Here is a 288358-nt window from a genome sequence, read left to right on the forward strand (position 1 = left end):
AATATAATCTTAATCAAGGACATATCTGAAATTGAAATTAAAAAAGCTATTTCAAAATTAAAACCTAATAAATTCCCAGGCCCGGATGGATTCCCATCAGATTGGTATAAGGAAATGAAAGAGTTATTGATTCCCTTGATGAGAACATCATTCAATTATATTTTAAAGATGGGAGTAATTCCCCCATCTTGGAATGAGGCTTCTATTTCCTTAATAGCTAAAGAAGGAAAGGACAGGCTTGATTGTGAAAATTACCGCCCTATTAGTGTTCTTAACCAGGACTATAAGATATTCACATACATCCTTGCCAAAAGAATTGAAAATATTTTTGTTCAGATAATTAGCTTGGATCAGACTGGTTTTATTAAGCAGAGACAAACGCAAGATAATGTTCGCCGAACATTACATGTTATTGATTATGTTGGAAAAAATAAAATTCAGATGGTCCTTATGAGCTTAGATGCTGAAAAGGCCTTCGATCGGGTTAATTGGGAATTTCTATATAAAGTCATGGGCAAGTTTGGATTTCATCAATCGTTTATCAGGATTATTCAAGCACTATATAAATCACCAAGGGCAAGAATTAAAGTTAACCGGGAGCTTTCTAATGTTTTTAATTTACAGAGAGGGACACGTCAGGGTTGCCCTTTAAGTCCCTCACTCTTTGCTCTTTTCATAGAGGCCCTGAGTCAAAGTGTTATACAAAGCAATAATATTACTGGAGTCAAGATCATGGGTCGAGAGCATAAGATTTCCTTGTTTGCTGATGATATTTTGATTTACTTGACAAATCCAAACATTACTTTCCCCAAGCTGTTATCACTTCTGGAGACCTTTAGCTCACTATCAGGTTATAAACTAAATATATCGAAGACTCACATATTAACTTTTAATTATAAGCCAAATCAGGAAATTAAGTCTAAAGTCAATTTGAACTGGGAGTCGGAGCAGATGAAGTATCTTGGAGTAAATATTACTAAAGATCTCTCTAAGATATATAATGCAAATTTTAATCCTTTGTGTTATAAAATAAATGAGGATACTAAAAGATGGAACTTATTAGCATTTTAAAATTTTGAATCACGTATTGATACAGATAAAATGAATATCTTGTCCAGGATGCTTTATTTGTTCCAAACACTCCCAGTTGAAATAACTGATAAACAATTTCAGGAATGGGACAAAATAATCTCTAGGTTCATATGGCAGGGGAAAAAACCACGGATTAAGTACCAAACTATCCAGTTGGCTAAAGACAAAGGGGGGTTGGGGTTCCCATGTTTGAAAGATTATTATATTTCAGCTCAATTGAGGATATTAGTGTGTTGGTGTAATGTAGACTAAGCGAGATGGAAAGAAATAGAAACAGAAACAGTGGCCTTAAGAGGTTTTCCAATTCAGGCAAGCTTAGGGGATGTGACACTCATTAAAAAACAAATTAATCAAGGAAACCAATGGACTAACTTGCCTTTAAAACTTTGGTTACAATTTCTTAATAAGAATGATTGGAATGAAGAGGCCAGGATTTTAAGATGGTGCGCTTTTGATTTTGATTTTTTACCCAATAAGTTAGATATAAGATATAAAAAATGGGCAGGACAAGGCTTAATGGCATATTGTATGTTTTACGATAAGGGAATTCTTATGGACTTCCAATCAGTAAAAGATCAATACCAGTTAAGCAAAATGGATTTTTTTAGGTTTCTTCAAATTAGGCATCACCTACATAACTTTATACCTAAGAGAACAGATCTTTTCTCTCTACCTGTTTTGAATATATTTGTCAAGGCTTACCAGGCAGATCCCGGCCTCAAGGTGATTTCTAGACTGTATAAGGGTATACAAGAGGTTAAGAAGCGGAATACTACCTACATTAAAAAAAAAATGGGAAAGGGAAACAAATACAGCAATTTCAAATGACATTTGGTATCAGCAGTGTGCTTTTCAGTGGAGAATTTCTAGTTCTAATATATGGAGATGTTTTGGTAGGAAGAGTCTCTGTGGGTTTTTTAATACTCCTGCACAAAGTAAACATTATTCTAATCACTAGCTGCTGGAGAAACTGTGGGGCCCAAGGAATAAAACACTTCCACTTGTTTTGGTCCTGCCCATTGATCAACACTTTTTGGGTATCGATTCATTCTGAGTTACAGACCATTTTTAGTATGCAACTTCCCTTTAATTGGGATGAACTTTTGTTTGGATATTTATACTCAATGAATGTAGATAAAACGTCCAAGCTGTTGTATGGTATTCTGAGTCTGGCTGCCCGTAAGACTATTACCAAGAAATGGCTTAGTGCAAAAATTCCATCACTAAATGACTGGTATGAGATTGTTTATGGGATGTTTAAAATGGAAAGAATTACCTTCATTAATAGACTCCAATATGACATATTTAGTGATATTTGGGTTAAATGGAAACATTACATTTTGTCAAGGAGACCCGATTTTGTTTGAATCTCTGTAATTATGTATGCCACATTTCTGAATTGTTATGTGTATATATGTATATGTCAGTATGTATGAGGGTATAGGCGAATAAATATGTATGTAGGTATGTGTATGTATGTCTAAGTATATGGATGTGTATGTGTATGTGTGTGTGTGTGTATATACACACTAGATGGTACACCCGTTTGTTTATTTTTGATTATCTGTTTATTTTGGTTTATTTGTGTTCTTATAGGTTGTTTGTTAAAAAAAAAAAAAAAAAAAGATTTTTATTTGTTCTGATAATTTCTTTGCTCATTTGGCTGCTTTAGATCTTCAACCAACCTGGTACATGTCAGCCACGTCCTCCAGGTCTTCAAGAGGGATATTGAGATGTTTGCACGTGTGCTGAAAGATATGATCCCTCCGGGAGGCCTCAGGTCCACCCCAAGGCCTTAAAACACTTCACCTAGGAGGCACCCAGGAAGCATCATAGACAGAAGCCCAAACCACCTCAGCGGTCTACTTTCAACATGGGGGAGCAACTCTAGTCTCTAATCTCAAATCATCAATCACCAATCTCGATCCTAATTCAAAGTCTGAGCCCCAACACCCTTCAGAAGAAAGCTCATTTACACTGCTTATATTTGTGACCTTATCGGGTTCGATTCTCAAGTTATTCAGCAGCGTTCACATTTACTGCAAACGGTGAACCAATCCACCTGTCAATCTTCTGCTCCACTCTCCTCCGCCACAAAAACGCAAGAAACTTGAACCCATCCACTTGCAGCAGCGGCTCCTCCGCAAATAACATTTAAATGTCATCCGTCTGAGATTTCAAGGTGCTAATTTTCATCTCCTGTTTCATCCTCAGCTGCAAACTGCCTTGGCATGAGCTGAAAGTCAATGCTCAGCGAAGCAAGAAGAACCACATATTTGCAAGAAACCACTGAACCAGAAAGCTTCCACCCTTTTGCTACACCAAGGACTTCTGTTCATTAAAGTTATATGGTAAATGGTAAATGGCCTGTATTTGTATAGCGCTTTTCTAGTCCCTAAGGACCCCAAAGCGCTTTACACAACCTGTCATCCACCCATTCACACACACATTCACACACATTTATAAACAGAATTAGTGACACAGGTGACAAATGCCTGAGAGTAGAAACAGGACTCCTTATTTTCATGCATTCAGGCCACAGGGGCACGTAAGTGCATGAATAAATAGTTAAAACTGAAAAATTAAAACTATTCATAGTTGTTTCAACTTTTATGATGTTCTCCAGTGTGCTTACAGCTTCATCAGCTTCTAGAAATCACACCCGAAGTCAATTGTGCAAAACATTTTTGATTCCATAGAAATGATGAGAAATGACCATTTATGGCGTAATATCGTCTGTATTCCAGATTTCAAGTCACCTCCCTACCTACTGTAATTCTTACGCAACACATTCTCGCGAAGGACAGTCATAGAGAGAACTTGTGCAGTCATCTGGAAAACGCAGCTCGACTTGGCGTGAACCACAGACCACCATTTTGTGCTGGACCATAGATCATGTAAAGTTGGCTGCTGTTAGGCCACACCTGGATTTCAAAGCAAACATTACACACGAAATCTAACAAATTTCAGCTAAAACATTTAGAAAAAATCTGTTACCAACACAAACGGGACCTTCGGAAGCTTAAAGGGAAAGGATTTTTCTAGAATCCATATAGTAATGACTGTGATGAGAAATCAGAACTGTTAATTAAAACCAGATCATGTCAGTATTTACAATGATTTGTTATTTAATAAAAGCCATCTTTTTGTCCGTATATTTAAACCGTGAGCCATGAGAACTACTTAAACACCATGAAAGAAAGCCATACTTTTACTCTAATCTCGTTCATCGTAATCTAATATCTTTAAAAAGAAAAAGAAAGCACAAGAACGTAGGCAGTTGCATGCAGTTGACTGCTGACCCTCAGGGTATAGCCTTTATGAATAAAAAATGCGGCGGTTAAAAAAAAAAAACACAAATTCTGTAGGAAAGAACAAGATATGCTAAACATATCAATTTCAGCTTCTCCCAAATGAGATCCTCTGGTGCCTTGTAAGTATCACAAGATATTTATGGCAGCAGTTGTGATTGGGTTTTGAGCTCTTGCCAAACAAATGCCTTTATGAGGTGTTTGAAATTTAAATGAAAGGGTAGGAAGTTCATTTGGGACTGGGGTGGTTACAGATGTCTCTCTTGAGCCCCCGAGTCAAAGTAACAACCTTTAAAATGACACAAAGGAGCTAAAAAGCAGGAGACGTGGAAATAAAACAAAACCTCAACAATTTCTTGGTGGTCTTATTCTTGTTCTTTATTGCCAGATGAAGCTCAAAATGCAGTTTCTTCCAACCCCAACCCACAGAGCTGTTCTTCCTTCCCAATAAGTGTGTGCCTGTTGGATTGTTTGAAACATCTGTGCACAAAGCAAACAAACAACAACAAAAAGACTTTCTCAGTGGTGGACAGCGTATTTGTCCATGGGCACAAAGCGTCATCCATGTGGAGAATATATTCTTTGGTAATCTAAAACTGGCAGTGCTTTAAAGAGTACTTCCATGAAACTATATCTTCTTCATCTGGTGCGGTGAGGAATGCGAGGGTAAGCATTAGATGAGAAGAGGGACAGTAGGGGTTTGAACAGTGGACATGCATGTAAATGAAGGAGAAAAAGCACTTAAAAGGTACACTTTGGTGCACAAATACGATTCCGTCTCTATAATCTTTGGAAAGCCCATTTTAGGAAAATAAATATCTTGTAATGAGAGGACTGTTAATACTTACAAATTTAATTACCGACATAATAAACTCTTCATATTTACATTACAAGCCTTTTACTTTTGGGACTTCAGCCCAGATATCAATCAGTGACAGAGGGACGCAAGCCCGGGGACTTAGGATAACAATCAAAAGCACAACAGGAGTGACCTCTTAGTGTAAACCAACAGGGTCATCTTGTTGCCAGACGCGAAATCCAGAACCCTTGGCAGGAAATCCACCGTGTGCTGTTGACATCGCAAGTCATCCGTGACAGACAAGGAATAATACTTTCGGAGAGGAAGAGTTTGGAGGGGGAAAACAATGGAGTCCAACATAGACACTGTGCTGTCACTGGAAAATACAGCTTTCAGGCATGATACTAAATCTTTTGTACATTAAGGAAAGGGAAAGCACTAAAAACAGAGATGAAAAATATGCATCAGTTATAAAATATAAACTTATGAGCTAGCAATTTCTCTGTCTTAATATGATAATAAATTCTATTTTAAATTTGTACGCCTCTTATTTGCTGCAGAGACGTACAAATTATACTTGTCTAAAATGTCACTTTTGATTGACACCATAATCAAGAATTTAATCATATTAGTCTCTTTATAGTCATTCACCAGCCGTGCTACCAACAATATAGGGCATTATAAAGAAGAAAGTCATTGTAATTGGTCTCATTAAAAATGCCCCAAAGCATCCCTTTATTCTTTATGTTTCAGCAGCACACCGTGCAGGAGTACGGTTAGTTTTAACGTCCATAATAAAGCGTAAAATGAGCCTGTAGTTTGCCTTTGGGGGGCAGTGAGGAATAGTAGCTCTGAAACTGTGTGCACAGCTGGTTTCAGGTTTTAAGTGTAAATCGGACCATCTTAATGAGAAACTCACTTACCATTTGATCAGCGTGCAACAGGGAAATCAGGAATCGCTAAATTTATGACCATTATGGGCCTTTGTTAATGGATGTGTAGCAGAGTCAAATTCAGTGTTCAGCGAGGAGAGATGTGGATGGACCTAAGAATCTTTCGTTTCTTTTCTTGGACAATGTTGATTTTGGCTGGATGCAAGTTTCTGATGTTGGCTAGACACTGGGAGAGCAGACTCGGGGTGCTTCCTTCACATTCTCACACACATTTGGATGGGAAATGTGTGTTGGCAAAGTGACAGAAGTTACTAACAGAAATCTGATCCACTGTGGAAAAAAAAACAGTCATTCTATAAGAAAAGGTCATCAGCCAGAAGTCTTAACGCAATGGAATATCTAGTAATGATAAAGTTTTATTCTGTATATACCTTATTTGCACATGAACAAAAACTTTTTTCTTTCCCAGGATTATAAACATTGTTCTTTTTTTCTATTGTACATTTTTTGTTTTAACATGACTCACTCTGGAAAATCAAGTGTAACATACTAAACCACAATAAAGGGAGACTGACAGAGAGGCCCACTTAGACCCATCTGAAGCTGAGACTGTCGAAGTACTTGGTGGCCTGCCGTAAAAAACAAAGGCAGAGAAAGACTGACCGACAGGCCCATCAATCATCTGCCAGACTGGCAGGAAGGTAATAGACACGCATACACACAAAAGGTTCCAGAAATAAAAAGGCCAACCCACACGATCCACACCAAGAGCACCAACAGAATCAAAAACACTTCATATCACATCTAGAGTACATTATTCCTGAGGTGACAGCATCTGATTTTAGCACTTAAGAGTAGAATGAAACATCTGGATGGCTGTGGAGGTTATGTTCTTTCTCCATTGTTTTCCATGCATCTCTAAAGGGATTCTGTTTAAGCGTTTCATCAGATCAAATTACTTCTCTGAGCAAAGCGACTGAATCACCATGCCAGCATTTTTAGCTAAATAACTACATTTCATGTATACTTCAGAACATTTAATACTAGAGTTACTACACTACCAACTGTTTTGCAGTTTTGTTAACACTTGCATGGACATTGGTTTACATTCATTAAAGATCATTACATTAAGTAAGTATCAAGTTTCTTCTATTTTATATTCATACAAACGCATGGAAACTAACTGCTGTCTGTAATGTAGGGGTAAGACAAGACAAATAACTACAGCAATACTAGCTGCTTTAAGATAATATATTGTAGAGCGATATCTTAAGCTAACTGCTAACACTAATATGCAGCATGCTCACAGTCACCATTGTATCATGCTAATGTTGGCAGGTATTGTGTTTACCATGTTCCTTTGAGATTTCCTGTGTTATAACTGTAACATTTCCAAATTACTAATAAAAACAAAGTATAGCCATATACGGTATATAAATGACTGATTAGCCAACACTATATGACCCATTGGTTTATAAGGTCCTGCTTCAAATCAGTGACAGAGGGACACATCATGTCCATCAGAAATAAATAAATAAAAATAGTTTTTTTTAAGCCAAATATTACCATATTTGGACAAGGACGTAAATGGCTAACCATAGGTGCATGCACGGACAGTGCAGAAGTATCATGCATACATGCAATAAATATACAAATACAATAGAGTGAATTTCACTCACTGACTGGAGCACAGACAGCTGCTAGCACAATTAACTGCATTATTTGTCAGGCAGTTGCAATAAAAATGCCTCTATAGGGCCCAACACTGCAAAGATGTTTGATGGTCCCAGGCTGACTCCAGTAAAGATGAGGTGAGGCCTTAGTGGATAGTTTGTCAGTGACAAATTATCACATAAAGCGCCATGCCTCCAAATAACAAACTGAGACAGGGTTTGAAAGGGTTTGCCAAAAGAAAAGTCAAAAGGCATTTTAGGGGACAAGCACACCAATGTCCATGTCTACCCATCCAGTGGCTAAAGCCCATTAATGAATGGTGCAAAAGGAAGTGAACTCAGTAAAGACTATGCCCATGATGCTTCAGAGTCCAGTTCAATCTAATCACTGTGGATATTTATTGGTAAAATATTTACGTGAGCTCTTAAAGTCAAAAGACCAACAAAGCCGGAAGGCTTAATCCTCTGAGTGCCATCAGTTTGCGTTCACCTGATAGTTGAAATACCAAACATTGCAACATGGTTTGGAAAACTACTGGCAATTGGATAAAGTACTCATGAATTGTAGTAAATGAGCTAAATTACTGGCATGCTCCTTAAATAATTGTAAACAACATGGTCTGAATCGATCAGAAAGACTGAATAGTGATTTCAAACATCATGTTTACCTATCTGGTTCTCTTTTGTTCCTCAGCAGAGCCAAATGCTGTCCCCTCAAGAGACGGCAGTATTAGCTGGTCATACCTTAACATATCACGAACTAATGCCGGACACTCAGTATATTATGCTTTCTATCATTACATAGTAAAGCAGGAATATCATGCAGCACACTGAAACAATTTGAAATGTATCTTGCCTTGGTAACATTGCATAAATGTTATAGTAATAGGCTTCTCCACAAGAGAATACAAGACCTACTGGATATGGCACTTGATATTCGTAAGGGTTAATAAATGCAGAGCATAAATGCCATTGTTATTTTCACCACATTTTTTTTGGAAGATTATAGTTAAAGATAGAGGAAAACATTGGAAATAAAAAGTTCCTTTGCGAAACTTCCTGACAATGATGGTTTTGGTGGTGGTGCCGGTGGAGCTTTGCCACAAAAGAAGCCAGAAGAGCTAGTATGTCTTGACGGGACTTGCAGAAATGCGTCACACAAAAAACTGACATAAGTCATTGTGATGTAATTGTTTAGCCAACAAAAGGATTCTGAAGAGGGTGAATGTTAGTGGTAATGTGATACGTGTAGATTAAATTGTGTGGTTTTCAACTTCCCCACAGAATTAAGTAGTTCTCTGGAAACATCCGCCAGTGTTTATGGAGTATACACAAAAAGACGCACTCCTCGGTCTCGCTTCCTAGCGTCCACAATTTCCTACACTGTTAACATTTCGAGTGCCATAAACAAATAATTGTTGATTTGTTTTAATGTTCAAATCTAACATTTGGTGTGAATGCTCAGCATGAAAGCATTTTTCACATTTAACCACAGAGTACACATCCCGAACTATCTCATGTTACTAAACAAGGAACAAAAAGAAAAAAAAAGTCTCAACCCTGGGATATGACCAACTTCTAAATGAAAGGCGTCACACACGTCCTATTTTATTTAAAATGATGTGATTGGTTCCTGTTAAAGTCATAAATATTAATCATCGACAAAACAAACGGTCAAGTCAGCTTGTTTATGTAAAAATGGCAGTTTTATCTTAAAGATTTAAAACTTGTTTCAAACAATCACATCCAAGTTTGAAGTCTGTGTATAAGTAGGCAAATGAGCTGTATAATTGCAGCAAGTGGTTTTCCACATACTGCATATTCAAAATATTTTCCTCCCAAAATTCATGAAGTGTTTTTCATTCGTTGACATTGATATTTGGCTTTGATAGGAATCCAGTTTGGCCCTGTGAAATTTGTTATTGTTTTTACAGCAGATATATTTGCTTTAAAGCAGTGGTTCGACTGATTAGCGCTTTTTTCCCTTCATAAAGAAATGTACTTTACTGTTTTCTCTTTGGCAATTACAATCACAAAAATTTAATAAAACCATGTACAGTAGTATCAGCACATCACATGGATTATGTAGGTATTTTTAATATATGTAATAAATATGAGAAGAAGGCACACAAAATGAAAAAGGATGAACTTTTTTTGTTGAGAAACTGATATATCAGCCAGAGTGATAGTATGAAGCTCTTGTATAGTAGCTGATATCACAGTATAATAAATATGACAGAGGCAACTTCACCACTACACAGATATAAAGGCTGTTCAGCTCTTCAGCAAGGAGATCAAACCGTGAAGAGAAACAGCAGCTGCACTTTGAATTGCAGTGCCGACAGTAGTCATTTAATTTAAAAAGTGACAGCAGTGAATACAAATATACCCCTTTTCCCTTCATTTTGACCAAATTTTGACATAAATGTTGAATACAAATTTCCTGTAACTCTTTTTTTTAAAAATTGTGGCTATAATAAAAAAAAAAAGCAGAATGATATCCTGACTTTTCGGTCAAATAACCTTTAAATAATTAAATACTATTATTACCATTTCCCATTCAGCAGCCACAGTCTAAAAAGGGGTTTGTATGAGTCACAGAGTCCACATGGCACTAGAGATTTTGTCCACTGAGTAGGTACAGGACACCAGCCAAGCTTGTCCTGACTGGTTTATGCGTGCTATGGCAGCAAAGTTTTTACCGGGGCAATCCAAAACCAAGGCAGAAAATCCATATGATCAGCTACAATGTCAAAATCTGTACACTCAAAAACAAGCACTCTGTGGCAGTAGGAGGTTCCGCTTTTGTGCAAAAACATAACAATGAACATGACTTTCACACTGCAAAAAACAGCATCTACATTAAAGAACAGCATAGTGAAGTGAAGACAATGTCCTCAGAGACACTGTGTAAATGCTCTGGGTAATGTTACCTAAAAATCAGACTGAGACAATATTATTACGAGCAACCCAGATGAGGCAAACGAAGGGCAAGAGCTCGTGATGATGTGATGATTTGGCATCTCTTGCTCTGATCTTGGCCAATTCCTTAACCAAAAAAACAATAAATACCTAATAACTAACCACTGCAAATCGATTCAAAATATACTCTTGCAAAGGGCTGCGCTGTTTCTGGCAGTGGTGAATATAACTGCCCAGCATATTCAATAAACAGCAAGTCCACCCATTGTGATTCAAATCCCTCTGATACTATAAGGCAGTTGAGTCTCTTTGTAAGAAACCAAGTCAGACAAAAACTCGCCAATCAAAACGAATCTTTGGATTCCTCTAATCTCAGCTGGCGGGCACCACTTAAGGATGACGGACAGATAGGTTGAGGTCTTTCCTAGCTTTCATATCATTATATTCTGATATGCATTTCTTTCGTCACTTGTGCCCTGGTGAAATCCTTAAGAGAAACCGCTGATAATACAAAAGAAACTGGCAGAACCCGGGGCTCACGTTTTTTTTGTCTGTTTAAAGCGCTTTTCATCGGGCGCTCATCATTTTGGTGGCAGCGCTGCATGCTGGTTGCCATGTTGGAGATACGAAGGGGTGGAGATACAGGGTTGGATTATGTTATTCGGAGGTCATGATGGGATGGCATGGTGTCTGGTGTCAGTCACAACCCAGACCAGTAGCAGTTGAAGGGACAGCACTAGCCACAGCGACGGAGTCAGGCCGGACACTCCGCCACAGTCAGCGTTATCTTCCTAGTGGCAAGCAGGGAAAAAATAAACTAAAGTTAGTATTTGTTACAGAGAATACATTTATCTCTATACGTACGTATATATATATATATATATATATATATATATATATATATATATATATATATATATATATATATATATATATATATATATATATATAAGCAGTCCACCAACAACTTTTCCATTGCTTTTGCTCTTTTTGTAACAGAAAAAAAGTCACTAAAACATTTACATATATTACAAGTACATACTCTTATAATACTTTATTTTTCTGAGTGCACTGAATCTGATATATATACACCAATAGGAATTCTGTAACTTAAGCTTAAAAGGAGAAATGATGTTTATAGACAGTTATATGCTGAGTCAACCAGATGAAGAAAAATAAACACTGTATTTCTCTTAAAAATATTATTTCACTACCCTGCTGCTTGTGCCTTTAGTTATATAAAACTCTAAGATAGGTTTATCAGAATGTCTTTTTACATATTTATGGCTTCCCTTGAAAAGGACCTAAAGACTGCCTTGAGTGCAGTTGCTTTGAAAAATCACTGCTGTGTGACCAGTACAGTAGTAGTAACTGAGCTTTACTTCCTAATGTTGTGTTTGGGAATAAAGAAAAGAAATACATAAGCTAAACAAACAGCTGAGCATATCTACATCTGTTTTTCTATTTTTCTTAGCATTTTTTTTTTACAACACTGGCGTGTTCATTTTAAAAATGAATGTGAGCTTCATTATCTAACAGGTTGAATCTGATGATGTCACTTCTTTTTTCAGTACTATGAAAAGGTTTTGAGCCAGCCCTATTTTAATTTATCTTTTGCTGAGAGCAGCTAGGCTTTCCTGTAATTTTTGTAAGTGGTCTCAAGCAATAGTTAATGAGCTTTTCTGAAGGTCTTTCAAAATCTTTCTTTGGACATTGGCTGATTTTTCAAACACAGACCTATGAGTTATTCAAGCTGCAAAAAGGGACCCAACACAAGGGATGAGGCAGCATTGTGTCTACACAAAACACCACTTAGCAAAGAACCACTTTGAAATTGTATCTTTAGGCTGTTTGTTACGGCATGCTGTACCCAACAAGTTGGTTCCCAAAGAGCTACTAACTAAAAAAATATCTTAAAGTTATCTTCTTAAGAAATAGAAAAAATGTGAACATTCAATTGATCCAGGTAAGGTATGGTAAAGTACACAAGAACTGGACTGAAAAAGGTCTTAAGGAGTGCCGAATCCATTTGTTGCTCAAAGTGTCGTCAATACATTCAGAGGTCAGGAGAGGGTATAACAGTGAGTGTTGACAGACATGCGTAAAACACGGTGGAGTTGGTCTGTCATGGTTTAGAGTTGCACTTTAGCCAGTAGTCTTAGGAATCGTATCAAAACTGATGGAATCATAAATGCTTACATACAACGTCATATATAAAGTGCCTCATTGGGAACAGCTTCATTTGTCTGCGGGACAATGATCCTGAACTCATCGGCAGTACAGTAAAAGCATACCTGACTAGAAAAACCCGCAATGGAACACTATCAGTCAGGAACTGACCTCCCCAGAGTCCGGAGCTCTGCAGGGTAGGATCATCTTGACTTCTTGAACAAAAGGCAGGCACGATCCAAAGAAGATATTTGAATGTTCCTCAAGAAGTCTGGAGAAGTGTTTCTGAAGACTACTTCAAGAAATTCCAAGAAGCTGCCTCAGAGGGTTCAGGCTAAGAATAACGGCGGCAATAACGACTTTCAAGAATTGCCATACTCCATTTCCATTTATGTTTGCACCTGTTTCAATAAATCACTGTACCCATTTCCCTTGTCCTTGCAAAATATAAATGAGGGGTGGCTCATGACATTTGCACAGCACTGTGGCTGGTGACATTTCCTTTTGCAGACTAAATCCTGTCCTCTAAAGCTTGACAGTTGCAGGTTTTTTACAACTGTACAACAGAATTAACAAAGGACAATGAAGCATAGAAAGCGCCCTAAATGAGCTATGCAGGTATCAAACATGTGGTCATAAAATATGAAACGATATCAGGATGTTTTTTTTCATACTTGACTGGAAAACTTTGGATAAATGAATTCCCCTGATATTTTTTGGCAAAAGAAAATAAAATCTAGATGTAGATGATAGGTGAGCGGTCTGTTTTTGCTAGCATCCGGATACATCAGTAACCAGTAAACATTTGAAGACAGATAATGATTGATGGGGAATAATACAAAGAGAATGGCTTGAAGTTCAAAGTCAGTTAAGGACAGGGATGTAAGTTGGGAAGGTGAAGTCAGATGGTGATATAAAATAAGAAGGAGAAGCAGGTGAGAAAATGTGTGGAAAAGCAATGGAAAAAGATAAAATAGTGGAACAAAGCAGGGACATGAAAATGGGGGAGGAGACAAGACTTGAAACACCAAGGGAAAAAGAAGCAAGAGTTACGAACAAGATCGAGCATTCGAAAATAATGACAAAGTGTTAACGAGTGAGCGTTATGGGACTGACCCGAGACAGCACATGAACAGTGGCAGCAGTAACATGAGCAGAGAAGAAGCCAATGGGGAGCCTGCGCTCCTTCGGCACATGACCTCATCCTAACCATCAACAGCCAATCATAAGGCGGGAAACAGAGAAAACAGAGAAAGAGAATCATGCAGCAAAGGGTCCATATAGTTAGCAGGTTAGAAAGGAAATATGAGCAGAAAAGGAAGAAATAATTAGGTTACATACACAAACAGTAGTACAAGGCAGATGCATTCCCTTCAGAGACAAGTGTGAGAGAAAGTTAGTGTGTGGGTGGATGGGTGGGTGTTTGCATATGCGTGTGTAAGTGAGCAACAGTGCAGGCAGAAGAGTTCATTTTTAAAACTTTGACGCTGGAAAAAGACTATAGAGTGAAAACAAACAAAGCACTCAAGCACAGGGGTTTCACACGCAAAGATTCTGTGCTGCTCATAAAAATGTTTGTTTAGCTTAGTTATTCATAAATCAAGAAACAACTGACTGTTTATCTTTGCATGGGAAACCTACGCACATACAGCTTTTGAGGGATTTCACAAAAGACAAAAGAATCCAAAAGAGAAGTGGCATGCACGATGTAAAGATATTAGTTATGGAAAGGTGCCATGGGTTCAGCACTGATACATTGTTCCCATACTGGGAGAGAGTCTTAAGGACTTTGAGGAAGTGACTTGAGCTTTGACCAAAATGACTCTGGTCTCTCCTTAATTGGCCTCTATTATGTTGGTACTTCTTACTCTAATAATAAAAAACGCTAAAATGCTTTTCGCACAGTAAAAAAGGCATTTTGAAAACAGGCTTGAATCGTGAAAACTTAAAATTACACTCCCTGGACACTTTATTAGGTACACCTTAAGGGTACCAGCTTGGAACCCTTTTTGCCTTCATGGCTATTTCTTATTTCTTCATGCCAAAGATTCAATAGAGTGCTGGAGAAATTTCTCACAGATTTTGGAGGATATAGACATGATAGTATCGCACATTTCCTGCATATCCACAATGCCAATGTCCTGTTCCACCTCATTCCAAAGGAGTTCATTGAATTGAGATCTGGTGACTGTAGAGGCCATTTGAGTACAATGAACTCATTGTCATGTTCCCGAAACCAGTCTGAGGTGATTTGAACCTTGTATCATGGTGCGTTATCAATAATCAGAGGATGGGTACACTGTAGTCATAAAGTGAATAAACAATGCAACATTTTCTTAAAGGTTGAACAAGGCAGGCTCAGTGCCTCAGCGTTGTTTATACTGAATTCTGAGCCAGCCATCTGAATGTCACAGGAGGAATCGCGACACATCAGACCATGCAACATTTTTCTTACCTGTTATTGTCCAATTTTGGTGAGGCAATGTAAATTGCAGCCTCAGTTTCCTGTTATTAGCTGACATGATTGCAGTCTTCTGCAGCTGTAGCCCAAGTGCTTCAAGGTTCAATGTGTTAGGATGCTCTTCTGCATACCATGGTTGTAACGAGTTACCGTTGTCTTAAAATCAGCTCAAAGCAGTCTGGTCAATCTCTTCTCACCTCATGCATCAACAAGCATCTTGATCTAAACAACTGTTAATCACTGGGTATTTTAGACTGTTTTTGGACCATTTTCTGCAAACCTAGTTTGTGGAGTTCCGAAATACTCTGAAAATACTAGAATGAACAACTGTCACGTTCAAAGACACATTCAAAGACAAACTCAAGTTTCTTGTCCTCTCTGATGCTCAGTTTGAACTTCGGCAGGTCATCTTTATCATGTCTATGTGACTCAATGCATTGAGTTGCTGCTTCGCTTTTGCATTATTGAGCAGAGGAACAGGTGTACCTATTAAAGTGCCTGGAGAGTGCATGGTACAAAAAGCTTTGCAATGGTCTTTCTTTCCAATATAACTACACTCAGTAAAGGCTTGTTGGTTGTATATCTAGTTAAAGGTCATTGAGTGTTGCAGATCTTCTCTGAAAAAGTCTGCTGTTATCAGTCCATCCATTTATCTATTCTCTTCTGCTCATCTTTATCAGGGTCACGGGGATCTGGAGCCTATCCCAGTTATGATAGGGCGAGAACCGGATTACACCCTGGACAGGTTGCCAGTCTGTCGTAGGGCTAACATAGAGAGGCAGACAATCATTCAAAGCCACAGTCATACCTATGGGCAATTTTAATCACCAATTAATCTAACCCCACTAAGTGCATGTCTGAGGCTAAGGAAGAAAGCCAGAGTACCCCAGAGAGAACCCAACAAAGAATCCAAATATCTTCCTTAGAAGATAAACAGAGAGAAAATATTTGTCTCCCATTCACCGGAAAGCCAGACAAAAGGTCTTTGCAGACTGGAGATGATAAACTAGCACAGAACAACCATTTTTTTTTAAAAAAGGGGAAAACATCATCCAAGTCTGATTAAAGGCACTTACATGACTATTGTTATCAAAACAAGCTGCAGGTCCCTTCCTGTACCGCGGCTCGGAAGCCAATTGACAAGGATCAGGCCCTTGTGCTGGATTACTGAAGTCAGGAACATGACAACTTCTGATTGATTCTGCATTAGTAATAGCAGCAACAAATAGTGCTTTGTTCAGAAGACACAGTTTTTACGTACAGCTGGAATAGTGTTAAATCATACATCTTGATTACTAAACAAAGACACTAGTTGGAATACGTTGCTTAATACTGCAATGACGCAGCCATCATGTTCTACAATGGTGTTTTCCAAGAGGCTTTACCTCTAATTGATCACAGCTCTGTGTATTTGCGAGAACATCATTGATTTGTTTGTAAGCTATTCAGACTTATCCCACAAAACCATCTGCCATACAGACTTAGAAACCAAAGCATTACAAGTCTCTCATTCTGGGCCAATTTGTAAATGTCAATTATGGCGGAGATGATCATTTTTGTGGGTGTGGGATTCTAAAGGACACAAATGAGGGAAATACTCCACGGTAACCGCTGTCGATAATGGAAAACAACCCTTTTACAGAAGCTTGGAGAATGAACATTGTTGTTTACCACAAGTCCTCTTTAAATGGCGAGTGGTGAAAAATATCAGTCATAATCAGCGCCTATGTTCTCCAAAGCACAAACTTTATGAACATCTGTTCCCTGAGTCAAGTGTACACACTGTCTACCAGATTATAGCTGGTGTTTAGTAAAAGGATACACTCCTGTTCTTCCTGCTTTAATATCTTTTCCTGACATTCACAGCCATGTTCTGTTTCTGCAACGATGAAGACGAGGTTCGTCTTGGGCAGCCTTTCGGCGTGATAGAGCCTGGAGAAGGGAAGACACACAAGAGACACAAAAGCAGTTGTTGACACGTGGGCTTGAGTCCAGGAAAGATATGATTTCATTCAAACATGCTCACAAGAGATACAAGGAAGTTGAATGTTTAACCAGAAAGCAGTGAAGTGAAGATGCAGTAATTGTCATCTCTTTTCCACAAAAGTAGTCAGCTATTGGTCTGCACACACAGTGGATCACTCAGTCAAGTTTGTCAACTATGCTCATAAGGACACACAAACCTGCCTTACCATGCCGCTGTCCTCCGAGAACTTTACTGAGACCCACATGTTGCTGGTGCTCAAATGATTTGCTCCGCTTTTTTATTTTATTTTATTTTTATAGTGGTCGTTAAAAAGAAACGTGTGTGCAGCTAAAGTGCAGGAATTCCACGCGGCACGCAGGCAGGCACTCCATTAGCCGGCAAGAGGGACCTTAAAACACCACACATGCCCGTGCACATGCACAAATCACACATGAAAATGCCAAGTGACTTGACTTCACTTTTATGGCATGCAAATGTTTTGAAAGGTTTTAGGCCCACATCAGGTATTTTACAGATATTATTCTCTGTCAGCGTCTACACAGCAAGTGCCTATTGTGTAGCTGGGACGGGTTTTTACGGTTTACCTTGAGCACTTCTCTGTGTCGATTACGCCTCTAAAAGACAGGCTGTCATTCTCAAAGTAGTATTGATATTCCTCCTTGATGCAGACCTCCTTCTCCACATCCGGTGCATCATCAGTAGCTGTAGAAGCACATTCAGGTATATTTTTGGTTAACACACAATTAAAACAACAGCTCTGATATATTTTCACCTATTATACCTACGCCAAACATTAGCATTCATTTAGTTGTGTTTTGAATTATTTTTATTTAGAGAGCACTTGTGTGAACCCAAAGCGCTTCACACAACGAAACAACGTCATAACGAGTAGATTGTAAATTTTAAGTAGTGTAACATTCATAGTTTGCCTGTGAGCTTTTGAAAGTTTCCAAGGATATCTGCTTATGAGCACAAGTTCTGGCACATTCCTCAATTGACACTTCTGTCAATCTGTTGATATTTTCGTTAACAGTGGGCATTTGTGTCGTTTTGAATCGACAGCATCATCTCCTTTCCCTTCATAAGGATTTTTCCAGCGTTTCATATGCTACAGGAAAAGATAGAGGAATCATTGGAGCATTTTTTCCTGAGTATTTAAAGGGAATTTTGCTATCCTCTGTAAAGCTGATTAAGCTACAGTTTCTTTTACCATTCCATTTGATTTTGTTTGTGTCTACATTTTGCTATGACACTGAGCTTTAAAGAAAACCTAACACAGACAATCATTCTCTGTAGGTTCAACATGAAGGGAGTGCTGTACAAATAGTACATTTATCCTTTGTTCATATGTGACAATTAAAGCAGCTTAAGAGATAAAGTTTATTGCCCTCCTCCCAGGAGAAACCAGCCATGTAAATAGTAATATTTAAATTTAGAGAAAAAAAAAGGAACATTTCTGGGCATTAACACCAGTTCTCGCATTTTCATGGGGATGACAGCATAAAACTAATTCCAAAGCTTTAATAAACTAAAACTTCTATTTTGCCAAAGTCATATGAAAAGAAGTGTCTTTAACAAAGAGAGAGGGAGGCCTGGTATTCTGTTTTTCCTAATACATACAAACCTAAGCCTGCTAAGTTCCTCTAAGGATGAGGTTGTAACTATTTGTAAAAATGACACTGACTTCATAATTAATTCTCCATAAGGAGGCAATCCAGGCTGTACAGATCTGCAGACATTTCTTAGAAACAATTCAACCCCCTTGTTCTCATGTGAAATTAATAGGAACCAACCTGCTTCCCCGAAGTTAGGTAATGTGATGCTGACCACTAGCTGTTGCATTACTGACCTAAGAGCAAAAAAGCAATCCCAGACACAAACAAATAGTTAAATTCATTAGATTTTATATACATTAAAACAAAAATCTATTTAAGTACTCATGCAAGCTAAAACCAAACTGCTAAACTAACTAAATTCTATCCAATTTTCATATTTTCATTACTGTGCAAACGTCTTGAGCCGTCACTCTTTTTTTATATTTTGCTAGGAAAATGGGAAATAGGAACACTGACTTCTTGAAATGTGAAAACGTAGGTGGAAATACAACATGTAAGTCAAAAATAGTGTTCGTATCATTCAAACCAGCTTGAAAGTTATTACTTGGTATGATCACCTTTAGGCAAGCTCTGATGATAAAAATCACTCGGACACACGTGGACCGAAGCAGGCTTATGGAAAGCAGACATTATAGTCGAGACTTTAGGACAACTGTCTTGTAATTTCTTTAAATAGTCTTAAAGATTAGTTCTTTAAGCTTCTTGGTAGACATGCGAAGCTCTTCTTTGGATGCCTTTTGTTTCATTCTCTGTTAAGATGATCCCAAACTACCTCAATAATACTAAGGTTCAGGCTCTGGGGAGGCCAATCTATGACTAATAGCGTTCCATTGTTTGCTTTTCTATACATTTCTTTACATTATGCTTTTATCGGGGCGACTGTGGCTCAGGGGGTTGGGAAGCGTATCTGTGTGCCTCCAGTGTGTGAATGCGAGAGTGAATGAATAGTGGCATTGTAAAGCGCTTTGGTTGCCTTGAAAAGTGCTATATAAATCCAATCCATTATCCAGTGTGTTTGGGATCATTGTTATGCTAAAGAATGAAGCCACTGCAATCAGGTCTGATTGGCAACCTCCTCCATATATTTTTAACCACATATATTGCTGATTTTAACCAGAAATGTCAAATTTTGATCCATAAGACCAGTTGCCACTGCCACAATATATTTCTTTCTCTTCCCTAAGATCGGCTTCTTGACAGCGACTCTTCCATAGATTGTTTTCCAGTCATGCAGATTTCTTTTTCTTGAGTTAAGAGCCCTTTTAAGCTTGGATGATTCATAGGTGCTAAGTGGCTTAAAAAACAACCAACAAAACACTCATCTGAAAATGGTTGAGAAATTGGACTGAAAATGTAGCGAAAAAGCAGCCAATGTCCAAAGAACAAGGTTGAGAGACTTTCGCAAAGCCTGGACATCTAAAGCTAGAGAGTACTTTAAAAAGTAGTCTCGCTCCTTGACACAAAATATAAAGAAATGAGGTTTAGCTCAAGCAATTTGCATACTGTAGTTGAAAAGTCCTAATATTTGCTTTAAGGGCGTGAATATGGGTACATTTTGAGTGGCCTTAAAATAAATTTTTATTAAACATGTTGTAATGACATCAAGACAGTGACACAGCACATAAATCAAGAGATGATTTCCTGGAATGTAGACTGTCTAGGGAAAAAAAAAAAATCAGCTATTAAACAGATGCTATACGTCCATGTGGAGGAACAAATCCTGCTTTCCATGTATTTTGAGGTTAAGGACTTAAAATTCCTGCTTCTATAGAGAATATTTCAGCTAATAATGGAATGACACCATTTCAGACCATATTATTTAAAAAAAAAATTTAAAAATCAAACAAATAACAAAAAGAACTCACCAGGCAGCAGCAGTTGCCCACCATCCCAAATTTAATATATCTGCTATTGTGGGCTTAAAGGGAGAAAATGAGAAAAGAATATTAGATGAGCACCAAATAAAACCTACAATGAATAGTTTAGCATTCATTTTAAGCTGGTTGAGCCTGTCTGAATATCCTGTTTGTGTTTACAGTAGCTGTCTAGTTTTGCACAGCACAAAGACCGAAAGTTCCAGCCAGAGGTTTTATTTTCCTCCTTTGTGAGGAAATTAGAGCACAGTCCTCGTCAACAGATGTGAGGATAACTATGTAAACAAAGAACCAGTGAGAAAACAAAGTAGCACACAGTTTAAATAAAAGCCCCAACATGTTGCTTTGATTATAGTTAGCATGCGAGGGCCTTGTTTCGGTGAATCAGTGCTGTACTCTTTCCTTTTAGTTGACGGTGTCCTCAGTCATCAAGGAGGCTTTACTAACCGTGTTACACTGGCTGCTGACAGAGTCTTTGATCAGAAGATATCTGCGTCTTTCATCTCACCTTGGTCACTAGACCATGTACGAATATGTGGTAACAGCTGGGAAATGACAGTTTTGTTTGTATAGTAAATGATTTGAAATTTTTACAAATACAAATACCTCTATTAAGTTTCGGCTTATTGCCTCTTCCTATGAAGGAAACATTTTAACATCAAGGGAAAGCATCAGTGTTACTGTAAAATCGGCAGATAATTTACATCATTCCACTGGAAGTTGCACTTTTTGTAAGTGACAAAAAAAAGTGCCAGCTTGTACATTGCTTGATATGTTAGCCAAGCAATCTTTTACTCTGAAACATCCACTTTAGCCATGCTTTCACCATTCCCTCTGCTTTCCCTACTGTCTGCACTATCCAGATGTATGGCTCCCTTTAGAGTGACGTGTGTATATGTGTATGTGTGCATACATGTCATCAAGCAGGTATGAGTACAAATTGCATCATATTTACTTGCGTCTATCCTTCTGTTCATGCAGGGAAATTAATTTGCGTATGGATATCAGAACGTGTAGGTGTGCAGTAATGCGTGGCTCAGTTTGTGTGATAGGTTTTGCGTGTGTTTATAGTCTCTGGCTTATGTAACTTACCACGTAGACGGATCGCAACCCGGCAGATGTTTTGTCCTCTTTCTTGGGATCACAGAGCGACTGGTAGTTATACGTACTCTTATTGGTGTACAGAGACGAGTTGATCAAGCTTCTCATAATACAAGGGTCGATCTCACCGAAGAATTTCCCAATCTAGTTTTGCAGCAGGGATCAGGTATTCAGGGCACAGAATAATAATTATAATTAAAAAATAAATAAATAAGAACTTGCACAAAGAAATCATATAATTTACATGACTAATACATGAGTAGTAAACATGCCTCAAGGTCCACAAACTACCTACAGCCCGCAGATAAATGGTTGAACACAGCCAAAACTACTAAACTTTTAAAATTGATATTGTAGTTGGGATTGTTCATTTACAGAGAGCCTAAGCTTCTTGATAATTTGAATTTATCATTATACTTTTGCCTAACTATTTATTAGGTACACGTTGCTAGTACTGAACTGGACACTCTTTGCCTGCAAAACCACCTATTTTTTTGTAGAAGAGATACAAAGATGTGTGGGAACTGTTCCTCAGATATGTTTGTCCATACCGACATGACAGAAATATATACAGTAATTGCTGCAGATTTGTCGGCTACACATCCATGATGCCAATCCTCCATTTCACCACTGACGACAGTTACAGTATCTGGTGAATGTGGAAGACATTTGAGTCCACTAAAGAAACCATTATGAAAGATCCGAGCTGTGTGACATGGTGCGTTATCCTGTTGGAACCAGCAATCAAAAGATAATGTTATCAAGCCATCATGTAATTATGGCCAGCAACAATGCCAAGGTAGGCTATGGCATTGACATAATACTTAAGGGGGGGCGTGATATGTGCCCACACTATTACACTACCAGCTGCCGCCTACAAGGCAGCATGCTTTCGTGTTGTTCATGCCAAATTCTGAACTGCTATCCAAATGGTTGCAGGAGAAATCAAGACTCATCTGAATAGGCAATGTCTTCTTCTGTCCAATTTTAGTGAGTCTATGTTAATTGTAGCCTCACTGTAGCCTCTTGTTCTCAGCTGACAGAAGCCTGATGTTTGCTTTGAACCTGGCCATCATGACCATGTCTACATACCTAAATGTGTTAAGTTAGTGCCATGCGATAGGCTGATTGAGCAGTTAAACAGGTGTACCTAATAAAGTGGTCAGTGATTGTAAATTTGCTGAAAAAAAAAAAAACCCCCACACAAAGTAAAACACGTGCAACAAAAAGTCGTGAAACTGTAGACATGTGTAAAAAAAGTTCAGAGAATTTAAAGACAAACAGACAGCAAATCACTCTCAAACCAGGATGACTGACTTCGGTATAATCTGATTAACACAGTCCATCGGGCAGCCATAAATTTTTACTTGGGGGAAGTAGTTTGCCTCAGTATATCAGAGGTATCACATGACTGTGTGCATGGAAGTGTTTAAGTAACAGTGTTTCCAGGAGGGTGTGTGTACAGTAAGTAGTGCTCTGTGTGTTTGTACTTTATGAATGCAGTCAATCGCTCAGGTCACTGTTAACAAGCTGTCCTCCATATATTCATTCCTCTTTATCTTAACATTCGCAGAGTATATAAATCTTTTAATCTATAAAGGTAAAGTGAGCCTTCTTTTCTTTCCACGTGCAATAACGCAAATAATGAATTAACAGTCCCGGCACTGCTAGCTTGCAGACTCCCGGAGGGCGTTTTGGAGAGAGCAAAGGAGTAAGCTGGGGAGAGAAGGACATAGTAAGAGGGAGAGAAAAGGGGAAGCTCACAGAGAGAGAAATATGATTGAGGGCACACTGCCTTTTATAAACAAGGTCCCTGGGTTTTTAGTACTGCTGAGGCTACTGATTTATCCACCATACACCCAACTCTGATTAGGGAAGGAGTTGAGGTGGCATGAAAACATTTACTCAGATGACAACAGAGGCCCAGTGTCAGCCTTTAGAATAGGACAATAACATTTATTTTCTGTATTTGGGCTTTTTGAATTAGCTAATAATAGGAAGCCATGGGAAAACTTTATTAGGCTCCCTTGTTATGTTTTTTTTTAGTAATAAAAAAGCAAATTTAGGCTTACTGAAGATTCACAAAAGATTTGTTGTGATATTCAAACATTTTATGGGCTTTGTATTAGAAAGCTGGCAAGTTAAAGACAAACTGCATTAGGTGAGTCCAGGAAAAGGTCAGTCTGTGTGTAAAATGACTGGTTGTTGAATTCAATTCAACTTTGAGCATGTAAGTCCTCTGGCAGTAAAAAAAGAATTTCTTTCAAGGTAAAGAAAAATGAAAGAAATATTGTTTTGACACAAAATATTTCAACTTAAATCCAGCTTACCTTGAACCTCCAATTTCATTTCATGAACAGAATTTGATCAGTTGTTACATTATCTATACACTCATGTGAAAAGTTATGTTTTTATAGGGTTCTATGTCCTGTGAAAAACTAAACACACCCTTACTGTTCCCAAGGTAGGTAGTAGCCAGGTACTGCTAATTAGATACAAAGTTGTGGCAGTTTCCAGATGAGGAGAATTCAAATGGCTTTTAACATAATTCCACAATCATCTGAGCAGCGGATGTCCGAGCAAATTCACCTTAATATGAGAGTCAAATATGAGGCCATCTGTCCAACAGCTAAACCTCGGCTGACACTTGGTCATTCAACAGGACAAATACCCCAAGCATAGTAGCAAATCTACAAACGAATGACTAACAAAGAAAAGAATCACAATGTTGCCATGGCCCAGTCAAAGTGCAAATTCTCCAAACGACCTAATTGAAATTCTGTTGCGTGACCTTAAGAAAGTAGTGCACAAACAAATGCAAGCAAACCTTAATGAACTAAACAATGTTAGGAAGAAGAGTGAGCTAAAATTCCTCTGCAATGATGTGAGACACTGATAAAGTTATACAGAAAATGATTACATTAAGTTCATGCTCCCAAAGGTGGTTCTATAAACTACTAAATGATGGGGTGTTAAGCTTTCGCAGGACTGCAGAGTTCTGGTCACATTAAATCAGGCACTCAGAATCACTATATTTTCAACTGCTGTGTGAATGGAAAAAAAAAGAAGAAAAAAAAAGGACAAAATCCAGAGGCCCACCTCATTAAAATGGTCAATCTGATTGGTCATCACCAAGAAGCCTCCATCATCCAGAATATAACAGTTTAAATTCTGGAATTAAACAGATAATTAAACCAGCGCTGATTTTCATCCAAAACTAACAGCAAAACATTTTCTACATACCCGAACCTCTTACCTTATCGCCTATCGTACAGCCACACAGCTCATCCTTGCACTTGAAAACATAAAGGGGCAAAATGATGAAAACTGATAGGAACGACAAAATGTATCTAATTGCGCACATGCTGAATATGTCATCAAGATAGGATCTACTCACACTTTTTCTCTGTGAGGTGTTGGAGAAGATCTCTCTCCACATATCTATGTCCAAATGTACACCGACCACTGGGTTAAAACACAAAAGCCAGACATCCTAGATCATACCGGACCTCTGTGTCAACTTTCCACTCTGAACTCAGAAAATGGAACTTGGCTAAAGATCACAGACAACTAGACAACTTGATGTGTGGTTTGTGTATGTGTGTTTGTGTATCTATGGCAGAGGGAAGAAGAAATAGACAAACGTAGTGGCTATTAAATTAGAAGCAGCAAGTGTTGTTGGAGGAAAAGAAGTTCACATTATAGGGTGTGGATCTATAAATAAGATGCATCGCTTTAAGCGTAAGTGTGTTTATGTGTAGGCGGTTTAATAAAAGATGGAGCATGAGAAATGGGCCTTAAATATGTAAACACTCATTGGGTTGTGATTTGTATTTGTGCACGTGTGTTCTTACCAGCTGGTTTGAGTGTGGTATCGTCAATCTTGAGGTTTACTGCTTTACTCACTAGAACTGAACCCTCATATTGAGCTACAAGAAAAACCAAGGAAACGCTGCATTGAAAATGGTATGTGCACATTTTCATTTTATGGCTACTAACAATTTACTGGCTTTATCGTTAAAAGTTAGCAAACTAAACAAATTAACAATTCACAAAACTGTCAAAGGAGCTTGGAAAGAAAAGCGTCTGGACTTCTTTAAGTTGCTTGAAGACGTTTCACTTCTCATCCGAGAAGCTTCTTCGTTTCTATGATCAAATGGTGGAGAGTCCCAGATTTAAGCCCTGTGGGAGTGTCCCCACAAGAGGGACATGGACCCCCTAATGATCCTCTACCTAATCACACGAGCTAAGGTGTGAAAACGGGTGTGGGTCACAATCAGCCAAGCTTTCGGGTGAACTGATTGTGAGACCTTGCCCCACCCCATCATGTGATTTCCTGAAGTCAAAAGGCCCGGGATGTGAGTGGGAGTTAAAGCGTCTGGGAAGGGATCTCAGAACTGGATTATAGATGGCAGACAGTTGTTGTCGTAAACCACCGCCTCTGTTCAAAGAGGGCCGTTCACAGTGGACATAGATGGCTTTGTTCACTCCTCTTTCAAACCATCTGTCTTCTCTGTCCATAATGTCAACATTGGTTTCCTCGAAAGAGTGACCTTTGTCCTTTAGATGGAGATGGACTGCTGAGTCTTGTCCCGTCGAGGTGGCTCTTCTATGTTGTACTTTCTCAGACGAGACGTGAAATGTCTTCAAGCAACTTAAAGAAGTCCAGACGCTTTTCTTTCCAAGCTCCTTGGACTATCATGACCTAGATGACAGAGAACCTTCACAGACAATTCACAAAATTGTTACTGCTGTCCCCTCACCCACTACACTCAACTTTCTTTTAAACTGTCCATTTGATGCTCCTTTAGTGACTCATTCATACAACTGTATGGTTTACTGTATAAAAACACTGTATACTACTGAAGCGCTTTTGACTTCAGAAAAAATAAGTTAGTTACTGAGTGTGACTCTAAGTTAGAATCACAATCTGAGCACAAGAGAACCAGATCTGATCACAATACATTGTAACCATTTAGTTCTGTGAAGGTGAAAGTCAAGACAAAGGTGAGAACTGAGGTAAAGGCTCAAGCCTTGTTGTGGGTTTATTTCCCACAAGCCCCCGATAGAGAGATTTAACAGCTAATTATTTAGAGCTCAGACAGTGTCTGCCTCTTTATAGCTTGACACTGATATGTTTGTGAACACTGAACTGTGTTGAACACCCTGGTGACTGCGTTGTAGCCAGTCATTCTTTAGCTTACTTTGCAGGTTGTACGGCATTGCACAAATATGTTACACAGTGACGTGGAGTAGTAACGGACGAGCTGGATCTTCAAAGAGGCTTTCTAGGTATTTTAGCCAAAGTTGTCTTTGGGAGAGAATAACTCTTAGGTGATGACACAACCGAGTAGCTGTTACTCACAAATATTTTCGAATACAGTTGGAGTGAAGATGTACAGATCGTTGTCCAAACTTCGCTTGTAGAAGCTTAAATCATACGTCTCCGCTTGTCCAGTCCAGTCCAGGCCATTACTGTAAAAATAAAGACGAGTGCATTCAAATATTACCAATCTAATACTACCACGACCACATTTTTGACTCTAATATCTATAGATCTAATTCTAACTGCAGTTCTTTGTTTATCACGCTCACATTTAATAACAGTAATAATAAAATGTATTTATAGAGCACCTTTCAAAAATCAAAAACAAGATAGGAAACAAATAGCAATAAAATATTTAAAGAAGAGATAAAGATGAAACAGTATTAGGGGAATGCTGGTAGCAGGAGAAGATTAAAAAGCGAGAAGAAAATAAAAAAAACAGGTAAATTAAAAACAAATTTTAAACATTTGCTAAGAAGAGATGATAGCGATTATTTCTGTCTTATCCATGTTTAGCTGCAGGAAGTTCTGTGCCATCTAGCATTCAATATATTGGATATAAAATTAGTTAATTAACTTGATGACTGCCTTTAGTGTTAAAGAGATGTAAAGCTTTGTGTCATCTGCATAGCAGTGAAAACACTGTGCCTACAGATAACCTGTCCCAGGGGTAATATGCATAAAGAAATCAGAAGTGGTCCAAGGACAGAGCCTTGCGGTACCCCACAGACCAGAGTTGCCAATGACTTACCCTATCCGGATGATCTGATATCCTCGTGTTGGTGATGTTCCCAGACCATCATGAAAAAGTTGTTCCAGGTTCAACATTGCAAGTGACCAATCACATTGTTGTGACGTTATTCTTTTGCGCGCCAAGCCATTCGTGCATTTATGCAATTCCAATGTTGCAAGGACAATATCAATTCTGCTTACTGTTTATTAAAGGGTTACGGTTAGGGTTAGGGTCAGGGTCCGTTGATCGGCGGACAGAGGCGGTTTCTCGCAGCTTAAGTACAGTTTTTGGTTTTACGCCGGTTTTTCCCGAAGTCGCAAAAGTATGACGTCACAACATTCTGATTGGTCACTTGCAATGTTGATCCTGGAACAATATTTAGTATGATGATCTGGGAACAACACCAACACGAGGATATCAGATCGTGCTACTCTATCCTGTAAGTAAGAATAAAACTTCCTTAAAACTGAACCTGAAATGATTCAGTAAAATACAGGTTTTACCAGAATGGGAAGCAACCCATTTTCAGCAACAATCCTTGAGAAAAAAATAGATTGGACTCTCTCTCTCTCTCTCTAGTATACCTTTTGTCCTGTCTCTCTCTGTTCTGTTTCCCCTCATCCCCAACCGAAGAAGAGTTTTTTTTCTTCCTACTGTCACCATCCGTTTGATTATTGGGATTTTCTAAAAGCTCTTTACAGTTTCATGATCTCCATCGTATCCTAAACAACAGACGGGATGTTGAGTTCTAGTCATGTGACTTATATAGTAAGATGCCACTTTTTTGACTCCACTATCGTTGATAGGAGCGATATAGGGATGGAGACAAAGTTCTAAATTTATTTGTCAAGCTATTGCTCGACCTTTACTCAAGGTGTATGAACTAACTGGATATTGACTTTTCTGTGGGATCACTCTAGAAGTTTAGGTAGCTAGAGGAGGGGCAGAATACTGTAGCTGGACTTTCTCACAGAAAAGGACCAGTTAAGATGGCTGGAATGCTTCTATGTAGAGGTATTCTAGACATGTTTTGCTGGTAGGATCCCCAGGGAAACCCCAGAACTTGCTGGAGGAACTAAATATCCAATCTGGCCTGGGAAAGCCTTGGCAATCCCCAGGAGAAGCTGGGTCAAGCACCTAGGGACCAAAGTATAAGGTCCAATGGGCCACTTTCCTCAGCTTATACCACCATCACCCACTGACATACAGCAGTAAATGGATATACATTTATATCCAAACATACATAACAAATCTGACTTTATGCCATAACCACTAAAAATCAAGCACTACATTGGTAAGTTGGTGCTCTATAAGCAGACCACATCATAATACTTTATCAGATAATCCTAAACATACTACATATTTCTTCCCATGATCCTAAATCAACCCTGCCCTTGATCATCTAAGAAATACCTTGTGGGGTAGACTCGTGTGATCCCTCCTTCAGTCGCAACATATCTGGACATGACACCGTTTCTGACAAGCAGAGTAAAATAAAGCTGTAAAGCATACCGTTACAAAAACTGTAATGTGCTTTATCTTTGACATTAACTGAAATACTTGAACCACCTGTGTTCAATTTTTTCCACCTGGTCATTCTTTACCAAATACCGGTGCTTCACTTACATCGGATCGTTTTCTTTCCATATCTTGATTAGATCGGAGGTGATGCCAGCATCGAGGAGCAATCGGTTCACCAAATCCACATTGCCTAAACAGCAAAACAGAATTTTGAGCCTCAGTATTTTACCTTTGGAATAATATGCGAGTGAGTCGGTAGACTTCTGTTAGGCATCAGTCTTGTCTCATCTCAATAAGCTGATGTTGCACTTTAGAAAATTATGTGGAATAAAAACAAAAGAAAACTGTGGGGCATTAATAGAGAGTAACCACAAACTCTGCTGTGAGAAAAACAGAAATACTGTCAGAAACAAAAACATGCTTGGAAATATTTTAACATTTGCATCACATTTTATGTATCCAGAACCAAATCACTAACTGAGAGAAGGGAACAAGATTAAACTGAGATATTACCAAAATCACAAACACCTAAAAAGATCCAAATGGAAACAAAGCTGAAAAAATAAAGCTGAAGCAATGTCACAAATGAAAATTTTCAGAACAAATATTACTCTTTGAAGAAAAGAGCGTCTTAAAATCAGAAACAGATAAAAAGTATTAAAGCACTGTAGGAATGAAACACGCATTTTCATGCACACGCCTCCTTCTCTGGGGTAGGTGGTAGGGTAGCACAGGTGTTACCAAAAAAAACCATTTTGCGGTCTTCTGTGAAAAACCACATGACAAAGGTAACATATGATACAAGCTGCTCGTCCATTTCTTTTTTTGTTGCTATGCCCGCCTCTTTGAACCCACAGGCGACCCTCTTCAGTCCATTAACATCGAGGCTCGTCGGTGCACCCCCTCCACCTCCTCCAACCTTTATGACACACCACACACACATCAGAGAAAACAGCTGGTGTAACACTTTATTTCCCTCCTACTCCACCTTCCCTCTCTGTGCAGTGTTTTTCATTAGAGATTCTTTATTGGAGGCAGCCCAGGAATTCCTAATGTACTTCAACTTCTTCGCCACTGCAGTGGCTTAACCAAGTAAAGCGTGTAACGATGCTCAAACCCCCAACAGTCCACATGGGCCTCCTCTCTCTCTCCTTCTCTGCTCTCTATGGACTCCATTAAACTGGCAGCTAATAATGGTGAAAGTAATATTTCAATTGGGTGAAAAGTTTTATTGGATTGATCCTGTTGAGATGTTTGAAGTAAGTTATTAAATGCACACCATCAAATTATACCAAGGAACACAATATAGGAGCTTTTATAAATATCAGGGGACCTTTTGGTTTACTCAGCCCGCCCCCCAAAAAAAAGAGTGATCCATATCAATGAGCGCATGTAAGAAATGGCAAGGATGTTAATGCATTGGTCAGATGTTAGGGAAAAGGTCCACTGGTCCCTGATTTGTGTTTTATTGCTCCGCTCACGCTCTCGGCTTGACGTGTCCTGCTCTTTCTCACAAACACAGAGTAATTGGATGAGGTCGAGCGGCTATAGGTGGGGTGTGGAAGGCATATTGCTATCGAATACTGTGTGTGTGTGTGTGTGTCACATCTAAGCCGACGTGCCTCACACATGTGCAGTCAGGCGTGTGATGGTCAGACTTTTAGAGTTAGCATCAAATGGGTAACACGAACAGAGGGGTTCAACATTACAAAGCTTTGCCTAGTCAGGCACACCAAACCATCCAGCCAGACCTGTACTTCACTGGAAAGAGAGACTTCTGGGAGTATGTTTGGGTTGGCACTCTTCCAGTAAAAAAATAAAATTATTTTTTCATGTACACCTACTATAACAAACAGTGCTCACATCATAACCATAGGCACCAAGAACATGCAAAATGGACAAAAATTGTGGTAAATATTTCTTCATTTTTTGATACTTACACATGGGGTTGTTTGGAGTCTTCCTGTCAATGTAATCGTTAAACCTCTTGAGGAACTCTGTGTTGTTGGCGTCAGGCTTTAAGTCCTTGCAGTAATCTCTGTTGGCAATGGAACAATTCTCCAGTCATACTGAGTAAAAGTTATGTTAGAAGTAACTTTATAAAAAGTTGTCTGTGCCTTCTTACCTCGGTGCAATCAGTGTGTAGCCATATTCATCAAACTTGTCAGCCATGAGGCTTTCAGAAACTGCGATAAGTATAAAGTAATATGAGTTTTCCCCAATAAAGGTTCAAAATTAGGTTCAGAATAGACAAGTTAATAAGAGTCACTATATTGAGATTGAGATGAGATGTTCCATCTGAGCGAGACTGATACCTCAAAAAGGTGAAAAAATTATTATAACCTTCTTCCTTATTTCATATGTTTTGAATATTTTTCACGTTTACATGTTTCAGGTCATAATACAAATTTTAGACTAAAATAAATAACCAGAGAAATTACAAAATGCAGTTTTTAAATGATGACTTCCATTACGAAGGGGTAAAAGCTATCCAAATCTACCTGGCTATATGTGAAAAAGGAATTGCCCCTCTTATTAAACATGAATTAACTGTGATTGACTAAATTTACCAAAATTTAAAAAAAAGCATCTTGATGATCCTCACGAGTTTTGATAAAATATTATTTGAAATGAAGAGATTACGTGCAGCAAAACTAACACAGCATTTCAAGGGGTTCTAGGAGTGCTTTGCTGTTCACGACCTGCACAGGTTGCAGTATTACGTAATGGAATGATGAATTCTGCTCTCTACCAGAAAATCATGAAGGAGGCATTTTTTCCCATGAAACTCAGGCACACTTGAGTCATGCAACACAGCAATGACCCAAAGCACACCAGCAAGTCCACCTCTGAATGACTAAAAAGAAATTAATTAATTAATTTAAAAAAATGAAGGTTTGGGAGTGGCCTAGTCAAAGTTCAGACTTGTAGCAGAAGCACTTCATTATAGTTCTCGTTGTCAAAGGTGGCACAACCAGTTATTAGGTTTAGGTGGCGGCTACTTTTTCCACTTTTTTTAGGTTTGCTTTTTTCCCTTAAAAACTGCATTTTGTATTTATTTATCAGGTTATCTTGTTTTAAATGTATTAAACGATCTAAAACCCTGTATGTCTTGGCAATGAGAGATAACAGGTCTCTTAAAAAAAGTCCCCACAATGAGAAGGTTGTGGGTATGTCAATGAAGACAGTCACAAGTTTGATCATCCGCAGTCTGTTTTCTCTTTGGTAGCTTTCCATTTTCCTTATTCCCCTGACTTTGTTTACATTTGGTATTTTAATTTATTTTAAGTTTGTAACTAAAAACTCCTTGGTTAGGTTTAAGGTAAATGTTGTAATTTGTGTTGAAATATGTCCCTTCAAAACACTGCATGCTGAAACACATTTAGACTTTCTTTAAATACGAGAAATTGCTGCGAAGCGTCACAATTGAGAAACTTATCTGATTATCGTCTATGTTGAGTCACAGCTCAGTTTCCAAGGAACATACTTTTTGCATCTGTCAGGACACCAGCAGCATCGACACAAACACACCATTTGGTGTTCTGGTAATGATAAGGGGCTGCGATAACTCGTACAGCTAGACTAACTGAGGCAAAAGTTGTGTTTACAGACCGCAAAGATTCAAATTTTGCACAAACAGGTGAAAATCAGGTATAAAGGCAAAAATAAAAATACACCAGAACAGACTTGGCCAGATGTGCCGTATAAAAGACCGCTAAGACTCGGAACCAGAAGGAGAGAGATGAAAGTAAAGGAAAAAATACTTGCCATTTTTCCCTGGAGTGGAAAAAATCCCAGCAGAGACAAAGTGAATGAACAAGCGAATCATCCCCCAGGGAGGTAAAGACGAGAGGGAAAAGAAAGGGGAAAGAAAAGACAGGGTAAAACCACAGGGGTCAAAGGTGACAATATTTTATTCACAGAACGAGTCCTGAATAGAAATATTGCATTTCGAAATAAAGGTTTTTAGCCCTTTGGATGCAAATGGAGACAGCGCTGATGGACAACACAAAGAGAGGCTTAAAATGCGGTTTCTAAAGTTAGGTTTGATATGTGTTTTTAGCGTTAGGATTAGCATTCTTCTGGCGATAGCATAAATCTGTGGAGTTAAAATACTTCTGTGATGCATTTGCATTAAAAATACGGTGCATTGAAATGAAGCGGGAAATATATGCCGCGGATCGTAACCTTAATGCTGCTTGTCCTCTTTGGTAGTCATGGTTGGGGAATAGCTGCACCCATGTGGTTTTTCTTTTATATTCAGTCACTGCTTACTAATCCCACAAAGTATCCAGTAATGATGGATAGCAGAGAGATTTGGGAAATGAGGAATTAATTTACTTTTTGGGCTTTTAAATAAAAAATGTAATAAAAACCCTTGGCTTGTTTTGTGAGCTTCTTTAAAATGCTAAATTCATTCATAGTAACTCTGGATTTCAGCATAAATCGATCTCTCATACACAAACAAGAAATAAAAATCTGCACCGACTTAACAAATGCGTGATAAATAGATGAGGGAATTGGGAGATTATGGTTTGGACTTGAACTGTGTTTTTAAACTGACATTTACAGTGCTCTGACTCTCTGAAAAGGAATAAAGCAGACAAGCCAGGCTTCAGTTTCAGAGATTAACGATGTTCTGCTGAGACTTTTGGATTCGATGCCTGCAAACAAGACAAAACTGATGACAAAGCACACAGAAGGGCAGACAGAAGAGGCGAGGCTTAGTGTGTTCAGAAGTATCCTGTCTTTCATTAGGAGTTATTTAACAAGGTTGTAAAAATCAAAGTGAGTCAAAAAGGAGAAAAGTGAGGAAAACAAAGACTCACACTAACTCATGTTCGGGGTACAGACTCACAGCTTTCTCCTTTATGGTTTCACCTTTAAATAATGCAAACATCCTGTCCTCTGTTCTTCCTGCTACAGTAGGTTAGTGCCAAAACCACATCTGAGGGCCATTGGAACAGGTGGGGGGTTAAATACACACTTGCACACACAGACCCGCACACACTGTCTGCGCCGCACTGTGGGTCCACATTGCATGCGAAGCACTGCTTCTCAGAGCAAATAGCAGCTTGATTCAGTGTCACAGAACTGTCATTATTAATCAGAAACCAGCATACGAAGGAAAACAGATCATTAGAACAAAATGCTTCCGTCTTTGTGAGTCCGCCGCATCAGACAGAGTGAACCAAAGGAAAAGACGTTACATCCAAAGTCTGCCGGTGATAAGAGAATACAAAGAATACAGGGGCTGTGAGGCAAAAAACAGGAGGAGAATACTTGCCCAAAAACGCTGCAGGGGTCCAACACACCAGGAATGGTCAAGAGTTGAAGAAGGCAGGAGAACGTAAGAAGGGAGGACAGTGAAAAGATGAGGAGAGGAAAGAGGGAATTGGGAAAAGAGAGCCGGAAAGGAAGTAAGCCAACAGGGTTTACACAATATTTTATTCAAAGGGAAATTGAATAAGAATATTGTTCTACGAAAGTGCCCAACAGTTTAAGTAATCAGTTTGTGGAAAGCACAAAGGGGCAGTTTAACAAACGTTATGATATGTGGCAAAAATCTGTTCATTCAGTCATCTTATAAAAGCTTCATTTGATTTGTCTTGAGGAACAAAATGGTTTTTACATTTACATTTAAAGTGGAGCTCTTATTGTCATTACCATATTTCTATTAGTTGACTCTATTGAAGAAGCTTTGCATGAATTACAACTGAAAGAATTCTTATTTATGGTCCTTTTACCTCACATTTAGACTTGGTGGAGTTCCTCAGTTAATCTATTCCCTTTCCTTCTCTGTAACTTAATCTGATTGGCTGCTGCTTAAAAAACAGAAGGTTTAAACAGCAGGTGGGTGGGGCTTCAATGCTCAGAGTTACAGTTGCAGTGCACCTGTGACCATTTTTAATATGACCATTCTCTTTTATAGATCCTGAGGCTTGTAGGGATTAACCTTCACACACTGACTTGATCATTAAACTGATCATGGGCAGGTTCTTCTTTCATGGATAAACACATTAAAAAAAAACTTTTTAAGAAAAACAACAACAACACATTTTTAAGTGTGTGTGCACACTAATTTCAAACTGAATTTTCACACTAACAGCATCACACTTCAGCACAAAAGCAACTCTGCATTAATTTAATTTGTTAGAATCAAGCTAAATTTGTTCTATTCTGAACTATTTAATGTTGCTAGTGTGTGCAAGGTTACTCTGCAATCAAAAACTAATCACTGTAATGAAAAAGAAATCAACTGTTATAACTTTAAAACTTTCAGCCAATACCAAAATCTCAGATGTTACAAAAAGCCCTTCCAAGAGACATTTTCAAACTGTCCACATGTATGATTATTGAAAGGTGATGAAATATAACAGACTGCCAGAATCCAGCAGGCTTTGTGTCTTTCCTGAAATAAGAAGTGTGCTGTGGTGGCCTAGAAGTCTTAAAATGTGCTTTGACCAGTATGACTGTAAGGTTTATGTAATATATGCAAAATCAAAAGTAATATTGCATTTACAAGATCCACAAATGTCCACTGAATGCAGACTCTAACCAGGCATGGCTCCAACCTAGCTGCAATGAATATAGACACACAATAAAAATGTCCTTTGAGTAACACTATAAGTCAATGACATCTTTTACTAGTGGGAACAGACAGATCTTAAAAGGGACATGACGACAATGCCACACATATGGACGCTCTGATCTGGTGTATATCATCTCACGACTGAGCACAAATGTATAAATACCCTCTTGGTAACACACACGGGCAGGCTCACACACGCTGAGGTATTTGGCTTTAAATGAAGTGATGAGTACTATATGTGCCAAACGGGACACTGGAGCCTCTCGTCCCGCTTGTCTGGTGACAAAAACTTTGAACACCACCACAACTGAACATGGGTTTTGCAATAGATACACAAGTGACAAGTGCAGGAAAGGAGAGAGCATGTAAATGAATATATGTAATGTATATATATTATCTCTGTGTGAGCAAATATGGGGTGTGCTATAAGTGATGAATAGGAACTATAACAAGACACACAAGTGTTTTTTAGCCCTTACATGGAGAGCATTGATGTCACTGGAGAATATTAACAGTCATTTTCCACCCACTGCCATGTATTTACTGTCTGTATATATAAATGAGTGGAAAACCTTGAATAGCAAAAGAGACTGAACTGATTTAGTGTGGCACTTACATTTAGCCTGGGTGATTGTGTCGCCAATTGTTGCACGGATGTAATGCATGCTGTACTCGGGCAGGACTAGGGCCAGGCTGCGAGAGGACAAATGATAAAAACATGACATTTTGCTTTGGAAAAAAAATCCTCAGTCTTCCACCACAAATCTTTCAGCAAGGCTTGCAAAGTATTTTTAGCAGGAAGCATAATTTACCAGTTCACATGCAGTAAGCTGCGCAGACACTAGCCACTCTGGTTTTCCAAAAGTTTATTCCAAATTGTGTCTGGATATTGCCCTTACCACAGATCATTTTTAATGAGCACAAAACAGAATTATGACTATGTAAAGTACGAATGCAAAACATGCACGAGGTTTAAAAAGCCTACCATCTGCATGCACCAAATCTACCGTCGCCGAAATCATATTCAAAATATTTTGCGTACCTGTAGTCAGTCCCCTTCACCGGCGCAAAGGTGTACATCCTCTGACCTCGATCGATGTAACGCTTTAGGCAAGAATATTATGACTATATATATATATATATATGTGTATAAGCTGACAAAATGACCAAATTATCATGATCACGCATCATCAAATAAAATTACCTTATCTGTTGATTTCAGCAGTGTAGATATAGTCGCACTTCCTGTTTCACCTTGAATCATTTGCTTTCTTATCTGTTGACCAAACATTACAAATAAATGATACTATAGTGACACGTCACTTATTAGGACTCATTTGATAGATGTCCAGGGGGCCAGATTGGAGTCTTTTTGGATCCAGGCCATATATTTGGCAACCTTGTATTACAGTTTATCTGATTTTGATGTGACCTCCTGCAATTATAGGAGTCAGAGAAATGTGTTTTTCAAACCTGCACTTTGATGTCATCCTCGATCTCTGCATCTAGGAAATCCAGTGTTACAGGTTCATGAAACTTGGCGGTCTGCGCAGAAATGCGAGCAATTAGTGTTGCGTACCAAAAATGTTGGCAGGGGGAAAAAAAGAAAAAAAGAAAAAAGGAGAGACTAGTAATCATCTCTTACTGATGTATTTCCAAGAAACTATTTTGATATTTTGCAGTCTTATTATGAAATAATTTGCTCTAATCATCTGTAATCAATTTGTGCATACAACATTTACAAGAAAATGCATATCTCAATGCCGCCCGTGTTGCCTCGCTTCAACAAACACCATCCTGGAGCCATATGGCTGACTTGTGTATAATAAACAACTAAAGTCAGCCAAATAACACAGTCAGTGTAGAAATCCAAGAAAACATCCCATTGGCAACAGAAATGACTATAGCAGACTGGTAAGCAAAGAAAAAAAAAAAAAGAAACATCTCACATCTGATACACAGAAACACAACCTTTCTGCAAAGGTTCATCCTGCAACATGATTGCTAAAACTCAACATAAGTGATCCCACAGGCTGCAAAACCATAACAATAAGCCTGTTGATAATCAGGAATGCCATTTTTCATGACTGTTTGACTGGCGTTATGACCATCTAATGGTTTTTAACGTAAGAAGCAAATCTTTGGAGAAACAAATCAATTTTTCACAAGTTCTGCCTACCTGTGGGTTCAGATTAGGATGAAGCAACACGTATCCATTTGGATCGATGGCAAAGTAGTAGCCATTTGGACCAAACTAGAAGAAAAAAAGAACAGAGGAGCAAATGTCTGTGTGAAAGAGGACTGCAACTAATAATCAAATGTAATATCTACCCTATTAATACACAGGATCTGTGTGTCTTTATTTGTGTTGCCCTTACAGTGTACTGAGGAGTCAGTCTCCTGATATCATCCAGGGACACATCTATCGCCATAACCCCCAAGATAAGCTGGTTTTGAGGTTTCTAAGAGAAAGCCATAAGAAAGAACAGTTAAAAAAAATCACTGCAAGAACTCCTACTTTATATCCTGCTGCTCTTTTTGGATGAGTCAAGTCCCTTTGTGCATTCTGAACAATTTCAAGGAAATGGGGTGCAACAGAAATCTGGACAGTTTAATTCCCAATAGTGTCACGTGTTGCAATGAGTCACTGACAAGGCATTTCCAGGCTTGTTTTCAGTCACAGTGGAGGTAAGCCCGAGTCCTTCGAGGTAGACATGTGACCTCATCTTGAAGCACTTAGCTACCGGATCATTTCTCACTCTGATCTGCAGTTTTGATCTCATTTTGATTTCTGTTTTACGACATGCTAGATTCTCTTCTTGTGGCGAGCTTCGGGGGACCACCGCATCAACAGAGGATGTAAGTTAGAGCCACAAGAGAGCAGAGGATAAAAGTAAAGGATGAGACTGTAATTGTATGTTTACTTTTTGGTCTGGTAAACTTTATGGAGTATCCAAAAACCACAGACTTAAATCCTCTCATGTGGTCAAAGTGTCAGGCATACAGTACATTTATTTTGTGAGTCAAATGCAATAAAGAAGGATGTAAAAGAACACAGAATGAATAAGTTAAGGCACAAAACAAAAGCAGGCGAGAATGATTTAAGTGATTTTTAAAAAATGGTAACATAGGAGTCCAACAGTGGTTCTGGATACCTTTGAGCCTATGCCGGTTTTGTTGAAGACAGGCAGCGTTCCAGTGATCACCAGGCCAAGCTCCTGCAAGGTTAAACAGGCACAGTTTAAACACAAGTCGCTCCCAGGTGTAAACAAAAGCAATCTCATAATTCTAATCTCAGGTTCACACCATGATATGCTTTACATACAGGAAATTTATTGGTGCTAGTGGTTAACACATAAGCCAAAGAAGTAAACAGGAAAAGCAGTCGGCATAAAAAATAAAATCTCTCAAATCAAACATGTGGAGGTACCCACTGTGGTGACCCCTTTTGATTAAAGGAGTAGGTCAAGGTAGACTTTAATCATGCTAAACGGCATGTCTCACCAATCTCACTGATGTTTGCTGTATGTCTGGGGGCATACCTTTACAACCACATTGACTGTTGTGTCAGGTGTTCAAATGAAACCCAGCTTATTTGATTTTAGATTAAGGTAATTTGGAATTGTATTTACACCTACACAAAAATCAGACACAATATGAGAGACAGAAACAGATGCTCTCAGAAGATTAATGCTTAGTGGTGTCTAACGCAGTCTTAGCATATGATATCAATGCCTTACTGCATGTCATTTTCTGTTTTTGTGCAATTTTGTAACTTGTATGTCAATTTTGTATGCATTTTATATGATCCCTTTTTTTATACTGCTTTAATGACTAGATGTCAGATAAAATCCAGGATGTCTCCAGTAATAAAAGACAGATATTTCCAGCGCTGACATGAGGTCAATACTGTTCCAAACACTGACAGTATCCAAACCAGTTGGCTGACTTTATCAGTATTCTTATCTGAATTTCAACTGGGAAGTAAATCTTAATGACTTAACGACCACGATCTTCTTTATTTTATTATATTTTCTTTTTTAGCAAATAATGTTTCGCAAACACTACTTCAGCAGAGTTCGGCTGAGCAGGATGACACCACCATGTTTAGTATAACTAAATAAAACGTACTTATCTGAAATTCTTCAGAAGACATAAAACAGATTTCTTCTAATTCCAGAGCTCTACACAAGCACAGAGTCTCTGCTTCCACACTCTTTCAATGTAATGCAATGCATTTTGGTTACAACACTTAACATACCAAAGCATCCAGGTAGACGTTAGTCCACTGAACCTGCTTGGCCTTTTGTTTAGCTTTAACCATAGGCCTGCCCAGAACATCCAGGTACTCCTGCCAAGAGGATGAAGGGAAGAATATTACTTTTGAACCTGCACACGAGGCATTCTACCACAAGAGGGCACAGCACACAAGTGGTTAAGTAAGTGAGGTGGGACTTTGACATGAAAGACAGTGCAGAAATACTGCATGAGCGTGACTGAATGTGTATTTACCTGAGTATTTAGCCGAATGGCACCTATAGATGGGATCTCATAGTAATAACCTAAGGAAGAAAAATATTTTTAAAATTTTATAAACAAAAAACGAACCATCTGAGCTCAATGTCGTGTTCAAGAAACCAGTTTGAGATTATATGAGCTGCTGGAAGTGCCCATCAGAAGATGGGTACACTGGTTACTAGTAATTGATATGATCAACATCAATATGCAGGTAAGTTATGACATTTAAACCATGATCAGCTGATACTAAGGGGCACAAAGTGTGCCAAGAAATGATCCCCCACACCATTAGCAGCTGATACAAGTTAAGGTGGATCCATGCTTATATGTTACTTAAATTCTGACTCTATCATTTGAATAGCAGCAGAAACTGAGACTGATAAAACTCGGCAGCGTTTTTCAAGTCTTCTATTGTCATATTTTGTGAACTATCACATCAGTTCTGTGTTTTTAAACCACAGAACTGCTGCTCTCTGAATATTTTCTCTTTTTCAGATCGTTGTCTGTAAACTGCAGAGATGGCTGCCATAGGTGAGAAGTTTCTTCTGCTCTGTATTTGTATGCACACTTGTGTCCCTCTGCCTGCCTTCTTCCTGCGATCATCATCATGGAACCTTCAGTCACTCACATACCAGGCTGATCAGAAGGTTGGTAGTTAAATTCCTGGCTGCTCCATGCTGCATACCAAATATCCTTGGGCAAGAAAATAACCCAGAGTTGTTCTCCAGCTCATTCATCAGATTATGAATGTAGCGATTGGTAGATAGGTATGTCAAGTATGTTGATTTTCCTGCCATGTGATTTGCTGATTAGATATTTGTGTTAAACAGGTGTAGCTAATAAAGGGGGCAGTGAGAGTATGCATTTAAAACCTTGTTGTTACAATAAAAATATGTTATTTACAAAGGTGTTACAATGGTACCTATAGAATACATTTTATACTACAGAGGAAAATTCAGGTGAATGAAACAAACGTGTCACAAGCTCTCTAAACCTCCAACGGACCCTGTAATGTACCTTTATTGTTGCAGGCCATCGACTGTATCGGCGCCTTGTCGTAGTTGTGTTTACCTACTGAAAATGTAAAGACACGCACCTACGAGGAAAAGACGAAGCAATCAAATCAAATATTCTAAAAGGCTCATTCTGGTATTTCACTCTGAACATTGTAAAAGACTTTTTACAGGCTTACGTTTTTTTGTGGGTTTTCAAGTTGAAAGATCTTCTCTGCTCTATCCTCTCCGCCATCAGTGAAAAGCATAATAATCTTGTTACAGTTGGCCCTTGAGTAATTCATCTAACGGAAACAAGGAGATGGAAATAAAACGAACCACTATTTAACCAAGGATAAATAAAAACAGCCAAAAGAAGACGATGAAAAAAGAATTCAACTTGCTGCTACTGTTAAAAAAGATGAAGAGGAATTAAACGGCAGCTCTGATACTAATAAAATCAAACCTGCAATATCTGAAACAACCAGAGGAGGTCGACACATACCCAGTATTCAGGAGAAGCCCACTGGGATTGAGTTGTTAGTGTGTCCTACAGTGTTTGCTGTCATTATTCTTACAATTATTATTGAGCACTGTTTAAGGAACAATAGTGTATAATGCAATTTAACGCAAAAAGCTCAATGCATCAACCAAGTATAACCCTAAACCAGGGGTGTCCAACTCCAGGCCTTGAGTGCCACTGTCCTGCAGGTTTAAACTGATTCAAATGGCTAAATGACCTCCTGAACATGTCTTGAAGTTCTCCAGAGCCCTGGTAATGAACTAATCATTTGATTCAGGTGTGTTAACCCAAGGTGATATCTAAAACCTGCAGGACACCGGCACTCGAGGCCTGGAGTTGCCTACCCCTGCCCTAGACACACGTTACCTGTTTAAGCTGTTCAAAGGCCGTCTCAAAGCCAGCTGTGTAATTGGTGCTGAGATTCGCAGTGATGTTCTCCACAGCGTTTTTCAGTATCTTCTTGTTCCTTACATTAGCCTGCACAAGGTTCCCAAAGCACGACACATTCTTGGCGACATTTTGGAACTGGAGGGAAAAGGTAAGGAGGGATGACGGGAAGTGCAGGGAAGACACTTACACATATTTTCTATTAAATATGTGGCTCCCCCCCCCTTCATTGCAGAACCATGTAAAGACGCTTCAACATTCAGGATAAAAAGATTAAAGCGATTCCATTTGAAACAATATACAGTAATTACTGACATATGTCACTTGTGTGAAATGAAATCAGTTTTAATCAAATCTGGACTGACCGAAGGGAGCTATAGGAAAAGAAGAATTGGAAGGAGAGCAGGTAAGGGCATGAAACGAGTGGCATAAGGAGGTAAAAACAAAACAACAACAAAAGCTTTATTATGAAGGAATTATTTGCTTGAAGCAGAAATCACATTAAAAGGTTAAATTACATTTACACAGATTCACACGTGAAGTATCTTCATGTTAATATTGGTGAATAGTTAATGTGGAGGAACAGATGGAACTCAGTCAATTAATGCACACACCTACCCGCCACGTGCACATGCACACATATAATCACACATACACAGAGCACGGACTTTGGTACATGGCTCATTAATGCCAAACATCTGTTTTGGACTCGAGTGCACCCCTCCAATCATGATCAAGTTCAACACTGGCACAAAAACAAACACTGAAACTTGCGCAAATACGAAAGAGGTGCAAAATAAATTCTGCTTTTTCTGTCATTTCAGCACTTTTATGTAAATCTATAAGTAGAATAGTATGAAAAAGTGTTTGTCCCCTTCCTGATCACCTAGTGTTTTGCATATGTTTCAGATCATCAAACAAATTTTAATATTAGACAAAGATAACCCGAGTAATATAATATAAAATGCAGCTTTTTAAATGATGATTTCATTGATTAGGAAAAAAGGTTCTCCAAACCTGCCTTGTCCTCTGTGAAAAAGTAATTGGCCCTCTTGTTAAATCATGAATTAACTGTGATTAACCACATTTTTTGGAAAGCTGAGTTCAGTTTCACTAAACAATCAAGAAATCACTTAAATAGAACCTGTCTGAAAAAGTTAAGCAGGCTCAAAAAGCAACAAATCCCGCAACGATCTAAAGAAACGCCTGAGAAACAAAGTCACTGATATCTGTCAGTCTGGAAAGGGTTGCAAAGGGTTACAAATGTCTATGGCAGATTCTAAGGCAGTAAACCACGCTGAGAGCCATTATACACAAATGGAGACAACTTGGAACAGTGGTGAACCTTCCCAGGATTGGTCGGCCTACCAAAATTACTCCAAAAGCACATCGATGACTCATCCAGGAGGTCACAAAACAACTCAGGACAACATTAACGAGCCGCAGGTTTCACATGTCTCAGTTAAGGTCAGAGTTCATAATCCAACAATAAGAAAGAGACTGGCCAAAAATAGTGAAAACCACTGCTGGCCAAAAGAGCATAGGATCGTCTCACATTTGCCAAAAAACATCTTAAAGATTCCCAAGACATCTGGAAAAATATTCTGTGGACTAACGAGACAAAAGTTAAAACTTTTAGGAAGGTCTGAGTCCCGTTATATCTGGCATAAAAGTAACACAGCATTTCAGAAAAGGAACTTCATAACAACAGTAAAATATGGTTGTGGTAGTGTGATGGTTTGGGGTCGTTTTGCCTCAGGACCTGGAAGACCTGCTGTCGTCATTGGAACCATGAATTCTGCTGTGTACCAAAACTACTGCTGTCTACTAATGTGGCAATGATGAGTGGGACAAAATTCCTTCACAGTGCTCCAAAAGACTCATCGCTAGTCATTGCGAATGCTTGATTGCAGTTGTTGCTGCTAAGGGTTGTCCAACCAGTTATTAGGTTTAGGGGGCAATCACTTTTTCACACAGGGCCATGTAAGTTTGGATTTTCTTCACCCTTAATAATAAATTAAGAAACGGCACTTTGTGTTTACTTATGCTATCTTTGTCTAATATTTAAATTTGTCTGATGATCTGAAACATTTAAGATTGACAAACATACAAAAAAAACTGGAAATCAGCAAGGGGGCAAACACTTTTTCTCACCACTCTCTCTCTAGCAGAAAACAGGCTTGAACAACATGGAAATAATGGAAATAATAATTCTATTTACGTAGAAACATTTCAATCTGAGACAAAACGGAACAAAAACCAGGCAAATGACAAATTCTGTTATGCTTTTAGAACACTCGAGGCTTGCAGCTTGCAGTATCTGTTTCCAAATATTCAACATGTTGGCAGAAGTTTCAGGGCATATGCTGCCAAGACATTCATCCTCAAAGACACATGCCTACACACATGCACATGTACAAACTTCCTTCATCTAACTAATAATAAAGACCTGAAAATATCATAGAAACAGCAATAAAAAGCCACCAGCCTTGATACCTTGAAAATAAAGAAATAAACTTGTAATTGAACATAAGAAAATTTCAACTTTTTTACAATCTTGTTTCAGTTGACAGAGGTTTGATGGCATTAGGTTATGTACAGCTCTCCTAAGGCCCCACCACAGCACTTCAGTCAGGTTGAGGTCTGGGCTTTGATTGGGGCATTGGAACAGCTTCACTCATATTGACTTGATTCATAATTTTTTTGTGCTGCTGTGGAAAGAATTATTATCCTGTTGCATGATCCAGCTTTGAATACTTTGGTATACAAGGGAGGTCATGGTTGAGTCCTAGACATTAAGATGTCCAAGTCCTGTGGCTGCAAACGAATCCCAAATCATCACCCCTTCATCACCATGCTTGTTTGTTTTTTGCCATACATTATAGCCAAACAGCTCCACTTAATTCTTATCTGTCCAAAAGACAAACTGCTGAAAGATCTGCTTTTATTGAGGTGGTTACACTTGCAGATCAATTATTCAAGAGCATTTGATTAGTGGCTCATGGCTGCTACTTAACCTCTTAAAGCCTAAGGAAGCAGTAAGGGTATATCTAGTTTGTCACAAGACTCCTTTGCAAAATCTCCTTTTTACATGGCATTAAGTAGAAACAACAAATTAAATACATACAGAATAAAGATAATGTTAAACTAGTGACTGACAGATAAAGCACATACAGCATACCAAACAGATGGATGGATGCATTTTAAGATTGTTACTTATTGAATTAACAGGAATTTTCAACTCTAAAATAACTGAGAAGCCTTTGGTTTGCTGGTTTGGTTCCACTTTCCTTCCAGTTATTTAAAAAAAATACTTTCTCCTTTCAAGAAAGCTTTCCGTTAATCTACTAGAAAATTATGAACTATATGAAATAAGAGAGTCCAAGTATAAGGCATACATGTTCCATTATAAATGGTTAGATGGTAACTAGCTGTCAGCCATATAGAATTTGGTCAGAAAGGTGTGTGATGTGAGGCAACACCCTTGGTCGCCATGGCAACATTCTGGGAAAGCCAACTTGAAAAATCGATTAGACTTGCACATATCAAATTTTTAAGCTTCAAAATGCAGTCTACAGTTTACAAACTTCGCTGGATTTGATCAATATACCTATTACACTTGAGCCTTATTTCATTAACTTCAAGGGCCTTTCTACTTAGCTGATATGACAGCCCCAAACCAAATGTTCAGCTGAAACCGCTGGTTTATTAGGGGAAGTGGAAGAAAATGTAATTAATGTTTAATATGGAAAGAAAACTGAAACATAATGGGTATTTCCTACTGTTAGAAGAATGTGAAGGAAAGGCAAAGATAACAATGCGGATAAAGGAGATTTTAGACAGGACCAGAAGACTTCTGTGCCTAAGCAAGTGGAGCAATTCATTCGACTGCAGCAGAGATGCTTGATCCCAGGCAACCAATCTGTAGTATAAATGCTACTCTTATAAACCCAGGTGATTTATGTCCACGCTGAACATAGAACACATTCAAACTTAAGTATGTGATGTGAAACTAAGTACCTGCGTACCTCTTAATGCATGGACTTGTAAGGAAGAAGCTTACATTACATCCAGTCTCTGGTTTGCTTAGTCCAGCTGAAAGCTATCTGGGCCCTATCAGGACAAAATCTTGCCAAAGCTAAACACAAGCTGTGTTTTAGCTGTCCCCACACAGGCATAGAAATGGGTTATCGATCACTCAGAGTTAAATAAAGAAATTCTCTGGTCAAGCTCTGTTATCTTTAATGAATCATCATCATAAACAGCACAGGTAGGTCCCACCTTTGACACCTACAGTAATCACTTCTATCTGAATAACAAACTGTTACAGTCGGAGTTACAATAAGCCAGGCTTAGATACTGAGACACAGTCTGACACTTCACAACTTATATACTAACTTTATAATTCTGCATCTGGATTTATGCCATTTATACAACAACAGACTAATAGAGTTCCACTGTTTGTGTGAAAGACCGATGCTTGAGAAAAACATGGCTCAAATGCTTTCTGGCTGAAACAATCTTTTGCAATTTTCTAGTTACTTTCTTTGGATTTGATTTTGGATATTTTCTCCTTCACACAAAAAGATCTACAGAGAGATGTCTCTAGAGCGCATTCCTCTACATCACAAAAGATATTAGCTCACTACATACACCAAGGGACAGACAAAAACTGCGTTTGAGGGTTGCCTTTAAGTAGCCCTGCCACAAAGGGTCCAAATGAAGTTAGGGTGTTTGCATTTAAGCCCTTATCACAGCTAATATAATTGTCTCCAATATCTCTTTGGGACTACTCAAATTCTTTCAGCTGGGGGACATTATTAGTATAACCCTTTTCGACTGTGTTATTTTTCTTTCCACAAGTAATATCTGTAGGAGGAAGAAAAGCTTTAACTGACCAGGCGATGGAGCTCTAAATGATGATGGATGAATATTTCCCCTATCCCCATGGCAGTAAAGCTTTGATGCCTGAGAGTCCTACCGTATTTCAATTGGGCAGTCGGGCAATTTCCACTACATGCCTCTGATTCAAAGTGAAATAAAAAAGAAAAGAAAAAAAAGCATACTTTGATTCATCAAACTTATCCTGTGGCCTTTTGCGGCTCGCCCAAGCTGTGTTTTGTGTTGTCACATATAAAATACTAAATAAATATACACACATACACACACCGTATGTGTCAGATAAATGAGCTTACAAGCATGCATGCATCCACGCACGAATGCAGCCACAATGAAGATCTATCCATGTGTCGTCCATGAAATTACTAGAAAGGCCGCTGCCATGTTTAGACCAATGACTCGATCCAGGCCAAGGCTGCTTAAACAGCCAAGCCACCGCATTAACAAGAAGTCCGCATTCAGATTCATCACTGCGCTTGCCTGGAAATTCATTCATTCATTCATTCTGAACAGACAGATGATGAGATCAAAGCATTAGCTGTGTGAGTACTCACAGAAACCACGTTCACAAAGTCATCATCCGAGAGGGTCTCCAGCATCTTGCTGACAGATATTTTGATGAGTTTGAGCGTGAGCCCCGACACGCTGCCGCTCCTGAAGATCAAAAACGGAAACAAACTTTGTCTTAGTTACGATATCTATCAGAATAATCAAGTATTAGAAATTCATCTTCTATTTTGTAAAAGGGGCAGTAAAATGTTCTTTTAACATAACTTCATGTTTCCAGACAGTGGAAAAATGTCAGTCTTAGTTTTGCTGGATCTCAGTGCAGCATTTGATACAGTTGACCACAACATATTACTCAAACGACGGGAGAACTGGGCAGGTCTTTCAGGAACTGTACTAAACTGGTTCAAAACATACTTAGAGAACAGGAAATACTTTGTATCAATAGGTAACTTCACATCTGAGCAGACAAGTATCACATGTGGAGTTCCCCAAGGTTCCATCTTGGGACCCCTTCTGTTTAACATTTACATGCTCCCACTGGCACAGATTATAAAGAACAACAAAATAAACTATCACAGCTATGCAGATGACACACAAATATATATCACAATGTCACCAGGAGACCGAGGCCCTGTACAGGCTCTTGGTAAATGCATTGAGGAAATTAATGACTGGTTGTGCCACAATTTTCTCCAGCTAAACAAAAACAAAACTGAGGTAATAGTCTTTGATGCCAAAGAAAAACGATTACAGGTCACTAGAGAACTTCAATCTATACATCTAAAAACCACAAACCAGGCGAGAAATCTGGGTGTAGTGATGGATGCAGACCTAAACTTAGAAAAACACATTAAGACAATAACAAAGTCAGCTTACTATAACCTCAAGAATATTTCAAGGATAAAAGATCTGATGTCTCAACAGGACCTGGAAAAACTAGTCCATGCATTCATCTTTAGTAGGCTTGATTACTGTAACAGCATCTTTACAGGTCTACCTAAAAAAATCAGTCAGACAACTACAGCTCATTCAGAACTCTGCTGCTCGAGTCCTCACTAAGACCAAAAAAGTGGACCACATCAGTCCAGCTCTGAGGTCTTTATACTGGCTGCCTGTCCGTCAGAGGATAGACTTTAAAGTTCCGATGCTGGTCTATAAAACTCTGAATGGTTTAGGACCAAAATACATCAGTGACCTCCTGACCCAGTATGAACCTTCCAGATCCCTCAGGTCATCTGGATCCGGTCTTTTATCAATCAGTTCCCAGAGTCAGAACCAGACACGGAGAAGCTGCATTCAGTTTTTATGCTCCTTATATCTGGAACAAACTCCCAGAAAGCCTCAGATCAGCTGAAACACTCAGTTTATTTAAATCCAGGTTGAAGACTCACCTATTCTCAGCTGCATTTGAATAAAGCACCAAATCCACACTTTTAAGCTTAAATTTCAAAACTTATATTTTAACTACTGATTTTATCTACTGTTCTGATTTTATCTACTTTTTTTAAAATCAATTTTAAATCATGCTTTTTATTGTTTTTGTTTTTTAATGTCTTTGTAAAGCACTTTGAATCACCTTGTTGCTGAATTGTGATATATAAATAAACTTGCCTCTTTTAATGAACCTCTATTCCTTTCACAATAATCTTACGTGCACCAGGCAGCTGAGAAGTCGCAAGGTTTCACAAATATGAATATCTTTGATGACAAACCTGATAACATTTTTTTAACTTTACTACCACCTGTCAGCACTAAGCAGAGATGTCAAACAATGTGACTTTATGTTTGTCTGACATTAAATAAAGTGCATTTGAAATCCTTGAGTCATATCACAATAAATAATTTTCGCACTCTGTAAGTCAACAGAACTTAAATAACTTACACTTTGTTTACGTTTTTAATTGCTGTGAACATTAGGATAAAATGAATAACAAAATATCTGTGTCAGCAATGTCCAACATCTCTTCCCAAAACAAAAATGGAGCCTATAATGTATAAGCAAATAATAAAACTGCTTCTTCTAAGCAACAGACTAAAGGAGGACAGAACTGGAAAAATCAAGGTGGCGTTCATTTAATGTGGTTTTCAATAAAGCATAGTGATGACAGCTTTTAATGAGCCTCATTAATCTTATATGTGCCAATTACCAGAGCTGTGTTAAGAGTTGCAAGTGTACAAATTTAGTTCAGTTCTTCATTCATCATATTTTGCAGTTATTTAGCCCTAGAGCAGGATTATGACCGTCTCTAATAATGAACATTCACCTGAGTGGATAATATCACTTTGGCATCAGAAGCAGTTACACAATTACACGATCTTGATAGTGCTACGCATTTGTTTTAAGGTAATGAAAATGGAGAATCGATAATGCAGAAAAAAAACAATAACAATAATATATATATTTTTTAAAGTTACGCAATAGAGGATTACCTTGAATTGGGAAATCAAAAACATAACATGTGTGTTCCTGGAAAATCCTATGTAGTTCTGTAATATGGAAACTTTAAAGCATAAATCTCAGGAGAAAATAACTGGACTGTGAACATCGAGGTTGCTCAGTTCACTGGCTGCTCTTTCTTTGTCATTGTCACATGCGAGTACATCGCAGCAGCGCCCAGCGGGATGAGGCCAGTCAGAGGGTTAGCATCAGGGCCTTCTGGCACACCAAAGAAAATAAAAGCTGACTGTAATGGATGAATCATAAGGTCGTCACTCACGCATCCACCAGGATCAGCATGTCCTTGGGTGAGGCCGCCCCCTGGATGTACCTGGTGAGTAATAGCAGACACACATACATAGGTTGTGGCTACTAAGCACATACAGATATATATGTGCACAAAGAAGTGGAAAAACACACATGCACAAAGGAACAGTCAGTAACTGTAATGCAGAAAGGCTATTTTTAAAATGCAAAGCACAAAGACAGAGGCACATATTAGTTTTGAGGCTGTACATTTGAAATCTTCTCACATTCACCTTTTGTGAGCAAGAAAGCAAAAACTTACTAACTTACATCAATTGCTTTGCATTTCAAATCAATCTGAACTTTGTAATAGTTAATTACATGTCTGCTCTCATTTCTTTAATAAGCAAACAGTTGGTTGTCTTTGTTAGAGTGCTCAGATGCTAACAGGCTGTCTGAAGCTAATGAAATTTAATAACATGTTTAAAAGTGTACTGGTGGCTTCCAGCCAGATTTTAATAATTTTCAGGCAACTAATTAAGCTTTTGTATTGCTACCCTTTGATCTGCAGTGGCTTAATCATCATAGTCCTCTGATGTGTTTGTTTAAATTAGTTTTGCTTTTGGCAACAGATGTGATTGTTTTAAACTATGCGTGCATGCAGATGCTCTTATGACAAACCGTGTAATGAAACATGCAAATACAGTTATTATAATAAATGTTTCACATGACAACTGCTCAAAAACACCAGATAAATATGGAAGCTCGATGACAGTAAGGCACAAAAACCTCACCACACTGAGTAGATGCACCTACCATGGTCGTCTGCGCACATCGTAGAGGTCGATCTTATTCTGGGATTTGCTTAGGTCCATCCATGGGGATGCTGAAATTTTGACAAAAGGAAAAAACATGGTTATTTAGATTTAGACCTTAAAAAAGTACATTTACACCGATAACTGACATTTTCGCTTAATAGGACTTTCTTACCTATAAAATTACATTCCATTTTAAACTTTGCCTCAAGGGGCACACTTTAAAACACATGTCTTCAGAGCCTTTAGCAGACAACTTGTCTGTCACTCTTAAAAACTTCAAAACCGCTTTAGCTAAACCTGTAAAACTGAGTACTAAAACATATATACACTATATGGACAAAAGCACTGAGTCACATTACACCTGCAGGACCTGACGCCTATGGACACTCATGCCATTAAGCTTGTGGTGCACAATTTTTGGGCTGATGCTAATGCCAGAGTAGATTTGAAAATGCATTTACTGAGAAAGCAGAGAATACACCTGTGGTCATGGATGTACCTGGAAAATTTAATAATGTTGATGGGTGAATGTAAAGGGTTAGGGTGAAAACTCCTGAATTCAACAATCAAAAGGTGTTGCCCATTACTTTTGTCTTTACAGTGCATCTTCTTTTTAGTATTGTACACAATCGAAAATGTAAGACTTCCTCAAGTCTTGTCACTGTGACATTGCCAGAGGAGTCTTACTGTGATAAAACAGCAAAGTCTTATAATATTGGTATGTTTTATGCTCCTGGTGCTTGGTCCTTGTGTGACTCTGTCTTTTGCTATGGATTCCCTAATGATAAACTCTTCCTTAGACTACAAAAGAGGATTTGAATGATTCAAAATCAATCTGTGCTTTTACAAAAACTGTGAACTTATTAACATTACCAGAATTTCTGAATTGAGAATATGGACTGCTATTAATTGAAGTCACAATTATGACTAAACTACATGTAATTTGAAAAATTGAGATATATTGCAATATTTCTGTTTGGTTAGCAGTGGTTTCCTTCATGTTGTTTTTCTATTAATACCTTTTTGTTGTTTTTCTTACAGTGGAGGCATGAACAAACATTTTAGCAAGTTGTAGAGATTTCAAAAGCTGTTACCCTTGAGTTTTTTTTATCACTTTTTTCAGTATTGCAGGTTGTGTTTGTGGTGTGATCTTAGCATCATGTCTACTTCAACTGAGAAAAGCATCAGTCCAGTCTGCCATTAGTGGATAATTTGTCCTGTTTCCTACTGATTAAAACCACGGTCTTTTCTAGTCTGTCAACTTATGCAAATGCCTAATTCGTCCTGTAAGATCTCTGTTGAGATAGCACACTGATCTGTTACAGCAGGCTCTGTCAAAACTAAACAGTCTTTGTGTTCCTTTATTTGCAGGAAGGGGCATTAATTGTAACCCATGAGTCCTAGTAGTTTCAGGAGAAATGACGACAACAACACTTCCTATACTCAAGTATTGTATATAAATGCCCAGTGTACATAAAATAAAAGACATAAAAGGTTGTACTTTTATACATTTTTTGCAACTATTGTTTGCAACTGTTAATTTGACATTTAAAATGCCACTATTTATTTTTACAGGAACCAGGAATTTCCTATGTAAAGTATAAAAAAAGAGAAGAAACACTTGCAAGTGCATATGTTTTACAACAATTATTTAATGACTACTTTGCCTATTTCCCATCCCGAGTTGTGCCAGATTTGCATGCATTTGACTGTAAGATGATTTCCCTTTAGTGGAAATTTTGTGTTCCTTTGACTCACCACCAAATAGTCACATAGTTGCAGGTCTAAGCCCCATTGCAAGCTGGGCTGCTTACCTGGGAAGTAACGAGCCAGTCCTGTGGCAGAGCCAAACACTTGCCAGAGGAGAGAGGGATCTTCCTCTTTGTTCTTCCGGAAAACATCCTCCAAAGCTTCTGTCCAGTTTAACTCATTCAGAATGATGGTAGCTGAAAAACACACACACATGGACAAACACATAGAAATAAAGATGAAATGAGTCATACTTGTGCAAAAGTATAAAATCATAAAAATCACACAAGCACAAAATGTCAAGATGTTTCAGAAAGTATTTACTCTCAAAAAAAGCAATTCTGGAAAAAAAACCTCACTTGAAAGTCAGATATACACACACACACACACACACTTGGATTTGGCAGTATTAGTCTACTGACACTGACGGCAAAGAGGAAGCTTCCTCACTGATGTTCAAAGTGATGTCTGGCTTCTTCAGTGAGATTTATATTTTAGTTTTTTGCTCTAAAAACATTTTCTATAGCGGGGGAGCAAAAAAAGAGGTAAACAAAGACAGGAGAGACATGAAGGTAAAAAAAGGAAAGTATGATTCAATTTGGTATTTCTGGAATAAGAAAAAATCTTCCAGGTACTCACTGACTGGACATGCATTGTTTTGTTTACCTGTTGGTCTACAGAAGCTCACGCTGGCTTAAATCCCAGACAATGTTTTTAGATACAAAGAAATCACAGTCTTCCTGGAAGCGTAGGCTACTTGTTGAAATGACTCATACTTGTGTGGCCTATGCAGATGCCTCCAACAAAGTGAGATTGTTCTAAGAGCAACTGAATTAAAAGAGGAAAAAAACATCAACATAAAAAAGGGGGCAGCCAGGAGATAAAGGCTTTGCTGAGGCAGTCGTGTTAACAGTTAGGCTGTCTGCTAAAATGTAAGAAAGGTTAGAGTGATGTACCTGTAACTCTGAAACTTAATTCTAAACTAAATGAGCATTTTCAGCTTTTATGGAGTCAAATCAGGACATACACAAACTCACATAAAGACACATAATAATGTCAGTTGAAGCAGGCAAAGACGAACTCGGAGGATCTTATAGCAAATCTTATATAAGGTGCTCTATTTGACTCTCTTCAACCTGCCTGCAGTTGCTGGCAGTCTATGAGCCACTTTCCAATTACATATATTTCTATATGTATAAAAAAATCTAGAACTCCTTGCCTTCCTCACAAAAGCCTGTTTTACTCAGCCCTGTAATTCTTTGTACCACAAAGAGGGAGTTTGGGGTACTTTGGTACTATAGTGTAATGTGTGTGTCCCAGTGATAAGTGGCCCTTAATGGATTACTCCTGCTGGTTTCTCCACTACGACTAACAAGAAGTCTCAGGATAAGACGCACTGTTATGCCCTCACGCTGCTCATACTGTACACTGGAATAACAGGGAAAGAGCATCTTTATTATTTCATTCAATTCACTGCCACAGGATACATGATCTGTGCGAATGTCAATACATAATGACAAAATGAATCCCTCACAAAGAGAGCAGCTCCTCGCTCACTACGCATGTTTTTTTCCCTAGCTGCATCTTATACAATTGACAAACTCATTAAAGTCTCCTCTAGGAATATGGATGCAGACACACATATCGCAAACAATTGAGCTCACACAACCCACATGGGCAGATTAGGCACCACTGACAAGCCCTTAGCAACAACACTGTAGTATTGCAGGGCTGTGTCCTTTAATCTCAGCTATAGACTGGAACAAATTACAGTAAACAGATCCATCTCAGTGCTGACGTGTCAATAGAAGGCTTGAGGTCAAAAGGGTCAGAGGAAGAAATGAGAAGCATCAAAGCAAAAATGCAAACTCTGGAAAGCTCTATTAGTCAGGTGGAGATACTGAGATTTGCTATCCTGTGGTGTGTTTGCATCCACTGCCATTCACAAGAACTGTATTATGATATAAACTCCTCTCTCCTGTTTAGCTCTCTTGATTATATACAATTTGATCCAGTGAAAACTTTATAAAATGCATAATAAAAGCGCTCTGAGCTCAGAAATTGGTATGGGACTTATTTGTATGCCACCAGACTTTTGCTACACTGGAAAAAACTACCAGTCCTTGTTGTAGATAATTAATTACTGACCGATCAGATAATAATTAATTCAGAAAGGATGCTTTGACAACAACCATGGCAGCCTCATAAATCACACGATTCAAATTCAAACATGGGAGATAAAAAGTGTGAGAGAGTGGGAGATAAAAAAAAATTAATGATTCTTGGTCCAGAGAAGTTATGGGAACTGATTATGGAAAAGATAATTGAAAGTATTCACTTTGTGGTGGGTAGATGCCTCCAATAACACATCAAGCAGGATTCTGGCATAGACTGATGAGTGAGGGTGTTGGCTTCAGGACGAACAGAGAAAGCGACAAGGTGCAATGCCAAGCGATGCCCTGCAGTGTTCCCCTGTCATCAGCTAGCTGGTGGCTCAAACTGCCTATGTGTTTCAAAGTAATTACACATTGGGGACTGATGTGGTGAGAACCTGCAATCATCATATCAGAAGGGGGCCCTCCAGTCCCTGCCACTCACAACTGATTGTGACATAAGCACAAACGCATCCCTTTTGCAGCAATTCACACATCATTGGCATCATCGCTGTGCGAGGCAAAGCAGGATCGGACCCGAAATGCAGGACTCGGGAGCAGGACTAAGCTAGAAAGCAGCTTCACTGCTGAGTTTACAGGTCATCAGATAAACAAATGCAGCTACTCAAGATTACTTAAACAGAAGGCAGACAGACTCCAAACAGACAGCTCACCCAGCTAGAGGGGATAAGAGAACGACATGACAGGGAACAGAGGGCGATAGAGGACTTAAATGCACACATGAGCTGGGGGACAGGTGCAAGTGAAGAGATTCAATTAACGAGCAAGAGGGGAAGTAGAGATGGACCGATCCGATATTACGTATCGGTATCGGTCCGATACTGACCTAAATTACTGGATCGGATATCGGAGAAAAATAAAAAATGTAATCCGATCCATTAAATATCACGAAAGCACCTCACAAAACTTGCAACACGCCGTAACTCACCTCAGAACGTTAGCACGTCGGAGCAGTATGCATCACGTGATAGAGCGGCTGTGGCATGCGGGACCTGGTCTGGATAGCATGTGGAGCTTCGCTAGCAACCTGGCATTTCATCTCCGACAAAGTTATCCCCGAGAGAAGTAAAGCAAGTGTGTAAGTCCATCTCTGAATGTTTGTAAAGCATTCCTGCGTTAAGCTTAACAAGCGACTGCCTCTAGCTCTCCGGCTGCTACTTCAATCGTGAAACTGCTTAATGATCAGCTGATCGGCTTTTCTGTCGGGAGTCCGTCTGTCTTGTTTGTTTTTGCCCCACTTTGCACCAGAAAGAGGAAACCAGCGGCTGAACAACAGCAGCACGTTTAAGCTTGATAAGCTGTTGTTAGAATTTATTTAATATTACTTTCTACTCGAGGATCTTTTTCTATGTAGCTGAGGGGCGGATCTAGCAAAGTTTAGCCAGGGGGGCCGATAGGGCATGAACAGGGAAAAGGGGGCACAAAGACATACTTTTCTTTCTTACTCTCATTTAAAATGTTGAGCTTTTAATAAATAATTATCTGACACCCAAAGTTTTAATTTGATGTAAAATGAATAGAAGTCAATTACTGTATATAGTGACTATTAAGTCTAATATATATACCCTAGTAAGCTATAGTACTTTTTACTTTGGGATGGTACCATCTGTGCTGTCTGCAATTTTGTTGAAGAAAGATGCTGAATCTATTTAATATTTCTTGAAAAATAATTGATTTCTGTGCATTTTTTTCACACTTGATCAAATTAAGGTTGATTACGTCGATTAAGCATCATGAGGTGGAGCGTGAGGGGTGGTTCCCTATTTTTTATTTATTTATTTTTGTTGTTGCTGGGAGTTGGAACCCTATTAGTTAGGTTGCTTAATATTTACGCTAAGTACTCTTTAAAATACCAGAATAGTGAGGATGGTGTAGGTTTAAGTTTATTAGATTGATCAGTATTGCTGAACTATGAAATATTTTTTTTGTATACAGGTATAACAGAATAGCTTTAGTGTAGTTGTTGTTTTAAACTTGAGTATGAACTTGCAGACTTGCAAAATGCAGCAAGATATTTTAAAAAACAGTTTTGTTGATTAAAAAACACTATATCGGATTCATATCGGTATCGGCAGATATCCAAATTTATGATATCGGTATCGGTATCGGACATAAAAAAGTGGTATCGTGCCATCTCTAAGGGGAAGCAAAACTGAGCACAGCACACAAGACAAGCGGTTGTCAAAATAAAACAAGAAACTGACACTGAGACTAAAACACATGAACCAGAGTACACAGACCAAGGATGAAACTGGACAAACACGGAAAACATAACAGAAACACAGACGAGGCAAGGGGAACCTAGGAGGATAGGAAAAACTTGTGGATAACTAACAAAGAAAACTATGAATACCAATCAAAATGAAAACACAACCTAAGCAAAGGTAATACTTAGACTGAAAACTACAAAGTTAAATAGGAAACATCAAACACAAAACTCTATTCAAAACAGAAAACTCTGGGTACAAAACCCAGGATGTATTTTTCTTGATAATATAACAATATTGAAGAAGAAACTACACAGAACAACTGAACAATGTACAGTTAATATTAAAGAAGCACACACTGGCCCTGACTTTTCTGACTTCACTGATTGTACCTCTCCAATGACCAATCCTGCTAATCAGTGGCTCCACCCTGTTGCTGCCTCAATTAAATGGAGCATGGATGTCGTGCTCCATCAGTCTAATGTGAGCAGTTTTCTCCTCCTATGCTTCTTGTCATTAAGAGCTCTCTACTACTAAGAGAAATGTTTGTAAACCATAATCTGATTTGTTTTCCACTCTGCCATTATCTCTGATTTAGTTCCATGTAGCCTTACCGGCCACACTACACACAGGCTCACACTTAGTTGTTAAACCAAACTAGAAATAGAGGTGTTCCTCTGTGGTCTGATTTGGGCAGGAAGTTTAACTGTTTTGGTTTACTGGCGTTTTTTTTGTAATTTATGTAGTAAGCTGGTTTCATTCTCTTGGTTTGGCATGTAAAGAAGAAAGCTTTCACAAGGCTCTTTCAGCCCTGTGAAAAATTAAGAACACCCCATGATTTAATAGCTTGTAGAACCCCTTCAAGCACCAATAACTTTCAAGCAATCATTTTCTGTATGGCTTCCATCCATCTCTCACATTGATGTTGAGGAATTTTGTCCCACTCTTTTTAAACACTGACATTTGCAGACATTAATTTATGCACAACTATCTTTAGGTCCCACCACAGCATTTCAATCAGGTTGTGCATACTTTGTAACCGGACTGCACACGTTTGTCACATGACTGTTTCCAATGATTTTTGTTATCCTGTTTTGTCACAGTGCTTTACTTTAGCAGTAAGTAACCCTACTTTAACAACTGGTTTTACTGGTTATTTGCTGCTCTTGTGTACCATCTCTGAGCTGCGACGCCACAGCCACTCCATATGATTTGTAAAGATCCTGCTGATTGTGTTGATAAACCTACTCCATTCTAATCTATTTAGCTGTGATGCTTGAATCAAAGAACTGGCCAGACTATCTCCATCTTGTCCTTGCCATTGCAATCAGATGACGTGATCAAAGAAAGAGACAAAAAAAGAAAATGACTGTGCATAAGTCTCACTTCGAATCCAGTGGATGAGTTTTGAAAAAGATGGTGGTTTGTGGACCAGATGGATAACACACTTGAGTAAATACTAAGTAAAATTACTCTCTGTACACATTACATTTATGTATAAGCATAACCTGACCTGGGACTAGGGCTGCCACAAACGATTATTTTGATAGTCGACTAGTCACCGATTATTTTTGCGATTAGTCGACTAATCAGATCATCATCCATTGGACGTACAGCGTACAGCTTATTGCACCAGCAGCATCTGGTCTTATATAACTATCATTAGCTTACAGCTTGAAGTGTTTGTGCTAACTAAAAATAAAGACAAGATGGTAGTTTATTAATTTTTAATGAAATTTGCAGATTGTTTCGGTGAAGTTTAATAAACTCCTTGCTTTCTAAAATATAACAGGACACCGGAGTATATTCTCCAGCGTCTCACACTTCTGATAATCAGCTGTCTGCTTGACAGTTTTAGCTGTGCAAAAACTATAACTTTAATCTCAGCCAAACCGATTTACTCAGGAACAAATAAAATACTAAAGAAAGCCAAACAATAACATTTTTAAGTTATCTAAGTGACTTATATATATGTTTAACCTGACTAGCGAAAGACGGCGGTGGGTTTGAAAACGATTTGCCGGGAGTCCGGTGTTCTCACGGCTCTAGTTAGCCTTGCCCCCGCCTAGCTAACGAGCTAGTGGGTAACATACGTCTCCGAAAACGTCGGAGCGCTTTTGAAAATATGTGGTGTCTTGATAAACTGAGCAGATATTTGAGGTTTACACAGCTACATTCTCGCCTGAAAATATGTTAAACGTTTATTTTGTGACCCAGAAAGAATAATAAGAGTAAAGTTAAAACTAACTAGCTGCCGCCATTGTTGACAACTGCGCTGGGCTGCGCTATGAATTCTGGGACACAGCTTCTTCTTCTTCGGGGTTTAACGGCAGCTGGCATCCTTGTACATGCAGTGCTGCCATCTTCTGTTTCAGTCCGTTATTACACTCTTAAATCCTACTACTCATTCCTGCGTCCTTTGTGATCTTACAAAGCTTCAAACGATGCGTCGACTATTAAATTAGTCGTCGACGATTTTAATAGTCGACATAATCGTGACTAGTCGACTAATCGTGGCAGCCCTACCTGGGACCACAGATACAAGAAAGATGGAATCTGCAGGAAAAACATTTTGAGATTGTGAAGAAAGAAACCCCCACACACCAATGTCTGTCTCCTTGTTTTCTTAGGAGTTTTCAAGAAAAGGTGAAATGGGATTAAAAGAAAGAAACTTTCTCAGTTTGGCTACTCATTTGGGGGAGAATCCAAAAGGTATGCTCCTATCAGCTGATTAAAAAAAAAAATCACAGGAAGGCATCCAACTTGTCGCAAGGACACAATTTAAAGCTGCACTAATGTAATGACTGTGAGATGGGAAGAAAGATGAAGGAAGGATACGCACACAGAGATAGACAGAGATGAAAATGAAGATACCTCAAAGTTTGGCTGCCAGCATCGTAAATAAATTAGGACGTGCATCAAGTGGCACGAGTGCAAAAAGAAAAGAAAATCAGTTCATGTGCTGTGAGCTTTGCCAAAGGGGCTGTAACTATAACACACACACACGCAAACACGGTGTCACAGTATCCCAGCATGTCAGAGAGTTTGTGTGTCTGGGGCTGACAGGTGCCACACAGTGTTGATGCAAACGGGTATCAGACGAGCCTCGGATCTCCTGCCAAGGCCGCAATGCTCTCTTCTCATCTCTTCTCATCGCATTCATGCCAGTCTGCTTAATGAGAGAGGAGACATGCATACACATGATCCATATACAGTAGAGTAGGTGCATATGATGTGACACACACACATATGCACACAGCCCTCACACCCAAAGTGTTTCTTCCTCTCTTTCTCCTTACGACACACACACACACACACACACACACACACACACACATACAAACCTAGCCTTTTCTAGTAAGCATGCACACACACACACACACACACACGTAAACATGATAATGAATCCCAGTCTGACCACCCACATTGGAGCAGTGGGTGGAATGGATACCAATCAGTAAGACTAATGCAGAGGAGAAAGACGGTAGCGCATTTGTCTCCTCACAGCACACTATTAATATGCCTAATATAATAGAGCGAGGGATGGGGAAGAGAGGATAGAGTGATAGAGGGTGGGGTGAAGGGAATGAGAGCAAAGTACTGAGGAAGACAGAAAAAAACAGAGCTAAGAAGGTACACACAAAGGCATGAAAAAGGAACTAAAGCATAAAGTAAAGAGAAAGGAAAAAGAAAAAGAGGAAGTGATGGGAAGATGTAGCGGTTGTGGAGAAAGTCTACTGCAATTAAAGGGTCAGATGATGCATCGCTCCTTTAGCATCAGTATAGCCACAAGGACGCCAGCCTTGTCTAGACAAAGTCCCCTAATCAAGTTACCAATCCTTCCTCCATACAACGAGATAGAACATCGGGGCGTGGCTAAGTGTGTGTGTCTCCTCCTACACACACACGCACACCCAAAGACACACAGATATTGCCATAGCAACGCTGACAGTACTACCCAGAAGGAGAGGCAGCAATGTGGCAGCCTGTCCTTGGAGATAGAAAGCAACAGCACTAGCACAGCTTTATTACTGCGCTAACAGGGACTCTGCCCAGACCCCACCCTCCATCTCCTGCTCCTATAATGGTAAAAGTTATTTTTTTTAGCTGTATTTTACTGAAAATCGCTGAAAATATTACCTTAAATGCAATCGGTAACGCAGTCTATTAGGTCAGGTTTTTAATTTAGAAACGAAAATTAACATTCACAGATTTGTACTTTTCCTCACCAGTTCTTTGCTGGTGTTAGTAACAACAACAGTGTGGAGTCAGTTCTATCTCAATTGAGAACCAGCCCACAATTCAACAGGTTTAAGGGCCATTGATTATGTAATACAATAAGCAGAGTTAGCAGAGTAGCTTTCAAGTCACACTAACATTAACATGAAAGTAATTTAGGGTTTTATGGTCCCGCTAGAAATAGACAGAAGGACAGACGCCCATGAATACTGTAATGAAGCAAAAAACAGTTGAACGAATCACACTAAGAACAATCCCCTCCTACCACGCAGGCCCCCTACCCGTCTCTGTCCTTTCATCGTCATAACTGCGGCTTGTAAAAATAACTGAGTGCATTTGCCCATTTGGCTATGACAAAAATGTCTGCACAGTCAGAGGCCCGTCACTGTGCACATTTATAGTCCAATATGTTGACTGACTCGCTGTATAAGGGCATTAAAGTCATGTGACTAAGTCCACCGAATTTAGCCACGGGCCCACAGAGAAGATCATCACTGGAATTGATAATGAATGTTTCTGCACCAACGCCTGGATTAGAAAAAGTTAGTTAAATGTTCTGATAAATGTTACTATCATGTGTAGTTTAATGTAGTTTGTAATGAAGTTGTGACACATTACTGTAACGTGATATGTTAAGCTGCAGTCAGTGATGAAGTGTGACTATGAAAAGCTTTTCTAAAGCTTGAACTGAAATAGTAGAGTTCATTCAGATTATTATGGTGAGGCAATTATGACCTTTAATTCACTGTTAGTTTCTCAAATTACAAGCTTCCCTTTATGTTGTCTGCCCTCTTAATTCTAAATGTCCTAATATAGTATATAGTTTCTATATCGCATATAATCTATATGCATGCATATCTACCAGCAAGGACATTTAATGCAAGTATTTCTATGCACATGTACGTACAGGCATGCTTATAGCTATATATTTGTGTGAACCAGTGTCCAGTCATTATACTCACACGGTAGATGCCCATTTTGTATTTGACACTGTAAGGTCCTAGTAGATCAAACGTCAGTTATATAGCTCTGAAAAAGTTTATAGCTAAACTTGTTACATTTAATTACAGCAAGCTAAATTTAGTATGATCAATGACCCGACCATTCTGTTTTCCGACTCTGTGCTGGGGGCTTCAAATTGGCCTGGGTAATCCTCTGGTGCACTTTTGAAGAAAGAATTCAAGTGTTTTGCAAATTTTGCAAAAATAGTGCCATGATTCGTCATGTAGAACGGCCACAATAAAATGACGTACAAGCAGAGTGCAACGGCCAGCGCAACACAAAATTTGGGGCCTTCGCTCTAGGCAGCGCATGCCGCGTCCTATGGGAAAGGGCCTTTAATCCGACGAATGATAAGAAGTGTGCTTTTGCATAGGCACACTTAATAATTCTATGGTGTGAACATTAGAGTAAATAAAGACCCTTGGACAAAGATACTAAAAGATTACTGATAAACATGGTCAAATAGCTGTGAACAGCTTCAGGCAAATACAAAGCATCCTGCCAAAGGCCAATATACAGACCTTCTATGAGAGGTCAGTGGGGCCATCGTGGACATGAGGGAAAGGAGCAGCTGGTGACCAGGGTAAAGTGGGAGCTACAGACTGCTGACCACTGGGAGGATGGCATTTGGGTTATATATAGACTGGAATGGTTTAGCCTTAACGTGGAACTGTCTACACAGTGCAGACAGCACTGGAAGGCTGAGGTCACATCCTGAGTACTGTAAATAGTACATATTGTGACGAAAGGTAAAGAGAGAGAGAGAAAGCGTGTGTGTTTTTTTTTAACTTACACCCTTCATATATATCCGTTGGGATGTGGACGGCAGTTGTGTTGTAGGAGACGTCTCGTTTGAAGTCTGGGTCAAAACTGAAATCCTCGGGAATGTATGGGATCCTCTTCTTCTCCTTTCCATCTTTCTTCCCTTCTGTATCTGACTCGCTTTCTATCCCACTAAGCTACACATGAAAATAAAGAAGAATAGCAGAATTTGATATTTTAAAATCGCATGGAAAACATTTTTGGCTTTATGTGTGTACACTGTAAAATTACTGCATAGTACGTGTAGTATCTTCATGTAATGGATAATGTATGCTAAATGTTATGCAGTGATAGATAAATGCCAGTATCTAGATAGAAGTAGATAGAAAGGGGAGAGTCAAACAGAGAGTGACATTAGTGTGCAGTGGGTGTGTGGTTGTTTCCCACTGGGGCTGTGGAGAGGAATTAGATGTCGAAATCTGTTTATCAAAGCAGACAAATGATGTCCAAGGCCAGGAGAGGCATTAAATGCGTGATGCACTAAACATGAACTGGCCCTAATCCATAAAAAAAAAACCCTGTCTCATAAACACAAGTCAAATATTAGTACAAGCACAAAACAGCTTTTGTGGCATGCACAAATTTGTACTAACAGAGATTTATTTGCATAAATTTTAAAGTGTTACAGTTCTTAAAGGCTACAATGAAAACTCAAATCAGTTTTTCCCCATTGTAACAATGCAACAATGCTGCTTGATGTGGATGGCTTGTAGGATTTTACTGGAGAATTGGCATCACATCAAATTGCTCAAGTTGTACTTACGCCGTCTTTGGCATTGTAGTAATTGATTTTCTCGACCTGCAAAAACACCAAAACAGGAAAATATCAATAACGCATGACAAGAAATACACAAACTCTTACACAAACAAAGCATCTAATGCTGGTCCAAATCTTAAAGGTGTTTTACCAAGATTACCCTCACAGATGGCCATGCTTAAAAGGGTGTGGTGTTTCCTTATTGCTCCCAGTCTTGCCACATTGTGCACTACCTGGAGTACACACTGGTATATGTCAGTGCAGTGTAAAACTAAGTGTACAAGCAGCTAACAAGTTGACCTGTCACTGACAGCAGCAGAAAGTGTGTATTTCAGTGACCAAAACAGAAAAGGTTTATCATCAGGAGAGCATGAATGTCCTAATTCTACACGTAGCACGAAGAGCGAAAGATTTCAATTAAAAAATTAAGGTTCCTATCCTAATTCCTGTTACCACTGGGATTCCATTCTGCAACGATGGGTCACTGGAGGCTAATCACCAAATAGCTTGATAAAATTCTGTATCTCAATAAATCATGTTCAACCTCAAAAGAAAAAAGAAAAGAAAAGAAAAGAAACAGAAAGCAGATGAACAAAACTTTTTAAAAAAATGCTAAAGCTAGTCTCAAAAACCATAACAGGGCATCTGAATCTCTCAGTTTAACATTGCACCTGCTACTTTTCCCTGCAATCCAAGTGAGTTTGCGTCTGATACTGAGCAGCAGTGAAGTAAGTGGTGTTGTTTTGCTCTTACACTGCTGGGCTTGCTGTCGGTACATGGGCTAGCAGAGTGATAACAAGCTAGCCTAGCTGTTGACGTAAGAATGCCCCGGAGCCACAGAGATGGTTCACTGATTCCAACCACCTGCATACCACCTCTGAAGTGGCACGCCAACAGGACAGCAACTGCTCCTGCCACTAACACTGCTGTGTTAGCTTAAAGAGTTTGTAATTATCTCACACACAAGTGATTTAGCAGGGCAAACTGTGCCAAACACAAACATCTGCTCTCCATTTTTCTGCTTTGACTGCTCCAATATACCAGAAAACTTATGAGATCAACTATATATGCAATGTGTGCCACAACACACCCATACACACAAGTTAATAACAGCAGACTGTCTCATGATGTTTTGTGTCAGGTGACGTTAGTGCAGACAATTTGCACATTAAGGTCACACCATCATACCTCCCAAAGGAGAAAACTGTGCGTGTGCAAGAACACTTAATGTGTGAGACAGGCAAAGGAGATGAAGGGAGCGTAAGAACCAAAAAGTGAATACATACATAACAAACGTGTATGTTGTGTGTATGATCTATCTTATCTGAATATGCATATGCTTATTAATGTATTGCATCTCATTTCACACAGGTACACCTGCAGTTCATTTTTACATTTTTAAACACCAAATGACTCATTTAATGTGCTATCCACTTAGAAAAAACTTGAACATCATCTGTTCCCACCAGTTATGGTGCTTTCCATCACTACTTTGTCAACAGTCATAAAAGGCGACCTTTGTTTTCTCAGGTAGGTCGTAAAGCATTATATTTACATTTTAAGCAGCATAACATTTGGGACTTTAATCCTACTCTTACATGAAGTATATCAATGCGATAAGTGAATACCAAATGCAAACACAAACAACAGCAAAAGGATTAAAAATGATTATGATGCACTGACACATGCAAATGTGCTGTTCTTACTGCAGCTGGCACTGGCTTTCAAGTGTCAGCAGGAAGAGGTGTCCAGCATTACTGACCCAGTTATCAAAGGTGACAGACAGAGAAGACACAGGCACATACACACACAAACATACACCACTCACAATGCTCCACTTGCTATTTCAATAAATGTACTATTATCACATTAAGATGATATTTTTCATGTCTTAGTATGGTGGCAACAGTCATGGTAAAAGTACACTCTCTGTCAATTCTTTGCGCATCAGGACATATCGCACCATGTCATCATTTATTTAACAAAAATTAAGTAAAAAAGACAAAATGCAGAAGCAGTGTGTAAAAAGAATACACCTGGTCTGGAACATTTAGGTGTGTTATTGTAACAAAATGCCAAGAAGAAGCCATGAAGACATTTGCTTATAATGCACAGCACCTTGTTTGGTGAGAACCAAAGCTCATCAGCACAAACAGCTCATACCGACTGCCAAGCACGGGTGATGATTTGGGCAGTCACTAAGTCAACCATGAACTCCTCAGCATACCAAACTATTGCAGAGTCAAATGGCAATCTGTCCAGTGGCTTAAAGCTCGGCAGGACAATGATCCCAAGCAAAAGAATGGCTGAAAAACAAAAGAATCAAGGTGTTGCAATAGCCCAGTCAAAGCACAGACCTCATCTCATTTTAAAATGTTGGGACCTTAACAGAGTTGTGAATACATCTATGCCCACAAACCTCAATGAACTGAAGCAAACTTGTGATGAAGAGTAGACCAAAACTCCTCCACACAAAGTCATACAAAAAACGATTAATTTATAGCTTTAGCAACTTTAGCTGCTAATGCTAAAACTGCTAAAGTAGCTCTTAGCATCTATTGTGTATTTGGTGTTTCCACAGGATTCCTCTGCATTTTGGCTTCGTTTTTGTTAAATAGATAACAGCATGGTGTATTATGTGTTTTTGTTATGTTACTGGACTTGGTATAGACAAGATCATTTTTATTATGTCCTGAAAGGCACAAATCATAGAATTGACAGACAACTGACTGATTATACAATATGAAAACACACATCCTAAGTTATACTTTATAGTAATATTACAAATAATAGTCTTACTGAGTCCAAAGGGAAGACATGAATGATATACACAGAATCTGGACAGAGTATTATATTAACCTCTTGTTAATGCTAAAGAATCCTAAACACAGACAAGTACACTAAAGAGCCACAGGTTCACATAGGGATAAGCTGTTTCAGTTGAATTGGGCTGAGGTGTATGAAACTATCACCTTTTGTTTACCGCATAACAATTGCAATGCATGATGTTTGTACAGTGAATACATTTAGATGCAATAAACTCTGCATGACTCTTAGCTTTTATATTTTATATTTCTTTGGTTAATTTGTTCAAGAATCCCTGTCACATTATCTCCAGAATAATTACATTTGCTAGCCAAACATAAAGGGCGAAAAGGATATCGAACTCAGTGAGTAATATAATAAATAAATCAAAACCCAGAGATCCATATCTCGCTGTCTATTTTCAAAGCACAAGAAAGTATGCACGGCATTGAATAATCTTTAAATATAATGTTGAATAATGTTTAAGCTGATTTTTCCTCCAAATCTCCCCCACTATAAAACGTACAAAGGTGGTCATTTTTTATGTGTAAATCGGCTGGAGGAGATAAAATTTATCATTTCCGTTTATTATGAAAAAGTTAGATCTAAAACACTGGGCTTGCTTTCAGGCAAAGCAATTCAATGAGTAAACACTCTTCTTATTATATATGGTAAGTAATACTAAGATTACTGGAGAGCAATCGCTGTGTGCGTGTGAGTGTGCACCTATTCATCATAACTACCTTGGTAGTTTCCGCCTGCTATGTAAAATGATAAAATTCAATCAATATAGTCATTATAGCCCTATTGTGATTGGAATTAGATTTTCCTTCCAATTATTATGATAAGGATTATGAATCACATGTCCCTGCACCTCCCCTACATATGGAGCTCATCGAACCACTTGATCTGTATGTAGACAGCCTTGTTAATGAACATATTAGATAGATCATGCCCTGGCTGCTCACTCACGTCGCTGTCGTCCTGCCACACGTGTTGCATCTGAAGCTTTTCTGCTTCTGTTGCCAGCCTCTAAAAGAAGACAGACAGAAAGAGAGTAGAAGAGAAAAACACATTATGTAAGACCATTTTAATATTATAAAAACCTCTGAATTCTTTTGACTCTAAGGCAGCAACGAAAAAACTACAACTAAGTCAGCTAGAGAAATGGTGATCATAAAAATTAAATGCAGCAGATTTCATATGATTCTTAGCCAGAGTGTATTTCAAGGGAAAATACCACATTTCCCTCGAATACCTTCAGGTATGAATTAGAACCATTGACACCGAGTTGTGCTAAAATTAGACACCCACCTTCCATCTTCTCCCGAGATCTGATCATAATGACTAGGTTAATGGGTTTATAATGGTCCCAGTTTTTAATCTGTACATGGTCCAGAAATTCACTGTATTATTAACTGCCCTTGGGAAATATGAAATCCAGCTCTTTCTGCTTTTGTGTATGTCGCTATGAGTTTCGTGTCACACCCACACACACACACACACACACACACACAAAATAGGCACGTAATCTGATGGGGGCAAAGGAGTAAATTAATTCACTGTATCAACCCACTCCTCTTCTCATTCCATAATATAATTTTGCAGTAAGATTAAACACGACAGTCGCAAGAATCAGCGAGGCAGCACAAAGTCTGACTGTGAATCCCAGGATGGGATATTAGTCACAGTGTTTGTGATGAAAAATCAAGCTTCAAACACGATTTAGGCACGATTTGGAATCACTTAAACAAAATTACTGAATATAACACCAGATAGCTAATATTCTTGTTGCCATACAATAAGATATATTACACAGAGCTGATCTTTTTATGCAAGGGACAAAAGTCTAACGGAAATCACAGATAATGAGACAAACTTTAAAGTCGCAACACATCATTTTAGCTATTTGGGAGAGTTGCCATTAGTTACCAAGTAAAACAAAAGCACTTGTTCTGTTATCGTTGAACAATTGGCCCCACATTTTCCTGGTGGTAGACAGAACTTCATATCAAAACACAAGTAAGAAGCATGAACATGCACCAAATATTGCACGTTACTGGAAAGCTAGAAAAAAAAAAGCCTCTGCTGATTTAAAATATCAATGTCCATAAAAAGAAAGAAAGAAAGAAATTAGATAAAACAAGCAGAAAGAGTAGCAGCTGCTCACATATTTGACTTCACATTACTAGTTATGCTTGTGCTCCGTACCCCATTATGCTTTCTGGAAGCTGAAAGCATCGCAAACCACGCTCTGGTTGTGTCTCATTAGGGGGAAATTTAGCAGCAGCTTTAAGAGATGGCGGGAGCAAAGGTGAAAACGCGCTACCGCTATGTCTGTGCAGTTATGGTAGGGGGGAAAAAAGGCTTCGGTATAGCTTTAATACACGGCATGTGGGCTACTTATAGGGAAAATATGTATACAACGTTCCTGGTAGCCACCTGCTCTGTCATTGCTCTGTTAGACAAGTTTTATGTTTATGACTCTCCACATGCACACAATCCCCCCCCCCCTTTTTTTTTTTTGAGGTATATGAGTCTTGGCAGTGGGGTCATTCTGGTCTTTTTATTTGCACATGCACAAACACACAGTGCCTTTGTAGATTTTGTTTCTAGTTGCCAGTGGCAACCAGGCTGCATGGACTTAATGGGAATATCCTGTCAGTTTCCAGTCAGGTCACTAATGGTGCAAAGACAAATCAGTTTGTGTGTCGTTTCTGTGGTCACAAACCCACAGATGGCCATTTACTGTGGAAGCACTCCCATTTCAGCTCCAAGCATTATCGAAAGAATGAAACATGATAAGAAGACAAGGGCTTTGTGTGCATTTCTGTTGTCCGCACAAAAGCAATTTGCAAAGCATTTTCATCACATTCACATCATGTAAGTCTAGATATCAGTCGCAGCAGGTGAATGAAACTCATTCCAGCATACCTGCTCACACGTTACTAAGAAAACATAGTGTTCAGTACTTAAACACATACAGAATGCAGCTGCTCAACTTAACCATACACAGATGTCCACGTAACAACACAACAATAATGTGGTTGCATACAGTAAGTTTGCACACGCTCATAAGTGGGGATATGACAGCATACAAAATTAACCAATCACGCAGATATTTCCTCACATTTATGGATTTGCATGTCACAGCATAACTATGGCATGCAAAGAGCTTACAAAATCATTAAAGGGATCTTATTCCTGAAAGGTATGAGACAGTCATCAACAATTGAAGAATTACTACATTTCCAAGTATGAACATTTCTCCAAAACTGAACTGAAACCAACAATACTGGTCAGGAAGCCAGACAACTACATGCATGACGTCATGCACGATCACAAGTTAGAGCTGAGGCTTTAATCAAAGTAGATGGAATTATAAACAGTTCCAAATACCACTCGGTTTTTATACAAAACCTTCAGGCATCTGCTAGAAAGCAGGCGATTATGATGAATTTTATCTTTCAGTAGAACAATGACACACAGCATATATCTGAATCAACATCCAAATCTGGCCTCACCAGAAGAAGATTAAAGTTTTGGAATGGCCCAGCCAGAGCCCAGACCTGAATCCCACTGAAAATCTGTGAAATGAGCTGAATAGGGCTGTGCACAGGAGAAGCCCTCACACTCTGACAGATTTGGAGCAATACTGCAAAGAAGAGTGGCCAAATTTTTGCCAAGTTAAGATGCGGCATGCTAATTCCTACCCAAAAAGACTGACTGCTATATCACAATCAAAAGATGCTCCAACAAAATAAAAAGGGTATGCATACTGATCTTATTCCTTCCACTGAAATATTTCTTTGTTTTTTAATTAAAAGCTATGGATTACAGAGAGATACCTTCTCACAGGCATTTGTATTTACTATCATTTTACTTGGTATTTCCCTGCAGGCGAGACCTGCTGACCTACCTTTGACTCCTTTCACCCAGTAGTTAAAGGTGCCAGGTTGAATTTCAAGCAGCTGTACACACACACAAACACATGGCACAGGAAAAGGCATTTATAAGGATCTCAGCAGCAGATCGGGAGGTGAAGGGGTCAAAAGTGCCCAGCAGTTTCTTCCACCTTGTAGCTTCTCTTTTATGTTGAATCCACAGCCTCGCAGTGCCTTTCTACTCCTTTAAGCAGTTAAAGGTTTTTTAGAATTTACTGCTCAAAGTGCAACATAAACACATGTCAAACAGTACATAAAATAAAAATGCAACACCAGTTATCTTACAATACATAATGAGAAGATGTTGAAATAAGGATTTGCTAACAAGCTGGCATAGAAATATACAATATGAGCAAATTTCTTTTAGCAAGACTAATGAGAACATTGTTGCGTTAGTGAGAAGATAATGAAAATGTAGTTTCATGCCTTAGAACCAAGTTACTTCAAGTTAGGGACCATCCACTTTTGTGGGACAGTCAAATACAGGTGAATTCATTAGGACAGACATGCTACTGAATATGAGTTTTACTGATATATGTGCCAAAATGCTAAATTCAAATTGGCGCTACATCGCTGACATTTAGCAAATAAGAAAGAAAAAAATGTTTAACCAGCTTCAAGTGACCACTTCAGAACAGATCTTTCATAAATCCACTGAATACTTGGACACAGCCTGTGTGCGCTTGCACGTGTTTTTCTTCTGCTCGGAGAAAATGAGTCATGTCTTCTGTAATTCCTTTAATCTCCTTCTGATGTCACTCGACGATGAGGCAAACTGAATGTGTTATGCTACAAAAATGTCATTTCTGAGGACCCAGAGCAATAAAAACCCATGAACTATGTGAGCTATAAACATTATGGCATGTATAAACTGAGCTGGCCTCAAAAGAATGACAAATAATGTGTAACTTTGCCCAAAAACAACAACAACTAACTCCAAACAAGAACTCTGTAGATTTATAGTGTATATTTTCTATTTGTTTTAGTCAGGGTTGCTATCTGGCAGCCTGATTAGAGCATCTAGTACTGCCAGGACAGCACACACACCTGCCATCTCACTGATGTGTAGGGAGGCACGGGAGAGCAGAGGAAACATGAGCATCTGCTGTTGTGACTGGCAGCACTTTAGTCAGATCTATCCTGCTCAGCCTGTAGGGAGCCAGGAGGAGAGTGGTGAGAAAAAAGTGGTGAGAGAGGACATACATTTGCACACATTGCGCACACACACACACACACACACACACACACACACACACACACACACACACACACACACACACACACACACACACACACACACACAGGCACCAGAAGGAAAACAACTGTACAGTGAGTGCATGCAAGTTGACAATTTAACCCTATCTACACAACTCTGGTCTTTTAGAGAAGACATCACTCTCACCAACATACTAACTTAGCATGAAGTGACTTGTTAGAGACTGGTGCTGATCCACTGCTGTGCTGTGGTTTGACAGCTCATCTCTCCTGCAGCAAACTCTTCCAGCCGACCATGCTATCTGTGTGCCAGCTGGCTGCAAACAACTCCCAATTACAGCTGTACCCAGCTGGAAAGTTGATGTGACGGTTCTGCACATGGACACACCTACAGCCACTCACTGATTCGCTGTATGTTTCGAAAGAAAGGTTACCATTTTGATCGTCAGCGATTTGGCTTTACATATAACTATTTACGGATCACAACAAGAACTAGTTGAATGGTGCTTACTTTAGCTCTTTCCTGAAGCGTGACGGAGCAGAGGCAGTGTTTTTGATCGAAACACTCACACACTGTGATAGCTACTGTTGCTGATTCAATTAAAAAGCACAATTTGACCAATATAAAGCAATTTTTTTTAAAAAACAACAACAAAAACAATGAAAACGGTCTTTTTCTGAGGCACTGCTATTGTTGCCTATATCTGAATGGGACTAAAGGTGACAGACAGAGGGAGATAGAGTTATAATGAACAAGAAATCAAATGTGCACTCCCCTCTGTATACATATACTGTATATCTGATAAGTTTCATGTAGGAAAACAGAGATGACAAACACAAAGCCGGAGCACTGCGACAGCTGGGCTGACAAAAGCAGCTAGACACACAAATACACACACAAGCACACACAGTCCAGGAAGTGGTGAATAATGAGTCACTAGTGGCCAAAATCTCTCTCTCTTTCTCACACACACACACACACACACACACACACACACACACACACACACACACACACACACACACACACACACACGTGCACTCTTTATCTCATTGAGTCAATATTTCAAATATTAATGCTCATTAAGAAAGACAGGATTATGTTTGCACAATATTGCATCATGTCATTTAAAGCCTCTTAAAATCCCTACTGTGTGAATTCCATACTGAAGCTGTAACATCAAATGAAATCTATTAAACTGCAATATGTTTTGCAAAAGTTCTGGAGCCAAACTATCTGTTTTGGATACTCTTTGCATATGTGTGTATGTTGTTGTTCACTTTATATGTTTTAGAGTCCTTGGGCATACATAGCATTACTCAGTGACTAAGGGCACAGTGTCCTGAGATTAACTGCAAGTATAGGAACTACAGTTGGGAATTGTCTGGCATTTTCCATTCATAACCATTCAGTGATTAAATGAAATGCTGTAATGACTGCAGATAATTAATCATATATTTCTAGAAGCTAATTGACATGTGATGATTTTTTGGAGGATTACTTTGTTACAACCAAACAAGCAACTTATGATCCAGAACAGAATTAGCAGACAAACTGAAGACAATTCACCTATGATGTGATGAAGTGCGTCCCATTATTGGATTTGTTAAGTATTTGGGCAAGAAACCTCTTTTATAGAGTCATTAAATTGACAGTGAAAACACATGAAAATTGCGTTGAATTATTATCCTTTTGAATGATTTGCTCAACATAGTTTACAAGATCTTTACATTTTCTTCAGCTATGTTTATATGGTGTCTGATTTCATATCAACTGTGAGCTGCCTGACCCCCGAGGCAGTGAAGCGGCTATAAAAACACGAAATCAAGTCAGTGGATTCAGTAGTGTTTAATTTAAAAGTTCCTTTCTAAAATAATTTCTTGTTTTTCCTGAGAGGTGGTCTAATGCCTTTGCGAAATGCTGTAATTTGACACCAATATTTGCAGTTATCGCCTGTACGATATCAGCCAAATATAACGCCACTTTGCTCGTTTCAATTGTACAATTTCTAGAAGACTGTTTTGAAGTGTGATGATTTTTCTTTTAAAATATTTTGATTTAAAATATTTTCTCAGTTCACACAAATTCACAGTTTAAAAAGGGCTTACAAAGAGTTTTTTATATCATAGCATGATGACAATATACATTTTCATATTCAGAAGAGATTCTGAATCCACATCTCAGTTTTAGTGCACCTAAGGTGTGAAAAACACACTCAAAAATTATTCAAGTTAGTCAATCTATTTTTATTTTATTTCTGAAAATGCCAAAAAATATTATTTTTAAGTTTTGTTTATGTAAGTTACGTTTTATGTATATAAAGTGTTTGCTTGTATAAATATGGTTCAAAAATATGCAAAACTGTTACGTAGAAAACACCAAAAACATTCAAATAAATCGACATAGGTCCCCATGATAGTAGTGGGAATTCTTGAGGTTCTCTACATCTATTAGCATAAGATTTGAAAAAATCTGAGATTTCCCATAACTTTATTTTCATGTGTGTTCTCTGAGTACTGCCCAATGCCATGTTTGATTGTTTATTTTTGCCTTTCTTGCCTTGCTTCTCACAAGAGGCAATATTCTAACACAGAGGTGTCAAACTCCAGGCCTCGAGGGCCGGTGTCCTGCAGATTTTAGATAACACCCTGGGTCAACACACCTTAATTGAATGATTAGTTCCTAACCAGACCTCCTTAGAAATTCAAGACATGTGGAGGAGGTAATTTAGCCATTTGAATAAGCTGTGTTGGATCAAGGACACATCTAAAACCTGCAGGAAACCGGCTCTCGAGGCTTGGGGTTCCCCAACCCATTCACTATATGAATCAAAACCTTTAAGATCCTACTGCAATAAGCTTATTACTCAAAAAGGCCCACACTTGTGTAAGATTAAATTAGCATAATTAACCCGCCAATAATACATCAACAGCATGCGACATTCAGAAAATTTGTGTTTATTCAGCAATTTTGGGCTTTCACCAGCACTCAAGTGAAAGACAGCTGTTAGAAAATCAGTCATTATGCGATGTATCCTTTCTTCTCAGAAATGAATGTAACTCAGTACTTGAGCACAAATGGATAAACACTCATGTGAAACTGTACAAGCAAAACTGTTCTTATTTTATTGGACAACATCATTTAAAAAGAAACGTGTGAATGAGGAGTGCAATGACTGTCGTGTGTGTGTGTGTGTGTGTGTGTGTGTGTGTGTGTGTGTGTGTGTGTGTGTGTGTGTGTGTGTGTGCGCCTACCCTATGATTGGGACTCTAACAGCAGAGTTTAATGACTCACAGCATGTCATCCAGTGGTTTAATAACGCACTTGCACACACTAGAGATCAGTGACTCCTCTGTAATTACGCACCGCTACATAACGCAACACTTAAAAGAGCTCTGTTTAAGTGCTTGCACTCATGCTCTCATCCTTCTTGGACAATTTAATGAACATGAATGCTCCTAGACAGCCAATTTTGTGTTTAATGCATGCATGTGGCAGATTAGGAGAGATGAGGGTACTTGAATGGCAGTTTTCTCATTTTGTTTGAACAGTGTGGAATGTTAACCGGGGTAACAAAAAGAAAGCAAGAGAGAAGTGATTCACTTAGGGAGTGAGGAATCTGTTTATGATGCCCATGTTGCTTAGCAACCAGGGTGTCATGGTTACCTGCCGCATCCATGGTCCAGGCACAGTGGAGAGCAAAAGCTCCCATGCGAGGGCAACACGAGAGACTAGAAACATTTTGTTCATTATCTCCCCACTAAAGCGTGAGCCGTCTTTCTCCTCTACAATTAAAAGTCAACTCAAACCTGCCTGACTGAAGGTAATGCCAACAGCCCACTCACAATTAAGGAAATGGGGTTTCTTATCGATGGAGAACCACTCTGAGAGTGATTTAAACCAGGGTTGGAGAACAACTGTTGTTTTTGTTTCCAAAATGGCCACCAATTGTGGCTCAGACTTTGGTGGGAAGCCAACGCCTTATGAATCTGCTGCCAAAGAGCTAATGCAATCCCAGGCCTGAAATAACCCTCACCAATCAATATTCAAATAGCCCAGGCCTGTCTGCGCTGTACCTTTGCACAGCCTTTTCCCCTCATAGTCTTACTTTCTCTTTTGGATGGTGAAACGATTTTTTTTTGTCTTTTCCCTTTACTTTCCTTGAGAAATATTTGCAGACCAACAAAGACCATCCCTGAGCAAGTTCCTCAGTTTTTTTTTCATTCTCTTATTCCTTCACAACAACTTTTCTGCAAGCCAGTTTGCTCTCTCTCAGCAGTCTGTCTGTGGGAGATGGCAGGCTGCCATATCACCATAAGCAGGTGTTTTTGTCAACAAGCATCCCTCAAGGTGGGCACAAAGCAACAAGAGGAGTTCCTCGAGGGCACTCACAGAGAATAACCTTCCACTTATCCCAACAAGTCAGTCATCCCTGTTAAGTCTTAGGTCATCTTGAGACCATCCATCAGTTAAAGCTAATAATGGCAGCTACTCTAATACTTCTTGCTTTTTATCTCTGCTTTTGAAGTTGTGTAATCTTAAGTGCAGCTAAAGTTTTTAAATGTAAAATAAATTAATTTGTCCGTGGTTATCATCAGTGTTGGGTCATGGGTCATCTTTGACAAAGGGATTTTTTTTTTTGGCAGTGAATTCATATAGGAAAAAATATTTATCCATGGTTTCTACTGTGTAATAAAACAGAATACATCAGTTAGTTATTCACGATCACAAAAACATCTGCATGTCCAGATGTCACATTGCACACAGTATGAAAAATATTCAAATAAAACAATGTATTAAGCATTTAGTCTTAATATTGTGTTTAGATGGCAAGTTTCAACTATGTTTCCAGCATTCCTCAAAGTTTCAAACAAAATAGATAAATAAATATTCTGATACTAACACCTGCTTCCTGAACACATTTTAATGGAAAAACAGTGACAATAGCAAAAGCTATCATCTGAGCTTTTTTCTCATTAGGATAAGCTTTAAAAACGGCTTTTCAGCATATTTCGCTAATTGCTAATAGTTCAGCTTCAGTAACTCTGCCATTCTGGTTTGCAGCCACTTGTAAAATTCCTTCTTTTAATGAGAAATATCGAGAAAATTCTGCTGGTGTCACTGTGGGGAGTGAAATGATCTATTCCACTGGGAGAAGTTAACCACTGGCTCCATCAAAGAGTACTGGTTAAGAGGAAAGCTTCAATAATTGATGAAAACAGAGTCATAGGTGGCCTGAATATCAGAGGGAGGCTATCTGCTGTCAAGGTAGGTAAAAAAAGAAGTAATGAACAAAGGTGTGCATGCACAAAAAGTGTGCGATGTGTAGATAAATTCATAATAAACCATGTGCATGATAGATGTTCAGTAGGGAAATTACCTTAGTCTCGGGTCTTAGTTTGCTTTACACCCACCCAACCATTTCAATTCTCCACATTCATGTTTCAACTATAGACTTCTTATAAAACATGACATACTCTGAAAAGTAAATCCTATGGAGAGTTTGAAACTTTTACTCTTGATGAGATTATAGTCTCACTTAACAACTTACTTAATGTAGCATGATGTTTATTTTGTCATTACGGTCCTATTGGGAGTAAAACAGACATAAACGCATGTATGATTTATGATTTATAAAGTAAGATGGGCCTGCTTTGTGACAGACTATTCATCACTGTGTCTGAGATGGTGTGTAAGGTCAGGTCCACCCCTTGTTCGTCACGGTCAATTAAAAGAAAAAGAAAAAAAAAAGATGGCAAATGCTTCACATCCAAAATGTGATGTCTCAGTGGCTACATCCATTCTTTAGATACAGTCTATGACTGCAATGACGCTCTTCTTCTCAGAAAAGGTGGAAATACGCGGTCTTATTTAACATAGGGCAAATGTCGTATTTCAAAACACTTCTTGTTCAAACATAAAGATGTAAAGCTACTCATGAAGATGATTACAGACTGTTACAGTGTTGGGTAATAGATGCTACAGTAAAGACTTGTGCTATTAAAAAGTAGGCTGTTATTTTACCACAGCAGTGGGAAACTCATTTTTCCAAGGGGCCACATGAGTAACTAGGATTGTTGTGGAGGGTCAGACCAATAAGCTTATAAAGAGACTAAATTAATATTGAGCAGATTATTACAACAGTCTCAGTTTCTCATGTGGCTCCTTAGGAAGATCAGTTGTCCACCTGTGAGTTATAACCTTGCCTACGGAGAAAAATAACTTGTTAGAGTATGTTTGCATTACCAAATACCATAAAAGTTTCTTTGCATTTAGCTGGTGCATATTGGTTACAGAATCCTCAGAGGCTGTGAAGCCAACTGTACATTTATCTCTAAGTGTATTGACTTTATCTCATTGAAGCAAGTTGATATTGACCACCTAACCAACATCAAGCTTATTAATTTCCCTTGGAGCAACATCTTTAGCTGAAATAAAACCTGGCCATTGTGGTTTGAGACCACTTCACTATCCAGAGCTCACTCGATACGTCATCAGCAGGCAGATCTATCTGCCAATATTTGCATTTTTAAACAGCCAACATATGAAAAGTTCAAATGTAAACAAGAGACTAATAAGAATAAGAGAAAAAAAACACCAAAAACACTAAAAACCAGCTGGGGTGACCCGAGTCTGGCAAAGCGTAAATAAATAATCTATGAATTGTTTTGAAATAAAACTAGACTCATTTTAAAATGCAACATATAATCAAAGAAAGATAACATAAATAAGCACAGATAACATGTTTTGTGCATTAAGGGGGAAAAAAATAAAGTTAAAAATCCTATATTGGTGAGGCTCTGCCACTTTCTTCCTTAACAGACCTTCTTAACATGGATGAGGTACTTGTTTTAGCAGCTGATGGACACTTGCAGCATCACCCTGGAAGAAATTAATGTGAACATCCACAATGTAAAACCTCAACTTCTGCTAAAACACTGGCTCACATGACTGACACAACCAGATGATTGGATACCTTCTACTTATATGCCAGTTAATCAGAAGAGAAAACATGGCAAATGCAGATTACCAAATCAAATAATGTTACTCAACTAGAAAAATGTTTAGTTTCAGGTAGTTATAGTTTTGTAATTTAACATAAATTCAACAGGGAAACTATTTTTGCTAGTTCTTTTTAACACACTGTAATGCGGAAGGATACCACATACTTCTATATTCAACAGGAAGATATATAAAAGGACAGATAGGGCTAACACAGGAGCAGAGGGCAAGGCTAAAATGGGAAATTGGGAATGAAAAGTGACACAGAATCAGGATGAAGTGATGGCAAAAGAATTTAGCAGGGTTTGAGGCGGAAGAAAGAACAGGGCTGGCATGAAAGATAAAATGTGTGATCACAGCAGAGAGTAAGAAAGAGGAAAAGGTCAAGAGAAAGCTGATTTTGGATAAGAAAAGGTAAGGATGGCGATGCACTTATGCATGTGAGAGCACGCAGATGGTCACAAGTGGAGCTTAGCCTGTGTGTGAAGCAGTGAAGCTAAGCCACAACAGCAGCTGCCTAAAGAATCTGAGTCATATAGAGATCAGGAAGAAAACCCTCTCATCTCGGCCATACACGCGCGCACACACACACACACACACACACACACACACACACACACACACACACACACACACACACACACACACAGAGCTAAACATATCAATACCTTCCTCAAAAATAACCAAAAAAAAAAAAAATCTAGCTACCGTACAGTTGCTGTCGATGACAACTTTTCAGGATTTCTCTGTCAGTACCGTGGTGGTTTCTTTCCTGCTGGGAATTTCAGTTTCACTTTACATCCTTTTAAGAACGACACATACTGAATACAAAATACTGTGGCATGACATAAAAGAGGCAAATTCTTTGATCACCCATGAGCTGTAAAGAGACAAAACCATGTCCCCAGTCAGATCATCAGCACTTTGGAAACATTAACTTGGAACGGTTGAAACAGATGAGCAAAAAGTGATGTTTAAAAAAGGCAAATGTATATAGTCTGTACAATAAAAGAAAAAGATTGGAGCAAGATTGACTGTGTTCACTGACAATTGATATCAGTCACATATAAACTGAGGGACACGTATACAAAAGTAATTGGACATTTGCAAAGCACCGCCCAGGAGAGCAGTTTGGTCAGTGTAAAGAGAAATGCCACTGCTTAGTTCAGGCGCAGCATTGCCTAAACTTTACAATATACATGATTTTGGTTGGTTTTAAAAATTTACAGTTTAATACTGTCTCAGCTTTCAAATGTAAAAATCATGTGAATTACTCTAAGAAGTGGAAATATTCTTACTGCACCGTTTTGATCTTAAAGGGTCTGAATACCTGAATCTGATCACAAAATACCTGAAATTAAATCAGAATGACTCACGTGGAGTTGAAACCCTACTTTTACATATCTGTGTGTGTTTCCTCGTTTATTCCTGCATGTGCGTGGTTGTTTATAGCAGGGCTGTGTGTCAGTTTAATAGCTTTGAAGGTTCAAACTGTGCTGTGTGAACAAAGAAAGAGTGCTGCCTGTTGCTGAGATGCCAAGATCCATTAGGCTTCTAGTCTCTTGTTTAGGGCCTCAAAGGAAGTGTAGCATATAGAGCACTCATGGACTTCCTACCACTTCCTTATCATCTGTGTTTCTCAAAGATCAGACAATTCAGTTCTTTCCTTTCTCCCAGACAAAAAAAGCTCTGCTCCTTCACATGTTCAGTTATGATGTGCGCAATCAGCCTTTCAACAGAACAAAGACAGAGAAAAAGTGAGGACTTAAAGATAAAAACAAAAAGATATGAGGGATGATGATATGGGAAAAACGACAGAGGATAGTAAAGGAGTGTAAAGTCAGAGAGGAGTGCTTTTTACCTCATAGAGAGCTATTATATTAGCGTAGGCCAGGTCAAAACATTACAGATGCTTGACTTCGATTTCCATTCATTATTTAGCTAAGTAGTCCCTGTAACAATTTATGGTCCTTTAGATAAATTGACTGCCATAAAGTTGACTCCGTTCAACTTCATTACACAAAATACATCACCACCACAACCTATATTCTTCAATGCTAATGCACTGACATTAAAACAGGAGCATATGGTGTTTGTTTTTTTTACACTTATATCATCTCTCTTTCATTTTTTGCTTCCAGCAAAGACTAAACAACTGGCACTAACTTCCACAGGTGAAACACACAGCAGATGGTGCTGATGAAATGTTAGAACACAGTCTGTAGTGCAACATCTATATTCCACTGTCATCAACTCACAGATAAGTCGTATTTAGTCTCCCCAGGTGTGAAGCAACAACACCGAAAGCTAATTGTCCCTAATCCCTTGACAATTATGAAGATGTAAGAAAAACAAAATGCCTGGCAGATATGATGGGTTAATCAATTAGATTGTAGCTATGGCAACAAGCTGTCAGCCTTAATTGGATATTCCGGGCCCTTTGAGTCAAATTGATCGAGGCTGGTAGCATCCCAAGGTCCTAATTTAGTTGGTGAGATACTGTTAAATGTAATTTAAAGGTACAGGGAAAGGTTGGATCAATTTCACATGCTGTCCTTTGAAAATAAAAAAAAACAAGTGTGTCCAAGAGAAAATAATAATACTGGTCAAGACCTCGGTTAAGTGAGCGTTATCATTTTTTTATACAGTACAAAATACAAAGCACAGCAAAGGCTATACAAATTTTGATCCAGGACAAATGCAGATGATAGAGGAATCATTAATGCATATCTATTGAGCATTGAGCTGCTTATGAAGCATTTCAAAACCACAGACTTCCAGAGAGTATCACAGCAGTGGTAGAGGAGCAATCAGAACCATATTAGAAAGCATTATGGCTGTTATCATCTTTTTTGCCCCCAAAATTCGAGAGTTGGAAAAAAAAAAAGACGTTATAGAAGTGACAGAAGTTGCAGTTCCTCTAGGTGCCACTTGAGTCAATCCCAACAGACTCCTGCATTGAAGTACTTAACTTTAGAGCGAGTTTCACATTCTAATAACTCATCTCAGTTAGGGCGTGCCGGCTCTGACTGGCAGGAGACCAGATATAGTGAGGCCGATCAGGCCTTACTTCCACTATCCTGAATCATTAAACTGAACTTCAAGTTACTGTGAGTGCTCTTGGAGCCTTTTAGAGCGTTTTTAATGGATTATCTTACTAACAATATAGTTTGTTGTCTGGTAAAGGCCATCCGAGACGTTTGTGCTTCACTTTTATTCAATGATATTCTAGTATTTAGTCATCCAGGTCATGATAGTCTAAGAAGCTTGGAAAGTTTGGAAAGCTGTGCTGCCAGTGCAGTTTTGAGATCCCTTCCCAGATGCCTCAACCCCAACTCACATCGTGTGTCAGGTGACCTTAATAGATCACATGATAAGGCCAGGCAAGGTCTCACAATGGTTTCACCTGAAACCATTTTTACACCTTGGCTCCTAAGGGATAATCCAGACTAGGGTTTAAACACCATTTGGTTTTACTTCTCGAACGAGAGTAAAACATCTCCAAGAAACTTAAAGAAGTCCAGTTGCCTTCTTTCCAAACTCCTTAGACATTCTAGTATTTTACTAGTCTCCTACAAAGTAGATAATGTATGTGTATTTGTATTGGAACTGTTTTGTTTAGGAATGTAGCATGCTAACTAAGATAGCAAGTACTAGCCGATAATGTAGCACGCCACCCTTCCATCCATGTAACGTAACTCTCAAAGGTCCAGCATAACTTCTGTCATGCTTGGGAATAGAGTCCAAGAACATTGGGTAAGGTCATGGCAGCTATGTTCATCTTTTATACTGTCTATGTTTTTTTGTTTGTTTGTTTTGTTGTGTTTTTCCTGAGCCACAATTGACCATATTTAGACAAGAAAGTAAAGTTTTCAACTATTTCTTGCTAGTCTGGTTAGTATGTGGATATAAATTGTATAGATGCATCTGAGATCACTCCACTAATATAGCAACTTGTAAAAACACTTTAACATGCTGCAGAATTGACACAGTCAAACATTATATATGAGATAAGTGAATTTTAAATGCTTCACAAGACAAAAATACAATGAAAAGGTCCACTTCAATAACTGGCAAACGAACCCTAGCAACAGTTAGGTCTAAGATGTATAACAGTTTAAATAGATGAGTTTTATTAAAAAGTCAAACTAATTACTGTCATGGACTGAAAAATGCTTTTGTGCTTCTTTTTTTTTTCCTCTTCCAAGGCCTCTGAATTGTCCTCGCAGCCTTTCAATAACCTGCGTGAGGTGAACACGGTTCAGGAACACTTCTGTCTGTTGGGCTCAGACAAATGAGCCATAAAACCAGCCAGTATAGGTTAGGTATGAGGGCAGAACAGGCATCAGAAGTCAGAAAGACAAAGCTTTTCTCAAAGTTGAAACTAAACAGGGTCATTCGTGACCGTGTACCAACACAGACTGCTAACTCTGAATCAAGTATTGTGGGTGGAGGATGTTTGATTATAATAGATCAGCTGTGATGTTGTTCCAGAGGCTGTCCCAAAGAGAAATGAAGATAAACAGACTGTTTCTGTGTGTTTTCCTGGGCCGCTGTGCAAGAAGTCAAGCTGTACCTAATTTTGCAAACAGTGTACATTTTGCATTTTATGATTCCATCTTAAGAATTATGTCACCATGACAAAAGACGCAAGGGAAAACCTTCTCTTCCACTTAACTGATTTCCTATAAATTGCCAAAAGATCATAAGATTAAACTTACCTTTAGGGCTTCGGAGCGGTTAGCCAGCAGTCTCTCTATGTTCCCAGCAGCCGTTGCCACCAGCTCCTGCGCATTGTTGGACTCCACTCTGAAGTGCTTTCTGTGTTTATGATATATCTAAGACAGTCACAATAAAAATTCTGGGTCAGAAACAACGTAACATCTGTCTATTTTCTATTCACAGACAGATGTAGTGTAACTAAAATTAAGAACGTTACTCTGCATTATTGCCCATCTTCTATATTTCATCAGCCTCACTGACCAAAGCACAGTGATTTAGAAAAGAAAAAAGCCTTATGTAACTGTACCATTTACTCTGCTATGGAATATGTCCCAGCAAGAGTAATAAAAAAGCACAAATGCCAAACAGCCAATTATTTAGAAGCCTAAAGAGATTTCACTGTCCAACATTCAAAACACAGAGCTGAGGCATGTTCATGTAGGCACTCAGTGAAAGACTGGTATTAAAAATGATACTATTAAATGTTTGATTCGGATTGTACTAATACATTGTTTTATATTTGGAATTTGTGTATGTATAAATACATTTGAATTGAACATATTAATGCTAGTGATTACTATAGCTTTGGGGTGTTTTGAAAGCTGAAAATGAAATTTCCGCACTCGTGTGCATAAGCTGATACCAGCATTTGAGGTTGTAATTTACATGAGTCAGCATAACTGTTCAGGCAGCATTGTAACACCCCTTTTCAACTCCCCCTGTTTTGCACATTAATCTCATTCAGCTGCCCATAAGACTTCCAAATACATTTAATTCTTGTTTGGAGTGATACGCCATCCCAGAACATCAAATGAAAATAGGTTTTGTAATGATTTTTGCCATGTTTTAAGGCTGAATGCTTTTATTCTCAAATGGATCCAAAGTAGCACATGCATTATATCAATCAATGTGGATCTAAAAAGCTTCTTCTCCTTCTCATATGTTTGTGTTTTTGAGTGTTTAAGTGTCTGCGTGTGTGTAGGAGCTGTAGCTATCACAGTAGAGAAGTGAAGTTAATCTCATGTGAGTGTGTACAGTGTGCTGGTGAAATGAAATGATGCAGATGCAGCGTTATGTCTAATGAGAGACTACTATATGAAGACTGGTGATGTGTTGTGACACCTGAGGTCGTGCAGAGAGAGCTAATGAGACTAAGAGTATTAAGTGACAGAAATTACACATAATATTTTGTTCTCGTCCTGTAAATATGGATTTGAATAGATATAAATTTATTTATAGAAATCGTTTGTGCACAGTTGGTGCAAACTGTAAAAACAATAACGATTTATTAAGCACAGTGTCAGTACTGGTATTTGGGGTGTATGATAGGTATATGATACCTATGTGTGAGACATGAAAAACTTCAGTTTTGTTAGATATTTATTAGTCTGGGTTAACCCCCATTCAATCTATATTGTGGGATGAACATAGTAGCTATGGCACAAGATTTTCAGAAAATTTGGCCTTGACTTTGAGGTTGAGATCACTGAGATTTGAACTCATCTGAGATGTTTAGTAGATACAAGTATTGTATGAATTTGAAAATGTATTTGTCGCTTTGTTCTTGAGTCACTGCATTCACAAACGTATGTGTCGCCTCCATCACCCATCAAAAAAAGCAGGCAGAGAATTAGTAGGACTCTTTGTGTTGGCTGTGTGGATGCTCTTAAATCTTTGCTCTGATCAAAAACATCAACCAAGAGCGTTGCACCCCTTTATCCACAAATAAGGAGAACTCACTCATATTTCAGTTCACATTTGAAATCTTACTTGGCGTATATGCATGACAGGCAGTCTTACCTCTATTAGGTCCTGCATGCCAGTGGCTGTGTCTGTTAAAGCGATCAAATCTTTTTGCATTTGGTCCACCCATTCCTTTATCCTGTGAACAGAAAAAGAAAGTAGCTGATCATTCCTTGGCTAATAGAAAGTCTAAAAAATTTTTTATTCATTTTGAATGCAGCCATTGCAATCATATGACCTAAGCTGGCCTTTATTGTTTACTATATCAATACCTATGCTAGATTATCTATATAGATCCACTGGAGGGGAAGCGTGATATAATAAGTGTTAGACAAGATAATGCATTACTCTACTCCACAAGAGCTGTGCATTAAGGCAAGACCTATTCAAAGTTGGCAGCATGAGAGTATCACATCCTCAGGGGTGAGATGCTGGTTAATGTATTCTTCTGATGTGAAAAAGGACAGAAAGAGAAGAAAGACATAAAAGAGCAAGACAGAGACAGATGAGCATTTATTAGGCTTTAGATTTATGTAACTTCAAAACACATCAGAACACATCTGAGATTTCGTTGTTCAAGTCGAAAATAAATTATTCATTTTATTATTTACTTATTTATCAGCCTTGTTGCATTTTAACACATCAGTACAGTCAGTAATATGCTATGAGATCTACTTTAAGTGATGCCTTCTTTGTCCATGAATTCAGTATGTCTAAACAGTTGGAAGGAAAATGAATGCCCTCCAAGATAGCTATCACCATTTTAAAGTTACTGGTTTCTTGGTTTCCATTAGAGCAACAGCTGCTAGTCGCTGATAGCAGATAATGATAGAGGGTCAGCACACATGACTAGAATAGAATAGAATAGTCCTTTATTGTCATTGTACATGTACATGTTCACACATCCTAATGAATTAATTTAAAAATAAGACAATATGCTATAATCACCTGGAAGCAGCCTTCAAGATGATTTAGATTTTACTTGTAGGATTTATGACTGCATGGACTCAATGCTTCGGTCAAAGCAAGGTTCACTGAGCACATTAAGCAGAGTTTGTGAGCCCAGCTGTCCATAGGGAAGAAGGGGTGGGGCATAGCAACAGGTGACTAATGGGGAAACCGTGAGCATGTGTGGATGTGTGGATGTGTGTACTGTAGCTGTGCTCTATAAAGTAGACTTATTGGTCCATTTTTTTCAACAAGAGTTAAACTTAGTCTTGAACAGCTACACAAAATGTCATCTTCAAAGCATGATTTCACTCATAATTATTTATCCTTTGGAAAAATTATCACTTTTTTTAGTGAACAGTATATTTGAATTAAATCTAAGTGTGAAGCATTGAAAGTTGCAGGGTGAGTTTAGAGCTTTTTTGTGTAAGGGCAATAAACAATAAAATATGGTCCTGAGAAATGATCTAACTACAGTAGCTGGGTAGCTGGGAATTAAAGTGACCATTTCCCTTTTGTGTCTGCTGCTCCTTAGACCCTTTTTATGATAGATTGTAGCATCATGTAATAAAACGAACTGCTAATGTCTCATTCTGCCTTTTTTGTAAGCAGTCTGATTTTTATTTAAAAATCACCAGAGTAACTGCTAAAAGTAAAAATAGTGTTCTGATTAGTTACATCCATAAACAAACATTCTCCTCTTATCAGATTTTTTTCCTGATCCCATTGCTATAATAAAAGAAATGGTGAAAACGGTTGTGAAAACAAAAAGGGAGAAACCATCTAAAAAGGGTCAGTGAGCTGTGCAATGCCACGCAGCCTGTTGCCTGCAAGGCCACGAGAAGGAGGAACCACATGCAACTGAGCCAAGTGTGAGACCTGCTGGGACTGCAAGACTTTTGGCTCTTAAACTTGTCTCACTGGGCAGTTATTTTATGACAGGCAGTTATTGAAGCCCTTTTTTTCTGCCCAATTTCTAGTCTGAGTAGTTTGAGTACTACTGATCTGTTTTAGCAATGTCGCCAGACAAGTTTGTGAGTTATGGGAAATGCAGAACCCCACATTGCTCTTGGGTATATGACATTTAGCCTGCTTCACCGGACTTAAAGCCACAGTAGAGTACAGTGAAGTTTGTGTGAAACACATGTCTTTAATATGCAGAAGAGGGGTAATGGATATATTGGAAAAAAATGGTAAATGGCCTGCATTTGTATAGTGCTTTACTTGGTCCCTAAGGACCTCAAAGCGCTTTACACGTTCAGTCATCCACCCATTCACACACACATTCACACACTGGTGACGGCAAGCTACATTGTAGCCACAGGAACAAAGGATGTTAAAGTAAAGCTGCATGGCAGAACAAAAACAGGAAAACCTCAGAGGAGATTGATTGATATAGTGAAGGAGGACATGCAAAGATTTGGTGTGACAGAAGAGGACGCTAGTGATAGACTGAGATGGAGGCAGATAACCCGCTTCTTCTATGGTAACCCTAGAAGAAGAAGAAGGAAAAAGAAGAAGAAGGAAAAGTACCTTAAATGGAAAAGAAAGTCTGACGAAACAGTTAATTAAAAAAAAAACTTTTTTCTTGTGTCACAGGTAAAAAAAACACTTCTATGATACACCTACGCTTCCTCAATTATAGCTTTTCCACCAATCGTCCTCGCTCCTCTGTCCTTTAGATGCAACTTTGACATGATGCTAAAATTGATTTACGGCTCAGAGGCAAGATGACAAAGGACAGAATAGATGAGGAGGTAATGAAGTCAATGTTCCTTCCCAGTGAAGAGAGAAAAGAAAAAGGAGAAACTATGATAGAAAACCTAAACTGGAGCAGAAGAAAACTGGATTCCAGTGGAAGAAAACAAAAATTAACAGGAGGGTTACTGATTAGATGATTGATCACAAGTAATCACAAAGGCAGATAAAGACAAGAAGTAAAGAAAGAAAAAAAAGAGGGGACTAGTGAAGCACTGACAGTGATGCTTGCCCTCACGATGACTCCGACCTCTGTTCAGCGTCAGAACCAGCTGTCTCTCAGCAGCACAAATGAGCTGAGGGGGCAGCAGCTGGACAAACGGACTTCAACAGGCAAACTGACAGTAAAAGTTTACTAGATAAAAGTTGGCTTCATGTCAGCTTATACTGACTTCCCTGGACTTTAAACATGCTCACACTTTGAGCCTGGAACAGTTTTATACTCGTTAGACACGAAATGAGAAGCTCTCGAACCATCTCACTTGTTTATGATAGTGAAATGTGACTCAGTGCACATACGGTACAGATCATCCCAGGTTCACTGAATTTAGACAGTTAGGGACACACTTGGTTGGAGTTTAGACAAACAGGTCATCTGAGGGCTCCCGCTCCAACTCTGAAAGGATGACATTAAAATTTCATCACGTTTTTTCCACGTCCTCAGCTGTATGCATAAGTGTGCCAATGAGTTAAACGGTGTGAAATTAAATGAGGTGCTAGCCAGCGATGTCAATATTGCTACAACAGAAGGATAGCGCAGCAGAAACTATAGTGTGTATGTCACAAAGCATGACACTTCCTCACTACTAAATGAGCTGCTCCCTTGACGAAAATGATGTGTCTTAATTTGTGCTTTACCCCTGTGACCATGAGGAAAGTGGTAGCCTCACAGCCACAGGGGAAAGTAGCCCATCCCCCCTTTTCTTTTAGCCTCCATTGCTCTAATGATTGCCTCTCTTAGGCCATTTGTCATGTATACGTGTGTCTATGCGTGCGTACGTCCTTGTGTGTGTGTCCAGGTTCATTTGAAACCAGAGAAAAGTGGGTTGTACAGAGGTTAGATGGGAGTTGCCAGGGTCAAAGGTCAGCAGGAAAAGCATAGACCATTTCAAGAAGCTTTTAATGTAATGAAATTGATGAAATTGACACATTTATGCCTGCGCATTTTGAGTGATGGACCAAAGGATGACAAAACCCTTACTAGTGAAATTGATTAAAAAAAAAATTTTTTTAAACTACAATAAAGTTGTTTTTTTTAAAAAGGTAAAAAAAAAAAAAAAAAAAAAAAAGAAAGGAAAAGGGAGGTGAAAAAACATCATTTTCAACATCCTGACTCACCATAACAAGCTTAATGAAGGCCAAGTAGCCTCGCTGAGCCAGTTAAGAGTAGACTGTCATATTCAAGGGTTGAATGCTGGGAAGTGGACACAATCCCAGAATAGAGAACACGACTCAGCATGAAAGCACAGCTGCCTTACTTCTGACCACTTTATCCCCTCTGGCTTAGCTATGTGTGACTGCTGAGGAAATTTGTGCTCTTCTCTCTCCCATTTGTACACTTCAAAACCACAACCTCAAGCTGTTAGGTGCTGTGCAGCAATCAGCTTGAGGTTTCATACCCTTTTATAACCGATAATGAGGTTTCATACACAAGTGTAGTGGGGTTCATACATTAAGAGAAGATAAATGTGATTCTATGCTAAAAAATAGTAAATATAATGCAGCAAGGATTATTGTTCTTCAGTAAGTTAGCATTGTTCAGCTTCCATTGACAAAATTTTAATGGGATTTCTTTTTACAGGTGTTTTTATTTTTACTGCAGAAAATAAGGTATGATTAGCAAATCGTCTTAGGAATAATAGCTTCAAAATTCACATCTGGGGTATTTATATACATACGTCATGTCGAGACCATAAACATATCTAAAGCTTTTATTAACTACAGGCTTTACAACCATTAAAAGTTTTTATTTCTGAGGTTTAAGACTTATGTCTGTAATCCTCCGTTAAAGCCACTTGTCATGAAATAAGTACTAATTAATTAAAAGTGCAACTGTCAACTAAAATTGACATTTTAATGATAATTTCACTCTGGAACTTGGATTTTAATGTCAGGCTTTTGGCCATCATTCCGTTAAGAAGTGAATGCGGGCAGTGAGACATGCCAAGAAAAAGTTGGAGGAGGAAATGCAAAAGTCAACCTTTTATAATTAAAACGTCTTTAGTAATCCTGGAAACAGAAGTTGTTTTTTTAGACTTTTGACTTTCAACTTCTTAGCAAATCCATAATTCCAAATCAAATGCACAGACTCTAGCAGTGACTGCATTACTTCTTCATGGCATAAATTTAAGTGTAGATTCAACAAGGTGCTGGAAACATTGCTCCAAGATTTTTCTCCGTAGAAAAATAAAAGCTTCACATAAAAGCTTCACACATTCACTGTTGATTTAACTGCACATACATGTAATGCGAATCTCTTGTTCCACCACATCCCAAAGGTGCTTTGTTGGATTGAAATCTGGTGACTGTGAAGGCCATTTGAGTAAAGTGAACTGATCGTTATGTTCTGGAAAGTAGTTTGAGATGATTTGTGACACGGCACGTTACCCTTCTGGAAGCAGCTATCAGAAGATTGGTAGACTGTGGTCATAAAGGGATGGACATGCACGGGTAGGGCCCAAAGTGTGCCAAGAAAATATCCCCTACACCATTACATGATTAGCAGCCTGACCTGTTGATAGAATGAAAGATGGATCCATGCTTTCCTGTTGCCTAGATTGAATTCTGACTGCCATCTGAAGGAGGCCACAGAAATCAAAGACTCGGCAGTGTTTTTCCAGTCTTTCATTGCCATATTTCATTGAACCCATGTCACGTGCTGCCTCAGTTTCCTGTTCTTAGCAGACAGGAGTGGAAACTGGTGTGTTTTCTACTGCTATATATTTAATTAGGTTCCTGTTGTCTTCCTATTAGCTATAAGCAGTCTAGCCACTCTCGTCTGACCTCTGGCATCAACAAGGCATTTTTAACCCAGAGAACTGCCAGGCACTGGATATTTTCTCTTTTTCAGACCATTCTCTATAAACCACAGAGACGGTTGTGTGGACAGAAATCGCTGTAGGTGAGGAGTTTCTGAAATACTTAGATAAGGACCATTCTGAAAGATCCTACAATGGCAAATAAATTACCCCGGGGAGAGATATTGAGGAGACTGTTGTCTTCAAAGGTAGTTTACTTAGAAAGATGGTTACTGGGCCAAGGGTAACTGGAAATCAACATAAGTAAAGATCGGATATAAGCGGACTGACTGGGGCTAACTCCTGCCCCCTAGACAGGAAGTGGTATTTTCAATATGCTTTAACAACATGAACACATTTTTTAGATAAATGTCTCAAACTGTCCTTGAATACGACTTTGTTTCTACTTTTCAAATAGTGAAGCCCCATCATTCAGAGTTTACATGAAAAGCACACAGAATTTTTCAACGGGTGTGGAGTTTGTAATCCAGCATTAAAAGACGGTTCCCAGATGGAGTTCAGTAGAAGGACTTCCTCCCAGTATTTTTCTCCTATCTGTACTTTTATACCAAATGTATTTCTACATCTTTATGAGGAAGCAGCAAGGGATTTTTAAATAAATACCCCACAGACTGTATTCTTATGTTTTTTGCTGTCAAAGCGTTTGAAGAGTTTGTCATTAAACACTTTTTTTTTCACATCTCACTGGTTAGCAGGCACTAGCAGTTTGATGGCAGCCAAGTCTTCTCATCTCACTTGAAATCTATTGTATTAATAGTCCAATTTCATGCAGCATGAAGTAAATCTAGGAAAAAGCACATCCGTTTCTTTGTTTTCAAACATGACCTTACATTGTCATTCAGCAGTAGGGGTTTTCAAGTACGCCCAAATCATTTCCAAGCCTTATTGCTAGACTTTTTGTTTTCTTTCCTTCTGTTTTACTCACAGAGAAAAAAAGCAAACAAATCTGACACCCAGAGCCGAGTGAAAATCTAGAATATTGATTAAGCATTGTTGGACGTCATCCTTACTGAATCACTGAAAAATCAGCCTCACACCACCTCAGAGGCCCAGCATGCTCGTGTGCAAGCAGCGCACAAGAATCCAGGGCTCAATATCCAATCTCAGAATTTCCACTCCAGCGCCCTCTTGCCTTGTAAACATCCTCATGTTTTTATACTCTGAAGCCAGTCTGCAGATCCACATCTGATCTCTTAATTCCATCAAAACTGTCACGGAAAAAGCATCCAAAAGCAAACCCCCTCCCTCCTTAAGTCCCATCAAGTTGAGTTATGGTTTCCAAGAGTGGGTGACAGTTTGAAAGCTAAAATCCTCCTCTAATAGTAGTAATTTGGGCTTCTAATCTGTTCTTAGAGAAGAACAAGCCTGATACTATTACTGGAAGCTGAGAACATGCACAAAAAGGATAGGGATGTTTGAGGATGCCAGAATGGATGTAATTGAGCCATTGGGGGATAGTGCATCTAATAAGCAGCAAGCTTGACAGAGCATTGGAGAAGACAAACAGTCACTTTCTGCCCCTCTTCCTGTCTTTTTCTTCGTGCCTTTCCCTCCTTTCTTACATGGGCTTTATCCCTCTGGTGTAAAGCTACCACTAATGGCTTAGTATACTATTTCTGCTTGGGTCTTTCCTCTTAATTCACTTTATTTTGTCTTTCTCCCTCCAGCAGTGACACTGCTGTCTGTCTGTTTGTTGTGTCTAATTTTGCAAATTAGGACTTCATATAGTGAAAGCTTACATTTCCATCACATAACCTACCTATTGCTTCCTTACCAAGTTTAAATGAACTCGGAGTGCTAGAACTTTCCTTCCTCTGCCCCTCCCCCAGCTGGTTTTCCTCCTCCTACATGTATCACAACAAAGTACAAAGGAGACAAGTGATGATATCTTCTCCTTTATTGAGGTCAATAACACCATAATTGCAGGCTTTGTAAATGTCTCTCGGCCTCATTATCCTCTATGGTAGGACGTTATTGATGCTTCAGCCTCTCCTCTATATTTTCCTCTTAGCGAGTCATGCAGAGCGTTTTAGCCTAGCCCCCTGCCTAGCTCTGAAGAGCTCTGTTTAAGTAAAGCCTTGACAGTATTTATTTTTTGTGCTCTATCAAGCACTTACGTGAGGGTAATTACAGTTGCGGAAGAGCTGACTTGACATTGCATGAGATAACTTTGAAATGATGGGGCAATGCTGGTGGGCAGTCGTGCATGGAGAGACAAGGTGTAGGTTACAGGAAGTTGATTCCACTGGGACTGGTTTTATAGGTGAACTTGAATATTGAATTATATTGTTATGCTAAACTGAACTTCTGAGCAACACTTCAGGTGTTTACTTAGCTTTGAATGGCAGGATTTGTGGGATGTTGCTTCATGTTTTAACTGTGTGGGGCTTCCTGGTCAAAGACAATTACATAATAATCAGATAATTTGAGCACCAAAAGAACCACAAGGTATATTTACAGAAATCTTTCAAGTTCTTTTTCAGTTATTCATTTCTTTAGCACAGCTTAATTTTAATGCCTTGTGTAACACTTTTGGATGTCACAGAAAAAATAAATTAATGATGCTCAAAGTAAGATGATAGTGTCTTCCGAGTTTCTGTGAAATTAACTAGAGAAAAAAACCCATAAGATGTCCAAGAATTACAGCTGTCACAGAAGATGAGCTCAAAGTGACAGCCTGAGAAATGGTCCCCAAAAAGGACACTTTTGCAGGAGAGAGCATACATTTGTTATAGTTTTTTGGGGGGCGTTGGTTTCTTTGTTTGTGTTTTTTTGAGGCTGTGGCTTTTCTAAATGTTTTGACTGGAAGATCACATATCAGTGTAAACTGATATACTGTATATCAATAGATAGATAATGATCCAAAGACATTATTCCAGATTCTCAAACCTAAGGACTGACTCTTGACAAAACTGTGACTGTCAATCAAATTAATCAAAATATTTAAATATGTTATATAGGCTCAGGTTTGACATTTTATTAGAAATAAATATATAGAACATTGTAGCTGGTCCCTTATTTCCCAAGTGGTGGCACAGGAAATGGATGAGAATGTCAAGAATTTCAGCAAAGAAGCATTTCCTGGCGCAACCCTCAATTTATCCAGGCTTGGGACTGGCACACTTCTTTTAGTTAAAAAAGATCACCCTAGTAGCTGGACATTACTGTAGAGCAGGGGAAAAAACATTAAAAAGTTATGTACATGTACATCGCAGCTATTTGACTAGACGATTACGTCCTCTGCTAATACCTTTGCCCAACCTCCACCTCTCAACTACTTTTTAAAAAAAAAAATCCTTTTAGTTTTTCAGCAAATACAGATTGCCTTCATGGCTTTCTGCCAGACAGGCACTCGAAAACGACGGTAATCAATACAATACAATACAATACAATTTTATTTATATAGCACATTTAAAAAACCACAGGTATGCCAAAGTGCTTCACAGAATGAGTTAAGAGCAATAATAAATACAAATATAAAGCACAAAATACAAATAAAATATACTAACAGGCGGGTGACATAACTAACCAATAATACACCAGGCATAGTAGGCACAATCAGTATATTTTAACCAATGCACGATCTTTGCCCCAATCCTTACCAAATAGTTTTGTTGCCTAAACTGCAGGAAAACTTCTCCCGTTAGCTCAGATACCTCCACCTGTTGGCAGAGAAATCTTTCTTCTTCTTCTTTTGTCCCTAGCTGGTGGCTGGCAAGGGAGGTTGTTCACAAAGCCAATACGTCGCTGTGGGTGCCGTAGGGTTTCCATCTTGGTCAACGATGCACTTCCAGGCCTTGTGGTCTCCTGCCTTCACCTTTGCTTGCTCGAGGGTTAGACGTCCTTGTCTAAGGTTGTCTTCAATTTGCTTGATCCAAGTCTGCTTGGGCGCGTCACGCTTGATTCTCCAGTGGGCGGGTTGCTGCTGCATCAAAAGGCGATGATTTCTCATGCGGCAGATGTGGCCAAACCATTGCAGTCATCGCTTCCTAATCAGCTCTTCCACTGGGCCTGCTGGTGACATTGACTACGTATCATGCTGCTGATGATCACAGAGGGATCGCAGCGCATTTGGAAGACCTCAAGCTTGTTGAGGTCATGATTGAGGATCTCCGACCCATAGGGAAGAATGGGCAATACCGGTGTGCGGTACAGGCGAATTTTGGTGGTAAGGGTGACGTTTGTTTTCTTCCAGATGTACCATCGGAGGGAGGTGAAAGCTGCCGCTGTTTGACCAATTCTTGAATGTATTTCCGCTGTTGATACCCAGTAGCGTTTTTTGATATGGGCGACATGGGCGGTTGCCCAGGGTGGCATCGTGGTGGGGGCGGCATCACGGGCATCGGCAAAAAAGTTGCTCGTACTCATACTCTCCTGACATCATGCCAGCACATTTTGGAGATGTCATAGGCACCGATTGGTTTTCTATCGCACATTTGCTGGGAGTAAGGGCGGGGGATTCTTTGACTGGCTGGAGTGGCATCTAATAATCTACCCGCAAAATAAAACAAAATAAAAACAAACCAACAAACAGGAAAACACCAGACATTATGATACAGGCTTATAATTTGCATCGAAGATTTTTCGAAATTCTATACGTGAAAAGTGAGTGCGAGAGCCCTCGGTGGCGAGACAACGAGGCTCCAGTTACAGCAGTGCAAGTAAACAAACAATAAATATAAGAAGAGTAAGAATATAAATATACACTTTAGGACTAGGGGTAAAGGGATCAATAACAATGTATAATTTACAGTTTAATGATTTAAAGTCTCACACAACCTGTCGAAAGGGCAGGGGGGCCAGGTGCTTCCAAATAGAGCACATTTCATTCATAATGTTGTCAATCCAAGCCCATTATGTATTCATGATTTGAATCCTGGGTTGTGCAAAATCCCAGAAATAAATCCAAGACAAAGTGAATCTGTGAACCAAGGTGTAGATCTATTAGGTTATGTCGTGGTGATCCACGGGTTGGGGGATAGGTGTTCATACTGGAGTGCAAAATTAAAACCAATGGAAGATGGACAAGAAATGTTCAAAGCCATCAGGTGCTCAGTTTAGAAAAAAGAGAAAAGAAGAGGAGGCTAAACGAGCAAAAGATGCAGGTAAGCAGATGTGTCATTGGATAATGACAGGTCATGTATCCTGAAACAATCAGAATCAGAATACTTTATAATCCCTAAGGAAATTATGTGGGTTACAGTTGCTCCAAGAAGAATCTGAAAAATAGTAACAGTAACAGACTACACTCCAAACAATAAATTATGTTACAGATTTTACACATTTAAGAAACAGCACTAATATATACAGAGTCCAGCTCCATCCCCACAACATTACTGGCCTTGTGGGTCAGTTTACAGTATGTAGAGCCAAATACTGTCAATAGGGCTTCTGCAATGTTCTGAAGACAGTTAAACTTGTCAGGTAGTGATGTCCAGCAGGTGAAAATGCAAGCTCCATGAACACGCACAGCTATGGATTCCAGCTGCTTCGATGTTGCATTAACTGGCATTAACTCAGCCATTTAATGCAAGACAAATCTAGCTGCTCATACATACACCTGAAAATCCCAAAAATGCATTGTGAATTCTGTCTCGAGTCTATGGATGTATCCGTGTATTTCCGTGGTGCTGATGCTGATGCTGAGCGGACAGCTCCTGAAGCATTTGAAGTGTCGAAATGTGGAAAGCTAACAACATCCCTCTCACCGGTAGGCTAAGTTATTTTTAGCCAATTACAAGTTGAATCTGATAGTTGGGGTTGTTAGCTAAGATACCGTCATTAAGACGCGGCACAACTAATGTGCCAATGCGAGCTATTTGCGATGTGCACCGCCATTTATTTTTTAATGTACCTTCTCAGATTAATTCACTGCAGGTTGTGCCCAGGGCTGGACTGGGTAAAAGGTAAAAGGTAAACCTGTTTCTCCAGCACGTGTTCAGCTCTGATGATTCAGTAAGGACATCTCCTGGTTTCAGTAGCAACAGGAGAGGGAGGGTGAGAGAATGAGAGAAGAAGAGGCAGCTGTGCAGCGTAAAGACAGAATAACTCCAGCTTTCTGTCTTTTTCCATTCTAGCTGAAGTCTGGGACAAACTGCGTTCCTTTTCAGCTCAATACGAAACGCGTAATATTTTCTCTGAATGCGGGACGATTCCGTTTTTTTACGGGACGGTTGGCAACTCTACTAACTAACCTTATGGATAAAATAAAGTTCACTATCAGTAACATCATAGCACCCACCCAGCTGTATAGAAACTCCGTCATGCTAGCTAGCACGCAGTACGAGTTATTGTAACTGACTGTAAAAAGTCAGCACAACGAAAATAAACTCCACCTAAACTTGGTTTATATCTGACCCAGATAGACTGCAGGTCATAACTTCTTACCTGAAGTTCAGTTCACCTGACACTCGGACCGGCGGTTGCCTCGGGTCTCTCCTCTTGCCTCCCCTTTCTCTCAACCGCCTGCTGGCCTCCACCACTTGCTAATGTGACTGAATCTGTGGAAGCTACGCCATAGCCACCACCAAACAACTGAGTTATTTTTACACACCGGCCAGCACCTGGCCAATCCACCACCTTTCATTTTTTGTACCGTTACAAAAAAAATAAAAAAATCATCGGCCCATAAAGACGAAAAATCACCATCGGCCCACCGGGCAAATGCCCGATATGCCCGATAGCCAGTCCAGCTATCGTCGTGCCATCAGTTAACCCTTCGCGTGCCACAGCTGGCATGCGTGCCTAGGGTTGCCGACCCCTGGCATAGAGGATAGCACTGACCACAACAGAGATACAACAAGATAACATTAATTAGTAGGGATAGCAAAAACTTCTGTTTATGTTTGTTAGCCACTTGGCTAATAATAATAATAATGGATACTTTATTGATCCCCATGGGGAAATTACTTGTTTTTCTCTGCATTTGACCCATTCACTCAGTGAAGCAGTGGGCAGCCCACTAAGCAGGCGCCCGGGGAGCAGTGTGTAGGGACGGTACCTTGCTCAGGGGTACCTCAGGGTAGCCGTTAAGTGGATTCGAACCGCCGACCTTCCGATCATGGGGCGACCACTTTACCTACTGAGCTATCCCTGCCCCTGCGGCTATGATAGTAAACAGTACACACTGATGTAGCTTACTGAATCTTTTGAACAGTGTTCGCCCAGGGCACCAAACAGACTAGGACCGCCACTGTTGATGCCACTTTATTTTCTTGCAGAGAAATAACTGAGTCTTGTGGAAGAAGGAATAAATAGGTAGTTAAGAGCAATATCCATTCATTTGCTTAACCGCTTATCTAACTTAGGGCTACCTGTCTAAAAAGCCATTATTGTGGTGTATTGAAGTGTTCTTATTTCTACATTTAGTTGTTTTAATTCTTTTTTCTCATCCATAAATCGACTGTGCTACAAAAAACAACCTTCCTCCCTTCACTCATCTATTTACAAGAAATACAAGGTAACAAATTCCGACTGGGCCATTTGGTTATCTGAGCACTGCTCTGTTTGTCTCTGACAGCATGAGACTGCCACAGGGGAACTGGGGTCAGACTTTTTTCCCTACCCTTGCCCACGTTTGACCTCACACTCTGAAGCACGACGAGCTGGGACTGACTCTGTCCTCTTAGCCAATAGTCGACCTCCTCCCCACCATCCATGTCAAACGCCGTGTATTTAACAGCTTCCATTGTATAACCTCTCCCTGCAGGTGTCTCAACACATAAAATCAGAGAAAGCAGAATTGTTGTGACACCTGAAAGTGTCTGTACTTGCTGCAGAGAAATTTCACCTACTGGTGAGATACCAGCACTGTGTAAAGAAAAACAGCAGTAACTCAATTAAGATTACGCTTCCTGTGGGCACTTTTTAAAAGGTTTGCCATCAGACATACTTGTGTCTAAATTTAAAAAAAAAAGACTTCTTTGGTGAATTTACCAAGAGCACAACACTATATCCACATTCTGAATGTACAACCAGTTTGAATCACTGTCAACTCGGACATACTCTCACTGCACGTCCGAGTCAAAGCCACCGTCACAATATACCACCTTGACTCACATTGTCACCTTGATAAGCCTCTTGATCCATAAGACACAGCACTTAACGTAAAGATGAACAGGGCTGGTAGAAATTGATTCACATCTCTTGTATCAATATCACAATGGTTTCTTTTATTATTGTACATTTTTGGCCACAGTAAGCATGTAGTGGAAATCTAATTTCATGACATTATGTACAATCTTTCATCCTTTAGTCTTTGAAAACAAAGCTATAACAAAAGTTTTTATTCTTTTGAACTATTTCAGTGCATTTACTCTTCCTCTTACTCATCCTCACCCCTCCAGCTGTCTTTCCCCGTGCGACATGTCATTTTGAACTCTGCTCAGATGACTAAACCTCCACATCTCTGTCACCTTCACACTTTCTGAGCAAACTCCCTACCCAGCCATCCATACATCAGACCCTACCCTTCAGCCTCACTACACATACAGACTATCTTGGATGGACGATGTGTATAAATAGAGATTTGAAAGCCCCCTCTAGCCACAATGTCCAATTAACGTCATTCTAAACGCCTACACAAGCAGACTAGTGTTAGTGCTACACTGAGTACTAGTCTCCCCTGACAGCTACACACAGTGCCAGTGTTGGTGTCTGAGGACCGCTGCTCTTATGTCTCAATGCAGCTCCATTAAGGGGCTCGAGAGGCACCATCACAAGCCATCATGGGCCTCGCTCAAAATATAACACATCAGATGGGCTTACAGTGTGTTTTATCCACTTAAAGCTACTAGTGCTACTAGTGCGTTATTATAATAACTTACTGAGTCGTTAACCACAGCTCTAAATATTTATAGGAAACACTTAATGAACTCTCACAAATTAAAATTCTTCATAAGGCAGTGATACTTTTTCTTTCTGTCAAATTGTTTGATTAAATGATTATGTTGTTCATGATCATGTTGCTTTCTTGTGCCGTGTATCAAGCTTGATGACACATTTCTGGCTCATGCAAATACAGACAGAACAGACAAGAGAAGCCACAGGGTATGATGTTCAACTTTCAGTCACAAACAGCCTCTCTCTTCAAACATCTGCCGCTTTCACACTGCTCTTCTGTATCTTTGCTGCTATATTACTTGACTAACTTTTGATAGCTTCCCTGAAATATCCTAAATTTCTGCCTTGAACTGTAGTGCCCTTGCTTTCTGTTTCAACATACAGATGTGCTTCCTGTACCAAAGAGGGCTGCTATCCCAACAGCTGTTAACTATTCCCAGGGTTTCCCAGGCAACGGTGCAATGGAAAATTCTTGGGATTTTTCATGTGAGCTTTTTTTCCTCCCCACATTTCTTCTTCACGTAAGTTGGAAGTGTTAATGTACCATATGTGTATGTATGTGTGTCTTTTTCCTTACAAATCCAAGTCAGACCTTAAGGAAAACTCGCGCAGAAGAACGCTCAAAACTTCTGCTGAGGGGAGGGCGATTTATGGGAAGCCCCCTGCCACTCTACGCCTCTCTATCTTTACCTATACAGCTGTGTCAGGACACTTAACACCCCCGTCCCCAAAGACAGAGGTCCTGGATAAATATAGTCAGAGCTCAGACTGGGGCAAAGGAAAATGAGTGAGTAGATGAGAAGAAAAAACACAAATGAGTGAGAAATTAAAGGGTGAGGTGTATAAAAAAAAAAAAAAAAAGCAAAAGAAATGTGAAAGAGTCAAGGAAAATAAAGTGAGTAAATAGCAAACGTTATTCGCGGTCAAAGATTTTGCACTGTTGCATGTTTATGTGTAACAGATATTACCCCGTCAGCTGCCTGATTCTGAGCGTGCCTCCTGAAATATACCTGCTGGCACTAACTCCCTTACAGCCAAGACGAAGTCACAGCCAAGGAAACCCTAGACGGCCCCGAGCAGATTATTTCCATCTGCTGCTCACTACATTCGATTCATCCTTTTCAAATCTCTCCCGTATTATCAGTGTCATAATCCAAGTTAGATTTGACACTGGAATGAAATTTGAAGGGAAATCTAATTTAATGAATGCATTTGTCTTTGTTTTGTTTTGTTTTTTCATTAGATGAGACATTCTTAATCGCCCAGTCTTTGCCAAAGCACGAAAGAAGAAAGGCTCTACGGCTCTGTGACTCAATCAGCAAACAAAGCCCACAGCCTTTTGACTAAAATAAAGCAGAATTTATAAAAATAAAAATCATAAAGTAATAATGTTTTGGACACAGGGGCTATGGCTAGCATGATTCTCCAGGGTTACAAGTTTTTTGAGCCTGCTCTTCAGCTCAGTGATGATGTAATGGAAATTTGCATGTAAAAGTATTAACACGTTTTCTTTGCTGCAAGGCAAAAACTCAACTAATTGTATTATTAGAGCAGATTAAAGCCATGATTATTGTCTTTATCAGCATATTAGACTTTGTTTTTGCTCCTGCAACCTATTCCATTTTATGACTGAGCTGTTCAGCAGCAGTGACACCAAGCACCTGGGATCTAGAGGAAGTCTGGCAGTGAACTAAGGTGCACACGTCTGGCGTCTTCTAGAAACTGAGCCATCATTACAGGCCACTGTTGGTGCCAGCCTACTGGGATGATTGAGTGTCGAGTCAAACCTCAAGGAAATTATGCCTGATTAATAAAGGGGGGGGGGGGGGAACTTATGAAGAAAACTAGTAAAGGATAATCATAGCCTAACAAATTCAAACTAAAAGCACTTTTAAAGAACTGACTAATATTTCAGATCCTATTAAATCTTATATATACATCCCACATCTGCTCATGTTAGAAGGCATCGCCTCCCTTACCACTCAGCTAATCGATGAACTAAAAATTTACACAGAAGATGAAATTAATAATAATTGAGTGTTTAATTTCCAAGTAATTAAGTGTAAAAACCAGCAAAATTTCCCCAGCTTACACTGCAAATACATTGTACCTTTATGGATGTAGGCGTTATTATTAAAGTCCTTTTCTTCAACTTTGATTTTAGCATTTCGGCTATTGTTGTCTTAAATAAACCAGATTTGAACAGGAGGGTTGAGTACAAAGTTATCAGCTAACATCATAAAACTAGGCCGGCATGGTGCAACCATAAACAAACAGCATGTGTCCAATGCACAGACACTTGCTAATGCAGTACACAGTAATAAATAATACACAAATCATCAAAATCTGAGCACAGATTTTCCTTTTTCTTTTTTTTTGTGCAGGATGTTAGTGCCAGACTGTATACACAAGATGGACATAGCCATTGGGACGCCACTCACTGGTTTGGCTGCATTTACAAACAGTATGGGTGTAAGAGAGAGAGAGACAGATTTCAGCTAATTAGTGCTAAGGAACAGACTAAAGAAGAAATGCTCAAATGTCTGTCCTAAAAACGAAATAAAATTAAACAAAACACACAGTTATGTTAAAAATGCTCAGTTGAAACGGTTGAAAGGTGTGGTTCGTTGGCTTAAATCACTGGAAGTGACGCCTCTAGTGGCTACAGAAGCGCCTTTGTTGGCATCTGTCTGCCACTGAAAGAAAAGCAATGACCATAATAAGCAGTATCACTAGGTGAGTTCTATAAGATTTCATTGCTTTATTGTGAATTAGACAGATACCAAGGCACTTTTTGTGCCAGCAAAGACAAAGATATGTTTGTTCCTAGGAACTTTGATGCTCCTATGCTGGCTTGAAAAAAAACCCTACAAATCCCCGAACCTAAAAACAAAAATTGTATCTTTACAATTTGTTTTCAATATGAACTGGTAATAAATGTTGAACTAGTCCTTTAAGGTCACAGAGGGCTCAATGTGAAGCTTGCTTTCACTTTAAGTGTGGTTTTATATACTTATATATATGTACATGATTTATATCTTGCTGCTTTCTTTTGATATCAAGCATTTCCTCACATTATGCCAACTAATTGCCAGAGATGAGGCCACAAACACAAGACGCATGGCGCTTTAGCTGGTTGAGCATGAAATCTAGTTAGCTTTAAAAAAAAAAAAAAGCAAGTGAGAGTGGTAGAAACAGAGCAGAGGGTGACAGAAAGTGTGGAAATTAGTAGGATGAAGATAAAACAAGCTATATGTGTCAGTGACCAGGGTAGAAGCCAGGAACAAGCATATGATCAAGCTTTAGATCAGAAGGGAACGTTAGCACAATGAAATGGCACATAGCAGCAAAACATTTGGACATTTTCTGTGTATTTGGCTGCAAGTGTGGTAACAGTCAGCTGCACGTTGGCAGGATTTATGTAGCAAAATGTCCATATATTATATATGTTTGTAATCAATAAGGCCAAGTAGTCAGGATTTTCATCTTGTCTCCTTTTCTCTTTATCTCCATCATGTCTTTTTATCGTTCCTGATCTAACAGTGTGTTTGAATGGTGCAGAGATCTCTGGGGCACAGTCTATGACATCAGACTTTGCATTTCAGATTTGATGATGTTAATCATCTGCCTTTTGGCAACAAAACAAGCCGAGAGGGGAGAGCTAAAGAGACACATAGGGAGAAGACGGACAGAGGAAGAACGAGACGGAAACAGAGCGATGAGAAACAGAGTGAGAAGGCGTGGAGGGGGGGCTGAGAGGAGGAGAGGGGACATGAAGATCTGAGAACAGACAGATGCTGGCATGTGAGGTTAGAGATGGAGCCTAGAGATACAGTCACACTTCGAGTCCATGAGATACGGAGGAGAAGGAAGGAGTGAAGGAAGCAAGGAATAAAGGAATAAAGAATATGTTTTTAAGAAGGCGCATTACAACTGTGGGTTTATAGTTTGACTCTGGCGTGCTTTCTTCTGAAATAAATACTCATATTTGCAAAATAAAAGAGTGAACATGCACCCGCGAGTGAACGTCCACACCAACATGAATATCATGTACACAACCCACAGATCAATCCACTTAGTGCCCGTGAAATATAGGGAGTAGGCTGGCCACTCTGCGAGTCTGACATCACCATATTGAGCCATTAGGCTAAGTGCCATCATAGCTCATCATCTCTCTAGGACTGAACTTGGGCTGCATTTAAAACCAAAACCTGTAGTCCTGGCTCCTTTAGAACCATCTGGAATATCTTAAACCTGTTGATTAAGTGTGAGGTTCAGCATGTCAGCCGAACAGGCTTGCACTCCTACACTTTTGCTTAATTTGGGCTGCGGACAGATCATCTGTTACATCTATTAATGCTGCAGTGCAAATATGGAAGGTCAAATTTAGACAGAGCCAGAGATAGCTTGACTGTGCAAGCGATATCTCTACTTGATGGCATGGGTTTGTAAACCGAGTTAACATCTTGCAGGGCAAACAGAGTTTTCCACACTGAGCTGAAGTACTGGTCTGCATGCTGGAAATCACAAGAAACTAAACTTTTAAGGAAGGTTTGAGACAACTTTATCACCAATTGCCTAATCAATGCAAGGTGATATTGAAATGTGTCCAGCAAAATAGGGAACTAATATTTTATTTGGAAAACCAATCATCATTTGTATTATCTACTAATCAAGTAACCGTCATGATGAATACATTTACCATTATTCATCAATATTATCAGCAGAAGACGAAAATATCAATATTCTGGATAAATAATGGATTAACTGTCATTTTACCCGTCAATAACCAACTGCTGTCAAAAAAGGCAAACTGAGGAGTATGCTTTCTATATGCTTTCCTATTTACAGTTCAAACTTCATGCATTGTAAACAAATGTGATTCATTACAGCAATCTACACATATAGCCAAATGTCAGAACTATCTGTGGACATGGTTAAGAGAAAGTTCAGACCTTAGTCTCCCTTCTTGGGATGATTCATGTGACAGTCCGCCATATGTCACACTGCTGCAGGCTGGCAATAAATGGGAAGCAGCTTTTAATATCATATTTCACAAAGTTAAAGTAACGGACAAAGCCCGTGTACAATCCTCATCATCAGTTGGCAAGAAGGAGGACTGTTCTGCTTCCGAGAGAATTTCCCACAAAGTGCGCGTTCACAAACTTAATGTAAGCTTTAGAAGCATATTTAGCACCACGTTTCTCTTTAAGTGATTACCAGGCTGCTTTGCATCTACCGTATATCTCCGAACATGCCATATAATGACACAGGTTCAGAAAAAAGAGCCACATAAAAATTTCTATGATACAACACCGTATTACTTTAAAAAGCCAACAGGCTGTTTTCAGCTGTACAGTACTCACATCTGCGATGTTGGGAATTGCCCGCTCGACTCAGACGAAACGGTCGCCAAGAGTAGGAATAGACAAAGTGAGTAATCCATATCTTTGTTAATTTCCCTAAAGCAGGATTCAGCAGATGAACAAAAAAAAAATGGAGAAAAAAAGAAGAAGAATTGCCCACAAATCCAAAGCGCCACTCGTACTTCTCAAACCAAACGCCTCACACCGCCATCGGTGCGCGTTTGGAAACAAATCTCATCCGATAGCTATGTTCTCCCCACCGATGGAGTTGAAGGAGTGTGTTCTTTTTTGGGAGGGGGGTGTAGCGTGTGTATCTGTGTGTGTGAGAGAGAGACACTCTTAAGTGAGTGTTTCAAACTGGAATAGGCTGTTAGAGCAAATCTCAAGCGTGTGTCCAAAAGATTTATAAAATAAATAAAATAAAAAAAACAGGAGAAAAGGGGAGGGCGCATTTACAGTAGAGCTCAAGCTCGGCCGGCAGAGCGGTGCCACTCCGCACACTGCAAAAAACATCGTTGGTTCGCGGGGATGAACACGAGGGGTGGAAGTGTGTTTGAGTGATTGTGATGATTTCACCCAAGTTTTGCATGGCTCGGAAAAAAAACCCTCGCAGTTTATTTCGAAAGTCTTTTAGAAATCTTTACACAAATGGGAAAAGTCAATCTATGCGTAGACATGTACACGTGACCTAATTTAAGATTTTAGGTAACTTTAAAAAATCAGAATACACAACCCTTAATGGCACTTTTTTCCCATGTTTTTTTGCAGTGTGTGTTGTCTCTTATGTTTGTGTTGCTGAGGCGCAAATGGGTTTCCGGGCGCCCTTCACGTCACCCAGCAACAGTTATTTACGGCACACTGGCCTTATCAAACATGGGAGATTCTAACAACACTGCAGCCCGTGTCTTTAGATTTAAGTTTTCCTCTGATAACCTTAAAGCCCGATATGACCTCGAGCTGATCATCATCATAAGTCACACATTCCACTGACTGTGCGTCTATATTATCCTTCCTACAATGATCTTCTTCCTCACAGAGCTGACTTTTGAATGTTTTTTCATGTGCATTCTTGTAAACAACAAAGTCAGGTGACTTCCAGGGCAACTTTGCTCTTGTCTGGTCACATGCGTTGCTTAAAGCATTTCAGGCCCACAACCCAGTTGTAGTCCATGTCAGATTCAGTCAAGCATCTCAAAAAATAAATAAAATAATACACTCTTCCCGTCCAATAAAAGCTCTCCGTTTTATTATGTGTATCATGATGAACCTTCATTTAATTTTCAATAGCGCAGTGCCTCTTTTTTATGCAGAAATGTGATAATAAATTCCACTGGCTCCAAGGGCTGTGGCAAACTTAATATGGAGTGACATTTCCCTTTGCTGGGACAATCAGCAAGGTAAATACCAGAAGCATATACTGTATTTTCTAACGGGTTTGTCTTGAAAGCCCCTTGTCAGATGCAAAACTAATCTTTCACTAATTTGCTTCAAGCTCCTCCATTATTACAACCCCCCAAAGATAATTCTTTTCTTTTTTTGGCTTGAATTTTTGTCTGCTTGTTTTTGTGTGCATGGATGTCTGCATGCAGATGAGCTGTGTGGGTCACAATAGACAAACAAGGCAAAGTGTTGCCCACCTGCTACGTGAATCCCACAAATAGATATGCTGTGCAAATAGCTGTCTATGCCCCCCCTCTCAGGTTTCACTATAGCTCATATAAAAGCTGTTCCTTTGGGACCTCTTGCCTGGCATGGCTCTGAGGTGGGGGATTGAAGTGTATTTACCGAGCAATGGCGAAGAGGAGGGGCCGGTTTGGAAAGAGTGTTGACCATATGGAGAGAGGAACGCTGGTTTAAAGGTTTAAGGGCTAACATACTATACACTATTTAAAAAAAAAAAAACCCACAGAGATGAACTATATGTGGTAATTATCCGTTAAGAACGTCCACAGGTCGACTTTTAAATTAATTCTGAAGATATTTCTAAGTGGAAAAAAAATGTACAATGTGTTCCCATAAAAAACCATAACAATCCCTCATGCTGCTCGTGTTTTTGAAACAGGCCAGCAAATGCAACACTCTCTTAAATAGGATTATATGGGTTTTTCACAGAGATTAGTTTTGGCTTACAAAAGCCTCTCAAAAACAGCAAATTCAGTATGACTAAATACATCCAATTTTCATAAAATCTCTGACTCAATGTTGTTTCATGCTATAATCAGTATTTTTAAGCTAACACTGGATCAAATGACTCTGTGTGATGTAAAGGGAGACACCTAAGTGACAAACTAAACTTCCTCTATATATTTTGGCTCATTGTTTTGCTTTGACTATAGCTTTTCTCCTTTTTTTTCATTGCTCCATGTTCATACACAAAGTCTTGATAATTTATGTGCACTACCTGCCCTGCCCCAAAAGTTAGTGCACAGGCAAAGCAGATATTTTTTCCCCCATAGAGAATAAGAAAGCTGCAAAGAGAATGAATAATATGGCCATCAATATGACACGAATGCTAATCTGCTGAGGCCTGCACTGCAAAGCAGGATCTGAGGTTAGTCGGGTAACTTTGTCACGTTTACCCCAGTGGTTCAGTTCTTTGCAGGGCACCATGCAAGTCATGCAAGTCTTCTTGTGTGAAATATGCAGCTGTTTGCAATAGGTCACCTGGTTACAACACTACTGTTTCTGTTCTAATGGTAGATTCAGAAAGCCGGTGTTTTCTGGGAGACTTGATAGCTGCCATCAGCCATTTAGGTTTAACAAAGCAAGCTAACAAAAACCCAGCTGCTTGACTATCTATTTCCTTAAATTAAGGCTTCAGTATTTTGGAGCAATATACTTATTTTGTTTTTTTTTTAAATGCCATTTCAAAGCCAATCCTAATGCACCCTGATGGCAGCACACTTAAGCGAGCATATTCAGCAGATGGGAAATTGTAGGACAAAATTAAATAGGTTAAAAAGACAATACTATGAACACAGATAGAAAAAATGTTCTTCATTTGGCATTTAAGATTGTACCCTGTGTAAAGGTTGTGTTGATTTCAGTCATGCGATTCACTGCACTTTTGCTTTAACCTGTTGGCCACTAAAGTACAATTTGCTTCAGGTCATGTTTCCAGAAAAGAGCAGGAGGTAAAAATCAGCGCAAGTGTGTGTGTGTAACAGTGAGACAGGTGTGTGTCTGTTTCTGAGTGAATTAGAAATGTGTATATGCGTCTGGCGGGCAGCAGGTGTGGCCTCTGTCATCAGCTCGCGACCCCACCCACCTGTCCAGGGAATAGCCCCCCCCGGCCGTCGCCTAACAATGCATTTGTCGTCAACGAAGCCACAAGGTTGTTTTTTCTCATCCACTGAGGACACGCCTAACATGTCTTTGTAGAAATGAAGCTGCAGAGACAATCAAATTTACAATCCCAATTCCAAAAAAAGTGTGTAAAGAAAAAACATAATGATTTGTAAATCTTATAAACTCCTATTTTATCCACAATAAAAGATAGAAAACAAGTTAAATATTTAAACATAGAAAATGTATCACTTTTAAAGACTATTGGTTAATTTTAAATTTGATGGCAGTCTTCTTGTCATAATTTTTGTTTCATGATGCACTAAATACAAACACAGCTGTTTTGGAATTGAGGTTGTAATTCACAAGTGTGTGTCGTCAATTTTATTCAGATCATCATTCAAAATGTGAGTTTAGTTTCCTGTCAGAAGCATAAAACCAGGAATTAAACTAGGCCTGATTGATTCAGGATGGCACACTGGCAACTTTAGTTAATGAGGTTAATGTATATTATTTTTACATTTGTTTTTTTGGTTTTTTTTGTTTTTTTATTATTGGCCTGGCACTCCTTCCAGCCCCCACATGCTACTACCGTTTAACATCTTCAGCGCATCCTCTTTCCCTCCCATCCCTGTGATGTGTTCATGCTGCAGATGTAAAGTTGTGGTTGCAATACTTCAGCGTCTCACTAGTTACAGAAGAGGAGCTATCATAAACAGAGTAACATGTTTTTTGTTTTTTTTAATGCTACATGATTCCAAATGCAACTTTTCAAACAGCTCAACAAATTTCACCAAAACACACAAACTGTTTCTGTGAAGTCTGTCACAAAACATGCCTGTGAGCTAAATGTACAGCTGGTGTATTTCACTAGTAGGGAAGATCAGAGATTATTTTCAAAGGTCAGCAAATTAGATTTAAATTTTAAATCTTATATTTAATATCCTTGTTCATTTTGGAGTTTTAGATCTATACACAATGTTTAGCCTAATTGTGTTTTTGTAAAAGCTCTTGCAAAAACAAATCGAAGCATAGTAATTTTGTTGCTCAACGATTCCATTAAAACACAAAGCCAGGGGTGTGGGGGAACTCCAGGCCTCGAGGGCCGGTGTCCTGCAGGTTTTAGACGTATTCTTGATCCAACACAGCTGATTTAAATGGCTAAATGACCTCCTCAACATGTCTTGAAGTTCTCCAGAGGCCTGGTAATGAATTAATCATTTGATTCAGGTGTGCTAACCCAGGGTGATCTCCAGGACACCGGCCCTCGAGGCCTGTAGTTGCCCACCCCTGCACCAAGTAGTTTAGTGCAGGCAACACCGGTTGGTTTGAATTATTCTGTCAAAGTTTACAGGGATGTTTGATTGAGGACTAGTTACATCTATGGTACTGTTACCAGGTTACAACTAAAGTACCAGACATAAACTTATATTTAGGGTAATGACGCTGATTAGATTCACTCACTGGGTTGTGCCTTTCATACTTAATAGTGTGTAGGGATTGGAAATCAGCCATTTAAGCTTGCATAACATCAGCTTATATGATGTTTAAATCAGTTGGGTAAACCTACAAAGAGCAATGGATCTCTGTGTAGCAGCACAGGTCAGCTGATCACAGTGACTTATTATTATGTGACTTATTTCTAAGTAATTATTTTCCCCACCTTGCACATTTCCACCGGAACTTGGGGTTTCCCCATCGGCAACATCCCACTGTAAGCCCTAGATATAACCACATCATTTTTAGTGTAATCAACCAGCTCTTATACACAATTTCTTAATATAACAGCACAAAGGAGGAAGATCTATTAAGCAATAAGGTTTAATTACTAAATGTATAAGCTCATTAAAACACATTTGCAGGGCAAAATGCTTTGCATCATATTCAAATAACAAAAATGTACCTATGGCTATTTTTCACATCAAATAACCACTTCAAGTCAAACACTGTGTGTTCTTTTCCCTACTTCCTGCATTTCTGATCATCGCCAATGACTTTTTTTGCCGGTACTTTTTCATGATGCTGATGTCACCGAAAAATGCAGGTTGTAAGCATATGGAGAACATTCGGAGCCACGCAACATGATAAAATATCATGAGGCATCTGTCGCATCTGGCTTTCATCTCAAAAGTTTAAATGTCACTGTCAGATCCTGTCACATTTTTCAGTATTCTGCAAGACAAACAAATTGATACATACTGCTGAATCTTCCCCAAAGAGCAAAACTCTGCATTCATGCACCCACTCTGCCTGCCCCCACAGGATGTCAAACGCAGTTCATTTAATAACTCGTCTGTGGTACTGTGGCGATAAATGATTTCCAACTTTAATCACATCTCTCCCCACACACCATCTTTCTGGGAAAGATTAAGGGCCATGTGTTTTATCTCAGCATGAGCTAACAAGGATGTAGTCTTCACTGTCAGTTCCAGCTTCTAGAGAGGAAAATGATGGAGTACAAGGAAAGAAATGAAGTCTTTTGATTCAGATTCAGGTCATTTTATTAATCCACAAAAGGGCAATTTGTTTGCAGCTTACCCACACAGTCCTGAATTCAGATGACAAAACATTGAAAGGACGGTTAATAATGTTTTTGTTTTCCTTCTTTATAACCTGATTTTTCAGAGTGAATAACAATCTCTCTGACTGACCCTGATTTTGAAGCAGATGTTAATGTTGCTGAGGGAGTTTTTATGTTCGATAGATAAAACACTAAACCAGCAGACCAAGATGAAATATTAAAAGACTTTCAATAAAACGAACAATAAAAATGACATAAAATCTCCTTATTAACATTTAAAAAAAAGTTCAGTTCCTTAACAAATGAATGCTCTGTTGACCCCGTTTTACATCAGACTCCGTGTTAGATGGTTCAACCATCAACTCGAGTTGGTGGTTGTTGATGGTGTTGATGCCAAAAGGTTGAATCTGTTTATCTAGACAGAACATTAAGAGATGTGTTGATGATTTTTATCTAAGCTTACTTCGACAGTCTTTTTTTTTTTTCCTTTTGAAAATGCGCTTATTTGCTTTCTTGGCAAGATTTGTCACTTCGGTCTCTCAACCTACAGTCAGCACACACAAATTGACCTATTTCATTCAATTTCTTCCAGGCACTTACAAGAAGTTTCCTGAAACGCTCATACTTGTCTTGCTTCTTTTGCCTTTTCTTGTTTACTGTTACCTGCATTCATAACAGAAAGCAAATTGGACCTCTGCAGAATTTACATGTTCTTAGTTAGTTTCCATTCATGGTTTTATGCAGCACAGTCTGGGGCACTATTGCATTTACAACTTATCCTGATGGAGAAAATCATACTCCATTAGCCACAACAAATAAGATTTGTTGTGCAGTAAATATACCACGAGTATAAACAAATATATAGATATCTTTCAGTCGAATCAGGTTTTCTTGGTTGAGGAGGACAAAGAGGCCTACTACACCTGCATGGCCTATTGTTACTTAAATACCTCCCACTAATACACCCATTATTCTTAAGTACTGTTATTTCTAATATGCACTAAAAACTCCCACACACTGCATATGCTTCACCCTCCACACTGAACCCTCTTGATTCTGTTCATCACACTGCACTGTGTTTATCATAGCTGAAAGATTTTCCTACTCACACAGTATCTCATATGAATAAGTCTGACAATCTGCCTTTAAAAAATAGAATACAGATTTCTTACAATGTCCAATCACAGGACTTTTAAACATTAGCTCTACCACTTAACCAAACTCAAAAAAGAGTTCAAATTCTGAAATGACAAATAGAATGATAAAATAGAACGGGACCAATATCCTTTGTTTCCATTAAACATATAATAAGCAGTAGGAAAATGTGAAGCCTTTGTGCTGTGCCAGGGGAATAACTCCAGCTGTACAATAGGTCATTGGTCAAAAACAGTGACAAGAGAATTATTCTAGCCTTGAAAGTCCTTGGATGTGTGGGTTTCAGCCCATGGAATACCACAGAAACATGAGGAGAACATGCAAACTTCGCACAGAAACACACAGAAAGGCCATGGGTTCTTGCTGTGAGGAAAGAGTGATAATATTTTGCACAATGTCACTCCTAGGGAACCAAAACACCAACAGCTATGCTGGCTACGTACGTGAGGGTCAGTGCACACAGCGCAGGCTTAGCTTCAGATGAACTAGCTGTTGCATGGCTGCTTGCCACGATCATTGGATTTTATACCCAAGCTTTTGGGTTTTTTATGTTTGAAATTCATTCGAACATTTTTGATTATCTTTGAGTTTGGGTTCTGTGTTCCTTGGATTAATTAGGTAATTCCCTTTTGTGTTTTCATTCTGTTCCTCCAGTCTTGCTCTATATTTGTATATTTATAGCAACTGGTGCCTCTGCTATTTAGGTCTGATATGCACTAGTCTATGAGAAGTTACTGTACAGCAGCATGAAATCTCCCAAAACAATAACAAATGGCCAAGCTCCTCCTTCAAGTCTCCTTAATCATTTGATTCAGGTGTGTTAACCCAGGGTGCGATTAAAACCTGCAGGACACCGGCACTCGAGGCCTGGAGTTGCCTACCCCTGCTCTACAGCGATGCTATTTGTTGTTAGCATACAGTATATGCAAGTGTCTGATTTTCTCCTGAGACGTCACATCATTTATTTATGATTGATTCAAACTTATTGATATTTATATAATCTTAAAGATTGTGTTTGCAAATTCCTTGAATATCCTCTTCTTTGCGAGACACAGCGTTTGTAGGTCACCCCATAAAAAACAACACTGGTTTTCTTGCACCACAGTCTTGTCTCGGGTGATGGCTGGAGTGGTTACACCTTGTTGACTCAGTGAAAGAGAAGTGACGGAGAGTATGTGTGATATGATGTCTCGTTTGGGACAGGGGCAGCCTCGGTCCCCTCTGTGCACTGACTGATCACATTACTATTAGTGAAAACTATTCTGTCAGTAAGAGAAGTCATGGCCCAGCAAAGGATGGCCTTAGGGTGAAACTGGGCATCCAGTGATGGGAAGCTGTCTTCAGGGGGGATCTGAGGTGATGAGATATGAAGGGTCTTAGCTGTCCTGTTCTCTTTTTTAACTCACAAAATCTTGAATCCTTTCTAAAAAATTACATTTTCCTACTCAAATTCTCAAAAGAATTTTTGTTGACAAGACTCGTGTGACCACATGCATGTAGAGCAGTAAACTGTCACATATGTAACAGGTGACTCTGATTAATGTCTTATCCTAATAGTTATGTTAACATATGTTTTCTGCATCATATACAACCGCTGCAGCTAAAGCTCATGATCTACAACATCATCTTCTGACACTTGCCAGCAAAGATCCCTTTCTCAATTCACATTCATGTGTCCAAATGCTGGCGTCTCCTCTTATCAAAACACTACCATCAGTCACTGGTTAGAGACAGCACATCCGTGTCTGTGTATCATCTGGACATCTGGACTTTACCAGATGTGAATTTCAGAGCAAGAGAACAAATTTAGGAACAAGGTTATGGAAATTCAATCACAATCCAGATGCTTTCTTTTACACTATTCTGCAGTGGTAACTAAGATCATTTACTCAATCAATGCAAAAATTAAAGGTAGATACCTGTATTTTACTTGAGTATTCCAATTTAGGCACCCTTATCCTCCACTGTGTTACAAGGGTAGTTTATCCCATCAGCAAAAGTCTTAAAGAAGCAGTGCTTCCAAGTGATATCTCAAGTGAAAGTTTGCAGCACCTCTTTGGAGATCAAGGCATATTTGATGGATGTGTAACCTCTGTCTAACCTTGCATAAGCTGATGCATCCAACGACATTGCCTGATCCCGCCTCGTCAGATCTCTGTTTTCATCAAAGTTACCGCTCTGTGAATCACAGATGCAGGACAACAGCACAATGTTTCCAAGCCACCATCTGATTCAGGCCACATCTTTGAAGACAAAAGAGGGGAACAAACACATCTTTAGAAGCGAAGGATGTAAGGGATCTATCAGAATCAGAGAGGGGGGAAAACAAAGGGGGACTCACTGAGAAGCGGTATGAAGAGGGGGAATATGAAAGAGATCACAGGGAACATGAAACAAACAGGGGAGACATAAAGGGAATAAAGTACACACCAGAGAAGAACCTGGCAGAGAGAGCCTGGCATAATTTGATCAAGTTGTGGAAAATTTTAGCCAGAAGCACATCATAACTTAATCAAACCATATAATCTAAGGTCCTCTATCTTTCTCTCATGAACACTTCTGGAAAGAACTTATACAGAGAGCTGCAGCATTACAGACTATACAAATTGTAGACATAAAGCATATTTTTGCTTTATGAAGCTTCTTAACTTAACTTGTGGGATATTATTTGACAGAACCAGGCTTCTTTCTAAATGTATTATTGTGTAAATTTAAGCTAAGCTACAGCTAGCAGTTGGCTAGCTTAGCTTAGCACATAAAGGTAAAATTGGAGAAACCTCTGGCTGAAGGTGAACTTCTTCTACAAATATGCAAAGTTTAAATAGCGGACAATACTTCATGTGAACATTAGCCAACTGTCAAGCTTACTGGGTACGCTTTTGTTCTAGCATGCAGTAGCTAAGAGCTTAGTATCCTGCTATACTTAAAGTTTTTTCTCCAAAAGATCAATTTGAGGCTCATTAGTGCTCACTTTGCCCCATTCAGCGATATCTGGTGTAGTGTTTGCAACAGGTGTTCTCAGAAAGATTACAATTGTACCAGATCACCAGCGATGATCAAGGTTCCCCACATTAGTCATCTTTTTGCTTTATGTACCTGATTAGCATCATCTGCTTTTTTATATATATAATTAATTCTTTTTTAGGGCACAAATTAACATTAAGGTGCTTCACAGCAGTAACTTTGGCTTGGTTTCATCAACACCAAATGCCTGATCAATTCTCTATCACTGTACACCAATAAGCCAAGCATTAAATAGTACTTGTGTAGACAGAGGAAAGGATTTTTGTTTTCTGTTAACCATATAGTTACTGTGCATTTGCATATTCTTTGTCTTTCAGCTGCTCCCTTTAGGGGTCACCACAGTGGGTTGTCTGTCTCCTGGCTATCTACCTGGCACCTTCAACTTCAACCATTTGTCCAGTATATCTACTATCCGTTCTCTGCACCTGTCCAAACCATCTCAACCCTTTCCTCCTTAACTTTGCCTTCAAACCACTCACCCTGAAATGCCTCTCTGATATACTTGCATCTAACCATGTCCCCTCCTGGTCACTCACAACAAAAACCTTAGTATTTTCAACTCCATCACCTCCAGCTCAGCCTCCTGTAGTTTTGACAGTGTCACCGTCAAATCATGAATCGTAGCAGCTCTCATTACAGCTTTTAAACCTTTTCATTACTGTGCATTTGTATAGATCGCTCATTCCTATAAAATAATAGATAAAATCCTTCTTTTGTTGTAGGTATTATAACTGTAGGTGGTCTTCTATTTTTCCAACACACAATTATTTTGTGGCATACTCAGCTGGCAGAAGCAGGTGTTTTTTTTCAGCTGCAGAGTCAACATTCAGCAGGTGCTGACACAGGTGATCCATCCCCCTGTCGGTAAACACACAGACACACACAGACTCGCACTACTCCCTGAAAAAATGCAATAATAAGTAAGTTATTTATAAGTTTAAATGCATTTAAGCTTATGGGATCTCTATTTTGAACTCAGAAATACTTAAGGTCAAAGGTCCAAAAGGATTCCACTACAGAGAACTGTGTGACTGTGTAAAATGGATTTCTTACGCCCCCTGTTGGTGTAATATACATATGTATAAAAAGTCTAAAACATTTTTTAAAATGAAAAACTGTTACAGATTATTTCTATGATTTGGATATGCTTTTAGGTTGTTGTATGTTGCAGTAAACACATTATTCCACCATCACTCATGAAGTAAATTCAGATCTACTAAATATGAGTCAGTGGACTGTATATTGATTTTAGAAGGTTTTAGTGCTAACCTGTCATTCTCATTAGTCGCCTCTGAGCTTTTTTCAGAGTTTCCTGGCTTTAAAGAACAGCCCTCCAGGGGTGAAAGTACAGCAAGATTTCAGACCCATGGTTGTTGAGCCGAACAACTGAATCTTTTCTTCATGATGTTGCCGGGTGAAGCTAATGAGAAAAGCCTGTCCGTGGAGAATGTCAGACACCTTTTTTCAGACTTCCCAGTCTCCTTTGTAATCTTTAGTTGTATTGTGTTTCCTTTTCCCCATGCTTGCTTGCTGGTGTCTTACTGTTTGTCTCCATGACTTTCTTTGTTTTGCTGTCAGGTACTGCCTATTTTACTTTCATCCTTATATGTGCCTTATAGTGTCTCCCTGGTGTGCTGTGTAGTTTAGTCTTCATCTTTGTCATTGTGTGCTATCTATCTATCTTTCTTTGGATGGTTACATTTTGCTTCAGTTTAAGGTTTGGTTCTTCGTTTTTTTTTTAACACAATTTTGTCTCATACCATAGACTGTATATAAAAAATGGGCGAGGATTCTACATCTTAAAATTGCATTTGTTTCTGACGGCCAACAGGGGGAATTCCATCTTCTCCTTTGCTCTTATGGTCTTACTGAATACAACATTATGTTAATCTTACTTGATGTAGTGACACCATTAGAGTTAACAAGGAGGATCAAACAGGGCACGCTATATGGTGCTGCTACATGCCACATTATACCATATGTTACCATAGTGCAACACCGTATACCATATTATTATATTTTATATATATATATATATATATATATATATATATATATGAAAGTAACATAGCATTATAGACACATCTGAGCAAATGTCAGATATCCTATTATAGCACATTTTAGCATTATGCATACAAAGGGATCAAGGACCAACAAATAGCCTTGAGCACACATATACACACACCTGGTGCTGATTTGTCTCACAATGAAGCCGGACCAAATGATGCTACAGAAGGATCTGTCAGCAAGCCCCATCTGCACACTCCCACACAGTCACGAAAAGACTAATCAGTAATAAGTGAAGACACATGTGTGAGCACTGCAGGCTCGCGTAGGCTTGCTTGGACGTCACCACGGGGCTCCAACTGGCCAAAACGATAGCAGATGGCACCATCTTGTGGCTGTATTCTGTTACTTCCTCATATGCAAGCCATGTATGCAACCTCCCCCCCCCCCGGAAATATATACACAGACATATATATATAAAAACACTGCAGTTTCCCAGAAATTGCACTTTCTACGTTCAAAATAAAATCGTGCTATCTAACAGTGGAATATGCAGTAAACTCAATGCACGCTAATGATGCTTCATTTATATGATATTTAATATTTAGACATGGGGCAACAGCCATTTTTACAGCACATTTTGCATAATTTATCAATACCTCCTGTATACAATCACAAAACCATGACATTAGATTTCTTTTTTTTTCTGTTTACTTACAAGTGAAAAACCAGACAGGTTTTACAAGCATACTCTTTGTACACTCAGCATACATCATCAATTATAAGTTTTCTTCATAACTTCCCCCTCTATAACATTTGTTCTATATCTCTCTCTACACCATTCTTGTTTTTTCTTTAATAATATCCGGACACAAAAATAGTATGAACCACCAACAAAACATGCAACATCCAGTGTGAGCACATTTAAATTCTCCTGCAACTACTTGAGTTGTGAAGATAGACTTCTGTGTTAGACTCTGGTAAACTTTTAGTGTTTGGTGTAAAGGGTCGGGTAAATCTGGGTCCCTAAAAACAGACAGAAGCTCTTCCCTCGGCCTATCCACTGTACAGCGATCCAAGGAGAAACAACTCCCTGTTACTTCTAAGATCACGCGACTTTTTTTTGTTTGTTTTTTGTTTAGTTTTGACTGCTAAAAGACCTATTGCTTCCCCAAACCCCAGTATAAAAAAACTATTTATTTACAAGGTTGAAGATAGAGATGGCATCTGGGTGTGTGTGTTTGTATAATTCATTGTGTGTTATGAGAAATTTTAGATAATTTAGACAGATAACATGTAAAGGAAGGGATACTGCATTAGAGCTAATGACATGCATGGACTTGGTGTGAAGATGCTACACACACACACACACGAGCACATGGATAGAAAGTTAAGAAAAGCAACCAAAAATGCACGTTGCACCTTACGTTTGAGGTGTGAAGTCCACTGATTACAAGGTTTTCTTTAGTTGCTTTTTTTTGGTAATTCATACACTTACTGGAAAATGAAACAAATCGAAGGGGGAGGGCAAAACAAAGATAGGAATCATGACTAGGAATGTTCGATTTTCTTCCTTTGATTTATAGCTACGTGGAATTGGCGTTTTTAATGTGAGCGTGTGTTCGTGCACAAGGGCAAAAAAGTTGGTTCTCTGAGTTTCAGGCCCCTCTAAATATTGTAAACAAGCACTACATAGTGTATAAAAACCTAATTTCTCTGTACATCTGATATGTACTGTAAACAAATATAATACAACATATGAAATTGTCTCACAGGCAATAAATAAAGATTCATATAGCAATACAAAAAAATCACACGGTAAATAAAAAAACCAAACAGAAAACAACAAATCATATTAAAGCAGTAACCATTTCGTGGAGGACATGAAAACATAGCAGTGCAAAATAAACAGAAATGCTTCCTCTCAAACCAAGTGTCATATTTCTGGCAAGTCAGGGTGCAGTTATTTACGCTATATAGTAGATGTTGCATAGAAATCACTCGGATATTTCACTGAAAATGTTAAATGAACCAGCCTTCCAGTCTTTTGACACCTGTACAGGACCTGTCTCATGAAATAATGGGCATAATAGGCGTTTAATGAAGTGCGCGTGGAGGTGGGACGAAACATCATCATGCTACTGTTACAGCATCGCGTCTTAGGATCGTAACTCTGGGTAGTTCCTGGTCTATAGTTTCTCACTTTCCCAGTGAAAAAATAATAATTTAGCAGGATGATGATGTTAGTTTTACATTCTAAGCAGAAAAAGTGCAAAATACTACAAAAGCGAGTGTCGTCGAGTTGACTGCCCTTACGAACGAAAGCAAGACTGATGCAAGACTTCTAATGTGCTCCAATCTTACAAGGAAAAAGAGGAAATGCTTAACTCTCATATAGTAAACGTCTCACATTCTAAGGGGCAGCATCATGAATAAATAAAACCTCTATGCCACAATCATCAAGACTTGATTGTCTGTGATAAAGATATCTATATATATCTATATATCTATATCTATATATGTAGAATAATGTCCAGCTATGACACTTCACTATATACAAAGTGAACCTTGGAGGTGTTTTTTTTTTTTTTTTTTTTTGTTGAACATGTGGCACTCCATACCAAATAGATAGACTCATGCGCACAACATGTAATGTCCAATTTGATATATATTAATATTGATGCTATATCAAACAATAGTCATCATTGGATAACATCAGGGAAAAATCAGATTAAAAGGGTAGGGAACAAGTAGTTTTTGTTAATAAAGTCAAAAACATGCTTGCAATATTTTTTTTTGTATTGAACTGGAATGCTAGGTAGTGTATTATAAAATATACTTCCTTCCCAGAATAGATTGTTAAAGTACTTAAATAATTGAGGCGAAGACAAATCATAGAACTCTACGCTAATATCATAATACAAAAATAAATAAGAGGTCTCTATAGCAGAGTCTTTACTATTTCATTCCCAAAACGCTTTGTAAATCAATACAATAATAAAGCGAGGGTGAGCATTTAAAGAACATTTAATGGATAACACGTCAAAATAAATCAATTCGAATCTATAAGTGTGTCCATTCCCTGTATCTATTAGATTTGAAGTTCTGTGTGAATGACTGTGTGCAATGTCGTGAGCATGTGTGTGTGTATGTGAGATAAAGTGTGTAATACCTGGTTGATTCTGCACTTGACCTCTGAACTCAGCACCTGTGTTCTTCTTCTAAGTCCTGGCTACACTGCTGTACACTGTATGTCCTGTAAACATGTGTTTATTCCCTGTAAACACATAATGGTTTCCTCCAAGTTTTTCACATAATCAGAGCAGATATCATCATTTGCTGAAAGCATTTTTCCAAATAGCAAGCTATGCGAGCCCTGAAACAAAGGTTGAAGAAAAAAATCCCCCCTCTTCCCGTGCCCAGACCTTCCAGAAGACTGAATCAGCATTCCAGATGTGGAACCCAGATGTCAGAAACCTGTTTTCCGCTTAAGCTTATTTCTTTTAGATTGAGTCCCCTCCTATGAGTGGATCTGGGCAGTGCTGGCAAGCAGCTTGTGCCAGCTCACCACTCGCTTGCGTAAATCAACTTTATCCAGCCACACGTAGGCCTCGCCTATTAAGGTCTTCTTCACAAATTTGCCACCGTTGGACACCAGGAATAGCTGGAAAGAACAAAAAGCAGCAGTTTTGTGCGTGCTTAATGGGATGCTAACGTGGCATGTGACTGTGAACATACACTTTGTGTGGATTACCTGTAGCGCGTGTCCGGTGGGGTTCATGCAGAAGCGGAAGGTCTCATTAAAGGACGGCTCACGGTCGTGGCGACAAACCCTGGTCTTCTTCTTGATGATCCTTTTCTGGGTGGCGATATTCACCACGTAGAGCTTCACATAAAGATCTGTGGACAGAAACAAAGCAAAACAAAACAAAGTATGCGATTTCTCTGAGTGTGACTTCTGACATCTGCAGGAAAATGTCTTCCTATAATCATTTGTTTTAGGTATTTTTTAAAAGGTTTATTTAGTTCCGTTCTATTTTTCCACTTAGGATTAGGGATTAAGAACATATATCTTTAATAACTTTTTATTAGTGCAATAAAAATGTGCCTTTTTTTTTCAGTTTCAAGCTTGTAAATAAAGGCTTGATCCTTTCCTTCTGTATCATATTTCAGGATTTAAGCAGATATCTTTTAAATAATTTCCTGTTTTCCTCTGACAGTTGTTTCTTGCAACCTGCTTTTAGTTTCACTTCCCTGCTTTCTCGTTACCCTCCTGTGTCCACTTCCCTGATTACCCCTTTGTGTACTAATAGCCATGCCTTCCCTTTATTTTTGCCTCAGCATCTGCTCTCTTTCACAGTGTGGTTCACTTGCATATTTCTGTGATTACTTTGGATTCCCGATGGTTTGTTTTGGACTTTGTGTTCTCTGTATCAGTGCAATAAGATGGCTTTTGTTGCTTCAATCTGCCTTTTTGAGTGTGACTCCCAATTCTTCGAATCCTGACACTGGGTGTCTATAGCGAACACAGCTGCACTGAAAACGATACTGTTATATAACATATAAATAGTTTATATAACTGTCATAACTATAAAGTGTTACCATTATGAAACACCGAGCAAGATTCTGTACTGCAGAGTGACAGTGTATTCTCAGCTGAAATAAAGCCTTTTGTGCAGGTCCCATCTGGTAGCAAATGCAAATCAAGCAAGTGGCCGGCAGCTTGGGTATTAAGGAAGTAAATACTACAAGCAGAGGCAGTGTGGGCAACAATCTGCATTATATCAGCAGAAAGATTCATGTAATTGTGCTATATAACTCCCAACGCATTTATCCAATGTGTCTAAATAATAATGCACAGAGCAATCTTTAAAGGCTAAATAGCATACGATTGTACTCTAATGAAGCTATTTGTATTTTTTTAACACTTTAATTAATTTTCAATTAAAGGGAGTTACATACTGTAATGTATGCTACTACTCGAACTACACAGTTTCTGTCAAATATAACTCATAAATGGCACATCCCACATCTTATTTGCCCAGGCTTATGTGTCATTAGTGAGCCTTTACAGTCTCTTTTTTAGCCTTACATTACTTAAGGGTTAAATGCTCTACGTGAGCTGGGAAACACTTTATTGCAACACCAGTTGTTCTACTGCTATAAAACTGGCAAACATTTGAAGGGAAGCTAGATGCCAGAACACATATTTGTGTGGGCTTCCCAGCTGTTAAATGCGATATAAATTATGCGTATCATGGAAACTCTCTGTAAATATACTTTTTCCTCTCTTTCACCTTCCTCTTCCTAAAACACGATTCTTGACAGAATGGATGACAATAAGTGATATGTCACAACAGCTTGCTCAGTTGGTGTACTTTAGCTTGGCATTGGTTCGGTCATGTGCATAGATCAGGTATTTTCAGTTACCAGGCAGGTGATCTGGAGTCTTGAACTTGTAGGTGATGTTACGACACTGAAGAATCTCAAGGACCAGGTGTTCACCTTCCGTCTTCATTTCCTTCTTCAAAGCGATCTTTATCTCTCCCATTACCTGAGTCTTACCTAAATGCATACACACATGAAGCTAAATATGCACTAGTCAAGTTAACCTTATTTATATGGCACATTTTAAAACAACAGAGGTGCTTTCCAGGCACCTTCTAAATGGGTAAAAAAGAAAAAAGTCAAATAAAAGAGCAATAGGATGTATTTACAGTGAACTTCAGCAAACTATTAGACCTCAAGTTAAAAGCTACTGAAAATAGGAAGGGCTTTAGAGCTAATTTAAGAAAATAAGGATGGGTATAAGCTCGATTATTACAATTATTTTAAATGTGGCATCTTTCAAAGTGGACGTACTCTACAGAGCACAAAGTGTGTGAATGCGATGACTAATATCTGACATGGTCTGCGAGCAATCACATTTATTGATTTAACAAGGACAAGGAGAAGTTATGATGAGCCTTGCCTGGCCTCTAGTTGCCTTGGCAACTGAATGGAAGTGGCAGTTGTGAAAGCTGGGTCAACAAGTCCCTGGCAAATGTAGGCTGTGTGTAAGTGCACTTTTATTACCCATGTTGTGGGGACATAAATCTGTTTACACAGTTACATTGTGGGGAAGCAGCTCCTTTCTCAGGACAATAACATAAATCTTTACAATTTAGGATGAAGTCTGGGGTTTAAGGTTGACTATATAGTCATATACAGGCAGGGATTTGGTTAAATCAGTGGATGTAATGTCTTCTGAAGTGATGAAAAGTGAGAAATCCAGTGGCACAAAAAGACAGAGCGCAGATGGTGAAACGATAAAAAGATAAAATAAGTCCATTTAAAATTACAGTGTCATAATTACAGTGTGGTATGTCGTAAGCCAAATTACAACATAAGAAGGAGTAAGAAATCATATAATAGACCAATAGAGCTGACTTAAAATTGGATGAGTAATTATTGTGAGCAGTTATAAAATATATACACTCCCCAGCAACTTTGTTAGGTACACCTGTTCAGCTGCTCGCTCATATAAATATCTAATTAGCCAATCACATGGCATCAACTCAGTGCATTTAGCCACATGGCAAACATGGTAAAGGGCAACCCACTGAAGTTGAAACTGAGCATCAAGAATGGAGAAGAAAGGGGATTTATGTGTCTCTGAATGTGGCGTTGTTGGTGCCAGACAGCCTGGTCTGAGTAGTTTAGATCTACTGGGATTTTCAAACACAAACATCTCTAGGATTTATAGAAAATGGCCAGAAAAGGACAAAAATATCCAGTGAGCAGCAATTCTTTGGGAAAAAAAGCTTGTTGATTCCAGAGTTCAGAGGACAATAACCAGACTGCTTTAAGGTGATAGTTAGGGCACCAATAACTCAAACAACGACTTGTGACAACCAAGGTATGCAGAAGAGCATCTTCTCCAAGGTTGGACGTTTGTGTGAAAGCACAAAACATCCAACCTTGAAGGAGATGGGTTACAGCATCAGAAGACCACACCGACTGCCACTCAGCTGCCTGCTAAGAACCGGAAACTGAGGCTACAATTTGCACACAATTGGACAAAAGATTGGAAAAATATTGCCTAATTTGACTGGTGTGTCTTGATATCTGGCGCAACATTTAGACCGCAGGGTCAGAATCAAGATAAAAGTATCGATGTAGTGTGTGCTTATATCAATGGTTCAGGCTGATGTGGTGAAATGGCATAGGGCACTTTTCTTGATACCGTTTGAGCCCATTTAATACCAGGTGAGTCTTATTTAAATGCTACCTGTCAGTAGCTGCCTACCATGTCCAACCCCTTTATGGCACATAACATCAAGGGACTAGTTTAAATGTTGGTCATGCAAACTTTAGGAGCCATTTGCTAATTGCACTCTTAGATAATCATGTCATGAATGTTGTAATGAATACACCAAAAACACACACAAAAAACATTTACTGTATAACAGATACATGCCCAACCTTCAGTGTCACTGTGTCCCAGTGATGATTTTATCACATCTGTGCCATTTGGGATCTTTCCACTGAGGAAGAGAAAAAAATATATAAATTATTTAAGTGCATAGCATATTACAATGTAGTACAGTATATCTTTAGTACAGCGAGGAATAGTTAAGCAAATTAACATGTTTAAAATGCTAAAATGCCGCTCTTTGTGGGATAAATAAATTGACTCACAATCGGGGCACTTGGAAGATAGCACTGTCCACCTCGTTTGCCTCTGCTTCCTCGTCCAGTAGGCTGTAGGCGCTGCCGCTCAAGCCACTATCTAACGAGGCTGCTGTGACCGGGGCATCTCCTGATTTGTAGGTTGACCGAGCTGTGCATAGATATCACCACACCCATCACGACAAAGACAAAGAAAGAAAAATTGCCCCTTCCCCTCCTCGGTTGGTTCCAATAATTAAAAAAAGAAAAAAAAAAACATGGGCCAGGTAGCATTACTTATTTGCAGCAGTGGAAATCTGCTATAAAACTTGAAAAGTTTTTGCTAAAGTCAAAGAGAAAGCTACTTTAAAGCACACAGGACTGGATCGCAATGAATAGCACACAAACACTGAAAGCACATGGACAGACATCTTTCTCTCGGCAAAGACAAGACAGTAAAAAGTCACATTTAAAATTTAAAACTTAAAACGCACACATAGAACCAGAGCGATATCACATGTATATGTTTATGCAGACTAAACAAGAGACACGAAGACTCCACTGACATCGTTAGTCGTCTACATGAAATAAGAATCGCGTTCCGATTCCTCAAGTTTAAGTGAAACTGCCTCAGTGTGCTTCAGTTTCATATTTTCGGGACTTTAAAGAATGTTTACGACTGTCTCTTTATAATCTTTTTAACTGTTTAATGCAGGATATTTTAGATGATTTTCAATGTTTTAGCTTTTTTGCTCTCAAACTGCTGATCAGGCAGTGTGATAAGAGTATGAATGAAGTAAGATGCGTGGATGCGGTGCACGAGAGGATCCATGCCGACACGTTTTTCTTTCAAGCCACTCGACACGGCATCAATGCCGGATTGCGAAAAAGCTCACTAATAATAATAGTTTAATGATGCAGCAGATGTGGCAGTGGCAAAGTGTTAACATTCAATGACTCATCTCACAGTTTTGGATATTGACTTCCTGGTATTAGTGAACTGTGTCGGTGGCCTTCAAGAAAAGTGTGTGCCGTGTGTGCATGAATCTGTGGTGATGTGGCTGAGTGCAACTTTCTCTCTATCTTCCTGTCTCTTTTATGAATATTCCCCTCTTTCTTTCTGCAGGTGTGCGTTAGTAGTACTGCATCCTCTCTTTCTCTCACTCTCTCTTTCTCTCCTTGCTCCATCTGTGCTTCAGTCACACGACAGAGAGGAGACTCTTGGGCAAACTCTCACCTCCGGTGCTCTGCGGCCTCTCTTCTGACACGGCTTTCCTGAGGGTCAGGTGTCTGCCGTCTGCTCTGCTCCCTTTGGCCGACACAATCGATGGCAGGGCAGGCAGCCAGTCAGACTGGGCTCTCTGAATGGTGAGCACGCCCACTACGCTGTGTCTCTGGTGCCTCAGTGAGAGGCGGCCTCTTTGGCCTGGATGAGTTTAGTTTCACAGGCACGATGTCAAGGGGTCAACGCCGGGAAACAAAGGTCATGGTGTTGGAATTCAAATTAGAAGGAGGGAGGAGCGAGATGGAGATTCAGAGAGCGGTTTATCTTCATCATGGCAACCAGCTTGACTGTCAATCACATGCAGCCACAGTGTGCAGTGCCCCTCCCACATCACTATTGGGTGGGGCGTGCAGCATCTACTGAGGTGCATCGTGGGTCCGGTAGTTGTTTAAACAGAAAAAAAAGGGTTGGGAGGGTGGGTGTAGCGGACTGCATGCACAGCCATCTCGGTGGAGGAGCTTCAGAAAAGCTGGTCGTTGTTTGTTAACAAAAAAGGAAATTATACAGAACTCAAAAAATAAAAATAAATAATAATAATAATAAAATCAAAGTAAAAATCCAAATAGGTAAATGATATAAGGGAGGGGACTGCAACTGTCTTCGGTTTTAAAGTCGGATCAGTTAAATGAAATGATTTAAGTTCTAGCAGGCAGCAGAAGTCATTTTCTGAATTCTGAAGAATTATTTTCCTGATGAACTGTCCTCTGTTACGAAACTGTTTTATCAGTAATCTTTCATCATTAGAGCGAGCTGCTCTGACATTATCGCCAAGCTCGTTTGAACATCTTGTGCAAATCTGCTTTTTTCTGTTTCATTTATTTACTACTGTTTACACTGTCATCTTAAAATTAAAAGCTAATGTCAGTCAAAACGAAAGCTAATATTTAAGTTTAACTCCATTAAAGTACATTTAAGCCTCTTTATTACATATTTTTTAACACTAATAGGATTTTAAATAGTTAGAACTGGATACTTATTAGCTAGCATTATGCGTATTTGGAAGGAGGTCAAAATAAGTAAGGGTCAAAGACAGTGTGCTACCTTACAGGTGAGGTGCTGGCTGCTGACACTTGTGAATACATACAGAAGAGAAGCCATGAAAGGTTGACACACTGTGGATACAATGCTGAAGAGAACCAGAGAGTGTGAGGAGTGAGGGGAAACTAAGTAAGGAAAAGGAAATAAAGGAACGGGAAAAAAAAAAAACTCAACAAAAGGTAGAACAGATGAGTGCGAGGAGGCCATGCTGCGTAGGCTTTATTTGCGTCTTGGTTTACTTGGTTGGAGGCGTTGTGGCGGCTGCTGCTGTGACTGCTGTTGGGCATCGCCCGTTGCTACGGCAGCGCCTCCTCTGCTTCCATTGAGGCTTTCCTGATGGTGCTGTCGTGCTGCGCTTTTGCTGGAGCGTGAAGCGCCGTGTGAGCGAGAGTGTTGGCTGTGTCCGTGGCTGTGGCTTTGGCTCTGGCCCTCGGACGGGGAAGGCTTCGATGTGCCAGGGCTACTGTGAGATTTCTCGATAGAGGGCACCTGTGTGTCTAAAACAACCAGATTCACCAAATTACCAAAAAAAAGGCTACCTTTTGCTTTTCTTAGTGGTTGTCACCTGTTGCGCACCACTCACAACGAGCTGAGTTGCTGGCTAGTGAGATACTGAATCTAGCCAGTGTGTCTTATAGTCTATCGTGCTCATTAAATTTGATGTTACTTTGAGGTTATTTTTTAACTAGCATTCAAAGCCTTCCACGGCCATGTTGCCCTCTGTGTTAGGAGAAAGATAGAGGGAAGCTAAGGCAAGGCCTCTAAGCAGGGTGACATCATGGCAACCAAGAAAACAGACCACGAGAAAGCAAAAAGCATGAAGCGAAAGCTAGAATGGGTGCAAAAATGACTAGAGGAAGGTGGCAGTAATAAAGGAGACAAGACTGTAAAGAGAAAATGGACAGAGGTAGAGGTAGAAATAGAGAGAGCAGTGACAGGAAGAAAGCAAAAAAGAGAAAGAAAGGGATAAAGAAGAACAGACTACAGAGACGAGGAAACAGCAGAGAAGCAGCAGAGTGTTGTTAGGGGAAGATGGTGATTAATTCGAGGTGAGGGGAATACATCGTGTCCTACCCTTGGCCGGATCTGGAAAGATCCCATGGCTTCGACTCTTGATGACAGATGATTTTGGGGAATCCTGATTATCATGCGAGGAACCAGTGGTTTTAGGGGAGGAGTGCTGTGAGGAGGGTTTAGAAGAACTGTGACGACCCTGGCCTGAGTGCGAGCGTCTGTGGTGGTCCCCCTCGCTCTGCTCCTTGAGAGGGAGCCACCGCGGGATGTTGTCCAGCTGGGCAGTGTTGGACAGATCAATAAGCACCTACAAGCAAATAGAAAAGTTTTTAAAAGTTATAGAAAACCTTTATGGATTCATATATGTATAAAATATAATATCAAAGGAGCTTACCTCCCCCAAGAAATCATTAGAGGAGCCCTTGTCATAGTCCCACACGCTCACCTCCAAAGTCTTCTTCTTAAGCTAAAATGTACACACAGTTGAAGAGTTCATAAAAAAGTTTCAAGTTTCAAGCTAAAGTTAAAGCAGTTTCACGCCTTCAAGCAGCCGAAAAACGAATAGAAACGGCGACAGAAGTTGGCAGTTTTGCTGTGATTGATACAGGCTCACTGAATCTAAAATGGGATCTAAACAGATATAATAAATCTCAGCGATACATCCATCTGCTCCGCTGAAAACCAGTGGCAACGATGACAGGTTGGCACAGAAGCAGTAAAAAAAAAGCAATATATTGTGCTGCAGTTTTTTGTTATTTTCAATCTGGAAATTAATCAGTTGAGGGCTTTCTTATTTGTCCATTCATATATGAACTATTACAGAGTTATAGAAAAATGCCATTAAAAAAAAACAGCGTAAGATAACAATAACATTTTTGAGTGTCTGAGCTCATAGTGTCGGTTCACATGTTGCTTGAGTCTATAGCTATACTAGTGGTTTTGTTACTCTGTACTTTGGCAGGGCATGCTAACAAGCTCATGATGAAGACACCTCCAGCTTATGATGTTATCATGCTGATGCAATTGTGTTTGCTTAGAAAAAACCCTAAAACATTTAAACAAAGCAAAATATTAGCATTAAGACAGTAATATCAATACCATGCGTGAATAATAGACTGTATATAAAAGAGGCACCGCCACCCAACCATTTAGAGTATAAAGAGCAGCATGTAAGGAAGCAATATATGTTGATTGTATTTTCTTTCTAATTATATCTGGATGTGAGAGTAAAGAGCAAAGTTATCAGCTAATGTTAGCAAGCTTGGTTAGCAGGTTGCATACAGTTAAAAAAAATGGTACAGATACTGTATATGTGCACTGCAAAGACACAGAATCAAAGCTGGGAGACAAAAGTTTTGGAAACATTGTTGGTATGATTAATCCCAATTACACAAAGTGAGTCATATTACTGTATTTGTCAGATAATTAAATTAATAATTCTCCAAAAAGCACCAACACCACAGTACAGTGAGGCCCAGCTCAGTGGCTCAAACTAGGCTCAAGCTGTTTTAGTGTAATCAAGTGTCTCTGACCACACAGTACCTGTTCCAGGTGGATGTTCTTATAGATGACAGTTTGGTTCCACTCAGGGTTGATAGTCTTGCCTGCGTGTTTGGTCTTCCTCTTGTTTTCAGCACTGGGGGGAACACATCACAGCAACACACACTTGGTCAACGACATGTATGCAAATAACATGCGTGTCAGTGAACCTACGCATTGCAGGGAGCAGAAGATACTGGAGTAGGGCACAATGTCACAGTAGAGGGAAAAGAATGAATGTGATGCACATTGTTTGGATGGTAACAATGTATGGGCCTATGTGCATGGATAGCAGGGTATGATGTCAGGGTGTGCTGCAAAAAAGTCCATTTCAATGCCCATCAAGTCATTTAGTTTCACAGAATTTTTATGCATTAAAAGAACAAATGTTTCAGGTCTCCAGTAAGAAGAAAAGCACCAATAGTCCCAGTGACAAAAACAAATGTAATGACCGTATACCAAATGTTTTTTTTTTACCTATTCTGAGTTAAGATATTTCACATGAAAAAGTTATGCTGGGCATCAATAAATGACTTGTTGACATGGATATTTTTGCAGTGTGTAGGGTTTGAGTTCAGACTGTAGCATATGAGTAAGTTTGGAAGAGTTAGGTTGGAAAAGACAGGGACAATCTACTCTATACTGGACAACAATGGTATGAATTGGCCGTAGGGCAAAATAATAGTGTACACTGGATGTGGATGCAGGGCACTGAGGGTACATTATGATGTCAGGGCACAATGTAGGATATTACTGAGGGATTTTAATAACAAAACAGGGTCAAAATCTAGGGTATTGGGGCCGATGTTAGGGTTTCAAATTACGATGGTTAGAAAGGAAAAACAGACCATCTACCAGAAAAAGACAACAGTTAACTCTGAAAACAACACAGGGGACTACTAGTTTATATGTAGTAAGGAAAACAGATGGTAAAATAATAATATCTGGGGCATCCAAAGAGAGTATCATGAAATAATGGATACTAAGGGAAATATATTCAGGTTGAAGGGAGTTAGTAGGACTGAACTAAGTGACTTTTATCAATAAACTTCCAGAGAGAAATTAACCTTGCTCTTTTTTTGCCTTAACCAAAGTGACAACTAATTATCAACCAAAACAGAACCAAAGTGCCAAAGTGGGCAAGTCACATACCTGGCATTCTGGACAACCATGACCTGACTGAGGGGGTCCAGCATGCATTAAATATAGAGAACAACATACAGAAACAATAGTCAGAGGGAGGGTGGGGGGCGGGTCAAAAAGTGTCTGTGGACTGTGAGGGGAGATTGAGTCTACACTTAGCTTAGGTTTAGCGTGTGATTTGTCAAGTGTGCCTTTTAGAAAGGGGCATGAACAGGAAGCTGCGGTCTGCTGCAGTGGTGGATAGAAATTTTGCTATAGTGTGTACATGACTGCATGTATGTGTGCTGAGAGGACTCCCAGGTCACGTGACAGATCTTGTGGCAACCGGAGTGGAGATCTGTCACTCATGAGCCAGATCGCGCAGTCTGATTTATTTCTTAAAGTTTCTGCTGCAAGAGCTGAAGGCTCAACATTTGTTTTACGTAAAACAAAATAAAACCCACTGTTTTTTTTCTGGCTTCTCAGTATTGAGACGCTGTCCCACGTAGTTGCCAGAAGACCTGCGATGCAACTGAAAAGCCTCTCTATGGATTGCAGCTGGCATTGATAGCTGTGAGATTCCATGTATACACACACAGGGTATACACGAGTATGTGCACACATGCCTTTAAGTGTGCATGTTTCCATAACCACTTTAAAGTGGCCGTAGGGCTTGTGGCTGCCATTCTCTCAGTTTCTTTAGCATAGCCCCAAACCCGTTCATAACTCACAGTGGCATCGGTGCATGAGTCAACCCGAAGGCGTGTGAGAGTGGCAGCTAAAAACCCCACAGCTACAGTATATTATTACTTTTATCTGAAATGATCCCTGGAAAAAAACAAAAAACACTCTCTCGAGGGACCTCATCTCATGCCGAAGAGAAGGTGGGAGAGTCAATTGCATTACAGTGCAATCACAGCGGGAAAGGCAGCAGTAGACTTAAGCAGGAGTCTGGATTGTATTGCAAGTAAATATGAGAGCTATTGATTTTGACTGCACTCACACCTACAGTGGAACACACATCAACAGGGGCAACTCAAGTGCCTCATTATATTTACATAATGTTTATGCCATTCGGGAGCAAAAGAAATGGGCTGCTGAGTTTTGGACTTATACTATGTCAAAATAAAAGACGACCTTATGCATAGTAGCACATGGAGTTCATATCAGAAACATCCATGTGTTGCACATTGAATGATGTCATGATAAGCCAAAATCAATTGTACATCGATTTTAAAATGAATGGAAACTAAGTTACTGCTTAACAGACTGGCTGTCTGTGTAGCCTAGATGGGAAAAAAGATCTTAGCTAGAATGCTGCTACTGCTTCTGAAAATCTGTATACTTAATTACTTGTTCTAGCTCTGAAATCCTTAACATGTGCTTTCAGTCTAAACACTACTAACTCACCCTCTCCCTGGCAGGAGATACACTTTAACGAATGGATCGGAGTAGCCATTGTTATCCCGCGGGGCAAGGTTTCTGGCCTGCAGGACGTGAACTATCAAGTTGCCAAGCTGCTTGTCATAGTGGATTTGAAGCTGCAAAAAGAAACACAACTGAATTACAATAGATTCGGCTGCATTTTAGTCTTGCATCTATCTAATTTTAGCAAAAATAACATCCATCTACTCAGATTCTATACTCTTAGAATTAAATCTACACAGATTACAGATTTACAGTAATAGTTTTGTGTCACAAACCTGTATCTCTCCAGATACAGGGTGGGGTTGGCTCTTTGTTCCCTCTGCAATCTGTAAAAGATGAAAACAACATGGTGAAACAGACAAAAGTGTAGGTGGAACTTTTGTGTGTACTGGTAGCTGATTATAAGGTGGTGTACAGTACTTTATGCTGCACTTTAGGCTAAACTGTGAAGTCTCCAAATCATAGAATCTGTGCATCTGTTTCAGGGATCCCTTCAGATAATTGACATCCTTTAAAAAAGACATATACTGTTACCTAATTTTAACTAATAAATAATTATATTATACACATCTTAAATTCATATTGAGTTAGAGGTAGATATATCTCTTATGAAATCAAAGACAACTACTAGCAAACGTTAAAACAAAGTTTAGAAGAGCTCTTCAGAAACTCTCTGCAGACAGAGGCATAGCTTCAAAATAAACTTTCCCAGAAACTCAATATTGCAATCTTAATGGTGCTTACAGTGCAGCCAGGACTGCTATAGTCAAAAGAAGACCATGTACTTCCATCTCCATGGATTTACATGAGTAGAGCAAGCATCAATATCAAAGGTTGTGACACAGAGTCAGAAACAGCAAAGGAGAAAAGGAGGAGCTGGGGCGAAGGTTGGTTGCAAAGCAGCTTGCAGCTTTGCAGCAACTGTGGGTAAGCTAAAAAAGCCTGTGTGAATAGCATGTTCTACGGTATCTGTGGATTGTGGCTGGGGTTGACATGTTTTGTTTGCTTGGCTGCCTAAAACGTAAAGAATGTGATTGATAGCGTGCCTCTAAACTCGCCTTGCTGCTGTGACGTTTCTTGCTGACTGAGGGGGATCCTGGCTGACCGGGGCTGGAGGTTGCTGAAGTGGTGGCAGGCAGGCTGGAGGAGGAGGTGGACAGTGGAGCCTGCTGCTGTGACACTTTCTGCAGCTCGGCCGCTAGCTGCTTGGGATCAACACCTGGAGATCTGGGAGGTCTGTCACCTAGAAAGTTAACATGAGTTAACTATGAGTACAGATCATCATCGCTGCACATAACAAACCAAAGGATCTTGACAATGATCTGTCTAGGGACCAAATGAATCATCACTATGGCTCTTAACCCAATTCACTTCCAAGTCAAATTCAATGGAAAAGAAAAGTGAATATTAAAGTGCCACAATAGAGACAGCTCTGTGAAAACAATCGCATGTTTCCAGAACTGTTCTGTGTAACAGACTGAGGAACTAGGCCACAGAAAAAAAAAACATGGCTCAACTTGAGAGAAAAAAGAGAGCTGAAGATAAAAAGAAGAAGAATATGAGAAGAGCATCTGAAAATAACAAGAGACAAAAGTTAATAGGGAAAAATTGAGGACAGAGGAACAGGAGTGAGGAGGAATCAGTGGAATCAGTTCCAGTTGAAATTATAATAAAAATAATTAGGTAACAACTTACCTTTGCTGTGCTCCTGGAAATCTAGGTGCTGGGAACCCTCAGACTCTGCCAACATGTTGAGATCCCTGTTGGAAAAATTACATTTCATACATTTCTGAAAAGTGAAACTAAAGGAATTAAATGACAAGGAAAAAAGACAAAAAAAGGTACCAGAAAAGCCACAAAAACATCACAGAAATGGAGAAAAAAATGATGTGACAATAGTTAATTAAAAAACAGGACAGCAAAGCTAGTGATTAAGACTAGCTTTTAAATATTAGACATTAAAGTCATGAAGAGGTTAAAATGATCCATCTTAAATATAAAGAAAAGACAAGAATGACATTATGGCGGGTTGAACAGAGTGCACAAGAGAAAGATTGCAAGTGACACAGGTTATACTCACAGTCTGACACACACTTCTGCCTCATTACACGGCTGTCCAACGAGCCCTTGTACCTCTTCATAGGTTTTCCCCGTCAAAAGAACACCATTCCACTCCAGGACCTGCATTCCTATATACGATTTGCACACCCAGAAGAGCAATCAATATTGATCCTGTATTTTCCCACATCCAGTGTTGTACAGACACATCCCTCTAAATAAAAAAAGGAATCAAAACCTATCTCATAAAACAATCAAATGATTAAAAAAATCAGTCCATTCATTTTAGTCATTAGTTATTAGTTAAGAGCAAGCAGAGTAAAAGGGTCTGTTTAATCTTAAAAATATATCATTTACAATCAAATACACTTTTCTCCAACCTGCTTTAGCAGTGACAGATGTTTCCCAGGACAGGCTGATCATTTCTATATATAAAATAGCGCAGTGATATTCCACTCAGCACAGCAAACCCACCGCATGCTCCAAAACACACCCTGCACGCTGGCAGGACTTACACGGATTGAAACAGCTCATCAGGAAGGTCCTCTGTTTTCGACGGTACTCTCGAGCTGCGTGCATATGTGACAGGAAAGCTAGAGTACACTGTATTCCCACTCTGGTATTATTCATCAACACCCTTGAACTGTATATAGTAGCTTTTGGAGGTTGAATTCCAGCGATCAAACAAGCACCCATTCATACACACACACTCCTTCTGAGACACAGAGCCTCTACCCCTGTTGAATCTGACAACGTTTCTCCATATTCGCACCAGACAGAGTGAGGCATCGTGTTCCCACTGGCAGAACCGAAGTAATTTGCAGCCATTCTGCTCGGTGTTGATGACAGGGTTACGGGTGTTATTATGGTTGAGGTGTCTGGCTAACGGCACCACAGATGTACCTTGACTCTTGGACTACAGCAGCCGCTAACAGTTTTAGTTTTTTCTCTGTGTTAGAATAAAATGCATGACACAATTGCTCTGTAGGATGTTGTTGAATCCTCTGGCCTTTGACTTAAAGAACAACTTTCAGTATCATATTTCTATCTTTTCATGGCACTGTTCTCTCTGGAACCCTTTATAGCGTGCTTACAAAAAAGTGGAGAGCGTTAAAGCAAAGTAAAGCAGCCATGTACTACAATAAAAAGGAAACAGGAGGAGAGGCAAACAAGAGCAGCAAGTGGTCATGCTCAAGTGCACATAAACACATCCTCAGAGTACAGGCAGATGGATTATACACGTCTAAACTGTCCAACCTCAAGCTTTACTGATTGTGTGACACCCTTCATGTGAGTATGACTAGGAGTTCACTGATCTCATACTCCCCTATGTAAAAATCAATATAATGTGTTCCTGTTACACACAAAACAAGCAATTTATTGTTAAAAAAAAGGCCATATCTGTGGGTTAAGAACTATAATATAATGATTGGTATTTTAGAACAGTCATCAAATAATACAATAGATTTGTTAAGAAAATAACTCTGCTATCATGACACAGCCATTAGGTTCTATCTCCATTCCAATTAGTCAAAAGGTGAAAAATGATAATAAAATGATACAAATATAACTGCTGGTTTAAACACTCAACACCCATAAGCTTCTTGTTTTTGGTTCTCATCTCTCATGACCAAATGTGAGTCATGGCCCGTCGCCTGCAGGTGATAAAACTAAATTCAAATGAAGACCTATTTTTGTAATCTCCCTGTTTCTCTCACTCCAACTACATGTTCGATTCTTTCAGTCTGTCGGCTGCGAACGACCAAAGATGTAAATGCACCCAAATTACACGCGTGAAGAAAAGGTTTGTTTGGCATGCTTGTTGAATTTTATATGAGAAGACTGAAACATTTTGTATCTTAATTTTGTATCGCACAATACCTTATGGCACCCCTTAACTGTATGGCAGAAGACTAGTGAGTTATCAGTCACATTGTAGTTACACTCCATTTACTCTACTTAATTTTCACAATAAGAGATTTAATTAGATGAAAGAGCTTACCTTCAAGAATCTTTCCTGTTTGTTCTGCCGCTCCACCAGGTAACACTTTGGCAACATATGCTCCAATGTCTCCATTACTACCAGGGACCTCTTTTCCTCCGACCACTCGGATACCCAGACCATTTCCTGTTAATGCCCCAAAAGAAAGACTGGTGAGTGTTTATGGTAGAAGTAGCCCACAGTCTACAACATTTATAATTCAATATATGATTTCTTTTGTATGACTGTACACAAAAAAAACCTCGTCAAATAACATAAAAGTGTGACTATTATGTAGAAAGCCAAATACACTGACTACAGAGTCAGACAAAATAAAGACTGTATAAAAGACATGACCTGAATTCTTTTTAATGGCCACAAGGGGGCAATGCCTATGGTTTCAAAAAAGGGAAAAGTGCTTTTGAGTTTGAGTCAGTTTTGAGTCTCAGTCACTTGTTTTAGACCAGCGGTCCCCAACCCCCGGGCCACGGACCGGTACGTGAGTCATTTGGTACCGGGCCGTGAGAGTGAGACTCGGGTGTGAAATGTATGATTTTCAGGGTTTTTATCCGTTTTTAGTGTTATTTTGTTATCATTTTTTTTTTCGTTAACTCGGTTTTCCTGGGTCTTTTCACGTGTGTTATGAATAAATCTTCTTTTTTCGGTACCGGTACTAGTTTTATTTTGTTGTATTTATCCGCGACACCTTAAAGGCCGGTCCATGAAAATATTGTCGGGCACAAACCGGTCCGTGGTGCAAAAAAGTTGGGGATCGCTGTTTTAGACCATATTTAATAAAGCATTAGGTCCATTTTCTAAACCCTTGTCATACCATGGTCCAGAACTGAGGATTATTAGAAATAAGCTCATTGGCTAACTACTTGTGATTCACGAGTCAACGCCCAATGAGCATGCAGTTTCACAGCCAGACGTGCCCCTTTCTCAAAACCTCTAAGTTTTGAGACCAACATGGTGAAAATCCTCATCTTGAGGCTCCTAAGGAGACTTCACAAACCAAGAGGTGACGTAGCTGTGGCCATCTTTTATACTATCTATGGTCAAAATAGAATTAAGCCTGTAATTTGATATTTTGTATCAAATTAAACATGTAAGTTATTTACTAAAAATACAATAATTTTTCAGAGATAAGCAGGTAAAATGTAGCTAAAAGTTATGGGTTTAGATATCGTGGGAGCTAGGGAGCTAGCCAGAACTAGCCATAGCTAAAGCTAAAGCTCATTATAGCATACTTGCTGGTTTTGGCTAGCTGTAAACTTTTGACTGAAATATATACACTTTGATGCAGTCTCTGAAACTTAAATTACTAGATGCTTAATCCAAAACTGATGAGAAAACCCAGCTAAACTCCAGGTAAAGCTTAATAGCTTAAATTGATATGTTAATTTAAATCACAGTCTTAAAGAAATGTGTGCATCATTTTGTTTGCAGATTTTCTGTGTCCAGCAGCAGTTTAGGTCATATGTAGGCAGCACACTGTCTACACACAGTACACTGTTAACTAGATTAAACCACTACCCTTGTATTGATTTTCTCAGCCTACATAAAGAGGCTTTCAATTACGCAAAAACAGAAACCTTACTAATTTTGAACCATGAAACCATTTTTTATGGTTATTGAAGCCAGAACTGAAGGAAATTGCCTTCCCGGGTTTCCTCCGTGGCGTGAGCGATAAGCAGAGTTTGTCCTTTCCTTATAAGACTCCTAATTATTCAAAGTAACACTCAGGTATGCCGTTCAGCGGGGTTAGTTACGATATCGGGAGCAGCTAGGAGAACAAAGTGATACAGAAACTGTTCAGATTGCTTTCCCAGAATCAACTCAAAGGTTTATTTGATACACAGCAGTTTATATAGAGAAAAAAGGTTCGTGTGTCAGCTTTCCCAGTTCAAACCGGTACAGACTAAATAAGGAAACGTCTTCCTGCCTTCTGAGCAAAGTATCCCTTGTGTAGTTTATCAGTTCAGCTATAATTTATGATCATCCCAGCAAAATACACTCCTAGACATAAAATACAGAGTTCTTTCATTAGTGAATTCTGAGACAAACCACCTAGCCTTTAACGAGCCTTTTTCTAAGAGATAAGGAAGGGAGGATGGGAGTAAGGAAGTGGTCTCATCTCTGTGGTGTTTTCGACCTTGGGGTACCAGCTTGTGAGTCCTACACATTAATTCTTGGGTCACAGAGAAAGAGAAAAACAACTAGTAGATGAGCCTTATTGAGTAACAGTTTTCCTGTATAAAACAATATCCCGTAAATGCTTACCGTGGTATCAAAATATCATAACAAGAACAAAAACATTGCAGCAAAATGACTCAGTTCAGCACTGGGCGCTAGTAAACAAAACGCTTCCTTTCTGGGCTGCTTGTTAATTGCATAAGATAATCCTGAGTGTGAGGGATACGCCATTTTGAGCATGGCAATGACTGATGAGCATGGAGGAGAGCCAAATCGAAAGGGAAGCCAGGAAATGAAATGCTGGGCTGCTTTGAGCCTGGAAGAGTTGTGTGATGCAACATATAGGCTAGCAAAGTGACCTGCTAGTTTGCTGAGATTTGGCTTGAATATTAAGTAATATGCATTAAGCTAACTAGTCATGCTCTGTAAACCCAAAAAGATCTAGATTAATGTCTATATTTTGTTATGCATATTTTGTTGTCTATCCTTTGTAAATATTTTTATTTCATTTATTTTATAACATTCTTATTCCTAATTATATTTGATGCAGTCCTAACTGACTGTACAACAGTCAATAACACATGAACATACATGCCTTTCTGACTGTATAGTCAGTCACTCTACCATTAACATGATGCTCCTGTAAACTGTGTTACTTTACCTGAGACACTGCGGTCTTTAGGATCCCTCTGCAGTTTGACCCTGAGGTGAGGGAAGGGGTAGTATGGACCTTTTCCCTATGGCCCATACACAATGGTAAGACGTTAAGTGCCTTGTGCTACTATACAAAAACCATACACCATTCATGCAACATATTTATATATATATTTATATATATCAAGATGATTCCATGTGAATGCATGCAGCTTGGTGTTTCATAGATGACACTTTGAGAACTTTACTACAGTGTATGTGTTTTTTCCTCTTTCACCTGTCTCTTCTCCTGTCCGTTCTCCGACCACCCATCTCTCGGTTTGTCAAACCAATCTGTCTCTTCCCGTCTAAGGTGGTAGGCTTCAGGGATAAAAACAAGCACAGCTTCAAAACCAATCTGAGAATCTGGACTTTTCCATCCACTTACAGAGGATGGTTATCAGGTCATTTAAAGGTGATTACATGCCATTGAAAAAACGTCTACATATTAGTTGTTAGGTTGCAAAAAATATGAGGAAAAAATATGAGCCAAACAGAAGTTTAATCTGTTACACTTTTTGCAAAGTAGGAAAATGATGCCAAAAACCAAAACAATTCCATATGTATGCACAGAAAATAAGGCAGATTGAGAACGATTAAAGCACTATTAGTACAACACAGTAGCATAAACTAAATCTATCTTGCCATACTTGTCGATAGATGTAAATGTTGGGTATATTTCTATAATTTTTCTCCAGTTGTTAGGAAGGTGAATGAGTCTCCTCCCCAACAAGTGTGTGATGAATCTTATGAAAACTGTAAAAAATGTAAAATCATTTAAATTTGTTTTAAATTTCCAATATAAGTATTGTTTGTATTACCAAATTTGAAATGTCTTAAACCTCCCCAACATTTAGACACCATTTTGTTGATATGCATTTTATTTGTGGTGCAAGTTAATATATTAGCGTAGAGAACTGAACTAATACTCTACCATTGGTTGCATCGTCTCTGTTCAAAGCCATCAGGGAATCACTTAGGGCTGCAATCAAGGCAAACGGGTTTAATGTATTATAAAGTATAAATAAAATATTGGGATCCATATGAATCAATAGGTAAATAATTAAACTGCATTCAAGACAACTCAGACATGGCATCTTTAAGCATATGAAACAAAAAGATAGGAAATGTTACTATGAATGTAGTTTGCACTTAATGACAGCCCATTTTGCATCCTGTTTTAGTAATACATTGTCCTCAGCTTAAAGTTTAGAAGTTCTAGAGCTGCTTTATAGAAGTCGTTTTTGAAACACATGATTTATTGCGAACCACTGCTATCACGACAGCAAGTGCTGGCAACAATAATGTTTTTTCCCCTTTCCTGTTGTAATAGTGCTTTTGAACCACTGTTTTGGAAAAAAACACTGTCCTCATATGTATGACAGCTCACTTGCTTTCAGCTATAGAAGCTGCACCAAAAATAATGAACTATGTTTGCTTAACAGAAGTTAATCAAATGATCAGATTTTCGGTGATCTTCTTACATGAAGGAGGCATGCATGCATTTCATGCAGCATAAAATCACTCATGTATCACAGTGCACAAAAGCAGATATTTAAGACAAGACATGCATGTAAAAGTTTTATATTTATTAACACAGAAGTATTGCAAAGAAATATCATGCATTTCAAACAAAATGAAACAAAACAAAACAAAAAAAACATTTTAAATCTTCCTATAGTTTAGTCTTACTGGGTACTAGTAGAAAGTTAAATGCAATCATGGAATAACTAAGTAAATATCCTGTATTCACATTGCACATCAATAATCCAAAAATATATATTTGTATATTACTGTCTATGAAAATGCAGACAGGACACTATTATGCTTAAGAGAAATTGACTGAAACTGACAGAACTCTAACTTTTTGAGTGGCAAAGGCACTTTTTTCATTGCATCATTTACAGTGAAAACATTTTCTCTATGTGATCTATTTTAAAGGATCAATATACTACTGTCGTCTAAATGCTTAATTAGAAGGATTTAAAATACTTCAAGCATTTCAACAGCTACGTGTGACATCATGTTGAGTTTTAAAGTTGTATTTCTTGGGGGACGCCTTTCATGTATCTGAAACAGGATGTCAGACTGTACAGTGCAGTGAACTCATATAGGAAGATGTTACACAATAATTGGGATGAGAATAGAACAGAAAATAGAAAACAGTGTATACATAAAGATACATTCAAGTCTATAGGAAACAGAAAAGTTTACAAATGATTTGCATGCACAAAGGAACTCAATATTAAATGTACTTGCACTAGAAAGGAATAAGAAGACACATTCAACAGAATGCAAAGGAAAAACAAAAACACCTCAAAAGACATGCTGAGTCTGAATGAAGAAACACAAGCTATATTTTACCCACTTTAGTAATAAATTCATGCAAGACAAACCATAACCAAAAAGTGTTAATGATGAAACGCTAATTAGGAATGAAGTGGCAGTGTAACAAGTCTGTTTTTTACCTTCGCTATCTGACATGGTGCCCTGAAGATCATCCAGCAGCACATAACTCCTACCCCTTGTTGGCTCTTCCCTGATATGTTGCTGCTGCTGGGAGTCTTGCAATGAAAGGCAAGAACCAAATTGGTCCCTTGAATCGGCTGAGATGGGAGGCAGAGGTCCCGCTGATGCACGGGCCATACCCATAGGCTGCCCAACAGGGCTCAGTGGACTCTCTTCTTCTGAATTCTGGGCCACTATGGGTATTCTGCCGCGCCCACTTTGGACAATGGGAAGGCTAGTAGGTTTGGTGCGACCAGATGGGGTTTGATAATTTGGGCCGTCTCCAGATGCTTCACCATCTCCTTTCAGCCTGAGTGAAGAGCTTGATGGGTCTCTTTTGATAGACAAGTCCAGGCCATAGCAAGATGTGGGCCTGGAGGATGGTCTTGAACGACTACCACTAGGATAGGCAGAATCCAAACCCAAGCTCTGACTCAAGTTAAGTGACCCAGCCAAGTTAGCACCCAGGGTGGATCCTAAATACTTTTGCTGCTCTGCAATATTCTTCCGAAGACCAAAGGTAATCTCATCTTGCAAGAGACGGCTGGATCTTGGGGATGCACTGGTGGACCCCAAATAGCTAGTATAGTCAGTCTCTAAACCTCTACTGTCTGTAATAGAGGAATACTTGGAGGAGATTTTAGGATCTAGTAGTGGTGTCTTATGTTTTTGGTACAACATAGATGCTGGGAGTTGTTTAGCTGCCTGCTTCTCAAGAGTAAGTCGACTGATGCTATACTTTTCTGACTTTGGATAGTGTCTCTGAGAGTAACCAGAGATGCTAGAGCTTGGTGTATAGTAGTGCTGTGAGAGACCTGTCAATTGTTCTAAGTTTTCAGTCCCACCTGTACTTCTCCTAAACTCTTGCTTAAGCTGCTGCTTTAAAAGTTTCAGTTCATAGGGTTCCTCCATGGTATCCTCTTCGTCAGGGGTCTTTCCAAAGGTATGAAGTCTGGACGTGGATCCCAAATAGTCAGTAGACCCCAGATCAGCAGCACTCCTACGAAGCAGTTTCTCTGCCTTTGCCAGCTCCCTCTCAGCCAGACTATAAGATGAGGACAGACCTGTGGAGCCTTTAGCTAGTTCTGCAGCATCTTCCAGCAGCATGTAACTCCGAGGTGTGTGGTGATCTACATCTGTGTAGTAGGAATCAGAGACAGCTGACATTGGGCTACCTGCTATACTTCCCACTTCTAAGGCTCTGAGATCAAGATGATTCCCATATTTGTCATACTTAACACCAAGGTAAGCTGATGAAGTGGGATCAGGCTGACGGCTAATGACATCATATTTCGTTGCATCGAGCTCTGAGAGTAGGGCTGCTTGTCTCGCAGCTTTCTGCTGCAACAAAAGCATTTGGTGGTAACTCTGCTGCTGGGAGGTAGTGAGCGAAGGGACAGAGGAGTAGATTGAATGAGACTGGTAGGACTGAGGTGTCTGGTAGAGAGACTGCTGAAATTGACTTTGAGCGTATTGGTATTGAGAGTATTTTCCATACTCGTGCTTGGTTTGCGGTGGGACAAAGTCATCCAATTCTGACTGAGGAGCTGTCCTGGGACGTTCAAGACCATGACTTTCAATCTCCTCATCCTCACCACCTCCTCTAGTCTCTCGGATGTTGCTAACCTCACTGTCTGACATGTAGTCTCTGTCCTCTGCAACACTCTGCAAGTAGGCCCTTTCCCTCTTCTCTCTTTCTTTAAGCAGTGCGTCCTTTCTACGATTAATGCCCATCTCCAAGTATCTTAGCTTTGCATCTATCTCTTTCTCCTCCTCATCTAATTCTGCTTGTCTTTTGCGGAGCTTGGAAGACTCGCGCTCCACCAGATCTAGCTCTCGATCAATGTCTTGTAGGATCTTGGCGCGTGCCATGTTGGAATTACGGCACATTCTTCGACGGGCTGAGCCAGTGCTATATGCTGTCTGTCCAGTGGTTGTTGACTCATCCTCTGATGGAGGATTTGGGAGAGTCCTCTTCACCTTCTTTTGAGTCCCTGTTGGTGTACCACCTGAGCCTATGCCCTGTAGGAAAAAAAGTGTTGTAAAAGTAGTTTAGTTCCCAAAATAATTGTTTAAGGAGCCTTCAGCTTCATAAACAATATGTTACTCAGATAAATTAATTAGTGATAACTGCTGCATTTTATGAGTAATTAAAACAGAGCAAACTGTATAAATTTAAGTTGTTTGATAGTCTTCCTCTATAAGGATGTATTGTAGTAGAGTGATTGAAAGACAAATTGTTGATTATCTTTTTTCTAGGTAACAGTAACATATGTATTTCTGCCCATAAATATTCCACACTACTGTTGCACAAGAAATAATTTATTCACAAACCCTTGATGGATCTCTGACAGCTTAGTGTTTCCTGCAACCTCAGCTTATTTCCAACTGTTTATGTATGTATGAGATTCTCAGTGGTGAATTGCCCAGGCAGAAAACTGACTACAATACTCCATGATATTTTACCTAGAAATGGGATTAAGCTGAAGATAACTCTCCAGAAATGTCAAACTTAATTAACCAAAAGAAAAGTTTAAACACAGATCACACCATCTGAAAGTTAAAATAAATTCATATTTTTGGCTTGTGGTTTTGCTTCCTGGATTTATGTCAATTACGATGGTAGTACTTACAGTATAGCCTTCACCATACTGGGTTCCAGATGTTGCTCTTTCTTCTCCTGTTGGACTCATGGGCTTAGGATCAGACATAGATCTCTGCATGGATTTCTGTCCTCTGGGACTTGCTGGAGAGGCTTTTGATGGATCAGGACTTCCTCTTAGGTTTTGTGGGCTTGTATCACCAAGGGATTTATCATAAGACACAAACTCAAGGGATTTGCTTGGTGAGATACAAGGGGATACAGGGGAATAGAGCACTTTGGGGGATTTAGGAGGGGCCTGAAGAGTAGAAGAATCAGCTTTGAGGTTAGCAGACTGCCCTATTTCTAAGGGGGTAGGTCGTTTCTTTGGTGAGGTCCTTTCAGAATCTGAAAGCTCCATTCTGGTATCCATTCTAATGTTCCCATCTGTATCAGTTTGTATAGAAATCTCAGTGTGGGCTTGAAGAGACATCTCAGACTGCCCACCCCTATCACCTCTGGCAGTACGTGGACGGCTTTGTCTGCTTCTGTTCTGAGCCTCCCATTCATCTTGATCCTCATCATCAGTCTGCACACAACTGTCAACGCTCTTTTTAGCAGTTCTCTTTTTTCTACCTGCTGTGTAAGCTTTGCTGACTGCTTCATCCTCTTCATCTGTCTGGCACCCACTATCTGTGATCTTTCGGGCCAGTACAGTGCCATCAGGTCCTAAGACAACTGCCTCTTGTATGTCCCCACCTGGGTACATCTGACGAAGCTTTTGCTCTTCCAGTTGCAGACGGAGCTGCTCTTGGAGTCTCTGAATCTGCTCAAGCTGCTGCTGCTGCTGAGCGTAAGTTTCTTTCTGCATTATAAGGTGAGCCTGTCTTTCCTCTTCTTGCTGGGCAAGTATCTGCTGTTTCATGGCCTGCAGCTCCTCCAGTTCCTTTTGCACCATGAGTTGTTCGTGTTCTCGGAACCGCTGAATTTCCTGCCGTTCCCATTCTAATTCCTCAGCCAGGCGCTGTTGCTTGAGTTTTTCCATTTCTAGTCTCTCGCGCTCTGCCTGATACTGGCTGTCTCCAGGAACCATGGGTGAAGAAAGCGCTTCCAGTGAAGCAGCTATAGCCTCCAGAGATGCATCAGTATAGGTGTCAAGAGATAAAGAAGTTGCTGCAGTAGTTGCAGAATCACCAGCAGTAGTGCCTCCTCTAGATATCTCTAGATTGAGTGGAGCATCTGCTTGTTCTTCTGCTGCAGTAGTAGAGATGGTGGATAGAAAACTGTGGGATCGAGTAAGTGGTAGGTTCTGGAGGTTGGAAAGAGAAGGCATGGTGTCGCTGGTATGCATACCTGACAAGGTGTTGTATGCTGTACTAAATATGGACCCTGGCTGGGTGGTAATGGCATATGTAGATGGGACTGGGGCTGCAACAGAGGAATAAACCACTCCATTTGATGATCTCAAAACACTGCTTGTACCAAAGAGTGTGCCAACAGCACTTGTGACTCTATCTTGAGAATAGGGAGGAATTGTCATTCCAGCGTAAGTTCCTTTCTTGGAGTAGTCAACAGCTTCACCTGTCAAAAGTCAAAGATATCATTTCAGTCCCAGTATTACAGAATTATTAATTGTTGCAGCAAGCCATGCCTTGTTCAAATAATGAAAAAAGGTGGAAGACCAAAAAAAACTCCAATGAGGTTCAACAAAGTAACAGCATGCAGGTACATGCAAAAAATATAATGGTAAAACAAAAAAAATGATTAAAAAAAAGAAAAGAAAAAATGTCCATGCAAAACAAAATAAAAACAAAAAGTAGCCATTATTTCCACATTAGCCATGAATAAGTGGAAGCAGTTCAAAGTGACATTTAAGTGACAGGTCTGCAATGTCACTGCACTGACCTGCATCAGAAATCTTTGCTGAGGTAAGATCTACTGCACCTTCAGTTGTGCCACTGAAATTATAGCTGTTTTTACTCTTGTAAATGAAGAGACCAGCCTCTGCTAGGTTAGTATCTGACATAGAAGGTTTAATTCCACCAAACCCTCTCATGCCATAAGGCGACCTGTCATACTGATAGTGGTCGTCACGATATCCAAAGCGATCTTCAGGCAAGGGTGTGGTAGGTTGGTGAGTTGCACAACTTCCTGCAAATGGAAGCTTGTACACAACATCACAACATACAGCTCTTTTCCCTGCAGTCAGATCCACTGGTTTGCCATCGTCTGTGATTACAGCTGTAACCACTTCGGTAGACGCAGTATCCACTGAAACCACAGTGTTGAATGGTTTATTTGTGCTAAGGTCAACAGCTCCTGACACTGTGGTTGTGCCATTAGTTAATCCATTAGCAATACAACTTGCAACAGAAGCGGGTGCAATTGTTACAGGGGTGGCCTGGAGTGTTCCTCCACTCGTACTAGATCCAACTGAGAGATTAATAGGGATCTCAGCAGTAGCATGAGTAGACGGCTGAGAATCAATTGGTCGATAAATAATTTGAGAAACGGGTTCAAATGATTTGTTTTTTGTTAGCTGAAGGGGTACTGAAGAGGTCAAAGAGGTGTCCAAGTTGTCGCGTCGCTGGATTGTGGCAGCACAGGTCACGATGGTAATGCTATCAGTTACTATAGAAACTGTAGATGATTCAGCACTGAGGTTGACCACAGGGGACTGCACTGCACTGCTGTGACGACTGACATCAGTCGTAAGGGACTGATGTCTTGAGTCTGGACCAGCAGACAGATCCACACCACGTGTGGTTGATTCTGGATCCACTTTCATAGTCCTAAGATCTACCACCTCAGAAGGTTGAATAGCCTGTCCATTCTGTGCTGGCAACTGGGGCATAGGCTTCTGCATTGATATTGGGAGACCATTTGCCCTTGGAGCTGGCACTGGTGGTGGTGTCCTTTCATGAACAACAGAGACAGTGGTCCTTTGGACTTCTGTGGTAACCACTTGAGAGATGAGGTTGGGCATCACCACAGGTGGCTGTGCTGAGGCTGATATAGCCTCAATTATATGACAAGAGCTAGATACATGTTTTTCAGGCCCACAAATTTCTTGACTTTCAATGGATTCTGTGACTCGTGTATATGCCAGAGGCACCCTGGTTGTTTGAGGAGGTGTTTGTTGCTGCTGCTGCTGCTGTGAATATGGTTGAGGTTGAGGCTGCTGATGGTGGTATGTCTCAGGCTGAGCTTGCCATGAAGGAGATGCTGGACCAGGGCTAGAGGGAGCATGAGTGGTAACACTATCTACAGGAGAGCTAGGCTGAGATGGCAGAGTGATGACCACATATGTGTCACGAAGATTGCTGGCATATCTTGGAGAAGAAGGAGACTTTGGTGATGGTTGAAACATTTTGCTTTCAGAAGTGGGGCTTAGATTAAGGGCTATGTCACTAGGACCTGTGGGAAGTACAGAGGGTCTTTGTGGATGTGGGGCATGGGCAGGTGATGAAGGCTGTGAGCCAGGCTTTGGTGCAATTGGTGGTTTAACACCATGTCCTGGTTTGTGGCTATCCCCAATTCCAACGGGGATGGATGGCTTTGGGGGTACAGGAGGGGGAACATGAGGTTTGTATGTTGAAGTAACTACTTGTCTTGTAGGTGATGCTTGAGCTGTAGTCATAGTCACTGTCTCTTGCCTTACTGGAGCTGCTGAAGCCTGAGGTGGAAGTGGAACTGGAGCTTTCCTGGGAAACACAGTAGGTTTTGGAGGAGTAGGAGGAGGGAGCGGCGGTGCAACAGGTTCTTCTGTTTTTTCCTGAGAATTAGCCCTACGCAGGACAGTTGGCTTCGGGGGCACAGGTGGGGCAGTTGATACTACACTTGGTATACCAGGTGTATACTGGGGGACTGTAGGCAAGGGTGATACACTGGCAATCACAGGAGCTGATGTTTTTGTAGATGCACTAGTCAAGTCCACAATATCACCTTGGGTTGCTTTGATTGTGGTTTCAGGTTGCTGATCTGATGTGGGTGATGGAAACGTTTCTTTCACAGGCTCAGTTTCCATTGCTGATGAGACATCTGATACAGGATTTTTCTCCACTTCCTTTTTAGGTATAATTTCATCATCAGAAGATAACTCTCCTGAAGAGCACTGCGTTACTTTTAAGTCTGGAATAGGGTGGAGTGCCTTTCTAGATGCAGTGGCTTCTACTTTTGGCTCATGCTGAGTTGGACTTGTTCCAGGAGTCAGGACTCTTTTCATTAGCTCTTCATAGGCAGTTTCAGCATCCAACAATGGCTTCCCATCCATGTCTAATGTTATTGTACTGCTTTTGGAAACAGTAATATCAGCAGGTTGTAGCACAATTTCTGGGTTAGTGCTTTCCTTTTTTGCCTGCATATTTTGGTATTCCTGCTCCAGCTGCATGAATTCCTTTCTTTTCTTTATCATGTCTTCATAAACTTCATCTGGCGATCGCAGCTTTTTGGGCTGAGTGGGAACAGTAATCTTCTCTGTGTCCTCGAGATCAGCTGTCGAATTGTCAATAAGAGATGCATATGCATAATCTTCGATGAGCATGCCTCCATATAGGGACTCTTTTTCTGGCTGAATTTCACCTTTGTCAGCTGTTGGAGACTTGGCCCTCAGCATTATCTCCTCATAGGCTTCATCAGCAGATCTGAGAGGTTTTTTCTGTGGTTTATCAATATTTTGATCATCTGTTGGGGAGTGAAGAGATACAGACATGGGCAGCTGATAGGTTTTCTGGACTGCCGCAATCTTTGCAGCATGGATTTCCAATCCTTCAGGATCTGATTCAATACTGGGTGAAAAGTCTGAGCAAGATGATCGTCTAATCTCCTCCATTTCAGCTTCCTGCCTCTGCTCTTCAGTTGGTGAGGCATCTTCAATAGGGGAAAGGTTGCTTGGCGGTGTCTTTTGATGCTCTCGCCTCCTCTGGGCTCGAATCTCATCTTTATCTTTTTTGGATTTTTTCCCTGAGCCCTTCTGTTTTTCTTGCTCCCTGAGCAGCTCCTCCTCTTCCCGTAACTCTTCTTCCTCAGAAGAGTCTTCGATAGTTGGCAGCATTTGACCAGGTTGTCTGTGTTTGGCTTTCCTGTGCTGTTTACCTTCACCACTGCGGATATGGCTCGGACTACTGCTATCACTGTCTTCATCCAGTGATGAGAGGGATGTTGGGGAAGTTCCAGGAGTGAAGCTGGACGCATGTAGACTGGAAGACCCCTCACCTCTAGACCGATCATCTGGAGAATCTGTCAGGCTTTCCATTTCAGGCTCTCCATCATCATTGGGTATAGACACAGGGCTGCTAGTTGTATTCAGCTCCATAGTTTGGAATTTGCGAACTGCAGTACCACTTTGTTGCTTCCCTTCTTTTGTTTCTGCTTCCATATCTTTGTTTATATCAGGTTTATCCACTAAAGTACCAAATTCCTTATCTTCATCATCTGGGCTTATGGTGCTTTTCTTGGTAAGCCGTCTGACTTTCCCTGTCGTGCCCTTCTCTACAGTTTCTGTTTTCTTTTGTTCCTTTTGTTTCTTCTCGTCCTCTCTGATCTTTCGCCGAACTAGGTTTTCCTCATCAGATTGTGAAGCATCTTCATTCTCACTCATTTCCATTATCTGTTTTCGGATAAATTCTTCATCATCTCCTGACATAGGGCTTTCTTTTCCAAAGCTTTCACTGCTATCGTCCAGGGAATCTGCCTTGACATCCATGGGCACAAGGAGCTTTTTCTTTGTGGTACCATTGCCGTTCTTATCAGAAACCACTCTGTCCTCTTCTGAGCTAGGAGAGTCAGGTGAGAGAGGAAGCACTTCTAATTTACGCCTGGCCTTTAGAGTGTCTGTTTTTTTCTCCTCTTCTTGTGTGGTTGCCTGGGCCTCAAGGATGGGCAGGACAGTGCTTTCTAGCTTTGCTAGGTCTGATGGGCTGGTTGGGCTGCCTTCCTTGACAGCTGCTTCTTTAATTCCAGGCTCTTTCAAGGTCTCCACTGTTTTCACCTGATGAATAAAAAAAACAAACTTTTTCAGTATATATGCTTAATTTCTGACAATTACGAAGACAGTTGTTTTAAACATGCAAGTTCATATGAATTTAGGAATGACAGGAATGAAAAATGAAGATTTAAAATATATTTCAGGAGTTAATAGGAATGACTAGTGTGGGGTATTTTCGACAATGACCATATGAGAGCAAAACCTTGAACTATTATCCAGCTCTTACTATTCCACTTTTCAGGAATGTCATATGCTTAATGAGTAATCCAAACATTAAACTGTATATTTAACAATTTAGACATACATTGTTTAATTTGGCACAAAATTAAGTGAGCATTTTTATTATAATTAATATCTTTGTGTACTTGAAGTAGATAATCATGGTATTGTAATGTAATGACTCATTGTGTTTCAATGTGTGTGTAATAACATGTCAGCTCATTTAACTAGCTCTTTGGAAGTGTCTACTACTGTATTTCCCTCATTTGTGCTTCTTCTATTTTAACATGTGAGTAATATTGCTTTCACTATCTGTCATTCATTTGGCACAACAAGAAGTCATTAAAAGCAACTCTGATACATCAAATTAGCTGAGGAGGAATCTATTTAGTGTAGCAGCATGTTTTTAAAGAAATATTAATAGTTGGTCCAAGATTATCAATAATTTTATTGCAAGGTGAAGCAGTAGGATATATTGTTCTACCAATACTTCATTCAACCTCTAGTAAAACCCATCTGGAATGAACAATTTTTCATTTCCTCCAACTGTAAATTCTTGTTTTGTATTTAAGTTATTTAAGTTTTTTTGTTTTTGCAATGGTCAAGCAGTTCTGAAAGATCATTTTTTCTAATCTACCTCTACATCTGCTAAATACTATGGTCACCTCAGAAAGTTCGGCTTCATCATTGAGTTTTTCAAGGGGCTCCTTTTCCTCCTCCACGTTAGTGTTTTCCTCCTTCGGGTTGCTGTCCTGCTCACTTACTACAGAAACTGGGATTTCAGGTTCTGTGACAGGAGCTGAAGATACTGATAGAGGCACACCTCCATTTTCAAAAGCTGTCTCTGATACTTCATCCTTCTTTGATATTGCATCCTCGCCTACATCAAACTCTGCAGTGCCTTCTTTGTCGCACACTGCGTTTGCCTCTGATACTGAAATAGTTGTCTGCATGTTGCCAGCAACAGGTTGTGACTCATCGTCTTTTTTGTCACATTCTGCTTCGTTCTTCTCTTTGATTGACAATTGCTCATCGCCGCCTGTCACAGCTGATGTATCTTCCTCTGCTTCGTGTTGATTTTCAGCAATACTCTTTGTCTTTTGTGAGCCCATCTCTGACTCATCTTGGAAAAGGTTCCCCTCACTGGCTTGATCGCTGACATTTGTCTTACTGGTAACAGCTGAGGATAACGCGCTGTCTACACTTTGCACTGGCACCTCATTGACCATTTGTGGCTCTTCGAAGTCAGGGGGTGGTGGAACAGAGATAACCGTTGCATTGTCAGATTTATTATCTGATTTTAACACCGTGGCTTCGGGTGTGCACTCTTCTTCGACCACAGTCTTTCCTTTCTCCTGTGACTTCTCTGACAAACAGCATGCTGTTTCAATAATGCTCTCCTCAGCTGGCTCATTCTTTGTTCCTGCTTTTATCTTGTTCTGTATATCTATTTCTTCTTTTGGCATTTCCTCTGGAACAGTTGCAGCCGGCTCTAATCCCGTTGCAGATTCCTTCTTGTCGAGAAGAGGAGACGAATTTTCTGTATTAGTAACATTCTGTTCCAGAGGTTTCTGGTTAGTTTCATTATGAACTGTATTCTCCTCATTTTCTTTTTCTTCAGCAGCTTCCTCGTCATCAGGTTTTACCTCAGTAGTTATCGGTACACATGCATTTGTTTTAATCTCAACTGTTCCCTCATCAGCTCCCTCAGGTGCTTTCTGCGCTGTTGTGTCTACCTCATTATTAAGTTCCTGAGAAACTTTATTTTCAGCGATGTTCTCCTCATTTGATTTCTCCACAGCTTTCGTTTCTCCTTCAAACTGAGCAACAGGAGAGGATTTATCTGCCAGATCAAGTAATGTGGGCTCCTGATCTTTTTCTGACTGTTCATTTTTCACTTCGTTTGCCTGACCTTTTCCCTCTGAAGCTGAGACAGGATGGTTTTCTGATACTGCAGAAGAAATTTCAGGTTCTGCACTTGCTGCCTGTTTTTGTTTTAATTCTTCATCAGCTTTATCAGGTTCAGGGACATCAACTTGTTCAACAGGGGACGCAGAGTTTTTCGGTTCTACTTCTGCACTAACATCACTCTTGACATTAGGTGTTGTTCCACTGTCAGGTGGAGTGTGATCTGCTGGAGTAACTTGTGGTTCACCTATCAGGGGTTTCTCGGCTAAAACCTCTGTTGTTTTCTCCTCTTTCACACTTGCAGCTGTAGTATCAGGTTGAGCAGGAGCTGTTTCCTGTCTAACTGCTTCAGGGATCAAAGCAGGCTTTGGCTCAGCTGCATTTGTTGTCACTTCTGGATGCTTTTCTTGACTGGGTTCCACTTTCTTACTATCTGCCAGGGGAGCGGCAGCCTCACTTTGCGTAATCTCGGGATTTGGCTCAGTTTCTGCCCCAGCAGGGTCTGTTGTCTTGTCTAAACCTGCATTACTCAATGGATTTTGTGTCTCACCTTCCACAGGGAGAGAAAGGTCCTCTGTGGGTTTCTCAGAACTACTCTGATGTTGCACAACTGCTGGGATTTCACTGACAGTTGCACTCTGTGCTTGTTGCTCATCATTAGCTATCTCTGTACAGGGATGAGGATGGTCCTCTGATTCTTTCTCAGAGCTACTCTGTTGTTGCTCAGCTGCTGGGAGTTCACTGACAGTTTGTTGATCAGAATCAAATGGCTCTTTCCCTGGCTGAGGGGGATCCTCTGCTATTCTCTCAGAGCTGTTTTGCTGTTCCTCAGCTGGTGGGGCTACATGGGTACTATCAGCTAAACTCTCTGAAACAGGAACTTCTTTCTCAGGGTAGATGGCATTCTCATCTTCTTCTTGTTGTTCTGTTGTCTGTGGTGGGTCATGCGAACTGTTCTCAGGAGGAGGAGTGCTATGATTAGGTGAAATTACCGCACTATCAAGCTCAGCCTCAGGGGGTGCTAATTTGGTCTCAGAAGTTGGTGGGGTTAGGTTTGCTGGTTCTACTACTGGAACCTCTTTCTCAGGGTGAATAGTATGCTCATCTGCTAGTGTTTGATTTTGTTCTTTTGAGTGTAAACCATTCTCAGGAGAAGGAATACTATGATTAGGCGAAATCAGTGCACTCTCAGGCATGGAGTCAGTAGGGGTTGTGGTCACTACTTTGGTTTCAGAAGCTTGTGGGGTTAGGTTTGCTGGTTCTACTACAGGAACGTCTTTCTCAGAAAGAATAATATTCTCATTTGCTAGTGTTTGGTTTTGTTCTTTTGATTGTGAACTGTTTTCAGGAGGAGGAATACTATGATTAGGTGAAATTAGTGCACTATCAGGTGTTGATTCAGAGGGGGTTGTGGGCACTACCTTGGTCTCAGAAGCTGGTGGGGTTGGCTCTGCTGGTTCTACTACAGGTTTGCTATCTACAGCAGCAGGGGGAGGTGTGGAGGAGGGAACAGGACCAGGAGGCTGCTTCTTCGGGGAAGCCATGGATGATGGTGAAACATCTCCCAGCTGGCCTGACATCGCTCTTTGAGTTTGACAGGTGAGGCAAAGCCATTCTTTCTGTAAGACAAACATTAAAAAAACACTGTTAGTAATTTTGCCTGAATGTTTTTACAACCCAAAGTCCAACTGTGTAGCATCCCCTCTTCTTGTGAGGGAAGAGACAATATGCGGCTCTAAAACCAATATATATACCTTTCAGCATTGATGGCTGGCATCAGATGCAAGCTTGAGAACTGATCTGTCCTCTTTAGTCCTCTTAGAGAACACAGCGTCCAAAGAGACTTTTAAAATTCGATTAATCTGACCTGACCACAGAATATTTTTCCATTTTACATCAGTTCATTTTAAATGAGTTCTGGCACAGAGAAGACAGCAGTGTTTCTGGATCATGCTCACATATGGCTTCTTTTTTGCATGACAGAGCTTTAACCTACAGTTGCGGATGACACAGTGAACCACGTTCTCAGACGGAGATTTCTGGATGTGTTCCTGAGCCCATGCAGGGATTTCCATGACAGAGTCAGGCTTGTTTTTAATGTTGTGCCTTGTTCCTTGCCCACATAGATTTGTATACTGTAAGCTATTCAAAGTCTTTACAATTTTGAGGAACAGTATCCTTATTATTAATTGTTCTACAATTTAGAAACTGTTTTGCAGGTTGGTGAGACTCTGCCCAAAAGATGCTCTTTTTATCATTATAATTCTAACACTGTGAAACAAAATGTTTCTGCACATTTAAAATGTCACTGTGACAAGTTACCCTGTGACAGTATAACTTCTATTTTCAAGGGGAGCTTTTACTTTTGTGGGACTTAAGAGATAGGTCCATGCATAATGCATAGTAATGGGACCAGGGGTTTACCAAGGCATGTCAGAAAGGGTTGGGTGGCCGATGCAGACATTTATGAGGCAAACTAAGCACAGAGACTGCATTATTATAGGTTTTGCTGTGTATGTGTACAAGTATATATGAACATAAACAGTGCATCTGTATCAGCAGAATTTTTGCATCTGTTGTCATCAGCAAAATGTTAATTAAACACTTCAAACATTAGCAATTTCAGGGGTACTGGTTTAGTTTACCAGTTACCTAACATGGAGGTCCAAGTTTGAATCCACCCTGTTACTATTTACTACTGGGGCTGGGCGATATGACCCAAAATTCATATCTCGATATTTTTTAGCTGGATGGCGATATAAGATATATATCTCGATTTTTTTTTTAAAGCCATAAGTTAAGAACAAAAAGAGAGTTCCTAGTCACACTGTGTCCCAGATGTCACACGGGCACTTTTATTTACATACAGCGTAGATGTACATGAAGAAATTACTCAAAAATAAATTATCAGCATTTATTAACCCTTGTGTGGTGTTCGTATTTTTGTTACTCAGCCAGTGTTCATGGGTCTGGTGGACCCGCTAGAGTTTTGGCTTTCCAAATTAACACTATCAAACAATTTTATGTTAAATTACTCAACAGATGTTTACTTCATCCCAATTACAAGACATATGAACAGCAAACATGGTTAATTTTTTCCCTTTACCTTTGTTAGATCACATTTATGAATTAATGTGCTTCTCGTTTTTCTTTTATATAAAATGTTATAAATAAATCAGTTATAATCAAGTGGAGTGAGTGGAAAGACACAACACATTTACACGTGAAAAAATAATTAATTGTTTAATTTTTCTTTTGAAAAAAACTGAACACGGGTCTCACAGACCCGAACACCATACAAGGGTTAAATAATCATGGTCCATAAATAAAAGAAAACAATGTTGTTTTTGTGCATAACAAAAAGCTCACAATTGTGCAGTCAAAATGTAAACTAATAGACGCTGAGCATAATAACAAAGAGACAGATTTCACAGCTGCACCACGTCTCTGAACAGGTGCCATTTGTGGTCCTTATACACACACAGTACGTATCACTCCGCGAGGCTCCTCCCCGGTAGCCGTAATCCTCCGACAATCCATCAAGCGTTGCAGCTCCGTAGCTTAGCAAAGTCATACTAAAACATTTTTTGACAGATTGCTGAGCGCTGTGTACCACATAAAATCGGTTCGCGGTCAGTAAGCACAACCAGAATTCATACATAAGGCGCGATTTTTGAGAAAATGAAAGGATTTTAGGCCGTGCAGCCCCTCCGGGCTGCATGTCGTTAGCGCGGTTAGCTCGCTAACACGTTGACGCCGTCCAGCCCCACGCACGGTAACTCGCTAACAGAGATTTTCCTCTTTCATCTTGTCATTGCCTGCAGGTGAAGCTATGGGGGAGGGGGAGTTGTGTTCAGTGAAGGAGAGGCGAGGCCGAGTAACGTTGCGTAGAGACAAAAGTGGACGAAAGAGAGGCAAACCTGCGGCTCCACAAGTATAATTATAACGTAACATAGACTATATCGATATAAACGATATTGTCACATCTTATATCTCGTATGAAAATATATCGATATTTTTAAAAAACTCGATATATCGCCCAGCCCTATTTACTACATATCTTTCCCCCAGCTTTCCTGTCTTCTCTCCACTGTCCTATTGCAAAAAAGCTCCCTCCTCACCCCCCCTTCCTACTTAGCTAGCACGTTTTCCAAAGATTCTCAGCTTCTTAAATATGTCATTTACCTTCATTACATCTCTAATATGATTGTGATACACAAAAAACTGTAAAGAATATTTTTTTGCAATATTTTCGCAATAACTTCCTGCTTAAAATTGCATGGGATGTAATTCTGGAAGACGACACGTGCTGACATAACTCTAACTTCTAATGTGTTGTCTCTGAGCTCCAATAAAGCTCTGCTGGAATGCCAATCCTATTATGGCTGGGTTGTCCTGGGCACTCATGTAAACAGAGGACACTTGGGGAGCAAGGAACTATTTAATGTAGGGACACAAGACCAGAACAAGTAGTCTGGAAAAGCAAAAAACAAACAAACAAACCACAAAACACCTCATTTCACATTTTGCCAAGTGCACTGATATTCTTCTGTGAACCTCTCTTGTGAATGTCTTCGCCTGGCTTAGCAGCAGGGTTTATGCTAAATTCATAAAAGATCACAGGCTGTATGCTAAGCCATGCAGCAGACAAGCCACCTCTGTCCAAGCGCAGACAGAGAGAAAGAAACAAGGAGATGGGAGGGGAGGAGAGAAGATGACAGAGGGAATGTTGCAGCAGCACAGTCAGATTAAATAAGACATGATATGCCATGTTTTAGACCTTGCCTATAAAATAAACCTTACTCTTGTACCGTACTGTACACTTTACCCGAAATGACAGTTGGGTATTGTAACTCACGAAGGAACAATATTTTAGTATATATGAAATAGCAACTCAAAAATGATATTACTGCATGTGTGTATGTCCAAGTATTATCCATTTGACCTCTTCTGTGGGTCCCTGCTCAAACAACTTGAGACAGGAGCTCCTCCGGCTTGAGGGCTGCATCAGTTAAACCAGAGAGGGCAGGCTCTGATAGCTGGAGTGATGGCCGCCGATAGGAAATGCAGGAAATCAACTCAGACTGTCGGTCAGCCTCAGCCACTTCACAGCCAGTCATCACCAACGTTATCAAGACATCAGAGCTGGAACACCTACAGCTATTACTGCTCCTTTTAATACACTTACTGTAATCATTGTGTCTCTTATAGCTAGTGAGATAAACCAAACCAAGCCTTTTAAGCCTTGAATCACTGCCCCATTGAATTAAATGTGCTAATTTTATCTACAATACAACTCACTGGCAATCTCAAATGCAGTTCCGATCTTACAGTTATCCCTCTGAAAAGCAGTCAATAAATTGTACCTCTAGCTTTATACAAAACTAGACAAGGCAACTTTGTCACTGCAGATGTCAGAACCTTAATACACATCCCAGATGTCCTTTGGCCCCAGAAAATATGTAGTGAATAAGTAACTTCGGTATCTGAGTTTTGGCTTAGCATATGCCTGACAAAATGAGCAACTTGGGCTCTGGTAAGTAACAAGGGACAGAGTATTCTCAAACTTATTTAGCAAAAGAAAACTAGAAGTCAGACTGTAATACTTCATTCACAGTCATCATCTATTTCTACCATCAGGAAAGATTTCTCACGGGTCTCAGCAAAGTCATCACAAATTCTATTTACAGGGTGATGAAACAGCATCTAAATTAGCAAGAATCTTACACTACTCTCTGAGACTCACCACGTAATCAAGCCATCTCATCTCATGGTGAAACCTGAATTAGTCACGAAAGCAGTCTTTGTGTACTAGTGCATTTAGACTTGTGTGTAATGGACAAACTGGCCTCAGACTGTATGACAACTGTATATCCATGTACATGAAAAATGATGAACATCAATCGACAGCTTCCATTCTCTGACTAAATCACAAAGGGCCAGAATCTGTTTCACAGCAGGAAGTAGTTGGCATTAGCTGCTTTCTTATTTCAGATTAGAGTGTGCATGACGCAGAACAGGTGAGAACTTCTTACTTGTTGGGAATTCAGTGGGAATATTACCTGTACTATTTCTACATCAGCACAAATCCAATGAGTTGAACACACTAGGGAAGTTCAAACTGCATCAGGAATTTGTGATGTCACGAGAACCAAGAAGAAAGTTCAGGGTCTCCGTTTACAGTGCAAAACTACTGAGCTACTGCTGATTTCTTATTTTATTAGAATTTTTTTTAAAGTGGTCTTGAGAAATAGTGAAGGTCTTGCAGTGCTTTTCTTTGGATACTGGGTGTTTTTTCACCCATTGTCAGTCCAGTCTTGTACCTGACCTTTTTTTCTTGGTTTTTTTTCTTTTTTATTCCCTTGTTTGCCAAACCACTTAATGCTGACTGCTGAGTCATTCAAGCATAAAAAGGTACCTCACTCAAGGAAAAAAAACAGTATTCCGTCTGCAAGCAAGTTGGCGAAGAATCAATTTCAAAATCTATCTTTAGGCATTCTTTTACTTGCAGCCTGTCACAAAACAAGAGGCAAAAGGTTTTACTGAGTGATTAATCCAAATTTGAACATTTTGATTCAAAGTGCCATCAACATGTATGGAGAAGGCCAGGACAGAGGTACAACAGTGAAACCCTATAGCAATTTGGAAAAAATGGTGGAGGTCCATCGTCATGTCATGGTTTGAGGTTGTTGGGGATCATGCCATGACAATTTGATTCACCATATAAGATCATCTGGAAAGGGCCTGATTGGCAGCAGTATGACAATGATGCCAAACACTGCCAATGAAGTAAAAGCATACCAGGATAGAAAAGCCTACAATGGAACACTGTCAGTCATGGATTGGCCTCCTCGGGCCCGGACCTCAAAATTATTGAACCGTGTGGAATTATTTTCACAGAGAACAACACAAAAACCAGCCAACATCCAAGGAAGAGCTTTAAATGTCTTTCAAGGAGCCTGGAGAACTATTCCTGAAACCTACTTGAAATCGAAAGGAATCTTACCTAAGAGAGTTCAGGTAAAAGTGTGGAAAAATAAAGGTGGACAAATAGAGGTCTAACAGTTTGCAAATCTGATCGGGTGTGAAGTTGGTCCTGTCCTCCAAGGAGCTGTCTTCTTGTTAGACCTCTGCCTCACCACTACATATTTCAAGTACAACGAAGGCTTTTACAGACAAAAACATGGCTGTGCCATGGGCTCCCCCGTGTCACCTATTGTAGCCAACCTTTACATGGAGGAAGTGGAAAGGAAGGCTCTTGGCTCTTTCAAAGGAAGAGTAACCAGCCACTGGTACAGATATGTAGACGACACCTGGGTCAAAATCAAGACACAAGAAGTGGAATCCTTCACTGCGCACATTAACTCTGTGGATAAAAACATCAAGTTCACCAGGGAAGACACAAAGGACAACTGTTTGCCTTTCCTGCACTGCGCTGTGCACATTGAAGAGAATGGCAAACTCAACATCGAAGTTTACCGGAAGCCCACACACACGGACCAGTACCTCCTGTTCGACTCCCATCACCCTCTGGAACACAAACTTGGAGTAATTAGGACCCTACACCACCGGGCAGAACATGTTCCCTCTAAGCCTGAAGGAAAAAAGAAGGAACACACACATGTAAAGGAAGCACTCAAAACGTGCGGCTATCCTAAATGGGCGTTCTTAAAGTCAGCAAAGAGGCACAGAAAAGAAGATCAGACACCAGCGAGGGAGGATAAGAAAGACAGGCGCAACAACATTGTCATCCCCTATGTAGCTGGTGTATCAGAAAAACTCAGGAGAGTTTTCTCCAAGCACGACATCCCAGTGTATTTCAGACCCAGCAACACGCTCAGACAAAAACTGGTTCACCCGAAAGACAAAACACCAAAACACAGACTTAACAATGTGGTGTATGCTGTACAGTGCAGCGAGGAATGCTCAGACCTCTACATTGGAGAGACCAAACAGCCACTTCACAAGCGCATGGCACAACACAGAAGAGCCACCTCCACAGGACAAGACTCAGCAGTCCATCTGCATCTTAAGGATAAAGGACACTCTTTCGAGGATGCCAATGTTCACATTTTGGACAGAGAGGACAGATGGTTTGAAAGAGGAGTGAAAGAAGCCATCTATGTACACTGTGAGCGACCATCTTTGAACAGAGGTGGTGGTTTACGACACCAACTCTCTGCCATCTATAATCCAGTTTTGAGATCCCTTCCCAGACGCCTTAACGCCCACTCACATCCTGGGCCATCTGATCTCAGGAATTCGCATGATAAGGTGGGGCCAGGTTTCACAATGAACTCACCCGAAACTCTGGCTGATTGGGACCCACACCCAGTTTCACACCTTGGCTCAGGCGATTAGAGGATCATCAGGGGGTCCTTTTGTCCCTCTGTGGGGGGATACTCCCACTAGGTTCATATCTGGGACTCTCCACCATTTGACCTTAGAACTGAAGAAGCTTCTCGGATGAGAGGTGAAACGTCTTCAAGTAACTTAAAGAAGTCCAGACGCTTTTCTTTGCAAGCTCCTTTGACTACGATGACCTGGATGACTGAGAACCTTCACAGACAAAAATAAAGGTGGTCATACCAAATATTGACTTTCATTATTTCATTATAACTGCCTTTTATCCTTTACTTCCATGTGTGTTGTCATGTTTCAATAGACTGCTGGACCTACTTTCTATTTTCCTTACTAAATATAGAGAAAGGAAAGATGGCTGAAGAGTTTTGCACAGTACTTTATCTATCCACAAAAACAAAACCAAAAAATCTGAATTTTTTACATAATGATCTTTTCTACATCAGCTTTCAAATAAATATGACATGCCTCTGTAAGATAGCTGTGATGGCTTCTGCAAATCGCATCATGGATGATTCATGTAACCTAGGGAGTCACTCACGCACATCACCGTCAAGGATTTTCTGATATCACGTGGGCACCAAAGAGCTGACAAACACTAACACCCACAAAGATGAATTTGTGGCAATGTTGTTGAAATGTATATACTCAGATAAAAAGCATAAAAAACCTTGGAAAATAAATACAAACTCCCTCTCTCTTCCTACATGAAGCTCTCAAACAAGCACGAGCTCAAACATGAATGAATCATGACAGACTCAGAAATTTTCCATCTCCGTCAGGCTTCCTCCAAGGACGGAGAAAGAAGACAAACTGAAAACCGCAGACAGGAATCAGATGCTGGGACGAGGCTGACCATACCCATGTTAGGTTATTGTCTCCAACTGGGAGTAGGAGTGTTGTGAAGGTCGGCGCAGCTCTTTGATTAACACGAAGGATCCTATGAGGGTTTGGCTCATCTAAATTTAGACAGCGCTTGGCCCACAGACTTGGTGAAGTCGCTTCCTCTTACCACTGCCTGCACTTTACACATTCTTGGACATATCCACACATACATATACTTTTCGTGTATTTTGATGAGATTTCTTTCTATGACTTTTCCTCTGAACTTCAGAAGCGTCGTTTTAAACAGATGATTTAGAGGAAGATGGGACAGATGGATAAAACAGATGAAAGGGAGGCAGTGGAAAAAAGACTGATAATGTTGGGTTAGATGCAAGACAGGATGAAAGAATGAGGGGAAGATGATAAGTAGGGAGAATAACAGTCAAGGCTATAGGCAGAAGGAGAAAATGAACATAATAGAGCACACTGAAGGACAAGCTGAACAGTAAAGGGAAGGAGCTTAATGACCATTGGAAATGACTCAACATCAGCTACTGCCAACAAGCTTAACGTTATCACCCTGTATATCTGCAAATCAACTGCCAAGAGGACAGGACAAGCTGCAGTTTGTGACTGCCCAGAATGACTTTAAAATGTTACACTAGAGATTGTGAATGCTTTTGACGTCATTTGTACATACATTGGCAAAAGTTCCTGCCATTCTTCCAGGTTAACGCCTCTTCATCAGCTTTTTTTTTTGTAGTGTCTTTTCATTAATTAGGTTTTCCTTTATCATATGCAGACTGTAGAGATAGTTCCATATTGCAGTTAACTTGCCTCATGTCTTTATGTCAAGTAGATGATCATTTTCATCCTGGTTACTCTCATTGCTCTCATCATCTTGGTTAGCTGATTTTAAAAAGTAAAATGCGCTAAAACACCCTCTATTTCTCTAAAAAATAAGATGCATCGGAGTTGTTTCCACCACTGTAATTTTTCCTTAAGCATGCGAATTAAAAGGTGCTCATGATTAGGGATGGGTACTGGTGTCCGTTCTGACATAAACGGTAGTAACCAGACCGAAAAGCAGCGCACATTTCGATGCTTTATTTCGGTGCTTTTTTTTTCCTGAGCTGTGATACACTTCTAGCCAATCATTTTACGTTTCCGAGGATAGTAGGCGGGTCCAGGTACGTACGTTCTTTTAGAGCAGAGCTACAGATTAAAAATGCCCAAGGCGAAGCGGTCAAAAGTCTGGCTGTATTTCACAGCAAAATATGCAAACTCAGCAGCCTGCAACAAGTGCTTTAAGCTGATACTGTGATACTGTCAAAGGAGGTAACACCTCGAATCCGATCAAACACCTGGCGACGCATAGCGTTTTTTTTAAAAGCCAAGAAATGCGCTGTATTTGATAGCTTGCTGCGAGACCTCACACCGAGCGCATCTACTGCGGGTGTGGTGCCTGTTATCAGACCCGGAGTTAGCAACATCCCCAAAAACACGAAGAGGAGAGTCCTGGCCCCTAGCCCTGCCAGTGTAGCAGAAATGATGACGGATGATGATGGCAGCAGCAGCCGATCTTCTCTGTGTGAGTAGCTTAATATTGTTCGTGTGGAATTTACGTTGAGTAGGCTAACCACGTTATTACATTAATGCATGTAAGGTGAACTAGCAAACATCATCATAGCTACATGCGGCTGTCTTCTTGTTTGATGGCAGATACTCCCTTCACCCTGGCCAAAAAGGCTAAAATGACCAAAGAAAAAGAGGGAAACGGCTAAACATGAGAGGTTTTTGGATAAAGTTTGTGTTTTTTCCATTGTTTAAGCACTGCTTCCAGCCAAGAGTGATACCATATATGCCCCATAGCTGCAGAAAAGGCTAACATTATTATCTTTTTACAAAAACCAGCTGAACATGAGAGGTTTTTGGACCAATTTTGTGTTCTCCATTCTTTAAGCACCGTTTGAGCACCGGCACCGTTTCAAAAGTACCGATTTGGCACCGGTATCGGATAAAACCTAAACGATACCCATCCCTACTCATGATGATGTTTCTGGGTGCTAGCAAGTTAAATTTGCCACCTTCAGAAAGAGCCAGATTAGCTGTTTCACACCCTTTCTATTCTTTATGCTTAAGCCAATACCCACCTGCTGGGGTTACCTATTCCAGTCAAGTACTGGCAAGAAAGGGGAATAAAAGGACATTTATGGGTCTATTCATTTAATATTTTAATATTAATGTTATTTTACATTTAAGCCCACAAATGAATGACATGTCTTGGCAATGGTGATATCTGGATGTATATGACCAGATAATTAGCGAAAACACAATATAATCCACTATATGAATGATAAGGTTAAAAGGCAAGAGGCTAATGCTCTTTTTGCAGCACCGCTCGTGCATGTTTCTGTCATAAAGCTCTAGCTCAAATTAAAATCTGGAAGTCTCTGCCCTTTTCCCATTGATGAGCATGCTCAGTGGCCAACTTAATTACAATTCACTAGACCGCAAGCAGCATATCACAGCATCAGCTCCTTTGCGAGCCAAAAAAGATCTTTGTTCTAATCGATGTCTCCGCGTTAAGGATGTTAACATCGTGGTCTCAATGTGTTGTATTCACACTTACATGCACAAATGTTTATGTAATTCTCAAATGAATCATGAAAGTAAACGTTACATGAGTGGTAATCGCCTTAAGGTTTGAGAACTGGGCTCGAGACGAGGAGATTGTAGGCTTTAATGACAAAATAAGAAGCAAAACCTGAGTGGGGAATTTGAATAAGTCCCATCCTGCTACCATCCTCTGGGAATGCATTTAGCAAAATGTTAGTGAAGCAGAATGTTGCAGGACAAAGTATAAGCCTACTGAGGAATATTCCCTGGATAAATGAAGGTTTAACAGGTCAATTATCCCATTATAAATACAAATCTTTTACTCAAATCAAACCTGACAGTTGACAGAAAAGAGCCTCAGTGTTTCAATTCTGTCATGACGATACTGTCAGAATATTTCATTCCACTGTGGAAGGTGAATGAAGACGAGCCGGAAGAGAGAAGGACAAAGTGTTTGTTGATGTGTAAAAAGTGGGTTTGACACAATATATATACACTTCTAGCCTAGGGATTAAGGACAGGGAGAAGTTTCAGTGCATATTCTGTGTGCATCTGTGTTTGTTTATCTAGTTTATCTCATAAACTGTCTGCATGAGTCAGCTTCTTATCGAAATCAAAAAAGTGACAGGGCTTTGTTCAAATTTTAAATCAAGTGTTTCGCTCCTTTCAGCAGTTATGAATTACATTTCAAAACAAAGAAAGAATCTTTATAGAGAAGTTTTTACTCTGCACATCCCCTCGGCTATATAAAGAGTTTTTGGTTTCTTCAAGGTCATTATTTTGATTTTATAGTTCAAAACATTGATATAGTCGCTATAGCTGACTGTTGGATTGTCAGATATTTTGGTCCATATTGACATGACAGCATCACACGGGTAGATTTGTGGCTTTACATTCATGAAGCCAATTTCCTATTCCATCACATCCCAAAGCAGCAAAGATTATGTGGGTAACACCCATGAAAACTTGCCAAATATTCTCTGCCTATGCCAAACAGCTTATTCTGCCATTGACTGTTGTTTTGAGCTTCTGGTACCCCAGGTTCCTGGTTAGCAGTACCTGTGAGCATGGACACTTCTACAGAGGTCACTTGGTGTCTGCTCCAAGAATGCCATGTTTGACTGATCTGAATAGGACCTGTGCCATGGGGCAACTGCAAGCTGGTGTTCTGCAAACCCAAGTTGCAGCATTATTTGGAGTGAGCCCTGCTACCATCTCCAAATTAAAGCCCAAATCCCATATAATCAGGATGTCAGAGACAGGCCGTGAAGTGGACGTCCCAAGAAGACGACAACACAAGAAGACAGTTCCCTCACCCTGTCGGCAGTCAAGAACCATAGGCAGTCTTCTACAGTACAGGTTTGGAGGATGTTATAGCCGACTGTTCTCTACCCAGACAATCTGGGATAGACTGCAGACAGCCAAACTCTAGTGGAACCTGAATATGTAGAGAAACTTTATGTCCAGCAATGAGTCCAGATTTTGCCTCTTGCAGTTGATCAGAGGGTCAAGGCCACTTAACACTTATGGGATTAGCTTGAGCTTGGAGCTTTTGACTAACAGTGTGTTACCATGCTGGTGACCACCACGAGGATGAGGTGCCTTGCTGTTGGGGCTGTGTAAGGTTTTTTCTACATTCTACTGACGCCCCTGTTTGTTAAATGAATAAATTGTTAAGTTGGCAATTTGTCTTGTTTCTTCAGACTTCAATCATCCAATGCAATAAACGACAACAAACAACAATCAATAGCAAAATAAGTTATTTGGTAGCCCACATACCCACAACCCACATACTCAACTCTCTTTTTTTAAAGCAAACCACACAATCACCTTTAAGTCACAAGTGCAATATTGGTTATACTCCAATTACATGTTTCCTTCAAACTTGCAAAAAGAAAAGTGTGTATTCTAACAAACATTACTCACGACAGAGACACAATTCAAGACAAAAGCCAGAAATGCCTGCATATTACACCGATGTCTCAGCATATGACAGATTTTTTTTTCAGGCAATGCAAAAAGAAAGAGGCACAATTTGACCTCCAGAATCTATTAGCACGACAATATAGTGCACAACCATTTTTATGTTGGCATAACTAGGGCTGGTGTAACCACGGTAACTTCTGACCCCACTTCCGCCAGTCCCTTTATTGTGGCGGGAATGAATCCTGTATAAGTTCCGGGTCAATCAGCTGCATGTCCCTGCTCCTCTGGCTGCTGTTGTCCCTGTGGTTGGCGTACTTGTCAGATATCGACACATTTTGCACTACAGGCCAGTTGACAGCGTGCAATAACCCGGCCGATTCATTCATCTTTACACTACCTCACACTCGACTCAACGGTGAGTTATTTGTTTGTTTTGTTTTGTCACAATTAATGTACATGCGGAGCCGCGATCGCACATCCTACAATGCCGGTAAGCTAATGCTAGGCTAGCGACAGTAAGTGCAATTACTAGTGTCATCTATTGAATATTGTTGTTTTTGTTTATTCCATTATGGCCGAATGTTGACTTAACGTATCTAGAGTTGAATGAGTGATTTGATTTTTGTAGTTTTGTCCGTTTTGGATGTTTTTTGTTACTTTTCTGATGAAATGCCGAAACGGCCTATGAGATTTTGCATTGAGTTAAATTCCATTTACATTATTGAATCTGTTGCGCAACACCTGTGATTAAATGAGTTTTGTAAATATATTTGATTAACTTTGGATAATATTTATTAGCTTTAACGCTGATATACTTTGATGGGACCCATGAGAATGTCTTTCTATAATAGTATTTAGAATGACATTCATTATAAGAGATGATGGTTTATTGATTGTTGTATGAAACGTGGCATTGATTACTTGACTTTGTTATTTATGGATTTATTTTGTCACAGCAGTAGAATGCTGTTTCATTTTCTTCTGTGAATGATACTTTCTGTTTTTTGACCTTGTTTAGGTCAGGTTTTTTTTGTTCTCCCGCGATCAGCCCTGATCAGCGCGAGATGGCGAGCCACCCGACCACCGCTACGTTGCGGTAGGAATTGTGAACCTATGGACTGAATCACAAATTGTTGACAATGACCTATCACAGGTCCATGGAACTAAACTAAATCACATACTGGACTACACCTCATCCCACCTCCTTTTGGAACCTACTAAGCTGTTTTGTATTGTCAACATTATTTTTGTTTGTGATATATATGCATATGTTTTTATTTCTTTTGTACATCCGTCTATACACTTCTCCTAACAAACATAATATATATATATATATTTGAGCTCTACTTTTGTTTCCTGTGTTTTATTCACACCCTCAGGCTCCATAGTCGAATCTTATTCTGATAGCTCATTGTCTATGAGGCTGCAGTCAGGCGCCCTGGTCCTTTAACCGCGTTACAAGTGGCGAACCAGCCAGGAGCCTTTGTGTGTGAATATTTTGGGGTCTTACGTACAATTTTCTTTACTTATTTACTTCACTTTTGCTGAACATAACATCAAAAATGGATTCAGTTGCACTTTCTGGCATAAATATATCACAGTCTGTGATGATCTCCGGTGTGTCTAACACAAAATCTGATAATGAAATTCTTGACTACTTGCGTACTTATGGGAATCTTAACCGTCATTTTTACGTAAATGATCCCGCAAGTACTTTCTTCAAAAACCTGATCGCTGAGTTTGTAGATACCACTGCTTTTACAACTCTAGAGCCGTTTCTGCCATACACCCACTGTTCTAAAAGTGTTGCCGACCTTGTTTTCCGCGTCACAGCTTTGGCCTGTGAGTACGCCGCCATGGAGGACAGCAGCAGTCCCCCTCCCAATTACCTCAAAGAGCTCAAGCATATTGCTGATCGCAGCGGGCACCGGTTTGAAGATGTCTTGAAGACAGTATTGAGGCAGATTGGTCAACATTTGCATGAAGCAGGAGCAGGTGATGATGGAAAAGTTGAATATGATGAGGAAAATGGAGTAGATGAGGACATTGGTGTAGAGGAAGAAGAAAGGGAACTGGAGCAGCAGCAATTGTCTTCACCTCCTGCCAGACAGGTTTCCACTGACCAGCAGGGGGCACGACCTCGTCAAAGCCAGACTGGACCAACTCCAAGAGTATCACTCACAGCCCCTGATCTCAACCCACCACAAATACAAAGGGTTGTTGTTGAGCATGTGGTCCGAAACCCAGACATAAGCACCACAACTTCACTACGTCTCCGTGCTTTTTCAGGAAGGATTCCTAAGCCAAGTAGTGAAGCAGATTTTGAATCATGGCGTTCCCAAATTGATCTACTGCTTGCCGACCCCAGTTTGTCAGCTCTATACGTCGCCAGGCGTATTATAGAGAGCCTGTTGTCACCTGCTGCTGATTTGGTTAAAGGTCTAAGTCCCAACACATTGCCTTCAGTCATACTAAGTGTACTTGACTCCGCTTTTGGAACAGTTCAAGATGGTGAAGAATTGTATGCTCAATACTTAAATATTCTTCAAAATCCAGGTGAACGACCATCCGCTTACCTCCAAAGATTGCAGCTAACCCTCAGCACTGTTGTAAAGCAAGGAGGACTTGCAGCTGCTGACATGAATAAGCATCTGCTGAAGCAGTTTTGTCGGGGGTGTTGGGATAACACTATACTAACCAAACTACAATTAGAACAGCAAAAGGACAACCCACCACCTTTCTCTGACTTGTTGTTGTCGTTACGGACAGAAGAAGACAGACAAATTGCTAAGGAGTCACTTATGAAGAAATACATCGGTTCATCAAAACAAAAAGCTAACATCCAATCCCAAAGTACTTGTTCTTGTGGGCACTCTACAGCCAATGAAGAGCTAAAAGAAATGAAAAAACAACTCCAAACCCTCCAACAGCAAATGTCCCAACTTTTGTCCCAAAAAAGTCCAACCGAGTCAAAGTTTAAGCCACGACAAACCAAATCCAGTCATTCTTCACCTCAGTCAAATACCAAACCCAAGCCATGGTACTGTTTTAACTGTGGAGAAGATGGCCATGTTTCTTCCACCTGCAACAACAGAGCAAACTCCAGTCTTGTTGAACAGAAAAAGAGCCAATTAAGAAAAAAACAGCAAGAGTGGGACGCTAGAAATACTTCATCTTTAAACTAGAAGGAGTTTCTGTGGTGGGACACACAGGAGCTGCGTGCACGAACAGTCCCAGAAACCACAACAAATTTCCATTGTTGCCAAAAGGGCTTGTGGGGACCAAAAGCACAGGCCAAATTCAAATCAAAGGCAACCATTTCAACTGTCTTCTTGATTCTGGCTCTCAGGTTACTACGATTCCTTTTTCCTTCTATAATACTTACCTTTCAGACCATCCAATCAAACCACTGGATGATCTGTTGGAAGTAGAAGGAGCAAATGGACAAGCCGTACCTTACCTGGGATACATTGAGATTAACATGACGTTCCCAGCTAATTTTCTTGGTTCATCCATTAATGTTGATACACTTGCGCTTGTCATGCCTGACGTCCAGCAATCACCCCCAATGATACTTGTTGGTACCAACACTCTTGACGTTGCATACAGCAAACACTGTGATACCCTCTCTGAGCAGTCATTCCTGCCATCTGGTTCCGGTTACATTGCAGTTTATAAAATCCTCCAGTGTCGCCACATCCAGAATTCAAATGACCAGTATGCTCCTGTAATCTTAAAGTCAGACCAACCGCATACGATTACTGCCGGCCAAACCACTGTCCTTGAGGGATGCCTGGTCACAAGGCTATTCCAAGGTGAGAAAGCAGTTATTCTGGAACAACCCACCTCCAGTTCTCTGCCTGGTGGACTCCTAGTAAAAACCTGCCTTGTGGACTTACCTAAACGTCGGCCATATTCTCTGCCTGTTGTAGTGAGTAATGAGTCCGACCATGAAATCCACATTCCAGCTCGAGCTATTATTGCAGAAATCAGCGCCTTCCAAGAGGTCATTTCCAAAGAGCAACCCACCCAGTATTCAGACCAGTCTATAGAGTCGTTACCTCCATCTCAACCACCATACAACTTTGGAGATTCCCCCTTAACTCCAGACTGGAAAGAACGCATTGTTCAAAAACTCAACACTATTCCTGAAGTATTTGCCAAACACGATCTGGATTTCGGCAGGACCAACAAAGTTAAACACCAAATCAAATTGTCCGATCCAACTCCTTTCAAGCAAAGACCACGACCAATTCACCCTCAAGATCTTGATGCTGTCAGGAAGCACCTGCAAGAACTTCTTGACTCTGGCGTTATCAGAGAATCTGACTCACCATTTGCCTCTCCAATTGTGGTTGCACGCAAAAAGAACGGCAGTATACGTCTTTGTATTGACTACCGCAAACTCAATCTGCAAACAATCAAAGATGCTTATGCTCTGCCTAAACTGGAAGACACCTTCTCCGCACTTGCAGGATCAAAGTGGTTCACGGTGCTAGACCTCAAGTCGGGTTACTACCAAATCGAAATGGAGGAGAAGGATAGGGCAAAGACTGCCTTTGTCTGCCCAGTAGGATTTTGGGAATTTAATCGGATGCCACAAGGGATTACCAACGCACCAAGCACTTTCCAACAGCTGATGGAAAAATGCATGGGAGAATTAAATCTAAAAGAAGTATTGGTTTTCATTGACGATCTCATTGTCTTTGCACCAACTCTTGAGGAACATGAAGCTCGCCTGATGAAAGTTCTCACCAGACTCAAAGATTTTGGCTTGAAGCTTTCACTTGAGAAATGCATGTTCTTCCAGACATTGGTGAAGTATCTGGGCCATGTAGTGTCCCAGGCTGGTGTTGAAACTGATCTGGACAAGATTTCCACACTCACTTCTTGGCCAGTGCCAAAAAACTTGAAGGAATTAAGATCTTTCCTTGGTTTTGCTGGGTACTACAGACGTTTTGTCCAGGGATATTCGGCCATTGTCAAGCCGTTACATGAACTCACTGCTGGTTATCCACCTTCTCAGAGGAAACTGAGACGAACTGTAAAGCCAGAGAATTACCTCAACCCCAAAGAGCCATTTGGAGGACGATGGACGCAAATGTGTCAACAAGCTTTTGAGTCCATTATTGACAAACTCACTTCTGCCCCAGTTCTGGCATTTGCTGATCCCCAGAAACCATACACACTCCACACTGATGCCAGTGCCACCGGTCTTGGTGCGGTGCTGTATCAAGAGCAGGATGGAAAAAACAGAGCTGTAGCATATGCCAGCAGAGGTCTTTCCCGGAGTGAGTCAAAGTATCCCGCCCACAAATTGGAGTTTCTTGCTTTGAAGTGGGCGGTGACTGAAAAATTCCACGACTACCTTTATGGTGCTCTGTTTACAGTTGTGACAGACAGCAACCCATTAACATACCTCTTATCATCAGCAAAACTTGACGCTACCGGTTACAGATGGCTTTCAGCTTTGTCCACTTTCACCTTCAAATTAACCTACAGAGCAGGAAAGCAGAACTCGGATGCTGATGGTTTGTCTCGCCGACCTCATGGTGAACTGTCTGATGATCCTCTGTCACAGAAAGAACGTGAGCGAATCTGGAGATTTGCATGGCAACATCTCAATGAACCAGATTATGTCTCTATTGACCAGCATACCATCAAAGCAGTTTGTGACCGTCATCTGATGTACAGTTCAAGCACGGATCCTGATCTTGCTCTGGTGTTATCCATGTCTGTCAATGTCAACAGTCTGCCTGACAGTTTCACGGACGACATCCAGTTCACCTCCATGGTACTCCCCCAAATCTCAACAGCTGACCTTGCAGCCAAACAACGCCTTGACCCTGTCATCCGGCATGTCATAGCTCAGGTTGAACGAGGCGAGTCACCACTGCCATTCCTGAGGGAAGAACTTCCCGATCTACCTCTATTACTGCGAGAAGTAAATAAACTGGAGCTCCATAACACCCTTCTCGTCAGGAAGAGACAAGTGGGAAGTGACTTCGCATACCAGCTAGTGCTACCTGAGGAATATCGACCAGTTGTACTTAACCACCTACATGATCAAATGGGTCACATGGGAATTGACAGAACGCTGGACTTGGTCCGTTCCCGGTTTTATTGGCCTAAGATGACAAGTGATGTGGTCAATAAAATAAGACAGTGCGAAAGATGCGTGAGACGCAAATCCCCATCTGAACGAGCCGCACCTCTGGTCAATATCAAAACCTCTCATCCCATGGAACTGGTGTGCATGGATTTTCTCTCTGTGGAACCAGATCGTGGAGTCAAAGACATACTTGTCATAACTGACCATTTCACAAAATATGCCATTGCTGTGCCAACACCAAACCAGAAAGCCAGGACTGTTGCCAAATGTTTATGGGACAACTTTCTTGTGCATTATGGTATCCCAGAACGTTTGCACAGTGACCAAGGCCCTGACTTTGAATCCAGAATCATCCGAGAGCTTTGTGAAATGGCTGGGATCCACAAAATAAGAACCACTCCATACCATCCAAGAGGCAATCCTGTTGAACGGTTTAACCGAACATTACTGGATATGCTAGGAACACTCACAGCTCAACAGAAATCCCATTGGAAAGATTTTGTAAAACCCCTGGTGCATGCATACAATTGCACAAGAAACGATGTTACAGGTTTTTCACCATATGAGCTTATGTTTGGCCGCCAACCTCGCTTACCGGTGGACTTGGCCTTTGGACTACCCCTTGCCAAAGAAGGATCAACATCCCACACACAATATGTGGACAAACTAAAGTCCCACCTAGAAGAAAGTTACAAGCTGGCCATCGAAAACTCAGAAAAGGTGATGAAACGTAACAAAAACAGATTTGATAAAAATGTCACTGCATCACAGCTGAATGTTGGAGACAGAGTTCTTGTGAGGAACGTGCGGCTAAGAGGCAAACACAAGCTTGCAGATAAATGGGAGTCATCTGTGTACATTGTAGTGAAGAAAGCCGGCACTCTTCCTGTGTATACAGTTCGACCCGAAGGCCAAGACAAGCCCCTGAGAACTTTACATCGAGACCTCCTACTGCCCTGTGGGTATTTACCACCTGAAAAGGAAATGCTTACTAAGCAGAAGAGGAAAATGCCTGTCTTACCCGTGTCTCCTGTACGTGCTGATGATGCTGATAACAATGACGAAGAGGAACTAATCTCATACCTACCTGTTCCCTTCTCTGCTGAACCTGTCACCTTCACAACAACCATCGACTTACCCAATACTCCGCAACCTGTGCCACTTATCAACCAGCCCGATGTCCCTGTAGTATTGGCTACAGAGGAAGAGAATGCTATCCTCTCAGAGGAACCTGTACCTGCTGAAGAGGAACAAGTTATTGCTAGCGGAACCGTGGAAGCTGGCTTTGAGCCAGTTGATCTTGTCGAAACTTCTCACGATGAAGAAAGTCTGTCTTCTGATTCGGAAGCATCCAGAAGTAACTTGTCACAATACTCACCTACTGAATCAGAGCCTCTCAGTCCTGAGGCAGAACCACCTTTGAGGCATTCAACCCGCACCAGGAATCCTCCTGATCGGCTGCAATACATCAAGCCTGGTAAGCCTCTGTTAAAGAGCGTTCAGACCTTCCTGCATGGGTTAAGTTCTGTCTTCTCCTTCGCTCTTCAAGACGATGAAGAAGAGGAGACGATGCCTTCACACCTCAGCCAACCAGTCATTCGCTGCCAGCCTAGTCCATGTACGAGGACGTCCATGAGATTAGGGGGGGAGAGTGTAACCACGGTAACTTCTGACCCCACTTCCGCCAGTCCCTTTATTGTGGCGGGAATGAATCCTGTATAAGTTCCGGGTCAATCAGCTGCATGTCCCTGCTCCTCTGGCTGCTGTTGTCCCTGTGGTTGGCGTACTTGTCAGATATCGACACATTTTGCACTACAGGCCAGTTGACAGCGTGCAATAACCCGGCCGATTCATTCATCTTTACACTACCTCACACTCGACTCAACGGTGAGTTATTTGTTTGTTTTGTTTTGTCACAATTAATGTACATGCGGAGCCGCGATCGCACATCCTACAATGCCGGTAAGCTAATGCTAGGCTAGCGACAGTAAGTGCAATTACTAGTGTCATCTATTGAATATTGTTGTTTTTGTTTATTCCATTATGGCCGAATGTTGACTTAACGTATCTAGAGTTGAATGAGTGATTTGATTTTTGTAGTTTTGTCCGTTTTGGATGTTTTTTGTTACTTTTCTGATGAAATGCCGAAACGGCCTATGAGATTTTGCATTGAGTTAAATTCCATTTACATTATTGAATCTGTTGCGCAACACCTGTGATTAAATGAGTTTTGTAAATATATTTGATTAACTTTGGATAATATTTATTAGCTTTAACGCTGATATACTTTGATGGGACCCATGAGAATGTCTTTCTATAATAGTATTTAGAATGACATTCATTATAAGAGATGATGGTTTATTGATTGTTGTATGAAACGTGGCATTGATTACTTGACTTTGTTATTTATGGATTTATTTTGTCACAGCAGTAGAATGCTGTTTCATTTTCTTCTGTGAATGATACTTTCTGTTTTTTGACCTTGTTTAGGTCAGGTTTTTTTTGTTCTCCCGCGATCAGCCCTGATCAGCGCGAGATGGCGAGCCACCCGACCACCGCTACGTTGCGGTAGGAATTGTGAACCTATGGACTGAATCACAAATTGTTGACAATGACCTATCACAGGTCCATGGAACTAAACTAAATCACATACTGGACTACACCTCATCCCACCTCCTTTTGGAACCTACTAAGCTGTTTTGTATTGTCAACATTATTTTTGTTTGTGATATATATGCATATGTTTTTATTTCTTTTGTACATCCGTCTATACACTTCTCCTAACAAACATAATATATATATATATTTGAGCTCTACTTTTGTTTCCTGTGTTTTATTCACACCCTCAGGCTCCATAGTCGAATCTTATTCTGATAGCTCATTGTCTATGAGGCTGCAGTCAGGCGCCCTGGTCCTTTAACCGCGTTACACTGGCTGTTTCCTATACATTAATAAAATCTTATATTATGTTAGGATTCTTGCATTATCATATTTTCTGCCTGACAGTCAATTCTGCCCACAGGTGCTGTTCATGTGACTCGCAGGCGTGAGTCACGAGTGCTAAAACAAACCGCAACAGTCAGGTTGTCATGGTCTGCACTGCTTAGGGCAGCATGGGCTGGCACCCATATCCTTTGTGACACCCCTTTCCTCCTCCACCCCCCCATGGGATTCCTCTTTCTGTCACAACCATATCTCTTGTCTCCTCTCGCCTCTGCTTTGGGCCTGTCCTCCTCCATTCTGCAATGAAATGTTATCTGTCTGCGTGTTTTTTCATCTCAGTGCTCTCTTACTTTCATTTCATGCTTAAAAAGAAGACTGTGGTTTTAATATTTGACATTTTAATTAAAAAACAAAATCATAAAAAGACGCTTGTGAAGTTTCTGGTCTATTTCTTATAACTTGTCAGTCAAGGTAGCTCCCTCCAACTGCTCTTCCTTTACCAATACCTATATTCTCCAATAAAGATGAAAGGGACCACTTTAAACGTGGGATAAAAGTTAATCCTCTTGCCTTTTTTTTTTTTTTTTTTTTTTTTTTTTTTTTTCCAAAAAATGCATGAAAATGATTTTTTCACAGGTGAAGCTAAGCTGTTTCCCCTCACCCACTTAAGGTCATTTAATAGTCAGACTGAGATAGTCCAAAATCCACAAAACCAACTTTCTGCTTTATTCAAATTAGACCCTTCCCTGCTGGTGAAGTAAAAGCACGTGTTGCAGTGCTGACAACAAGGGGCAAGTGCCAGAATCTGTGTCTTCATGTGTCTCTGCTTGCCTGTCCTTTGCTCTCAGTGTGATGAGGCCCCACTGCTGGCACACTTGACGTATTCGCTTGGTGGTGAAAATTTAAGTCTTGCTAAGCATTTAAAATAAATTTTGAAAACTGCAAATTCGAAAGGAGATCATTAGAATTTCTTCTAGAATAGAGCATGAAGGGTTCTATATAAAAAGGAAGGATCTACCATTCATAGCCTAACCAAGGTGTAAGATCTGTTAATATGGCAACTGAGACAGCAACTTGCTAGATGCATTTCTCAGTAAAAATAAATAAATAAAATCAGTTTAACTTGTGAGATATATTCTTATTCAGGTGCCAACAAAATCAACCAAAACACATCCGCAAACACACACACAGACACACATTCACCTTAATGTCTAAAAATACCCTCACAGCCTTCCAATGTGGCCATGTGCGGGTCTCTGTGGGTTGCCTGGTGCGGCAGAAGAAAATACACAGTTAAAGGAGTGAATATGAAAGAGGGAACACAAAGAGCTACAAAAGGGAGTGTTGAGGAGGGGGGGGCTGCCCTGCAGTTCCTTGTGTTCTCCCCTCTCTCTCTCTCTCCCTCTCCTCTTTGTGGCTCTCTTTGGTGGCTGTGGCTATTTTTGTATGCTTCAGCCTCCTGACCAACTGATGGGAGAGCTGTGAGAACAACTGGACTGTATGGAGCGGATTGAAAGCTTTATAACTGTGATATATAACTGTGGTTAGTTTCTAAGTACTGTAAACAACAGAATCATCTAATATCTGGATTCTGCAATGACGTGACTTAAATAAGGCAGAAGTTTGGAGCGGGGGGGTTCAGAGATACCAAGCGCTACACAGAAGCATATTCAAGCATGTGCATAAGTGTATGTATGACCACGGAGCGAGCCTTTATCTGGCTGTGCAGACTCAAGAGGATTCAGACTGTGGGCGGAGGCGTGGGCACGATTGCAGAATAACAATGAGGAAGGAGGACACGGGAAACACATTGCAATAAATGCAGGCTAAGGTTTTAGAAACATGAGGATGCCCAACACGGGGACCTAGCGCTCAAGTGGCTTTTTGGTTTTAACCGAAACTTTACAAGCCTAAACTAACGGCTTAACTTAAGCAGATATTAAGAGAGGTGAAGTTAACGAAACAATCTGAAATGATCCTTTCCTGTCTGACCCAGAGGAGCAGATTCATGACATCTTTATGTCATAAATAAGGAAGTGTTTACTTTTGCGCCAAGAAACCACTAGCCTAGCATTTGCATTTTGCTCTGCTTACTCTCTTTGAGGCTAAACAAATCTTGAGAAGAAAGTGATGCTAGCCTCCTAACCCGAATGTCAGTTTGACAGCAGACAAGGGTGACCTACTTACCAAAATCCTAAACTATTTCTTTCCACAATTCCACAAAAATAGGTGTACTCAACACTTTATGATCATTGCTTATTCATTTTCCAGGATGACGACTTTTTAAGATCTTGTAGTTGTGACTAAATACAAAAATGGCAAACTGGAATAAAGCAGTTCAGTTTCTAGGATACATTAACCAACAGCCAGAAAGTATTTAATAATTAAGTTAGGGAGAGCAGTTGATACAGGATAGCAAAGCATAATCTTGTAGATGTTGGCCAATGTCAAGTGGGGGGAAAAAGCAAAAAAAAGAGGAAACACCATGCATCTTCATAACTCTCGTTTATATGTTTTTATACATCTTTTCATATTTAATTTATCTAAACAAGGCTCGCTGGTAGAGTGTACTGTGGCCAGTTGAGATCAAGAAACCAGCTTAAGGTGATTTTGTGACATGGTGCATTATCCTGCTGGAAGCATCCACCAGCGGATGATCCTCTCTGTGGTCGTAAAGGAATGGACGTTGTCAACAACAATACTCGGGCAGGCTGTAGTGTTTACATGATATTCATTTGCTGTTAATGGATCCGAAGTGTGCAAATAAAATATACCCCACACCATCACACCTCCCACGGATCCAGCCACAGCAGTTGATATAAAGCAGCATGCTTTCATGTTGTTGACACCAAATTCTGGCTCTACTATCTGAATGTTGAAGTACACATCGAGACTCATCGGTCCAGGCAACATTTTTCCTTCTGTTGTCCAATTTTGATGAGCTCGTGAGAACTGAACCCTTAGTTTCCTGTTTTTAGCCGATAGGAGTGGTACATGGCGTGGTCTCCTGCTGCTGGAGCATTTGATGTGTTCCACATTCAGAGATGCTCTTCTGCATACTTTGGATCTAATGAGTGAATATTCGAATCGCTGTTGCCTTCCTATCAACTTGAACCAGTCTGCCATTCTTCACTGACTTCTGACATCAACAAAGCATTTACACCCAGAGGCGTTATGCTCACTATATATTTTCTCCTTTTTGGACCATTCTCTGTAAACCCTACAGACGGTTGTTTGATCAAATCCCAGTAGATCAGCTGAAATACTCAGCTGATCTACTGGACTTCAAAGCACCATGTTTGAAGTCACTTAAATCTCCTTTCTTCGCCATTCTGATTCCTGGTTTGAACTTGAGCTTGTATTGACATAGTCCAAATGCATTAAGAGTATGAACTAGGGTTGGGCGATTGAACAAATATATCGACAATCGATGATAAGCTGAGCCCATCGGCGATCGTTTTTACAAAGGCGATTTATTTATTCATTTGCCCATGAGTAAGTTTGCTAATAATGATGGAGCTATTCGGGCACTTTGTCCAAAGTTTGATTATTCAGCGCTCCAGATGGGTTGAGTGTGTTAAAAATTTTAATCGCGTTAACTATGATGACCTGTTAACGCTGACAGTCCTATTTTTTTTGTTTTTTTCTAGGGGGGGTGGAAATTAGTTTGTCCATGTTTGGACTTCTGAGTTGTAAAGGCGCAAATCAGTCCATGCATGATTACATTGCTCCACCCATCAAAATGTCTGCCCATGCGCGAATATATCACCCATCGTCGATTATTGGACTGACGAGTGTCGGTTGGAAATTTTTTTACATATCGCCCAACCCTAGTATGAACATTACATTAATATGCTCGATTTCAAAACCACAGATTACCTTCTGCAGAATTTAAATAAAAAAGGTGGAAATCTCGCTGGTTTATGGAGGTGGAGGTGACACAGAGTGTAACTCACAACTCTACTCTTAGCTCTGACTCTCTGATTTGCACTTCCCATTTTACGTAAGGCTCCTTCAAAAAGCACACTCATTACTGATAAGGACAATATGACATGGAGCCTGAGCTAAAGTAACACTGCTGAGCAGCAGACACACATTTACACACTTTCAAATTCAAATTCAAATTCAAATTTTATTTGTCACACACACACAACCATACACAGTATGACATGGGGGTGAAATGCTTGTAGCTGTACAATGCCCGACCATTAAATGACAGAAGAAAAGTTTTACAATATTTACAATTTACTACAAAAATTTACAAATTAACTTGGGAATTTACAGTAAAGAATGTGCAAATAGCAGAAGAGATTATAAAGATAAGGATTATAAATTATAGGAATTATAGGATTATAGGAAATGTGTGGTGGTGCGTGTGGTGACGTGTGTGAGAGTCCAGTCTTATAGTGACGTGTTTGGGAGAGTCCAGTCCTACACCTGGTTCAGGGCCCGAATAGCCTGGGGGAAGAAGCTCCTCCTCATTCTCTCTGTTTTGGCCTTAAGGGAGCGGAAGCGCTTCCCAGACCTCAACAGTGAGAAGAGTCCATTGTTGGGATGGGAGAGGTCCATCATAATCTTCCTAGCTTTGGACTTGCACCGCTTGGTGTAGATGGACAGCAGGTCAGGGAGCTCTGATTGAATGATGCGTTCTGCCGAGCGCACCACCCTTTGCAGATCTTGTCTGTCCTGCTTGGTGCTGTTCCCAAACCAGGTGCAGATGTTTGACGTCAGGACGCTCTCGATGGTGCAGGAGTAGAAGTTCTTGAGCACCTTCAGTGGCAGATGGAAGTCTCTAAGTCTTCTGAGGAAGAAGAGACGCTGACGGGCTTTCTTAACCAGGGTGTTGATGTGACAGGACCATGACAGGTCCTGAGTGATGTGGACACCCAGGTATCGGAAACTGTCCAGTCTCTCCACTGGCGTGCCACTGATGATGAGGGGTTTGTAATTCCTCGCCTGCTTTGTAGTGAAGTCCACGATCAGCTCCTTAGTCTTGCTGATGTTTAGGAGGAGGTTATTCTCCTGGCACCAGGTCTCCAGGTTCCTAATCTCCTCCAGGTAGGCCGTCTCGATGTTGTCGGAGATCAGGCCCACAACAGCAGTGTCGTCAGCAAACTTGACAATGGAGGTGGTGTCGGATGTGGCTACACAGTCATAAGTGTACAGTGAGTACAGCAGGGGGCTTAAAACACAGCCCTGAGGCACTCCAGTGCTGAGTGAGATGGAGGGGGAGACTTGTTTTCCTACCCTCACTGATTGGGGTCTGTCTGTGAGGAAGTTGAGGATCCACTGACACAGTGATGAGCTGAGTCCTAGATCCGTCAACTTGGTGAAAAGCTTAGAGGGAATTATTGTGTTGAATGCTGAACTGTAGTCCACGAACAGCATCCTAACATAATTCCCTCTGCCAGTGTCCAGGTGACTCAGGGATGTGTGGAGCAGGTGAGATATGGCATCGTCTGTGGAACGATTAGTCCGGTAAGCAAACTGAAGTGAGTCGATGGTGGGAGGAAGTGAAGAAGTGATGTGATCTCTCATCAGTCTTTCAAAACACTTCATCACAATTGAAGTCAGTGCTACTGGACGGTAGTCATTGTGGCAAGCGGGCTGTTGTTTCTTTGGAACAGGGACAATAATGGACCGTTTGAAGCACGTGGGAACCACAGCTTGGGCCAGGGAGAGGTTGAAGATCTCCGTGAACACCGGTGCTAGTTGATCAGCGCAGGCTCTAAGGACCCGGCCAGGGATTGCATCTGGTCCTGCTGCCTTCCTGGTGTTCACCCTCCTGAAGGTGTTCCTCACGGCATGCTCTGTGATGACGAATGCATTTTCTTCACTGGTGCACTCCGAGCGCGCGCAGCCGTTTGTTGTTTTAATTGCTGCGGCGTCGAAGCGAGCATAAAACGTGTTCAGCTCATCAGCCAGTGAAGCATCGGCATTCATCATTGAAGAAGCTGGTCGTTTATAGTCCGTTATAGTCCGCAGTCCTTTCCACAGGCTCCTAGAGTCTGTCGTAGCTGTGACTCTAGTTTTTCCCTGTAGCTCCGCTTTGCCTTTCGGACCGCGCTGCGCACGTTGTAGGACGCAGCCTTGTATAGGTCCATATTACCGGAGACAAGCCCTTCATTGTAGGCAGCGGTGCGTGATCTCAGAGCGTCGCGGATGTTTTTATCCACCCACGGCTTCTGGTTGGGAAACGTTCGGATGATAGTTCTTTCTGCTGTGTCGTCCGCTAGTTTCCCGATAAATCCCACAACCGCTTCCGTAAACATGTTGATGTCATCAGAGCTGCGCCGAAACATGTCCCAGTCTGCGTCATCCAGTGCGTCCTGCAGCGCGGCCACCGATTGGTCCGTCCAGCGAGCGACCTCCCTCCTGATTGGTGGTTGCTGCTTTAGCCTTTGTTTGTAAGCAGGTATGAGGAAGATGGCGGAATGGTCCGATTTTCCAAATGCCGGCAGGGGTTGAGCCTTGTAACAGTTCTTGAACGGGGTGTAGCAGTGGTCTAATGTCCTCGTGCCCCGGGTGGGGCAGTTGATGTGCTGGTGAAGGTTGTGAAATGTCCGTTTGAGATTCACTCTGTTAAAATCTCCCATAACAATGAGTGCGGCATCTCGGTGAAGTGTTTGTTGATGTGTGAGAGCCTCATGTAGCTCACATAAGGCAGTGTCCGAGTCCGCGTGAGGCGGAATGTAAACAGTGCAGGCAATGACCGCAGTGAATTCCCGAGGGAGATAGAAAGGGCGACACTTAACGATCAAAAGCTCCAGATTGGGCGAGCAAGAGCGTGTGAGTGGGGAGATGTTTGTGCTGTCGCACCATCTGTTGTTCACCATCAAACACACTCCACCACCTCTTTTCTTCCCCGACTCCATTGTCCTATCCATGCGGTAAACCAAAAAGAACCCCGTCGGCTGCACGGCGTGGTCTGGTATCGCTGGGTTCAGCCAAGTCTCGGTGAAGCAGAGGAGGTTGCAGTCCCGAATGTCTCTCTGGAACTTGATTCTGGCTCTGAGGTCATCAAGCTTGTTCTCGATGGATTGAACATTGGCTAGCAGGATACTGGGCATGGGTGCGCGGTGTGCGCGAGCCCGTAGCCTGTTCCTGATGCCGGCTCTTTTACCTCGAGGCCGTCGCTTAGGGTCGCGTCCTTTGTTCTCTCTCAGGATCTCCTTTGGCCAGGTTGGGTCCGGAGTTAAACATGGTGAAATGTTCGTGTACTGCAGACCAATAGAAACCAAAGTGTCTCTACTGTAGCGGATTTGTGTCTTTTGCATGATGCCCATGCAAGATTATCGCAGATATAGCAAAAAGTGACGAAAAAGTGGAGAAGTTAGGGCAGAGCATCCAGCACGGCAGCTGACCTCACCGGCGCCATTTTGTCTACTTTCCCTACTTCAAAGGGGGCCCCATTGGTAAAAGCAGGGGGATAGCACTGTTCAGGGAGGGTTCTCATAGAGAATACACTGTCTTTAAAAATGCAGGTATTAGGAAAGTCGTTCTTTGTCTTATAAGGATAAGACCAAGAATACAAAAGAGTGGGAAATACAAAAAAGACAGAGAAAATAGGACAAAAATGCAAGAAAGGGAGCTGCGTTTGAAAGAAAGCAAGCAACAGAGAAAACACATTAAGGTGAGTGCCTTTCCTTCCAGGGTGGCTATTTTCACAACTCATATTGATGGGATTAAGCAGAAACACCTGAGTCGGGGCTCACGCCTCAACAGAAATGGCAGACTTCCTGTTGCCCTTTAAATCCTTTCAGGACACAGAGATTATGGCTACACATGCTGACACATTACAGTCAGATGGACGCTCACCCTTCAATATTTCAACAAAATGACACATTTTTAGCAAACAGACCCTGAAATGCCTTATTTCTAATCCTTGCACATGCACACCGTGAGAACAAAAACACACTAAAAGAAGCAACTCTCCTGAAGTGTGAAGGCTCACCTGAGCCTACTCAGCCAAATGTCAATAGCTCGACATTCTCACAAATTAAACAAACTGTCCCCTCCCACACACACGTACACACACTCGCCACACACTCTGCACCACTCACGTCAGCAACTAAACCCTCGCTGACAGCCGACATTATGGCAGCGAATGACACACAAGTGAGGCGTACTACGTAGGGGGCAGATGACTCAACCTAGGTGCCGTGTGTGTGCGTGTCTTTTATGCCAAACCTTCAAAAGCTTGGTCACAACTTCAGTCAGAACCTTTCATTTTTATTCAACGTATGTGTCTTATTCAGCCCTGCAAGAGAAAGAAATAGTCATCCCTTCCCGTAAGAATTTCTAGCTACGCCTGTCCTAAAAACAAAACGGAGTCAGGCTTCAAGAAAAGAGGATGTTAAGAGGACTAATCTATGTCCAATTAGAGCATCAGTGGCTTGAATGCCCATCTCGCCTTTGTAATTACATTTCCCCCTCCATGCTTGGCCTCAATTAAGTGATTCAGCTCCTCAGTCTCCCAGCAAGCATGTGCAATTAAAAAAAATCCGAGCTTCAGAAGACGACAACAGTACAAAAACTTTAATAGTCCTGTCACCACTGTAAACTAATAGTGGTCATATATAAAAGGGGAGTGTAGATGTGACCGTGACCTGCTTGTGGACTCTCGTCACTGGACTGCCAGACATGGGAGTGAGGGGTGGGTGCAAAAACTTGAGTGTAAACACAGAAACTCCCTGTTTAAAGGTTGTTTGTGTGCCAAACTCCAGGAGACTCCTGGGATTGCTGGCTGTAGCATTTTCTTTAACAGACATATATGAAAGCGGAATGGGAAAATGGGAATAAGGATATTTTTCATAATGTCAAACTGCCTCTGAACTGGCAGCGTTCACAAGCTCATTCTCAGCTTAGAGCCAGAAATACACAGCAGATTACCAAACCTTGACCTAACAAAGCAGTTATCACGTGAAACCAGGATACGGCTTCGGCCTGGCAAACACGTGTTTGCGCTCTGAGTGGCATGACCATGTCAAGAGGATATTAGCCATCCCAAGTGACCACTAGCTTTAGTTATGTTATACTTTAGTTCTCAATGGATGTTTGATCTAATTGTGAGATGTGACTCAGATACGCTATAAACAAAATTGGGACAATTCACATGTTCACGTGGGTGCAGCATATGTGACTATGCTTTGCCTGCATGCTGGGAAACTGCTCAACCAAAAGCACTTTTTGGCCTCTGTTCCCATTATATACTGATTCAACACCACAGAGTACCATCTGCTGTGTGGAACTCAAAGCACGGTCTCACAGTGTTGCTTCCACATGGAACAACACATGGAAAACACCAGCAAACCTGTCCCCGCACCTTGATAGATAACCAGGCTGGAAGTGACTGGTTGGAGATGCTTTCACATGCAGAAAAGCAGACAAATAAGCATTGGCATTTACAGATTTACCAAGTCGCATGTATCCAGTTTCACAATTAAAGACTGCTCTATATAAAGGAAAGCGTGCATTCGCTACACATGACCACACAAGCGCACACAGCCAAATACACACATATACAGACACACAGTGTTCAATCAAGTGCTCTTTGATGATGAGTCCTCCAAAAAAGCTATTTATCTTCACGTGTCTGGCCGCGCTCTCAGCTAAAGAAAGCTTGACAGTAATGAGGCTTACAGATTTTTTTAAACGCTGCATAATTGACCACATCCATTAATTCAGCAGTCAAATATGTGCAGATGCCATTACACTGTCTATCTGAGTCAAACTAATAGACTTAAAAGAAGAAATAAAGGGTATTTTTGCGAGATGCTAGTGGGGAAAACGTTCAACTGAATAGTCCTAATTGTATTTCTACTGTGACCTATTTCAACGAAACATCTAGAGGATGTTTGTGTTCTATTTATATACACCAGAATGCATAAATTAGCAGTAGGTGCACGGTGCTGAGAGCGCAGGAAGCTGTAGGGGCGTAAGAAAACAGCAACAATGATAAGGGTTTCTTACCTCTCCTAAGTGAGGAGTAGGATTGAATCCACACAGATTGCACACTGTCTTCTTGCACTCGGTGCAGAGGCTGTAGTTGGGCGTGTCTGTCGAGCCAACGTTTAGCTCCACATTACACAGAGGGCAGTTTTCCTTCGTCGCTGGAGCTGAAGTGGGCACGGGTTTGGTTTCCGGGGCTTTCTCTTCCCGCTCCACAGAAATGGTTCTGGGGGGTTTCTTGGTCTTAGGGGGCGGTGTTTCAGGAGCAGAGTCTGAATCAGGGGGAGAGCCAGGGCCAGAGAGGGGGGAGTCAGGTGGTGAACCGGGACCAGAGTCTGCAGGGGAGTCAGGTGGTGACCCAGGAGGTGAACCCTTTGCTTTATCTTCCTCTCCCGTGACAAGACTGGTGGCTGAGCTCAAGAGGGATGATCCAAAGCTAAACATTTGAGATGTGGCTGCAGGAGGTTTAGTGGACTCTGTCAAGCCTCCAAAACCTCCAAACAACTTCCCAGCAACAGATTCCTCCTGTTTTGGAGCAGCCTGGGCCTGAGGCTTCGACGACTCCATCAACCCACCAAACCCACTAAACAGTTTTCCCGTGACTGACTCAGCAGCGTGTGAAGCAGCCGCTGGTGGCTTAGCTGCATCTGTGAGCCCCCCTAAACTGATACCTCCCAACCCTCCAAAGAAGCTTGATTCCTGCTTGGGTTTAGCTGGGGACTGCTGAGGACTGGACTTCTGAATAATGGGGCGACCTGTCTTGGGGTCGATTTTGGGGGATCCCGCGACTGAGGAGCCTGGTGAAAGTGGTCCTGGAGAGGTAGGACCTGGGGATTTCTGCCTTGGTGTGGTTGGTGGTGTTAACCCTTGGTCGGAGGTGCTTTGCTGTTTTATCAGGAGCTTTCCAGGTTTTCCCGATGCCTGTCTCTGAGGAGAGGGTGGGGCGGAGCCTTGCTTGGGCTTCGTCACACCAGGGGGATCCATTCCTCCCATGGCTCGCTGCATCTGACAGTTCAGACACAGCCACTCTTTACCCTGTGCATGAAAGAAAAGATACAAACAAAGCATTAGTTAGATGCACCAGTGACAAGTGTAAGTACAGTATATGCCCAATAACTAACTTTAATCGCAAATAAAAGACACAACCAAATAATTTGCATCTCAAATGATGCTAATTCCTGTTTTTTCATCAACAACATTTACACAAATACTAATCAGTCAAAAAAAGCAAATACTATTCATGCATCAATGCCAGGTTATAGTAGCTTTATTACAGGTGGTCTATATGTTGATGATAACTGGCTGTCTTTTGTTGCCTTTGTTTACACCATACAGGAGTTATCAACACCTGTTCTTAAAAAAGCTGGGTTTACAGCAGAGAGCTCTTTGTTCAGTGTTTGGCTATCTCCTTGGTTTCCACTGTGTGCAAAGTACAGTGTTCAAAAGGGTCAGTGCTGACAGGCTGATCGCTATCTAGAAGAATGTGTATTTGTATTTGTAGCGTAGAGCAGTGTGCGTATTTTTGTGTGTAATGGTCGCCTATTTATTGCGTAAATGTAAACCGATCAATCCGTCCAACATATGCAAATACGCTGGCTTTCGAAGAACAACCCAAGTATAAATGGCAAAGCTGTGTAGAGTCTGTTGCAGATAAGAGTAATAAACGTAGGTGCTGATATATTATTGTATCAGCTGCCACTTGCAGCGATAGAAGCACGCTCTAAGAGTTGTATACACCCTTGGTGGACTTCCCCCTTTGCATATTTGGGGATATTTTAAAGGCCTAGTGTCTGTCTAAACATGCACCCAAAAATCAAAGCCTCTTGTTTTAAAAATGTGCCTTCTGAACTATCCCCAGTGTTATTACGCACATCAGCCGATCCCAAGAAGAAACTCGAGCAGACGGAACCAGCCATTCTGCTCTGCTATAATCATGGCCTACTAGCGTTTACAGTCCATGTGTGACTGAGTGTCCTCACGGCTGGCACAGTATCTTCCTGTGGCCATGACATGAGTCACCTTGATCAACATTCCCTGGGTCCATATGGTCCCTCTGTTCCTCAAATCGTCTGCAACTCTTATTAAATGCGCTCCTTCTGCCAGGCTCACGGAACAGCGATATGCTGTTAACAGGCGAGCGCTGAATTCAGCTTCAGCGCAAAGATGTGCACCTTGGCTAGTTATCTTGACTTCTTTTTTATGCTGCAATCATTTTTTCTTTGTTGGTCTATTTAGGATGAGGACGCTAACTTCCATTGTTTACAAATCGGTTTGACTAGTCATTTTATGGTGATTTAAATGCAGAGCCAAGAAGTCTTCCTACTGGCAGATTATATATAAAAACCCCAGAAAAACTGATGTTTCACTGACATAAAATCGAATGATACTTGGCCTTTTCCACACACTGTCATCATAACATAAACTAGATTGTGTAATATTAGTTAAATGCCAGTATACTAACATAGGAATTATACATGTTTTTTTTTACCTTTAGATGTCTGGAAAGCACAGATCTGTGGGTGCTGACATGAAATGAATCATTTGGGATGTTATACAAGGTGTGATAACGCTTTTAAAGTCTTCATGACAAGAAAGGGGTTCGAGGAAAAAAAATTAATAAAAAAAGAAAAGAATGAACAGTCGTGTCTTACCGCTGAGTCTGGGGGGCTGAATCCACACAGGCTGCAGACCTGGTTCTTACACTCAGTGCAGTTATTGTAATTAGGTGGATCCTTAGATCCAACGTTCAGCTGGGTGGTTTTACATAGTGGGCAGATCCCAGCTGCAGGCTTTCCAGTTCCCTGCTTAATAGGGGGCCCAGCAGTCTTTCCTGGGGCTTCAGGATGTGCACCAGGCCCTTGTGGCACTTGCTGTTTGGGTCCAGGTTTCCCAGGTCCTTGTTGTTGTTGTTGCTGTGGTGGCAGACCACCTTTTTGTTGGAGAGGGGCTCCCTGTTTGGTTCCTTGACCCGGTGGTCCCTGACCTGGTCTGGGGGCCTGATGCCCTGGTGGTGCTTGGCCAGGAGGACGTTGGCCTGCTTTTGGCCCTTGGCCTGGTGGTCCCTGAACTTGTCTGGGTCCTTGACCAGGGGGTCCTTGTCCTGGCTTTGCTCCCTGTCCAGGAGGGCCCTGACTCTGTTTCTGGGGTCCTCCCTGCTGTGGTCCCTTCGGACCTGGCCCTTGCTGTGGGCCTTTCCCTTGTGGCTTCCCTCCCTGCTTGGACTCAGAAGCTGCAGGCAAGCCTTCCTCCTCTTCATCCCCAAACAGTCCAAATTTGGGAATGTTGACGGTATCACCCATGGAGGATATGGAGGAGGAGACAGACGAAGTCATAGAAGATACAGCGCTGAGGGGGTTGGCCCCGCTGAGAAAACTGGAGCCAAACATGCCGGATGACTTGGTCTCAGGGTCTTTTGGCTCCTGCCGGAATCTTGATTCAAAAAGGCTGAGAGACGAAGGGCTGCGGCCTGGTGTGGGCTTTCCGAGTGGACCCTGGTTGAAGGCGTCAACAGTTCGGCTTTTGCTAAGACCTGTTGGGCCCCTGGAGGCTCCTACCTGCTGGGAACGCTGCTGTGCGTCAGATTCTGATGGTCTGGAAGAAAGAAAACAGACACAGATAGGTTTATCTGTTAGACAGATAGATAATAACACCTAACTGGAAACGAAGACTTTAATATCTGGATAGTTCCAAAATCCACTTCAACTCCACCTTCATCCATTAATCTTTGTATTTTTAGAGAACAAACCAACATCTGGCGACAGTTGAAAATTTTCTTTTGGCTGAAATTAACACATTTATAGAGCTTCAGATAAATGTGCAATGTCCCTGAAAAACAACTCATTTGTGTTATTGTTTCTGCTTGAATCATTCATATTCACTTTGACACTCCAACACATTTTCTGAACAAACGCTAAAAAAAACCCAATCGCATCAGCATCACACGCTTTAACATCTACCTGAGCCTTTTGTCTTAGTTACGCGTACATTAATGCTTAATAAAGCTTCCTTTTTCCAATAATATTGTGAATTACAGAGGATAGGAACATTTATCATCTCCTTTTTTTCTTGGACTGTTTGCATGCTATGCTATTAATCCTTTCAACAACAAAACCTGTAGCATCCCTCTGCTAATAACACAAGCTAAGCCCGTAGCTCTCAGGCCTATTCAACACATCAGTGAGCACAAAATGTGTAGTGAGTAGCCCTGGGGTAAAGCTGACAGGAAAGTGAATACCGTTGAATGACATGGGAGTGTAGATTGTTGAGATAGAGAGGGGAGACGCTTGGCTCCACAGGGGTAAGCTGAGACGCGTTTGTTAGCTCAGACTGAGAGGCAACATGCAGTAAGCACAAGCCTAGCCAAAGGACTGCAGGATATTTAGAGAAATGCATCAATGTGCTAATGGACCGACTGGATACTGTTTGTTATTGTATCACCGTGTGTGTATGCAACATACAGCCGAGATATATTGGTTCTGCTGTTTTAAAGTCTCTGAGGCTTTGGCCATTATTAAATTACATCCTCAGGCAATAAAGTTTAATGCAGTAATGAATACATGTGATTATTTTATAGTGAGCACAGGCTATGTGGGGGTACTTTAAGAGCAGAGCAAACAGTGAAAAGTAGTGGCGGCGCAATGCTTGCTGTGAGCCAGCCCGCTGGATCGTGGATTTCAGGACCACGGACAGCGATCAGCCTCATTCCAGGGCAGATGTGTCCACAACAGAGGATGAAACCCGACTTAGTTAAACGTTCAGCTGCGAAGACATATATGAGTGATGACATTAACGCCTGTTCTGTTCTATTTATAGTCATATTAATATTGACGTGCCCCCTCCCCCCACTCTCAGCCTCTGCTCAGATATAAATACCCCCCACCCCCCCCCTCCCGCTGGAGCCAATTAGTAAGGCAAATCTTGGCATTTTATCCCACACTTATTCACAAACCTTTCACCGTGATAAACATGACGTAAAACCCAAATCTACATATTGTTTTCGTCGGCAGGTTTCTACACCCCAGTTTCACAACCAAGCATCCCCCCCCCCCCCAAACTCCTCCTCCACGACACCATCGGTTAAAATCCAATTCGGTGAAATTCAGGGGGAAACGTTTAAGTGGCGACACCGGGGCGCGCATTCACGGCTGACGGTGTCGGGTTTGTTTTTAGCTGGGTGTTAAGGCATCGTTCGATCGGAGAAAAACACACTGGGCACGACAGATTTTCTTACCCAGCAGGCATTTCGAAAATTTCGCATAAATACTGGAGGTGTGTCTCTTACGCACATACCACACATAAACAGTGACCAATACTGTATATTTCTTAATACGGAACACACACACATACACTCAAATCGTTTGCTGGGTTAAAATGAGACTTGCATGTCTGCGTTAGAAGCGCGAATGGCTGTACGACTTAATTGCCAACAGAGACATCACTCTCAGCCATGCAGATCATCAGATCTCGGTGATTATCCATAAGAGCGAGCTCTAAGAAGGGAATCATTTCTGGAGCGGTTGACATGATTTTTTTTTTTTTTAATGGGCGTGATCGGGCTCTCTGCCTCCTTTAGAGCATCTCAGAGATTCCCAAACGATGCTTCACACAACCACAACACATCCACTCGTGCCCATCCTCTCTCCGTGTCGTATAAAATGGCCTGGTTAGTGTGGGTATTTGAAGTGCATCATAAATGCGGTTTAAATTCCCTGCCTTCGTCCAGCCGCCGCGCCTCCGGGCTGCCTGCCTTGCGCCCTTGACATCGCCGCGGAGAGCTGCCGCCTCTGCTCCTCGCTGAGTTCACTCAGGTTGACCGGTGTCCCGTCTGAGACCCGGTAAAAGCCCCCCTTCCCGTCAGGTGCCAGCCCCTCGGGTAGCCCAGACGGCGGCCCCTCGCCTCCTTCAAGGCTCGCTTCGTTCCCCATGATCGGCCCCTCCCGTCCCCCTGTTCTCGGATCAATGCGCGATCCTCTTCTCGGTTTTTTATCTCCAGCGGGAGAAAGCGCTGCGAAGATGCTGCTCCTCGGTTTCTCGAAACATCTCAGATGATTTGTGACGGCGGTTACTTTACGTTCAGCTTCGGTGTTGCCCTCTGTTTCCTTTCTCGACGTTTTTCTGTCCCTCGCATCTCTGCAGCTGTAGCTACAGCACAGTTAACCACAGTTTTCCGTAAAAGGGGTCTCCGTTTTTACAACCGCTCACAGCCACAAAAGCTGGTTTCCGGTACAGTCTTACAAAATAAAATCAAAATGAAGAGGAAAGGAACGTTTTTTACTGAGCATTTAAAACGTACACTGAGCACACAACGACGTATTTGGACTAGTGAAGGTTAAAAACGGATTAGTAAGGCTCGTAAATGAAAATGAAAGAAAAAAAGAAACCAATTGATCCTTAAACGTTTCATCTTCAATTATGACATTTGGATGCCTTTATAGTGAAGCGGAATTCGACTTCCGCTTTGTGATACTTGACGTTTTCACGCAGGTTTTCCACCAGCCTCTCAGCTCTGATGCCCACCGCGCATGTTCCTCCTCTGACAGGTGATCCGAAGACACCAGCGGGGGAAAATATGGATTTAAAGGAGACCTATTCGTCATAATGTATGGAACAGGCGGGTTCACTGATGCCTTCATTTTGAGTCGTATGTTCAGCTTCTCACAAGTTAAAGCAGGTAAAACAGATCAGACAGCTGAACGCATTTGGAGCTCCTTGGAAGTGTTTGTTGATGTTGCTGTATAATGCCCACACCTGGACTAACCATTCAGTTATAGTTAAATTATATAGATCTAATATAAGGAGGAAAACAATCACAAAGTATGTAACGGACATCTGCAGTAGTCCACAGATGACTCCTAACAAGAAGAGTAATTCATATGCCTTCTCAGTTGGCAGCTGTACATCTCTCTTTCTCAGTTTTTAAAAAAAATCCAAAATACATTATATTGTCAGATATGATAATGTGCATTTGAAGGCTGGCTGGGAAAATCAGGTTTCACTGACTGAAGCCAGATAAGTTGCAATGAATTCTTTATCTCCTCTCTCCTTGTGAAGATTTAATTGCTGTTGTTATCATGAAGAACACAGCACAGGATCAAATGAGCGTAATATAAAAGGAGGGTAATGAAAAGACAACGCAGAGGCAGCAGTATGTTGCATCTTTACACCATAACACCACCACAGCAACACACACACAACAGTCCAAAGCTGTAAACAGAATTACATTAAACCTGCCCACATGTTGCAAATTAAACCTACAGTGTATTTAGCTCTATTGTCTTGAGAACATGCACAGCAGGCCACAAGATTTGGCAAGTAGGATATTAAAATATGTCGTCTCCGCTGTACATCAAGGAGATATGTCACGATATGACAGCAAGTGCTCATTTGCTGTTTTGCATGTGGAGCTCTGAGGGGGGAAATGTGTCCTCACTTTACCCAGTTCAAAGCCCTTAGTACCTGGACTAGCTTGGTAAAGGGAAAAACTGGGTAACTAGACAGTGCGGTAGAAACAACAAAGACCAGAGCTTTAGTGCTTGTGTCTATTTCTTCCTGTTCTATTAATAATAGAATTGATAGGAATAAGAGCATGTGGCACTACAAATCATCATTTTACCACTGTTTACATGTCATGACAGCCCCTGCAAGTGGGATGATATTTGTTTGTCCTTCAGATATCTTTGTTTTTAGGCATTGAAAGCCATAAGCCTACACACGAGAGTACAGTCTTTTGATTTTTTGCTATAAATATGTTGGAATAGAAATAATTAGATAAAAATATTTGATAAAAATCTGCCATACAATCTATTCAGAGAGATTATTTAATTAAAGTTTGGTATAGATGACATTTTAGATCAGATGATCACTCTTGTGTCTAAGACCAAAATTTGGGGCAAACAGCCCCCCCACCCTCTCAAATTTAGAGTTTTTAATTAGCGGGTTTTTTTATATTAACATGTACACAAATTATGGAGAAAAAAAGTTATTTCATCAGAGTTAAAAACCAGCAAGGATTCCAGAAAGTTACTCAAAACATAGGTCAAGAAACAGTCCAGCACATGATTTGTACAATGTGTTTTTTCAGTGCTGATTAAAGAAACAGCACCAACAGTACCCAACAGTACCTTATTGAATATTTGTTTCATCCCCCCATAATACGCTGCTACTCCCTTTATTCTATTGCACAATACTATGTCACTTTCTAGAATCGCCTGCACTGATAGTTATTTATTCTCCAGGATATAGTTATATATATTACTTCGTTAGAGTTATTTGATACTATGTCTTGCACTATCCTACTGTATATTACTGTATACTACTATTCTTATTGTATATATTGTATATCTTATTCATCTGTTCCTCTGTCTCTTCTGCTGCTTTGAGCATGTACGTGACAAAAGAATTTCCCTCGGGATAAATAAAGTTATTCTTATTCTTATTCTTAAAACAATGAGTGTGTAGGGTTATTTTTGGGGTGTGTGTTTAGCTATTATTTTTTGGCAAGATAGTAAAGATGGCTCCCCCACACAACCAGGTGAGCTATAATAGCCTGCCCCCTCCCCCCCCCCCCCCCCCCTCCAGTTTCCAGTTTTTATTGACACCCAAGCTAACCGTCTCCTGGTTGTAGCTTCACATTTAAGTGAAGATGTGTGTTAGGCATCTCATTTAGTTGCAGAAGAAGGGAAAAAAGGCCAAATGTCACATTCTTTGTTTCTTATATTTTAGAGCATTCAAATCCACGCTTTACTCCATCACTTTCACTGTTTCCTGTAATGCTTTGCTTTTTCTCTTAGCCTTTAGTACCTCTTTCTGCAAAAACATGCTTTCTTCACCCTAACTTCACCTCTTTGGCTTTCACAGATGTGGATATTTTTATAGTTGTCTCCCTCTTTCTGCTTTCTTCCTGCTTCCTCTCCTCCTCCTCACCCTCCTCCTCACCTAAACGAATGTGTACGTGTAGGCAGAGGTGAGTTTCGGTGTCTGTCTTCGGTGATAAATGATGGTGGTGTAGCGATTGCTCGGTTCCTCCCCTTCTTTCCACTGACTGCCGAAGCATGCCCTGATTGTCTCTACGCTGTGAGGCGGAAGCAGTCCATACATGCGCCTCCGTCTCTGGCGTGTGTGTGTGTGTGTATGTCTCATCCACATAGTCACATAAACACACTGACTGAAGTATTCAGTGATGCAAAGCAAAAGCATTCACCCAGACAGACGGACGGGCAGACAGTCACACACACAAACACAAACCAGCGTACAGGCGCAACATCAAACACAAGCCTAGGGACAAGCACTCTCTGAGGCATGTGCAAACCCAGCAATTTATACAGACACATACACACCTGCATACAGTGTACACATACACTTATTAGTACAGTGCTACCAGGGCCCTTTAGGCATGCTTCTGTTATAAAAAGCAAAACTGCAGAGGAGTGAAATGAGTATTCAGATCATCTTGTTAATTAAGAGAATGAATCAATACAAAACAATCTGAAAGCGCTGCATTACAAGTAGAAATCCAACACTCCCAGGACCATGAAAAGTAATTTCAATACACCACTTCACTGGACATGTTCACACTCACGAGGCAAACATACACTAAAGCATTGATTTAGCCTTTAAGGAGACATATATTTGTTTTTGTTTTTTTTATGTTTTATGAAGTACCTTAAATCAAAAATGCAACCACAGCTTTCTGGACTAGAAATGTACAATACTTCCTTCTGTATTAGAGTAGAAGTTCCTTAAAGTGTAGCTTAAAAGTACAATAAAACTAAACTTTAGTAGTACTTTAGGTACTCTTCAACACTGAATCAGGTGCTCTTCTGGACACTCCGAGAGGTATGTTTGTTCGTGCTGTGTAGCCTCATAAGTGTAACTTGAGTCTGGTAACCAGATAACACACACTGGGCTGTGTTCATTAAATTTGAATAGTCAGCTGGGGTATGAAGCAAAGAAGCTAACAAATGCGATATGTACATATATATGTATTTTGCTCTTGCACACCACTGCAAAACTCAAGTTTAAACTACAACTTCCAAAGCACAAGAATAGGCTTACACTGTCAGAAAATGAACCAAATACGCCCAAACATGGCCTTGTAGATTTATTCCTTTGTGAATACAGTGCAACACCTGTTTTTCCTTTCTTATATTCTTGTCTGAAATTAAAAAAAAAAACCTGCTAGAAATTTCCCAACTTCCTCCAAATTGCTGTCCTTATTCTAAGAAGAGCAAGCAAGAGCTACATACCTGTGTTACCGTGCACAAATATGCGCCGCCTTCTCTCTCCAAAGTCTGTGTGCGATGAGGTGAAGCAGCTCCCAGGTGACGGTGTACTTGCAAGTGACGTTTAATTTCTGGTACATTAGGACTGAGCTTTCCTTAACCTTATTAGCGTCCTGGCACAAGCCTAATTCCGCCTTCAGTGCCAATTTTTTCCTGACCACTGAGGCACGATGGACTAAAAATATTTTTAAAGTCACAGAGGCGCCTTCCCTTCCTTTCGTTTCTCAATCTTACTAACCTTATGCACAGGAGCGGGAGCGCGTGGTAGGTGTGCTTGAGTGCACCTGCTGCCAACACACACACACTAACAGACAAAGACACACTCATGCGCAGACATAAGCGGCCACTCTAATCCGCTTTCCCTCTGAAAGATAGGCCAATCAGACACTGCTCTGCACTGTAAGCTGTTTTCTTGTACACAGACTTCATCTGAGCACATCTCTGCTGTGGCTTGGTGCCAAACTTGAGGGTCAAGTTAGCCCAGTGGGGGAAAAAAAAACACCCAAACAAAAACAAAACAAACAAGCAAGAAAAAAAAGGATCCATCATCAATTAATCATCTCTTGCCAGACTTCATTTTTCCCCTCATTTCTTTGGCCTCCAAAACTGCACCGAGAGGCCTCGACACCACCATCTGTTGAACCCAGTTAACACAAACAAGGGGAGTGGGTAGCAGTGGATGACATGATAGCAGCATTACAGAAAACATAGGATTACTCTATGGTATTTAAGAAATAGGACGCTCTTCTTTCTCAGAGTATTGCTGAGGCCGTTTCCTTGGAGCTAAATTCTCTGTGAATAGTGTTCCTCACTCCCTGAAGACACACAAAGGCGTCAGATTCAGAGACTCAACACAAGTTATATAAATCCCTTTGTTTCATACAAACACACAGCAGCACAAACACAAAGAGCTGAGAATGTCGACGTATATATGAGCGATGAACTGTTGAAAAGCCTGAAATCATGTTTGAAATGTGGCTTGAAATATGATGAAAACCAAATAAGACTTTTTCTTTGCTTCAACTGCACGGAGGAGGAGATGGAGTCTCACAACACCTGTCCTCATCTGCATCTTCTCCTCGATATACAAAAGGATCACAGACTCGCTGCAGTATCACAGTGGTCAGCTCAAAAGACTTCAGGCTTCCAGTTTTAAAAAAATTGCAGGAAAAAAAAAAATCTAAAATCGATGTGTGTCGGATTTGCTTCCCGGAGGTTGTTATGGTGCTAGGGTGAAGGGCGTGGGAAGGAGACTTTAACTGGTAACAGAACTGTTAATAGGATTTGCAGGTCATTGTCTGGGAGCCAATCTCCAAGCCAATTTTCCAGTAGCTGACTGATGTAACAGCAGCGTACACTTCTTGCTAAATAAAGGTGAAGTGGTTACAGCGGGGTCTGGATATGGAAAAACTGCAGGGAAAGCGGGTAATTATAGCACAAGTAGCCACAGTTTCCTCTTTAGGCTCAGCTGGTGAGAGGCACTTGTTCCCAGTGATCAGTCAGCGTGACAGCACTCTGATGTTGTGTTCCTCGGAAGTTTGAATTCCTGTGAGCATACCAGTCATTGCGAAGTCTGCTCAATGGAGGCGGCAGCCCGTGCTAATTAAGAGAAACTTTCTGCAGCGCATTCCACAGAAGCTGCAGTCGAGTGAAAACACAGCGCAAGGATCTTTCAGGGGGGAAACTGCCTAAAAACTGGGTTTTTAAAACAGCGGTGAGCTCCTGTGATTTAGCATTAATTTTAATGTAAATAAATAGATTATTACCTTAAAAAGGCTTCTTAGAATTTCTTTCTGTTTCCTGAGAAGTCATAGAAGAGATATGGGGAGGGGGGAGTCACCTCAACAGGCATTTAAGCAAATGAGACATCCCTGCTTCGGAGCTGTCATTTTAAAGTGATGTCAATTAATTATGGCGTATGGCACAGTCGCAAAGCCTGCTGCTATATTTTATGATCTCTGAGCATGACAGTGTTTGTGACAACTTCTTTACTTTTAATTGAACTCACAACGAGGTCTAGTGAGACAAGAATCTATTAAAGTCATACAAACAGCCACAAACAGTGAAGGGCTTTGAAATTCACGCAGAGGTGATTATCTTTACAGCTAATATAACTCACGAATAGAAAAAGAACATTTATTTGTCCTGTTTCCACCATGTTTTTTAAAAAATGTATTTATTTATTTTATTCCTCTTCTGTGTCATACCTCTTTTATACTTCACGGATCCAAAAGACTAATGTTAAGGATATACCTGTGCATCCTTCTCACATCTCCTCCAGCAGGCGTCCAATCTCATTGCTCTTCTTTTCGCCACATGCATTTTAGGATTCGAGATACCCTTCAAGATGGTACACTGGGATGAATTTAAGAGTCATGGACAAGAGGAGCGTGGAGATGATGAGGCTGGTCATGGCTGTCATGGTCATGGGTTGAGTTTTATTGGACTTTTAAGTTTTGTTTATTTAATTATTCGTTGTGATTCCTGGTGCATTTGCTGCTTTAGCCTTATTCCTCCCTTATTGTTCTTCTCTCCTGTGCCATGACATGGAAGCATGCTATCCTTGCACAGGAGACAACTAGAATCATATGGGAAACAGCCAAAAGTCTCCCAAACTAACAAAATTCAACTACCAACAGCTTTTAAATAGAAAAGATTGAAAAAAATAAAGGACCCACATAAAGTCAAAGAATCTGAAAGTTTAGCTAATCATTGCATGTTGCTGGATTTATAAATTTAAATACATTTTCAATACCAAATCACGTGCACATGTTTGGACTGTGAGAGGAAGCTGGAATTCCTGGAAACAACCCACATAAACCGCACACAGAAAAGGCTCAGACTGGAACCAAATCCAGGATCTAGATCAAGATTGCCACCACAGCACCGCCCCAAACTATTCTTCAATTTGAAAATGATCACGTCACTCTTTACATCAGCAACTCATCTGCGCTGCTGCGCATCAAAATATGTACTATGTATTTGCAATTCTAATCGCTGTTACTTTATCAAAAATATCTCCGTGAGTCAGATAATAGATATCAATCTTACATTTCCTTCCATATTTCATTTTCTCAGGGTAAATATTCGGTTTGAGAGCACTCTCCTAAAGCACGACTCACGGCTATAATGGATTTGTGTTGTGCCCTTCTCCCACTCTCACTCCACATTCCTCTTTTATTCATTGCAGTGAATTGACAGAAGTTGACATCTTAACTAATGCTACTCCAGGATCTAATGAGCTGATTCATCAGTAGTGGTACAGGACTGGGAGTAGCCCTTTGTTGGGGGAGAGGGGGAGGTAGAGTGCTCATTTTGGAAAGAGAGGTGAAAGGGTTAATGTCAAAGTAATGTGGCTTTAAATGCCAATCAAGTCATGCACACCCCCGTGGTTTATGAATCATTAACAACACACACCTGTTGTCAGGGCAGTGCGTCACAGATCGTGGCATCGTCATTTTGCCACAGGGGAGTAAGTCCCTTGTGTTGAGCTAAACTAAACACAGATGAGTCATAGTGAGGGCAAATTCAACTGAGCATGTCCATTCAAACACATCATATTTTGGAGCTAAGAAGGGGGTTACATAAAATACTCCACAGGACTTGAGGTCATTCTCTACATGCTACCGTATTTTTCATGTAGTATTTTCCTTGGCTTGTAAAGCTGCTTGGACCAGAGAGCTTTGGCAGCCCTTGAAGATTTACCCAATCCTTGAGTGTAACTCTGCAATCTCCTCTGATTCAGTATTCTCTCCAGCGATGGTCAGGAATAGGTCATTGATCACCTCATCAATCACAAGCAATCAGCGAGTGGTACGTGGCTGAGGTCAAACTGGTGAGTGCGTATCAGTTTATATCTGTACCAACGCAATAAGGAGGACGGATCAAAATAATAAATCATAATTCCACAAGAGAGACCAACAAACAGCACCCTCATAGGCAAATTAACTTGGTGTTTGAGAAGAATATGGAAGTCATGCATGACTGAATGGCTTTTAGTTCAATCCAAATTAAGGTATCTTTAAAGTCGAGTATGTTAAGAGCAGAGATGGGTAACGCATTACAAGTAACGCGTTACTGCAATCTGATTACTTTTTAAAGTAATGAGTAAAGTAAGGGATTACTATCGCAAAAACGGTAATTAGATTACCGTTACTTTCCTGTAGGAACGCTGCGTTACTGCGTTACTAAAACCGTGAGTTTTTTGCGAGAATGTCTCATGACAATGAACTTTTGAAAATAAGTAATCAGTAAAGTAACGGGATTACTTTTTTGGGGTGTTAATCAGTAATTAGTTACTGATTACTTTTTTCAAGTAACTTGACCAACACTGGTTAAGAGACATAATTGTGACTCATTTGCATGTTATAAGTAAATAAAGAAATCCCTAAAATCCACATACTTAACAAAACAAGCACCACGGGCAGAAACAGTACAAAAAAGATGTAACTATTTTGAAAGATGTGGATTTTATAAAGCAATAATTCTAGTGATTCTTGAGATGCATGATGGGAAATGTGGGCTCAAATCCACTGTTTTGGATTTGATGATATTAGACGGTAAAAATATGAAAGGTCTGGTTTCTGACTGTGTGTAAAAGATTAAAAAAAAAATCACTGTTAAAAAATCGAGCTGAGTGTTTTCACAAACCACATTGCCATTTTGAAACTGGACATGGCAAGTGTATACCGAGGGTACAGATCAAAGGAGAAGTAAGGATGATTTATCACAGACCATACAAGGAGAAGAGGAGTCGCCTCTTGCTGGTCATTAGAAAGAATGCAGGTTTAAAGATTTCACTCACTTCACTTTTCATACCCCAAATCTACAACCATCCTATGTACAGACCATAGATATGCTTCATTATTATTATTATTATTACTCCTGAATCTTATCCAACCTGTACGTAAAATACTAAACTAATAGAATAGAATTTTAATGGAATAAAACCGCTATTTGTTAAGAGCAGAATCATAGGACTTTATATTAAAGAACTCCTAATTTTTAATTTGAATTACAGAGCCAGATCAATTAGTATACTTTAAATACATATTAGACTGAGCAGTGGGGAAATATATATTCATTTAAATCTATTTTCCATAAACCTTTCTAGATCTTGGAAGATTTAGAAAATTTTCAGCACTGTGCCAAATCCGGTAAATTAAATCAGTGTGTAGCCAAGAAAAGAAAGCTGCACCTGGAGAACACAGTAGGGTTCAGTCTTGATGGGAAATGTCATCTATCATCAAGAAGAGCTGCTTTGTATTACATCCCTCCCCCAGTTGCCATGGTTTCCAGCTGCCACTCAGCTGCAGGGTTCCTAATTATGGGATCTCTTGAAGATTACTGCAACATGTATTTTTTGTCTGCTTATTTTGTTGGTTTTTGTTTTTTTAGCCCTTTATCACCATTCCTCTTCCCCGCTGTTTTTCTTTCCCTCCTTCTTTCTCCCCTTTCTTTTCCCCAGTCAAGTCTGTCCCGTATTTAGCAGGTTAAAATAAAATAAACAATAAAAGGCGAATCAAATAGACCAATACGGCAAGGCTGGGTTGGTCGATTTGGTAAAGTAAATCCGTTGGGCATCTTTCTTTGCCTTTAGACAATAATTCTGATGGCAAAAGAGCCAAATGGGACAGGTCAAAAAAAAAAAAAAAAGAAGAAGAAGATTACTGCAACATGCATCAGTTGCATGAAGTATACTGCAGCTAAGGAACATTATAGACTGTGTGTCTATGCTTTAAGAAATTTTTTTGATGCACGAGCATGTGCAGGAGTGGACAGTTAATGAACGTGCACGAGAACCTTCTGTTGTCATTTCCACAGTTCGCCATATCATCCTAACGCCTAACGACATCTATCTATCGCTCTCACACAGACGGACACACAAACACAGACATCTGTTGGATGATCTTTGGCACATCGCACCATGTCTCTGCCATAACCAGAAGCTGACAAAACTGCATTTGCTTAATTGAACAAAATGTTGAAATGCTACAAAATGATTAATATGTCTATAAGCCTAAAATGTTTCTAAAATGTAACATTATTATGTCCTGTTTTTGCAGAAAATATGTGAGAGTTAAATTCTTTGAACAAATATTTGGGTGTACAGACCAATAGCAGCTCAGATAACCTTAACCAAACCTCAGAAGATGACCTCAGAGACCAGCATATTTCTTCTTTCACCTGATGTTGCTCGCTTCTTCTCTCTTCTTGCTCAGTGTGGCAAAATGCATCATACACCCACAGACAGTGTAACATAGTAATAAAATATTTGTCTGATAGTTGCCTTGAAATGTTCCAAACAGTACTGACACTATCAACATGGTTTAGTTGTTCATAATTCAAAGTCAATACTCAAATGAGCTCAGTTTAAGCCTAGTGGACAGCTAAAGGACAGAGCTAATGGCTACCCGTCAGTCAAAGCAGCGATGCCCCCCAAAAAGCTCATTTTAAGCCTTAATAACATTTACATCGGAAAGTTATAAAATAAATACCTCCACACAGTCGTACTGAAGAATTAAATTAGCTGTAGAAAACAAAATGTCTTTTGCACCAGACTGTATACATGTTCATTCATGCTTCATAGCTAAACACTTTAACATGGCATGTGTTGCTTTTTGAAACGGCCCCAAGTGGTCGGTGCAGGAACTGCAATTTTTGAAATTTGCCTTCTTTTTTGAGATGCTGCTTGACCACATATGCAATGGCGTGTCCAGCGGGGTGGCAGGCCACCCCCCCAACCAGACTGGCCACCCCAGATGCCACCCCAAAGGCAAAACAATAAAATTCAATCAAATATCAAATGTCCGATTATGTTTTCACGGTGACGCTCAGATATCCGAGTGTAAGTGAATGCAGCATCGGCTTCTGCGCTATGTGCATCACGTTAGCAAAGGTAGGAGAGCCAAGCACGAAAGACGGCACTACAGGAAACAATTTTTCGGTGAAAGAAAATGAGGACAGAATAAATGTCCCGGTAAGTAATATTAAGTTTGTTGAGTTTAGTAAACTTCGGTGAAATTAGAATACCAAGGAAAAAAATAACACTTAAAGAATTATTGCAGCCGTGGAATATTTCAGACAGTATGCTACTGAGGGGAGCTAACATAAGAGTTATGAGTTATAAGATGTAATCTAAGTCGTAACATTGCTGTATGGAGCTGCAGATTTGGTTGCAGGTTAACATAGCTGGACTGGCCATCGGGCTTATTTGACTTATTTTTTATTTTTTTTGTAACGGCATGAACAATGAGAGGTGGTGGATTGGCCAGATGCAGGTCGATGTGTAGAAATAACTCCGTTGTTTGGTGGTGGCTATGGCGGGGCTTCCACAGAGGCAGCAGGTGGATGAGGGAAGGGGAGGCAGGAGGAGAGCCCCGAGGCAGCCACCAGTCCGAGTGTCAGGTGAACTGAACTTCAGGTAAGAAGTTATGACCTGCAGTCTATCTGGGTCAGATATAAACTAAGTTTAGGTGGAGTTTATTTTCGTTGTGCTGACTTTTTACTGTCAGTTGCAATAACTCATACTGCGTTCTAGCCAGCTTGACGGAGTTTTTATACAGCTGTTCGGTTGCTATGATGTTACTGATAGTGAACTTTATTTTATTCATAAGGTTAGTTAGTAGAGTTGCCAACGGCTCCTTAAAAAAATGGAATGGTCCCTCATTCAGAGAAAATATTACACGTTTCGTATTGAGCTGAGAAGAGACGCAGTTTGTCCCGAACTTCAGCTAGGATGGAAAAAGACACAAAGCTGGATTTATTCTGTCTTTACGCTGCACAGCTGCCTCTTCTCTCATTCTCTCCCCTGCCTCTCCTGTTGCTACTTCAATCATGAAACTGATCAATGATCAGCTGATCAGCTTTTCTCTCTTGTTTATTTATCGCCCACTTTGCGCCAGAAACAGGAAACCAGCAGATGTTGCGCTAAACAACAGCAGCACGTTTAAGCTTGATCAGCTGTTGTTAGAATGTATTTAATATTAATTTCTAGTATCAGCTGATGTTTGCTGGAGCCACAGCTGTAAAGCTGCTGGTCATGATGTCTGTTTGTATATGTGGTGAGAGGGAAACATGAAACCAGGAGATGTCCTTACTGAATCATCAGAGCTGAACAGGTGATGGAGAAACAGGTTTACCTTTTAGGTGACATGAATGAGTTGAAGGGAAGTTATGAACTGTTTCTGAGAGACAAATAACACCAGGATCCTTTTCTAAGTAGCTGACAGCTGGTAACTGTGCAGGGGCGGGTCTAGCAAAGTTTTGCCAGGGGGCCAGGTAGGGCATTAACAGGGAAAGGGGGCACAAAGACATACTTTTCTTTCTTATTCTCAATTTAAATATCTAGCTTTTATTAAATAATTATCTAAATCTTACAACCAAAGTTTTTATCTGACGTAAAATGTATAGAAATCATACATATACCAAAAAGACTGTACATCACTGTCACCACAGCGTTTGTTTTCATTCAAAGTCTTTATGGCTTTACTACCTGGTGGGCCGGTCAGTAGTCAAAATGCCCGATTTTCTGTCCCAGTCCAGCCCTGCAGGTTATACTGGCAGTGTCACCATGCCAGCTGACTGTATTTCATCATCAGCCAGTGCTGTTCTTTATCAATATTACCAAAGTTTACCATAAGGCAGCATAGAAAGTATTTACTTGCTTTCAGGTTTTATTCAAATGTTAGTCTTTTCAGTTGTTTCTCCACTTTTTTCCTGTTTCAAAATCAAACACCAGTTTGTGAGAAGATTATCTTCTTTTTTTAACAGGCAGAGAAAGTTTTACATTGGAACTGGCTAATTTGTCAATTGTTTGTTACAAATGTTCGTATTTTAATATTCAAAAATGTTTTTGCCCAAAACATATGTGCACTATATGTCAGTAAAAATACTATGCAAATATTGATGTCCTTGAATGCTGAGTAAACACTGACAAAGCACTGATTGTATCTCTTGTACTTTATCAACGCAGTATCTAAAAACTTTGCACCGTAGTGGTCAAAATCTCATTCTAATAAGAGTTAAAAGTGCATTTGGTTATTAGGTTTATAAGATTATTGAATTATGGTTAATGGTTGGTAGAATTTTTTTTTAAAAACATTATCTGCCAATTAAATCTGCCACCCTTCTCCAAATCTGTGCCCCTACCTGGCCCCCCCAACAAAAATTTTCTAGACACGCCACTGCACATATGTGTGCCAGTTCTTCTCACTGCAGCTTTTTACAAGTAAATGACAGTTGTATTTAATGGCTGAAGCATGCAGGACTACATCCAGGGTATAGTAAGAGTTGAGCAGCACCCCTTGAGGTAAAACTGAGTTCAAAGAGAATGAAAAATTATAAATTGGGGGGGGGAAGCTGCACTGTATCTTCTGTATCTTTGAAATATACTAAAGTAGCAGAGAGAGGGGACTAGCAGTGAGCTCATCATTTTGCCGCTATCATGTCCTGCCATTGACCTAAATCTCCTCCTCTCTCCTTGCCCACAGACTTTATTTCCCACAATCCCTTGGGCTAGCTCCTGGGCAAGAAGGAATGAGTCAGAGCTTCTGAGCAGTGCAGAGCCTACTTTCTAAAAGTCGTGAGGCGCTTTGGATGTGAATACACATATATTGCAAATGCACTAGCACATATCATGTACTTTATTTAAATAAAGTACAGTTAGCTAGAAGAAATCTGAATCTGGACGTTTTGACTCTACCAGTACCTACTGTAAAACACAGTCTGAGATACTACTATAATACATTTGTGTGTAGACTTTTAGTAATACATTTCAAAAACTTTTCACACATTATGTTGCTCTTACACTTTCGTAAGCAGTCCACAGTTTAATAATCCACAGTTTAAAAAAACTGTGGATTATCAGTACCACCCCCTAAAGAAATAATATGGTTTCAAATAGAAATGTAGCTTTGAGGCACGGATATGATAGGAGACGTTTAGAGGAAAGCCCTTCAGACAGTGAGAAGCCCCCTTGAAGCAAAGGAAAGAGGAATAAAATCACCAAACATAATGGTCAAGACATCCTGTTTCTACAGCTGAAAGTGAGTATCTTAAGAACTCAGACTGACACACAGGACATTCAAGGACAGTAGTCATGGTAACAGGAGCAGTAAATTCACAATGTGCATAAAACTTGAGGGGCAGGGAAACTGTTTGCACCAGTCTAATCACTTCAGCTGACATACAACATGCATGCACTTACACATCCACATGTTACCTTTGAAGTCATTGCACCTGGATTTGAATGGAAGCTATTTCTATTTCTTTCTATCTATCTATCTATCTATCTATCTATCTATCTATCTATCTATCTATCTATCTATCTATCTATCTATCTATCTATCTATCTATCTATCTATCTATCTATCTATCTATCTATCTATCTATCTACCTACCTACCTACCTACCTACCTACCTACCTACCTACCTACCTACCTACTATAGCGTTATAAGGGTATAAGGTGGTGGGCCAGCAGCGACCTCTGGTGGATCTTCATGAGAAGCATATTTGGGTCTGAGTTTAAGGCTGTCTATAGATGGCACGTGATCACTAGAAAACACATAATTAACAATATTTTTAAAGAAAGACGAGCGTTGCAGTTTCAGGATATAGAACAGGAAGATTGCTGATATTATAATAAACATCAACAATGCATCCACTCTGGCAAGTAAAAAGGTCAGTTTTGCAAGTCATCAAAACTCGAGTTAACTCCCCAGAAAGCTTCAAATGTGGGTGTAGATGTTTGCTAGCAGTGAAGAGCTAGTTCAGTCAAATTCCAGAAATAAAAATCTCACTTATCTCAAGTGGCATCGAGCCTTGCAGTCAGTTTCTATTGCACAAGTTGCCCCTGAGATTTTTGGCAGCATCACAACACAATAAAGGCGCATTCATTATTAAAGCACTATGCAGATTGCACTTTAAAAATGTAACACCAAGACATTCCAGCTTTCCAGAACAGGCAGACATTTGGACACTTGTCATAGCCGGGCACGCACAAGGGACAATATTTTGGTAACGATGCCTCAGTAAACAGTGCCAGTGAGCCGACATGCACAGAACCTTGCAAACTAATTCACCTAACTCATTATGTGCTGTGCCAGGGATATTCCGACTGTGGTTTGCCAGAATGTCTGTAATGACTCTTTAAAACCAGAAGCTTATTATGCTAAACTTTTATTCCAAGAAATAGTCCCGATGGAAAGTGTTTTCTGCGAAGTTAATAAGCAGAGTTTAATACACTGCTGTGGAAATGTTAGCTATGCTCCCTTACCATCACCAGTAGAGCTTTCATCTGTCTAAAATACACTTACTGGCCACTTCATTAGAGATACCTGTCCAACTGTATGTTAATGCCAATTTCTGGCAGCAGCTCGATGCATTTCAGTATGGTGAAGACTACCTGTTGAAGTTCAAATAGAGTATTAAAATATTTCACCAACTGCTGATCTGAATGTTTTTTCCACACAATCATCTCTCGGCTTTACAAAGAATGTTGAGGGAAAAAAGAAAGAAAGAAAATATCCATTGAAAGGCAGCTCTCTGGGCAAAAAATGCCTTGCTGAATCCAGAGAAGGGCCAGACTGCTCCCAACTTAAAGGAAGGCAACAAATAACCCAAATAACCACTACTAAGGTATACAGAAGAGAATTTCTGAATGTCAGACTTTGAAGAAGATGGGCTTCAGCAGCAGAAAACACACTGGGCACCACTCTTTTCAGCTAAGAACAGGAAGCTGAGGCTACAATTCATACAGGCTCGCCAAAATTGGGCAACGGGAGATTGGAAAAATATTGTATGGTCTGCTGATTCTTTATTTCTGCTGCAACATTTGGATGGTAGGGTCGGAATTTGGCATTAACAACGTGAAAGCATGGATCCTTTCTGCCATGTAGCAGAAGTTCAGGCTGATGGTGCAATGCGAACCACCTAGTTCAGCCAGTTTACCTAATGAAGTTGAGCATAAATAAACAGTGACTCTTCTCCAGAAATTCATTTTCTGTGTGGACGTTCCCCGAAGATGAATCCAATGCTGGTGGGTCTAGACTTCCAACATGACTTTAAATGCAGTCAGAATCCAAAATTACAAAAATGTAATTATTTAATCAGAATGACACAGCTGTGTTTTCTCAAACTAACACACAACTGTCTCAATTGTAAAAAGGGTTCCATTATGCAAGAGTCACTTCTTCTATAGGCTCTCAAAATCAGAGAAAAGGCCATGCTTCTTTCCTTATATCAGTAATAAAGTGCCTGAATGAGCTGTTTTGGTTGGCAGCCTACTGTGATGTCTTGAAAGGCATGGCCAGTCACCTCTCCTCAGGAAAGTCCAGCTCTGGAATGGCGGAGTGTAACGCAACAGACATTAGGAATATCAATTTTAGAGCATAACTTGAAAACAAACAAACAAACAACAACAACAAAACAGGTGTATACACACATGAAAGAATGAATCTACATGGTGTTATGAGCAGAAACCTGAGAGACACATTCCAGGGTCAGAAGGGTGCCCTTGGGACCTTTAATTGTAGGAGGGTGAGGGTGGATCGAAAGGTTTTTTTTGGCATGAATGAGAACAAAGACGCTTGTTCTTGTAACAGAGATGTTTATTTAGACAACTGAATGCATGCCAAAAAGAACTGTGTTACAGCAGTGGTAACTTTCAGCTCTCTCACATTTCTAACTCTGAGGGAAAGACCAGATTAGGGACACAACAAACTTTTGAGCGTTGGTAGGGAACACTATCTTGCCCTAATTTATTGCATTGACACATTACTCTTGTCATGAACTCAGAGGGCGCGGGGAGACAGGAGGTACCATTGTTGAATCAAAGATTAAGGAGCTTGGACCTTAAAACAGCTTTGGCTAGGATATCATGAGTTGTTAATATCACTGTTTGGCAAAATTAATTCACACATTGCGTTGAGGAATTTTTTTTTTCCCTTTCTTTTTTTTTTTTAACCTCTCACACAAAACACGTAAAAAGACAATAAAAAAGATGCACTTACTGTAGGTAGCATTCACATGCAGTATAATGTGTCTTCTCCTCAGACTAGATTTAACATTTTTCTCCACTATTTCTTACAGAAATTCACAGCTAATGTTTTTCAGTTTGGGGAAATTATCTTACACATAATAGCTACTGGATGAAAAATGTTGATGGGATCGGGAGAAAATAAAAGAAGAGGAAAACAGTGAGATGATCTGGTATGAAAGGCAAAAAGAGACAAAATTGTGCTTATTGTTGGTGGAATCTCTGTCAGACGTTTTGTTTAATGAACACGCAAACCCCTGCACTCATGCTTCTAATTCATGTTCAGCTCCCTCAAAAAGGGGGATTCCTTCTTGACACACAGACATCCGGCCACTTGGTCCATCAAAATTGTTTTGTTTTTTTGCTGCTGTTGCCATTGTTTCTCCAATATACCGATGAGCCAAAAATACCATAATATCAAAAATAAATGCAACCCTTTCACAAAACAATGAGCAAATAAATAATAATCAAGTGGTGTTCTTGTACTGTATATGTACTGTATATACACAGAGAGTTACGTTTGTCGTATATATGTACACAAACAACTGGCAGTCTTGTTTCAGACTGGGCTTTTAGCATAGCGGACAACTGGGATTTGTGCCCTATAAATCCCAGAAAAAGCAACAACAAAATAACTTATACACAGAATCCTTGGGAGCAGAAGGGGTTACGCACGCTGAAGACTACTATGTCGCCTGCAATTTTTGCCCCCCAAAAGTAGAAGCACTGGTTTCGAAAGGAAAGCAAATTTTAAAAAAAGTAGTAACTTTTTGCTTTTTAGGAAGGGTGTAAAAAAAAAAAAGAGCCTCTTAAAATAATTAGCTTATTATTAAAACATAACAACAACATGCACGATGCTTTCCGAGCCTCAGTTGGAGAGGGTTATGATGAAGCACTTTTGCACAGTTGCATGACTTTGCAGTGTTTTTTTCATTTCTCCATCTAATAATGCTTCTGTCCTGCGAAAAACACCGGTGCCATCTGTGCACATGTCGAGGCGAACCGCAGCCCCTCTGTGCCCTCCTGTGAGCGTGCTGCTCGTCTTGAATTGAAAGACGACATGAGAGGTTCTATTCTCCTCTCAAGCAGTTCTTCAAAATAAGAGTTTTGAATCCTTTTCTTTTAGCAGTTCTATGCTCAGGTCAAACGGGCCAGCGGCTCGCACTGAATTCCCGCTTCTTTCAACGTCTCCACGGCTGTCCTCCCAGCATGCTATGTCCATTTGCTTACCAACAAACACCTCACTAAACATTTTTTTTGTCCCAGTCTTATTTTAGTAGCTTATGTACAGGAGGTTGAAGTGTCTGCCAGCCAGTATCCCAGGCAACCAGCATATCCTCACACATTTACAGTATGCATTCCAGTTTTTCAGTCCTCTTCTCATCTTTGTCCTTTTCACAGGTTGTGTGCTTTTGTGTCTGAATGAGAGCTTCACTGACGTTACATGTGTGGAGTTCATGTTTCTACCTAAAAAGTGTTTCAGATGTTTTGCTTTTTCTGCTGTTATGGAGAGGTCACTGAATCACACATTGCATCTATAGAACGTATTTGTGTGTTTTTGTGTGGATGCGTGGGTTTGTGCTTGCATGTGTGTCGGTCTGGTATAATGTGTCCTTTTTTTTTTCTTTTCTTTTTTTTCAAACGCTGCGTGGAGGTCTTTGAAGCTCATGGGTCCTCCTGTTGCGTCCCTTCTTATTTTCCTGCATCCGTCTCCACTTGGTTGCATGTTGGCTGCTCGCCCGAGATCCCCCTGCGAGCTGAGAACCAGCTAGCCTGGCCTGCCCCTTCTGGCCATTTTGGGTTTTCTGGTTGTTCTTAGGTGCCTCACTGCTCAATATACCCTTTTGGGTATTCTGACTGAGTGTTGGCTCTTCTACTGTTAGAGCTCCAGCCTGATGCCATGGCCGACTGAGAGGTGGACTGGCTTGCTGTTTCTGAGCAGTGGGGGCTAAAGCTCTAGGCTGTAATGCAGAGTTGGACCCGCCTGCGCTGTCAGGCTTGCCCTGACTGTTGCCGTTAGGTGTCTTCACCCTCTTCTGTTTGCGCTCTTTCTTCCACACTCTGTCACAAAACTCCTCCACGCTGTTTAGCTCTGGGTGGTCCAAGAGAGACAGGAAATCTCGGTACCACATCCTGTGCTTGGCCGAGTGACCTGCGCCACCTCCCGCGCCAGGAATTCCAGGCAGGATGTCACCCAATCTCTGGGTGGGGATGACCTGGAGGTTGAGGCGTAGAAGAGGCTGGATAAAGCCGTGTTCCACAGCCTGGCAATGGTAGACCCCGGTGTCAAACTGAGTGAGGCTGCGTATCAGCAGACCTTGGTCTGTACGCAGCACTCGGTCATCTAGCTTTATCTGAAATGAAACAAAGAGGAAGACAAAGAACACAATGGGTGAAAATACTGAAAAAAATAAAGATGGAACATGAGAATGAACCAGAGTTTTTAAACGTACATATTCGATAATCTATATCAGAGATGTCTGACTCAATTAATTCACACTTGTCTTGCACTGCTCAAAACTACCCAAAAATAACCCATTAGAAAAACTCTTTCCAGAAATCATGACCCAGTTACTCAGAAAAATCCATAAAGTTTGATGTGAGAAGTTTTGTGACAGAACTATACAATATTCCTTCTATTAAATTACACCCCCAAACCAATTTCTAATAATCAGATCAGGATTTCTGGAAGGAGATACTGCCATTTACCCCCCTTACATTCAGGGGAAGGGATATATCTCTACAGCTGGTATCACTTAACCGAGGAAAGTCACATCAGAAAAAGAAAACACGTTTTACATTATAATGTCAAATTTGGTCAGGAAAGAAGAAGAACAATGAACAAGGGTTCAAAGGAAATGCCTTGTTTCAGGTCTCACTGAATACATGAGTATTGGTAAGAAAGATTGAAGCAAACTCCAAAGGTTCCTTTCAAGCTAACGCTGCTTCACACTGGAAAAACTGCAGCTACATCAATCACCTGGGCTGTCAGCACAGAGTGATGTTGTCCAGAAAAAGTAGAAGCTGGCTTAAACTTAGCAGCAAATCATGCAGCAAGTGTGGGTGGGCACAGCAAATTCTTATTAGGTTAATTTCTTAGCTGAACACTATTTTTTGCTGAAACAGTAATATCCTTCCATATAAAATTATTAACAGCTGTGTTTCACATTTAATACACCCTCTGACTTGTGGATCTATTACACAGCTGGACTTTTTTGTATCGTATTTCTCTTTGCTTATTGGTACCTAAAATACCACGCCTAGAAAGGCCAGCTATAAAAATACAGCCGCAGTACAAAAGTTAATCTAAACACCCACACCCAGTGGTTTTCACCCTTTTGGGTCTCTGAGGTTAAAGATTAGAAGTGTCATAAGTCACTACATGATGGAGCAGGAAAGGTGGAGCCCTGGATGGAGATATTTTGTCTGAAGAAATCTAACTATGTGTAATATATTTTATAATCATCTAGCAGTATATTAGCAAGTCATCTTAGGCATACACACCTCAAGCTTGCGCTCGTCGTTGGGCTTCTGCAGTTGCCAGTAGATGAGCGCTCTTTGAGACTTGGGGCTGCACTCTAGAAACATACTGCTGTTCTCCACACCAAACACACTCCTGTCCTCCACGCTGTCCCCTAAGCCATCCATGTCATCTGCTCAATGCAAAGCACATGCAGACAGACTAATGAGACGCAAATGGCATGAGGAGGAGACAGTGTGTATGTGCTTGTATGAAATTATTAAGGTACCGTGATGCTGAAGGTCTGAACACTGGGAAAGAGGATCTCCATTTCTGATGTCTTGCCGTCTGGTTCGCCTGTGAAAAAACGACAGTGAAACTGAATGGAAGTGGTGGAAACAGACAGCTATGAGGACCTGTGGAAAACTAAGTAAACTGCATGATTCAGTAGCTTGCAGCACTACCTTTAGCAGCAATAACTAGTTTTCTGTATGACTTCATCAGTCTGTCACATCATTGTGGAGGAATTTTGGCCCACTCTTCTTTACAGCACTGTTGCAGTTCATTCAGATTTGTTAGCATTCATTTAGGTCCAGCTCTCTTGAGATCAATTTCAATCAGGTTGAGGGCTGGACTTAGACTGAATCACTGCAACACTTTTCTCTTTTCTTTTTCACCCATTCTGTTACAGATTTGTTGCTATGCTTGGAGTCATTGACCTGTTGGGTGATCTTGTCTCGGCCAAGCTTCAGCTGTCGGACAGATGACCGCACGTTAGCATACCTTAGTACACAGAGGAGTTCATGGGGGACTCAGTGACTGCAAGCTGCTTAAGTCCTGGGGCTGTATAGCAAACCCAAATTAATACCCCACCACCGTGCTGGCTGTTGGTTTATGGTGTTTGCACTGATATGCTGTGTTTGGTTTTCTCTAAACATGGTACTGTGCATTATGGCCAATTCCAGAAGTCTAGTGGTTTGTTCACATGCAATTTTGCAAACCTAAGCTATGCTGTCATGTTCTTTTTAGAGTGAAGAAACTTTCTCCAGGTGATCACACCACACAAGGCATACATATTTGAGTCCTTTTTCAATTGTACTGTTATCATCTTTACTCTCAGTTGGCATGCTAAATGTTAGGGTTGGAGATGTTGCCCTTAAAGTTTTTACAGTTTATCTGAGCCTTGCGAGGTCTGACCTTGGGGTGAATTTGCTGGAAGATTGTGGAATTATGTGGAACCCAACTCTTTTTTGTACATAAATGAGTTTAACTGTACTAATTAAAGTGGATCTGGACAATCCTAAAATGTTTCAATTACTGTCAGTTAACTCTTTTAACCACATGTAACTATTAGCTTCCAATTCCATTGCTGTAAGCTAATACTTGATTTCATAGCTATATAATTACACAAACAGTGAACAGATTTGACCTGCTTCTCCATAACGTTTAGCTAAGAGTTAGCCGACACTGTTAGCTAACAAATTCAACAAATCACTTTTTATCCAAATGCTATTTAGCCTTTAACATACAACATTAGCTAATAGTTAGTTGTACATTTAGCAAAAAACCCCCAACAAAAACATCTTTTTAGTTACTGAATGTGTTGCAACTGTTTCATTTGTTGACCCATGTCATTAGATTTCTGTTTAATTTCTCAGTTTTCTTTATTGCAGGGTTATTACCTTACAATATAAAGCACATTGAGGCCACTGTTGTTGTTATTTGGGGCTATATAAATAAAATTTTATTGAAAATCATTACCCATGCTATCAGGTAAAAACTGTTCAACTGTTTTACAGTAAGTGAGAGATCTTAACCGTTTATTCACTTTGTTTCCATTGCTTTTTTATTTATATCTTCTATGAATTTCTTTTGGCTGCTACTACTTAGTAAATTATACTTTTACTTAACTTATCTAAGATTAGCTTTGCAAGTATCCAGTGGTATATTTGTAACCTGGTTGGGAATCATTGCTGTACATGACAAGTTATTTCTTATGTACTTTTTTATTCTCACCACTTGGGGGCAATGTTTACCCAATTCCCAAGAAAACAGGCACTAACTCAACCTTTAACTCCACTGTTAAATCACATGGACGAAAAAACAAAACAGCAGAATGTAAGAAACATAAACCTGCTGAGCAGTGAAACAATGCGCTTCATTGCCTTCCGATGAGCCGTTATTATGAAACACATACAGCATTGTTTTGCCCTTGAAACGCCTTGTAAAAGCAGGCCCAGTCTTTGTCCTCTCCATATGAAAAAGTCTACTGTGTGATTTGGCTTTTTAATGCGATGGCAAGGCGTTTTCAAAGTCTGGCTTTACTGACTAGCTGTGAATGGCTCCCTAGTTCCTAGTTGTCATGGTTCAAAAAACGCTGATGGCGGCTGCAAAATTCAAATTGGGTGCGAGCCAAACATGAGGCAAGGGCTGGAAAGAAGAGAAAGAACCAAGGTAGGGATAAAAAGTAGAACCACTGAAGGTTTAAAAAAAAGACTAAACAAACAAACAAACAAACAAACAAAAAAAACAAGATAAAAAATGCTCAGCATGTTTGTGTGAATTCTCCACACAAAATTATGACCACTTACATCCCACTTTTTTCACACGTGTCCCTCGTCTGTACATTTCCTGGGCTAACATTCCTGTCTTTTTTGGCCATCTGAGCACGTGCAAGGTTGGGTGTCTGGTTCTCATTCTGGTAGCGAAAACATTTGCAGTGCAGTGGAGAGCTGAGAGAAGCCTGTCCCCACTTTAAACATGGGGTGTGCCACCTCGTCTGTAATCTTGCCAAGCTGGAGTATACCCACTGGCCTACTTCTGTTGGTGTGAGAAGTTCTAGATGAATGAGACAACGTGGGGGTGTCGCGCCATGTGTGTGTATGGGAGGGTAGTAGTGGTGTAGTGGTCAGCTTAATCCTGCTGGGTACAACAGAGGGTAATTTGAGGGAGTGTATGTTCCTCCTGGCTGAAGGGTGAAGTGGTCAGGCAGCTCCTGGTGGCTATAATTTATTGTGTGTTTGCTTGTCTTTGGATATTTGTGCATATTTCTTAATGCGTCTTGGTTGGTAGGATGATTGAAGCACAACTCAGAACAACTGTTACTGGCTAAGTTGCTGGATTGTACTTTCTTGGAACGCATAATTAGTGCGTATGTGTGTTTAATGACTCAATTTCGTGCTGGTGTAATATTCAGATTACTTCCATGTTTAGAAGTTTTGGCATACAATGGCTATCTGTGTCTGTTTTTTGGGAGTCGCCACACTTACTAATAAGCCAGTGGAGGTCTGACGCTAGAGAAATGAGGCTGCACATCAGGATGCCCTTGAGCATAACATTTAAAACCAATTGTTTTAAAGCCAACCAAAACAGCAGAATGCAGGTGTACTGATAAGTCCCAGGTGTGACTGCATGTGACGACATTAATACAGGATGTTGTTGAAAAGCAGCGTGCATGCTCAGCAAACCCTCCGAGGATACATAAAGGTTAAAGAAGGGTGTTTAGCGATTGCCGGCTCCTACCTCTTGGCAGTAGGAAAGTATCTCGAGCACTCAGCACCGTCCCAGGCGCAGTAAGGGTCTCTGGCCAGGCAGCACTCAGCGCAAGCTTTCCCATACACTTCGCAACGGTGTAAAGACATCTGTGATACACCCAGGGCTGAGCCAAGGTACAGCTGTTGCTGTGGGAGTCAGAGAGAGAGCAAGGATGTAAAAATTAAATGTTCCTGTGCGCCTCAGTTGGAAGGGTTCTTGCAAAAAAGAAGGTGCTTGTGGGTTTAGTTCTCAGTGGGCACATTCTTTGCTTATGGGTAACAGTGTATGTTTAAAGACCGAGAATTTCTCGCTTTTTTGTTTCACGTGGACCTTTACCCTTGTCAACAGCTTTTGGATTAATTACAAAGTGAGAAAGCAAGTTTTTACCTGCTTGGTGGACAGCTCCATAGCAGTGATGGGAGTAGGCTCCTGTACAAAGCAAATAAACCCCATTTAACACCACTTCTACGGACAATATGTGTTTTTATAGGAAGGCTATTAGCACGCAATTACAAAACGTCATACCCTAAAGACAGTCATCTCTTCCAATACAACTTCCTCGAGGTCATGCCAGCTTTCTCTGGGGATCGTAACCACCTTCAGCACTGTTCCTGTATCTGAAATGCAAAAGACAGCATACAGTTAGTGTACATGCAGGCCTGTGCTGGTCATAGATTAACATCCGTGGTGCATGTATGTACGGTTTAAGTAATAGATTAGAAATACGTGTGTGTGCCTTCTTCAAAATACATGTTAAGTGCAAGAAGAAACATGGAAATAGATCAAAAAATTAAAAATGATTAAAATAGATTCTCTGGAATCTTCGACATGCCGGACAAGTGCATTAAGCTTTCCAGCATATTTTCCTTTGTTCAGTCACTTTTCTTTCTGTTTGGTTTTTTTTCCAGTCTTTCTCTGTTCAACGTCCGTGTTCTTTTACTCATCCTAATCTTTCTATTTTATTGCCCAGTCTAAAACACAGCTTGTTCTTTATAACTCTGCAGAGAAAAGCCAGCATCCAGGACTCTCTTCATTGTTGACACTGAGACTGGTGTTTTTCAGTTGCCATTTAATGAAGCTGCCAGGTAAAGGCACTGCGAGGCATCTGTTTGTCAAACTATAGATTCTGATGTGCTCTTTCTCAGATGTGCACAAAGAGGCCTCCCACTTCTCTCTCTATTCTTATTTCCTGGAACAATGATACTCTGTGAGTTTCAAAGAAATGTCTTTTCTTTGTCCATTACAATAATCCAGATGCTCAACTATCCAAACATTTTGCTCCTTTAATCAGTACAACAGTTTTCAGATGTGCTAACATCACTGAGAAAGGGATTTCCCACCGATCAGTCAGCTTTATAAAGTTGATAAACTGGAATTAAGTACCACAAAGAACCACTGGAACACAGGAGGGGTCTTTGTGTGCCTAGACAGATATTCCATTAAAAATCCCTAATAATTTATGACTAACGGTCCTGTTAGTCGTTAGTTGTCTTTCCCCAAATTTCTGATTATTTTAATCCCATTTTAATTAAAAACAAATTGAGCTCAGTGGTTCAGGCCAAGAAGTTAATTGGAATCAACTGGTACATCAACTGATACTAATGCCATGTGATGGCTCATGATGATATCCTTTTACACACTCGGGTTGCAATCTCAAAAAGTGAAATTTGGATTCTGCAAGCTGCTTTGAAACCCATCTTCACCCAAGCTCCCCCTATTTCAACATAGACATTTGTTAGTGAGATCAAGCTTTTTAAGAGTATTAGATACTGATGCCAGTACACTGTAAATAAAAATAAAATTGAAAAATTAATTAAAAGTCAGTTAAAAAAAAAGAAAAATATTATTGTAATTTTCAGTGTCTGTTTTTGAGTGGAAATATCTGTAAAAATCTATCTGTGGTTAAAAATGTCTTTAATTTTAAAACAATACACTGGATTTTATTTGAACAGATTTTGTTTGCAGTATATGCCAAAAGTACCTATGGCGGACCACCCTGAAATAAACATATAGAAGCAGTATATTTATTGCAGTGTCATCTGTTGCATACCTGTGCCAATGAACATGACATCATATTGCCCATCCTCTGCCTCCACTTTGTCCACCACCAGCTGGGTAAACTGGTAGTCCACGTCTGTGCGTACCATTATGGGTCGTCCCCCTATTGGGTGCACCGGGTTGTACATGGCAGGGTGACCCCTGGCGAAGGTGATGACATCATCCGGAAGGTCCTTCGTAGAATCGAAACCTCCAAATGTCTTGCTGGGGCACTGAGATCAAGACGTGATATGTTTGTTTCTTCTAATATCGTCTTATAATGTCTCATTATTACTTAAAAATTTACAACATTTTTGCTAAATTGCCTTACAGTTCCAGGGCGAGGGTAGGGCACCCTCCCTTGGAAGGGCACCCACTGGTAGTTGGGTCCATCTCTGTGGGCATAGGGACCCAGGAAAACCCTCCTGATGTCTGCCATGTTGTACATACACACTGCTGAGCCTTTAAATATGTTACTGTGGAAGGAGAGAAAAAGAAATAAATCCAGAAGGGGTGAGTTTAAGGATCAAGAGGGGTAGGAAGCAAGAGGGTGGTGAAATAAAAGAGATGACAGAGACAAACAAAGGGGATTCATAAATGATCGGTCACAAGACAGGGATTAGGAGCTTGTTAAAAACTGAAGAAAGACAACAAAATGACCCATCATCGCACAAAGACAGAGCGGAGCAAAGTTGTCATTACTTGAGTACAGCAATGACAGATTGGAACTTCTCTCTGATTGCTTCCAGCCTCTTGAGAACAGACAGGAATTTGGGCACACCACCAACAAACCAGGAGACCTGGTTCAGAGCATATTTGAAATCCCCTCCAATATTTTGTGAGCATTTGCTTGAGCCAGATGGGTGGATTTTGCTTTCACAAGGAAAGCAGGCAAGGTCGATCAATCATGCTAAAAAAAAGGGAAGTGATGTGGATTTTATTTTTTCAATTTAAGCTCTTTCGCGGGTCATCCAGAAGACAGCAGTTTGAGTCGTGAGTCATTAAATGGGAGAATCGGGGAGTTTCACATGAATATTCCAACATGCATACTCCACAAGAGTTATTAAATATTCTTGTGGAGATTATGACAGAATAAGCACGATGCTTGCAGTCTTTGGAGAGCGTGAAGTCTATAAACCTTCCGTCATATCTATTCATCTATTTCACAGTTTTATAGATTTAGAATTATTTACTTTATGAGGATAAATGCCCCCCAAATAATCATTCATTTACTTTCCAGGTGTCACATTTTACAATTACAGATTTTCTTTTGGACAGCAAATCTCCTTCACTTGCAGGAACCGAATGCTTCAAAATGATTCGAGATGTCCTTTGTCTTGCTGACTGCAATGGGAAGTTGTATCAGCCTAATTAGGGATGTGGCTGGCAAACACACAGCCGACAGTACTCCACAAAGCATGGAAGATGAATGGATTAGCATTTGAAAATGTTAATTACAGAGAAATTCAATTAACTCCAGGGGCAAAAAAAAGACGCTCCAATATCTGTGCTTATGAAGAAGGGTGAAAATGTGTTTGTGCAGATACACACAGACACACAGAAAGAGGCATGCAAATTCACCCCTAGAATGCACACACACACACACACACACACACACACACACACACACACACACACACACACACACACACACACACACACAGAGGTACACAATCAGACACTGATCTGTCAGTGGCAGCTTCTTTGTGCCTCATTAAGCAGTGATATTAAAAGCCGGTCCCTCTGAATCTCTGCTCTATTCATCTCTGAAAACCGGCCACTTAGAAAACCAATTAAACCACTCTAATTCCTCAATGCCCCATAATTGAATTTTAAAGTGTACGCGTGTGTGTGCGTGCGTGTGTGGGCAGACGTGGATACGTGGGTGTACGCCCACCAGCGCCCACCAACCTCTGGGTTTTAATACATCCCTGAAAGCAGTGAAAAGCCAAACAGGTCTGGTAAAGCAAGGCGCCTGTCACCATGCGTTAGCCTGCACCGCTCCTCTATTCAGCTCGTCTTATCATTAGCAGTGATTGATGAAGCAGTGCAGAAACAGTACCGGACACACACACACACACACACACACACACACACACACACACACACACACACACACATCACATTCATCATCTTCATCATCACGATAAGTGCCACCATCTGCGCCATTTCAACTCACTTATCTGCCCTGCCCCATGCCTTCACCTCTCCACATGCTTCAGTAGAGACACACCCGGCTTCTGAAAACCCCATTCGAAGCTGGGGCGGTGGCCGAGGGGGGTGGGAGGAAAAAAAAAAACAACAACAAAAACCCTCCGTGGATTTCTGTTAAGTGAATATCATGTTTCTCTCGCTCCCTCCTGCTCCATAATCTGATTTTCCTACAAGCCTGCCAAGGTTTCAGTGAAAAACAGGACAGGTAGTGAGGAATTGGGGAATCGGATAAAAGCAATCTCCAAATCTGAGACGAGGGGAGGGCTACCCTCGGAGAGAAAAGCATCCGTGAGACACCTGTAAGTGGATTACGAGAGCGCCGTCTGGGAATTTGACAGAGGCGCACTTGGTCGCTTGCATCGTGCCGTGCCATTTAAAATGGTTAGGAAATTACAGATAAAGGGGCAGGATAAAGGAGGAGAAAAGAAAGGCTTCTTGAAAAGAAATACGAGGCGCGTGTTTTTCAAATGCAGAGGATGAAACCTATACAGGAAGGCTGACCGTTGAAATAATCGAGTCTTTCTGATCTCTTAGCAACACATCAACAAAACAATTCTGATACTACCAGCATCTGTCACGCAGTTTGAACATTTGAAACCCTTGCATGCTCACTTTGGAGGTCAAGGGCAAAAGACTGTACCTGGATGTGGTGAATACGGCGTAGATAACTGGATTCTTTGGGTCCTTGGAGCTCATGAGAAACACGTCCTCTAAACAGCGAGAAGAATAATGTGTGAAGGTGAAGCTCTGAGGTGAGGTCACATCGAACAAAGACACAAATAAATAAAATAAAAACGCACTTACGCAGTTCGTCGAAATGTGTGTCAATGCCATTGACGCCAGGAACCGCGCATATTAGCCGCGCTTTGAGAAAAGTGGTCCATTTGTTGACCAGGCTCCTGTGACCTCCCATGTCATTCTGCAACAACATTTGAAGTGCTGTCAGCTCAAACCTCCGTATGCACTTTTGTTAGTAAGGTCCTTGCAAATATCACATTTATTAAAAATGTTACAGAAGTATTAAGTTTCTGATTATAAAACATATTGCAGTAATAAAAATAGGACTGCAGTCTCCTTCTATATTGTATCATGTGTGAAGTTTTGTGATAATATCGTAGTGTGGGGCGTTGTGTCTGAAGATTCCCACCTCTAACTTATACTATATAAGGCATTTATAAGGAAGGTAAAGGTTAACTATGGGCATATGATCGTTAACTTTTTTTCAGCAACTATGACTCTGGCTGTTCATTATTACTTTGATTTTCTCATTAGGACACGTACATGTTAATAACTGGCTTTTTAAGGGCTTATAAACTGATAACTAAGGCACATTATAAGAAGTATGCTACTTTTTTGTGTAACAGAATCGTATTGACACCACATCACACTGTTATAACAGTTTTGTGGGGTTGTGTGTGATGTTACCTTACACAGTTGTCCTATTCTGGCAATAGTAGCTTTCCCAGTTTGCTCCCCGTCCATGGCGTTCTCTTTGAAAAACAGGAAGATCTTGTCATCTTCGGGGTTGTCACTCTCAGGGATCAGGTGTATGCCTACGAATCTGGGATCTACAAGAAAGAAAATAGAGGAAAAATAAACAAATAAAGCACATAAACTTTGTTCACACTCATAAACTCACCCCAGCAGACACACAAATACAATTTTACAATCCAACCTCTGCCCCGGTGACAATCATTTCACCCCTATTTTACACCTCTGTAACCAATCCCCCCCCACGATATTCTCCAGTCACGGCTCGGTAATAGCAGCCCGTCACTTTACACCATGGTGTTATAGTATGTGACTTTACCTCAAGTGAGCGCTCCAAATCCAAATCCCACATAAACCCTGTCTCTAGACCACATCCTCGCAAACACACATGGCTCTGATTGTCCCGGGTAACACTTGAATAAATTTATCCTGACTTTAAGCGCAAGAGGAAATCAAAGCTAAACGTAGGAGCCAAGGCCTTAGGGCTGGGATCTTTTGGCATAAAGGGGGCGTAGGAATCGAGGAAAAGTCGCCGCAGTGAGCCTACGTCCAAAAGCTCGGGGGTTTAAGCGGAGAGAAACAAGCAGTGCCATGTTACACCTCCATGGGCGTTTCAGATATAGAGTAGCTGTGAAAAAGGAGCATGTGGCCAAAGTGGGAGGCAGATTTATAAGGGTTGCGCAGGTGCGAGACCTCTGCTGTGAATTGTGTGTACCCCCAACCCGCACACACTTCATACTTCCATCATGAATGTTTGCCCTTATATGCAGACCACCATAAATTTGTGTGCGCACACCACAGATAAAACAAAACCAAGCTGCTGACCACTGAAGTCATACCACTGATTACCTATAATCCAAACAAAAAGCTGCTTTATTCAAAGGAAATCCAACCATCCATATAAGCAAGAGGTCATTAAAATGTGAAGGAATGCGTAAATGAATCTGGACTACCAAACTACAGTTTAACCCCAAATCCTTTTAGAATCAGCTGCTATTAGGGATTCATTCCCTGGTTTCTCTCTTGATACATTTGAGTACCATATAACCTTGTTGATAAAGCCTCAATAGAATATCTCCACCCCGGTAATCCATGCAATTACAATCCCCTCATTGTGCAGAAGACGCTGGATTCTGCCGAGCCGAATGGATACAATCCCCAGCGTATTTGTTTGAACAAGGTGAAAGATCGATGAGGATTAACGCTATAACAATGACTTCCTCGGTTTATACTGCTCTTTATTAATATGTCACAGTAATCAGCACTGGCGAGACCAGTGTTTGTGATTTTTGATGGTGCCTGGGGAGGGGGACGTGGGCGGTTGAGGGGGACTGGGAGGAATTCGACTCCACTACAGGAGGAAAACAGCTAAGAGCGGATTAGTTCTGTGGGAAAGAGGGTGGGGGGGGGATGGCACAGCTTGAGGGAAAGGTTCAAACTGACCTTTTGTGGCTCCCTAAGTCCTCTGCGGTGCCGAAAGATAGCCAGACAGACTGAGCAGTCAATAACCCTCACTGCAGCGCTAATCTTGCTAGCACAGGCAAATCCACTGACTTTGTGAATGGGCTCTGATATCTGATGTCTGCACATGAATGGAAATGATTGGAGACTTGAGGCTTGCGAGAGAATTTAATGTCTCAAAGTCTGCTGAAAAGCTCAATGGTATACTTTTCCAAATAATGGCCAATGACAGGGATTTCCATGCAGCTTTTAGGGAAAGGTTGAGGTCTATAGAGACCACAATGGTCTAATTTTACCTTAATAGCAAAGTATTTTGAGTCATGTTATCTAGTTTTTGCAGTCTCAAGTGGTTTATACTTAACTGTTGCTACTAGGAATAAATATAATTGAGAAGTGTTCAGCAGAATACACCATGATGAAAAATTCAACTGCTGAATTGAACATGAGAAACAAAAGAATTCACTCTTAGCTCATCTTCTACGATTTTATTTTATTTTTTTTTTACCATTCAGCCATCTTGAATCATGCTGCTCTGTTCTGATTGGATGATGATCTCCCAGCGTACGGAAAATGGCAAAGTCCCTTCCCATGAAGTCAGCAGATGTGCCCGAGTACAGCTCTCCATCTGCCAGCGAGAAAGGATAGTTAGGAACACATGACCAGCTCTGAAGTGACTGCGTCCTCCCTGGAAGTAATAAAAGCACACATCAAACTTACCAAGGAGAAGTGAGGCTGAGAGCATTTTGGGGTCGTAGGGGCTTTTCCCGCGGCCGTTCTCAAATTGTGAGGCCAGTCGGAAGATGTTGTCCTGCGGTGGGAAAAGGTCAAAGATCGAAATGAGGGCAGTGAAAGCCACAACGAGCATGGTTAAAGGTACATTTATAGCACGTGTTTCAAGTTACCATACATTCTCATTATAGCGCGCTACTTTGGGGGAGTGGGATGCAAAAAAACACTTCCTCCACACAGGAGAAACAAGAAATGTTTTATTACACTGCTGCCCTTGGTTACCAAATGCACCAAAAAAGGGAATATAAGCAGTAAAATTAAGTAAAAACAGACACGACCTCTGAGTCTTTTAAAGAAAAGCGAGTGAGTTTTTGGTGGCTTTTAATTTATTCAATCAGTTACAGACTGTCAGCACTACTTTAAACTGAAGTGAACGCCTCTATGGTCTACCCCTCCCTACTGCTGGACGGCAGGATCCATGCTAGTACATTGATTAACCTGTAGAAGTTTCTCAAGATGACTGATTAAACTTTAATGCAGGATGGAAGGCTGTTAAATATTCGACAGCTGTAATTGAACCATGTAGTGACCGCTTTTTTCCACTGCTTCGCACAAAAGACAACACTGATGAGAAGATAATCGTCAGAGAGAATGAACACGGCTGTACTTCAGACAATACTCAGACTTTCTCTCACATGAATTTACTATAGCGCTGTTGTCACATTTCATGCCTTCTTAATGAATGGTCAGTTTAAGATTTAAATGACCCTTTGCATATATATAACTGATTAAAACCCCAAAACATTTGGTTACAATAAAAGCCCCGAATGAATTACCTCTGCCTTCTTGCCCATTTCCAGATAAGCGCAGATGGGGTGGAAGGCTCCTGTGCCACAGATGTACAGATGGGTCTGGTTGTATGGTTGAAGGACATGGATGAAGTTAGAACACTCCTTCTAAAAAAAGAAATGAGACACAGGAACATAAAGCCTCCGCTATTATAATAACTTAATACGGATCAGGCATATTCAAATGAAAAAACTGTGTTTATCTGTGGAAAAAAACATGATTTTCCAGTGAATAATCCAATTTTACACAAGCTGGTGTTGGTGATATAAAGTTTGTTCTAGTGATGAAGTTCACACAGGTTTCAGTGGTAATCGTCAAATGTAAATAGTTGTTTTTTTTGATATATTAATGCAAATACTTTTTACCAAATTATGACGTAAAATTTGCATTTCTTCTAATAGCAGTTTGCTAGAAATTTAAGCATTTTTATGACCGTAAAAAGTAAAAAATAAGAACCTTTCTTTATTTTGGAGACTGGAGTGTGGCAAGCAAACAATTTTTCACAAATCCTAAATATAATAAAAATACTTTTTAAACTTGCAATTACTGAGAATATATTTTTATTATATGAATATTATATTTACAGCATGCATGAAGATCGCTTGACTATAATAATTCGTCTTCATATTAATATGTTTATATGTCAATATGTGTGAAGTGCATAACTTTATAGTTACTGTTGCATGGCTAAACTATTACTTTAAAAGACTGAATTATTTATAACTTTTATATATCCTAAGGTTATAATATGCTGCAGTTATGCTGCAGGCATAAGGTTAAATTTTGTTACAGGCTGGTGGAGTTTTGTACAGCATGCATAAAGTTTTACACCACATTTCACATGACAATAAAGTTAAACAATCATAAAAACTAGCATAAAACAGACCTAAATTTTGGCCAGAAATGTGAAGTTTTTGGCTATAAGGCTGTGGCTTACAGGATACCGTGAGATATAAGGCTGGAAAACTGTTTTGAATACATTTTTGTTAATGTGATACCTATCTTTGTTTATGCTGTAATGTTACCAGGGTAGGATATTATACAGCCACATGCAACTTTGTGACCTTTGGTCTTCATGAAAGATCCAATATGTTAACAGTAACCTCATTCTGCCAATTGCCACCTTCATATCATAAAGTTTAAATTAACTGGTATGCTTTGTGAAAATAAACTTGACGTTTTTATTAGAGAAAAACTGAAAATAGAGACTAATAGAAAGCAGAATATAATATAGCAAAGATTTGCTGGAATTTAATTTTAAACAGGGACTTTCCAGTTGGTGTGTGAAATTGAGTCTCTTTTAAGGAAATCCCACCTGTAAGGAAAATCAGGCAAATCTACCACAGATCTTTAACGACCCATATGTTTGAATTTACTGAGGATATTTGGGTTGGCGCTGCAGTGCGTGTTGAAAGTCCCAGTGGTGTGAGACTGTTTATTAGAGTGCTAATCAACGGGATTGGTTAATGTAGGAGGCCTATTAGCAGCCTTGAGGAGCTGATTTGGCCACATGTGTTTAAGAGATTAGGCTGGGGTTTGCCTAATTATAAATACATGCTGGATATCTACCTAACAAATAAGTACACATTTGCTCAGGGATTTGCAAATACAGCCCTCGTCACACAGGCAGCCAAATTATCCTTCTTCTTCCCTCCCTAAAACACATGTATCTGTTCAGTCTTTTCAAGCTCGCAGACATTTCGCTTTGATGATTTGATGGTGTCTCTTATATGAGCCGTAAATGGATGCTGACATTTTCCAGTGCTGCTCAAAATAAACTCTGGGATCACTCACTGCAAAGCCGCCTCCCCCCCCCCCTCAAAAAAAAGCAGAATTTTCTGTAATTATTCTAAAAGGTAAAAACTGTTGTTTTAGCTCTAACTGTTTCTCCTCAGCAGTAACCTGCACGAAGAGAAAGTTTGACATTTTGGGAAAACCACTGACTTTTTGTTTTTAAAGGCATGAATACCACTCACATATCTTTGTGCCCGAGAGTTAAATAGCTTAGCAAGGTTGTTAGCTGGAGGTCTGTTTGAAGGTTAAAAAAATGAGCTTGTCCATGCATTTGTTTGTATTGTAAAAAGTGTAAAAAAAACTTGTATCCACAAGTCCACTGGACTCCACTTGCCTGCCTGTGTTTTGTGAGCATGTGGTCTCGCCGTCCTTGGGGCACATGCATAGTTGATGAATTAATTCAATGCCTTAACTATGCATGTGCCCCAGGCCGCGGACTTCGAGTGGACTTCAAAGAACTATAACGGGAATGTCTGGGCTGTTGTATCTCCAGTTATCCATGCCCGTGTGTGCAACCAAGTTAAATCAAGGCTCAGGAGAGTTTAAGCTTTGGTCATATCAAATATTGATTTTCAAGCTCATTAGAATTGTAAAAACTCAGCTTTACCCTATAATACTGTATATATAATGTATATTTATAGATGTTTCAGTAAATCTCTGCACCTATTTACATTTTCCAATAAAAAATAAAAAAAAACAAGGGGTGTACCAACACTTTTGCGCAGTACTGTGCATCTATCCGTCTGTGGTGGAGACTCCATTAAGTCCTTTCCACTTATATTTCATTGATTGAACAAACTAGATCGATGTTAATCAGTGAGTGTTAGAGGTGTTGGCAGGCAGATTTTGTTACCTGTTGAAATGGGCAGACTGGTTAATTTCCTGTTTCCTGTCTGTTTGCTGTTACAGCATCTTAAAATTTATCTTACAGACTGTAATATCAATATTCTTGTCTAACTTTTGGAAGAAAGCAAATAACTCTATCTCCTTTAAGTCTAACTGTTCACTTAATATAAAATCTGTGACATGCTAACAGACTGGGGTTTTCCATGTATTTAAACACCTTTTAACTATGTGTGTTATCATTAACTTAACTTGAAGCCCTGTGACTGACCTTAACCCTGCAAGTTTTTGTGTGTCTGTGGGTCTAATGGTTTTTCCCTCTGTGTACTGCTGAACAGCGAGCGCGCATGTCCCCCCACATCATTCTCACGGCCCTCGTTATATACATTTCATCAGCTTCTATAATCCCCTCCAGGGTCAGCTCTGTTTGGGATTTTACACGGCTGTCTCAGCTAGAATCATTAGCTATGTGGTAGGTAGGTCACACCTAAACACTGAGAGACGGTCGTTATGGTCACTCAAAATTGCGGCTCTTTCTTATTCTGTGGAGAAAAATGACTTCCCTGATCACAAACCATGTCATTATGTGAAAACCGCAACACCCGCAGAGGATAAATGAGTCATTACCGGATGATATTAATGGCTCTCGTTGGATTGGTTGTTAATGCTGACCTCCCATGGGGAAAATAGGTGGACAGATTTGTAAACATTTAAATGACTTGAATGAATTTTGAGATAATGCTGAGTTCTCTAGTTCAATAAAGAAAATGCACTGGAAATGTGGGATAACTCGAGAGTATTATTTTCCCATTAATGTCTACAATAGCTGGACAGCAAATCCGAAATGACATCAGGCACTTCTACGAAATCGTAAATCCACACTCTGAACGCTTTGTTCGGTGAATCAAATGCAACAACTTGGACCATGTTACACAGCCATTCTACCACGGATAGTGATACAGCCATCAGGCATTTTTTAGGGGGCAGCTGTTACATTTGTTCTGCCGCTGTAAACTGTGGTTTGGGGAAATGCATCACTATGGGAGCTCTGAATGCTTTAGTAATGTCCTAATCAAGGCCTCTCCATGCTGTACTCTGTCTCTGCTCTCACCGCCTCATTTTCAAGGGTAAACATTTTCACAGCAGGCAAATACCTCATCATTGCATTTTGTGTGATGTTGTGCTGCCAGAGCACACTCTTTCCACTGCACGAGGGAGTGAAGGTGAAGTATTGCCTACGTGGTTGTGCGAAACCCAAAAAGTCGCTAGTGAGTTAGATCCCAGCGGAACCACTATGATTTAAAAAGACTGCGCAATTCCTGATAATCCTAAAAAACCCAGCAGCACCGCACTCGAGACTCATCCAGCTATGAAATTAGGATCAGATACAATGCAGCCAGGGCCTTTCCAAACAGAAACACACACACACATACAAATAAAGCACACTAACACCATTGTGCTTACAAAGTCAGCAGCATAGAGTGCGTTCAGCAAACTTGCGACATGTGAGCTAACACATCGCGTCAGATAACGAGAACTCAAACAATACACTCCCACATAAATATGCACACAAACGCGCACTCTGAGGCACATAGATAAACATGCTCCCAAAATTAAACTGTACATCGCAGAAGCAAATAAGCTCATTGTCCTTGTGCCCCCGACACGCTGTGTACACTATCGTGTGACTGAACATCTGCTGTACAGTGTGTTTAGATGTAGATGTCATTGTGGGACAGCCTATAGAGAGTACAGCGTGCCAGAGGTGAAATGGAACACGAGTGCTGCACCACGACTTTTATCTGAGCTAATTTAATACCTCTTCGTGCTAGTGTTTCTTTAACGGCTGCTGGTCCCTGAAATTATTTCTGTCTTATATTGTTATTAGGATGTTAAAAAAAACAAAAAAGGGAAATTTGAAGACAGAGCAGACATGTCATTTCCGTGACAAAAAGCAAACATTACACAGAACAGCTCTAATCATGACGCTGTTATAAATGTGGACTTACCCCTAGGTCTTTCCCTGCCCACTTGCATTCATCCCTCTTAGAGGGGGTGGCGGGCCACGCAATCTGTGCAAATGAACAAAAAAAAAAAGAAGAAGAAAAGCAAAGTCATATCATGCTGGAGGTTGAGAGGAACATTTAAAAGTCATTTCATGAAACACTAAACTGGAAGGCAGTGAGTCGATAGAGTGAATCAGAGGAAAGAAGCAAGCCTCGTGTAATTCCAGGACATGATTAAGAAAGATATTTCCTGGATTACCCAGTTCTTTATTTCGCTCCATATCTTTGGCAATTCCATCAGAAACATATGTGCACATATAATAAATATAAGGATTGTAGAACAGCGCAAGATTGACTGCATTAAAGGGAAGTAAAGAAGAGTTTCATTGACAGACATGAAAATGAAAAAAATAAAAAAATCTGATGTTTTATTGAAATTGACTAATATACGTTTTATTGCCCTCTCTGACATTTGCTGTGTCAATACAGGCATTTTATACAGTCTAAACAGGGGTTCTGGTTTAAATTACAGCGTGTCTACGCTTGAAATCCTCGCCATAAGGTTGTACTTTTCACTTCAAATATGAAAAGAAACCAGGGTTTTGCTACTTTGCTTTGGAAGAGATAGGTCTCATTGTCATCCATCTGTGGCCTCTGGTGTCACATGAATTAAACACACATGGGGCATATGAAGTGTATGAGCATGCATGTGTGAGCTGTAATAAGTACGGGAAAGATTATACTTAATTATACCGCAAAAATGGGTGCGACAGAGCTGAACTTTTTGCTCCTGGCCACACAGATGTCTGCAGACAATGGAAATGTATGCATATCTCCATGTCCAAATGTATGCACGTACACATATCCACACTGTTATGTGCTTACAATAGACACACGCACTGCTCACTCTATTCCTAGATTTATCTCCTCTCTAGATCAGCTGACTGTTCCCCTCATGGGATTCTGCATTGCACATTTTTTAGGATAATTACATTAGATTTGCTTAATATTAAGCAAATCTAATGTATTATTATCATTACGAGATAAAGGCCAAAAAAGCAGTGATATCACTGCTTTTTTGGCCTTTATCTCGTAATGATGCGAAGATTAGAACAAAAGAACGAAAAGGAAAGGCGGGGGGAGAAAATACACATCCGAGCCAAGGGCAAAAGATTTAAAAGACGCACTTTCCCCTTTCCGCATTGACTATGTATTTTTCAGCACTTTCATTCCCTTTTTCAGCTCTCTGCAGCCTGCAGGCAAGTCTGTGTCAGTCTTGTGTGTCTGTGATAGAAGCCCGAATCAGATAAAAGAGACTGTTAACCTAGTCCAGGTGGAGTAATGGAATTATGGACAGCCTCGTCTGGACCGAGACAGACAGTGGGAGGGATGAGGGGAGGGGAGAAAGTGATGGAGTAATGGACTCCAGAGGGAGCAGCAGGCAGGGAAAGATGGAAAGAGAGAGACGACTTTTAGACAAACCTGAAACGAGAGTTTTACCTGTTTGTTGTCCCTGTTGATATTAACGAGATCAAATGAGAAAATGTGGTCCTCAGCTCCAACCAGCAGTCTCCCTCGCTCCTCATCCAATAGGAAACTGTCGTAGCTCGAGCTGTTTGCCAAGCCATTGAAGGTGATGAGGTTACTAGACTCTAACATCTCTGGAAGGAAAAAAGAAAAACACGGTGATTCTTAGATGCACAGAAAGGGTGAATAAAAGGCTATACGACAGAAGAAAAGCTTTTTTAAATGACAAAAACAAGTCTATATTTATCCAACGCACTTCCACCAAGTTTGGAGTAACCACAAAAGACTAGTGTAAAAAATGCATTTGCAACACACGGTATCTTTTGGATTAAATATTGCATGAAATCACAATTATTCATATCGGTACCAGTGAATGCTTTTTAATCAAAGCCAAGTTTCAATGGCAGGAAAAAAAAGAACAAACAAAGAGTTCTTCCCTATCTATGATAATGTTGTAGGATATTAAGGAGATTTCATGTTTCCTTAATTGTGTTTCCACACAAACACTGGCACGGACACTTGTCAGTCAAGTATAGCGTGAGACATTTTAAGTGAACACAGCATGTCCCAATCAGGGACGCGGTTCAGACTGCTCAGCCGTGTGATTGGCTGAATAATTCATATGGAGTAAAGGCCAGGGGAGACACTTTGTGTAAGCAAGTATGTGCGGAGGTGTCCATGTATCTTTAAACGGGTTACTATGTTACATAAACGAGTTTGCGGCTGGCCGTATACTACAGCACATGTGTGCGAAGCTATCATGCATAAACTTATAATATGTGGTCAACCTGAATGAAAACCAAAGACCTGGCATATTGGCTGAAGTCTAGCCAGTCAGTTAAAGTTTAATCAGCAAAGACTCTGCAGGGTCAGCTATCACAAGAGCAACAGTATTATATTAACAAAGAACAGCACTCCCACCCCGGATTATCTAATCGTTTATGCTCGTGAACCTACTTGCCTGAAACAACCAAGAAAACCAATTTTTTCAATTATGCAAAGTCAAAAGGGAATTTCATAAAAAAAAAAAAAAAAAATCTACAGCATGACATGACCTGACATGGATATTAGATTAACTGCTTAGTACGTGAACTAAATTATAATAATATAATAATTATCACAAGAATAAGAAAGAAAATTTGTATCAAAAGATTGTTGTTTGCAGTCCTAATTAAATATGAAAGAAAATCCTTTACTGTGTATAAAAACACTTTAGTACGGCCATTCATGTGATGTTTTTATTTATTACATATTTCTGTTGTGGAGAGAATACGTTGACCAAACCCATTAAATTATATTTAATTATCATTGTGAATAAAACTCTGTAACATCATTACATGGCAACAAAAATGAATATCCAATATGTCAACCATCATTTTCGCTTTTCACTGTATACTGCTCCAATAACTATCTATCTATCCATCTATCTGGAAACACGCACAAGAGTATACAGTCCAGTGGATTGTGATCTCCGTGCTCTCCCGACATAGCTCAGATTGACGGGCTGCTATAGGAGCCATCTGTGCCCGCTCACAATGTGTAAGATCTTAGACATCTGTGTCCACATAAAAAGTGGATTGATGGAAAGGGGATACGGAGGAAGTGGTGTGTCAACCAGCTCTGTGGATCGAGGGCTAGCCGGGTGGATGAGGGCTGTGAGAAGGAGCGGTCATCACCTAATAAAGACGCTCGCAGCTCATCTGTGTCAGTTGGATTTCTGTTTGAGGCTACCTTTGAGGTTAAGGAACCTGGAGGGGAGTGGGAGTGAATTTGTGTGAAATTTTGTACTGTACCACACATGGGTTGAGCGCATGTGTGGGGGTTTCAGTGCGTGTAGGTATCTTTTCCTACGCGGGCCATTCCCTGCACACTGACATGCTGGCATTCACATTTGCACACACTCGGCTGCCACGGGAAAATAAATACACAGTGCTCAAGGAAGTCATGGTTTAACTTAAGAGCAATTTTCATAAACATTTTGTTATCATATGCTAACCAGTCGGGACCCACTTTTTTCAGTTTACCAATAAGACATGACATAGCAGGGTCAGGAAATGAGTTTGAGAAGGGAAGTCAGGAAATGCTGTTTCCAGCCGACAGGACGCCAGAAGAGGTCTTCTCGTGTTTTCGCTATGGCGTAACGGAAAAAGTGATGGACGTGGCAGAAAGCCAAGCTGGGCATAAAAAATGAGAATGAAATGGAAAAAAAAAAAAAATAGAAGATGAAAAACAAAGGAAGAGAGGAAGACTGGACGATTTCAAAAACAGCAAAATAACAAACCAGAGGACACATTTCAGTTTCATCATCGTGTGAATATGAGTTGAGTTCGAATTGCGGTCCAGTTGTCAGTATCTGAGATCCTTCATGAAAAGTTTCCTCCAAATGGGCCAAAAAAATCAAAAAAAAAAAATCACTGCACACATATTTCAACACGTGGTAATCTCTGACAAAGACAAGGTGGCCTGTGCGCACAAAAACACACAGAGAGCCTTTATCTGGGGCCAGGATCTACTGCGGTTTGGAAAATCGGAGGAACTGGGGCGTAAGCACCTAAGGACCTCCAACCTAAACACAGACACACTCGTTTGGAAAAGGGAACAAGCAAAGATAGAGAGCACAAGGCACAGCTCATACAAAATATAGTAACCAAGCAAACGCTCACACAGTCAGCGGACATATAGAACGAACACACACACACACACACACACACACACACACACACACACACACACACACACACACACACACACACACACACACACACACAAAAGAAAAGCAGGTCTGACATGAATTCACGGCGCTCTAGTTTTTAAAATGCCTGCCACACCCTTGAACTTACATGCAGATATTGACCTAAATGTATACACCACATTAGTTCTCTCTGAACACAAACACACACACACTCACACACATGTATATACATATATATATACACACACATGCACATAGTCCAAGTTGTAATCCAATCAGAATTTGTGCTTATGCAGCACGAACTCGTGGAACAGTGAGCGCACTCAGCAGCTTCCACCTCCAGCGCTCTTCCCTTGCCCGGACCCCCGACACACACACACAGACACACACACAGAAACACACTCTTGCTCACGTATGTGTTCATACAAAGCCACATGCCCCCTCGTCTGCTTACACTAGCCATTGAACACGGAGACGTTTGAACACATACTGGTGCATGCTTATACATTTCACACATGCACACACACAACTCTGTGTCTGTTCCTCACTGTCTCTTGTTACACACATCCTCTGTCTGCTGTCTTTCTCTCGCAGTTTCCTTTTGCAAAAGGCACAACGGCCGATGCGGACGGCTTCAGACAAATATGCCAAAGGCACACCTACACACGCAGATGCAAATATGCAACCACACCGGAAATTCCGTGCCATCAGTGTATTCTTTTCCCTTTGACATTAACACAAGAGTGAATGGCCATATATGCTGATCTACATTATGACACGTGTAGGCTACTCGACAGCCGTTATACGTCTTTGTTTTCATATTCAATAACTGCAAACAAATATTCAAGGACGCAGCTTGAAACAGGCAAATACAAGCAATTCATTCAAATAAATTACCATTTGCTCACCGTCATACTCCATTATGGAAAATAACCTGGCTCTTGTCTTAAAAAGCTAGAGGGGAAAAAAAGCTACATTCAAAATTCAAGTGCAATTGTCTATGGAGTACTCTTCACTCCCCCATTCTCCAAACAGCCAGGCGTTTTAGACGCCTACATGCCACGCAATAGCAGAATAATGAAACCACATGAAAGAAAGGCGACGAGGCATTAAATTATGTTTATCTGAATGCGTGTATGTGAGGATGTGTGTGCTGTGCGAGTGACACGAAACATAAAAGCCCGACAGAGGAAAACACTTGACTGGGAATCAACAGATGGATAATATTCCACTAAAACAATGTCGCTCTTTTTTAAAGTCTTTTTTTCCCCCCTTGTTCATACGTCCAAGTGAATGCTCGTTTTATTCGACCACGTCTTGTTTATATCCTCTTTTTTCTTGCACGGTGTGTGATTTAGACCTCATAGGTGCCGTTTCTGTGGATTCAACGAGTGTGTAAATCTAAGTATTACGAAAGACCTACTCCATTCACATGCACGCGGGGGGAAAAAATGGCACGTGTTTATCAAGCTTAGCTTTGCAGAAGCAAAGGCGAACAGTACTATAATATCTCCAGCGGTTTGGTTTGGCATCTCAGCTCTTGAATGCTTTCCTTTCTCTCTGTGTGTGGTGCAGTGTACATTTTGCCTCTCTCGTGATGGCCTCGGCCACAAAACGCAGGTGTGAGGCAGAAAAAGAGGAGACAGCCGCCGCATGGAAATTTGCAGAGAGCTTTGCTTAACAAAGTGCTCAAACATTATCCTAAGCTCAAGGATATCCACACATGCCTTAAAAGTTCACCTCCCCTCTCGGTGTTCCTCCCTCCCTTTTCGCTCTCTTTCTAAGCACAGTAGCAGGTGTGGGTTGGTTTCCATGGCGACTGTCTGTATAACACAACCTGGACTGTTGGATTTCTCATTCAGGTGCAGCTGAGTGACAGCTCTGACAGGTAATGTGCTTCCTTACACACGGTGCCCCGAACTCTACAATTAAGAGGAACTCCCATGAGTGTTTTACTCTAGAAGAACGGAGCACGTGTGTGTGTGTATGTGTGGTTGTGTGTGAATGAAGCCCGTGTTGATGGACTATTTACTACAGCCACTCTAAATATGTCACAAATTTGCTTTTGAAGCCACAGTGATGGTGCTTTGCAGGAAGAATGAGCAAGTTTCCTTTGATTTCTACACAGTTTCAATAATAATTTTCTATTTTTTAACCAAAAGTGACTCACAGCCATAACTCATAGTCAAGTACCGTATCTTATGGGACATTTTAATACCATATTCTGTCCTGTGAATATGACTCAGTGCATGTGAAAACAGAATATGCATCAGAGGCCCTAATAAGGAAAACGTGACCACAACCCAAACCGCACCGAATCTATATGAATAGTTTAAGTATGTGTTGAATTTCACCACACAGCTCATTCATCTTTTTCAACCCAAATGCTAGACTTCCTTGTCACCGTATGCCATGCCTGTTTTCCCTCGAGAGAGAGAGGGAGAGAGAAAAAGACAGAGCGAGGAGGAATACAGCATACAAGAGGACGGTATACTAGAAAATCTGACGGGAGGAAAAAACAGAGAGACTGAGAGAAAGAGCAACAGACAGAAACCTCCTTCAAATCAAGGATAATGACAAAACAGAGGCAGAAACCCGTAAAAAGCTTGCGTACAAAAAAAGCGGTCAAATATGGAACCGTTTCATTAGCGTGTGTCTCCTCCTGTCATTGGACGGCTGGACCACAGACCAGGGCTACAACCACAGACGGCTCGAGGCCTGGCTGTGCCTACCGCACTCACACACCACTAAATGTTCACGGTATAATGAGGCCTGCCCTGGTTCTTATTACTTTTAAGGAAAACACAGACACACAAGGGAATCTAAACACTGACTTTTGTACGTAAGCAGTCAGCCATCCAAACTTCTCGGAGTATGAACAAACTGGCAGAAATGGTCGTGTCTATCCAAGCACACGTACGCGTAGACTCAAAGAAAAAAAGAAAAAAAATCGCTCCTCTTGCAAAGCCACTGGTGCTATCACCAGGCAGTTTGATGGATGGACTTTGAGAGGAACCAGGCTGTGGTTATGGTGGTCATGTCTGGAGCCACTGCCTGTTAGTGCAGCCTGTCAGCTGTACAGTGTAGCTGAATGTCAGCTCTGCCATTTTATTACAAATTAATGAGGCAGGGCCAGGAATCTGAACGTGACAGCAAACACACTGATGCGACACAAATCCACGGGCGAGGATGCACATTTCAGCTCTGTGCAGCATTTTTTTTGGGGGGGGGGGGGTTGTGCAAACAAATTAGGTTTCATGTCAAAAACAAAAAAAAAGAATTATTGCTGTGTGCACTTTGTTAAAGGCAGTTCCACTGGAAAATGATAATGACAGCAATTTAAACTGTCAAGACTAATATTGTCATAATGAAGCAATATGTTTTCAACCCCTCCTCATTATGTCTTATGCTGTTCCTGTTATTTATGACAGGAATAAAACAGCAAGTCTGAGGAAACGGGGAAAAAATGACCTCACATTAAATTGAGTCTTAAATTAAAGTGATTTTTAAGGCGCTGTTATTTCAAGTTGACCTCTGATTTTGACAGTATAACACTAAAATTGGTAGAGTCAGATTAAAATCGTTAACAGTGTCTATAATTTTTATAAATAGCCACTAATGCTTAGTAATATCAGCCTGTGCAAAAAATCATTACACACTCTACTTTCTCTTAACATTTTCTTGTTAGCCGCTCCCCTTTTATTCGTCTGTTGTCGGTCCCTCGGTCTGTCTTTCTGCAGAGATGTCCCCCTCATTTGTAACGCGACTCTGCTCAGATTGAACGGTGCACCCTTTCTCCATCTGACTGACAAGCCTTAGCAGGTGGCGGGACCCATTCATACCCACGGTTCAGCAATCTGCACCATGCTGTAACCTAAGCCTACATCCCAAACACAGATGCAAAGACACGGGATATTTTTCCCGCGTGCATGCCCGTACTGTGTTTATGCGCGCGCAGGCACAAAAAATGCACAGCGAACATACACAATTGCAGTGCGCACACATATTCATCTCCCGGCAAACACCAACTGCGCTGACGCTCCCTTCTATTGTGACATTTGAGTGCACATGCAGATTATTTTATTATGACAATTTAAAAAAGAAAATAGCTGATTAAAAATGGAAGCGATGGGAAGAAGACACATGCAACGGATGCTCATAGAAGTTGCAAATTACACAAAGGGTTCTACTGTCTTCCTCCTGCATTATATTCTTATATGCCACAGCATGAGATCAGCTGGTGCGGTATAAAAGCTCAGTGAAAACAGATTTGCTTTTTTTTCATGGATTTGATGAATGGATTTTTGTTTTTGTTTCCCAAGTGGAGCTGGGTATCTGTGGGGCAATGAGTGTCACATAAATACACACATATGCACAAATTCATTCTGCCATCTTTAAACTTGTGGACTCGGGGTGGTGGGAGCTCACCAAACTCTGTGGTCAGGTTTGTGAGTCAGGGGAAGGAAAAGTAATATATTCCGATGTAACACAGGGGCATAGTTGAAAACCAAACCAGTGCAAAACATTGGTTTATACTATTGGAATGTGGCTGTGTGGGAGAAAAGATGAGGGCAGTTCAGTGTGTGTGGGTGTGTGTGTGTCCAAAAAGAGTTGAAAAGAAGGATAGCCAAAAGATATGTATCAAGTGAGCTGCAATCAAAGAGACGGGAAAAGGAGACGAACATAAAAAAAAATATTATAAACACACACACAGAGCTTGCTTGAAGATTGTACTTAAGGTCTGCGGTGTTGTGGTTCCTCAACTGAAGCGACTGAGCCGCAGGAGAGGGAGGAGGGTTAGGGAGAAAAGGACGATGAAAAAGAGAGAAAGAGAGAGACGAAGGCAGGCATCTCCAAAGTTGCCGCGTTGTACGAACACCTTATAATTATCTACATCCGCTCTGTCAGCCCCAGCCCGCAAGAACGGACAGATACAGCAGAGAGAAGCTGAGAGCGAGACACCCAGATGCTCATTCACATATCAAAGAATAAATAGAAAAAACACACAGTGACGAACCCAACGCACATGCAAACACCCGCAAACATACAAACAGGCACATATTTTCACAGGCGAGCAGGCACGCCCACACACAAGCACACATGGACGCACAGACAGGCTTATTATGGGGGCTGAGTCCAGACTGACTGCGTCGAGTGCGGTTCCACACCAAGTGTCTATTTTGAAGGGTTGTGAGCCAACTCCAGATTCCCCGGCTCCTCATCAGCTCCACCCATCGAGCCAGCGTGGGGCGTCTGCGACGGCGCTGAGAGGTCATACCTAGGCTCCATAATCAAACACACTGAAAGTATTTATCAGGTTGTTTGATGGGACATTTTAAAGTTTTTAAGTCTCGCTTTTCATTTCATTATAAGACCGACACACTGGGTCTTGGTGGGAGTTTCACAGAAAGGCCCCTCATGCTGCATGCACCTCAGATGACCTTTAGGGGTCAGTCTTCCTCCTGATGGCACAGTAAGGGAGAGTGCTGTACATCGATTGTTCAGGAATGTGTGTGCAGGTATGCATTGATCCATGGGAGTGTACCCGTGTTTTCTCCTTGTAATTCGCATGCATGACGTATTGCAGTGGTGCAACAGGACTGTGGAGCAGTCGCAGTTCACTCTAAAGTGATGATTTCCACATGTGTTGCTCAAAAACTCAAGGTGGTAATGACTCACTTTGAGTAACAAGTCGGCCTTTTGCTTTAAAACATTACACACACAGCGTTAAATTCTTCTTCACGCAAGCAGAACTGTGATGAGATGGTATCAACACGTGCCACAAATTTAAGCAAGATCATTTGAACTTGGACTTGAGTTTCACCTTACGCCTTCCTTGCTTGTGTTACTACTTCAAGGCGACGTAAGTAAGCGCTATTTCAGTCTCAAGGAGACGAGAAAATCATTAACTCTTTTGATCAGCGTCCCGTCCCCGCAGAGCACGATCCCTTTTTTGCTGAACGTCTAACTGACCCCACAGGGAAATCATTTACTCCGTGCTTGCCCTGCCAGCCGTCCCATGAGAGGTCATTTTATCTACCTGTCTCCCATTTCTCAGTCGCTCTCCGTCACAAACTGCTCACTCTGCAATCTTCCGCCCGTCCTTTCCAGAAGAAGAAAATCGCTCCGTCTTGTGTGACTATCGGCCCCTGGAGGCGTGTCATCAGTGCTCATTTGAGAATGATTTCATGGGCCCCTGCTCACATGCTCTGTGTTTATATGACTGCCACAAATAACAAACCTTGCTAGTTCTTGTGGCCGTCCTATGCCTGGGAGTCTCTCCTTCACTCTCGGCTCTCGTGCTGGACTTTTTGCTCGGTGCTTGCCCGAGTGTCCTTCCCGGGAGCTTTCCTCCTTGCTGTTTATTTGACTTAATTACGAAGCTGGATTTGCATGGGGAGAAGGGATGAGCGACACCTCACTCGAAGCCCGGCCTCCCATCCTTTTGCGTCATCAACTGTACGCCTGCCAGCTCTTCCTTCATTAAACGCGAATCTCATCTCCTCCACCATTTCTACCAGCGTCCTCCCTTTCCTCCCTCCATCCGTCACAATGTGGGTGTGAACTGCGAATTGTCTCCTGACAGACATCAAGAGAGCCATCAAACACCTGTGGGCCCGAGACACAGGCGCAGATGCTGGCGAGCGGTGACACACAAAGAGAGCGGCGCACGATACGCTCTCATGCCTTTACACCCCACGCCCGCTCGCGCTGTGACATGCACAACGGCGCAAGCCAACAGCAGAATGCAATCACGCATAATTATAGAAACACTGATGCAACGGCACAATAAAAGAAACTTATCTGTGAGCTCATGCATATGCGCGCGGGCACATGCACATGCACACAACCAGGTGTCTAATTATATGGGGACACGCAAGACCTGACACATTTGCGCCACACACACACACTCGCATGCAGAGACACCACTTACAGTCTAAGGGGAGGAAATCACAAGAGAGGGTGTTGAGTTCTCACACCAAGATGTGGCAAGAACATTCGCACACATACATAAACAACAAAGCTTTGATGCACTTTTAGCGCAACAAAGAAAAAAGAAAGAAATCCATAAAAGTACGTCTAGCGTGACAGGCTTCCCGAGCAGACCTGCTCTCACTCGTCCATCACTCACACAGTCAGTCAATACAGACTTTGATGGTTGATGACATATCTCTTGTCTAGTGCTGTTGTCAGAAACATGTTCACTTGTCAGACTGAACAGTGAAGAGGATCACAAAAAGGGGGCAGGAGGGAACTATATTCACATTCTTTAAACAGATGGCTGGGTAAAGAAGGGATGACATCGTCTCATCATGCCTAGAGGCTTGGCTTCGTGTGAACTGAAGAGATGGAGCCCAGGGGATACATGACTTGCAGCAGGTGAGTTCAAGAATGATGCTTTCCAGATTTATTCAGCTCATGTGGAAAATGCATGTCATCACCCTTTGAATTCCCGTATGATGATGGCTTTATTTTTCTTTTTTAGAATTTTAAATACTATTTCACACAGATTTTATTTTGGATTCAAAACACATACAATCATACACATTTGGAAGTTGAAAGGGTGATAAATGAAAATATACTACTCCCAAATTACAACGTGCATGTCATACGGCAGGCCTCTAAACATAAGTTATAGTAAAGGTTTTGTCTAAAGATAGAGAATGAATTTGTGACAAACATCATATTCACCCTCCTCAAGCCCGAAATGTGATTTTCCCTCAACTTGGACTGAAATCATGTGAGGAGCAAAAGCTCTGGGTGACAGTCGCGTACTTTTCAACCGCACGCTCGTGTTTTCGGCTGCAACCCGACGGCAAATCAGCCTGTTCGTAAATTTTCAGAGGGCACGTCTTACGAGGGAAACGGGACGAAAATAAAGAATTGAGAGACCACACTCCCAGGCATATACTTTCGGTCATGTTTTAGGACAAAGAACCACAATAGCCTTCCCTCACTGACATTAAAAAGCAAAAGAAAAAAAAAATGCCAAAAATGTTGCCAGTTATTTCTAGCTGCGATGAAAAGTCTGCTATTACAAAGAGCCTGATTTAGTGTAGGGTGTGAGAGAGGAGACGAGACACAGAAAGAGAGAGAGAGAAAGAGGGAGGAGGAGAGGAAGAACCGGCGCTCCGCAGTCTCCCCTCAAAATAACACACAAGGAGAGAGAATAACATGTTTGCTATATACGTCAAAAACTTACACGTGCACGATGTAAAACAAACAAAAAAAGGAAGATGAAAAAAAGGAGAAAACTAATAAATGTCTCTTTTACCATTAATGTATGCTCTAGTGCAAAAGGTGATTTAATACACACACACACACACACACTCCAACTGTTGGATCCGTACAGGATACAGTAATGTGAAGTAGAGAAATCTACCTGGCCCCATAAAGAGGGGCTCTGTGTCACAACCAAAGCAGATCTCCTCCTTTTTTTCAGGAGTTTTTGGGACAGAAGCCATTAAAACAGAGGCTCTACTGCCCGTGCAGAGCACTTAACAGGGCTGTACAGTACTAGCACAAGGGGACAGCACAAGGGAAAATTGGTACAGGGGCCAATATATACATTTAACTTCAGGCAAGAGCCGTTCGCAGCATATGGAACCAATTTGACTATTTGTAAGTGGGATAGTGACAGACAGAACCGGCCAGAAAGAAGGGGTGAGTTAATGGGAGTGAGGAAGACAGTAGGTTAAGGAGAGAGTCAGATCATGTATGCTGACCAAGAGGGAGAAAGAGTGAATGAGACAGACACAGAGGCAGAAATAGATCCACAGAAATAGAGGAGGAAAAAGCCATACTCAACATGAGGAAGAATAGATGAAAAGCAAAGCATAAAAGAGAACCCATGGGCAAGAAAAATAAACTGGACAGGCTAGTGTTGGCTAAAAGCGCCAGCTACTACGGTGAGCCTATATAACCTGGAGCCAGGGGAGAATGGAGAATGGGCTTACCCTTGTATGACAGCTTTAGTCTGGGTACGTTGTGCTTTGGATTAACTCCTCTTCCCGGCTGCACCGCCCCACACAGCAGCACTACAATCCCAAGAAGGTATTCCATGGTGCTGGAGTGCTGCTGGCTGGCCTCCAGACCAGGGGGGCACTCACAGCCCGACCAGTGCCCTGAGAAGAGTGCCTTCCACTGGGGTACACCAAGCTTGGAGAGTCCCTACACTCAAGCCCTGAAAGTAGAGATTCCAGGGAGAGGGGTGAAAAATCCTGGTTGCGCTCCCCAGCTCAGAGTGCAGACCGTGGAGGGGGACTTCTGTAGTGTGAAGTCGGTAGTGGTGGTGGGGTGCTGCTCACATGGCTCCCCGTGTGGAGGTCCAGGCAAGATAGTCCCCCGGGGTGATCTGTCCTCCCCCAGGTGAAGGCGCAGCAGCGCTTCAGCTTGGTGCGATTTAGAGGAGAGGTAGATGCTGTGCAAAGGTAAATCAGAACACTTATCCACAACAGTAAGGCTATCCTGTCCTAGAGATTAAAAAAAAAATAGATATCTCTTTCTGCCTTCTTCTCTTTGAGCAGACACTCACAGCAACCCTCTAATCCTTGTGTGCAGCTCCACCAGACTGCGAGAGAGAGAGAGAGAGAGAAAGAGAGAGAGAGCTACACCATCCACAGAAGGGGAGGGGAGGGGAGGGGAAGGAGAGCGGCGAGAAAGAGAGCGACAGGGAGAGAGAGGAGAGAGAGAGAGAGGAGGGCGCTATGACTTGAAAGAAATGATGAAGCCAGTGTAGTGGATAGAACTATTGTGAATGGTTAGGTTTTTATAGTTTCCAGTCATCCCTCCCCATTTCCTGTTTTTTTCCTTTTGTTTTATCATTCGTCATCAGTTCCTCTCTAATGCTATTCTAACGACTTATTTTAAAACTCATACGCTTTCAGTTTTTCACCCAGTCTTTCTCTCTGGCCACGTACAGTAACTCACAGCTTGATCTCAGGTTGTAACGATTAACAAGGAGAGTAAATACTTGCACACAAAACAGCTTGACTTTAATTTAAAAACTCCAAATAAATACAACTGACAGAGCCGACATTTTTTTAAATGAATACATTAATTTACTTATTAATTAAAATTTTTTTTTTAAAAGAATACTTTACATAAAGGTCTTAGACATGAAATACATTATTGTCTACGTGTTTATGTTCTCGGTTGAAATCTGGAAATTGTAATTATAATAATAATTTAAAAAGTTAATCATTGGCTCAATTTTTAAGTGAAACAGTGAAAAAAGGCACCTTTTATTAAATTATTGTTTACGTAATGTGTGATTTATTTTGGTTTTTTTTTAGGCTGACAGACATCATACACATATTTATGATTTTTTGCGATCTTCTAACACATTTTATATCTTTTATTGCAGCTGTTTCAGGGTGCCGTCAGGATGTGTGATTATACGCCCAATAAAAATCCCCAAAACACACCGTTTTCCTGTTCTTTTTTTGGTTAGCACTGTTTCCTCGCAGCAAGGAGGTCCTGGGTTCAAATCCACCGGTCGACTGGGGACTGTCTTGGTGGAGTTTGCATGTTCTTCACCCCACGGCTGTGTGGATTTTCTCCGGGTACTCCAGCCTCCTCCACAGTCCAAAGCCATGGATGGGGTTGGCGATTCTAAATTGGCCGCAGGTGTAAATGTTAGCCCTTTGACCTGTCCAGGCTGTATCCTGCTTCTTAGCCTACGGTAGCACTTATGCAACCCTGAAATGGACAAGCAGAATAAGAACAAGCAGAACCTAACCAATAATATGGGTGGAATTAAATACATAAAAGGAGAAAGTCTGATAAAAAGTCTTGCATTATTTTATTCAAGGTGAAACTTTTGACTTTTTTTTTTTAGGTTTTTATTTATTTTATCATTTTTTTTAATTTGAAACTTTCAGTATGAAGATGGTGGTGCTAGAAAAAGTACCGACATGTGAGTCTCAATTCCTTAATAACAATATTATATTCATGCTTGGCCTAAAATGTGATTTCTGTCTGATATACTTCTTTGAATTTTGAATTGCAATATTTTAAATAAATGTTTCCATGCACACGGAGAATGTAGCGCTCCAGTGTGTTTTCGACTTATCCAGATGAAACCTCATTGTTAAAGGGAACACATGCTGGTAGTTAACCTGTATAGTCTGAGAGGGATCCTGTCTCTGCTAAAGTCATTCACATCAGCGAGGCAGGTCAACAACACCCCCCTCCTCTTAACCCCCGCCGGCCCCTGGAGGTGCTGGTGTGTGTGAGAAAGAGGGGGCACCTCCTGTTTCCTCTGAGGGGTGACATAGCAGTGGTGAGGTGATAAAAGCTTTGATAAACAGGAGTGCTGATGTGTCAACTCACACACCTCAAGACACTAAAGGAAAACAACCTGAGAACTGGGCCGGTGAGTGTGTTGTAGTATGAGGGCACCCCTATACGCCAGCGCTCCCACCAGTGTGTTTGTGTTTTGAGGCTTTTGTTGCTGTATCATACAGCATATCTGATCTGTGTATCTGTTTGTCTGGAAGATTTTAGCATAAGCTTTGATATCAGTTGCCCCCCTCCAAACAAAAAGTTTTGTTTGTGATATCTGCCTCTTTCAAGAAGGTTATTTCCAGTTTATTACAACTTGTATTACATTTTTGGAGTTTCAAACATCTTCTATTTACTAAAGTATTCTTTAAGCGAGTGGTTCTGAAGGTGGAGCCAAAAACCCCTCGCTGAGGAGTGTTTTAACATAAACAGACTGGGTAGAAAAAGTTCAAAACACATCTTGTACCTTTGTGGCAATATAAACTCAAATATGACACCGCATGCTCCACAGGTGAAAAAGGTTTTTGTAAAGCAAATAGCTCTGTCATCAAAAGGTTAGCTACAGAGGTCAAGAAATGCAGCAGCATATAAGAGTTTAAATAAAACCTAGTTGAGGCTTAGTTAAGTTTTCTAGAAGAGGAGATGGAGGAAAACTGTTGAACTATGATAGATGGTGTGCCGTGTCAGGTGGGCTATTAAGAACAATTCAAATCTTAATAACATAACATAAAATGTTTTACAAAATCAGGCTTAATGATAATCTTGATCCTCTGACCTGTCTGATATTTAAACCTCGGGGTTATTGGTCTTCTTCAAGCTCCAATATTACCACAACTTTAACAGTTTAATTAATTAAAGCTATGGCGATAAGCAGTTTTCCTTAAAACCCCTCCCCTTTTATGATGCTCAGAGAACTGACCTGTTGATTTAAATTATAAAGTTATTTATTTTTTGTACATTTACAGTCCTTATTTCTGTCTTAGTGGGTGTAACTGAATCTTGATGCGCATCCTTGTTCCATTATGCATTCACTTCCACCATCGTGGTGTCCCTGGCTTCGTATCTCATCACCCCTTTAGTCCAAACAGCCTTTTTAGCTGTTTACCCACAACAAAAAGATGTGTGGACAGACACGTGAAAGTACCCTCTCCCGTCTCACTCAGCCAGTCTCCATCGACCTCTCTCCTCTGCCCCGATCCGCCACCTTCCTTCCATTTATCTGTATTAGGCAAACTAATAGCGGCGCAGCTACCTGCATCGATCCTCACCCCTGGAGTGAGATGTGCTGGAACACGCCTTTATGGGTTGCCCTTTAGGGAGTGCAGCAACAGTCTGACCTATCGTTGCGGATCTATTTGCGACACCCCCCTGGCACGCCGGCAGCCGGAGCGGCCCTGAGTAATGACGGCTTAATAAATGGTGACACGCCGTTGGCGGCAGAATGAGATGCCCATTGACAAGGAGCTTCCACAGGCTTTCAGCGCCTGACGGTAAAAATAGAAGAGGACACGAGACACCCTGCTTATGAGGACACAGCAGATAGGAGAGCGGCGTCAGGCGGGTCTGTGTGTGCGGCGAGTGTCAATGTGCTGTTACTGATATGACGGTGTATCTTCATCCGGCGGTATGGAAACCGCTGTTAATGCCTTGTGTGCGCGTTAGAGAAAATGATTATGGTAAGATGATGCCAGATGTCTGTTTTAAAGAGAACATCGGAAATGTCCCACCCAGTACTTCGCGCACACCGCCCTCTGACCTCTTCTCTTCTTTAGCACACACCTAAAACCTTCCTGCTCATATCCTAACTGACCCCAAGTTCCTGAGGCCATTGCCACTGGGAGCAACACCGCAAAACTCCTCGCTGTCCCGATAAATGACATTTCAAGTTCAAGGTATGGCCAGCCATCATTTCCTTGATACTGCCGGGGTTCCTCTTCTTGTTCACTTCCTATTCCCAAACACCCACACCCACTCTATGTTAACAAAGGTCACACAGCAGCCCCTTACTCAGCAAATGGCATATCCAGGAAATGAGAGGAAAAGGTCAGGATAGATAGGAGGAAGGATAGAGGAAGAACAGTAGTATGTCGTGGGAGTTATGAGAGCGGCATCTCCTTGCGTGCGTGTGTTGGAGAACAGCTAACCAAGGGCCTAATGTTGCTTATTTGGCAAGCAAAAGAAGGATACTAAGGTCAGTGTGGTGTTTTTCATATACGCACATATGTGCGTGGGACGGGCAGGAAAGAGGTGATCGTGTAACACCTTAAAAGATACAGTAACTTGACAAGTTGAGAAAGGAAACTGTAAAATATCAGCTATAGTAATCATGACAGTATTTACTGCATAGGGAAGGAGAAGGAAAGAGTAAGTTAAGACTGATTACTTTGCAACTGCGTGCCTTTCCATCACACACATTTTGTTGTGAAAAAGGAAAATCCCTTTATATGTCACCACCAGTTGCGCGAATGCTATGTCACAATTAAGCATTTGCCTGAGCATGTAGCAGTGTATGGGAAAGCAAGCAAAAAAACCAAAACATCTGTGTGGACAATCATCATTGGAACGCGGTAAATGTATATTTCTCTGTCAGAAGTTTACAAAGAGCTATATATCAAAGTAGATGAAGCCTGAAAGTATTTTTCCGTAACCATGTGAAAGTGTTTTAATATTAGGGTCTCTAATAATTCTAAAATCCAGAGAAACAGAGAATTTTTGAAGAAAAAGCAGCTGAAGTGGGACAGAAATAAGCCATTATGTGACCCCTTGCTAAGCCTTTTAAAAGGAAAAATTAAAAAAATATAAATAAATCACAAAACATATAAAATCATCCTCTTAATTTACTGGCTCTCCAGTCAACACCTGTTTCTGCTCTCACATGCTCTTTTGGCTCTGCTCTTTTACTCGTCAAACAAAGTGGTGGTTTCATTAAAAATCAATTCTAGAGCTCATTAACAATGCTTCCTCTACCCCAGAAGAGCCTCCAACTCTGGTGGAGGGAAATGGGAGGTTTCCCTCCATTTCATCGCATCTCAAAAGGTCAGAGGTCGTCCTTCAGGTTTACAATGTGGGTCACGCAACCCCATCGTGTGCATGACAGAACTTGGGTAATCTCTTTTAGCGAGAAGCTCCGCCGACGCAAACTAACACGCGGTTTGGCGTGGTGTTTCCGCATCCACTCAAGACAAGGACGGGAATCGGAGCGCAAATAAACAAAAGTGGAACCACATTGCACGAGGGGAAAGCTGTAACATCTGTTGCAGTGAGGGAGGGATGGATGAAGGCAAGCTGTTGGGTGTATTTATTCGTCGCTGATACATTTCAATCCATCTTCTGGTCTCCTGTGGAGCTCTGACTCACACAGATGTGTCCACCCCATACATCTGATGACGGTGGTACGAGGGATATCAGGAATCGTTTACAGGAAGGAAGGAAGGAAATTTGACTGAAGTGTCACACTGATTCATAAAAAACGGGATTATTTCCTGCGCAATACTGCTGACGTTCACATGGGAGGGGGAGATGTGGAGGAGTTGTTTTCGCTGACATTAACAGGCTTGCACTTGTTGAGCCACAATTTGATGATGTCACAAGTGTAATCTGTCCTTCTCTGTAACTTCAGGTCGACTTAAAAGAAAAAAAGAATTATGTTTAGTTATTGAGCAACCTTCAGCTCTGGGGTGAAAGACTTCTTGCAACTTGGTTGGTTCCAGAGAAAGCTCATCATGCAGCATCACTGATGCGGAAAAGACCAATAGAAACCTTAAAGCGAGGGGGGAGTGGACTAATCCAGGACCTAAAGGATTCCTTTAAATTGTATGTATATGTAAATGCAAAACACTCGCATTTCTGAATGAGGGTTTGTTGGGGGAGGACTTAAGTCTGCAGTTGGGCTGAGACAACAGCGTAGTAGCTCATTATTCCCTGTGTGTAGTTAAATCAGGGAGCTTATAGGCCTCTAAGAACTCTCTCACCCCTTCCTCCCATCTCCACCCAGAGTCAAAGTGAATAGGGGCTGTGACAGATCTCCTCAAAGAGCATTAACTTCTCTTCTAGGTCGGTGAAAATAAACTGAGTGGCAAGAATTTTGTGCGGAAGTAACGATGACACAAAAAGCATCAGAGGGGAACCCTGTTCATGCCGTGTCGGCTCAGAGATTAAGTTTGATCCTAATAGCATTTGTTTTGCCATCTGTTAATAAAGTTTGACATTTGGTTAGACAAATCAAATGTCTAAAACTGTTATCTGGCTTTAATCATCACAGCATATGTGTGTATGTTTGCAACAGGTGGGCCAATCTGATTGAAACTTTCCACGGACATCCTCACACATACAGTGACTATTAACATCTATACCTTTGTTTTTTAATCATTTATTATAACTCACAATTTTTTTTGAGTTTTTTAAATACATAATGTTTATTTTTGCATTGCTGTTTTTGTTTCATGTGTCACGTTCTCAACGTACGTCGCCCGTATGTAATCTAACACTCACTAAAATTTGTATCCGTGACGGAATTATGTTTGAGTCGCCACTAAATACAGAATGGAAAATTTGTGCCGCAAGGCGGATATGCCTAATTTAAAACATTAGCACACACAGAGGCGACTGTGCAGCTTACAGGTTTTGCCTTTAGCTTTTACACGACATGTTTCCCCAACTGTAGTGCAAAGTAAAAGGAGGCTAAAGTTACACAGTTCTGGCCTTGTTCACGTGATGGAAATCTGAAATAAGCTTTTTGCCTTTTGATAAAGAGAGACTCGAAGACTGAAATACTTATAAAGACAAGTTGTCTTATCTGTCATGGTCACAGAATGCAGTCAGAACAATATGTGTTATATCTGAAAGATTACATGGAGACAGAATAAAAAAATCTGGAGCCTTCACTTTATTAAGGTCATCTTGACACAGACGAGAAGAAGAATCTTAAAATTGTCCATCACATGCAATAATCAGGTTAAAAAAAACCCAAACAATCTGTGTAGTAGATATCTTTAAACTTTAATAGCAACAACTTGCCTTTCTTATAAGACTCACATGTACAGTTTTGCTTCACTGTACTGGAGTTTCAGCTTTTACAAGCAGGTTTAAAAAAAACTGCTCTAACATCTTTCTGTTCCTGAAACTAAAGTTATTGTTTTTAAAATAATACTACACATTTTTTACAGCTGGCACTAATACCTTCAAATAACGACAGCTCAAAATAATATGACAAATATATGACATCATCAGTATCCGACCAAACAAACAGACAAAGATGTCAAATATAATTTTAAATCTAACTTGTCTGCATCTTCAACTAACTGTTATTTTGATTCAAAATTACTCTGAAACTGTGCAACTAATTTGGTAAAGTGAAAATTTTCTTCTTATTATTAATATTGTTATTATTATATTATATTAATGTTTTTTTCTTTTTTACATTTTTTTGGCAATAATTTTATTATTTATTTTTTCACTGGATAATAATAATTCATTGGATAAAAATAATAATGACAAGGAATACAAACCCTTGACAACCAACACAGCCTCTAAAGAGCATTTTAAAAATGATTTTTAACTTTTTAATGTTTCGTCAGGAGTTGATAACTAAAAGTTGTCAGTATTTTTTTTCCAAGCTTGGATAATTTGGGAGGTCTGAATTAAAAAAGAGAGCATTAAGTGGAACATTCTTGCATACCAAATTTAAGGATCATCAAAAACTTGATTTCCATACTAGATCGGTTGAGTTCTGGTTAAGAATAACCCCCTTTCTGCTGCTATTGACCAACAGGGTGCTGGTGAAAACTATGCTACTACTGGGCAAAGACAAAGGTGGGTAAGAAGTGAGTGTAGAGGCTTTATATGTAGGGACTGTGACTGCTTTAAGGGGAGAAGAAAGAAGAGCACAGAGAAGGTTAATTGATGAGGTGAAAGGACGACATGCAGAAAGTTGGCTGACAGAAACGGATGCAAAGGACAGGGTGAGAGGGAGGCAAATGGTCTGCTCTGGCGACCCTTAATAGGCAGCAGACGAAAAAAGAAGAGGATGAAGATGAGTCATAACTGCTATTTACTTTCACACTCACTATGTAGCAACAAAATGCCAAACAGATGCCCAAACACACAACCTAACTCTGGAATGCTGTTGGCTCCCATCGTGTTTCATCCATATCAAGTTAGGTAACAACATCTATACCAACTAACATCATCTCCAAGCATAAACAGCTTGTATATCCATGTCTGTGTCACACAATCCAAGAATGTGACTGTAATGACGAATAAGGCCTACGTTTGCGTTTTTTTAGCTGCTTCATAATTTATTCTGTCAGGAAGAAATTCTTTTAGTATTTTATCCGTCTTCGTCTGCAGGGCCGACAGAGCCGGAACAGTGACACAGCACTCCATCCCGCTCTTCTATTAAATATTTACATGCTTGTGAAACATATAAAACTAACCGCCGGCGCTCGCATTACTGCGCAGCAGAGGAGTCAGATTTAATATGGCTCACATTCGCTTCCAAGAATATGTGTGTTAAACGAGGAGAGCCGGAGAGACATACAGACACACAGAGACACCAACTGAGTTCGTCCTGCTGAGCGAGTGGTCAAATGGGAGTTCTCTTGTTTTTTAAGTCAACCTGAAGCGTGAAATCCCACAGCGCCCCTTAAACTTATATCTTTATGTAAAATGTCTCAACCTATTTTATTTATGACATATCTGACTTATTCACTAGAGCATGTTTGAGAAAGTTAGCCGAGGGATTCTGGCTGGCACAGAGTTTCCGCTTCCACCATTAATGCGTTTTTATTTCTAAAGTGAAAGAACTAAATCAAAACAAAACGTCATTAATGTTAGTATTTGAGCCTGGCAGACATAACTAATTGAATTACTTGTCAGTGTTAAGAAGATTGATTAATGAAGTCTTACTTTCCAGGAATAACATTAGAGTCGCAAAGTCTGATTTCGTTAAATTGGCCCTTTTAAGACATATGCACTGTTTACAGTTTATGCATGTGACTGCATCCATCACATTAATGAAGCATAGATAAGTAAAGGACACTGATACTTTTCTTCTCAATGTGGAATTATTTTCTGGCACTGAATGTTAGATTTTGTACAGTGTTATTGCTTAAAATAATCAAATCCTTTGGAAAGTTGGGAAACTGAGCAAAGTCCATTTTCAGCAGTAGGAGATGCAGCTCTTGCCAGTTCGGTGTGCATAACTAATATATTGCGCGAACGCTACAATAAATCACTGCTCTCAGGGAGTAATAAGTAAAGTGATAACATTCCATTTAAACGAACAAATGAGAAGTATAATATACCTTGAGAAGTAAGGCCAGCATTGATCACTACCATATGATTGCAGTTAAAGCTATCTGAAAGTAAAATTGTGCATTTTTGAGCTTGCTTGCCAAATGTCTCCCTTTCGTATAATAGATGCCTTGTGCCATGTGGGCGATTCAGCCACCACATATTTCCCCACTTTGCAACAGCTGTGTGAACAGCCTCACACATCCTCACCAAGGGAAAAGTGCGCTGCGTTTTATCAAGAGAAACAAAACTAATCACAAGTACACCACCGTTCTGTCAGAGCGGCTAAACTTTTTCACCTCTCATCATCATTTGTCTTACCTTCAGATAAAAACCATACTCCTAACCAGAGCTCTAGACCCTTGTTTTTAACCTTTTAACCATAATTACCTTTTCTTATTTATTGTCTCAGCCTTCTCCCAAAACCATTAGCGCAGTATTATCAGGTCAGCTTTATCAAGGCTCATAGCGCAGCCTGGGGAACTCCAGGAAACCTTTGTTCCTCATTCAGTGAGTGAGTGTGTGTGTGTGTGTGTGTGTGTGTGTGTGTGTGTGTGTGTGTGTGTGTGTGTATGGGGGGGGGGGGGGGGGGGGGTTCACGTCTGTCACCTTTAACTTTTTTATGAGACCTCGTGTCATGTAACCTTGAGAACAAAACTGTCATGTACTCCCATTCATTACAGGGCAGACAAAGTCCTGGTATTCTGCTAGCTTTACAGCATTCATATAGAGCCCTGGGTGAACACAAACCATCTGTGTAAACACAGACTTCTGACAGGCCTTCATGGTGAGCGATGAGTCCCACCTGTACAAAAGCACAATGCCTCTGGAAAAATCTCCCAGGCTTTCTTAGCGGTTATGTTCTCATAAAAGTCACACATGCACAATCATGCATACTCTTACTTTAAACCTGAGAGAGGTCATTCGTGATAAGAGCAGTGACTGAAATGACTCACTCCAATTTGACGAGGCATAATTGAAGGACAGCCTGCCACGTTAATGAATGATATATCCTGCCATCTCCGTTCTCTCTAGCGCAATCATCCACTCACAAATTGATGCTTCACATTTGCCGTCCCTTAGACACCTTGTAAATCAAGTATAATTGACAGACAGAAGTGATGAAATGCAAAGCGGTACAACTAAATGACTCCATCAGAGCAGCTCCATTAAAACCTCCTAGGTGACCAATTATCTTTCACTCTTTCTTGGCACATAGGCGCATTCTAAACAGAAAACTGTTGGCTGCACACGAAAGTGTAGAGCAAGTTTGATGCGGTATGCAGATACGAAAGTGCTGTTTGAAAAAAGGTAATGCTAGAGCAAATATTTAATGAGTGAGGATTTCTAACCAGCTACAATTATTCATACTACATTAAAAATACCTTTCATAAGATGCGTACTTCCAAATCTGTCAATTCCTGCAGCAGAAAACTTTGGTCACACCTCTGGATTTTAAATATGAAGCCAGTGCTTTAAGTTAAAATCAGCAGTTGAGCCACTTGGACTGGTTTAAAGATGAGCATTTTAAATCCTTGTGATGATGTGATGAATCTGTTTAATCACTCATTAGGATTAGGATTTGTATTTGGACAGCTGGGTTCTCACCACTGACTGTATAAAAAATGAAATGGATACAGCTTTCAGGTCTGAACATTGACGCCAGTAAAGAAGTGACCACCTGCATTTGTTTTAATGGCCGCTGGGGGTGAAAGCTGTGGTTCTAAAAACTTCTGGTCCCATTTTTGCACACGGGTGACTGCTAACCATGTTATGTTAACTTGCTTGCTGGGCGTGTGACGATCATGTTGACAATGGCAAGTCACGTGAATAAGGCCCTGGTCACACGAGCCTGCAAACCAGTCCAGTCTGGTAAACACCAGTCACTGTCACCAGTCATAGTCTTTCCCGTACAATATGAAGTGCCTTAGGCGACTGTGGTTGTGATTTGGTGCTACATAAATAAAATTAAACTAAATTGAATTGATTGGCAAACATATAACAGTTTTATGACTTGATCTCTATAAACACTTTCATAATTTTATCGTCTCAATCTCTCATTTTGGATAATATTGAATAAAAAATTATGTCTATTTGGTAAATCTCAGTCAGGAGGATTATTTAGCCTATGCTCATTGACTAGTGACTTGTGACTGACAGGTCGTGAGCCTATGAACACAGTTAGACACTCCTCTCTCATTAAATTCAGTTTCAAAATGTTCACCCTGGCTTCACAACAGGATTTCACAAACAAATAGGTGACATCACTGTAGCCACACTATGGACTAATGTATTAAGCCACACCTCTAATCTTTGAATTCAGGTGATTTCAGTCCATTTGCCACAGGGGTATAAAATAGGGCACCTGGCCATGCAGTCTCCAATTACACACATTTACTTGCTGAGCTCCAAACCTCCTTTGACATTAACATCAGCATGAACAAAATGTGCTGGGAGATTCATGGCATGGGTTTCCATGGCCGAGCAGCTCCTTTAGATGTAAAGTGTAGTTAATCCAGTACTTTTGTCCACATAATGTGTGTCTTTTATATTATGGCAGCTGTGTATACTTCAACCACAGGTGGCTGCCGACATTTGCTGTCTGTTCGGTGCCACTTCAGTTAATTTGATCCACTGAACTGAAGTTTTCAATGACGTCTGAGATGTTGATACAAATTATGTGACTATAATATCACAAGCTATTACCTTGCTTGTTCTAAAAACCTGTCCAGTATTTAGGCAAAGTCTAAAGCAGCTTCTTCCTTTTTGCCTTTCCTCACAGGAAAAGACTGTCAAGATGGCTCACTGTTGGTCAAAAGTCAGAATTAGCATAACAGAAAAAAAAGATATTTTTATTTCGACAAAAAAAAAAAAAGTCTCTTGAGAGTTCTCTTAAAGTATTCACCAGCATCTGTCAGAATCCATTTTTCCAAAAGAAAAAAGTCACTACTTATCTCCTCATCATCCACACACTTCAGTCCTTTAATGTATGTAAAGGAATACCTTCCTCGAACTACTTTTCCTGACAGACTGCAGACCGAGACCCATTCTCAACTTAGACTATTAAACCACAGAGATGGATTCAAAGGACCATCCAGAGGATGATTAGGTTTCATTATGGCAAATGAAACACCCCATTACTCTTTACTATCTTATAATAAATGTCTTTAAAGAATTTCTTTGTGACTTTGAAAAAAACAAAAGACTGTCCAGAGATCAGGAGGAATGACCATGATGCTGTCTCCTCAAGTGACCAAAAAAAGCAAGAAATAAAAAGACGGAGAATGAGAGGAAGAAGACAAAGAATCACGAAGGTCAGCTATTTGTGTGTTTACAACAAGCCCTATTTAAAATAAATAAGTCAGTGTGTCATTGGTATGTTCTCTTTGACCGGAACAACACAGTCCATCTGGGACATGAGCGAAAATATCTCAAGCTCAAGCATAAAGGACCAGCTTGAACAGTCTTCTATCTGGGAAATTAGGAGAGAAAGCAGACACACAATCAATTCACAGGACAAATGACGAGTTGTGGTTTGTTCCACTACTCAGTGTCGCAAACAGGAACCTTATTTCCCCTGTTAAAGTGCTGATAATGCACAGCCGACCGTCATCTAATACCAACTTGTGCCACGTCTAAAACAACTCACAGCACACACAGCGCATTCTGTTTGGACAGTTCCCTGGAAATTTTGTTATCGCTGCATGTCCAGAAATGAATGGAGGGAGGGTGGACAGTGGGTGGACGATGGAGGGTTTGTGGGGGTGGAGACTTATTGGAAATATTAGTGGATGGTAGCCCCCCAGCTGAGGCTGTCTGGCAAGGGATCAGTCTCATTCCTCTTCAGTCAAAGGCTCCTTTTCTCTGACCCGACAGTCCCGATGTCTCGGAGAACTGATGCGAGAAATGCAGCTTTAAAAACAGCCTCTGGTCCTGCTGGTGAGAACTGGGCAAAGCTCGCTAACACACACACGCATAACTGCATCATGCACGGGCATGCATACAAGACTCACTGTACTCTAGCCATCTTGCACTTCAGTAGGAAGAGCCAGCATAATACTGTACATAAGTAAGGGGCTGTGTGTGTGCGGTGGGGTGTTGGTTCTTGATAAAAAGAAAAGATTAAGATGATATGGATATACTGAGTGTCAGAAACAGCTGTATTGCATATGTTTTGGCGCCGAGTCATCCCTTTGAACTACAGCCTTTGTCATGACTGTAAAATAAGATGTAGAAGACTGACAGTTTAAGAGACCACATCACTCACCTGAGCGATGAATGGAGCATAATGGTATATTGTTCAAATTAGCACGGCTTTTATTTAGCTAGAGTCGCAATTTAAAAATACCCCGAAGCCTGAAGTCTATTCAGAGCTTCATATGCACAACTCATTGATAAAGCTGCATTCGATCCAACTTTTTTCTTTTTTTTTTTTGCACAGTTGTCTGCTTCCAAATGGAGCAAAGACAAAACAAAAAACAGAAAGAAAACTTTCGTGCAGGCACAAAAAGCTGTGCCAACATACAAGTTTCCAGGCTGGTGCCACTGTGGTTCACCAGTCACCTCAGGCACAGAAACTCATCACATCCTGTTTTTCCTGTGCCAGCTAGGTCGGACAATAGCAACGCATCACTCGTCCCCGTGTTTTTCTTCAGGGTGGATTCTCGTTGGATGATAGATGGAGCAGTGTCCTCCTGTTTCCCTCTGATGTTTGGGATCTGGATTATCCCTGAGCTCAGTGTGGTTGTTTTGGGTGGATTCTGCTCTAATCTCGTGTGCTTCTGTCACACTGCGATGAAAGACAGCCTGTTGGTATTGGCTTAATTCTGAGGCTGACTCACAGGCACAGGTGCACCGTGAGAGAGAGAGAGAGAGAGAAAATTCACACTACTGGGCGCTGAGTCTTACAGTACATTTGCATCATCAATAATATTTACTCTGAAATCAAACTGTACCAAAATAATATGGTGTTCGTCCAAAAGAAATTAAAAACAATTAGCTGTGTGGGGATTTCTGTGAACACTTCATTCACCCTAAAACCATAAAACATACCCATATGAACCTGATTTTGCAATAACTAGACAGTTTCCTGTGTTGTGCTTATCCCCTCCCTAATCCTTTAAAAGGGTACAGGTTTTTAACACAAACAAGTCATTGCATTCTTTGTCGTGGGATGTTGAACAGCTGAAAAGTTTAACCTCGTCAGCTAAGCTATTAATGATTAACACGACTATATGTTCAATATAAGAGATCACCTTAGAAAAACAGCTGTCAGAGCAAATATGAAGACAAAGCCTACATCTCAAAACAAGACATGCCCTCTGACAACATGCCTGCCCTTTGAGTCATCTATTATAATCCGCACGCACCAACACTGTAGAATCATGCTATGTAATCTCTGCAGCAAGGACATGTCCAAAAACACCTGCGTGCCACAGGTGTGTTTGAATGTTTTAGAGAGTCAGCAGCCTCTTCTTGACTACTCTTCTTGCATTTCGTTCAAAGACTTGAATCAAACCACCCACAACATGCAACTTTGCTCCCAAAGGCCAGAAGGCAGAATAAATGAAATGTTTAAAGTTTCCAGGCCTGTAAAGATAATTTACCCAGTCTAATTTTGGCATTCTTTAAGGTTTTTCTTCGGGTGAATTAATTACCATTATAAATAATTAAGTAAAGAGGAGTTTGGCTGTTTGTTGGCTATATAAAATGTGGTAGTTACAACACAAACCCCCCATCATGCTGCTACACAGCATGAGGCCTCTTATCCTACCCAGACAACTCCTTTATTTTACACTTGACCAAGAACCAACATGTTTTGATTTCAGCGATTAAACAATAGCATTTAAAACATACATGTATTCATGTCAGGGTGGGCGAGTCTTCTTATTTGGCTGTCTACCTGCTGGGCTGTGATGAGTAAACAGCAGTTCTGATGGCGGTTGGTGGTCTAGAGTCTTCAGGGTTTACTGGGGATTCGTTCCTCTGGGGAGCAGTCCTGAAGAAGAGGGGATTACCTCAATCCTCTCTCCCTGCTTCACCCCTTCCAAATCGACACTTCAGATTCAAACAAAGGCCCAGGGACTGTGGGCCTCAGGCCCCTGGCGTGCTGCTAATCCCATTCCAGCTGGACAACAATCCGTCTGGCTGGTGGCCCCTGCAGGGCTGTAAGCTCCTAGTAAGAGGCTTGAAGGAGAAGTCAGACAGCTCGTCAAGGATGAGGACTTAATTAGGCATGCAAAGTCAACCTGGCTAATTGAAAAGATTCGACCAGAGTTCCGCCACAGGAACACAAGAGTGGGAGAGAGCATTTTTTGGAGTTTTTCTGTATTGTACAAAGTGTTTTGTTGCCAAGCACAGAAAAATGCCAAGGATGAGCTACCCCATACTGATTCAAAGTTGGCAACATGCAAAAAGGGCCTGTTTGTAAGGTTAATTGGGCTGGACAAAGTGTTGAGATAAACTATGGAACAACATGTCTTGAGGTTTTTTTTGGATCTGTGCTTAATCTTTCATGACTGGCTTTATTGGAGGGGTCAGAAGTGTAGTTCTGGAAAGGATTGTACAAGCTGGTGCTATTGAACGACTCAAGCATAGGAAAAATAGGGTGTGCTCGACAGTATGTGACTTTCTTCCCATTTGCCTACACGGCGGGAACGTATGTGCGCATTTGTCAGTTCACTGTGTTCACCATGACTATGTGTGCGCCAATAAACTCTCAAGTGTGCTTGGAGGAAAAACGAGTCACTCTGGTAGGTTTGTGTACCCAGGCTGAGCTGATGTCAAAACTCAGTCAGCACTCAGCGGACAGACAAAGCACACACACCTCGGCGAAATAAAACAGAAACTCTCTTGACCCCGTCTTTCTTTCCACTCTCCATCAACACTCTGTTTAAGCATGCCATCATCGCTCCGGCATAATGTGTTTAGAAATGTTGCACTCCCTCAACCTCTCCGACTCTGTAATGCATTTTGCTACACGACCCCCATCTCTCTTATCCATAATGTGTTTGAATACGCCACCTCTCCCCAAACACTGTGTTTAAAGAATGCCACACTCTGCCTCTCAGGCTCAATCACTGCAATGTGTTGGAGAGCGCAGGCTACCTCTCTCTTTGTGTAATTTGTTTGACGACGCTAGCCTCTTCGACGCCTCTTACACCTAATGTGTTTGAGCATTCACAGAATCGCAGAATCACATACACCCACATGGACACATGTACAGAGCAACACACATACATTGGGATGATTTTTTTTTTCCTTTTTGCTCTGAGCACACAACCGATTAAGCTGGATGCAGGGAAAATAACTAATTCATGAGGCGAGGCAGCAGCCAATTCTGCCAGCATTTATTACACATTATTGTAAGACCAGGGCTTGAATAGATAAAATATACTGAATATATATATAATTAAAAATGTATTTTAATGCATCATTGAGGCTGGTTGTGAGGTAGGACATTTATTATTTTAGTAGCATGGCTCTGTAGAAGGCAATATTGGTGTGTTGCTTTTGTCCAGAGTGAAATATTTTATTTTATTTTTACTTGCTAAATACGGGACAGATTTGACTGGGGAAAAGAAAGGGGAGAAAGAAAGAGGGCAAGAAAAACAGCAGGGAAGAGGGACGGGGATAAAGGGCAAAAAACAAAAACCAACAAAATAAGCAGACAAAAAATACATATATCAATCACCTGGATCACCTGTTGAGAAAGAAAAAAGAAAACAAGCAGAAGAAAAAAAAGAGCAACATAATAAACAACATCATGATGATATATGGGAATATAACAGTAAATACTAAATATTAAACATTATTGTGCAGCACGTAAGATCAACAGCGCACAGTGTGCTTTGAGGTAGGAGCCAAAAAGGGTGTAGTTTGTGTGTGTGTGTGAGCACCCGTGTGTACACCTGTGAGCATGAGCGCGCTTGTATTAAAAAGGTTCCTTCATGTAATGATCTGCTAGAGGGTGTGGGGAGCCACAGCCCCGTCCTCTAGGGCATGAAGCAGGTATGGAGGAGATCAAAACTCCAGACATCCAGAGGCCCCCAGAACACAACAGACCAAGGAAGACCAACAGAGGGGCAGCCGTGCCACTATCCCAGAAAGAGCTGAGGAGAGCCCCAGAAGAGGGGTCACTCAGCAGCCGCGGAGCAGAAGCCATGGGGGGGGGTTGCAGTGACATGCTTGTGAGCTCCGCCGGCAGCTAGCTGTGCCAGAGTGACCGAGCCCCAGGCCGAGAGGCTGAGGGCACCTCCACCCCCTAGTAGCTAGCAGGCTAATCCTCGATAATGAACATTACTAGTGCTATAATTTAGCTTGCTAGTACTACTCAAAATCATGCGGTGCAAACACTAGCAGAAAAAAATATTTGCAGCTCTATATCGACTCTTAAATACTTGTTGTCTATTAATCACCTACAGCTGAAGTGTGGTGGGATGAAAAGGGCAAAGAACCCAGAACTACGTTTTTATAAGGGGCTGAAAAGAAAAACTGAGCGGATACAGCTTTTGAGACATCTGCAAGAAAAATGGAAAGATTGTGAGATTCTGACACCTACACACACACACACACAGTATGTGTAGGTGAACAGAAAGCATTTTGTCACTGTCAGATGTCCAAGTATCAGTTTTAGGCTAATTTATTTCTGTAAGTTGAGCTAAAGCTTTATCACAGATTCAAACTTCTATCAACAGGAATATTAATCTATGAGAAGTACGTAAAGTAAATCTTTTTAGTTACAGCTACAGGATTGTGCAAACTTCTAATTCCCTTTTTTATGGTCTTGAGCAATAGCTCTCCAGGCTTTCTGAAGGCCTTCTAAAGTTTTTCTTTGGACATTGGCTTTTTCTTTCATTTTCAGTCAGGTCTTTGTATCTGACCATTTTTAGAGGTTTTTTTTTCTCTGTTAGTTAAACCACTTAACGCTGACCTATCAATTATTAAAGCAGAAAAAGCACTTAACTCAACGAATAAACCAGTATTGTGCCCACACATTACCAAAAACTTGACAAAGAACCAATTTTAAATTGTAAATTTAGTATTGTTTCACATTTGAGGAAACTGGACAAGAGGGTAAACCTGCCAAAGCTTTTAAGATAAAGATAATTTAAAAAATATCCAAGAAGATGAACAGGGTCATGTCCTTCACAAATACAGAAAAATGTAGCAAAGAGCAGACACATCTGGTGCATCTGGTCCTTCAGTAGATCCAACTACTGTTCACTGAAGCCTCATCAAAAATGGTCTCAGTGGAAGGATGGCTGTCAAGAAGCCATTCTTAAGGAAGGGAAATGAAAAAAAGGCTTATGTATGCCAAATTACACGTCAATGCAAACTGGAAATTTTGGGCTAGAATTGTTCTCAGTATGTTCTGAAAGAACGTGATTTGGGTCTGCATTTCATCCACTAGTGTTGGAAATTTTGTCAACGGTGACGGAATTATGAATGCAGCAAAGTACCGTCAAATTTTGATCCACCAAGCAATATATTTGGAAAGTGTCTGATTAGCAACAGCTTTATTTTTCAGCATAGCCACTGCCAACGTAGTGAACACATACCTGGACAAAAAAAGCACGCAGTGGAACATTTCAGTCATGTATTGGGCTCTCCAGAGCCCAGATTTCAACAATATTGAAGCAATGTGAGATGATCTTGACAGAGAACGGAAAAAAAAGTCAGCCAACGTCCAAAAATGAGCTTTGAGTCTCATTAAATGGGGCTGGAGAACTATTCCTGAAGAATACTTAAAGAAATGACTAAAAAGTTGAACAAAGAGACTTCAGGCTATGTTGAAGAATAACAGTGATCATGCTAAATATTGACTTTCAAGCTTGTTAAAATTGCACAAACAATATTTTTGCCTTATATACTGTATTTACGCATGAGGTGAGCTGTAAGATTGACCCAAACAGAAGGCAAACCATTTATGTGTCTGATACTCAAAAAGAGAGTCCAAAAAAGAGCAAACAGAAGTCCAAATAATCACTGAGGTACATGGAAGGGAAACCGTGGGGGAGCTAAGCAGACAGGAATATAGTATCTTGTTACAACAGAGGTCAGAGGGAGACTGGCACTATATATACACAACAAGGGAAGTGGAAACAGGTGGGTAATGTGAAACAATTGAAACTAATCAAAGTAATGAAACCCAAGAAATCAAACTAAATGGAGGCAAATGGCTGTCAAAATAAAACAAGAAGAAACTATAACTGAAAAATGGAGATACAGAGATAAGAATCAGTAACACTGAACAAAAGTGAACTAGACACAGGGTAACAAGATAAGATAAAATACGATAACCTTTATTAGTCCCACACGTGGGAAATTTGTTTTGTTACAGCAGAAAGTGGACAGTGCAAAGTTACATAGCAAAAATGAGAAAAATGATAATGAATAATGAAACAGAGGGTGGCACTAAAGATTCAAAATACTTGAGGAATAAATTATGATAAAAATGTAAATAATAACTAAACTTCAAACTCATAATATTCAATAATAAACAAGAATTTTAGAAGTCATTGATTAGCGGCAAATTTGAATGCAGCATTATCATTCTTTAGAGAAAAGGAAAAATGGTTTGCTCAGTTTGTGAAATCAAGTGTCAGCAATTCATTCTTTCCTCCTTTATCTAAACTAAAACGTTTCTTTGCTCTAATTATTCAGTGTCTCAGCATGTCCTCTTTATTCTCCTCTAATAATTTCACTTGGATCAACATATTTCTTACTTCTAGGCTCCTACGACTCTCAAAGTAAAACCCGCATTGACCCAGAGCTGTGGAAACCAATCACCCACAGCTATGATGCTAATGGTCTTCATGGGGCGATGGTACTGTGCACAATGCAGTCATAAGGGATTAGAGCAGCTCTCTGCACATGGACCCATCACTCATGGGTGAGGACAGCTGAGAGAAAAAGGGAGTTTCAACAGAAAATGATTTAACAACTTTGCATCTGCCTTGAATTCCATTTCTCTGTGTGATTGTGGATTTCCTGCACTGTGACTGTTAAGTAACCCCCCCTCCCCAAAAAAACAAACAAAAAACAAAAAACAAAAAACCCCAAAACAAAACAAAAGCAAAAACACGGATTAGCTTTATTATTTGTGCCTTTTCTCCAACACTTATTCCTTCTGCACGTCCCAAGAATTAGACCATATCACAGTCATATGTATAAATAATCCATTGGCTCACAGTCTGTTATCATCACACTAATCTTCTTGTCTGTTTAATATCAAATGCAATGCTTCTGGAATCAGCTGAAATAACACCGCTGGTGTTTCAAGCAATTAACCTTTTCCACTGTGTAAATGGCTCGGGGGGGGGGGGGGGGGAGGAGGAGGAAGTCAAGTGGGAATGAATGTCTGCCTGTGCGCTTCATCCAATCTGGGAGAAAACATGGCACATTTCAGGGAGGCCCCCGCTAAGTCAGGAATCGTGCAAGAACCCTGCACAGTCTGTGCATGTGTGCGTGCGTGCGTGTGTGTGTGTATGTTGAAGGGTTTGTGACAAATGCAAAAGAAATCAGTGTGGTCTCCAAAGCACCGTTTGGAGCTAATATAATGGGGTGAAGGGGGGGTTGATGTGTGGAAGCTGATGGTAATGGGGAGAAAGGGAGGTAAGACATTAATAAAAACCAAATCAGTCAGGCTTGACATAAACACCCCTTTGTTCTTTGATGTGACGGCAGCAGCCACACAGTCGGGAACGTGATACATCACACACAGGACCGCTGAGGAGTCTCCCCCCCACACACACACTTTCACCATTCCCTTTCTATTGCTTCATGAAGAGCGTATATAGTCACGTTCTCTTTGGCTCGGTCTTCAACTTGTCACGTACACACATACACACCCTCTGAGGTTTAATATCCCCTCCACCTCCATCTCCTACCTAGAGGCCTAATACCCAGAGCTTGATAATAGAGCGCTGTGTCTGATTCGTGTCTGCAGGAAGGAGCCATGAAATTACCTTCCTATGCATCAAGGGCTATAGCATAAAGCTGCACCTCAATCACCAAGAGAATAAGACCTATTGTTACAAGCCAGGGCTTTTAAGAAAGTAAGCGATTCGACTTAGAAAAAAAAGAGAAGATGATAAGACTTGATATCCCTGAATAGCACGACCATCGCTCAGAGTTAGAGCTTTACAAAAATCCAGGTCAAGCCTCTCTGTGTCTTTGAGATCTTGGAAGAAACTCTGAGCATGTGATTATATATTAACCCCTAAGTGCAGGAGATGCTCTGTCTTAAGGTTCAGTGATGTTTTATACTGGTTTCAGTTGGGCTAGTTCCTTTTGTCTACTTGGAAGCTATAGTTGGTGTTATCAAACCTGACAAGAACAAATGGCCATTATCCTCTTTTCTAACGATACAATGGTGTGTTCCATAGAAACAGTGGCATTCAATGACCCTGAACACTATAGGTAAAAACAGTTTTGCTTGGAAGGTCTTTAATGGGCAGGGGTCAACATGTCATGTTTGTGTTGCCTGGAGTGAATAACAATAGAGCGGGGTGGCGATGGACAAGGGACGGCAGGTAGACAGATAATTAGATGGATGAGCAGATTTGGTGCTGAATCTTATCAGCAAGGAACAACAGGGAAGCAGACAATATTTGATGTCCCTGTCTCTTTAGTGGAGCCACATCCACATAAGTCCTTACATTCAATGTGAAGCTAAACAGTACCCGCCTACAAAACAAAACCTTCAAGGCAAATAGTTGAACTGCAGTGTTTGGGATTATGTTGAATGTGTCTGACTGAAGCTTAACAAAGTCAACAGAGGCTGAGTTGCAGATGCTTTCTAGTACATTAGCTACACGTGCTTTCCATATGGAAAACAATCATATATCTAGTTTTTGCTGTAATACATATTTTCAAAACAAAAAGATTTTTATATTCTGTGACTAAAGGTACTAAGTTGCTTTCAGGCTACTGTTTGGCCATTCAAACTGGCTCTGATCCAAGGAGAACACGATGATTTAGTCTGCAGAGGACTGAAATTATTTTTTGATAAGAAACAGGAACAGACCATAATTTATTTAATTTTAAGTAGAATGACTCAGGCCCTCTGAGCAGAAGCTACTCTCAAAACACTGGTGACCCAAAAAAATTATACATGTATATTTGTGTGTCTTTGTAGAAATACCACCCAGGGCAACAATTCAATATTTCAAATTTAGGCATGTGTCATCTTAGACTGAGATAATAACACAATTTCCAATATGGTTTTATGTAACTTTTAGCGGCAATGTTAAAGCAAGTGATTTAAAATTCATCACTCATGCAGCATAGCTCTGATAGAGCAAGCAGCAGAATAGCCTGTCAGCCTGTTTCCATGATTAACCTCTTTGGTCCTTGGGGTTAAGCTGTATAGTATTTTCTTCTTTGTGATTCTTATTTAATATATTTTAGTCCAAGGTAATATTTTGTCATTTTATGTTTCAAATGTCTGAGGTTTGTTTTTGTGTGTGTGTGTGTGTGTGTGTGTGTGTGTGTGTGTGTGTGTGTGTGTGTGTGTGTGTGTGTGTGTGTGTGTGTGTGTGTGTGTGTGTGTGTGTGTGTTGAATTGTGGGATTTCCCGTTCTGATTCCTTATTATTATTGGACACCTTTGAAGCTGTGGAGGAGAGGAAGTCACTGAACAAACTGTTATTCATCATGGATAATCCCGACCACCCTCTGCACCTCTTCCTGGACAGGCAGCACAACACTTTCTCTGACAGACCGATTCAGGAAATCTTTCATACCACAATCTAACAACCGCCATGATACAATGCTCTATCATTCTGCCAGGGGATCCTCTACCAGATGTTATAAATACCTATATGTATTAAACTTTTTATCAAATATGAGATAAATAAAGAATTTCTCACTCTCACTCATTCATTATTCTAGTATTATGGGAGTCTTAGCTCTTGGATGTCCATTCTAGTGATGAGTGTTAGTTTCACTTGATATTGTGTTTTGGTTTTTGCCCATTATTACTGATATTTGTATTAGTTTTGCTATTATTTATGCTTTGTGTTATCTAGTTAAAGGTTAGTATTCATATCTGTTTTTATGTCTTTTGGTTCTTTCCTATTTTACTGTTTTAGTTCCCCATTCTGTGTTACATCCTATGTGCCCTCCCTTGATTCGCCCATTATTTCAACCAGTTGTTGGATCAGTTCACCCATGCCTCATTTCCCTGCTGTAAAATTACCCCTCTTGTGTGTTAAGCCCTTTCTCACCTTTGCCCTTTGTTGTCCACATATGTTGCTGGTGCCCGTACTACAAAGTGAGTTCAGCATACCCCAGGTATCTTTCTGTTATCTGGATTCATTTACTGTAACATCAGAAATAAAGATAAATGGTCCTACGAAGCTGGTTATCAACTCACAAGAAAGTGGCAGTGTTGTAAGCATCTGACCAATCACAAGCACGGATACCTGATATAAAACCATAATATTAGAAAACTCTGAAGAGGTTAAACACTTGATATAGAATGGGAAAAAAAAAATACTGTAGCCGCTGCAGGCAAATCAGAAATTAAAGTTTAAAAAACGTATTAATTTCGCAACTATATTCACAGACTCTATGTGATCAGCAATACTTTTTTAAAGTATCCCCCCCTCCCCCCCATGGACAAAGCTGGGGAGCAAGATTAATTTTGTTAATTAGGAGCCAGATATTCATTTACTTAACTGGCTGAGCAGGAACAGTAATTCAAGCGATGGCTGTTGGTGGTTAATGACTTGAGCTCGGCTGATGAGTTCTGTTGTGGTGACAATACTGTACACGGCGATCGATCGAATTTTCATTAACACTGAGCGTCAGGCGTTTCAGAAGGGTCGATCCCGAACCGGGACTGACATTGACCCAGTTCCCTCCCCGCATGAGACCTATGTCAGCGCATGTCCATCATCACCGCTATCAATAGTCAAAGCCCCTGGAGGCAAAATGTGTGTGAATTGATTTTTATTACTTGTGGAAGCACTGGACCTCATCCAAAAACCTGCATCCATCACTATGAACCTCTGTTATCAATTCACCATTATAGTTAAATTAAAGCTCAGCAGATTCCCACTCAAATGTCTCGCTTCATTTCTTAGGTGGTTTTGCTGTGGTTTGAGTGAAAGCACACTTAACTGTGGTCTCAAATAAAATGGAAAATCGTTTGTTGCTTTGTTTGTAAAGGCAAAGCCTCTCAGTGGCTCTAATTGAACATGCAAAGGGTTATATTCCTTCCTCTTGTCTATGTGCTCACACACCTTACAAAGCAGATAATGTTGGACAGAAACATAAAGCCACCAGCATTAATAGTATTTTTGTTCTTATTAACATTCAACATGGCATGCAAAGAACAATACAAATTTACCTGTACTGTATTTACTGTATTTCAGTCCAGTCCATGCACCCTGGACTGAAATACTGTATCTTTAAGCACTTTGCTACTGGCAGCTTATTGTAAAAACCTATTAAAAATGCCATAGATAATGGTTTGATGGGCGTAAAAAAGCAGTTTTGCACCAACACCGTGATCCCAAAAGAGCTATTAACCTAAAACCTGGCAAATCTCAGCAAGGAATCCAGTCTGTGCTTAAAAAACTGAGGAAATTGGACAACTGGACAAAAAAAAGAAGTGACAAGACTAAAAAGCAGATGGACAGGGTAGCTGTCAAGAAGCCATTCTTAAGAAGGGAAATAAGAAGATAAGGCTGAAGTATGCCAAATAACACAATCACTGCACTGAAAATCAGTGGCAACAGGTATTTTGGAGTGATGACTCCAAATTTGAAGTTTTGGCTCAAATTGTCATCAGTATGTATGGAAGAGGTCAGCATGAAAATGATCCCAAACACACTGCCAATACATCAAAAGTATATTTGGTTAGAAAAAATACACAGTGGAACCCTATCAGTCATAGATTGGCCTTAGTCATTGCAGCAGGTTGGGATCATCTCGACAGAAAATAGAACAAAATTTTGCAAATTCGATTATCACTGGAGCCTTTTGGTGTCCGTCAAATCAACACTGTTGATGGTCTCACACCATTTTCAATTTTTTCCGTGTACTGTAATGGGAAAAGTCTTAGCAAAGTCTCTCTTTCTCTCAGTAACAGCCTCGACTACCTCTCCCTCCTCCCAAGGGAGTCACTCCAACAGACAGGACCAATTTTCTGCTAATTGGGCCTCAGGAAATTGCTCCTCGTTTTAATTTACTGTTGGATAGCCATGAAGACATGCGATCCACTGCTGCTTTTTCCCCTCTCCCTCCCTCCCTTTCTTCTCTACAGTGCGTGCAGGTGTGAGGATGACAGAGAGGCGTAAAGCACAGCACCTTCTCTCTTTCTCTGTTTGGAGAATGAAAGTATGCAGCCGGAGATTAAAGCCAAGCTAAAAGGTTAATTCACCGTGGCACACATATGCATTAAATATGGCACAGTTTAGGTTAAGAGGTTAGACGGTTACACAGTAGAGACTTAATTTGAAGGTTTTCCAAGACAAAAGTGAGCTGAAAGAAAACAATGAATGTGTAGAGGCAGAGCAGGATGAACTTGACCAATCAAGCTATCTTAAGAAATACAGACTGTCACAATATTATCCAAAGCACCAGGGCATGTTGAACATGCTGTCCAAACAGGAAGTGTATTCATTGGTGAGCGTATTAAGACCCGTTATCAGGTGATGACAGCCAGGACTGTGAGCTCACCAGGATCAAATGACGATATCTAACAGAGCCGCATTCTCTAGACGACTGTCCAGATAAGATTAATTGCCATATAGTGACAAAACTAACACAACAACTGTAACATTAGCAACAGAGATTACTCTGCTAGCAATTACCGAAAAAATATCAGGGAAAATCTACACCACACTTAAGATTTTGAAACCCTGATAGTGATAGATGGGTGTAACACTTGTTCCCTCCTCCATGGCTTACAGGATAAGAGAGCCACATTTATGTTCAGACCATGCTTTAGAAATTTCATTGGAAACACTGACTGGGAAAAGCATCGCTTGGAAAGGAATTTTTTTCAGGCTGCCCCCATAAAGAAAATTAATGATGGTTTCAGTTAGATTCTTGGTGTTCACAAATACATTTTTACAAATAAATACAGCCTATAATGAATGGATACCAGTACTCTGCGCGTAGATTTACAACTTCAATTTAACGACTCACAAATCGTAATACACATTTGTAGAGCTTGTTTCCATTTATGAACTGTGAGACTTGCATTTACCTCCAGTACTGCAATTATTTCTCTCCATACAACAACAGCGTTGCCAATGTTCAACTCGTATAGCATAACAAACTCCATTAGGCTCAGCTGAGAGATTTTCTTGCCATGTAGCATGACAAGTTCCTGACCTAAACATATGACTATTTATTTTAATAAATGAAAGTGTCAACCTTCCTGCTGACAGACAGCCTGCCCACTTCAAGGGCCCATGGATCAGGGAACAATCCAACGTGTCTGCAGAAGTCAAAGAGAAATGCCTGCGCTTGAACAGCTCTTAATGGAAAATTCCTCTCTGGTCTTTCCATATTTTATTTAGTTTCTGTAACAACATCGATCATTTTCTATTGTTTTTGTGTTTTTTTTTAGCCAACGTAAGCAAAGTTAGAAACACTGGTTTGAAACTTCTCAGGCTTATCAGTTTACTTGCAGTTTATAAACTATGATAATGCTGACAGTAACTCTGGATGGTGTTGATCACATTTGCATGGACCATATTTACATCAATAATCCAAAAAATGTTGGGATACTGTGTAAAATATAAATAAAAAATGAAATGATTTGAAAATCTCATAAACCGATATTTTAGTCACAATAGCACATCGAGAACTGAGGAGACCAGTAGCTGGATTTCTGTGGGAATCTGGTCCCATTCTTTCCTGATATGGGATTTTAGCTGCTCAGCAGTCTTCCTTGTCACATTTTCTTTTATATAATGTACCAGATGTTTTCAGTTGGCTACTGAGACAGTATTGTTCAAAGCTATGCTGTTGTAAGAGATGCCGCATGCGATTCCACATTATCTTGCTGAAATATGCAAAGCCTTCCTCAAAAAACTGTTATCTAGATGGTACCTTTCCAAATGTCCAAGCTGCCGATTCTAATGCAGTAATGCACCACTCAAATTTAGAGCTGAAAACAAGCCAGATGGTCCCTCTCCTCTTTAATCTAAAGGACGTTTTTCCAAAAAGATTTTCAAATTTCCATTCATCTGACCACAAAGCAGTTTTCCATTTTTCCAAATTAGTTTCAAAATGTTCCTCCAGCTTTAAGTACTTTTTGTACTTATAAACTCTTATTTTGTTGTAAATAAAATAAGAGCTTATGAGATTTGAAAATTGTTGGGGTTTTTTTTGTTGTACACAATGTCCCGACTTTTTTAGAACTCAGTTATAAAATACAATAGAAACAACAATATAAAAAATCTCCACCAATTTATCTTGTTTTGGCTATAAGGCATAAGACTGATTGCAATGCAGTAATATTTATTTGTGTAGTTTAATGCACTGTGGATTTTGTAGTAGAAAAAAAAGGTGTAAAGTGTTAAAAAATGGGTTTTGTGCAAATACAAGGACAAAATGGGTGTGAGCATCAACGACCAATTTGCATGTTATCAGTGTGTTAAATGACCATTATCAATTTTAATCAGTCCCACAGATATGGCCAGCAGACACACTCCTACACCTATCACCACGCTCAGCAGGCAGTTATCATCTGACGCAATGAGCGATAAACAGAAACTGATTATGTAGGAGACCACTGGTGATCAAGTATACAAATTACTATGTGGTGAGAACCTAGAAAATTGGGACTTTCTAACATGTGGTAAACATTGTGAAAGGGTATATTTGACCTAAAATGTGATCTTTTTCTAAACATAACCAAGAATTTTTGGAGGATAAACCTAACCAAGCACAGTTTAAAAATAAAAGTAAACAGTAAAAACGCAAATTAGGTCCAAGAGACAATTCTCTGTGTCACTCTGTTACACCACCCCAACCGCTGCTCTTATTTTGACCGCTGTTTTAAATTGGAAACACTACACCAATTATTTCCACTCAGCAAGGTGAAACCACCACTATTTACTGAAGTGACAATTGCTCACCGAGTCTGCTATCAGATGTAGAGTAGCATCTACTGGCAATATACAATATATTGGGTGGAAAGGTAACATTTGAAATGGGTGCCATCAACATGTATCTATATTCAAAAGTCACAAAGATAAACATCTATGGAGCAATGCTACAGACTCACATAGCCTGCAGAGTGTGCTCCTAAACACGTGTTGCTGAATAACTGGCTCCAACCTTGGCTGACATTCACGCCAACACATCCACAACCCCCTGAGGGCCTGCTCTGACCCTCACACTGTGGTTCATTTGCATCAACGAATCAATACAAGCGAATGTTTTAGCACAGAATTCCTCCACTGCTGCCTATCGATGCTGATGTGTTACCCAAGCCAAGCATCCATCAGGCAGACTGACATGTTTTTGAGCCAAGCATGACCATCCATCAGCGGAGGACTTTTATAAACCTAATGACCTTATATGAATCAATAAGTCATGTTTTCAAACATTCTCTGGAGTCGATATGCAAAGACGCACTCCAACGGCAGCAGTGACCTCCACCCAAGGACCTCAAAACAATTACGAGAAAGACTTACCCCTATACAAAGATGGCCTTTATGGTATTTATGCAGGAGGCCACTGTGAACAAGCAGGAAATTAGGTTGAGCGTGACTTAATAGTGTTCATTGATCGTGTATTTGCTGAGATTAGTGAGCAAATAAAAGTCTGGTAAAGTAGTCAGGATTGACAAATCTGCAGTGTTTGCTAAGCTATTTTGCCCTCTTTCCATTAAAATGGTTTTCTGAGTGACTTGTCTAAGTGTGTGCAAAATGAAACAGGAGAAGGTGTGAAAGGAAAGGGCAAAAAAATGACTATAGAGCACAGACACACACACACACACACAAAAGATGCACACATTCAAGCACGCACCTTCAAAAATACCTCTTTCGTCTCATATTTTCAGAGGCACACACTCACATGCACACAGAGCTCATTACATTCACCCTGCTGCCTGATGGCTTGTTGACAACTTAGCACCTTCAACTTACTTTTGCACTTTCCAAACTTCCTAACTGCTTGGCCTCTGTGCACAGCGGAGCCTATTCACCCGAATCCCCAGTGGACCGACAGAAAACTTGCAAAATCTGTCTTCCCCAAACCCACAAAGTCTTATCAGCTCGAACTCCTGACTTTCTGCTAGCACTGTAATTGTTCACACACTGACTAAACAACGCTGTTCAAAAGTACTCCCCTGTAAAAGTGCAAAACGTCCCCCCCCCCCTCCAATGCAAACAAGGTGTTCTGTTGTGACTAAAATCTTCATCCATCATGCAGATAGGTATGTGTCCCTCAAGGGGACAACAGCACTCTGGCTGTTGTAATAAAGCAGAACCATCAGTCAAGATAGAGCAGACTTATTACTGTCTGTGTGGCCTCCTAATGCTTTACACACTCTGTAAACCTCCCGCTGCTTCCGCTCACCGTGCAATAACACCACCATTTAGAAACAGTGGGAGTCAAACCCCAGAGTTGCCATGCAGAGCAGGGGGGAAATATATCTACGGTTTACAAACTTTAATGGTCAGTAGTGACAAATTTATTAATGCATTGAGCAGCAAATCTTGTAAAGAAAAGTTTTCATTTCATATTTAATATGTATAGCATTTTAATAATGTAAATAGTCATAAATCAGAGGGAGAGCTGTTTAACTCAGGCTGACTGCTTTTGCCTGTAATTTCTCAGTTCTCATTTCATTTTTTATGTCAAAGGGATTAATTAACTGAACTGACAATGGGCAAACACATTCTGCAACCAAAGGGAAACAAAACAATACGCTGCACTGCGGTCACCACAAAAAGCCCGTGGCTACAGCAAAAACACAAGAACACTTATCACAGATGCAGCAGAACTGCAAAGACAAACACAACTTTTCCCCCCCCCCTTTTCACAAATCTCCCATAAAACACCGCCACTGTCAAAACTATGATTTAAGCACACTTTGAATGAGACTTTCAAATACGGCACAATAGCAACATAGCCTTCACCCTGATACTTAGTGTTCAGTCCTGTTTACAGTGTAGCTCCATACAAAATTATACTGAAAAACACACAATTACCAGAGTGACCATTTTTCCTTTACCCTCTGTAACTGCGAGGCGGCTCAATAGTCCAGCAGTGGTTTTCTGCTTTATAGAATTTATTTCACAAAGATAAACTCTAGGAAAATGAAAAGCTGAAAAAGCTTGGAGAGTTTCATGGCGTGGTCTTCTGCACTATGTTAAAAAAAATTAAAATCCCTTGGGACAAAGGGAAGTAAAAGCACTCATTCAAAAGTTCCAGTATTGCTATATGTTCTGCCTGGGTGGTGAGCAGTAAAGATACAGTGGGAGATCAGTGGGAAAGAATGCTATGGGTTTTATGCATGTCAGGTATCACTTCTCAAAAAGAGGTGATATATATAGGTTGAGATCTATAATAAAGAGGGCAGCGCCTGTAAATGAGGTTTCCATATTTGACGGTTAAGGCTATTTTCCACTCTTTATCACGCCTGTGCTTATATCTTCAGATGTGAAGTGTTTTTATGAACCATGTAGTTCACAAGAAAAGTATCTTATAATGTTTTTTACTTCTTTGTCAGACACTTTTTAAATTACTGGACTGTTATGAGCTCTATTTATTTAATATTGTACCTTTCACTATAATACTGTATTTTACCATCTTCTTATTTTACTTACTTATGTATTCTGTAAAGCAATCAGTGGTAACTAGGCAGAGCTAGCTTACACCTTGGATCTTTGGGCATATGAAGGTTATTTGAATTATACTGAAATAAGAATACTTAGATTGCAAAATATCTTGAAAAAGTTCTCTGTAAATCTCAAAAAAACATTTTCATTAATTACAATGTTAGCTGGTTGATGAGGATCCTTCTCATGCTAACTAGCTTGCTAGCAAGCATTGACCAAAACAGTAATGTGCCATAAACTGACTGAAACCAACTTAAATTAAAGTAATTAGTTTGGCTATGTATTTTCATACAATTACTAGTGTTTATGTGCTTAAATGAAGTTTGTATTGTGCTGGTAGTCAGCTGTTTGTTCATAATGTTAGCTAGTGATGCAACTCAGCAGTATAGGGAAGAGAGGCATGTTAGACACATGTTAAGTGATTTAAAAAAAATCACATCCTTTGGATTTCCTGGAAAAAAAACAAATCCTTAACAGAAAATCCATCCACAGTCTGCTCAAGTTTAAAAGGCCTTTCAGCTAACTCACAGAAGACGTTTTAATGGTTTGAAGTAGCTAGAAACATTTGTTTATGCAAACCCTAGCTGGCTGAAAATTAGCATCTAATTTGTTGGGGGTTTTTTTCTTTGTTAATTTAAAAAGCTACCAATTTATATTTTTTAAATTGCTTATGTGTCAAGCATAAAGGCTGACAGAGGCAAAGATGATTACAAATGGGTAAAGCTGGATTTAGGTCTTATAAATCTGACCTGCCTTAGATTTTGTGTGATATCTTTTTCACAGCCCAGTATCCAACGGGATTACAGAGGGTGTGGGAAGTGGTGAGTATGTCTTTGGCGCAAATAGGAAGTTCTATATGTACAGAGGTGTAAAATAAGTGAGGTTAGGCTGGCAGCTTGAGCTAAAACAATAAAAACAATACTAAGCATAATTAGAGATTTTTAACATAAAATTACAATGTTTTCTTTTTTCTTTTTATATAACGAAGCAAACTATTTGCTCTAAATAAATTCAGTGAAATACTAGAAGACGTTGCAGGTGCTGTGTCAAGGTCTTATCGCTGTTATCCCCTGAGCTTCCACAGTCCAAGCAGGGAACATGCTGCAATTCCCAACCCTGGCCCAAAGCAACTATTTCAGGTCATCTTTTGAAGGACGACCTCTTTCCCTTGCATCATCACATATACAGTCTTACGCTCATCAAGAGCTTTGGGGGAAAAGAGCATCAGGGGTCAGGAAACGGCAACAGTCCTATCTTGATACCCATCACCTGTCATTATATGACCCAGGTAAGCAGTCTATAGAGCCCCAAGGCTCTATAGTCCGTTGTTTTAAGTATCCACAGTCAAAACTCCTTAAAATATCACTGGTTTCCCTTGAGGCTAGGTGAACTGGAGACCTTTGACCTAAGGGTCAGGAGACTAATTAGCCAACACCTCTGTGGAGCGCTGGAATGCCCTGAGCCCTGGGCGAGAAAAACAGAAGTGGGATCAGTCAATTCCCTTCACTGAGACTATAAACAGTCACGGGAAGATTCTTGAAAACAGGTGATTGTTATGAGAGTACAGTCACTCATGTGTACAGCGCAGTGGCAGCGGTAAGTGTCAAGTTCAAAACCACAGCAAGGAAAGAGGAGAGGTACGGGAAATCTTGTTGATTTAGCAGGAAATTTTATGAGGGCATCTCTAGCCAACAGTAAATTTAAAAAAATGCTTGTCTCATTGGAAAATCACTCTTTAACTTCACCTTAATTTCTGTGAAAAGTACACTTTTGTCCAATATTCTAACAATCTATAGATATGTGAACCATCAGTACTTATACATAGTGGTTTCTGTTAGAGATTTTTTATGCATGTTTGTGTATGCGTCTTCTGTTTTGTTTTTAGCAATTTTTTATACTTAATCAGTTTATAATAAGCACTATTGTCATAGTTTTTTTCCCCTATTTTACCATATTTCTCTTGCTTTGTTCTATCTTTTCTTCTCTTCTCTTCATTACCAAAGAGTCTGTGCTGGTTGGTGAAAAGGTACAGAATAATTAAATGTGTTTAGACAAAGGGCATGAGCTGAGTTCTAATGACATATAATGATCTGTGTCCTACAGCAGTTTATTGGCTTTTCAAGGACATAATGATATTCAATGGCCATGCATTACATTTCAGACCATGGCCCCCATTAGGTCCAAAAGAATCTTTCATCTTCTACATTCTTGCTTGTAGCCAATAGAGGATCCTATGTCATTGTCAGGAAGCTCTCCCCAGGGTACGGGAATCAACTCCAGGCCACCTTGACAAAGAATTCAACATGATTGATGGTAATTGCTTTTTGTAAAATGCCATGGCCACCAAAGACTCTCTTTCCTTGTCCTCTCTGCCTTTTATGAAGACCAACTGAAATGCTTTACCTGCTCTGCGTGAGGAAGCAGTGGGCATCATATGAAATGCATGACACATTCAGCTCTGTGCACTAAATGGCTTAATTATACTGATGACATGTTGCAATTCATTGGCCTACTTGGACACAGTGGCTGTGGTCACGCAGGGCCAAATTTAGAAGGGATAAAAAGACTATTTTGTGTGTGTGAGGATGAACGGGAAAATATATATATATGGAAAGGCATTCGAAACTAAAACCAGATGTGTGCGTGAGTATGTCCTTGTGTGTGTGTGTGTGTGTCTTCAAATTCAGACTGCTGGCCATGCCACTGCTTGGCCAGTGATTTTTAAAGAGTTTGTGGTTTTGAAAGAAGAATGTTTGGTGCAATTAGAGAATAAAACGAGTAAGAAGTTACTTGTAAGAAACTGGCTAAGGTTTTGATCTGATTTGTGACCAGGGAAATGGACGAGGCTACTGGAAACATAATATATCCAGAAATGCTTTCTTGACTCAACTAAACAGGCCAAATTGGAGGACATCCTGGGTTCTCGTCACCGTAATAAAGAATGGGCACCAAATTTCACCCGTGAATGACCTGCATGAAACAGTTGTCCTACATAAACGACTGTCCCCCCTAAAAAAAAGAAAACTCTCCCACAGCAGCTGAACAATGTTCAGCCTATTCAGAACTGCTCACCGTGTCTGTTTAACAACCACACTGAGCACTAGAAAATAATTTCTGTTTGGGGAAGTAATGAAAAAGTGCTCTGGCAAAGCTCAGGACACCATAAGCCAAGAGACTCATTCCAGCACAACTCCACAAATGTCCCCTTCCCTTCCCTTGCACCTTGAATATTTCCAAATAAAATTGTTCCAGGTGCACCAATGAAAAGGACGGGCCCGCTTTCGTGAAAGCGAGGCCAAGGGCTATTAAACAGAGAGGCGTGAATTCAGCCAGGCTTTCTATGAGCTTGAAGTACTGGCCAGTGGCCCCTGTGAAGGTTAAGTGTGCACTCTCACAATAGAGAGTCGTGTTTTACTGACAGGTGTCTGCTAACCATTAGAACACATGGCAGATTAATTCAATCTCATAACATTTGACGGAAATAAGGGTGCGTAGTCCAGAATAGACTTTTACAAAGATACTTTTCCAGTGATACACAGTTTAACTGCATGCATTTGCCATAAGGAGGCTGAAGCATTGCAACTTCATGTTTATGGGATCAAATATCACACAGATGGCAGAATGTTAGCAGGATTTCAGGAATAACAAGCCACAATGGATATAGTAGATGAGGCCTGAGATGTGGGTTGTAGAGGTGGTGGTACCTATAAAAAAAGGCATAAAATGTCTGGTTACTGTTGGCGTTAACTATTCCTTAATCAAAGCAAGTTTTAGAGGACTTTTAAAAGGCCATGGTGTTAGTCCACAAGAAGTCAAACGCTCTAAAAAAGGAAAATATTCATGACTGCTCTCCTCTCGCTATGAGTGCACATCCTGAAAAAGATTCAACCAAAAAGAGAAATGTGCAATTCTGGTGTTAATGGATGAACTTCAAGCTCTGAAGAAATAAATATATGGATAAATATTGTGATAGCTCTGCAACGGTCTACCCAGAATCCCACAACACTTCTGGGACAAGGTCGTGCGGGCAGATTTTAAACTTTATGGAAAAAAAATGCAATTTTCTTCTCCAATATTATACTTGGACAGAAAAATATCATCTCGACTCTGTAGAGGTTCATAGGAGCGTGGGGACGTTGGTACAGGTTTGGTATTTCAGGGTCTGGATGCTTTGAAATCAGAGAGGGATCAATGACGTCAAAATTTCATCAATTCAACTCAACTCTATGTCATTACTTGCTGTTATTACTCTGTGTCTGTCTTTAATTGTGATTTAAATGATTATCAGAGCACATGTTATGAGTAATCAGTGCGGAAATCAAAGTAATTCCAAAGTGTTTACAGCATTTGTCTTGCATCTGTATAAAGTGCATAATGGCCTGGCTCCACACTGCGTTACAGATATGTTCTCAGTGTAGACTTACAGCAGATGTCTCAGGTCAGAAGGTGTCCTTCGTTTTGTGTTCCCAGAACATTTTATTAAGTCCAGTTATATAGTATTTATGCACCGAAGAAATGAAACAGTCCAGCTGTTAATCTTAAGTTTAGTCCAACAAGAGCCCAACTATCTGAATTACATGTACTTTTGCACAGTTCTATCTGCGCAGCAGTCAAGTCAGCTTTATTTGTTTAACACGTTTAAGAGGCATCAAGTGTCGGACAAATTGCTGAACAAAGGGACAATGCAGTCAAAATAAAAGAAAGAATTAAAATGCTATATCATGTCTTATTTTTATAGGGATTTGTGTAACTGTAGATGCTTTGTTCTCCCATGGTTTTAATAAATGAATAACATTAACACTGTACAATACTCAACAAAAGTCCTGAGTCACCCCTCTTTTATTATTATTTTGTTTTCAAAGAGACTCACTTTCAAGTATTTTTTAAAGTGTCTTGAGCAACATGTCTCCAGACTTCCTGAAGGTCTTTTAAATTTTTTCTTTCAATTTCTATTTTTTGTCATTTCTTAAGTTACATCACACTGACCTGTGAATCAGTCAAGTATAAAAAAGGCACCTAACTAATGAGATGAACCTGTGTTGTTTCTACACATAACAGCAAAGAATCAGTAATAAACTGTATATTTATGCACTTTGTTTATGTGTTTTTGTAACAGGCTATATAACCTGTTACAGAAACACATAAACTGTTCTCATTTCTTTAGTTAAAGCTATGAAAATTATGTAACAGTTTGACAGACATAAAAAAAAAAAAAAATTGTAGCAACAAGGTGATTTCCAAAGAACTATCAACTGAAACCATGGCTTATCTCAGCATGGTGTACAGTGTCACATTAAAAATCTGAGGAAAATGGACAAGTGGAGGAAAACAAAAGTGTTGAGTCTAAAAAGAAGATATCTACTAAAGGCTGAGGTATGACGGACGCCAAATTACACAAGAACTGAGCTGAAAATTAGTATCACAGGTTTTATGGACTGATAAATAAAAACGTGAAAGTTTTGGCATACAGGCGTTATATTAGCTCAGTTGGATGAACAGGCGACCATATGCCGCATGGCTGAGAGCAGCCGGGCCGGGTTCGAAGTCGACCTGCGGCCCTTTGCCGCATGTCTCCTCCTCTCTCTTTCCCCCCGCTTTCCTGTCAGTCTTCACTGTATCTGGCCAAAAAAATATATTTAGAAAAGAAAATGTGTTGGCATACAGTTTTAAAAAGAAAACAAACTATTTTGGTGATTACCCATGTTAATTTGGGGCAACTGTGGCATAATCTTTACATTAAGTTGTGGTCTAATAAATTGTTCAGTATCAGACCTGTACATAAAAACATAATGGAAAACTATCAGTCATGGATTGGCTTCCCCAGAGCATGGAATTCAACATTACTGAAACAATCATCCTGACAGAGAACAGAACAAAAAGCAGTGAACATCAAAGAAATGCTTTGAGTGTCCTTCAAGAAGCCTGGAGAATTAGTGAATATAGTAAAATATAGTGAAATGAGAAGTGGCTTAAGACTTTTGGACAGTTTTATCTGTGTTATGTGCAATAATCAGTGCAGTTAACCAAATGTGACTTACAAAAAAAAAAAAAGTTTTTATTGTGTGACATCAAACAGGAAACTTGTATAATTATTTTATTTAGTTTTATAGGCAAATCTTTACCTGACAGCTTGAGAATCAAGAAAAACCCTGTTAAAGTTATTATATTAAAAATTCAATATAAGAAGTTACCAGAAAGTTTTCAAAAACAATTCAGATCGTTCTCATTTTGCTGTGTCATGTGAACCAGAAAACAGACTGTACCATCTGGAACTACAGAGAAGTCTGTGAGTGGAGTAAGCCGGGAGTCCTTTCAAACTAACAGATTGCAGCAACTCTCAACAGCTCCTACTTCTATCTTGGATTTCTTTCTAAAGCACTTAGAATCACAAGGTCTAAAAAGAGCAGAGCTTTCTGTTGAGGTTTGTCTGTGCCAGTAAGCTGAAACCCGAGCAGAGGAAAAAAGGGCTCCTCTACGTATGGAAAAAGTTTAGGTGAGCAGTAACGTCCCTTTATAGGACTGATGAGAAACACCTGGGTGTCTGAGAAACAACATCATCTGCACAAATCAAAGCCAAAATAGATGATGGAGTGTAAGGCAGCAAATCATAGAGGTCTGATACACAAACGGCTGAACCATTGACGGGAGAATGAAACTCAAAACTCTCCCATCAAAGACGCAACGCAAACAAAATACGCATAACAGAAAAATTAAGTTATTAATCAAATACTCAGTGGTAAACATTTAATACACAAGTTGAAGTGTGCATATGAACCCAGTTACTCTCCACAGATCCAACTTTGTGGAACACACTTGCGGGCATTAAAAGAGGGCTGAGCACAAACAAAAATCAAGCCAGTTTGAAAAGAAGTCTACAAACTGCTTGCATTATTTAATGCAGTGTGTGTATTGAGTTTCAGAGTGGCAGTTTCTTCCCCAAATTTGGTTTCTTGACCGTGGCATAAATGATTAAAAATGGGGCACTGGGTTCTTTCTGTGTTTTGGCAGCATGATATTTGATTGAGGTGATTTGAGGGACGCCTGTTGAAAACAATGAAATGAGAGCAGAGGAAATGTAGAAGGGCTGGAACTTGTCTAATCCTCAGCCAGCGCTGCTAGACACTTCTCTCAGCCTGCGAACAGAAGTGTGTCGGGTAAAACCGAGGAATTGCTATGGGCAATTTCAACCCAGTGTCCTGCAGTTTTGGATGTCACCATTCTTGAGGTTATACATCGAATGAAAATAAATATATTTTGGATAATAACAGGGGCTTGATGTTTCAATTTCCTCTTTGTGGGGAAGTGATGGCCATTGGCAAATTGTACGCAAGCGGAAATGAAACACAAACGTCTCTCACCCTGTGGTCTAAGATTTGTGGTGTGTTTAAGGAGGCACCATGTCAAATGTGCCCTTCGCTGCCTACTGGAAATATCTGTACTTGCACTTGTTCATTGAAGACAAAAATGAAAAGAAGGCTGATGTCACACTCTTTGCTTTGTTTTACAGGATGTCTTCTCTTTACTCTACTCTGTGTTTATACTGTGTGTGTTGCCCTGCTGTTTCTATGCTTGTATGTTGGCATCAGTACTAATAGGTCTGTCAGATGAGATGCTGCTGAGAGCAGTTGTCATAGCCCAGTATCCAAACTGGCATCATTCACTTTCCACTTCTAGTCCCTGGAGAGAGTTTGACCTGAGTGGCGTTACCACAATGTGCTATCACCCTGCCCAGTCGGTCATCTAACCCCGCGTGCAGACACACACTCGCTCACACACGCCCATATGCAACTCGGCTGATACGCTTTAAGAGTGAGTTACGAACGCTATTCTGAGACCACAGTCGTTATTCAGCATTATGCTATCAGCCATACAAGCAATTTAGTCTAGATTTATGATCAAATGTTCTGGTAAAAATATACACGAGAAAGCCAAGTTTCCAATATATGTCATCAATATACATAATGCACTGAGAAGGCTTTAGATGACATCATTTATGGCCTCATTTTATAAATGGTACCAGGCAGGAAACAATGTACACGCTCATTTTAAATGCAAGCGCACAACAGAAAGTTATACTGCCTTTCATTAACAATACATCAGCACTCAGAACAGATAGACCATGACCCAAAACTCATTTTATAAACACATTCAACTCATTTCCATTTTTGTTAGTTTTAACTAAGGCTAAAAGGAAATCTGAAAACCTTCAGTGGTGAAAATTCCTCAACATACCAAAGTTTTTACCTTTTAAGTATCATAAATTGCATAAAAGGTAGACATACCTACCTAATTTTACCCACTGGCTTGTGAATTCCTGTTTTGAATCCTCAAATTTTAGTTATTTGTTTTCCATATTTAAATGGAATAAAGAAGAGATATCAAATCATTCCTATTAAACCTCATGTACTGCAAATCTTCTATAATTTAGTTTACCCAGAAGTTAAAGTGGACTGGAACAATCTGTTCCACCTTAAATTAATGTGCAAATAAATGTGATTCTACTTAATGATCAAGAAAGTTAACTTTTCATGTGCTAAACTCATTGATACACCTGCTTAACAAATGTCATGTTATCTTAGATTCCTACTTTTAGTCTCAACACATTTTCCTTCTCAGAGCTGTGATGCTTTCCTGTTGGCAGCTGCCAATAAAATTGTTGTCACAGAAATTCAGCAAAGCCATCTAAGCTGGGTTGTGCTGTTTGTACCACACTGCGTCCGCAAGCTACAGGCAGAATGACTGTATTTTCCAGTGACAAAAAGCCATTAATGTGTGATAATGTCACCATTAGATATAGAGAAAGCTGTAAGAAGGAACAGGTGAAGAAGCCAGACGAAAGAAGCTTTGTTTTAAAATCTAAGAACTGCTCAGCAAGTGGCATTTGATAAATTAGAAATGTAAGTTCACATGTAAAACCCTAATTTATGTTGATTTTCTTAAAGTCTTTTTTTTTTTAAAATCAGACAGCAGAACCCCCTCCCCCCAGCGTAGGAAACAAGCTTTTATATTTATATAAGTCACTTGTATGTGTAAAAGTTACAGTAACAGTAGCTTTTTCATAAACCTTTTGCCTAAATCCACATAGAGCAGTAAATCTGAGAGAAGCTGATCAAAGCCTTTATGGAAAGAAAACAGTTCTTCTTAAAATAACAATACACATGATTAAGTTTTGGACAAAAGCTTTTAGCAAATAAGAAATCAACAAAAAATAATGCCTTAACCAAAAGTAAACATTGTTGATAGTGTAGCTACATGAATTAAAATAGTGGTATTTTGGGTAATTGAAAGGACATGGTATTCCATCAGGGATCTTTAAGGCTTACCGGTCAAACTGAAGGTCCAGAGAGTATAAGATATTGAATATGTACATGGCTTTAGCTAATGCTATCAAGCTTGGTTAGCCAGGTGCACACATATGCTTGTATTGCCTCAAGTGGCCATTTGAGGAAGCGCACTTTTTGGCTTTTCTTCCTTGGCTTTCACACTCTCAATAAAACTGACTTCCAGCTTTGCATGTTTTTGCAGCATCCTGCTAGGAGACAAAATAATGACAAAATGTAACCTGGTAACCCCAGATTTCTTCATGCCACAGAGTCAAGAGAGAGAAAAATGTCATTCTGGTTAAAATTAGAGTCTAATTCTTGGTATCGCTATAGGTTATCTGTCTTGAAACTTTCTCATAAATTCCAGTTTCCGCAGAAAATGTCAAAATAACAATGGCTCTTCCTGCATAGGGTCAGGGTTTGGCCCACAATGTGGATAAATATATATAATCCCCCTTGTGCATGCAAATTTTTAAGGTCACATATTCACGCACACACAGGCTCTCCGCAGTACACAAACACAACTCACTTAAAGCTCCTACTGTGCTCCCAGACGAGGCTGCGAACACAATGGGGCCAGCAGAGAGAGACCTCAGCTGCGATTTAACAGGAAAACAGCATGCCAGCACGTTGGCCAACCAGCAGACACCTCACAAAGAAAACACTCTCGTATTATTCCAACCAGAGCTTGTATTAGATATTTTGCCTGTTCTGCAGCAAGACCTGTTTGGTCTTCGACTGATTTTGCAGTAACTACTACTGTCTGTGGTCTACAAAAACCACACAGCTCATGCTTTCATTGGAAATGAATGAAAGTGGTGACCTCAATGTGTTTGACTGGACCACCCTTAAGTGAAAGCTCAGAGAGAAAATCAGTGTCGGAGTTTCAGGCCTTATACAAACCAAAGCTCCCTATTGGGCACCTATGCTGAGGCTTCTCATACGGCACTGAAGCAGCCTTTTCCCGTTAAGCCAGAGAATTAGCAGCTGCAGCGCATCCGTGTGCTGATATTTCGAAGAAATTCAGTGGAGCACTTTTAACAAACCTCTGCAGAATGTGCCACACATGCAGACACACAGAAAAACAAACAAGGATGCAAACAAAGAGTATGGACTCAACTGTTTCCACATGCAGATACACACACACACATACACACACACAGTCCAAGTGACCTCAACCTACAAATACCTTAGTGTTTTTCTCCTTTGCCAGCAGTTCTCTGAACACGACGTATTATTTATGGAAAAATGTACTACTTCTCCTGTGCCAGCTATTTTTTTCCTTACAAATAAAACTGCACTGAAATCAAAATGGAACTCATCCATCTCTGCCACAGTGTCTCTTTATTAATAAATACAGCTAGGCCATGCTTTGAGTGTAAGAATGCGTTCCTACATGGAGGTGTATGTGCATGATGGTGATTTAATGTGGGACAGAATGTAACTCTTGTAGCATGCTTGTAATGCTTTTGTGCTGTCCAGAGGACAAGTAGAAGGCATCCAGTTCCAAATGACTCTACCTCTGCATTGGTGCTGGCTCAGCAGGCTTTAAGTCTGCTTCAATCGCCTCCCTGATTGCATTGGCCTTCTGTCCACCTAGCCATTGATTCCCATGCCCGAGCCAAGCACTTTTCTGTTTGACTGGCTCTCCTCTCAATACTTACATCCAAAGCTGCGTCAATACTAGTATTACCACAGTGTTACCTGTATTAGTTGTGAGGTCAGTGGGTTTAAGAGGGGATGAGCTGAGCAGCCGAACACGCATGGACACCTGGCTTAAGGAACATGACATCATGACTTACACACTGCTGCAAAGGCAAAACAGAGAAGGGCTCAAACAATCCCAAAGGTCAGATGGAGCCATTTCATCATTCCGCTTAAGACGTCCATCACTTGCACTTAAGTTGACTTAGAGGTATATTGTTTCCATGATGAAACAATTTTCAGGTTGTGGGAGTCGGAGGCAAAATACATACAACAATTTATCCAGATGTTGCAAACTTTCTATGAAGCAGGGCATCTTAAGTGTTAAAATAACAGTTCACATCATAACCATTCGACTACAAACGCTGGATGAAACTCTTAAAAAGTGAACTTTCTGTGTAACTGACACCGACTTTAAAGGAGTATTTCCTTTCAAGGGGGGAGAAAACACAGAGGGAACATTGTTTTTGTAATAGCCTTTTATATCAGGAGCATGTCTTTGATAATAATCTGTTCAACTGTACAATGAAGACATTTCAAGACTGCAATGTGTGCCGTCTATGGAACGGTGACATTTGATCTGGCTCCTCCGCTGGTGTTCCAGTATTTGTAACCTTGTATTAGCACTCTCCTGACTTCCATGTCCCGCTATAAGGGAGGTTTTCATAATAGGCAGAAACATGAAACCGGACACAGAAGTGGGAATGTTCGCAGACACAAAATATTCTCAAAGAAAAAAAAAGAAAAACACAGGAATGCAAGTCAAGCCTTTGAAGATCAGAAACCCAAGCTGGGTGTCTGATGATGTTCCCTGACAGGAGAGTTTTGGGAGCGTCTTTGTCTACCTATTTCTGTTAGAGGAACACAGTATTTACCTGTTTGAGTGCGCTGAAGAGCACTTGAAAGGTGCGAAAGGTGGAAGCCGTATAATTAGAATGTTATAAATAGCTGAATTCTTCATTAAGCATGTAATCACTAATTAGTACAGTGAACATGCATAAATATTTTGTCGGACAGATTTGCTGTGGCATCGTTTCAATCGGCTTATGCAATTTCACAACAATTTTTCCAGAGTCACTCAAAGATTTCCAGAGTTGCATTCTTTTTCTGTTATATCTTGTATTGATTAGGGGAGAGGTGGAATGTGTTCTCACATAAAAAAGATTCTCCAAAGGTCTAAACTTTTTGTGTGCAAATGAAGTCCCGTTTAGATCCCATGAATCCTGATATTGTCAGGATTCATGGGATGGAAAATTGATGTAAAAACCTGGTCGTTACTCAGGGTATACAGGTATTCAGCTGACCTAATTTTTGGGAGGACATAACATGAAACTAACATTAACATTAAACTAAAGCGCCCCATATAGCACTGGTTCAGGGAGCATTAGACATTCAGCACAGTAAACACTCCCCACTGGAACAGGGTAAATCTGCAGTCGTCAAACCACAGGACCTTTTTCATCCACTCCAGAGTCCAATCTTTTTGATTTCTAGCTAATTGAAGCCTTTTCCCCCCTATTAGTTTCACTGATAAACAGTTCTAAGGCTACATAGCTGTTTGGTCCCAACCATTTGGTTTCTCTTTGCACCGTGCGTGCAGAAATGCTCTTACTTTCACTATTAAACACAGCCATGAGTTCTGCTGTTGAAATTTTACCATCTGATTTAACCAAACCTCTGTTCTATCATCATTCAAGATTTTTTCCGACCACATTTCTTCCTTGAATATGGTGGTTCACAATGATGATCACAGGATGTGTTTATTTGAAAAATGAGAAACTACTCACTTCATCAGTTAGGATTTAATAACCTGTTGCTAGTCAAAACACATTAAGCAGTGCAGTAATTATCCAATGGAAGCCTCTTATCAATTTTCTTAGTTAAAACCAGGTAGTGACTTCTTTTTTAGCCAGGCAGTATATAAAATGGTTACTCTTGGTGGTTTGTGTTTGTCATAACCAATTTGTCCAGTAAAAGTGTAGTACTGTTGGCAAAGCTAGTTGTGTTTGTCTATTTCTTACATACCTGTCTTATGAAATAGTTGCTTTGTTGTTCCAACAAAGAAATTGCCTTGAAATTACCCACTGAAAATAACAAAGCGTGAGACTAAAACCGCACGATTTGGAAAACATGCTCAAATGTCTCAATGCAACCAGTGTAGTGGTATTTACAACTATCAACCCAAATACAAAAAGAAAGACTACAAATACAAAAAGTGAGAAAGAGACGGTGTGTGGCAAGAGCAAAATGCAAACAGACTGACCTAAAGAATTCTTCTTAATGAATTCACTCTTACGTGCAGCCTTCCACTTTAATGAAAATCAATAGTGTAATTTTCTACTTAGATAACCCAATCCCTTGAAACAGATTCCCTCATTTCCTCCGGGTGCATCTTCGATTATTCAATCAGCGTGTCGACCCCAACAGCTCCTTGTTACAAAGATTATAGTTTTCAAGTCAGTCACCTCCAGCCCTCGGGTCAATCTTGCACAAAGTTCATGGTTATTCAACTTGCTCACTCCAAACGCTCAAATTCAGTAGCTGTTTGTTTTATAACCCATTATTACAAAGACATGTTTCTTATTTACGACTTAGTTAATGCAGATCCTCAGACCTAAAGGCCAATCAATATCATTCCAGGGCTGGTAAAAATCTGCTAAGACTGGCAAGTCTCAATTAAATTGTGCTGATCGGGCAGATTCAGAAGGTGCCTATGGGTTGTCAGTCATCAAGGTCCCACTCAAGTAAGAGCCAGGGATTTAGCAGCATGCTAATCACAGTGAACTTGTCATGTTTTTGCAAATTAAACCACAAAAATCTGTCTTATTTAGCCCAATCAACCAGGCCTGGTTCCTTGTTCTTGAACTCTGCTTGTGTTTTCCCCAGAGACATTTAAGCAGTAAGCAACTACAGACCAGTGGAACACCTTCTGTGTTACATTGCTATTTACTCTCAGTTTAATAGTTATGATTGAAATAGTTTTTGGGGAGCTGATTTCATCTTGCCACACTGTTGAATTGACATTTCAGCTCCTCTTACTTGCTAATATTAGTTATACATGGTGGAAGGTACTGCAAACAATTCTAAACGGGTCTAGACACATAAATTGTTCTATTAAGCTGTAAGGATCTTGGATTTAAACCTTATGCATATTTTAGAGCTAAGCAGGGAAAAATGTGTGAGCTTGAAAATAAAACATTAAAACAGTCATTAAAATCTGAAGTTTATTTCTTTTTGGGTGTTGGATGGAGCAAAATTACAAGACTCTAAGGAACAATTGATATTAAAACCAGATTTTGTGTGAGTCAAGAAA

At 40.4% G+C, this 288358-nt stretch overlaps 3 protein-coding genes across 7 annotated transcripts; all 3 read right to left on the reverse strand.

Annotated features, from left to right (window-relative positions):
* Window positions 1-6491: 6491 nt before the first annotated feature.
* On the reverse strand, window positions 6492-106218 carry cacna2d1a (calcium channel, voltage-dependent, alpha 2/delta subunit 1a). Its single transcript, XM_085387071.1, has 38 exons — window positions 105734-106218; window positions 85840-85921; window positions 84039-84155; window positions 68128-68187; window positions 64357-64392; window positions 63565-63730; window positions 53215-53346; window positions 51399-51468; window positions 50617-50667; window positions 47944-48043; window positions 42470-42628; window positions 41781-41885; window positions 41606-41684; window positions 40583-40632; window positions 40332-40421; window positions 39226-39288; window positions 38449-38532; window positions 38250-38324; window positions 37544-37615; window positions 37275-37346; window positions 37113-37174; window positions 36687-36763; window positions 31604-31664; window positions 31419-31516; window positions 29584-29668; window positions 29371-29433; window positions 27264-27373; window positions 25753-25827; window positions 25296-25363; window positions 25155-25193; window positions 24998-25069; window positions 21890-22042; window positions 20789-20841; window positions 19101-19156; window positions 17892-18009; window positions 17143-17252; window positions 16397-16479; window positions 6492-11481 (listed from the first exon to the last, which is right to left on the reverse strand). The coding sequence occupies exons 1-38, from the start codon at window positions 105811-105813 to the stop codon at window positions 11359-11361; spliced, it is 3249 nt and encodes a 1082-aa protein (XP_085243197.1). The 5' UTR covers window positions 105814-106218; the 3' UTR covers window positions 6492-11358.
* Window positions 106219-118323: 12105 nt separating this feature from the next.
* pcloa (piccolo presynaptic cytomatrix protein a) lies at window positions 118324-191814 on the reverse strand. Of its 5 annotated transcripts, XM_085385726.1 has the most exons (27): window positions 191381-191814; window positions 188320-189259; window positions 185690-186703; window positions 154353-154550; window positions 146724-150807; window positions 144871-146399; window positions 142198-144259; window positions 140664-140711; window positions 139968-140050; window positions 139698-139773; window positions 136862-136987; window positions 134882-134990; window positions 134497-134561; window positions 133860-134044; window positions 133077-133127; window positions 132784-132914; window positions 131404-131430; window positions 130255-130348; window positions 129107-129178; window positions 128773-129019; window positions 127938-128195; window positions 126613-126801; window positions 125406-125547; window positions 125190-125251; window positions 123156-123290; window positions 121480-121625; window positions 118324-121389 (listed from the first exon to the last, which is right to left on the reverse strand). In XM_085385726.1, the coding sequence occupies exons 1-27, from the start codon at window positions 191590-191592 to the stop codon at window positions 121246-121248; spliced, it is 12429 nt and encodes a 4142-aa protein (XP_085241852.1). In that variant the 5' UTR covers window positions 191593-191814; the 3' UTR covers window positions 118324-121245. The 5 variants fall into 5 exon arrangements, with proteins under 5 accessions (XP_085241852.1, XP_085241848.1, XP_085241849.1 ...); XM_085385722.1 differs by lacking the exons at window positions 126613-126801; window positions 127938-128195; XM_085385723.1 differs by lacking the exons at window positions 126613-126801; window positions 127938-128195; window positions 131404-131430.
* A 16722-nt stretch (window positions 191815-208536) lies between these two features.
* On the reverse strand, window positions 208537-243335 carry sema3aa (sema domain, immunoglobulin domain (Ig), short basic domain, secreted, (semaphorin) 3Aa). Its single transcript, XM_085387334.1, has 17 exons — window positions 242580-243335; window positions 230904-231064; window positions 229407-229469; window positions 224748-224867; window positions 223900-223990; window positions 223688-223807; window positions 221656-221798; window positions 221035-221149; window positions 220871-220940; window positions 218348-218492; window positions 218030-218249; window positions 216505-216596; window positions 216367-216408; window positions 215968-216125; window positions 212735-212802; window positions 212490-212638; window positions 208537-211339 (listed from the first exon to the last, which is right to left on the reverse strand). The coding sequence occupies exons 1-17, from the start codon at window positions 242683-242685 to the stop codon at window positions 210623-210625; spliced, it is 2580 nt and encodes an 859-aa protein (XP_085243460.1). The 5' UTR covers window positions 242686-243335; the 3' UTR covers window positions 208537-210622.
* Window positions 243336-288358: the final 45023 nt, after the last annotated feature.

The sequence above is a fragment of the Rhamphochromis longiceps genome, linkage group LG17, assembly GCF_057381845.1.
Source record: "Rhamphochromis longiceps isolate RC_006_pf linkage group LG17, R_longiceps_female_GT1.1, whole genome shotgun sequence".
Lineage (NCBI taxonomy): Eukaryota > Metazoa > Chordata > Actinopteri > Cichliformes > Cichlidae > Rhamphochromis > Rhamphochromis longiceps.

What these genes read in the sequence shown, in the direction of transcription:
- cacna2d1a (XM_085387071.1), bottom strand. Translation starts at nt 105,813, where the DNA reads ATGGATTACTCACTTTGTCTATTCCTACTCTTGGCGACCGTTTCGTCT. An exon ending in CCTTTGAACAGCTTAAACAG is followed by an intron (nt 41,886 to 42,469) that starts GTAACGTGTGTC and finishes TGTTTCCGTTAG; the next exon opens with ATGAATTACTCAAGGGCCAA. An exon ending in ACACCTCACAGAGAAAAAGT is followed by an intron (nt 25,194 to 25,295) that starts GTGAGTAGATCC and finishes TATGTTTTCAAG; the next exon opens with TGCAAGGATGAGCTGTGTGG.
- pcloa (XM_085385726.1), bottom strand. Translation starts at nt 191,592, where the DNA reads ATGGGGAACGAAGCGAGCCTTGAAGGAGGCGAGGGGCCGCCGTCTGGG. An exon ending in CACCATGTCAGATAGCGAAG is followed by an intron (nt 140,712 to 142,197) that starts GTAAAAAACAGA and finishes CCTTGATTGCAG; the next exon opens with CCCTAAGTGATTCCCTGATG. An exon ending in AGAAACGTCACAGCAGCAAG is followed by an intron (nt 133,128 to 133,859) that starts GCGAGTTTAGAG and finishes CATCTTTTACAG; the next exon opens with ATTGCAGAGGGAACAAAGAG.
- sema3aa (XM_085387334.1), bottom strand. Translation starts at nt 242,685, where the DNA reads ATGGAATACCTTCTTGGGATTGTAGTGCTGCTGTGTGGGGCGGTGCAG. An exon ending in GAATAGGACAACTGTGTAAG is followed by an intron (nt 221,150 to 221,655) that starts GTAACATCACAC and finishes ATGTTGTTGCAG; the next exon opens with AATGACATGGGAGGTCACAG. An exon ending in ACGACGAGCGCAAGCTTGAG is followed by an intron (nt 211,340 to 212,489) that starts GTGTGTATGCCT and finishes GTTTCATTTCAG; the next exon opens with ATAAAGCTAGATGACCGAGT.